A 279,533-nucleotide genomic window follows, 5' to 3' on the forward strand; every position below is an offset into this window, starting at 1 on the left:
CATCATCATCATCATCATCATCATCATCTTTATCATCATAAAGATGACATTAATCATCATCATTAAAGATGACATTATTTATCATCATTAAAGATGACATTATTTGAGTTTCTTTGCATTTTAATCATCATCATCATCATCATCATCATCATCATCATCATCATCATCATCATCATTGTCATCACCACCAGCATAAATATTCAACATCACCACAAGTGATATTCTTCTGCCATTAATGTGAGAGGAAGGGAGATATTTACACACAGAAGTCTAAATACAGTGATTTGGTCCATACACCTTGATTACATGGTAGATGTTAGCAAATCTTGTAAGTTCAAGCATGGAGAACACATTCATACATCACCCACTTGTTTGCATCACAGGTCTTGTCAATACCCCACTCATCATCCTGATTGACTCACATGAGTTTGTTTATAATACCCCTCATCTATATACTTTCCTAAAATGCCTCTTCAATTTGCAGCCTTTTGTGTGCTTTGAGTGTTGATTGGCACAGAAAACCCCATAGCCTTGTACACATTGTCTAAAGTCCCTGGTACAGAGAGGGTTAATATTTCTTTGCTCAATAATTCAGGTGAGGATCGACTACTCACTTGCCGGGATTACAATCAGCATTCAGTGTATGTACCTCAACTGGAAGGACAGCGTGTTTAAGCTCTGAATTTAAAGTCTTGATAATATAGAGTGCACAACATACTGTAATTTGTCATCTTTCCATGGTACTTGGAGCAGGCATCTTTGGTGTTACAAGCAAACTCTCTCTAAAAAAACCCTTCCCCCTTTTTTTTAATACAAGGTTAAATCATAGCAATATTAACCTTTAGGAGGGTTGTAAATCAAGGAGATATGCACACACCACACCTTTGTTGCTTTAAGAATGATAATATTTTGTGCTTCCAGCAAACGGGCTGATTATCAGTAATCCCAGCTCTTGTCTCATGGCTAGATGAATGATGAAAAGTCACTATATTTCACCAAGAAAAGTATACACATATTGTAGTTTCATGAAGATATTCCAACCTCATAGAGAAATCACTTTCCATGATTAGGAGTGTCCATAACAATCGGTGTGGGAATTCTCATGGTCAACTCTATCTGGGAATTCTCACTTCATTCCTTTCACTGGGCTCTTCCCAGCTAGCCATAAGGTCTTGTCTGCTGCTTTAGCAGTAATGCTGAAAGGGTCAGATTTCTGCCCAAGTAGGACATTCGCACTTTGCTCATCAGCGTTCAACCTGGCTTCAAGCAATGGCAGGTTAGCTTCAGTGGCATACGACTGCTTCCAAGTCCACGGGAGGTTTGGGACTCAAGCGAAGGGATGGAGTAGGTGGGGTTGGTGGGGGAGAAGGGTGGGAGTTCGGACGGTGGTGTTCACTTGAACTTTGGACCAGTCCTCGCCAGCCTGATCTGCTCCTCACACATGGAAAGAATCTTGTGCTTCTTCTTCAGGATGCGGGCACGCACATGGTCGTTGACGACCTCTTGCACGTGGGATGCGGGGAACCAGCCCCGGGCGTGGCTGCCCACGAGTACACCCTCGTACCAGCCTGTGGGGGGTTGGAAGGAAAGATATGGTGAAGATGGGGGAAGTGTTGAGAGAGGTTGCTAAAAAAAAAAAGGTTCTGTGACAGCTTTGGATTAAGTCTTGAGGGGTCATGAGAAGTGCTTCTGACATCTTGTAGACAATCACTGTAACAAGAAAACTATGAATCTTATCAGGAAATTGAACAATTAATAAAAATGCCAATCTTCATTCATCTTATACGAGACAAGTATGTCCAGTCATACAATGTGATATTAAAGGGTATTGCAAAATGATGCAAAAGAAATACAGTATTGTAATTATTCAGAGGCACCTTCTTCCTTGTTTAGAAATGCTCAATGCGATAGGTAAGTGCTGATGAAAAAAAAAATTGCATCAAACACCTGACAACCGGTTTGACTACCAAAAGAGTTCAAAAGAGTTCAAAATGAAACAATAAACAACAAATCTGGAAAAGGAAGCACCCCATCTCTTACTTTCTAATATGACAGGGGCTGCAGAGTGTTTTCTTTTTCCTTTTTAAAAAAAAGTTATTTTGATTTTGCTTTATTCTGATTTTGCTTTATTCTGATTTTGCTACAACACGCATTTCCCATAGACACCTGCCCGAGTATACTCGGGACTCATCCTCAATGGGTTACGGAAGAACACCTGGGCAGAACCCTCTGAGTCTTATTTTTCTATTTTATTTTATTTTTATTTTTTTGAAGAGCCAAAACTGTGCCCCCCCCCCCTTCCTGGTGCCACTGCCCTTGAATGATGCATGCTAAGAAGGCATATTCACATTGACCCAGATGTAGTAATAATACAATACCACACCAACTGAAAAAACCCACAAACAAACAAACAAACTTCCATACTGTGTAGTATTGAAATCAAAGGGAAAAAAAAGTAAACATTTCATGGCAGCATACAGGTCAATAATTGTGCTGAGTTACTCTTCAGAATCTTCTATTTCAATAACCATCATGATTTGGGGAAACAACCATAGCATATTTCTTCAGTAATCTGTACATACTCTGCATAAGATTTCAAGAACATAAACCTGTGTGAGTGTAACTTTATATCTATCATGGAGAAAATCACATAGCCTACTATGATTGTCATATATTTGGCTATTGGATTCAAACTGACCTTCAACCTTCTTGTAGACATCCACTCTGTCTGAGACTTCCAGATTCAACTCATCGCGGTCATTGGCCACGTAGTCAGTAATGCAAATCACTTGTGGGCAATCTGGACATAAAGGAGTTACAAAGTAAGAACAGATAATGGCATTATGAGGTCAAAAATATGTTTTTATCATTATTCTAAGGCTATTAAAGATATGTAAACTTCACTGCTACGTTAGCGTTTCTGGTTCAATAGCACTTATGTCTAGCTTTATACTGGTTTCATGAAAATGTAATTATTAAGAAATTCAATGAAGTATATCACTACGAATGCATCCATCTCCTGTTAACCTTTGCAATGTTTCAAATTGAACTTTGTGACTTAATCTGGTACACTCAATACTAAGGTAACAAATGTCAATCTCTGCTGGTTTGCAGGAATGAAACTAAATGTGTATATCTTACAAAATACAATCAAAACATTCCGTAGTCACTTCCCAAATCTAGCAGTCTACTCTAATGCTGCTGTGAATTTAAAGGCTGAACTGCTCAGACATTCAATTTCAGAAAATTGATAAACACAACTTCTTTCACTTACTTACACATACGTACATGCACAGTTAGCACAGTATAGCTCTAAATGCAAAGGAATTGAACATTGCTTACCCCAAGACTCATATATTCTCTCTCCATCTTCTGTCTGGCTTGGTGGACACATGGCATCCATCCATCTCTGTCTCTCACTCCTGTTGCCATGGGAGATGAAGGGGAAAATGGGTCAGGAAGAAAAAATAGCATGTTTCGGATAGAAAAACCTCATCATCAATGTCATCATCATCATCATCATCATCATCATCATCATCGTCGTCATCGTCGTCATCGTCATCATCACTCTCATCATCATCATCTTCATCGTCGTCATCGTCATCATCACAATCATCATCATCGTCATCATCATCATCATCATCATCATCATCATCATCATTATCATCATCATTACCATTGTCATCATCAACATCATTATCACTGTTGTTGTTGTCATCCCAATGTGGTATATATTTCCATGATTGGAGTGTACTCTGCAACACCACTTGCCCTCAAACTAGAGAATTTGACCCAAAAGAGTCAGCTACTTCAGATACCATTATGCAATATATTTCAATGTGCTTTTATTTTCACAAAAATTCACAAAATAAACACTGTGTCAAAAATATTGTCGTCTGTACCAGAAATGCATTGTATATTACCTTAACCCTAACTAGGCCGAGGGGTTAAGTTGACGTTTCTCGCAATGTATCGCTATCGCAAGAAGCTATCGCCGCGACATTTCATGACCTTTTTCTTTCGAGTTTCCCGCATCTTTTGACACCAAATTTGCGATGCCCGGGCACGCGGTTCCGAAGTTGCGCATAAATATGCACGTGCATGTCAGACCAAAAATTGCTCAAAAACGTGAATTCGTGTACAATTTCAATGCAAACTGTGTTTACAGGCAAATTTCATAAAAGCATGATTATTTGGGGGTTTTATGGATTAAAATCAATTAATAACATATTTTCTTGTTTGGAACAATGTCGCGGACAAATTCCATCGAAAAAACATTGAAAAACATAAAGTCGAAAAAACAGAGAAATACATAAGAAATTAAAAAAACAATAAAATACTTAGGAAATTTTTTCTGATTGTGCAATTTTTTTCGCTTACATTTGCTAAGGACACTAAAAAGAATATTTACACAAAAAATGTGCCTATTTTGAGCTTTATTTAGTGATTTATACCAAATTGTTTGATTTCATGCATCATTATGCATAAATTAGCATAATTTAGTGTAAATGATAATTTTTGAAAAAATTTACTTCATGGTACTTTAGATTACATCATAGGCAATATGTGTGCCAATTTTCGTCGCGATCGCGCGGTTGACGGCCGAGATCTGGAGGGAGGGCCTAGGAGGCCCCCCCGGCTCTATCATCTACCTAAACAGCCCGGCCTAGTTAGGGTTAAAGGTAAAATATCGCTATCTCTTCCTCTTTGAAAGAGAAAATACTAATACTGTATATCTCATTCAATTAATATGTTACTTAATCACAAATTCAACCATTCTACACATATCTACTCATCTATCTCTCTATGTATGAATAAATGTATTGTTATATGTTTCTCTCTGACAGTTTAGAGAGTTATTTTCTTCTTTTTTTTTCCAGGAAAACTTACAAAAAAAAAAACCACACTCACAAGGACTTGACGTTGAGGATAAACTCTGCTGTCTTGCGCTGGTTGTTCTGGAGTAGGTTGGCTGAGAAGATACAGTGGCAGTCCGGTGGGACGCCATCAGCCAGCTTGGAGCACATCGTTGGCTGGTCTATCGGCTGGACCTGGACCAGGTTCCTGGGACACCAGTCGATCACGTCGTACCTCTTCTGGTCTCTGTTAGTTCGTGAAAACACAACAAGCAATCACATATAACTTTCAATCTATTTATCAATATCAACTATGACTACATTGGTTATAAATTTTCTGTGCTTGAAGTCATATTTCGGGGGACCATTTTTTATTCCTTTGGTCTGTTTGGGAAGGATTGCTTTAGGAAGGAGGATGCCCCAAATTGGGTGAGGTGGAAAGAAGGTGTGACACCAAATGCTGTTAGAGTGAGGTAAATCTGGCCACCCCCTGTTTTGGCAGACATCAGACCCGAATAAAAACTGGATGATGATGACATGGAAGACTTTCAAGTACATAGACTGGACTTGAGTGCTATTACAAAAACAAGAAAATCAATGACAATGCCTGCCCACTTTCTGTTCAACATTGTATGTCTCTTGGAAACATTCTCTTTTCCTGGCCCTTGACATAGAGAGCACATAGTCAACTGTCTGGGAAGTTTCACTCTCCAAAATGATAATGTAAGAATTATTCCACTCCATCAATGACAACACATGATACTATTCAGATATTGCACTAATCATGGCTTCAGCTCATTTAGAGGAGTGAAATGAATTTGATGGGCACCATTCCCCTATATCAGTCTTCCAGAGAACCAACATTCCACTTGTCATCTGTCTATCAACTGAACAATAATCAACTAAGTATTACAGGTCATTGAGACATGCACAGGGCTTGAAAAAGTTTAAAGGGACTGTACAGTTCTGGTTGAGGTGGGGATTCATGTTTTGAACATTCCTATTAAAGTGAGATAATAAGAAACCTCTTATGAAATATAAAAGAGCATGCAATTTTAAGAAGGATTCAACGTTTTTTTGATGAAAATTGGTTTTCAAAAGGCTGAGATATCCAAAAAAGTGATAATAATAACAGGCGACAGGCCATGCCTTTTATTAAGATCTCTTTGTTTCACCTCGTTTTTGGATATCTCAGCCATTTCAAAACCGATTTTCATCATATAAACTTTTGATACCCCTTAGAATTGCATGCGCTTTGACATTTCATAGAGTGGCTTCTGAATATCTCGCAAAACGTTAAAAGCTAAATCCTCACCTCGACCAGAACTGTACACACCCTTTAATTTAGAGTGAAAGTACTAATATTTGGACAAAATCTTAAGCAGTCCATGACTTTTCCAATCTATGAATGACATTTTCAGATTGGTGTTGCCCACAGAGGATTCTATACCCACTACAGAGATGTAACAACTCTCCAGAAAGATTGCTTCTTCAATGTTAAGAAACACTACGCATAGCGTTCATTAATTAAAAAAAAACCAAAATACCCCCCCCCCCCCCAAACAGACAGAAATTAGAACAGCACACAATCTGAAATGAAACCTACCCTTTGGTTTTCTCCTTGGCTAATAGTACTTTGTCTGTGAATACAATACAATGAATGTGTTTGGCGATGGCCTTCCTCTTGCCTCCAAGAATGTTGGCCTGGGACACGATGGAGTCAACCGTGCCTCGCTTCACGATCGTTGAACTCTGTGAAATGTCCATTTTCTGCCAAGGCAATAGACACAGACAAACATATATACATAAAATATGCTGACTCAAAAATTTGAAGTCTGAACGTAAAAGGAGTGAGTATGTTATATTACAGTGTAGTTAGCTTTCTTCAATGTAATACATATCTTCTTGGTGTGAATATATGAATCAGTCTTGAGCAAAGACTAACAACTCTATGATGTCCACCACCCTCAACAATAATAATAACAACAAGAACAATAACAATCTACCCCTTTAGGCTGTGACGGGGAGGTCACACCATGGGTGCCAGCTCAATGGAAGGTTCATAGTTCAAATCCATTTTGAACTCTGCTAATGTCCATCTTGTGTCGTAAGCTCCATGGTTATTCATTAATGCAAGACCTCTAAACCAACTGATGACCTCATTTTGCCATAACAAACGTTTCCCATAGACACCTGCCCCAATTAACCAGCAGGTTAATGAGACCAAAATTTCCTCCTCTGATACTCTTGCACAAACTTTAATTTGAATGTAAAAGAAGAGTAAGGGTGCAGAGCAGTATGAAAACTCAAAGTGATGGTTCATTTGAATAACATAACCTTCAGCATATTAACAAGAATCTTTAGCACTGACAGAAGGTAGGTGAAACAGGAGCTGGCTTACAAGTGCATATAATCTAGACAGGGTCTAATTTACCTTAATTCCAGGTTTGAAGTCCAGCTGCCTGGCCAGAATAGTGACCTCTTCTATCATCTCCATCCTTTTGGCCTCATCATTACATTTCTCAGCCATCTGCAATGAGAACAGAAAAGGAATAAGTATACAAAAACTTACAGGTCAAAGGTCACAGTCAACAAGTTGGTAAGATGGTCCACATGAACAACAAAAAACAGCAGCACAACAGATGTGTGTATCATGTAAATGCTAGAAAATGAAAATATGTGGAACAATGGAAGTGAAAGATCAGACTGTACAAAACTTATGAGGCACTGCTGCAAAAAAAAAAGAAGAATGATGTAACCAACTGTTATTACATCTGCCTTTCTGCCTATTAAATTCAGACAAGCATTTAAGGCTACACCCCTCCATCTACAATACACACAAAGTTAAATATAAGGATAGATACGCCATGTTGATAAACAGAGAGACAGATAGATAGGCAGAGAGACAAGATAGATATATCTAGATAAGTAGGTATACATATACATAGATAGATAGATAGATAGATAGATAGATAGATAGATAGAGAGATAGATTCATTGATAGATAGACAGATAAAGATAAATATATATATATATAGATAGATAGATAGATAGATAGATAGATGGAAAAAATAGATAGATAGATAATAGATAGATAGATAGATAGATGGAAAGATGGATAGATAGATAGATAGATAGACTGATATAGATAGATAGATAGATAGTTAGATACTAGATAGATAGACAGATAGATAAATAGATAGACAGTAAGAGGAAAAAAAATAAGAGTGGAAGAGATCAAATTAGATAGGTACTCAGATAAAGAAAGACAGAGGGAGGGGGGTAAAAACAAGAGTGAGAGACAGAAAGGAAATATAAAAGATATCCCAGAAGACAATCTGTTGAGTCCAATTTACCCTTCTGACTTCTGTGAAGGCTTCCACTGCATACTTCATCATGTCACTTCCTTCTGGGGCTCTGGAAATCACCGCCTGTAGACCAGAGATGGAATCATGTGAAAAAGATGGAGAGATTTATTGCCTGCACTTGTGCACATTTTTGATTCTTACAGACACAGTAGTGTGGGGATACCATAGAAGGGGAAGACTGACCTGGCTCAGACAGTCCCCGTAACAGATTGTGTACTGTAAAATGAAAAATGTATGCATGCATTTTAATTTCGTGAATTTCGCGAGAGGCAAGATTTGCAAAATTCAAATGCATGCCAAAGTTCTTGTCAACACTATATGCGTTGAATGCCCATGGCAATTCGCAAACATTTCATGCGGTGAATACATCTGGCTTTACAGTTTAGCTTTATCACTAATCTCTGTGTAAGTACACACACAGAGCCGAATAACCTCGATTATGGTTGACTGTTACTGATGAGCGAACGCTTTGATGCACATATATTGTATGCACTGACCAATGCTATTCATGGTTTTGCATGTACCCTATGTGGGTAGCAAATTGGACCACTCTGGCCCATAAATTCGCCACACTAACAGGCCTTTAACAGCTAGCGTAATGTTTTGACCATCTGTCACTGAAAGTTGTGTGCCTCACATGCCATTCAATGCAAGAGTCTTTAAAAAGAAAAAATCCATTTCAACATCACAACAATGTGTTTACTCATCACAGGATAACACAGCATGAAATTAAACTTGGCAAACACAAAAAAAACGGAATGGCTTGAAAACAGAAGCTGTTATGCTTGTTTGGGTTTTTTTTTTTAACCATCTTTCATTAGCCCCTGAATCCTCATATGTATCCCTATGTTAACTTCTGAAAGTTATGGAAAACATACACAAATTCATCTCTGAAAACTCTGATCCAAGATGGCAAATATAAAGAGACAGAAATGCAGGAATATAACTTGACAAGCATGGCAAGACAAATGGATGGATTTCTCCAATTTCATAACAGCTACCAAATCTCAAAACATAATGACAGCTGCAGAGAATTTCAAGGGTCTCAAAGATATCCTGTATCATGGACTCTGCGGATGTACTGTGGATGAAATGGACCCTACAAAATTATGCATAGTGTGTGTGTTTGTGTGTGTGTGTGTGTGTGTGTGTGTGTGTGTGTGTGTGTGTGTGTGTGTTCATCCTTTAGTCTTACCTCAAGGAGTAGAGGAAGCCTGGTGATTCGTTGGAAGGGCAGCATAAGGAATGAGAGAAGGTCCAGTGAGCAGCACTCTGCATAGGATTCTAGATCTCTGATAGCTGACGTCACAGGGATGTTGTTCCTTTGAAGAGAAGATAGAATTATGTACATGTATATAGTCATTTGTGGAACCATTTTGATATTGGCTTGAGTACAACAGTCTTCAGTGTGGCCCTACCATGATTCATTTTCTCTCAATTCACCATCGTCATCATTATTACCATCTTCATCACCATTTACTCTTTGGTAACTTTCGGGGTTGGACAGGAGTGATTATCAAGCCTCCTTTTTACCCATTTATCTTGTCTTATCTTTAAACCCATTGATGCAGGCATGCCAATGCCCATTTTCTGTTTTCTTTTTCAAACATTCTTTGTAACTTCTTATTCTTATTATACATTTTTACTTCTTTCATAGTGAGTCAATAGCATGGAACTCAACTGAGATTACAAGAAAATCAGAGTCTGACTGAAAACGCTTAAAGTAAATTAGTGTAGAATGCATTGCTAGAAGTATTAATTCATAGTGATATGGTATTAATCAAATACACCATGACACATCAAAGAAGTACCACACAAGACAACATTTCAACAGTGGAGGTACAAGCCTGATCTCCTACTTTCCAAGTGCAACCAAAACTTACTGTCAGGCAGGTTAAGTGACGGTAAGTACTTGCATGTTAAAAGTGTTCAGCCCTTGCCCTACCCAGCATTGCCAGTCAGGTGAGCGGGAGAAATGTTTTTTTTTCTTGTAATGCTGTTTAAAATGCTCTCAGATATACGGCTGCCATTTACAACAACCACATCTTATACATCCTTTAATACATACCGTACTGAAAGGCATCTTGTATGTGGAAGGCGACAAAGGCAGTACGGTGTGCACCACCAATGACACCTCATACAGGTCAATGACTAAATATAAGATGCTCAAATACATACAGAGAAGCACACAGAGGGCCTGCATATACTCACTTGAACTGGTCCAGGGCCCGGACCTGGTACTGATTGTTGGCGCAGTAGGTGACAAAGCCCTGCTCAAAGCGCTGGTCCCTCAGGTGGTTGAGAAGGATGCGGCAGACGTCGCTAAGGAGGATGCTCTCCTGCTGGTGCTGCTCCAACTCCAGGAGGAGTCTGGAAGAAGATATGTCATAAGGGAGAATAAGAAAATACATCACAAAGGAGTAGAAGAAGACAAAAAAATATATCACCAAGGAGCAGAAGAAGAAACATCATCAAAAAGTGAAAGAACTAACCATAATCACAGGAAGAATGGGCCATAATGATTAATGTTTGTGCTCTCATTTCCCCAACTTTCTATGACTCTTAGATGAAGGGTACATTGACTCTCCTAATTTCAAAAGCCAACTAAATTTTTCTTAACTCTGTTGAATTGCAGTGCACTACAAATATGCTTTCATGGACAAGTGTGGTCCAGAAAGGGACCTAGACATTCAGCGGTTCACCTAAAGCAATTGGGTCCTCGACAAGGTTATGGACCGAACATATTGTATGAACATTAAATAAATAGGCACTTTTTGGGACTACAGTCTAAAAAGATTGCATAAACATGACGTGCTGCACACCAATAAAGCTACAGCCTTTCACCATGCAGCCTTCAAGACAACAAATGCTTTGTCAGAGAAGCATACATTTCATTTTACATTTATGTCAAACATATTAATAAGCAAATGACTTCTGTTGTCTGCTCAAGTTTAAGAATTATATCCTTATTTTCCAGTCCTTTACTCTAGATGAGTTTTCCACTGTTCCCACCACTCAAGCTAACCATGGCATCAACATCCATCTCTTTTATACTGTCACTAAAAGGTACCATCACCATTAGCTACCACAACCATGGTCATCCTTACTGCCACCATGCAAGTCATGATACTTATCATCATTAGCATCATCATCATCATCCCCACCAACGTCATCATCATTATCATCATCACTGTCACCATCACTACCATCATTATCAACATTACCGTCATGATCATCACTACCAATATTACCCTCACTATCTTCATCACCATCCCCATTACTGTAAACATCATCACCATCACCATCATTATCATCATCATTATCACCATTATCATCATCATTATCATCATCATCACCATCATTGTCATCATCTTCCCCAAGAAACATAACAACCCTGCTCTCATCCTGTTTAGGATCACTATCACCACAAGCATCACCAGTCGTCATCCCAAGCCATATTTCAGTGGTTACCTTTCACTGATATCTCTGATAGCTCTGATGTTGGAGAAGAGAGAGTGGTGCTCAGGTCTCTTGAGTAGCCCATTGGGAGGACATAGCACAGGGGCCTCGACAAAGTGTTGGACCACCAGATTTAGGCTCCTCAGGTAGGATGCTTCAGAGGTGATGATTTCAAACAGTGCCTGCACAAAATGAGAAATACATACAAATTAGAGACATAAAGAAGAAAAAAAAATGTGCCATTACTCTTTCTACCTCTACTGTGAACATACCGAGTACACACAGATATCTCAATTAACACGTTAACATATATCTCTCTGTCTATCTACATGTGGATCTGTTGTATACACTTATGTTCCACAGCTAACATTTAACTTGACTACCTGTACCTCCCACCCTGTACCTGTCATGTGAATGTCTTACGACAAATATATCTCTTCTATTATGCCTCCATCTGTTTGTGGATCTATCTACCTATTTATCCATCTATCCATATTTCCAAATAAGTGTTCACCTACCTATCCACCTTAAAATCATCCATTTAAAAGTCTCTCCTTCTATTCATCTTTCTATGTATCAAAAGTATCTAATCTATGTCTCTATCTATCAATCAATATCTATCTATCTATCTATCTATCTATCTATCTATCTATCTATCTATCTATCTATCTAATATATCCCTATCTATCTATCTATCTATCCAAGTATCTACCTATCTCTCTACATATCTATCTATCTCTATTTCTACGTCCCACTGTTGATATATTTCTTCATCCATCTCTCCTCTCCTCTCCTTACCTCCTGCATCTTCTTCTCCTCCTGAGTAAGGTTTCCCAATAGCCCACTGCTGACAACCTCTGGTAGCTCACACCAGTAGGACCGGAAAGCCTTGCTACCCTCCCTCACCGGTCCATCCCTGGGAGGGGGCAGGTAGTAGTCATCATCGCTGAACTCATCGTCGTCATCGAAGTCGCTGTAGGTGTCATCTGAGCATTGATAGGGAGGATAATGAAACAGGATAAAAGTGATGATGATAATGATGATGATGATGATGATGAATAATCAGCATTTATATAGTGCCATTTATATGTAGAAACATTCGAAGGCCCCCGGCTCCCACAATGTGTCACACATCATTCACAAAGTTGGTGGAAAAGATAGGTCTTCAGTTCAGACATGAAGGTATTGAGGTGGCTGGTATACTGCTACTGAAATGTGCCTCTCCCTATTACCAATTCTTTCCATTGTATCAAAGCCACTGTTCAATTTTTCTTCATCATCATCATCATTAAAACCATTCTCATCATCACAGTCACGACAAATATCAAATGCATAATCACATTTACCATCCTCACTGTGGTCAACTTTACCACCAGAATCTTTGCTGTCAGAATCATATCAGCATAAGAAATGTCTGGATTCTGAACAGACATAAAGATCCACATTGAATTCTTTGTGACTGTACAATCACAGTGCATCCATTATAACATGGGACAAGATAAAGTAGAAAAGATACTCTGGATCACATTGTATGGGTCACAACACCAGAAATTTTCCTGCTTTTTGTTGTTTGTTTACTTTTATTTTTTTTCTTCTTGTGGGTGGGGGTGGGTATTAAGGGGGACTGATTGATGAAGATCAAATCTTTATTCTTGGGTATCTCATTCAAAGGGACACAACATTTGCGCCTGTGACAATTGCTCTGGTCTTATTCTCTGAGGACTTTGGGTTAGGTTAGGGTTGTAATGAGTTTTAGATTTAGTTCGATGTGAGAATTATGATTAGGGTTAGGGTTATGTTTGTGGGTAGAACTTATGTTTGGCTTTAATAGTGTGCAGATATTTCATGGGAGCGATTGTCACAGGAGAAAATGTCATGGAACCCACTCAAAGTCCTTTCTTTTTTTCCTCTCTCTTCTAGAGCCATTATGTGGCCTCACTCTTGCCTTTCCTGTACCATTTCCTCACATTATGCCCATCCACTGCCTTTGATTTGGGCCGGCAGCTGTTACAGCACCGGAGGTAAACTGTACCATCAATGTTAATCCCACAGATTTAGCATGAATGTGTCATGCAAGGTAGCAGGTTTGGGATGTGACACATCACAGTTTAGCTCACCCCCCCCCCCCCCCCCAAAAAAAAAAAAAAAAAAAGAAAGAAAAGAAAGAAAGAAAGAAAGAAAGAAAGGTGAAAATATTGCAGCATTACTTCATGTTGGCATGGGTAATGCCAAAAATTAGATTCCAGTGACTAATAAAAACTTCCCACTCCTACATTAACATGATTGATGTACATGTAAAAATGTTCATAATTTTATATTTAATTGGACATCTTAACTTTCTGAGAAAGATCTTTTCAGCTTTAGTTGTTGTTATCTAGCTCATTTGCTTCAAAGTCATGTGGGGAAAAATAGTTCTATTGACAGTCACACTGATCCCCCTATCCCTGAGATAACCTCATAGGCTAATTATCGCTGAATAAAAATCTTCACAATGGAGGACTACTTAAGAGAGACAGCACTGCCTCACTGACGTTGTAATGTGATTGTGTAAGGTATCACTGTCACTGCTGCATGAAAACATGGTAAACTGAGTCTGAAAATTCCACAACATCCCTTTTATGAATTCTACTGACATTTTACAAAAATTTCATTTTCTATATTAAAGTGAACTTTTATGTGACTGAAGTTTCCTTCCATGGTTGTATTAATACTTCATGTGCCATGTTCACATGCTTGACTCAGTCGACGGCTTAACAATGTCGCATATTTTGTTTGCAATATGCCACAGTAAACCAAAAGCATCATGGTATAGCCATACACCATGAAGCTTTATCATACAATCTACATCACAGCAAAGCTCATAATTTTCTCAACAACTGTGCTGTACTGCATTTCTAGCATAGATGCTTCTACAAAAATGTTCAAGTCTTTGAAAACCTGCCATGAGCGTTCATGTGTTAGTGGTAAAAAATAATGTGGCTTACAAAAAGTAGCATTGACATCTCTGTGGGTGAGTTGACGTCAGTGCTCGGCACCGAGCAGGGAATAGGGCTAATTCATGTCAAGGCGAGGAATTCTTGTACTTCCTTTTCCCTCGAGAACATGGAATATGCTGTTTTAGAGGTCGTGACAGCAAAAATATTGGCCACAGGAGCCGTCTGCGATCATCGGCGGAGGACACCAGCCAGTGTGTGCCCTTTCCAATCCCACTTATGTCTTTGAATTACTCAAGATGGGCAGTCATGGCCTCTGAAGTTTATTTTTGGCATTCAAAACTGAAAAGTTGCACATAGGAGGTGTAGCACGCTGTGGAGACATGTTGACAGCAATGCACTATTTGTTTTTACAGCTAAACTAGAGGAAGTGATTCTAGCAACTTTCATCAACTGTGAAAGAACAAAACTAAACTATGACATAGATGTGTCTGTGGGGGATGTTTGCCCTGTGTACTTGTTTTGTAACCAGAAGGGCAAAAGAACTGCCTATATAGATATCATATCACATTGAAAGGATTTGGGGATGAAATGCAACTTTATAGTTTGCATATGAAAATGCAATCCTAACAGGTCAAGGAATAACAGCTACCTTATCCTTGTAACAAGTGGAAAAATTTCCACTCAGAACATCTGAGTTCAAGAGACACACACACTAACATACACAAGGACATACAGACACACACACCTACAACCCATTGCATTTGTAACGTAAACAGAAGCAAACAAATCAATGATGATTGAATGAATTCTTTCCCCCTCAGGACACCCTTTTTTTCTAAATTGTGGTGCTCAGTGTATTGCAACATCCACAATGCATGTACTCAACTTATGCAGATGATATGTACACCTTTACGACAACACCAATTAACCCAACCCTCTTCAGAAGACGTAATAACATTTGGACAGAGTTCAAGAATGACATGCTCACGACAAAGCACACTCACAAACCAGTTAGGAGGAGCACATTATACAAATGATGCACAGGTCTGAGTGCGTCAGTTGGAATTGTGTGCATATGGTAACTATGGAATGGTTTAGGCTAAATTCCATCGTTACCGCATGCACACTATTCCGACTGAAGCACGAAAAGACATGTGTGTCATCTCTGTTATAGAATGGGGACAATTTTCTGGCCAAAACTCCATTTTTTGATCATGTTACGCAATGGCAAATTTACAAGATGCATTTCCTTTTGGCTTGCCATAAACAAAAGCCCGAAAATCATGCATCTAGCACAATGCTTCAAAACCATGCATCCAGTAATTACTGGATGCATGGCAAAAGTACTGGATGCATGATTTTTCAGCCAATAGGCATCTCGTACTGAGTGTGCGAACGCTTGCTTAGTGCACATACTCTTGCCACAAGTGTGCGATAACATGTTTACCACTGTGAGGCAGCATGTGACCAGTAGAACATCCACACACAGTTTTCAACCAATGAGATCGCAGGATTCTTGCTACCCATTCTATAAAACTCAATGCCTAATTGTTCTAATTCCAATTGAAACCAGGCACACAGAAACCTCAGCAACAGGTTGTACGCACTTTAGTCTGGTGAAAAAGGCTAATCCCTGATGGCAAGCTGTGTTTTTAGTCGATACAGCCCAAATCTAATTGCTCCGAATGAAGAAGTGATGAATAATCACCACAAACTATATATAGGCCAGAATGTTTCCATGCGTAAACACCATGTGAGTCTGATGGTCTTTTATCTTGAGTGGAAAAAAAAAATACTATCCAGTGGAAGGTTTTTGACGGAGGTCATTATCACGCAGCCACATTTGCCTTTAGACCAGGCATGAAATCTATGACTAATAAAATAATGAAACTTTTAGGTGCTAACATTTTGAGTCCCATGATTAAAAGGTGTTAATCATTTCCCAACAATAAAACACTGGCAGAGCGAACTAGATAACATGCAATGCAGAACAGCAATTATCAGCACCAAACACACATGTACATGTATTCGCCATCACACATTCAAATAACAGATAATTTATCTTAAATAATGCAAGCATTATACCACAGAAGGAAATGACAGAAGAAGATCATAGTTCATCATGCAATAAGCTATCCACAGAGTCTGAAAATACATCATACAATGACTACACATGAAAGTACACGGCTGAAAGTGCCAACTGCAGCCGAAGTTCAGTAACCTTTGACCAATGACCTTGCGGAAATTGTACCAAATCCAATCCTAACATCTGTACCTCATGTGGCATAAATGGCTGGGTGTTATGAAAATCCACTGAACATGTTTTTCTTATATCATGATAACATGATCTGGATGGGATGGACAGCTGGACGGTTGGACAAATTGTAAAAACACCCTGATCATGGAACTGTTACAAATGACCTATATGACTAAATATTGAAAGTGCAAGCATCTATTAGAAATTAAAATATTGCTGTCGCATTCTAGTCTTTACATACTGATGCTGAAATTTGACCAAATGTGATGAAATATGAGTCATGACGAGAGATGCCTAGCAGTAATCAAGATTCTCATCACATAGCACTGATGCCACAGGGACATTCTAGAACAGAAGTGGCTGCCACATTCATCAAATATATATATGTGATTTCAAAGTTTAAAAGAAACTGAGAACACAGTCTGAAATATTGTTGCAATAATTCATTCAAATAATTCATTGAAATAATGCAAGAAATTGACTGGAATGTAATAAGAGTGCCCCTACTGGTGTTGGGAGGATGCAATTTCACGATTACAAAATGATTCAGTGTCTAACAACATGACAATTCATCTGTGCATGTGACTTCCATTAAAAAAATTGAAAAAATTTTGAACATGTCATGATAGAAACATATCAGTTCTTTCGGCGCTTAATAAAAGATAGTATTCCATGACTTTATAACATATTTATTTTCTAGCTCATTAAAAAAAAAAAGAATATGGTGAGGATTCCCTCAAACTGCTCTCTATTAAAGAATGATTAATTTTCAACATATGAACTCTTTCTTACCGAGGGACTCATCCCCAAAGGCCTGGTTGTCGATCTCTGATTGAGACTGGTAGATGGGATCCTCCATCTCGGTGGAATGGTAATGCGGGTCCCCCATTTCCGTCGACTGGTAGGTCGGGTCTTCCATTCCTGTTTCGTCCAGGCCAACATCCGCTGACTGGTGCGAGGACTGTGTTTCCATGCTGCTCCCATGAGTGCGGTTACGGTCAATTTCCCCCAGGAGGTCATCCACCGAATGCATCGATGACGATCCCTCCTCATTGCCCGAGGAGCCGTACGTCGGGTCTTCCATCTCGTCGATGCCATCGCTGCTGGTGTTCACCGCCGGCGGCGCACCGTTCCCGATCCCGACGGCGCTGTTTCCGCTGCAGGTACGACTACTGTCCATAATCTTGTGGCTGTCACCGGAGCGGATGTTGTTGTTCAGCACGAAGCTATTGTCCATCGCGTTGGTCGTGCCGGAATCGGAATGGTTCAACTTGGAGAAGAGTTCCTTCTGCAGCGAGAGTCTAATCTCGGTATCGGAGAGCTTGGGCGTTCTCATGAGTGGGGGCGCACTGCTTGTTGAAATATTCGACGTATTCAGTGAGTCTGATATGTTCAGGCGGTTTGATCCCTTAGAGGTGTTCACAGCATTTCTCTCCGGGAGTGGGGGAGGGGCATTTGGTTTTCGAAGCGGTCTGTTTTCCAAGGGGTGGTTTGGAGGGAGAGGGGGAGGGTTGTTCATGTTTTTCAGGTGTGTCCTGGCAGGGAGTGGGGGCTTTTTGCTACGCCTCAAGGTTCGTGGTCTCAGGATTACGTCTGAGTCTCGCTTCCGTAGGTCAGCCTGGTAGATTTGGAAGAGAGGTTCTAGGAAGGAAATGGGAGATGAAATTTAGGCATTGGTAGTACAAACTGACCTCATTTCCACTTTCATTTTCTCTATAAGGATGGAAAACTATCCAAACAAGGCCTGGTTAAGATGGACCATAGATTACATATTGCAGCAAATGAGGCAATTAAGAAACCAACACATACAAGAACATCATGCACTTTTATAGTATTCTGTAATCACTTGTCAACAGATTCAGTACTCAAAACCAAAGTTCTCCTCAACTTGTTTTTGATATAAACAAAAATGATTTAAAATCTTGCCACAAATCATTATAATTCTGCTGAAATACCTATCATGGACAATACACTCTTTGAAATGTCTCAAAAAGAATATATTTTCTTTCATATTTTTTTAAATGGTATCTTCAGTTCCTCTAAACATATCTGACCTTTGAGAGTATAATTTCCCTACGTGACTGTTCAGTTTTATGTGGAATACTCCTCTCACCTTTTGCAACAAATCGTGAAGGTTTCCTCATCATTCCTGGTGATGGGGAGAGAGCCTGTACAAAGACAAGAAATAAAGACAAGATACAAAATGAATAAGAGTTCATCTTATTCGATTGGTGTTTGTAGTAGAAGGGCTAGTTTGATAACAAACCAGTATCTTTTGTGGATATGATGCCCATCTAGCAATAAGGATGTTGTGGGGTCAAATCCCACCTGAGTATGTATGTCCATGATTATCATCATGGCTACTACCAAAAAAAAACCAAAAAAACCCCCCCAAAACCCTTAATAATCAGTGTTTATTTATGCCGAGGATGGGAAATCCTTGATCAGTAGCAATAAAAACCAGCCTTGTGTGTCAAGATGACAAATCATACAGATTACAACTTGTCACAGACCAAATTACTACTACTTCAAATTGAATGCATTATCACTGTACTTCATAACATGCTTTAATCATTGAAAAGTCTATCTAAAAGCTTGCTGAATTTGCCTGACATATCAAATTAATGTATGCACACTGACTTCCAAGTGTTGACACATGATTCATCAGTAGAGATGGGTTGCATTGAATGTCTTATACCAGGTTCTCAGCAAGAGGCATGCATTCATCTGAATACAAATATTAATTGGCCTGTCAGAAAGAGTTTTGTTTGTTTGTTTGTTTATTTCCATCTGAGAAGATGGCTTGATAGCCCACATTCAGCTATGCTTAGCTGGTCTTCCATGGGGTCCAGTTGGATGTGAGGTGGGACCACTTCACTGGGTTAAACACCCTGCTCTTTGCGATAAATGAATGAAGCGGGATCTTTAACGTGCATGAGTTGTGACTCTCTCATACACGGGACCTCCATTTTATGTCCTATCCGAGGGACAGAGTGTTTTGCCTCTTGCTAGTGGGGACGGTACGATCACACACAACATTGGTCAGTCCAGACTCGGGTTCGTACCCGAGTCCTTAGGATCGTGAGGCAGACGCGCTACCGACTGAGCCAACTGACAATCACATATCAGGACACATTAAACACAGGCCAATCTCCAGATGACTCACATTTTCCTGCAGTTTGATTGGAATCCTCTCAGGAATCGGGGGCGGGGTGTCCTCAGCTGGCTTCTCGGTGCTAATCTCCACCACGGGCGGTGGGGCCGCCGCCTTCTTCAGCAGACGATGGCCGTTGCTGTGGGCCTCCGGGCTGGTCGGCCGATCACATGACCTGAAGTGTGGGCATGTCCATGAGAAGATTATCTTTTATACTGGTTTACATTCGATACACACACACACATCAGATGTACACTGATGAATAAAATGATTTCTTTCTTTGTGTACAGACAATTTCTACACAAGAGAATGAGAAACATTCACTACTTCTACTAAGGAACATACATGATGTCTTCTACTATTTCTACTTTATTCCTTCATTCTGCAGTGTAGTTCATATTTGATATATATTTTTTCTCAATGTATGAACAAGCTGTCATGGTTTTAACCTGTTGGGAATGGACTGATTTCGCTATAACATCCATTTTCCAAAGACATCTGTCTAAATATTCTCAGGACTCGTCTTCAACAGGTTAATGATATACATGTATACACATGTGCAGGGCCATCACCTTCATATGCTACAATGTATACATTGTACAATTGTATGTAATTCTTTGGCTTTGTCAGACAAGTGACTATTCAATCAGGGCCAGTCATTCTGTATTGCCATCAGCATCCTAAAATCAGTAAAAGAAAAAAAAAATGAATTCCACTTGTAAATGACCAAAGGTAATTAATATCCACAGTCCTGTTCAGAACACTTACTATAGAACAGTGTGCATATTACAATACATATGTTCAAAATACAAAGTGAAGAGTTTGTTCGCAAAAACCGATAAGTCCATTTTTGAAGATTTTGAAGTTCAATCTCTGTCATAAAATACAAAATAATACCTTTTAAATGATATATTGGTCACTACATATAAAGGTATATTTTTGAAGTTATGGTCAAAAGAAGCAACAATTTTCTTATTATTCTCTGTGTTTTTCTTGACCTTTAATCGCAAATATCTCCATTTGGCAAATATGGACTTATCGGTTTTTGCAAACAAACTCTTCAAGTTTTATCTCTTCACTGCATGCTGCTTAAAGGTACAACACTTTTTGGACAGAAGGTTTATTGTTATAATTTTTTTTTTATATGCTATATTTCACATAACCAGCTATCTTACCAGTCTAGTGTATACAACATTGTATTTCAGTTGAAACTGTAAACTCAGGAAAATTTGGAAAATGCTCTAATCACAAAATTGATGATTGGTTATCTATAATGCTTTTGTTTAGATGATTTACAAATAGAGGATAGTAGACAGAGAAATGGGAAAAAAAGTAGAAAAAAAGACATAATTATCTGGGATTTAAATTGCAATGCCACTTTATTCTAACACTGACTTTAAAAACAAACAAACAAGCAAGCCAACAAAATGACACAGGTTTCATTGAAATGTGATAAAACTTTGGAAAAAAGGTTACAGATTCCAGAGTTGCTCATGTTTTTTATGAATCAGTGACATTGGTCGCAACCACATTATGCAAATTAGAGGTGATGATATCATCATTTTACAACACTGCCTTAGGTTTATGCAAAAAAGAATTGCAGAAATTATATTTGTGGTTTTTTTTTCCCTAGAAGAACCACCATCTGAAATTCCAATGCATTCCAATGAAATTTTACAAAAAAGAATTGCAGAAATTATATTTGTGTTTTTTTTTTTCCCTAGAAGAACCACCATCTGAAATTCCACCCCCCCCCCCCCCAAAAAAAATACAGGAAAACAGAACAAAATGGCATTGCTTTGGCTGTTACAAGACTACAACTTGATGTAAAGATACAAAAAATTCTTATTGATTTCGATTCAATCGAAGGACTGTCAGTAAAATAAATTGTGGGTAGGTTGATAGAAGGCTTGTGAGGTAGTGGCATCATCTCAGCTTATTAGCATTTGTGGTTGTGACCACTGACACTGTGTTATGAAAATCTACAAAGCCTACAAAACTGTACATCTTTCTCATTCTACACCCGATTATGATGAAACTTGTGTAATTCTGTTGATTTCATAGCACTCTACGTTATAAGTGCCAACTTTTGAACATGGTGTGGCACGACACTATGAGAAAATCACTGATTCCAAGAAGACGAAGGAAGGTAACTACCCCTCCCCCCCCCCCCACCAGCAACAACAACAAAGAAACCCAAGAGACGATAATGACAAACAATGGGATAGACAGAAGGGATAGACAGAAACAAAAAGAAAAAACAAAATGATTGCTACTACAGGGAAGGAGAGAAGAGGACAGAAAAACTACCACAGATGTCCTGTCTATCTGTAGTTCTTTTTTAGAAAGAAAAGATGAAGAAAGAGTGAAGTTTGTAGTTGTTTTTTTGCCTTCTCCGTGACCTATGTTAATCCTCGTTGACACACAGCCTAATCCCAACCTCATCACCCCTCTAAGACTCATCCACTCTCGCTGAAGACAGCAGGGAGGAAATTGAGACTAATGTGTTGCCGTGGCAACCAGACAAGGGGTTGACAAGCTCCTCCGCAGAATTCGGGCTCACAGAGACAATTCAGGGGTCCATATAAAGAGGGGATTAATTCTCTCTGTTGATGAAGTCTCATTCTTATTGCAGCTCATGAACGTCTTTACAAGAGGGGATGCAAAGTATGAAGGCTCTAAGGGGCATTTCAGCCTTGAACAAAAACTATTTCTGTTCCAAAAATGTCACGAAAAGGCAAGAGACTAAAGTACGAATTTGATCAGAATATTATGACATTCTGTGGGGAAATGTACATGTACCATGTCATAGAGACTTATTATAGAAGAACCCAAAATGCTGCTGCTGCCTATTAGTGAACAACCGATTCGATTTAAATCTGTCTTGACAAAATTCTTACCTTATCATGGTGGAGCTCAGATACAAATGCTCATAGAGCCAGCGGGCAATTAAAAATGGGCATTGTGTGTCACAATGTCATTGTACTAACTACTATCGCACATAATTGCTCACAACACAAGTATATCAACTTCAGGTTCATGGTGGACTACTTTTTTGTGTGTTTGTAACATGAGCCACCCTTGGTCAATTCCTGTCTAGTAATGTGGTTACTACAATGAGGGATATGTGATGCACCATATCTTACCCATACACCCCCGCTTCATCACTCATCATAAAGTCATTCTGGTCTGGGACGTCCACAGATCCTAAAAGTGGAAGCAACACACATAAAAAGAGAAAAAAACATTATTATATTGATATGAAATTTGCTTTGTCATGCAGTTATACCACTTTATTGGCTTGATTTCCTTGAAACTGTTGACCAACAGATGACTCTCTCTTCAAGAATTCTTTTTTTTTTCTTTTCTTTTTTTACACAGGTTGTCACCCACTTCCTATTGTCAGATAATATTGCAGATTCAATTAAATGCTATGACTGGAGAGTGTCTTTCACATTCCCTTTGTGTTATCCTCCTCTGCTAAAATGATATTGAGAATGTCAGAGATTCAAATTATTTATTTGTGTGTGTGTGTGTGTGTGCTTTGTTCCTTCTGTTAGAAATAAAGAGAGAATTACAAGCTACCATACTACCCAGATACCATTATCCCAGCCAAGCAATCTCCTTATTGAAAATGGTCTTGGCTACCCGTATCTTAAGCTGTTGAAGACAAGCTGATTTTGCTTAAACACTCGTTTCCTTTTAACACCTGCCCAAGTATTCTTGGGACTTGTCATCGATGGGTTAAAATATGATAAAATGTATATGTGTATGTTTAAACATGTAATTATATTCATTCAAAGTAAACTATTAACGTACTCATATATTTTGATGTGAACACTGCTGATTTGTTACACTGATTACATTAGTGCAAGTGGAGAAATAAACAATCTGAAATGGGAACATAAGAATGGTATCCTTCTATGCAAAGTACAGTCACTAAAAGCAATCATTATTCAGAAATGCAATCTGAACACAACATATCCTACTATAAGTCTGTTGTATTTGCTCTTCAGTGACCTAATTATGTTAAAAGAGAACCAATGAACACATATACAGCTTTCGTGATAAAAATAAAGATGAAAAATTAAGGATATATTGGAAGAAAACAAGTTTCCTCAGAAGAAATCAATTTTTGAAACAATTTTGTACATGCAATTATACAAAAAAAGTTTCAGTATGCCTTACAAAGACACAGACATAGAAACTAAGCGAAGGAATCAGCTACACTAAACTGAACGAACTGTGATCATAGTTGTCTAAAAATGTCATATCTGAAGAGGAAGTGAGGGAAAATTGAGTCACAACAAAGATTTACCATGATCACTCGATCATGATTTGACTTACTTTTCAGTAATCGATCAATCAGAGTAGATATCCTTGGTCCCAAATTGCCCAACATTGTGCTAGTATATTCCATTAAAATTATCACGACTGAAGAAACGATCCCCACCATATAGCACTGTGCAGCAACAAACACTTCCCAATGGCATGTCACCAAGCGCCATTTTTACACCAACCAAACTGATTAACAGCCTCCAGTACCAATGATTAACTACTCTTTTTTTTTTTTTTTTTTTTTTTTTTTTACAGAGACCAGCCACCGCAAATGACCTACAGGTTACCAGTACAGAGAGAGAAGTTCCCTTAAACAAGCAGGGGAAAAAAAGTAGCAAGCCAAACTGTAAAGTCACAGTCTGTAGATAAGGATCTGACTTCCTAAACACCATTTCGGTTTTCCGTCCCGTCCTGGTGCTCTGCTCTGTCGTTATGTAATATAATAAGCCATAGCAGCATCCTACAGTGTACATGCCAGTCCTATATATCCACAGTTTTGTTTACTTGCACGCAATTGCCATTTTCACACAAATGACACACTCTAACAATACGCTTGACTGTTGTTGATGCTCGACAATTGTGTGTATATCATTGAAAAGTTTGTTGACATGGTTCTTGGCTAGTCAATACTGGCTTTTTTACATTATTCTTGTGATACAACATGTAGTTATAGATTCAATTTTTTTTTTCTAAATCTTGATTTTCTTCAGAAGTTTTTTGATGAGCCTAAAACTCTTAGCAGTACAGGGATAACATACAGTAGTCATAGTAACCTAACCATTTATTTCAGTGGAATGTGTGGGGTTTTTTTCTGAAAAAAACCCACCACAGGTATAATTGCACATGTGAAATGTGACAATGCTCCGAAAACTGAAATATCATAAAATCTTAAAAGAAATTCAATCACACTGTAGCAAAACTGTAAAAATCCATCGTGTACCTGGTAGAAGGGCACTAGCATGAATTTTCACTCCAAAATCAACATTTTGTTCATGGCATAATTTGACAGAGTTTTAAAAGTCTTTTCCTATGATGCAGCCATCATGTATTTCTTTTTTTCTTTTACTTTTCAAGCCTACAGACCTTGGTACCTTTCTACCTGGCAGGCAATGAGTTAATCTTGATATGAGATGTAAGCAAGACTCTTATGTGTATCATCGCATTTGCATACAGGTAAAAAAAAAAAGGAAGGTGTGGATGATATATGATATATAAATCATGCTAATAGTAACATCAATGAAAACAACATTCTGGCAAGTAAAACCATACCACTGATGAAATTTAGAGCTTGAGAAAGCTTGAGAAAGCTTTAAAGCTTGAGAACTGACCAGATAAGGATACATAAAAGTGTGGTGGGAAAAGGGGTTATAGGTAGGGGAAGTATGAATTTTAAACTCATGACACCACACTTTCTAGCAAATACTTCAAAGCATTTTTTAATGGTTAATTACATAGCTAGAGTATAAGAAAAATCTGATATCATTCTTGTAATCTGATACACTTTCCATTAAAATTCTCCCTACACCTTACAGCCAGCTCCAGCGAAAAACAGTCATGCGATAACACATAATTTAGGAAAAGGATGTTTTCTTGACCTCATCTTATGGACCTCAAAGTTCTAGGTGAATCTGCAAAAAAAAATATATATATAGTTTACTAAAATACTACACTGTGGCTGACCTAGGTATTGTTGTAATGTGTTTGCTTTAAACGTGCACACTTTGTTTCAACCTGTGATGGAGGGCACAAAAGAAATTTCCTGTTTCTCTGTTCCTTGTTTGGTTTTTGATGACACTGAGAGTCACTGGCCTAAACTGTTGTGGTCTTCCGAATTTCATGTTATGTCTGTTCCCCAGAGTTTATTCTTCGCTAATCATGGGCCATGTCTTAGACAAGTTCAACAATGAATTTCCTTTCTAGGAAAACAGTGCAGCTGTAAAAAAAAAAAAAAAAAAAATCAATGAAAAAAAAGTAAAGTTTACCTCCACAAGATAAGCATTCTGTATGACATGTAGAAAATTTCGAAATTCATAGAGATCTTCTTTTTTTTTTCTTTTTCCAGAGGGAGTGCATAATTACTAATTGTTTAATTATCATATATTATTATTTAAATAATATCATTACTTATATATGTTTGTGTGTGAAGCTCACTTAGCTGGGAGCTAGTTGTAAGACTGGCTGTGCACAATTAGAAAGTCATGACATTGTTTAATTGAAAATGCACATTACTTGGTTAGGCTTCAATACTATCATCCACCCTCTGTAACTTTTGAACAGTCCAAAACACACTATCTTCAGCTTGTATGTTTTTGAATGTAGTAAACTTACTATCAAATGCATAATTCTTACTAACATCCTGTGTAATGTGCATTAGTGGTTATGTGTATCCTATACAATCACATGCTGTCAATGTAAGACAATGAAAAAGGTATCTTCACCTTGAGTTGTATTCTGTGTTGTATTGATCTCAGAAACCAATGAGTCCATGGCAATCACACGCCTCCTGTTCTTGTCATTAGAGCCCTTATTGCGGCGAGCGATTCTCCCACTCTCCTCCACCTCCTTCCAGTCATCGTAGAGGACCAGGTAGCCACCGCTGCTGTTGCTCGCCAACGAGCCATCCCGTGACACTGCTTGACGATGCCCCTCGATGTCGTAGACTCCGTACGACTTGTTCTCCTTCTTCTCCTTCGCTGGCACTCGCGGACCTTGTTCACCATCATCCGTCGAGCACACTACCTCATAGTCTGAACCATCACTGGACGTGTCGTCATCGTCGCCCTCGACCACGTAGCTGTACGGCTCTGCGGCTTCCTCCGCATCTACAGCAGCCTCCTCGTGCTGCTTTGCTCGGAAGGCCATCTTGTGCTCGAATTCCTCCCGGAGCAAGGCGATGGAGTGGCGCTGCGAGGCACTCGGGGCTGCGGGAGCGTCGGGCTTCCTGAGGAAGATGGGGACGAAGTTCTCAAACGCTCCCTCGCTGTGCCGCTTCATCTTGTTCTTGCTCGACGCACGGACGCTCTCGGGGCTGGTCTTGGCCCGGCTACGCATGCTACTGTTGCGCCGGACCACCACATTCTCTGCCTCATCTTTGGAATCCTTCTTGTCTGTCTCTCCACCTGCTCCAAGTCTCCCATCAACATCCATCCTCTCCTCCATTGGCTGAGCAGCATCAGCGATCCCCGCTATGGTAATCGCTTCAACCCTCTTGTCCACTTCCTCATCCGACGAATCAAGCGATGGCACCTCCTCATATTCATTGCCTTCCGATCCCTGGTCCTCATAAACACACAAATACTTGGTCTCTGTCTCGAGTTGTTTGGTAGTCTAGTGGTGAAAACAGAGATACATGTACATCTTAGAATCAGATGCTAGTAAGTAATGCTGAATAAAAAAATTCCATACGTGATGTTGATAGTGTAATAAAAAACTTCATTCTCATATCCACTGCTCTCCACTTACGTCTGGCAAGCTGTTCAACCATTCATCTGTGTCCAGATATTTTTGACACTGCAGCTATTAAACTTGCTGTACACTTTTAATGCATGCAATATGGCAAAATATGCACTTGCACTTTAATAATCAAGAACACAGTATTTTTGAATATTTAGGAATAAAAATTACTTTGGTTTTATACTCTGCTGGGATATGATCAGAAAATTAGCATAATAAAAAAAACTGAACTGAATCACTTTTTCTCAATCATGCCAATGAGTATGTGACATTTGGGCTGTTGCATAAAAAGATGCAATCACACATAAGTCAGAAAATTGAACATAAATCAGGTATCAGCCAATCAGAATTGAGTAAGAGACTTCTGCTTGATTTTCTGACTTGTGTTTGATTTCAACTTGTATGTAACAGGGCCCTGTTCTTTGGTTAGTCATCTGCTGAGATGACAGTCTGACTTTCCACCAACCTTAAACATCTCCTCCTCCACCTCCTCCTCCTCCTCCTCCATCATCTCTTGCCCCATCTTCTCTTCCACACCACCCTGGGTCAGCTCCTGGATGGACCGTCCCTGCCTCTTGAGCTCCCCTGTCCGGCGGGGACTGAAGCCCTGCTTGTCCGTGGCTGACCGCATCCGGACGGCACAGTGCCTCTGCCTGCAAACGGGATGATAATGATGAACAAAGTGAGAGGCATACCAGCTAACACATGCCACTTCACTTCTAGGTGAATCAAAATGCCATGTTTGAGTCACCAAACATCGATTGAGAACACCCAAGCCAGCAGTTTACAAGAAATTTCATCAATATGGGATCAAGAGAAGAAGAAGAAAAAAAAAGAGGAAGAAGAAGGAGATGGAAATCTAACTTTGGCATGTTTCTCAATGACACTATCTTATCCTCATTTCATCAAATTAAACAATTTGATGAACAATTTCATATGAAATCAATGTTTTTAGAATTAACATTTGGTGTCCATGCACAGAGTAATACTTGAGCTAAAACAAGGTATACAAATTTTAGTTTGTTGAGTACAGCTATTGACAAACACACTTTGGGGAAGTATCATGGGATATGAAGGTATATCAAAATGAAGGGGATGGGGGGGGGGGGGGGGAGGGGCTTGTAATGATTCCCGGAGGGGAATGGGATATGAGCTAATTAAAAAGTAGTGACTCTTTTATTTGCAAAAAGCCACATCATGTCCAACTTGCTCTTAAGCAAAATCAGACCAATACACCTTATGGAAGTTTCATCAAAGTCAGATATAGAGCTAGGGAAGTTAAAGTATTGAAATCTAATGTGGAGAAATAGAAATTAATTCCTATGTCACATTTTTATCAAAAACATGCAAAATACAAGAGGTGATGATGTCATCTCATCTCACAAACACTCCCATTGGTTTGTGTACATAAAGACATTTACAAAAGTTTGTTTTGAGACTATTAAGGATGATTTAGCGACTGCAACCTCTTCTTGCCGCTGCTAGTTATGTAGCCTAAAATTATAAATGACAGATTAGGTTGTGGCAGGACTAAAATGACTTTTTACAGTCTAATCTTATTCCTTTATTGATTTCATGCAGAAAACGTAAACATAATGCCTCCAGTACCCTTTGGGAAGAGGCATAAAAAGGACATTTAGTGACAATATTTGTATAGTTTACTAGGAGACTTGACATCTGATGACATCGTTACCAGTGCCAATTTGAGTTTGTGGTTGTAACTGATTTCAATGATTTCTGAAAACATGGGACAACCATGTCTTTCTGATTTTAGGTCCGATTTTCATGAAAATTTCTCCATCCTGTGAGTCTGATTTTGCTCTAATCAACACAACCAACTTGAACAAAGTGCACAATTGAAATTTAAAAAATGGTTTGTTTAATGCATTGGTGAAATTAGTGCATTGTTATTACTATATTGATGTGGGATGACAAGTCAACATACATAAAAATTGACAAAAGTTAGGGTGTGCATGAAAGTATGGGAATGCTGGATATATTTAAGCAAATAAGATTGCACAAACTTTCGATTATTTTTGTTTGTTTACTATAATATATCAACTTAATTGGCTAGGCATTAGTTACATGTCTATATACATATATATATATATATATATATGGATACATGAATGAATAATTAATACAATTTATATATAATCATACCCGCTTAATGAATATCTTGCCACAGTAAATATGTACTTGTATCTCTGAAAAAATGACTGGTTTTTTTTTTTTTTCAAATGAGATGTTATGCATGTGTTTCAAATGTCATGAAGTAGTAATCATAAAGATAATATTAGTTTAAAGTAAAAGCAATAATATCAACTAAAAAAACAGATGACACTAAAGAAAATTAAAACCAAAAATTCAAGATGTATCAAAGTAATGCAAAAACAAAATACCAATTAAGAAAAAAAAACTTTTTTTTTTACAAAAAAGAAAGCCCCACTGCGCAATAATTATTCTATGACAAATTTTCCTTCATCCTGAAAATAAAACAGAATTGATTTAACCTTCAATATAATCAGAATTTCAACACTTTTTCAGACTTACCATCTCCTATAAACAATCCAGACTTTTACTCCATATCAATCTCATCATGCATAAATATCAAATAACAAAAGTTCCCCTTAAAAATCAAATAAAAATTGAAAGCCCGCACAAACAAAACCAAATATATATTCCTGAAGAATGACATAACAACTCAACTCATAAAAGTGCACAGCATAATCAATCACAGAAGTTAAAGAAAACATACCACTGATGTTTTCAACATAAAATAATTATGCAGAGTGTCATGCAGGCAGAGTAAGGCTTAGAAGTTATGCTAGAGAAAATAAAATTCTTAAAAAACACACACAAAAGAGTGAATACAGTATTTTATTCCAAAGGTTTGTTAATCTCAAAACAAAATAAAGTTTGTTTTTTGAAAGGTTCTTTAGCAGCCACCATTTTTAAAATTTTTGAATTAATGAACCTCATTTCATTTTCGTTATCGGAATAAGGTACCTTTGGAATGATGAACCTTGCTTCATTTTTGGATTAACAAACCTATGGAATATGGGACCTTTGGAATAATGCCAAATAAATGATGTTCAGATCCATGAACCGTATATCATAATATTGGGATAAACAAACATCTAGGTATAGGGTGTGTGTGTTTGTGTGTTTCAGAATAATAAACCTTAAGAATAGAGAACATCATCCCATAAGAGCATCAACAATATGCATACATACAACAAAATATATTTACATTTAGTTTCTAACAATTACATACTAGCTTAAAGACATGCACAGAGCTCTGAAAGTATCACTTAAAAAACATAATGACTCCAGCACCACTTTGTGGCAGAGGCATAAAAAACACACCATATACTATATATCAAAGTTGGATTAAATGTATCGTCTATTGATACACTTTAAATATTGATAAAGGTTGCAACATTGCATGGGTGGTATTGTTTATCTATTCTGTTGTGAAGAAAATTAAATCATCTTTTTGTATCTTTTGTGCACTCATTTGTAAATCAGTCCATGTTAAATGCAAAGTATTAAAGCATAATTATGGGTTCAAAGCATATAACAATGGCATTATAATGGACATGAACCAAAACTAAAAGGCAATCTGAAGCAGGGTGTAAGGCATTAATTAATCTTTGCGGGTGCTTAGTAACTTTTCATACTTCATTTGAAGCTGTTTTGTCACATAAAAACAATGCAAATTAGAAGTAAATATACTCACTAATATACTGAGGAGTTAGCATTGCAGCGCATTTGTACTACTGTTTATAGAAGTAAATATCTTTACACCTCATTACTTTTTCAAAGTATTCTGCATGCAAAAATCTTGGTAATTAAAGGACAAGTTCACCCTCATATATATGTGGATTGAGTGAATGCAACAATATTAATAGAACACATCAGTGAAAGTTTGGGGAAAATCCGACAATCCATTCAAAAGTTATGAATTTTTGAAGTATCTGCACAATCACTGCTTGAGGAGAAGACTACTACAGTGTATGATGTCACATGAGTACAACGATATAAGGAAAATAAAAAGAGAATTTCACAAAACTTGACTTTTTTAATAAAGCGCACATTTCTTCGACTTGTTACTGACGTATGTTCGGGGTAATACTATTCCCCCTGACTTCTGAAAGAGAGAAGTCAAGTGTTCTTTTTGCTATGTGAGAAAAGTGAGAATATCTTGAATTTTCTTTATACTTTCTTTATATCATTGTACTCATATGACATCCCAAGCTGTAGTAGTCTTCTCATCCAGCCGTGACTAAGCAGAAACTTCAAAAATTCATAACTTTTGAACGGATGGTCCGATTTTCCTCAAACTGTCACCGATGTGTTCTACTAATATTGCTGCATTCACTCAATCCACATGTCTATGTAGGTGAACTTGTCCTTTAAAAGGGCACATTGTAACTAACATGCTTCTTTCACTGCCTTGGAAGTGTCATAATTTGCAAATATAGAGCAGTCTTTCCTCCACACACATAGGTTCCAAATATGCGCCTGGGCACTTTAGCTTTACCTTGTCATGTTTTGATATTCCCTAGCACTCACCTGATGTCATTCTGTTCCAATATGGTCAGTTTTACGGTAAAGGGTGTAACTTTCAATTTTTAGCCTTTTGGCCCACCCTGAACACATAGATTTATAGATCTCAAAGATTTTTTCCCATGTGAGTCACCTTATGAGTAGCCACCTTGGGTAGCATAATCAGGTCCAGGTATTGATGCGTTTTGTTTTGACAGTCACATATGTACCCTAAAAATGACTATTTTGTGGCATTGAAATTTATATAACATTTTTGAAATGTTAATAATTTTCTACAGCAACTGCAGAGATCTAATTTTTTATGTTAAAAGCATAGTTGTATGGTCAATTGAAATGACCAAATTAGTTTGGTTTGTATCTGGCCCTTTATTTTAGAATACTATGACTTCAAATTTGAGGTTTCGGAGGCTTCATTTTCCGTTAACAATTGTTTACAAACTTTGATGGACAGTAATGATCAGTGGATGTGTTTTGGTTACTTTCTTTTATGCTGAAAATAGTAAGGTGCAGCTAAACTTTAGACTTACATCAAAGTTTACTTGATTCTAGGGCTATTTGAAATTTTGTGATAATTTTATTCCATCAAGTGAAATTTCCGTTAGCAGTTTTGAAGCCTCCGAAACAAAGTGTTTGGTCAAATAATATGAATATAGATAAGGGAAGCAACCTAATCTAGATGTCAAAATGTAGGATATGGGGCCCTAACCTAATAGACCAAAAATAGTTAAGATCCGCCAAACTCTCTGAAAATAGGAGACAATACAAATTTTCCGTTAACACGTGAAGCCTCCGAGATGCATTGAAGCCTCCGAAACACCAAAAACATCTAATTTGACATTTCTGATAAATTCTTTGAGTGTTTGCCCCAAATTATGCCATGAAATCATCAACAGACATGGACAGACAACAAATATAATAAAAACATAATGATACTGCAATAATTTTTTGAGCTAATACACTTTATAGAGAAAAAGTGGTTTCGGAGGCTTCAAAAGGATGTTAACACTGCATTTTTGTGATTTTCTCTGGACAAAATCAAATTAGATTTATTGTTCACCCACCCAATGATCGCTTATGACATATCTAAAGATATTTAATCACATTAAGTTTTCTGGCTACTTTGTTTACTCACCAATATAGATTTACTATACGATTTACCTATTTTTCTTACACAGTGCAGATGTGTCACACATAACTCACCTTTTCACTCAGCAACAAGATATTAGCAGATGAGGATGTTGCCCCACAAATATGTTTAAACAGTGTATATCAACCAAAAAAGACACAATTTACCCATCACTTTCTACATAACATACATGATTTTCATAAAAACATACAGCATACCAAATTAATTTTCCAGATATTTCGGAGGCTTCATTTTATGTTAACAGCATGTAAATGGAATGTTTTGATTACAATTTTGTAATTCTAAGTCTATCAAATAACTGTTTGGACTGAATGAGACTTAATGATTCCTCAATTAAGGTGTAGATAGTTGTTTAAATGTATGAAAAGCATTTATTTTGTAGGTTTCCTTTTGAAACAATGGAACAGGCTAGATATTGTGAGTAATGAAAGTGACTTCCAGCTTGCATGCATGCCCACATCATGCAACAGTAGTGCAACAAAGCAAGTAGTTGTGGATACATCAATGTTCTTAAGTTGGATAACTCATTTTTACTCTTGAGAGAAGTTGAAGTGTTGTGACCATATTTGTATCACTCTTTTGACTGGTTAGACTTTGTTAATGAAGACCAAACAATTACTTGATTATTTAGTGTTAAATACACTTTTTTTAAAGAACTGAACACTATTCCTGTCCTGAAGATTCAAGGACTTTAATAGATGGTTATTCAAGAGGGAAGCATACACGTAACTAAGAAATATATTACTTTTGAATTTAAGGTTGTATCTTTTATGCATGATCAAGACCAAATGGTGAAAAATACTTTTTGGATTTTTACACTTTCGACTCACTATCATCTGAGTGTAATAGTTTCGAAAAACAATCTTTTACATTTAGTGTTCATTTATAACCCATTGACAAATCCATTCCATTGTTACTCACATGGCATTTGTTTTTGCCATACTAAAATCTTGACTTTTTCAGCTTTCCATTTCTTAACAAGTTCTTTGGCTTTCATTTCCAATACTTATTTGGAGGAAAGTAATTAATCAATAAATTTGTGATTGGATTTGAAAATAGCTAACATCTTGCAGATTATCATTTCTGTGGTGTGACTTGGATCACAGGGTACTGTTTTGGAATTTTGACATTTGATTACTTCATTCAGACAGGTTTTCATGTCAATCTGTATGTCAGATCTGATGCATGCTAGGTGCAACACAATCTTGATACTATACCCTATTTTCCATGCTTTATCATGCTGGCAGTGACCACTTGACTATTTTTGATTAAACAAAATGTAACTTGTGTTTATACGAACATCTCTTTGCATACATGTGTGAGACTCTATGACATGTTTGCGGATGTAGTTCTCAGTGCAGTAAATGGACAGTAATGGTTGGGATAGGATTGTTTATAAATGACATATAGACCTCTACTTAAATAGCCTGTTGCCATGGGGTACATGTAGTTTACATGGGTGGGTGACTGGAGAAGTTATGTTCATGAAGAACAATACTGAAATGATTGAAATCTTTATAATCTGTTTAGTCCTGGCTTTTCTGGAAAAAGTTACAAGCCCCTAACTATTTTGAAATTCAAAGGGTTAAAACTGTAGTCTGTGGGTTCATATACTATTTAAAACAAACTTGTGGGTTTCTAACAAACTTAGATATTTAAACACATTTGCTGCTTTTTAATTTTTTGCTAAAAAGGTTGTCATTTTTAGAAACAGTAAAAGTTCTGTTAGCAATTTCTCAATGCGTACCTTCAAAAACAGGCCTCCTAGCTGTCACAGGAGTCACACAAACTGGAATTTTACAAAATAACTATAAAAAAAGAAGCCTTTGAAGAATTAAAAAAAAATAAAATGATATGAAACAGGGGTGACTTGTATACCACAGAAAAAGAAAGTAAAATTCTAACTATCATATATTATAGGGAACTATACATTTGGTCAACATTTTTTTTTTTTTAATTCAAATTCATTTAGGGTATGTACATTTATCTTTTCAAGAGGCAATTCAAAAAGATGAATGGGATCTTGACCATTTCAATTTCTAGTGAGCTCCATGATAATATCACCAATATATTGATTATAATTCCAACTCCATTTTGATGATGACAGTTTGATGATGACCCTTACATGGAATGGCTGATCGGTGTTTAAGATTGCTGTTCTATGACCATGGTCACTGCATTTGATAGCTATAGTAGGGGATATCAGGCATGGTCCATATGCAAAAGAATGTTTATAAGCCTTTTTTCCCCTTTCTATATTTTACAATGCTATGTTGTAATCTAACCGTCATGCCATCACATAGTCTATTTTCTATCCCTTTCTCATCAACAGTTGAAATTGATTTCACATAATGTATAATTATAAAACAATTATGATGGGTGGTTTATATCAATATACATCCCACAAACTGCACTTATAAAGCAAGCAAACATAATCTTTGCATTAAGTCTATAGCTCCAGTTAACTCATTGAAAGTAATTCTTACTGCATTATGATGAAAAGTTTGACAAATGCATACAGCTGTACATGTGTGTAGCCTAATCATGTTCTGCGTTGCCAAAGTCATGGATACTATGCAAATACAGTGTATGTATACAACTGAGCATAAAGATTTAAAATATTTTTCTTTGTCTCTTAACATATATGTTGGAAAGTCTTTTTTCTGCATACAAATAAATACTATTTTACATGTTACAACATTGTTAGTTATTTGGAAACAATCAGCTGCATTAATGTACTTCATATCACCTTAAAATGGACCATTTTTGCATGTTAACAGCCATGATGAAGCCTCCGAAACATGCGTTGCTGCTAACTTTAAGCCGCAAAAAAAAAAAAAAGATGTTCCTAATCAGTGTACTTTTATTGCTACTGTTGCAGTTTCCTTTAGAATCATATTGCCTCATGTAATGTCATAAATTCGAACTGAGCATTGCTCAAAGTGTACACAGTTTGTTATTCACTTTTGTGGAAGCTAATATCCTTATAATAATAAGTACAATTTGTATGAAGGGTAAACATTATGCACTGCCATAAAATGTACATCTGTATACTGTTATTCACATTTTATTGATGCCCTGTTGTTATTCTAGCATGTAGTGATAGTTGCTTACAGTAGTTTTATTATTTTAAGTGAATACAGGACTAGAACTTTGTGTTAGCAGTTTTGAAGCCTCCGAAACACACTAGTTTGTTAACTGAAGCCTCCGAAACTCACAAGTCTGAAAATTTCAACTTTGTCAAAAATAATCGAATTTCTTTGGGATTTGGGTTGATAAATGTTTGTTACCAAGAGATAATTTAGGGCTATGTTTAGAGTGGCTCTTGCTCCTAGAACATTCTTTTAACTTAAAAATAGTTTGTCAGGTACCATTTTTACCTTGGAATTTGAAGTTCACATCCAAATAATTGCAAGAGCGAATATCTGTTGGGGGAAAAGTGTTTTGATATTTCAAATATATGTTCACAGCAAATGAAAAGTTGCATTACATCCACCATTTATCTTCATTTGGTTGCTGTGGGTGACCAAAACATTCCTGTTGTTTTTACCTAAATTTATCTAAAATTCCATAATAGTCACTTCATTTTTCATATTTAGCCTAAGAATTAAGCTCTGGAATGACAAAATATTGAAAATATAGACATTCCTATATGAAATAAAGGCAAAGATAAAAATGGAAACACAACTTTAATTTTTGACCCTTGCCACATCAAAGTTACACCCTTTACTGTAAAACTGACCATATCTGATTTTGATTTAACTTTCGCTGTTCTTGTTATCTAATTGTTATTTCCTACTCATAATTGCTAACTCACTCATGGTGTAAACTTGCACTGTCATAGACACATAAAGATAATGCTTTACGTGCAGTTCTTTTATCTCACAAAACAGCCAATACGGCATAGTTTTCATTAAAGCAGAGATATAGATGAGTACCATGGATTGACTGGTATTCCATTTCAAACCTCACACAGTTTCCTTCTTTCAGTAATATTGCTGCCATAAAATGAATATTTTTGAATAAATGATTTACGCAAATAATGTTTATGACTAGTAGTGCAAGGCAAAGAATACAATATTATGATATGCTATGAAAAGTGCAATGGACCTTCATCCATATTTGGGCAGAGGAAAATATATTCTTTCTTTCCACTTCATTAATACGAATTTCTCTATGTGATGTCTACCATGTTGAACGATAGGACAAATGAAGGTAATACCTGTTTTTATTTTCAAGATTACAATGCCTTAAATAGCACTGATGTTTGCTAAAAAAAAAAATCAATGTATCTACCATGAAAATCAAAGAAAACCAAAACCCAAAGAGAAATGTGGATTGAGTGAAAGCAGAAACATTAGTATTTATAATAACAAATCAGCGAAAGTTTGAGGAAAATTGCACAATTGATGCAAAAGTTATAAGTTTTTAAAGTTTTAGTCTCAGGAACCACTGGATGAGGAAACTACTTGAGTTTATGACATCATGTGTGGACAAAAATTATGAATAAAATATGAAGAAAATTCAACATGCTTTCACTTTTGTAGCATAATGAAAGAGCACTTGACCAACCGCTTTCAGAAAGCAGGGGGAATAATTACTACTCTTAACATATGTCAATATCAAGTTGATGGAATGTGTAATTTTCATGAAAAATGAATTTTTTAAAATTCCTTTTATATTTCCTTTGTATTGTTGTCCACACATGACGTCATGAACTCTAGTAGTCTCCTCATCCAGCGGTTCCAACACCAAAGCTTTAAAGATCCATAACTTTTGCATCAATTGTCATCAAACTTTCAATAGTCCTCAATTTTCCTCAAACTTTCACTGATGTGTTCTACTAATGTTGCTGCTTTCACTCAATCCACATTTCTCTTTGTGTTTTTGTTTCCTTTAATGTCTGGAATTGATGTTAAGAAGATATTGCTAGAACCACCGGTCTTTTTACTCACACTGAAGAGAAGCACCTCCTTAAAGATCTTCGCTTTTTACTAATAAAATGTGAGGCACTTCTCATGAGGCTATCCAAACTGGAGGAAGCGATTGTTAGAGTGGAGAAAAAACAGAAACCAAACTAGAGGTTGTGAGTGCTGGAATACACAGGAAATTAATAAAATGGAACAGGTGGATACATACCATAATATTGTCGGGTATATAATATTTTATGATATGACACATTCATTCAAGCAGAAATCTGAGAAAAATCATGGCTTGACATTGATTCACGTAAACAAATTTTGGTCATTGAAAGTGCATTCATAGCTATATATGGAAAGTGCATTCATAGCTATATATATGGAAAGTTCCTGAAAGTGCGTAATTATCAGAATAAAAAAAAGAGATTGAACTTCAGATGAAAGAGTTCAATCACTAAATTAAAAGGAGTAAAAGACCTCTGAATATAATGCAATGTATACTGTACCAGAAGATCAGTTTGAGTCTGTCTGCCATGTTAGGCAAGTTCCTTTGATGACTATTGATTGCTTATCACTACAGAAGAATAAATTACCGCATCTACGCAACTGGGGTATATATATAAACACATGTACATATATTTAATTTTTTCCTATAACATCGACAAATAGATTGAATGCTGTTCTCCACTCATACATAACTTGTTTGATATATATGCTATTTGTATAACAAGAGCAAAATTAACAGGTATAAATACATAGATAAGAATACACATTATAACTTTGATGAATGAAGTATAATTACTAAATGACAAGTTAATGACAATTAACATTTGTTAATCAATGAAAGTCTGCATTTGTAGGAGATTAGAGAATCACATTTGGGCAAGTACAGTAATATCCTCAATCAAATTATTGCATGTCATCACAAAAGAGCTGAAATACATGTATTATACCATATTAACACACACATAATCCCATAACAATATATCAAGATCACACCTTCAAAGTCAATATTTTACAAAGTTTCCTGTTTAAAGAAGATGCAGGGGCTCAGAATAAAAATTTCAGAGAAGACCAAGAAGAAAATAAAGAGCCTTACACATGTGGTTCTTGTTCTGCTTGACACATACACACACACACACACACACAGACACACACACACACAAACACACAGAGAGAAAACAAAAATCTTATATTTATATAAAAGTGACTTCAATTATTGTATCAGTTGGTATTCTTCAGAAACAGACTTTTCCTTTTGTGAAAGGCACATACACAAGTAGATCACAGATGGTATTAAAGCGCAATCAGAATCAAGATATGACAAGCCGGGATCTATTTCTCAAAAAGATATTCTAGCAGCACAGTCTGGCACTACAAATGTACACTTTTCAATGAGGCATGGTTTTATGGATTGCTTTGAAATATAAAGTCCTAGAACCATAAATTTTCAAATCCATTCACTGGATTACTTTCTATATCTTCCTTACAGCAATTTTATTGAATGCCTTATCAGCCCACTACAATAACCTCTTTGGTAATTGTTTTCAGGAAAATATGGCTGCAAATTGATATAGAGAATGATGATACAAAGATTAAGAGAATAAACCGGACAATACTTCTTCACCAATTGAGAACGAGTCTAAATATACTTGGGCAAGTGTCTTTGGGAATCATGTGCGTGTTGTGTAGCAAAATCAGCCCGTCCTCATAGTTTTGGTCAGCGAATACAATGAATGTGCATCAAGGCTTATGCTCATTGGTAACAGTTGACTCCAGGTGAGATACTCTAATCTTGTGTGTACTTACATAGAGATCATTAAAAAGCTACACACAATTCGTTACGGGGATTCTCAAATGTACCAGAGCCGGGCCAGTCATTCCACTGTGGGGTATCCTCACGTACCGGGTCTTTAAATACAAGTACTCATACAATTCACACTGGTAAGCATTACCTTGAAACATTATAACTCGCATACAGAGAGGCTCCAGAAGTGGTATGACTCCTTGATATTGGCATCTTGGATAGTTTTTCCTCTCAACCATATGTGGGGTATGCTAAAACCTGCTTATTCTAAAAATCAGAACATTGACGTTTCCTCCACGGGGAAATCCTTCCATGACAGTTCCACAATCTCGCTCAATGGTCTCAACAACTGAGCAGCCGCGATATGTTGTACAATCATTCCTAATCACCTCTGTAGAGCTCACTGATTACACATCAAATGCGAGAAGCAGTGAGTTTTACCATTGGGAGAGTCAGGGGCTTTACTGTTATGTAATCAGGGGAAGGCACTGTCACCCCAGGGGGGATCTTCTCCTTTACCCACTTCCTCTCTGACAGATAACCTAATTTTGGCAGGTCTGAAATCTCAGCAAGATAACAGCACCAAACTTTTACCACTGTCACGGTGAATGTTTTGTATTTGGCGAACAATATCAAACAGTGATGACCCACAAGAAGTTCAAAAACCTTGAAACTTGATTCTTCACAGATCGAACGCCCACATAATTGTTTGCTCTATCTCACTCTTAAAAATACTGAAAATTTGGCATACATATTTCATTGATAGTGTCATTTATAGGGCACCAAAGTGAAGATATCACAGTCTTTTCTTCCAGCATGGTTAGCGACCAACGTGTTCACAGACATTGGGGATACATGAAGTTGTTTAGAACCGGTCTCCATGGCAATAAATGGCTGTGATGTCACACTTTAGTACTCTAATCTCTATACAAATTCATTCATGTCATTAACAGTGTGTCATAAAAAGCCAAAATTAGAGAAATGATTCAAAAGAGCAAAGTGCATTCTGATGAATGTACAAAAAAAAACAGAAAACTACTCAAATTGGCATTTTAATCTGATATCATATATTTCAATCACTACCTATGAATTTGAAGGACAATTAACACATGAGCATTGAGTTAAGGCTATATCACACAACAGATTCTCAATAAATACATGTGTAGTATGGACATGCGTCATGTCATTCCTTCCCTCTTTCTCCTAAATGGTAAAACTGCTCAGTATTTCCTTGGGGACAGTTCTACTTTGGGGTCACTGTTAAACGTGGTGCCTTTTGTTCTGCAGTTTTTGATTTCTCCTTCCAGTAAGGGAAGTAGAGCTCATACAATGGCAGGAAAGACTGCAGTCACTGCAGCCGTATCAAATTAGAAATTGTCTTTGGAAATAGATGTTGGACTTCTTCACGGAAACGTGGGTTGAATCTACCTTTTCACCAAGCAACAATAAAATGAACTTTACATGAGCTCATGCTAGTCTCATTTCACTCTTTCAGGGTTCGAAATTGGCGATGGTCCGCTGGCCATTGGCCACCCAAAATCACGTCGGACTAGCCAAAAATCATAAAATTCTGAAGTTACTAGTCCGTCTGGCTAGCCAAAATATTGCTTCTGTGTCAAAATTGATTCTAAGTAGTCCGCCTGGCTAGTTCAAAAAAAAAGTTAAGTGCGACCCCTGTTTTTCCCTTATATGAGATTTGGTGCTAAAATCATGCCAATGAGAGCTATTGCAATGGAAGTTTGGATTAGAGTTGGAAGCATAAAAAAAATCAGGTCTAATTAAAGCTAGTATACATATAGTGTCCCAAAGTTAAAGGGATCATACAGTTTTGGTTGAGACCTAATTTCAGGTTTCAAACATTTTTTGGTGAGATAATGAAAAACCTCTTATGAAATATGAAAGAGCATGTAATTCTATGAGGAATTCAATGTTAATTTGATGAAAATTGGTTTTAAAATGGCTGAGATATCAAAAAAGAGCAATTTAAATAAAGTGTGGGACCCACACTTTGTTACGATGGCTTTGTTTTACTTTGTTTTTGGACGTTACAGTCATTCCAAACCCTATTTTCATCAAATAAACTTTGAATTCCTCTTAAAATGGTATGCTCTGTACTATATCATAAGTGTTTTCTTGGTATCTCGCAAAGATTTAAAAGCCCAATTTTCATCTCCACCAATACTGTACTATCCCTTTAACATAGTACTATCTACAGTACATACACAAGTAATACTGGAGAAAAAAATGACATAGCTACAAAAAATGTCGCATTTGAATTGTAGCCCATATTGGATTTCATAGGAAAAGACTACCCTACACCTTTGTTAGCGGTAGTTCAGGTACAATGTATGTAATCAGAAGATATGCAGGGCTGCCAATATCCCCAAATCAAACACAGGAAGATCCCAAACTGCTATCAGGAAGATACTTGTGGATTGCATGCAACTCAACTAGGCTAAAATGATACCTAAATCAGGGAGGTTTTTGTACTGTATTATCGGGACACGAAGAGAAGAGACTTGGCAGCTCCATATGTGTAAATTGTGTTGCAGAGGAAAGCTTTTTAACATACAAAAATCTTTTCTTACTTTTTGACACCCATTAACTACAAAGTACTGTTAAAGCTTGCAAAAGTTCCACAGCCTCAAATTCATGGCAAATCGAAAATGATGGCCATTTTTGTTGACATACGATAAAGTGGACTTGCGTATCGCCATGGAGACCAGTCAAGACACTGCATGATTCACACCCAATAATGGCCCACTTCCGGACCATCAGGCAAAGGCACTTTGCCAGCTTATCACAAATAATTACAGATGATTTCTGGGCCACAGTTGTTCCACACATGATGACCACTGTATCTTCATTGTGTGGATCTACAGTGGCCACTACCCACTCAATGACTTACAATGAAATAACAAGGACACAAAAACCAAACACAAACAATAAAAACTAAAGTCTTCCTCTTTCTCCTCCTCCTGAATTGATATATTTTCAGAGAAAGTGTTCTTTTTCTTGACATGGCTATTTGTAACTGATAAAGAACTTCATTCTCAAGATACCATATATCTGCTCAATGAGAAAAATTATAAATTGGTCTTGGTCAATATATACTAGTAGTACAGTATACAAAAACATGATATGATCTAAAGCATACACTGTACAAGAAAATTATTGCAAACTTGAAAATATATCACAAAGAGGACTCACTGTCAAATACATAATGAAGTTTCTCCTGCAGTAGACTAAAAATTCTCAATTCTTCGATTCTAACAATGTGATTTGCCCTTTTCTACAACAACAACAACAACAACAACAACAACAACAACAACAAAACTGAACAAAACACACAGTTGGGGGAATTCCCCCTTGAATGAAGGTCAACAGTGTCTGCATGTTCTCCAATGCCATGACAGCATTTGAAGTTTTGATTAAAAAAAGGGTTAATAAGTGAATTTTTAACGTACCTCCTTTGTCGAGACAGTTTGTGTGTTCCGATGGACCCATCATCTTCTCTTTCATCTGAATGACACAAGTAAAAAGAAAATATTTGCAAAAGCATGTAAACGGTTCATAAGATCTACATAACCTACAAAAACATGTGTTCAATAAGCGTAAAGAGATGCACAATTGAAGTTGTCATTTACATTGATGAGTCTGAAAGTTTACTACCATAAAAAGTACTTGCAATGGAGATTATCATCACATTACAGGAAAGAAACTGACATTGGATGAAACAGTCCCAGCCATAAGAAACAGTACTTCAAGTCATAGATTAATGTAATCATGTTTCTGGGTGTTTTTTTTTCTTCAGTACTTCCAGTCCTGGGGAAGAGAAAATGTTTACACTAGTTCATAAAAACTGCTCTACAAATTGTATATATCACTGAAGAGAGATTTATGGTAGTTTAGTAAACAGGGGAACTGCAGTAACATGTGACTTGCGACAATTTTTTTTCATTTTTGAAATCACACAGTAGCTTAATATCTACATCTGAAAGTGATTCCTTACTTGAAAATGATAGAAAACTGAATTTACTGAAACTTTATCTCCTGAGCAATACATACAATGTACATACCCACAAACGCAAACACAAACACAATCACATACAATCATACTGTTTAATGCACCTGCCACACACACACACACACACACACACACACACACACACACACACACACACACACACACACACACACAAAGGGCCACACTCCAGTGCAGAGTGTGTAGTGCAAAGATATTGCATGCCTGCAGTGAAAGACCCCTGTTGCAGTCCCAGCTTGCACTGATGGAAGACCTGTATTGAGATCTTCTCAGCCACTGGATTAATGGTCAAGGCCGCATGCATGCAGTAGGCCAACTTGTGTCTGCCTTGACATTTGACTTTGCCTTCTTCTTCTTCTTCTTCTTAGTTCTTAATCTTCAAAGGGCTACATGTATGTGGCCTATCAACAAGATTATCCCATTGAGGATGAGTCCTGAGTATACTCGGGCAGGGGTCTATGAGAAATGCATGTTGGAAATAACAAAATCGGTCCGTCCTCAAACTGGTTAACTGGCATGTGCAGTCAGTGTTAACTTTTTCACCCTATGTGCCTTCATAAAAGTTTCTTGTCAATCAACATGTCACTCCAAGTACCATATGAATGTAAGTAGTACAAATTGATTGATTCAAGTCTGAATTCCTCAACTTTACCAATCTATTCTACTGCTATGAATGATACAGCTGCTAATCAATATCAACTCATGGCTGATGCACTTTTTAAATATGATTCAGTAGGGGTGATTATGATTCAACCTATTCAATGAACAAGTTTTGTTGGGGTCAAAATTTCTTTTACCTATGATCCAACGTACATCACATATTGCCCTGTCATTAGATGACAGGGCAATGACCTCGAAAGAAACATGTTACATGGGGCAGATGCTACATTCATTCTCATCAACATCCTAGTAAAACAGCTGAAAGAACATTTTCCCCACTAGCAGTAAATACCTTCTCTCCCTCATTGTCAGGTTAGCTTTAGAAATTACACTCCCTTTAAAATTATGTGTTTGTTTAAGAAAATTACTGTGTATGTGAAAGCATTAGATGACTGGGTCCTAATTCATGATCTAGCTTTTGTGACGGGGGGGGGGGGGGGGGGGGGGCTGCTTTCCTCTGCTGTTTGTTTAAGATTAGTTTTTAGCCCTCACATTTAACAAGCATTCATTAAGGAACAGGTGAAGAAAGTATTAACATGGGGTACAACATGAAATCCACAGGTGTTGGGAGTAAAATCTATTCAGGAACACATCAAATCCCTCATGATGAATACTGCCTCCCCTAATTGGTGACCACGGAAACAAAAATAAACATACACCATTTGCCAAAAATAACCACTTATCATCGCATTTATGTAACAATTAGACTGTCACAAATGAGACATGTGTTGGCGGGTGCTTGGGGTCATTAAAAAGATGGTGAAAGGGTGGTAATCAAATCATCACACCATTATCTAAGCCCAAACAAGAGGAAATTGAGGTGACACCAGCCCTATGGGTGCTAATTGTTCTGAGGAATGGGGGGAAAACTGGGTTGAGGTCGAGTCCAAGGGAGATTGAGTTATACAATAAGCCAGTTTGGAGTTCCACTTTGTGCATGAGCAGAAAAAAGGACATAATTGTACTTGACCACAGCACTGTCCATAAAAATATACACAAGCACTTCTATGTTGGTGCTTTCACAAAAGTCAAATTTCAGCTGCCTTTAGATACTGAGATTAGAGTCAATGTTTTCTCGCTTTCTTCCAAGCTATATAGATGAATATAACTGCTAACAGCCATGACTACTTTAGTCTGAATGGACAGTGCATAACTTTACATGATTATGCAACACTAGAAGAGTTTTATGTACATTGTATATACCCGTGCATTCATTAACGTACCCACACATTGTGCATGCTCATCCTTTTTTTGGGGGGAAAAAAGTGCTCAGAAAGTAGGTACAATGTAGTTTTGTTTCGACAACTCTCTTTAAGTTTCACTATCCTTCATCTTGAATAATAACAACAACAACAATAGTTAAATTACTCAATAATTGTTTGTTTTAGGTCTATTAGTAAGCCCTATTAACATCATTGTTCACCAGAACTAAACTCTGCTGTTTACCTGGTACTAATATAGAGTAATTTGATGCTATTTATAGAGTAATGTCAGCAGATTTTGCCTTTGCTAGAATCAATTTTGTGTGTGTGTGTGTGTGTGTGTGTGTGTGTGTGTGTGTGTGCACTTTGCATTGATCGGTAGCCTATGCTGGCACTGTGCCAGGAAAAAAAAAATCACAGAAAGTTATACAGGGCCTAATGCTTAAGAAGAGTATGACTGTTCAATGTTTATCTCCTGCAAGATGACTACCAATTTCCGCATCGTAACTATAAATATCTGCGCCTCAACATGTATCAATGGCCATTTCACAGTAAACATATACTCTCATGTTGACAGTCCAGACAGGATGTTTGGTTATCTGTTTTGCCAAACAAAATCAATTTTTATAACACAGCCAACAGGACAAAACATATGTTTTCATATTCTTTGTAATGCTTTAAATATATGAAAAGAAATAATATGTCCAAAACAAAACACAATGTTTTAAGCAAGTGACAATTAATGTGCAAGTCCAATTAGTTTCTAACTTTAACGAACTTTTTGAACTTTACATTATCAAAGTCTGTAAAATACTTGCAGACAATCTCCACAACTGCCTATTTGTGGGGCTTGTTTTTGTTTTTGTTTTTATTTTGTTTTTGTTTGGTTTTCGTTGTTGTTGTTGTTGTTTTTTTTTTTGGGGGGGGGGGCAGGTTGGGGCATACTACATCTTGTACAATGCCTGTTTTCAGAGCACTTTGATTAACCAGGAAATAAGCACAAATTGTGACCTTGGTTGTCAGGAATTTATAAACAGTGTTATATTTTCAGGATTTAATATGCTATATTTGGAGAGTTTGTGTCTTAAAACATTGTTTCAATATTTAGCACCTCCCTTCACAGACCCTTCTGAAGGAATATTCTGTGTGTACCCTCCTTAACAAGTCACTGCATATTAAATATTGTCAGAAAATTCATGTAAAAAATAATATTATGAAAGGAATGGTTAACTTGATTTTTAGCCACCTGTGTTGGTCTAGGAAATGCGATCCTTTGCTGTGTTCCTCAATCTGCACTACAATAGTACAAATGATTATGTAGTAGGACATATCTTTGACAGGATATAACCTCTGCGTCAGTGTCTTATAATAACCATTGTGCAGTACTAATTTTAGCATTGTAGTATTCAACAAAACACAATGACTGCAGTTAGAACTACCTTCTCTCTCTATAACTCTCTATTCGTCTTTTGCTCACACAAACACACACACACACAGACACACACACAAACTTTCAATGATTTACGCAGGAAATGACCACTTAAGCAGGACACTGACAGACAAAATGATTAGGGAATAATCTCTCACTCTCTTCCAAGTATGTTGGGGTCTTCTACTTTGTATCCCTCACGAACAAAACATACTTGAAACACAAATTTTAAAGAGAAACTCCACTTCCCTTTCAAAGTTGACTTTTTCATGCAGAATATGATAGTTCTTTGAGATGGATTTTCTGTGAGTCTGCCATCATTTCACTTCAGTTTTGACTGAACCATTCTTGCTGACTGACAGTCCCTTATTGAGATCTGACTGACAAAAATCAAGTACACTACAAAGTTGTTTTTCCAACACACAGTGAGTGTTGCAGGTTTGACGTAGTGACAACATCTTGTCAGAGTGACAACTAGATTTCCAACACAAGCTGCTACATCTTTTGCTATGACACTGTTGTCACCATAGAATCAAATCCCACCTGACTCATAACTCTCTCCGCAAAATGAGTTATCACTGGACCCATCAGTCATCAATGGATGAAGAATGATACAGCCTTGAATATTGTCAAAGGAAAGGATTATCCACCAAATACCCTCCAGAAGGCCAGAATTCCAAAATATGCCCTCTTGTGTTTGAACATGGTGCTTTAAACAAAGTGCTACAAACAATAAGAAGCTCTAACGAGTTTGGGTGGCAACTAACTCACAAGACTTGTATACCATATGACTTGCGCAGAAGTTTTCCCCCAGACTTTGTTGAAGATGCATCAGATATACTTAAGTCAACAGCAAATTCTTGCTCCAGGTGATTGCTAAACAAGGACTTAGTTATGAATCATGAGCTGTTTAGAGTGCAATATTTTTAACCTACTGAAATACAAAATGGAAATGAATATAATTGCCTATAAAATACAAAAAAAAGAATGGTGTCCTCTTTCATTCATGTAACTCTCCACTATATTACTGCCATGGAGTTACACATTTGATGCTGGGAAAATTGCAAAATAAAGTGATTTAGTTGCAAAAAAAAATAGAATATTTGTTAAAAATATATATATTTATATAACAAAATCAGTTAAAAAATAAATAGAATTATATCTTAACTACCTCTTATCTGGGTTCTAAAGTGTTAAAATAACACTTAAGTTCAACACTTATATAAGAGTTTTATTGAAGCCTGCCACCATGGTGTTTTTTATTGACAAACATAAGATGAGCCAAATTTTGGCATAAAGTATATGCCATGAGAGAGCCTAGAGTCTGAGGATTTTAAGAATATGAATACAAAAATCATAACAATTCAATGTTTGGTGACTTCATCAGCCTTCAGAGGTAATAGGGCAGTTGTGCAATATACTGTGTAATAACATGTATTAGTGCATCTGTAGTGACTCTCTATGGCATATTACCAAGAGCAGACGACATTCAAACATTGAAGAAATGTGAAAAAGGTATTGCTGATTTAAAGGGCTCGTACAGTTTTGGTTGAGACCAAACTTCAGGTTTTTAACATTTTTGGGTGAGATAATGAGAAACCTCTTATGAAATATGGAAGAGCATGTAATTCCAAGAGGAATTCAACATTTATTTGATGAAAACTGGTTATGAAATGGCTGAGATACCCAAAACACAGCAATACTAATAAAGCGTGGGACCCACATTTTATTACGACCACTTTGTTTTACTTTGTTTTTGGATGTCTCAGCCATTCCAAAACTGCTTTTCATCAAATAAACTTTGAATTCCTTTTAGAATGGCATGCTCTGTACCATTTCATAAGTGGTTTCTTGGTATCCCGCAAAAAGTTAAAAGCCAAATCCTCAGCTCCACCAATACTGTATCATCCCTTTAATTATGTTTGTTAATCATCCAGAGAAAAAGGAATGCCACAAAGTTTTGATGAAGAGCTTGACACAGCAAAAATTGCTTCATGAGGGATTACCATCTGACAAGTTCTCTCTCAGATAGACGGAGAAAGGCTCGTGGCAAATTAGATTTCAGGAAAATGGTGGACTTCCTGTAAGAAAGGAATAGATATTCACTAGATGTGACCCACGACGCTCTCGGTCCGCAGGCAAACGCATCTGCCCCCTCACGTAATTATTCATCGTTTCCCCACGTAATTACCGTGGCAGAGCCTTGGCCCAAGGCTTGACTCGGATGGCAGAACGGGACAAATATGAAAACAAAGAAATGGGGGAAAGTGCAGAATGAATGAGAATGAGCAAACTGTGGCAAATCCCAGGAATTCTTGACTTCCCACTTGATGCTATTTTTAGAAATACTATAAAAAATGTCATCATGTAACAACAGTGAATAGCCCTGGCTGTCTCTGTCTCCTTATTTTGCTATTTTTGAATGATTTCTTTGGACTGTTTTTTTTTTTTTTTTTAGTCCTGGCAAACAAAATTGATATTTGTACTTGTTTCTTGACTGCCACATTACAGTTTACATAGTTAAATAAAACAGATGACCAGAGGGTTTTACTATTCTGAGAAATTTGCTACATTTCATGGTATTCTACAAAGTTGATAGTGCAATCAATTCTAGGTGAACATTAAAGTATACCAATACCCTGGAAATCAAATTTCTGTACAGCTAGAATACACAAAAAACAGCCACAATTCACCCATGATAGCCCCTAAAAGTATACATTTTTTGATAAATCAGATCATATCTCTGTAAAAATTTCGAACTTGAGCCCCATCATTTCAATTCTGCTCTGTAAGCCCAGGTACTGATGTACGCGTGTTCTAGCCATACGCATGCGTTTTTATAGATAATATTGAGATTCTATGTCAATCAGTTAGGGAGGTATCGATCGAAATATGTGCGTGCATTGCATACCACTATCGTTCAAGCCGTATTTTGATAAATTCTTTTTGATAATGTCATCATTTGATTAAAAGAATCAGGTGAGCGACTTGTCTATTTCAAGACGTTTTTGTTTTTGTATTCTCTTTATAATTCACATTTAAAACCCCAATAAACCACAAGTTTGGGTTTCCCTGTGAACTTCTCACAAGCTTAACATATCCTACCAGCAATCATTCATTGTATAAGGCACTCAAAAGGTTGGCTCAGGGACCAAACAAGGCACCCAGACATATTTGCTGCCTGGCTGCCTGCTCAAGGGAGAGCAAGACAGGTGCCAGCCAATCTCCACCATTCCTTCGACAAAACTTCAGAGCATGTCCACTACACCCACCAAGCCTAGCACAAACCTCTTGTTCAGATCTAAGAGTGAAAACACAGAGGGGATGACAAGGGAGTGGCAATTACTGAAAATAATGGGCTTACCTTCACAGGGCATAATCTCATCAACAAGACTGTACTCGCTCGGCATTTCCTGGAGGATTTCACTGCTCTCACTCGCACTGTCTGTTACACCAGGTGCAGGCTCCTTGCTCTGGTCGATCACATACTCATCGAGGCAGACCTCGTAGATGCTCTCGCGCTCACGTGGGCCCGATTCATCAGACCGATGCACTTCCTCCGGCGCACGCCGAGCGGTGCTGTCGCGGTGCCCCGCAGGGCTGTCAGGGGCTAATGAGCTGTGACAGGTGTCTGTAATGGCAGAGCCTGGGGGAAGCTGCGGCAGGCTCTCTGCTGACGAGTCAACCATGGTGTCCTCATAGATATTCTCCGACAAAGCCGTTTTGTCTTCCTCCTGTTGTGATGACGGGGAGGTGGGTATTCCAGTCTCTGACTCCACTGCAGCATCATCCTGCTTGATCAAGATTTCGGGAACTCTTTCATATATGTTTTCTGACTCTGCTGGCTTGGAAAGTTGGGCCTTGGGAGCATCTGGAGTCAGTTCGTCAGGGCCTACACGAACTATGCTATTTCTGGGTTGGGGTTGGGGTGGTGGCCTAATGGGGGCAACCCGCAAAGGTTCTGTCTCTGCTGAATCCCTGGGAGATGAGATGGTGCTCCTTGGCCGTGGCTTCGGTGGAATAGCTGCTGCTGATTGTGGTTCCTGATTCAAAGAGAAATTGCTCCTTGATCCGACAACTGGTTGATTTGGCGACTTATTCCCACTTTTGTTCTGTTTATTTGGTTTTGGAGATATGGGAGCAGGGATTCTGTCAGGTCGCTTTTTAACTCCCAGATGTTCAACATTGTTTGCGTGGGTGCCAGTCATGTTTTTCTCAAACAGTGCTCTACGATCACTGATCTTAATGTGATGGTCGATAAGTGAAAGCTTCTTCTGTCGCACGGTCATTTCCTGGTTTAGATGCATCAAGTTTTCCTGAATATCATGCACTCTGGAACGAACTGGGAGGGCTGCTGTATCCTTCCCATCAGTACTATCCGGCAATGCAGCATCAGCAGACATTTTCTCTTGGCCCCCTTCCGTCGGGGCTACTGTGGGTGAACTACATGTGCGTTGAATACGATCGTGACTGCTTGGAGAGTCAGGCAAATGAACAGACAGGGATGCAGTGACTGGGGCGTGAGGAGGTGGGGATGACACCTTTGCATTAACCTTATTTGGTGACTTTGGTCCATGGGCCTCTGAACTCACAATCTCATCCCTCTGCTTTCCAGTTCTTGGAAGTTCACTTGTTCCCTCGGAATCCACTTTCCTCAAAATTTCATGACCACTGTTTATTGATGCCTTTGCATCTTCTTTTATTCCAGCTCTGGTTGCAGAGACAGCACTAGCATTACTGTGATTCTTCACCTGTCCTGTAGTGCTTGGCTGACTTGTTGCGGAAGCCTGATTCTTAGGTTTCCTGTTATCAGGACCAGTGGAGTCCTTGATCTTCTCCAGAAGACCCGCAGGCTTTGGTGGTGGTAGTGGTCTTGGCCCACTCCTTACTCCAGGGAAGGCAGCCTTTGTCCTGACATTTCCATTCTGTGCCTTCCCCCCTTGTTGAATCCTCATGTCCTGCTTGCCTGTCACTGGCCCACTGCTGTTGACACCATAAACACCGGTCTTCTTGGCCTCCGCTTCCCTTGATAGAGCGGATGTGGCCACTCCGGACACCGTGGAAGTCACATGACTGCAGCTTTCTCCTCCCCGATCACTTCCTCCCTCTGTAGACCTAACCTCTGACCCAAAAGCCTTCTCAGGACTGGAAACAGCAGTGGTGGTTGAGGCCGATGATCCCGTCTTGGCACTGTCGTAGCGCCGTGAGGGCTTGACGATCTCCTCCGCCATGGCATCAATGGCCTCTGCCGAGGTCAGGATGTCCTCCATGCACGTTGGGCCATGGTTGAAGGGGAGGATCTGTGAGTGGACAGAAATTAAAGATAAGAACAATAATGAAGCTTAATCAACATTAGAGTTTGGGTGTGAGAGCATAAACTTACATGTATCTGTTTAGCTAAACAGAATATGCAGTGAAATCCATCTGCACACAATTTGATCTCTAAGATAGCATAGTTTGTTCATTCAAAAATGAAATAAGGCTTGTTATTTAGAAACACACAAATTCTGTATACTTAGATAGTCGTTTATAATCTGAAAATGAAATAGGGTTTGTTAAGTCATTCATTTATGGCATTATTAAAAAGGTTCATTATCAAAAGGTTTGTAGTTCTGAAAATAAAACAAGGTTATAATTGAGAAAGTTTTTTAAACTGAAAAGAAAAACAGTTTGTTATTCTGAAGGTTTGTTAATCAAGTAATGAAAAAAGATACATACCAACAAAGCTTCGAGATTATGGACCCTTATTTCGTTTTTGGATTATTAAGTAACAAACCTAAGGAATATCACACCTTTTTTGTTCATTTTTTGGATTAACAAACCTTCAGAATAATAAACCATCGAAATAATGATTCGGAATTATGAACTGTAACTGGATGAAGAGGGATACAGTGGGAAGAACATTTTGTCTACACATGAAGAGGTCAGATAATAACTGAGAATCTTCCATTCAAAAGCATCTCCTACTATGTACATCTCAGCACTCCAAGTTCTGGTATCTTGGTCTGCAATTAAAATATTCTTCAACTATGAAGTAAGAAAAATAACATACTGCAAAAATGGGTGAAACCATTCTTTCTGGAGTTTACTATATCATCAAGAAAACAGAGACACATGTAGCCAAGACTAGAATTTCTTGTTTTTACAATGTACACTCACAATTTGAACTGTTGGAAACTAGATTCAAGCAACATCATTTTTGAAATGCCTAGTGGTCACTTATTACATTTTAAGCTTTACTAAGTCATTGAAAAGCAGATAAATCACTGACTACTGGAAAATAAGCCTGGTGTACCACTTAAAACAAAAATAGCCACCAAATATTACAAACAAGAAAACAAATGCAAGCATATCAACCATTTGTAAATAGCATTGTAGCCCCCCCCCCCCCCAAAAAAAAAAAAAAGATATAAGGGAGAACCCAAAGAAGAAGGTGGATTACTTGAATTGATTTGTAAGGTAGGTGTGCAGATAATAATACCTAGGCATGTGTATCGTCTGATAATAGAAGATGTTTGTCAATAGGGAAGTATTGGTATGGAAGCAAAATTCTGTGGAAAATAGGCGAGCAATGACAGGATTAATTGAGACAAGAGGTTGATCAAATTAGACAAGCAAATTCAAAGGAAATGTTTGAATCAAGAGATTAGATGCATTAACGCCTCATTGACGTAATACGGGTGAGGAGGGGGAAAACACAAAGAGAGTTCTTCGAATCGATGACTGTCACTTTGGAGGGAAATAATTAGAGCTCACAAGCAATGTCAAGCAGGATGGGGACACCCAAATCTGACTACATAGAGGGCGCCCTTCAATATTCTGGGTTGGAAATATCAAAGTCGACTTTGACTCTATAAAGGAGCATGTGTAAAATTAGAGATTGCTAAAAAAAAGTGGTATGCACACCACATGTAACAGCCCAGCCTTATTTCATGTCATTGATGCGTTGATTGCAATTGAAGCAAAGTAACACATCTGACACATGCATGTTATTCTGGTGTGTGTGCTGCGAGTAGATGCATCTAATCACATAATCACGAACGAGCACCAGTAATCATACGACCTAATACAACTTTGCTCTTTCCAATGTACTTGTCTTGATTTTCACCTACACTGTAATACCTTCTAAATTTCACTCTTTCCACACATGCAACTCTAATACACTATTTTTTTATTTTTTTATTTTATTTTTTGCTTTGCACTTGAAAGTGATAGCATCATTTCTTCTTTTTAATGTTTGTATCAAAAAATTCTCCACCTGGTTGCATTTTTGTTTACATGCTGAAATAAGTACTATCATAGTAAATTCCATTAAACTATCATAAAATGGGGTAGTATAATTTTGCATTAAAGTGCATGTTGGCAAAACAAACACTAACACTTTAAACAAACGCAAGTGCTAATCATCACTGGGATTAGTTTGATGTTGTATTCAATTTTTCATACAACAGGATTGTAGAATGTGGTTGACAAGAGTTCATATACACAGTATGGCACTTGGTGAATATTTAATCCAAGTTTGTGTTCAGTTTTTATGGACTTGCCATTACCTATTGATGTGCAGGGAATTGGTTGAGCTAAGAGTACAATTGCCTATGACCCTGCACAATTTTCCTCAAATAAAACCCCATAGAGACTTTAAACTGAAAATTCAAAAAGTCTTTATAAAGTAAGGGCACTCATTCGACGCAAACTCTATAATCTCTTTATGGTCGATGAATCCTTATTCATTCGTGAAAATATTTCCCAGATCATTTACCACTTCAATAAACACAACACAGAAACTTATATATTGCACCACCACATGATGCTCATTGTGTAGTTCCAATGCAATCAGGGGGCATTTCTTGAAGCGTTTTGGTCGGATATTTTTCTGACAAACAGTTACAAGCTACTAAAATCCTTGGATCTGATTGGCTGTGAGCAAATTTGTCCGACAACTTTGTCGGACAAAATGCTTCATGAAATGCCCCCCAGATAGACTGTCACTCGGGCAAAGTCTAGCACAAGCGCATACTGGGTACATGCTGCACTACACAAGAGGATTAACAAGTTAAATGGCCCCATTCTCTCAGACCGTGTTTACACATTAATTGTGTGTGAAAAGGTACAGTGAGAGATAGTCAGTAGAAGAATTTGAGAGAAGAGAGAATTTGATTTCAAATGCAGTAATGATATTGTAATCCACATAATGCTAGATCTTTACCGAAGATATCAAGATATCCCTTTGCTTCATAACAGTGAGGCTAAAAGTACGACCTTTCTTTGGAGAAGGAAAAATCTGTATCATATGTCTCTTCTATTCATCAATGTCTTTTCAACTTTTGAATCATAACGATTTTAAGCCTCTGATTTATCTTTGTTCTGTTTCAATCTATAGATCTACATAATACGATATCTTAAGCATAATTCCACTCCAGGATAATGTGATCTTTTTTTCTTTTTTTTTTGTAAGTAGATCGGATGGGACGAATAGTAAAAATTTCATCAAAATCAGACAAACAATATAAAATAAAAAGTTATGACATTGCACAGTGTCACATGTTTTTAACCAGTTAGTGGCATTGATCATAACCTCAAACGTAAATCAGAAGAGGGGACGATATCACCACCTTGTAACCCTTCAATTAGTTTCTACACACTATGTAAGAAATTTTGTTTGCCAAGAATTTGGCAACTGCAGTCCCTTTCCCAAAAATAGTTATCGCTGCAAGGTTCTCACACGAAAACATTAATTTGATCTGAAGGATACCTAGTGTTAAGTTCATTTCAATTCACTGAAGATTTATGTACAGGTCAATGGGAGCCTTGTGAGGTGATGACATCATCACTGCTGCCAATTTGCATATCTGTGGTTGATACTGATATCACTGCTTCATTATAATACATGAAAAATAAGAAACATTACAAATCCATAACATTTCCTATTTCAGGTCCAATTTGAGGAAACCTCCACAGTTTTGGTTGGTCTAATTTGACTCTTTGTACTGTACTGTAAAAGTGGACATTTTCGTGCAAGTAATTTTTCACGCCCAGCCAGGTACGATGAGTTTTGCATGTTTATAGTTCTGCAGAATCAAAATATGAATTACCGATACATATGTAAACAAACAGTCTGTATGCTTTTATTTTTATGCTACTTTCATGTTGCGCAAAGTGTGTACACATTTCCACACCACAAAATTTCCACCTTCACAGTCATCAACTTGTGCATCGTATGGAGAAATAGCACTTCAAATGGTAACTCGCTCCTGCTCTTTCCTCAGAAAACGAGGAGGGACCTCATTCCGGCTGAATTAAGGGCGTGGCACAGCACAGAGGGGTTAATGCCGTCTGTCAGATTATGGCCAGTGCCCCACCCCTTTGCAGGGATGTAAAGTCTTCATCAGTTTGAGGCTAGCTTAACAACCTGATATATATTCTGATGCAGAACCTGTAGACATAGAAGCCTCAGGGTTTGTCTGTACCAAGTTTACATATCAACTGTTGATGAGTTATTCAATAATAACTCAATGTTACAGCAAAAATCCATAATGCGAGTTGTTGGGGATGGGAAAATCACACGAAAGTCACATGATTCATGTATCAAGTTTGTTAGGAAGGCAAGCTGGTGTTTAAAACTAATAAGAGTGGCAAGTTACAGAAGTGGCAAGGTCCAAGGTTATAAATCAAATTTTCATGACCATAGTGAACAATCTAAGCAAAACAAAACAGAAAAGACAAACAAAGCTACAAAATGAGCTAATTAGAAAATTGCAAGATCAGTTGGGCAAGCTGGAATGCCAAATACCAGTGTTCTGTTTAAATTTTTGGATCACACAAGCAAAGTGATGATATGATTAAATCTTTCCCCTTTCAAGATTTTTATCATCTGAAGCTTTAATTCACAAGTTCTATCATTCAATAATTTCTTTATGCTAGAACAAATCCTTCTGTAGGAAATATTTTTCTTTACTAAGGGAGAAATGCCCATCAACAGTGCTTCATGAAAAATTGGTTCAAATATGTGGATGTGATGTACAATGTAAATAGATGTCCCCTCATTATGATCACCTCTCTGAACTTGCAAGACTAGTGCAACAGGTATGCGTTCATCAAGTCATCTTTCATTAATCCCATGCATACCAAACTGTAATGATTCAAAGCTGGCCTAATTTTCAGGCCCTCCCTTTTTAGCACACTTATGGAAGATACGCATTCACATCTGCAGAAGCTACTACCCTTTACCTTTAACCCGTTGAGGACGAGTCCCGAGTATACTCGGGCAAGCGTCTATGGGAAATGCGTGTTGTAGCAAAATCAAACCGTCCTCAATGGGTTAATAGTGACCTCTTAAATGTCTCTGATTCTACAGTCTCTGCTTTAACCCATTGAGGACAAGTCCCAAATACATACTCGGGCAGTGTCTATGGGAAATGCGTGTTGTAGCAAAACCAGTCAGTCCTCAACGGGTTAATAGATAGAGCACAGAATAATATCACATGACAAATGTTCTGTGCACAAGGTGTGCACCAGTTGCTGCATCTGATAGAATTTAAGCGAAAAACAATGTCATACAGCATCATCAGCACAATGAAATATTATCAGTTGTCTGGTGTTGCCCAGACTGAAGCCATCTTGGCTATGTGATTTAGGTTAGCACCTGTACCCTTAACCAATTGGAGACTAGTCCCGAGTATAATTGGGCAGATGGCTATGGGAAATGCATGCTATAGGAAAATCAATTTTCCTCAATGGGTTAAAGTCGCTATCAGCTGCCATACATTACCTTGTAAAACTCCTCAAAGATCCAAGCATACGCAGTGTAAGTCACGTTATAATCTTCCATTTTGGCTATCTGATAGAAGGTACTACTCCTGGAGGCAAATCAAATCAAGTTTGTGCGGCACAATTCGACTTCCTTCCCTTTGTGTCATCCAATTGTGGCTTCTGAAAAACTCTCTCTCTCAAAAAAAATCTGGCCCTACATCTTCGCGGAATCGCCCTTTCCGTTCATTTCTGGAGATGAGGTATCCACATTACACATGATATGAACATCAGTAACAGTGTCGTACCTTGAAAATGGAATGACGGGGCATACAGTCACAGCAAATTCTACAAAAGCTAAAATTGGTGCGCACAAAGTACTGTTAACTATACTGTCAAAACCTGATTGAGGCTGTGAGATCTCACTTCGACACCAACGATGCACACAGAATGTGAAATGCCTGCCAGTTGAGTCTGCGACATTAAGATATGGAGGATGAATTGGACCTTGAAGGGAAAAAAAAGGATGTTATGATGCTTCCACTAATTCCTGATCACATGATCATCTGAGATGTCTGCTCCAACACAAGGAAACATCACAGCACACGTGCATCGGACACAGAGAACATCCCTCACTAAGCCCATGTAATGCCGACTCGTTAGAGACAAACGTACCCCATCTGCGATGCCCGGTTTATACTATTCTTCTCTTCACTGCCCCTTCTCTTTCTCATCTCTCAGTGTTACATTTGTTGAAAGAGTCGAAATAAAGGCAAAAAAAAAAAGCCGGACGCTGTTCGCACACAGTGTCTGATCCACGATGACATCACTACATGAAGAAACTCCTGTAACCTTTGGTCACCTCAAATCTGGGCGGGCGAGTGTCGAGTATTTTCGTCTTTCCAGGCCAACATCAGTGGTGACAGACGACACCAAAGAAACTTTGTCTGGCCGTCCAGGTGAAATTTCAAGTCAAATCCTTGTTTGTTTTATCCTTCAAAAATTACTGTTTCTATGACTGTTTGACATAATCAAATCTATATTTCCTTTGCCTCTCTAATACTGACACAACAGCTGTGTAATTCTAATTCCTGGACTGTCCCTTTGAACAATCTTCAAGATGAGTCTTCAGGAGGGACCAGACGTGGAAGGATTAAAGTTCATGAAACTTGCCCTGTATCCAGGCAGGAAGCTCAATTTTCATCCCAGTAATACTCCAAATACTTGCAAGTCATGGTTGAACAAGTTCTCAAGCACAAAAAGAAGAGTGGCTTTAATCTGGATCAATTTAACATAATTCAAGAGAAAATAACTGCTTTTGGAAGTGCTAGTTATTGCAAAATGATCCCTTCAAAATTGAATTTGCAGTCCAGAAATTTGCCCTTTAAAAATGAGCAAGCGTGACACAGATAGAAAAAGCAAATGCTAAACGTAAGGTGAGTCACAGATGGAATGGCTTGGAAGACATTGATGCTTTCACCAGGAAAGTGATTGTTGAGATGTTGAGTCTTCTCCAGGGGTGTCCTCAACACGCACACGTGACCTCTACAGCTCTACATCCATAGCTTTCTTCACCTTACACTGACAGGAAAGGCTCTTCTTGTTCTCCAGGCACCGGCAGTGGTGGCAGCATCCTTCATCCGACATCCAAAACCCTGCCTCGGCTCCGATTAATCACTTAACCTGCAGTCTTAACTGTCATTAGCATCCACGCGCAGCACAGCGAGTACCACGCAGGTCGATGATACGCGGGAGCGCTGAACGGCGGATGCGTGGCTCCGAGTGGCAAAGGTGGATTTCCTCTATTGTTGCCTTAATCCACAGCTCAAATTCCCATGGGAATCTCCTCTTAACTTGCTAGATATGCAGCTAAAATCCAGCCACAATTTTCTTGTCACGCTTTACAGAAAGTAAATATTACATGTGCACCACAGAATCTAACTGTTCCACTTCTCTTTGTAAAATCCATTGGCTTAAGGAGGAATTATGAAAGTTTGTCACAACAACAACAACAAAATCAGCATTTCCTTTGGTATGGGGGGAAAGTAGCAGGTCTATGTACATGTATAACAGCCTAGGGATAGGTCAACACGTCCTGAAAAGGCTGAAAACAGTGTCTGCACTTGGCCAGTGGTAGTGAAAGCCAGGAACTCTGACCGCTCTTTGCGCCGTATCAGGTCTGAGCTGAGGACCATTTACTTGATCCTCCCAACGCGGAGAGAGGTAGAGATGTTTTGAAATGAATTTTTTGACAGAGGATATCTGCTGGCCAGATGAATCTCGTTGATCCCCAGCTGGGAACGTTTCCCCCTGCTCTAGGCAGTGCTAGCCCTCCCTGTTCAGGTCCAATCGATGGGCCAACGCCTGAACCATGCCAGATAAGTGCAGCTGTCATTCTGTCATTTTGTACGAAGCAAAGTTTGGTGGGGGGGGGGGGGGGGGGGTATGAAGTGTGAAGAATTCCTGTCTACAGTTCAGGTCCATCATGCTTTTGTTTGTTTTGTTTTTTTCCTTGTGTCGTGTATGGGTCTGTGAAAAAGGGGGCTACAGGGGGAGGGGTATGATTCAGGACTCGCTCAGAGCAGGGCGTAAAGCGATTCAATTTGTTTAAATTGTAGACCCCTCTGCCGTGGCACCAAACGCCGCTGCCCCCGACAACTTCCTGTAAGCGGGGGATATCCAAGTCTGGAACGGTAGCCACCCATTGAACGTCAGTGGTTCAGCTGTTTCTGTTTTGCTTTTCTCTTTGTCTTGACTCCGAAATCTGGAGACGTACTATAGACCAATTCGGTTTGGGTACTGTTTTTTTATGGTAATTTCTAACTGGTGGCTTCTTCAAGTATGCCTAACAAAAGATAATATATGCCCTGACATAGCAACACACCTAGCTGGCTCATCGCATAACCCAGTGAAAGTGTTTTTGATCCTCTTTGGAGGTCCCCAGTTATGGCCACCATAAGTTACAGTGCTCTGAAGTCAGATTCATCTCTAGCTCCAGAATAATCCATTTGTAGTAAATAGTAATTAGTTCCAACTCTACCACTATCTCCTTCACCTGAAAGTTGGAGGATCACAAAGTCTCTGAATGTTTCAAACTTTAATACTGTAAAACCAGAAATATTTGCAGCAGGAAATGTCTGTGAATTGGAGCCGATGACCTTCTTTGTGATATAAATTTTTCACAAATTGCCAATGGTAATTGATGCATAGTGATGTAGATAAAAAATCATGCATAAATTTCTATTTCACGAATCTTGGCCCCTCACAAATTTCATGGAAATTTTATGTGCACCAAAATTTCTGGTTTTACAGGATATGCTTGGATCATCCTCACACTCCTTGAAAATGACTACCAGGGTACTTTCTTACTTGATTTATATGCTATTAGAGTTTTCTCATCAAAATCTACTGGACTGCACTTTGCAGATAAATTAGCTGCTGGTCAGGTGTACCTTCAGAGAGCTTTGATAACGTCTTGGGCATAAATCTATCGTTTACATGAACTGGATGTGCCATGTACCTAATCAATGTGCAATCACCTCTGCACATAGCCAACAGGTTTAACCCTTGTGACTGAAAAATAGTGTATAAACGTTTTGTCAAAAAAAAAACATCTGAAACATCATGAATGTCCTTTCGAAAAAATGAAAATAAAATTTGCCTGAATTGAATTGAATTGAATTGAATTAAAATTAATTGAATTGAAATGTGGGATATTGCATAAGAGCAGGACAGCGAAGTTGGTGGCACAGATGAATGCCACACAATTTGAAGAAGGATATCAAGATTACTTGCATTTTATCACTTTGGCATTAATGCATGCAATCCATGAATAAATTCAAACCATCCTATTAAACTTATTGCATATAATAACTAACGGTTTATATTGATTACAGACACACCTAATACTGTCTCCCGTCTCAGAATTCATTGTAGGAATCATTGAATGTTTCAATCTTTTTGAGTAACAGCTGGCTAGCAAAACTACAAAATATATCATACTGTAACCAATCGCACTGAATGCAAGGGTACCTCCATGGAATGAACATTTCTTCTGTGGGAGGTTTTGCAATACTAAATCCTCAGCATGATCAATATTTCGCTTTTTACTGCATTTACCCCCTCCCATTCCTCACCACTAAAAAGAAAGAAATCAAGAATATGAAACTTGAAAACATAGGCAATTTCGTTTCCTTATCCTAAACATCACCTACAAACAAAATCATACTCAAATGTTACCCAACGTTCTTCAAACGTTATCACGTGTGAACACCATCTCTCAAATGCTTCTTTTTAATCCCCAAAGCAGTGAGGATGTCAGTCGCTAAGTTGGTGGGGACAGGAAGTGCGTTGACAGGGTGGGGGATGTCACACGTCTACCCCTCCCAGCTTAGGAAAGATCATCTCTGACATACAATAGCTTTTCCAGGGGGCCTTCATCTCTCTCTCTCATAGGAGAGTAGGGCAAAACAACAACCCACAGCTGCTACTAAAGAGGTCGGAGCAATGCAGTGCTCAGCAAACCTCTCTCCAGCCAATAAGATCCCTCAACATCTACACCTTCACCCTTAAATCTGCAGAAATTTGTAGGTTTAAATGGTTTAAATTTCATAAATGAAACCCAATACACACATAAGCATAAAGGAAAACTGAAATTTATAAGTATTGTTAAAATGATACTTACTTAAGTAAGTAAGTAAGTAAGTAAGTACAAATGATATTAGAATAAAATGGGGAAAAACTGAATTCCTGATTGCACGGACTGGTAAAATTGAACATGATATGACAAAAATTGCTAGAAACAAATTTCCAGAACCATCACCATCACACTTTCCACAAAAATATCTGTTGCAAAATGGGAGGACAGGAACTGGGGAACTGCAGGCCAGGAATAGTTTGTTTGTTTTTTATCTCATTGAATTTTATTTTATTTTTGGTAGCAAGTTTCAAAATGAGGGGCACCAATGGACAATTTCGTCATTAGAGAACAATAGACTGGCTAAAATTATTGGCAACTTGTCGTGGGCATGGCAACTTTACTTGCTGCAATGGCCCAATTGCTATTTTGAGTATGCTACATATTTGTTAATATGCAGAAAATCTTAATCCCTTTGTTTTTGTCATACCTTTATACATGAAAATACCATTTGGGGCATGGAATAGATATTCTATAAAGATGTTTACATTCTCTGAGCTGGATTTATTTTCCAAGGTTTTCTTACTTAATTTCAATGTTTGAAGTTACCTAGGACAAATGGATAGTTTCAAACAAATGTCTATAATGCCTTATCATCTCAGAAAATTGAACACAAATCAAAATTTTCCAGCAAATGATATGGATACATATTTCGTGAACTTCATCGCATGTAATAATGGTATCAGCACCACACTTTCATAGCTGTTGATGTTAACTAGCTTTAATATGGATTCTTACTTTAAGCTGGATTAAAGGAAAAGATCTCGCAAAAATAATCTAAAACCTTTCACAACAATACAATCAATTAAGCTCGGCAACATGCTTGCTTCTATTCCAGCAAAAGAAAAGAAAAAGAAAAAGAAAATGAAAGATAAACAGGTAAAAAAATAAATATTGTTTGAGTGCCTGTTCAATGATTTGCTCTGGGATACGATGCAGAGAGTCATAATGAAAAAAAAAATGTTCTTTTCTTGCAAAGTTTTGCTGATATGAATCTATTCCAAACTGAATAAGCACACCTTATCTATCTTAGCACATTATCTTTTCATCTTAGGGGGTTGATATGGAATCAACAGTTTTTCATCTATTTTTAGGTGCAAAAGTAACTGCCATATCTTATTGTCATACTGTATACACCAAATATTTCGGGAGGTTTTTATTTTCGCGAATTTTGCGAGTCAGGAGCTATTCGCGAAATTAAAGACACGTGAAAATATTGACTCTGATCCCGATGTGAATGTGACGTAGGCGTGTACACTTCTCTGTTCAGTACTGCACTCCACGATTGTGAATTTAACCACTCGCGAAATCGTCAGGAAGTCCCAATTTGCGAAAATTTAGACTCGCTAAATATATGGCATATACAGTAACTCTGTTGTTTTTATTTTACTTTTGAGTCTAAGTTTGTGTGTCTTGTATCATTTTATATGTATTGTTGTGTAAGCATGATATTTGTTTGTATTTAAGCTGTACATATTTTTTTTTCATTTCACTGTTTCTGATCTGCTGATCAGGGTGTTCCATCCCATGAAGTTGCAATGAATTCAATTCAATTCAGTTCAATTCAGTTTAATTCAATTCATCTTTGCTTTAAGTGGATGATTATTCAAGATCCCATTTATGTGATGGGCAGCCAAAATCACAGACCAAAAAAGCCAAAAAATGCCAAAAAGAAAGTTTGCAGGAACAGTATAATTAAGTCAAACCCATTCTACCACTTGGTAATAGCTTGTTTAGAATGACCACCAGTCCACTAATACAAATATATTGCTTCTTTAGCAGAATATTTAAAACATTAATGAACCTGCCTATAAAGACCATCAGCCCACGAAGGCCATAACTTTGCATCCTGTTAATGGTCCTCGTGGCCAGGTTTCACTGTTAAGATAAACTTTTTTTTGTGTGTGTGTGTTTATTTTCTTGGCAAATCACCATGTAGGAAACTCTAATAGTTCAAAATATCTTGAAAACATGTGGCTGAGATTACAAGGGATGGTGCACATACTCTGCAAATGCCCACTGTAGACAAACTTTGGAGGCTATTAACGGAAGATGTCTTTGCTCATGAGGGGTTTCTATGAGCCTGCCATTACAAGATACTCTACTTGGCACATATTGAGCTCACTTCCAGTTTCCACAGTCTTGCCCAGTTGAGTTCTCTTGGGTGTTTCCCCTCCGTCTCCTATTAATAACCCTGTCTCCGAGGTGAGTATTTCCTCCACCTGTGACGCCTCGAAAAAAAACGGGTTTCTTCTGCACCGGGTCACCGGTCCCCGTGCGACGATCCGTCTGTCATTGATATGACTAATATTCTGAACCGCAATGCAGAAATAAAAAGAAAGGTTCAAAAGTTCTCGAAGTATTCTAAGCATCCCCGAAAACCACCCATGGGCAACCAGAGGCTTGAAAGTAGTCAAGCACAGAAGTCACCTAGAGATGCTGAAACAAAGGAAAGAAATACCTTTCTTGGTTTAATAATAATCTACAGCACTCAAAACTCAGGATAAAATCAAGGTTTTTAAATCGCTCTCTTCCTCAGGGAGGAACAGAGTTGCCAATCCAACTAGTAAACTATCTGTTGTTGGAAAAGTGGAAGTTTTTTTTTTGTTTTCAGTGATCTTTTTATTAATTCCATTTCCTTTGAGAATATAACAATTCAAAAAAAAAAATTACACACATTCTACATAACATCTGTCATAAATCATATAGATATTCCTACAGTTATGAGACATAATCCATAATCCATATAACAAGAATAATCATTCAATTCATTTTAAGGCAGATATCAAACAGAAGAGAGGAAATGGAATGAATTATCCGATCATTCCTTTTTAACTACAAAACAAACAAGCAGAATTCAAGCGGAAGTTGCATTCACAAGTGGAAGTTGCATTCACACACACCCAAAATTAATGTTTGTTTGTTTTTTTAAGTCAGTTTTTGCAACACCATCCGAAAATGATTGTTTGTGGTCAGCAAAAAAGTTGTTAACTCTTGAATTGCAATACACATTGTGATGTGAAAATCAATCCAACCTGATTTTTTTTTTTTGATTTTTTTTTTTTAGCTCTTGTGATAAATTGGCATGCACATTGTATGTGTGTGAACAGCACACAGAGAGCTATTCAATTTTTGTAAACCCACAATGCAGCTCACCACATTAGGTTTGCACACTTGGATGCCTGAGGTTACATTCTGGTCAATCATATGGCGATGTGCAGTCTGAACACTCGCGTGATTTTTTTTTTCTATACGATGCATTTATATGTAAACTGTGATTTAAAAAAAATATATCTTTTTTTATACTGTGCTGCAAAACCGATAATTCCCGTGTGTGACCTAAAGTCGCTTGTGCCTGTGGTGAGTTTGATGTGGTGGTGGGGGGGGGGGGGGTGGAACAGAGGGATTAGTCAAAGGGGATTATCCTAATCTAATTTGCAACTACCTGGTGACTGTCAACTTCTAAAGTCCACAGATTTCCAATTCATCAGTTACACGAGTATAGCTTCTGTCTGGTATGCAGATACCAACAACTGATGGGATTTATCTAAAATTTGGAATATATCCGAAGTATTTGAGTTTATACATAAATCTATTACCTACAGAGTAGAAAAGAGCAGAATGAACAATTTGAAAGAAACCGAGAATCACATGCAGAACCTTATGGCTATTTGACTGTAAGCAAGTCACATGGTGTTGATCCTATTGAAAATAAATGTGAACTGAGTGTCATGTGACTATGATATCATCTGTGATGTCACCCTGTGTCACACTCTTCCTTAAAGGACAAGTTCATCTTCAGATACATATGTGAATTTAGTGAAGGCAGCAATATCAGTAGAACACATCAGTGAAAATTTGAGGATAATCAGACAATCTGTTCAAAAGTTATGAATTTTTAGAGTTTCAGTGCAGTCACTGCTGAATGAGAAAACTCCAGCAGTTTGTGATGTCACAAACATAGAACAACATAAAAATAAAGAGAATTCCAATTTTTTAAAAAAAACTTTAAAGAATGGTCCTAAGTACTCTGTCACATGTTGGGTAAACAAGGACATGTTGCTTTCATGGACCTCTGATTCTCCTCATAAATTAAGTTCTGTATAATGAGATAATTTCTCCTCTTCAAGAGAAAATTGCCAAAAAAGGGAAAGGCAAAGGCATTTTAAGTAGAAGTGATGACACAGACTTAGCAGGCAGCCGATTGGATGCGACCAGTGGGGAACCAAAATGTTTAAAAAAAAAAAAAAATCCTGGCACAAACTTGGCCATGACAAGATATATACATATACTCCCCTGACCACAGTCCAGATCTTTGGCAATGGAAAGCTCCCATGCTGAAGCGTTTCCCCTACGCAGATCGTTGGTCAATGGGCGAGGGTTGTTTCGTGCCAAGATCAGTCTATTTATTGCACACACCTTCCCCCCTATTAGGGCGAGACTGAATGAATTATTGGCAAATGCCTCATTACCTAATTTCCTACGGCATATCGCCATTGGAAGCCACTTGAGGGCTATACAGGTTTTGAGCATTTGATACAAGAATGAGAAAATTGGGAACAATAGCAGATACTAAATGAATCAGCAAAACCAAGGAGGAAAAAGGTATGCTTTTATTCATCTGTATATAAACACACAATATCCGGCAATTTCCAAGAACATTAAATCCTCATGACAGAAGTTGCAGGGGGCAAGCTGCTCATCATACGACTACCAGTTAGTCTCTTTCAATGATGTTTCAATTAAAGTAACACCGCAGTTTTCTTGGGACAAATCTGTCCCGCAGTTCCCCCATGAGCAAAACGTGATGTGATGGATCTGAGATGTTTATGTGTAAATGCTAAGTGGATACATGAGGATGTATGCATGAATGGATGAATTATAGAAAGTATAAACTGATAATTGAAGAGAAAAGTATACTGTAGATGAAATGTATTTAAAAAATACATCAATAAAGATCGTATATATACAGCTGTATGCATAAGTAGATAGATAGGTGGATGGATATATGAAAATTACTCATCAGACCCCCCCCCCCCACAAAAAAAAACCCTAAAAGCCCTGAACACAGATATCTGAATTAAAGTTCATCATGACCAAGAAAAATTGCTGCAATGTATTCATCTCTTGACGCACTTTGCCATGCTAACAATAGTGTGTTCAGGTTGCTGTACAGAAGGAATACAATGTATAGTGCACTCTTGTTATAATGAACACGGTTATGACGAAATTTCCGGTTACAACAAAGTAAAAAATTCGGGCCATAACTTAAGCTGCGTTTATCATCTTTCCCCTATTTGAAACTTTCAAAAGCCATTTCCAAAGCCGTTTCCAAAGCCCTTTAGAAACGGCTTCCAAAATAGTTGCGTTTATCAACTCATGGCAAACATGAAAACTGGCCTTTGCACGGCGCGCGTCTTTTCAGAAACCGGAAACGCATGGTTCGTAACCGCAGTACAAAGCCATTTCAAAACAGCTTTGCATTTATTTTGCTTCAAAGGGCTTCTAAAAACAGCTTTCAGGAAACCTGTTTCGGAAAGCACAAATTTGCGGTTTTCAAAAAGGCTTTCCGAACCCCATAATCAAAACAGCTTTGCGTTTATCATCTCGTAAAAATTCCCTAAAAGTCGTTTGGAAAACCTGTTTCTGCCGAGAAAAAGAGTTGATAAACACACCCATAATCTGCTCTCTGTGTTTTCATTGTTTATCTGTTCGGTTGTAACAAAATTTTGATATAACGAAAGAAACCTGCCTGTCCCGAGGACTTCGTTATAACGGGAGTCCACGGTACATTCACTAGACCTAAAGAAAATTACTTGTTAAATGTTGGTGAAGGAATTAATGAGAATAATAACTAGAACAGTATGGATTAGAAAGTCAGCGCATGAATGCATTTGTAACATGTTCCTGTAATTCAGGTACACATTTCTAACACTGTCAGTTGAGATGAACAAGGACACAGGTGCAATACAGAACGGAAAGACTTAATGCCCTTTTGTCTTTCATGAAAGGTTGATATATCACTGAAAAACAAACCCAACAAGGCAGTGAATATCAAGTCATTTCAATCAGCAGTGTCTGTAGGATAAGCAAAGATATCATTTAAATGGGGAGGACTAAACAGAACATCAAACCCCTCACCAAAAATGGCGGTGACGTCTCAGTAATTCACACCATGTTACTTCCATCCTTATCTGTGTGAGAACAGGAGAGCTCCTAGATCCTCGGAGGGCTGTAAGCTGGTCCTGATTTGGTTTGCTAATGAGACCAATTAACGGGATGCTAAATGCTTCCTCATCCCAACATGTAATGCTACCATTCCCCTTACATCAGCCTTTGGAAGAACGCATAGATTTGCTCTTTTTTGTGTGTCAAATATTAACTCTTACTGAAGGTCTTCAATTTATATACAAAGTTGAAAGAAAAAAAAACCTGCTGGACTAACTCAAATATCAGTTTCATACCACATGCAATGCTTAGGTTACACTTCCATTGTTTTTACAGCCATGCTTGGTAAGATATGGCTTTATACATTGTTATCTTGTTCACATTGTCAGTTTCCAGTTACACAGCTAAGCAGTAAAATGTGATAGAGGCAAGTCAAATGTCAAATAGGAACTATGATGGTGTACTAAGAGGGTACAGAGTTTATTTGGTCAGTTGATAACCACCTGCTTCTAAACTAACAAAATATTGCCCTGTCTAGTTAATTTTATAAGCAATTGGTATTGCTCAAGCTTTCTCCTACACTTTAAAAAATGGGACATTCTAAAAATCATCTGAAGTCCTTTATGATGTTTGTATAATTATGGTAACTTTAATCCTTGTTAACAAATACAGTATTTGGAATGAAAACACTCATATCATACAATATCGAATATGACAAAAGTCATAAGTAAATCAAAACACTGAGTTAATGGTTACCACACATCTAATTAACATTTAAATATTTGTAATAACTGCAGAAAACATTATCATTTCTATCTCTCATGAATATTAATAATAATAATAACAATAATGATAATACAAGCAGATAATAATAATAACATTACTTTCAATGATAATACCTAGAAAAGCACTCCATGTAATTTTTCAGTATGGAAGCCTTTTGTTTACGTCATCAGCTTTTATAAAATGGGTTCAAGAATGTAGCCAATAGGAAGCGCTGAAATGAGACACACCTCCTTCCTTTACTTCAGTACAATTGCAATGCCTGTAATCCTATGGTAGATTGCCGATCGTCTGTGCGCGCGGCGGCTCCTTTGATGAATTGCATGCATACGCGCTGTCAATCCTGTAAACAACTTCTAGTTCGGGCTGCCGGCCGGCCGGCCTGTCTTCCCTTGTGCATAACATGTGTGGCGTACGTACGTATACTCTATTATACAACACCTCAGAATGATGTCGAATTGTGATTGGCCAAGAACATGTCACATGACATTCAATAGAAAATACCTATCAAACTCATCGAGAGTGACAGCCATTCAATAGGCCCCTGGCATGGGCCTATTGCATGGCTCGAAGGTACTATAGCATGGCTTCGCAGGGGGCTACTAATGCATGGCCGCTCACAGAGTTCTGTGGCTCACACCCACCCGTAGCAAAGCGCCAGCAAACTACATGTACATTGTACGTGCTGGCCGGCTGCGCTGCGCTGCCGGTACCGTAAGTCTCACATACCAGGCGCGGCGGAGTACTGCAACGTTAACGTGTACGCGCAGCTACTTTACCTAGCTAGTTGCATGTATCGCGGCCTAATACACCTACTGCTGTGTTTTTACTTTTGACTCTGATCTGCTACGTGGACCACAGTGATCCCAAAATCAAGACTTCATTTCAAGTTGAGAAACCGTAATTTCATTATTTTTCTGTGTTTTTATACAAAATCATTTTCGGAAATAGACAAAGTCTAACTGCTAGACCTACTACTAGATCTACCGACATCTCAGATCGGCCTAACAGTCAGGCCTAACTCGATCTAACGTAAGCGTATAATGGGTATAGACCCTGCGGAGTTTGTGATTCCTGTGTGTGGTCGAATCATGACGAGTGTTTGAAAGCAGTACACAGGGTGGTTTACAATTCTCTGCCTGATTGTTACATTTATTTTTGGGCCTTCCTGAGTTGGCGGTCACTAATTTAGTACTGTGATTGTGGACAAGGTGTTGTATAAAACGAATAATTTATGATTTTGTTCGTGCATTGGGGCACGTAAATACCGCACTCGGCGCGAGATTTGCCACTGGTCTATTCAACGCGGCGCTACGCGCCTTGTTGAATAGACCAGTGGCTTATCTCGCGCCTCGTGCGATATTCGTGCCCTATGCACTCACAACTCATAAATTATTCGTATACTATACGTACACTTTGTACAGTACAGTAGACCAAGCGTTTAGGGACCGGACGCGTACATGGAGTCACTTTGAAGAGCAAATCCAACGATTTAGCAGGTTAATTCTCACGCCGTTTTCAGAGTATGTTGTCTAGTAGGCCTATATGAGGAGTCTATATCAAGTCTTTAAGGTAAAGGGTGCATATTCTATGTAAAATAAGTCAGTTTTCATGCGGGAACTTAAGTGTCCGGAAACCCAACCCCCATTATACTTATACTGTATGTGCGGGACTTCCGCGAGTGCGACGTGCGTAAATGTTTGGGACGAACATCTTCGGACGTCTTGACCCACAAAGGTACGTGAAAAACGCTGAAAAATGATGTTAGTTTTCGAATTTTCGACCCATTTTATAAAACAAATGATGCACAGGATTATTTCGTGGCGTTAGTGGAGGCGTAGCTCACTCTCGGGTATTTACAATGTAGTGCAACATGCACTCGGCTTCGCCTCGTGCATGTTTCACAATTGTAAATACCCTCGAGTGCACCACGCCTACACTAACACACTCCATCCTGTGCATCATTTGTATACTAGCTGTACGGCACCTCGCCCAAGTAGAACACGCACTTAAGTGCGCGTAAGTGACCCTCCAATACGTGTATCTTGAACTCAGAATTTCATTGACCTTATATGTCAAAAAATTAAAAAAAAATCTTCAAAAATCTGTTAAGATTCCTGGATCACTACCAAAATTTAATCACCTGTTCCTTGTGTCATTATAAACTTTTTCCTGCAAGTTTCATTTTAATCCATTCTCAACTTTTTGAGTTATTTTGCAAAACAGTGAAACCAATGCCAATGATCACTTAACCTCCTTCCTTGGCTGAGGTAATAATAATAATAACAATAATATAACAACAACAAAAATAACACTAATCATTAACATCATCATCATCTTCACTGATCACTTTTCAGAATGTGGTTATATATGACAGTATCTTTCTAGCATATATTTGCTCATTTCTACTCCTGTATGGGAAGACCAAACAAATGTCATAGTTTTTACATACACTTGATGAACCCATGATGTATTGTAAGATTTGTGCTCATACTGTTCCTCCTCTCATTCATCCAGAACCTTCCTGATAACCAAAAGGGAAGTTCTGCTCTCATAAATGTTTGCATTCAAGAGCAAAAGGTCCCTCTTTTATACCCCTATTGCAAAGAGCTGCCTTTAAAATGGCAGTTTTCACGGTAGCAGTGCCATAAACACAAAAGTAATATACATAGATAAACACGCATGTACAGGGTTCTCGCCAGGAATTTCTTCACGCTTGTCGGCATTTATGCGCGCTGTTGTGGGGGTGGGTACGGGAGGGGGGTTCCCCCTCCCGCGCGAAGCGCGGAAGCCTTCGCTAATGCTCAATACAACACAGATAAATCGCCGCTAAAATGCCACTAAATGCGACATTTTCACGGAGATGTAATGAACGTTGTGAGGGGCATATTCTCACAGAAACAATGCTGAAACTCCATACCTTTTGTTAGCGGCAGTTCCTAAATAATAAATGAAAGAGAAGTAGGTGCCGATGTGGAGGTTCCGATTTCTTTTAGGCCTTTCCTGTTCACTGTTGCAATAATTAGCCGCCTCTGCATCGCAACAACGCGCGCCGTGTTGCTTTCTCGCCGTCTGCTCGACCACGTGGTAGGCCTATTGCATGCAGATGCGCGAGAAGCGATCGAGAACTTTCGGGACATCGTTGCACTTTCCTTTCTGGGTATACTGCGGTAGTTTGGCCGTGACATCAAAGAGATATCATACAAAAATGTAATGATGGTCATTGTTCCGAAGGTTTGTTTAATTATAAAATGAAACGATTCATTACTGAGTACTTCGAAGGTTTGTAATCGAAAACAACAACAACACCAAAGGTCGGTACTACAGATGAATGTTCAAAATAAAACTGATTTCGTTCGAAGATTAACAAGCATTTTTTCTTAATTATTTTCCGATCAACGAACCTTCAGAAAGGAATCTATCATCTATCATCGTTATTGCTTCAGAATAACAAACCTTCAGAATAAGAAAACACCCTTTTGGGGCCGTTGTTGTATTCCGAAATTATACTGGCAGAACATTCGAAATAACAAAACTGATTTCGTTTGGATATAAACGAATATTTTCTCCCTTATAATTTTTCTATTAACGATCATTCAGAATTAAGAATGTAGAGTATTATTTTGCCATTATTCTTTCGGAGTAACGAACCCTGAGGGTAAGAAAACTGTAACCGTTTTCATTTCTTCTTTATCGTTTTCCGATTAACGATCGTTCAGAATTAAGAATCTAAAGTATTATATCGTTATTCTTTCGCAGTAACGAACCTTCAGAGTAAAAGAAAACTGTAACCGTTTTGGGGCCGTCGTTTTATTCTGAAATTTCACTGACGGAAACGTTCGAAATAACAAAACTGATTTCGTTGTGAAATGAACGGACATTTTTTAAAATCATTTATGGATTAACGAACCTTCAGAATAAGGAATATAGCATTATTTTTTCATTAATCTGTGGGAGTAACGAACCCTAAGAGTAAGAAAAGTGCAACTGTCTTTTGGGCAGCTTTATTCCAAATTTCACTGGCAAAACGTTCGAAATGACGCACTGATTTCGTTTTGAAATTTACGGACATTTTTCTTTATTCAATTTTCGGTTAACGAACCTTCAGAATAAAGAATCTGTTATTTCATCATTACTACTTCTGTCGGAATAACAGACCCTTATAGAGTACGGAAACACGCTGTTTTGTGCCGTCGTTTTATTCCGAAATTTCACTGACAGAAACGTTCGAAATAACAAAACTGATTTCGTTGTGAAATGAACGGACATTTTTTCTTAATCATTTTTTGGATTAACGAACCTTCAGAATAAGGAATACAGCATTATTTTATCATTAATCTGTCGGAGTAACGAACCCTAAGAGTAAGAAAAGTGCAACTGTTTTTTGGGCAGTTTTATTCCAAATTTCACTGGCAAAACGTTCGAAATGACGCACTGATTTCGTTTTGAAATTTACGGACATTTTTCTTTATTCAATTTTCGGTTAACGAACCTTCAAAATAAAGAATTTACAATTTATTATTTCATCATTACTACTTCTGTCGGAATAACAGACCCTTAGAGTACGAAAACACGCTGTTTTGTGCCGTCGTTTTATTCCGAAATTTCACTGGCAGAACGTTCGAAATAACAAAACTGATTTCGTCGTGAAATGAACGGACATTTTTTCTTAATCATTTTTGGAGTAACGAACCTTCAGAATAAAGAATCTAGCATCATTTTATCATTAATCTGTCGGAGTAACGAAAAAAATGAATCTTGGTGGCGATAACTGATGCTGGTGTAGAGAAAAACAAAGACAGCTCGCTCAAAAGATGCTTCCTTCTTTCAGTTTATTTTCTCCCCAGTCATTCCTGTCGTTCTCCTCCCATGAACCCCTGCCATGCAGGGACGATGAACAAAACAAAATGTTACCGATGCTGCAATGAAAAAAGAAGAAGAAAGAAACACGTCCTCAAAGCAAATTATCTACACTTTTCAAGTTGAACAAATTGATGTTCGTAATGAAGAATAAAAAAAGCACGACCTCAAGCAGTGGGGAAACTTGATATCATGGCTTGTGGAAATTTCCATGAAATTTCCACGAAAGCCAGGTGTCAGATAGAGGAATGCCGCGCGTACTGCCACCTTGCTTCAGTGGTCGTAAACAGCGTGTACATAGCATGTAAACCAACTGGGAACATTGATGAATGATCATCATTTATTTTCTGCCCGTGAAGGCCCCCTAACCCACCTTTTAACAAACCAAGCCAGAAGCACGTGGAGCATTACGTATACGTTGAACTTGAAAGACCATCATGACAGAATTACTATAAATTTCGGCCCGGAGAAGGAAAATGGAATATTCACGAATGACGTTTACAAATCCATAGAAATTGAAAAGGCTAAAATGGAACGCATGGCTTTTTAGATTTAAAAAAAAAATAACCCACTGAAACTACCAAAACCTAAATAACAATTTGCATTTGCTTACTCCATCGCACGTTCTTTTTTTCTTTTCTTTTTTTAACGAAAAATGGAGTTAATTTTCTCTCTGCGGCAATGCTTTGAACGCATCTAATTTTTGCGTCATTGCCGATGGCCAGCTTCCTGAAGAATTGATACGAATCCTTTCAAATATACGAAACAAAGTCTAAAGATCCTGGATCCTGGCGGTGAATTTCGGTGGTATTATAAATCCTGCTCACTATCAAAATTTAATCATCTGTTCCTTGCGCCATTTTACCAACCAACTGTTCCTGAAAATTTCATCCCAATCTGTTCCAAAATTGTGACTTATTTTGCGAATAGAGAGACAGACAGGCAGACAAACTAACAAACCAACCAAAGCAGCCAAAAAAAAAAAAAAAAAATACAACCGTTGGCGGAGGGGGGCATGCATTTCATATCGTTTGTTTTTGCGTAACCCGACAACAAGCGTGACAACAAGCGAGCACGTGTCAGCCTTCCTCAGCCTCCTTCGGCCTCCAACCCTCTCTTTCCGTCCACTCTCTCCCTCTCACAATACACTGTACCGTTGTACTCGCAGGCGGCTGTAAGTGGCCGGCTGGGTGCTTGTGCATGTGTCGTGTGTGTGGATCCCAAATCAGAGCGTATGTGAGCAGGGAGGTGTGTGATGTGGTGTGTATCAGCAGCAGGGAGGTCTCACCTCCCTGGTATCAGCAGGGAGGTGAGACCTCCCTGGTATCAGCTAGTACGTCGCTCTGGTGAGCCGCGTTGTTGTGATCGGTGCGGTGACTGCGTGGGTAAATTTTTGCGCTTGTATAAGTATGTAAACTGCTGCTGCTTTCAACATCTAGCTTCTTTTCTAGCCAGATAATAAAGACTGAAAAAGGCGAGAAATTGGTCCGAACTTAGCTCGTCAAGCAAGTTACCCTTGTCGGCAAGTTCACGCGTGGTGTTACCCTTGTCGGCAAGTTTTACCCTTGTCGGCAATTGCTTCTTCAAACCGCACGCTTGTCGGGGCCGACAAGGGTGATATACGCTGGCGAGATCCCTGATGTATGTGCCTGAAAACACTAGTTTCAGTTTTCAAACTATTTGTCAAATCATTTATTATTACCAATTAAAAGACTGATTGCATCACTTACGGCAGCCACATTTGTTTGTTTTGAAGCATATTTCAGTCCCGTAATTACTGTTTCAATGCATTGCTTGTTTTCGTGCCAAACATGCTTTTGAAATGAAATCCACAGTGTACTTACATCAGCATACATCATTTAAGATGACCCTACTAATGTAATACAAATTTATGGACCCAAATGAATTTGAATGCATTTAATGAGCTTGACCCTATCAAACCTTGCCATTGATAATATCATATTCATTGTGAGTGTGTACTAAAGGTTTGATGGTATGTAGTTCCTGATTTTTTATTCCCCCACCATGCATACAGGCATTTTTGAAATGCCAAACAATAATCTGTACTACCTTCAATAAATATGAATTGAGAACAAGATCAGACAGCCTTTACATCCTAGCAAAACCAGTGCTATTTATAGGATATTCTCCACAACCATATACACTGATTCAGCGCATGGAAAGATATCAGTACAGTAAATCACTCGATAAATGTTTAATAAAAAAGTTTGACAATCCATTCAGAAATTTTTTTATCCTTAAGTTTAAGTTTATTCCATGCTGTCTATGTAAGAAAAAATGTAGTGTCACAGTAGTTTCAAGCACTGATATGCAAAACACAAATTATTTCAAAAATTTTAATGTCCACATTTTCCACATTCCCTTAACCTATCACTCAGCTACATATTGTGCCCTCCAGAGGAGCTATAGGTCCAGAGATCTAGAAAAAAAAATGTTTGTGATATTGTTTTCTTTTATAGCTTGTTTTTACCATTCTACTACAGTGACATAAATCATTATTTAGTTACTGGCTAGAAGGGTTCAGAAAAGTTTTCGAGTTTCAAATACAGTGTACATTGCCCAGTTGTATTCCAGCTTTCAACAAGCGTTTTCACTGTTCTTTCTCCGTCTGGAATACCCACACTAAAGTATATTTGAGGAGGCTTCCTTTTTAACAACCTTATCCCTTGTTCAGACGCAAGCCAGTTTATACCAAAACTCGATAAAGAAACAATGTATAAAGAATCATCTTATAGCCAACAGACTGTTCAGACGCTAATCTCGACCGTTCTGGAAAACATCATATAGATGTGCAGTTTCCCACTACGCATGCTGTTATGGTCATGAGTGACAGCTATGGGGTCACCTTTCATGCATGCTCCCATTAAGCCCCGCCCAGTTATGCCACTCTAGGTCACCATACATTCAGATGCACAATGGACACGAGGGAATGCTGATTCATTATCGAGTTTTAGTTTGAAACGATGCTCTGACTGTCGTTTTGTTATACCGAGGTACGTCATTTTGTTCAGACGTATAAATTCATTGTATAGCTATACTGTTTTGGTATAAGTATACTGTTCTAGTACAATTTTTTTTTGCATCTGAACACCCTGTTTGTCTAACAAGTGGACAGCTGGGACTATTAAAGGACTCTAGTCACACTAATCCCACAGTGTGGGTGGGATGTGATGTGCCTCGGAGCAAATTATGATCAGACAATAACATCCCGCAATTACGCACTGTCATGTCCGAGTACCCAACGGTCTGGATGGAAGGCAAAGGAAATTAGAGCCACTTCTCCCCCTTGTGGAAATATCAAAACCATCCAACACGGCCGGTCAGTCTATGGTCTTATATACTTCATATAACTCTTAGTGTTACTTTGTAGGTGTGCTGACTAGTCCAAACCAAGAGCAGGTCCTTCACAGTGAATGAGTGCAGAAACACTTTTGCTGATGGATTAACATCTTAGAAAGTACCATTACTGACTGGGATGTAGTTCTGAAAAGAAAATCCTAAAGTCATACCCAGCAAGCAATCTGCCTGTGTTCACTGTATGATAGATATATGATAGATAAGTCGTCACCTTAATAGTTGCAGAAATTACTGGAAATATCAAATGAGTACTGACTTGTCACAAAAAACAAAAAAAAAATATGTGTGTGCAAATGAAGCCTTTGCATTGTACACCTCTTTTCACTGCTGGACACAATGATATTTACATTTTGACATTCTGACATTCTGGAATTTACATAACACTTATAAGTACATTTCTGCTCAGGTTAGAATTGTTCTTCTTTGGGACCTTGCCAACTTTTTGGCTCTTGCGAGGTCAATCCAAGCAAGGTTGACTCTAATCTACGAGCATTATGGTCTTGAATCAGCCTGATTGCATTTATGAAGAAACCAAGAGTTTCTACACTTCTTGAACAAATTCAGTTTCGGTTACCTTCGCTATGCACATGTGCAAAGAAAGAGTATGGACTGGAAAGAATGTTCAGGAACTGTATCTCTCCAACTATTCCCATTTGATTGGATGAATACATGACTGAGGAAGATGAGAAGGACTTTTACGGCTATTTTAGGACCGTAATGTTTCAACTTGGAAGTGTGCATGGCGGAAATCGAGGTTGAAGCAGAGTAGAGGAGAGCTGAGGTAGCTGGCTGTGGCAGGCCTTTGCGTGGATCAAAGCCCCTTGGCCTTGGGCCAATTAGCAGCCGCACGACAGAGTCCGCCGCTCGCTTCCCCCGATCCTTCCTATCACTCCTCGAAACGACTGGGCAGATCCCGTCTAACCGCCGGCTGATAGGTCGGGTGCAGAAATTTGACATTTTCGGGTCAGTTTTTTTTTCCCCTCTCTCTGTCTTGACAGAAGGCAGGGGATATTGGGTTAATGGATGACGCTAAAGCATCATTAACAAAGTTTGTTCAGGTTGAAATGCAGTTAAAGATAATCCACAACGATACTTGAAGATGGAACACACGCCTCTGCCTGTGGTACCTAATTTTCCCTGAACTCATTTCGACCCATCCCATTAGGTTGTTCCTTAAACCAGCAATCTTCTGTATGCTTGTATCCCTATCTGCACAAGTCTCATGTGGCTTCATAATTCTGTTATGAAATTGTTAACATTCTATAAAGTACTTTGAAATTTACCCTAAGAAAACCTTGAGAATTGCTTATATTGCCTCTGGCTTCTTAATGCTGTTCTTCAAGAATAACCCCATAAAAAAAAGTGACTTATCACAAAAGCAGCGAATTAAAGCAATATATAACGTGTGAAAACTTGATTAATTCCAAAGATATTACAATTATCAAGATCTGAATATCAATGACTCAACTAATGTCTATGGCCTCCTCTGCAAATTTAAAAGTAGTCTTCATAGTAACACAGTATATTGTTGTATATTGTACAATGTAGTATTACCCTAATGTAGATTACTGAAAATTTTTGCTAAAAACAGCGTTTGTATTTAACATGTCAATATCTGCATAAGATTGGTGTTCATATCTGCATAAGATTGCATTTCTTTCAATGAAATACATTTTCCAAGAAAAATGGAATTGGGCAATATGAAAGATATTTTCATAATCATTTCCTTGCCTATGCAGAGAGGTATTAATTCTACTAAAATCTACATAATAACAGTCAGTGATCCTCATTTCATACTAATTACCAGGGAGAATCATATTCATCAGTAAAAGGAGTGAGTGTGTGTGTGTGTGTGTGTAATTGTGTGTGTGTTGTGGGGAACCTTACCAAACCTTGTCCATCTTTACTTCCTCAGATATTCCTTTCAGAAAATCATGGAAGACTTTGCAGAAAACTCATTCAAGTGAGTCTATAAATTACCACAAATAAAGATGTCTGATTCTATACAGAGAGCTGCATTCACCTGTATCATTTCCTTACTAAAGATACCTCATAGACATCAATGCCAATGCACATGCTTATTGCGTACGTTTGTAAAGTTATTCCTCAGTTGTCATATTTTACACCTGTGAAACTGTATTTATTAGATTTTGTTCCTATCAACTGTGTAAATGAAGACATTTTACTCGAAAGTGTAAACTATAAGTATATGTGTCTCCCTGTAAGAGTTGCCTTGAGCTAAATATGTGCGTAGAATAAGAGAGGGACAGACAGACAGACAGACAGACAAGGTTAAATTTCTTGCATGAATCATGTTGACTGTCATGATCAATATTTGGCCATGTCTGCACCCCTGTCATCACCATGGGGCAATATTTTATGATAGCAAAACTGACGCTACGAGAGCACGACCCACAAGAAAGATGTCATAGCTCCTCCTTTAGATACTAGTCATGCCACTTTTACCAGAATCATGCTAAACTAGAGGTAAGAACTACTTAATTTCAATCTAACAAGATAACATAGAACATACATCTGTACTTCTTTACAAAACTTGTTAATGATGCATCAATATTCAATTCAAATTTTCTGAGAGTGAATATTATATAACACATGGCCGCAACAAAGTCTACAGAAGAGGGGTACAGCTACTGTACGTGACCACACAGTTTACTTGGATGTTGCTATCACTTACTTAATTTTCAGATGTGGTAAAACATGAGATAATTTACCTCTTTTTACATATCTAAAAACATTTTTTCATTATGAGGGTCTTCTTTGCATGCTTTATGATGTATAAGATTATATGGATTGAAGCAGTACTTCTGAAATTTTACGGAGAACCACAGCATAATTGTGACCAATGTGACGTAGATAACTCAAAAAAAGAAAAAAAGTTGTTGACATGAGGCAGGAGGGATGAAATGATGTGGAGCAGATTTAAACGATGCCTTGAGGTCTTCTTGGAGTCTCCGGAGAGTTTTGAAAATTGGAAAGATGCCTTGCATTATGGGAGCATCCTTTGTAGTGAAGGTCTTCTTGTTTGTGAGGGCAACATGTTCTCTGCGGCTTCAACGTGGCAGTGGTTTCGAGCTGTGAGTCAATAAAATCACCCGGTTCTCACTGGAGGAAACTTGTTTCTTTACATCTGTCCCTCCAATGGTATAACATTCCTGTTTATTTGTAAAGATGTTTACCCCAGTGGCACAGTTCACTCATTCTAAGTACATGATCATACTGCACACTACAAACAAACTTGATCATTACTTTATATCAATCCATATTCTACATTTTGCATCATATTCACTCAAATGAAGACATATCTGAGGATCTTTTGTTTTCTTGTACTCATGTTGAGTTTCTACCAAATAACTGAATATAAGTCCATGTATGCTAAAAAAGCATCATTGAATAATATTGCATGTATCTACACCTACTCTTCCTTAGAAAGGCAATTGTTTGGACAATTCAAGCTGAACTTGAGGCTTTAACAGTAATGTCCAACAGTGACAATGATGATGATGATGATGATGATGATAAATAAAAGCAATGACAAGATGATAATAATAATGATAATGATAATGATGATGATAATAACAGTAACAACAACAACAATATTGATAGTTTTTCTCTCTTTTTTTGTTTTACAAACATCAACTTTAGATACACATGATATCAAACTACAGTGACGCCAGGTCACAAGGTCAGGGGCTTCGCATCATATTGACACACTCCGCGGGTATCATCACCACTTATTCTGGAGCATTTGGTGATGGCTGCTATTTTGCGGGTAACCTGGATAAATACAAGTCATACTGCCAGTTCCATGTTCCTCCTGGGCAAACCATGACATCATCTAGGTCTTATAGCTATGATGTACAAGACAGTCACACTTGCTTCATTTATGTCTAAACCTCAAACCTCATTACTTCAAGGGCAGGTACGTGAGTGATACATGTATGCACAGAATAGCTAAGAACCTCCATGCAGCATTGACATTTTCTTTTATTTCTTACCCTTACTTCATTACTTGATGACCATTGCATTTTGGTGTCATGCACCAGATGGTATTTGGTTTTTATGTTTTTTATGTGAAAATTGTTTGCTTCAGAATGGTCTCATATTCAAGTAATGTGCAGTTTAATGTTTCCAGGTTAGCATGCCTGTACAGTGATGGGGCATTAAACTGCACATTACTTGAATATGTGACTGTTCTGAAGCAAATAATTTTCACATAACAATACCTATATATAATGTACTCTTAAATGAATCCCACAAGAATTGGAACAATCATCCCCCAGCATTCCCACCGATTTCCACTGATCAGTTACTAGCCATCCCCTGATATACCACAGCCATCATACGTGGAAAACATTATTTGGTCTTGTCGTTATGGGCAACTGGGTCTATTTGGATGAACCGATGTGGCATTAGAGGCCAGACCAGCAGGTGTTTTATGGTCTGTCCCTCCCAACAGTTGCAATGTTGGCTTAAATGTGATAGTCAGTGTCACGCTGTCTAATATGCATGAAGGACTTTCTAGCTATCAGTAAAAAATATCATATTTCACATTCCTACCTAACTAAGCCTTCTGAAAATCAGTAGATGGCTTACTGAGCATTCAGCTCCTCCCAGGCTCAACTTCCCCAGAAAGTGAGAGGTCAGATGCAATGCCAGAAATTAATTGCCAGGACTACTAATTCTCCAGTAGATTGGCTGATCAGGGGTGTTGCACAAGATTCATACAAGCTTGATTGGTCAAATTTGGGACTGCATTCTTGTCTTATAAAATGAAATGGTTTCACAACCCACTCATAGACCTTGCTGCAGACTGTCCTTCATTTTCCTAAAATCTCATCACATACTTGGGCGGGTCCCCTGATTTTGCAGTTGCAAATCCACTCCAAGAGAATGCTTACAAATGTATTTTTACACACACTGAATTCAATGGCATGCTGTGATACAGATTTTCAGATGAGGTGTGAATTCATCTCAATGCTGAATTGAGATTGAGATAAAAATAATCTAAGCTTAAAGTTGATCCAACCTGATGATCTCTCACGGCAGGATAATCTCGCAGCAAGATATCATAATGTGGGTGTGACAAGAGGTACTGTGTACCTCACAACCTCAGCAGATTTCTTCATCAAACCCCAGTATAGGCTTAGATGCAAACTGCACTGCAAAACTGTGCTCCCATTTCAAAATCAAATGTCCACTCATAAGAGAATTCAGGAAAGAAAACAACATCAGTGAAAGTAATTATATCATTTTATGTGATGTGACTTAACAGGCCTAAGGCTGCAAAACACATTTCTACTTCTTTTCTTACCATCAAAATTTTCTCAGCTGCTAAAGATCGAACATGCTCTTGATGGGGAAAAGAGAAGGATATAAAGAAAAGGAAGCAAAGCAAGATGGATGAATAGAATACTTGTATTGCTTGTTTCTAAGTTTCACTGCAGGCTTATATGTGCATACAGTGATTTATCAAAGAACAAGTCTTCTTATCAGCCAAACTATCAAACTCATTAGATCAGAGTCTCTCGGCAAAATAAACTTTAGGGTCTCTCATCAATGAAGACTTTTACGTTGTACTAAACAGAGTGTATGTTTCCTTTTTTTTCACCTCAAAGAATCCTTTTGAGGAACTAATTTCAGTTTAGACTCACCAATTAATTTCAGCTTAAACTTACCAATGCACAGTGTCAATGTACAAACTTTATGAAAAGGCTAATGAGCCACAATGGTATTTCTTCTCCCAACGAGCGTGGTTCCTGCATTCAGCCGCATCACACCAATTAATATTAATCCACATTTGCATTGAGCCAAAACCTCATAATGTCCACCTAGATAGCATCACCACGGGTAGCCACAGCATCAATTTGTACAGAATCTAATTACTATGTCAAGCATAACTTAATGGAGATTATCAGCACCGTACTTGATCATATAGGACCCCAACTTCCACCTACATCTCTGCTTTCATTTCAGCTGTTTCATAAATAGGTGCCCTAATGGAAAATCATGAAAAGCCATGAATACACTGTCTGTGTTTTGATGATTCAAAATGAAAGCCAAAATTGGTTGTTAATAGTCTTGATGACTACTAAACTGCTGTATTCTACACTGGTATCCACAACCTACACTTGATATATATGAAGAGTTTGTTTGCAAAAACCGATAAGTCCATTTTTGAAGATTTTGAAGTAGGCTCTCTGTCATAAAGTACAAAATAATACCTTTTAAATGATATATTGGTCACTACATATAAAGGTACATTTTTGAAGTTATGGTCAAATAAAGCAAAAATTTTCTTGTTATTCTCTTTATTTTTCTTGACCTTTAATCGCAAATATCTCCATTTGGCAAATATGGACTTATCGGTTTTTGCAAACAAATTCTTCAATATATATGTGGGGGGGGGGGGGGATGAGAAGGAGATGAGATATTTAAAGGATATTTTTACATTATTCTTCTTTAGAGAAACAATATAGCCCTAGCTATTCATCCCCTTGAAACAACACCATGCCTCACTATATGTGGAAATGTGAATGACTACATTGATTGTTCTCAATGAATCTATAAAATGCCAGATGAGGGCTATCAATTTTCATTCATATTTAATAAAATGCCAGTCAAATTTTGTCATAATATTGGTCTTCAAGATAACTGTTCAAATCACATTGTGAACATGCTCTCTAAGATCTTTCCATGGCAAAAAAGGTGGAGTTTTCTGCCAGTTAACAATCAACTGTTTATACATGTGTACTTGCCTGCCCAGCACAACTCACTGTAGGGCGTGTATTACAATCTGAAATATTGCACAATGAAGCATCACTACTCATGCAATACTGCACAGCCTAATTAATCCCCACTGGTGATGAACTCTTTAAATAGTCATGTCCAAATTTCTTGCCTTACGTCAGACTCAAATCCCATTCCCGGAATATCCAACAATGTGTGGCGTGAGTAACCTCAGCCAAGAGTGATCTAAATCTGGACAACCTGCTTTTTAAATGCATTTAAGTCCACTGGATTGACATTCTGGCAGAAAAGAATTAAAAAAAAAAAATATGGACACCTTGCTCTAATTGTGGCATGTCAGCTAGCTCTGAAATTAGAAAGTTGGTCCAGCATGATGCATTTTGGGAACAGATTTGGCATAAGAGCATCAGTGTGCCATGTGATCTCTGAAAGCATTTTAAGTCTAACTTTTCTCTCTTATGGGGGGGGGGGGGGTTATTGCAAAGGGGCCAAAAATTGGAACTGGAGGCTCTGATGAAACAAAGAGATGAATACAATATAATTCTGTGCTAAAGGCACGGTGACCTCAGTGTTCTAATATTGCAACCGTTGTCCTCGAGCACCAACATTGAAGGACCACTACAACAAACTTCTCAACAAGAGCCTACAGAGGGCGCTCTAATGCATTTCATGGCTAAACCAATTCCTTCATTGAAACACATTACATTTCCAATGTGTACTCAGTTATCAGATATATTCATGGGGATATATCTGGATAACAATACTACCTGCATTTTATAAGTATCATAAGTAGCAGAACTTTACAGATATAGTAGCAGTAAAAATTGAGTTGCAGTAGTATCATTAGAGGTAGTAGTAGAATTTTCTGTCTTGTAGTAGTAGTGGATAAAAACTAGCAGAGGTATGAAGTTCAGTGATTCTAACCCCCCAAACACCCCATTAGTATAATACCATTCTCCACTTCTCCTTCCTTTGTATACCAATTGGTGACACAACATTTGCTTCTGCGACAATTGCTTAGGTCTTATTTTGTCAAAGGGCTTACAGTTAGGGTTAGGATTGTGATGGGTTTTAATAGGTATAGTTTGATGTGAGGATTAGGATTAGGGTTAGGGTTATATTTGTGGGTAGAATTTACGTTTGGCTTGCAGCATGCAGATATTTCATGAGAGGAATTATCACACAAGCAAATGTCATGGAACCAATTTACCATATCAATCATCTGTTTCTTCCTCCTGAAATATCTTAACTAAACATCAACCATTGTCCATTTGATAAGCTTTTGAACATATTAGGACTGTTGAGGCTAAGAGCACTGTCAGTTAGAGTCAATCTTGGTCAATATTTTGCACCATGACCTACCGCTGTACAGGATTAAGGAGTCAATATTTATATTATATTGGATGGCTATGAATGGGATACCAGGGAATATTGCACGAGTAAGGGCCAATATTGCACGAATCGAAGATGAGTGCAATATTGACTCTAACGAGTGCAATATTCCCTGGTATTCCATGAATCAAGGCCATCCAATATAATTATTATCATCTATACAATCAAGTACAGCAACCATGAACTGCACAAAATTACCCGGCTTCTACTCGTCTTTGAAGTTGACTCGGCAGCACTGTCCCATCCCAGCGCTGAAAAGGGGAAGCCCCTAAAACTGCGTATGAAACAAACAACTAGCAAGATGTTTGCGCGCTTGTGAAAAAATGTATCAAAATGACGCGCACTAGTAGCAAGCGTTTGCGCATTCAGCAAGCGCTCACGCGATAAACGAGTTGAATATCGTGTGATCTTGAACGGCAAGTAACAACGGTAGCCTATGGTGAATTAATACGTTGGTCTATGCAATTCGTTCAATATGCTCTGATATTGAACGGTAAAAAATTGAGCGGACTACAATACGCGTTTTTAATGTGCCGCTAAAACGTCCTATATAGATGATAATTGTTTATAGTGCACAATACCAAGTGTAGTGTTGTAAATGCTTTATAAGCGAAGGGGGGAAAATGCATTCATATGCATCTCTTTGTTGCAGGCCAACATGCTCGACATGCGGAATGTCTCAGCCTGTACGCACGACCTGCCCGTACAGACTGTAAAATGATACACAAACCCATTGTCTATCTGTATATGGGCTGGCTATTACAACTTTATGAGACATGATGTCATTTGCCTTTGACCTCAGTAAGTTCGTTTTTAGTGGTATTATATTTTCATGACTTCTCAGCAGGTAATGGTATACTGAGGCTTGAAACAAACCACAGGCCATAATTATCATTTCAAGGAACTGTACTGAGTTAATATATGAAATTAAAATTCTCTCACATTTAGCTTAATATGCTCATTATATTTTACCTATTACTGTAAAAGTTCTCAATGTTGATATTGAATAATGAGAAGAATTTAATTTTTTGAAGTCTTAAGAACAGGCATTTAATTTTTTTTTATACAACTAAATTCAAAACAGAGTATTTAGAAGTCTTTATTTTGAGAGATGATTAGATTTCTACATGCAAAAAAAAAAAGTTGTTGGTCATTCTTAAAAGGACTGTGATGTAAGTGTAAAATGATGGAAAAGGACTTGCCCTAAAAAGTATTGAACAAAGACTTGAGAGACTGCAAGACTGCCAATGCTGAAAATACTCAGATATAACCACAAAAGTAAACACTTAACACCTTTAGTCACAAAGCCTATACGAGATCTAGGCCACGAGGTGACACGGAGAAACAGAAGTCCTGGAAATCGGAAGAAAAAATAGATATAATTCAATTCTCTCCATATCTCTGAGGTCACAGTCTCTTATTTCCACATTGAGTCATCGTGTGGTTCCTTCCATCATCAAGTTTAACCAATTGCTTACTGACTGTCCATATAGACACAGTAAGGTCTGAATAGACCACAGGATATATCATGCTCAAGCATCCTGTACAAAATTTGGGATTAAATGGGTTAAATTCTGATGGGATGATTCAGAGACCCCTTGGCCCAGAAAGCAGTAACCCTGTTATACCTCTGTCTCCCCTGTGAATAAGAAATGCCCATGGGTGAAGAGGTGCAACTGTTCACCTGAAGAATAGAAAAAGAGATAAAAATCCCCTTTTAATTTATCAAACACGAAGGATGGGGGAAGACTTGTGGTCAAGGTGTCAGGCCTAATTAAAGTCAGTGATGTGTGTATGCATATTATTCTGTGAGCATTCCACAAGACAATTACCAGCACTCCTCGATTGATTGAGGGTTTGGCCAGATTATGCATTTAAGTATGTTCTCAAGGTAATCAACCGCATACTTCCACAAAGATTCTTTACATCTTGGATGGTAGAAAATTTTCAGAGATCACTATTCATTGAAATTTTTTTTTTTTTTACATGCTAAAAAAAAATGAGTGTACCTTGATCTGTTCTCAAAGGCCAAGCAAAAAAGAAAAAGCAAAAGGAAAATAGTTTTTCATCCCCATTTTTGGAAAGAGGTAAGGTGGGAGGTCCTTGCTATTTGATATCTTACCTTTTTTTTTTTCTAATCTGATAGTATCCTATGGTACTGCAGTCGGTTGTAGATCACTCTCGCCTAGTGATACAATAACGAGTAGTGGATATGCACTTTATTATAACTAAAGGATATTCTAATGCAATGTGAGCATGACATCACAATGGGTAGGTGAATTTCTGATGGTTTTCTAGCCGCCTCAAGATAGTAAACATCAAAAAAAAAAAGTTGATGTTGATGCAGACACGAACAAGGAACACAAGTTTTAATGTTTTCAGCACCATTTTGAAAAATGGTTAATAATGACAAAAAAAAAATAATGATGCAGCATCAATATTCGATGTGTGTGCGGACAAGAAACTACTTTCTTCCTTTACTTGGCCTCATGGTAAACAGAACTTATGACTACAATTTCCATATACTGGTACATGACAAAAAAAAACACACACAAAAAAACTTTTTTATTCTGCAGTCAAAATTCATATTGCTATATTCTATTCACCACAGGGCCACATTACTTCATAAAACATCAGTATGTCATGCAAAGAAGACTATTATGCTTCAAAGAAAACAATATGTGGCAGTGACATTCAGAGTTTGCTCATTTCCACATTGGGGGGGGGGGGGGAGTGTGAGGGAATTGGCCTTGTGAATGAAGTAAGTCAGTTTGCAGGAAGCCAATTAGAACATGCCACTGGCTTGCCAGGAATACAATACTTTCGGCAAAGTGTTGGCAACCCACTGCAACAAGACGCTACACCCAGATTATTTTCTCCATTGAAAAAGGCTCCCCATCCATTTGTCTATTTCAACAGTGACTTACTTTGCATCCATGCAGACAACCTTTAGACAGAATGGGCAACTTGCCATCACTGTCCTGTGAAATATTCACAGTAGGATCCAGATTTTTGTGAATCATTCACATTCCTAAAGGTAATTGATTATTCACTCATCCTGAAAAAACATATCCCAGAGGCCAAATGAGTAGGTGCTAAGTAAATCTAGCATGGTTCACTACCCATAGCATTTCTGCTGCACAGGAACATCAAATGTCCACAAATATTGTAAACGTGGATATCTTTGCATGAGTACTTTTTCATGCTCGGACGGGTAAAATGAGTTTCATGTGTTTTTGATTCCGCGGAATCAAGACATCAACTACTGGAACATACTGTATGGCAAGCAAAAATATTCGCGTGCTTTTATCTTCGCACTGGTTTCTGTTGCGTGAAATGCGTAAAAATTTCAACACCGCAAAAATTTCCCCTTTTACAGTACACAGAGTAAAAATCAGTGTGGTTTGCTGAAGCACAATTGCTCTGCTGAGGTTAGGCAAGTTATCAAAATCTGGATGCAGTGGAGCAGTGTCGGATTTGATTGGTGTTAAGTTTCAGCACAGGTAATAATAGTTACGTTCAGACGGGAGCCCTTAACCTCAAAGTTAGGAAACTTCAAGGTTATATAGAGCTTGTAGTTAGGGACCGTGAAGACACACTCGTAGTTAGCAAACCTCGAGGTTTGCTCGATGTTTCAAGCCACGAGAAATCTTATGGTTAGCGCTCTAACCACGAGCCGCGGGGGGTCACCACTCGTAGTTATGCACCGTGTGGACACAAAACACAACGAACTCGAAGTTACGAGTGACCTTGCCGTAAACTCCAGCCCCCATAATTTCCCTCTGCTTCCGGGTCAACCTCCCAAACGTACACCACAAATACACTACACGTGAAAAACCTATGACGCACGACACAACAACATCATCTTTTCTTCCCATGCACTTGATCTCTGAAACTGAACACGTCGAACTCGCTACTGTATTCTATATTCTTCTCCGACGCTAAAAAAATGTTTTCGACGAATATCTTCATAAAGGCATAAAGTCATCAGTGCAGTGCTATCTCTGCATACCATGACAGAGAAAAAGAATACCTGTAAGTGAGTCCGACAGGGTTCGACTAAAGAATAAATAGACGCCTTGTTAGCAGTGTGGGCTGAAACTTCTGGTTTTGTGGTTTTAACATCGAGTGGGACTCACTCGTAGTTACGGGGGGCAGAAGCTTAACCTCGAGGTTAAGATTTGTCGTGTGGACACACATCGTAGTCAGGGGGCAAGAGCTAAACCTCGAGGTTAGGGCCTGCCGTCTGAACGTAACTAATAGTAGAAGTAGTAATAGTACACTGTACTAAGCAAAGTAGTAGTAGTGCTAATCGCAGAAGTCCAAGTACAGTGACAGTCTAACAGGGCATTCAGACACAAAAAATTTATACTAGAACGGTATAGCTATACCAAAACGATAGCTATACCGGTACAATGAATTCATACGTCTGAATGCTGACCAACGAAACGATGTATAACAAAACGACGTATAGCGAAACAACGGTCAGAGCATCGTTTCGAACTCGAACTCGAACTCGATATCGAATCAGCATTCCATGTGCGTCTGAACGTATGGGGACCATAGAACGGTATAACTGGGCAGGGCTTAATGGGAACGCGCACGGAAGGTGACCCAACAGCTGTCACTCGTGACTCTATCAGCATGCGCATTGGGAAACTGCACATCTATACGACGTTTCCCAGAACAGTCGAAATCAGTGTCTGAACGGTCTATAGTAGTTGTTGCTGTTGTTGAGATGATAGTGACATATTTAATTAAACGCAGAGGTAAGTCCTAGTCAACAATAGCTGAAATGCTCATATACAATGTATATCAATTTGTTGGTTTGTTTACTCCGTCTGTTTACTCATTTCAGATGTCACTTTGGTCAGTAATCCTAGTCTGAATCTATGCCTACTGATAATTTTCACAAAAAAGAAGCCGACAGTTGCTAGCAATCTCATTTCAGAAGACAGATGCCCGTCTGACTTATTTCTCATGGAAGTTTTCTCCGGGATCGCACATTGGCACAGGTTTCTTTTATTCTTATAATAGTCCCTGTTTCTCAAACCAATCTACATCAACTGTGACACAAAACAAATTAAAGATTTGCTGCTAGCAGTGTGTTAGTCACCAAGCAGTCACAGGGATTTATCTGATTACCATGTTAAAGGTACTGTTTACCATTGGGAGCAGTGATTTAAAAAATGTTGGAAATATCACATTTGATGCAGATGTGTAGGTCAGTTGTATCGCAAAACATCCTACCATAGACCTAAAATCTACGGAGATATTGCTATTTTTCTCAATTAACCATAACTGTGGACAGTTTAGTCCAGAACATTTCTATTACAACTATTGTTTACACTTTGTATAATTCAACAGTACTTAAAATTGATTATACTGATTTAAATTTTCACACTGGTTGTTGCTATCCCTAACTCACAATTTAGAAGTATTCTGAAGCAGTACAGCTGGGTTTTTATTTCATCTGCAAATGGTAAATAATGCCTTTAAAGGGGTTGAAGCGTGGGGAGACGATGTAATGAGAGGTTGGCCCAACTGAATCGAGTTCCAATTGCTGCCCACCAGTTTACATTTGATAATCATGACTATAACAGGCTTGCTATAACAAAATTGCCCCTCAGCAAATACGTGCATCAAAGTGTATGCTCAATAACAACATTCAACTCCAGCTGAGGTTCTTAAGTTGTGGGTGTAATGCTGTAGGCCTATACAACTGATTACCTGTCCAATGACATAAGTCAGGCCAATTTTGTTGGGTAAACCTTAGCAATACATGATCTCCCCATGCTCCATGGTTCTTTTAAAAGTCATCATAACTACCAATAATTGCAAACCTCTCTGAGAAATACATGCAGGATTATCAGAACAAGAGGCGAGGTAGGAATATATATATATATCAGGACAAGTAGTAAGATGACAAGAAGAGACCTGAAGAGGATATGGGGGAGTATGACCGAAATATCACCATCTGTCTGAGCTTTCCTCCCTTAGGGGGTGGAGAGCTACAATCCTCCATACACCCAAATTGCCCCGCTAAATTTAGGTCTTTGGGTTTTTGGCTGCATCATGGTCAGAAAAGGGGGAAGTCCCCAGGGCCTAAATGGTCTTTTTCTCAAAATGGATCAGTATTTGATCAGTGACCATGCTTGAAAGTCTAAGAAAAAAGACTCACCATACTATTCTTTTTTAAACTGACAGGAAGTATTGTGCAATGTTGATTATTTGTGATATTCGGCTTGTCTACTCCAAATAAATGTATTTTATTACTCATTATCACCATTGTTATCATAATAGCTAGTCCTCAATTACTACAACTATAATTATTGTACTATCATTCCTATTGTCAACATGTGACACTAAAATGAAGGCAACTGAACTGCTATTCCCATTTCACAAATACATGAATATTCATTATCACAGAAAGCATATTATTTGTTTTATATCTACAGCAAAAAATAAAAATTAAAAGTTTGAGAAACAAAAACGAGCCCGGTGGAAGGACTGTGCTCAGATTAGTATGCCTAGCTTTGAGAAAAGGCCATTCTCATTCAATATTTGTTTGCTTGTTTATTTAAACTTGTTTGCATCAGATATGACTGGTGCATTAACCTTAGAAGCAAAATACAGATCGCTGTCCCATTATTGGTAGCTGGTAGCTTCAGTACACTCAAGTGAATTGACCTCAGCTCTCTTATTCAACCCTATCGTATGAGTCATCGCAACAATCATGTCGCACAATATTCAACAAATATTCCATTTCATGGACTATTTGAAAATGTGATACGTTCCTTTTTTTTTTGTTAACTGTCAATGTTCACTTGGTGTTTCTGTATTAGTGTTTTGGTATAACATAGACACTACACAAACATTTCATATCATGATTGTTATAAGTATCACTTTTCTTCTTCTTTTATTATTATTATTATTATTATTATTATCATCATTGTCATCATCACCATCATCATCATTATTATCATCATCATCATCATCATCATCATCATCATTATCATTATAATTATTATTTGTATCATTTATATTATTATCATTATCGTCATCATCATCACGATCATTAAAAAATGGAAGCAGGGAGGGGCGGGGGGGGGGGGGGGGGGAGGTGAAAACAGAAGGCATCACTTATCAAAACATGACGCCAGCTCCGGTGCACACCCTTCCTACTTCCTTTTATTCTTTTCTCAGAGATGCAACCTCAAGATTGTGTTGATAAGAGACAGACACCAAAAGGTCACCGCTGAAGTAATTTTTGCCACTTCCAGTTCGGTAAGATGCAGGCTAAAAACTTCTGGCTCTTACTGAGGACATCAGGTTTAAACATTTCTTTTTAATTTGTCCTAGATCTATAATCATGTTCCGGGTTTAAAGCACTTTGCTCCTTCTGGTTTGGAAGTGATTTGTCACAGTTAAATTCTTGGACACTTTCTTTTACAAGTAGTACTTAACAGGGGAGCAAATGAGTCAAGGGGGAGAAAACAAACAGCTCTGATGCCTCTTTCGATAAATGACAAGCCCATCAAAATGATTTCATTTGAGAGGTGGACAAGAGGGGGAAAAACAGGGCCAATAAAGAGACAAGCGAAGATTAAGGGGAAGATGTGTTTCAGTCAGTCAAGAGATGACTCTTCACTTGATTTTGGCAGATCACTACTGGAGATAGATCTCTACATGCAATGGGCAATGGGCCCTATCATACATATGTAATATCTCCTACTAACATACGCAACTCATTCAGTCTTTTTCCTGTTTCATTTTAGGTCACAGAGTTCAAGATCAAACAAGAGAGTTATCAGCCAGCAACATAATCTCATGACTAAAATGCCAAATATCAATATCAACCTATAAAAACATTTATATCAGTGCCAATGTCAATATCAATACCATTATCAATGTCAATAATACTTTGTGAGCATATCATAGCTGAGGCCAAGGGTAACTGCAATATAGCAATTCAGGTTCATGTGACAGGAGATATTAGGGAGCTTTAGATTTTAGATGCGCGGACGTTCAAAGGAAAAAAAAAATGTTCTGAGCGTGCGCAGAAGCGCACGTCAAGTTGACGCACGCTTCTGCGCACGCTCAGACCATGTTTTTTTCCCTTTGAACGTCCGCGCGTCTAAAATCTAAAGCTCCCTTCTGTAAAACGAGGAATCTTCACCTGCATTTTAATTTCGCAAATTTCGTGAGAGCCAAGATTCGCCAAATTAAAATGCACACGAAGGCTCTTGTCTACACTATGCATTGAATGCCAAAGGCACTTCGCGAAAATTTCATGCCATGAAATAGGCCGTCGGCTCCAATTCGTGCCGCTAAAATATCATGTTTTACAGTACCTACTAAGTTACCTGGTGCTCAATTATCATCACTGATCACTGTCAAACATTAGCTGAAGTTACAAGAGACTCGGTCTGCCAAAATAACCATTCCTTGACACCTCTCAATAGAAAGGCCCATGAAGAGTTGAAGTCACATGAAATACATGCTCGCAGAGAATTGGTCGTAGATTAAAAAGCAAACTGGCTTTGTAACTTGCAGTGTCTGTAATTTGGAGAACAGCACAATTCAAGCAAAGCCTTATGTGAGAATGGTAGTACAGTTGTTGATAATATGTGGGGAAATTAAGCACTCTATGTAATCTTTTGCTGAAATTACAGCAATTGTTATCTCTTGGATCTATTTTCTTAGCGTCTGAGCAACATACATTTTTTTTTTCAAATCTGCTACCCTCTGACACAAGGATTCATGGTATTCTTATAAAATACAGTGTAAAAAGTTTGGCAAAGCATGGTCATGCAATAAATTGACAATTCCAGTCAAAACCTGTCAAATGATAACATTTTTGAAACAACAGTCCTCGAGTCAATCAGAAATTTCTTTAGCCTTCACGAATTCCTCATGGGGTCACCACTGCCCATGTATATAATGCAATTTAAATCCTTTTTGCCAGTAAGTATCTAAGGGCATTAGATGCCAAGATTTGCTAGCTTAGTTTGGCGCTAAGAAAAGGAGCTTCTTCATTTCAAGGTTTGGTTTGCCGGCATGCTGCCAGTAAAGGCCATCAAAAGTGAGCTGGTTGCAGGCAGTGAATTCTTTCTATACCGCAAACAAGTTTAGTGCCTCATATTGAAGCGTATCGAGTAACAACTACTTTTTCATTTCCCTGAGGCCCATGTTGCAGTAGAATTTACTATCAAATGCACCATCAAAATATAGAGTGATATGATTTCCAATAGATAAAATTCTGGTATTTGAGATATGCAGAAATGCAATTCAAGCTCTTTATGCCATATGATATGATATGCTTCTACTAAATGTTATTTCACCCATTCTTTTTCAATCAATCCAAATGGTTAAATGTCTCAATTCATATTTAGATATTCACTTTTTGCCTACTTTCATTCATCCATTCACCGCTACAAGTAAATGTACAATTGTAGTAGTATACAGATTTCAATGCTCTCCTTGCTTGGATATTTCTTTCATATTAATAGTGCTTTTCAAATGGAGAACACATATTCTTATCGCATGCATAAAAATTATACAATGCTCACACTTTTTTTGAAATCCTAATAAAGACAAGAACAATCCTACATGGGAAAATTACAGCTAAATTGATTTCAAAAGAATGCTAAATTTATACTTATTTGTAAGAGTCATAAGAATGTTTCTTCCTTGCTTAAGATTTCGGTTCATTAAGTGAGATGCTCATGTGATAACACAACAACTCTCAAGCCAAAATGTTATCATGGGTGACATGATACCCAAAATAAAGTCTTTATCCAATTTAGACAGAAACCAGTAGTACCTCTGTAGGAGCCATCAACTGGGGGAAAAAGTTCCTTTATAATCAGCCAGGAGACTGAAATTACATGATCATCACTCTATGGACTAATCAATCAAACAAAAACGCTCCACTTTTCATGCCAAGAAACTTTAACTGCAGGTCAAACAAACATGATGACATGGCAAGGAGCCATTGAGGCTGATAATTAGGAAGTCAAGATTTAATCATGCTGGCGTCTCTTCAAGCTGCAAATTCATTTATTTATTGACAGCCTTCTGCATTCCAATCCCACAATATATTCTACCATAACACAGTCAGATAACTGCTTATTCCTCAATCCAAAATAGCTTTAAATCATCCTTTCATCAAATCATAATTTCATCTTTTTTATTTTGTCATCAGTCAATACTATGTTTTAGTAATCTGCATGTCTGAATGTACCAATAGTAAGTCTTGTGTTTTTGAACAAAAATGACTGTATGTTACTTGTTATATGTGAAGTATAGAAAACTGAATAGATCTGAACTTGAATTTGAAAAAAAAAATTCACTAAGCATGCATACAGAAACAATTCTAAAAAGGTTAGACTGCCATATTGATTATGGTGTATTGTTACTTGGGTGACAAGACATCCTTTCTCAATTGGCACATATATAAAAAACCTACAAACTACAAATTTTGAATGTAAAAACACTGAGTTTCAGAACAGTAAAATTATTTCTGTAATCTAAAATCATCAGCATTTTTACATGGTTTTGACATCAAACACTACCCAGTAATGTTATTTTGCAATGATATTGCAAAAACGAAACACAGAGATTTTGAAATGTCATGTTTTAAGAAAAAAAGGTCTTGTTACCCCGGGACAATCTGAAGGTCACTGTCTTCTGCTCTGTAACCCATTCAATGTGAAACTTTGATGTTCCCAAAGACTTTGTATAGGATTTATCCAGGTTCCTGTAAAGGCAACAGGATACATTAGACCAGGGAACCAAAACAAAGGTTACCCAACCACATGAAGGAAAAAAATATAGGGCCTACAGTTTCGTAAGTGTAAGCATGCCAACAGAAGAGACCGTTGTCCACCTGGCATCTTGATTTAATTTTTTCTCAAATGAGATCAAAGATCAATATCGCACTTGCGTGATCACAAAAGTCGCTTGCATCTTGATAGCAGCAACTCCAACTCTCCTGCTTTTGGCAGGAAATCTCCAGCTTTGAGGTCATTTCTCAAAACTCACGTTCTCCCACTTGAGTTTGAATTCTAAAATTAAAGCTGTATGTCTCCCGCTCGCGATGTATTTTCCCCACTCAAAATTTAGCTTTCTACCACCAAATTTTAGTCATGTTATACGTATATGTATGTTAAAAAATAAGGCGAAGGTAGCGCTAGAGATCTAGAGCAACTACGACCATAGGGCTTTCATCCCAAGTCGCAAGAGGCAATGCGTTTCGAGTTTGTGTGTGCGCATGTTCATGCAATCAGTCTCCAGTTTGCTAGGGGAATCAGCCGTTTACGAGAGGCTTGAGGTTAGAATCTCTGTGATATATTCACTTTCAATCTCATCCTTTATATGTTGCGAATAACATGGTATGATATGATGACGAATATTAATTCTGATAGTCACCAACAGCACGGAACACAGCATGACCGGTGTATACTGTTAGAAAGAGCTGATGATTTTTGTAATGACTACCTGTTGTTTTCTGAGACGTACTGCCCTGTGGAGTAGTTATAAGCTGGTGTTTCAGGATCTCCTTCCTTCACAATCCTCTCTCCACAGGTTGATTCCAATACAGGATTATGGATACATGCACGGTCATGCAGAAACTGAAAAGAACAAACAGGGTATCATGCCATTAGTACCAAACTTTTCCATGCATGCTTCAACTGCTATCCAACAACAACAGTCCCACACTACTGTAACTGGGTTGGTGAAACACATTTGCAAACAGTGCATATCCCTATGAGATGCATTTTGTTAGAGTGCATGCTTCCTCATTTATATGTCATAATACTCAGCATGTTTACAGTGCATCATATAGCAAACATGAACTTTGGATGTGGCTGTCATCTAGTTATTCATGCTGACATTAAAGAGCTGAATGACACTATGCTATTGCCTAATATGAACGAAGAGAACAAAGAGAGGAGAGTTCATCATAAAGTGAGAGCTCAGCACAATACAGAGAGAGAATAGAGACAGGACAATAGAGAGAATGTGAGAAAAGAGAGTCTAATACACAGAAATTTCGAGTAATTTTTTTTTTTTGAGAGAGAGATAATCTAAGACACGATGAAAATGTTATCACATGATCAGTCAAACTTCTCTTCATAATGGAAAGTGTGTCTGGAAGAATGTTACAGATTGTGAACAACAGACATGCTTTCAATGCACATTCCCATCCATTCCACAGCTGTAGACTTCAACAAACCTTGTTGACCATTTAAAAAAAACAAAAACAAAAACAAAAACAAAAACAAAACAAAAAAAGATGATTGCAATAGTTTACATCAACATAATGCACCTTGCTTGCACTTTTCATTCCAGTCTAATATAAACTTCCCCTTAAGGTTGTATGCTTACCCCTGAAAAGGAACTCCACTTGTGTAAGTTCGTTCTGTATATCATAACCCCTTCAAACTCCGGTAATTCCACGCCTTCAGAAAGACTACACACCCTATGCGATGTGCACGTAGATCCACAGTATATTCCAAACTTGCGATGTAGCGACCCCATCTCGTTGTTATGTGGGAAACGAAATCTTGCACCTCGCTTTTCTGCACCCACCCAGGCCACATTCAATCACTTTTTACACAACATCATGTGGTGAAAGAAATGACACATCAGTCAGCCAGATACACACCCCTCAAAAGCATCAATCTCCAAGAAGTAATCACAGCTCGCAAGGAATTTCCAGCTGCAGCAGAAGTAAACTTCACATCCAAGGAGAGAGATTTGCCAATCAAAATTCAGCCTCCAAGCTAAATCTTTTTCCCCCCTCAAGCAAGAGGCCATCTTGCAAGGTCAAAATGTATTCACTAGACTGACATCATTTGGCAAAAGTAGTACATTGAAGAAAAAAAACCCAAGCAAACAACAACTTTCAAATACAACACTACATCATTCTGGCCAGACTTCCTATCAATGTATACAGGCCTTCTAATTAACTGCACACTCTAAGGCAAAGAATAACCATCCTTCGTCTTAAAGCCGCTCAGTCTTCCAACTGATACAAGGGCTGTCATTCTGCATACATGTAAATATGTTCAACAAGTCATGAATACCAGTTGCTGAATTCTTCTTTATCAAAGCATTGATTATAATAAAAAGTCTTTATAACAGCATGCCCCTTCGCCTCTCCAAATTATGACTGGTCAGATTTTCTGGACTGGCTTCCTGATTCAGATTTCAAACCATGTTCCAGTCATTCTGGCACTTCATGTTGGTAATAACCAGATAAATATATAAATCCATCTCTGCACATGTTACAGAATTGAGACGTTTACACAAATCAGTTTGATATAATAACAAATGATTATCACAACTACAACTGCAAGTCTGATAATAAGCCTTTGAAAGTGGTACATGGACATGGTCGATGACATCTTTACACACTGTCCAAAACTGTATTCAGCACTTGCACACTCGACAGCAAAAGTGTGCAATGGTGATTTCTAAATTAATGTTGACAAATCAAGAGGCAATAACTGTAATTGGGTGATTTATAATAGGGTAAAGAAACACTGTCTTGCAGAAATCACTCTCTTCATCACTTACCAGTTGCAAAGAAAAAGCACTTGGACATAGTAGTCTGCCCTCAGAGTTTGATTGAGGACAGTCTGCAGAACCACTGGTGGAACCTCAGACTCCAGCATACATCCTCAAACTCTTTATCAAGGCATTTATGACCTATTCAAGTTCTGTCAATTATCAGCATGAAGGGTTTTTCAAACTCATAAAAGAACTTAATAGTAATAGTCTAATTAGTAATCATGCTTGTGATGTGCATGTCTCTCTGTGTTTATAGAGTTACCATGTGTTCAAACACAGAAATGGAGTTTCCTTTATACTGTCAGCTAACTGCAAAGATATTCCATGAAATAACTGCATCGCACATATTTTGGCCTGTCATTCATCAATCTATACCTATCGATACGCTTTAATAGACTGTTTCTGTACTGTCTTAAAATTCATGGATGCTTCTCTTCCTACAATCTAGTAACAAAACCACTTTTTTCCACCACTTCCTTCAATAAAGTTTCTTGCACAGGAATTTACTATTAAAGCATTCATTAATTATTGCAAAACACTGTAAGCTTTGTGGCTGTTCAGGCAATCTTTTGTGAACAAAGCATACATAGATATTGAGCAGATTACAGAACAGTCCACTGTGAGAGCATGCCTACACCACAACAGAAGTGAATAGGAGATCAAATTAAGCTTTAGTCAAATGGCTTCATCTCCTTTATTGCGGTTCACAGGTCACACCATTCAGATTACAAATCGAGTGCCAAAATTCAACTGGAAAACTCCTCGAGAAGAAACAAGCCCAACATGATTTGAGAAACATGATAAAGAAAAACATGATCCAAGTATGACATCACGTTTTACACACACAGAAAAAAATATTTACCTGGCATGAATCACATTCAGAAATGTGTTTAAAACCGAGCGCCTTGTAAGTGTGAATGACACGGCATCCCATAAAAGTTGGAACCCACAGGGTTGGGTGTCATGTGATATAGGTGCACCGAACGGGATTCCCCCTCTTATCCACAATGAAGGGGGGAAAAAAATCTAACAGAATGAGAGTTAATCATTAACTGGAAATGTATAAAAGCAGGCATTCTGTCAACTGGTAAGCAAACCAAATGTACCTAGATGTTAAATGTCAAAAGTGGAAGTCTCTTGCATAATTTGATAGCATGTGCACAAACAGAAAATGACCATACTGACCATCACCATGGCACATATTAAAAAAGAATTTAACTTTTTCTTCTATATATGAACGTGAAATCGAGAATTTGATTTATAAGTCCTATTCACTAAAAACCTTGTGACAAGGAATGGTTTACCTAGATGATAAAAATTAGCTCACAATACTTCTCCCAAATAGCTAACATCTACTGCTGGGAGCAAAGTGCTGTATGGTCACCTGTATAAAATATCTGGTAGAGCCAATTCTCTTCAGGATTTGGTATGAAATTGAAGAGTTCATCACACTTTAATTTTTGCCATTCACATATCTCTGGTAGGACATCTACATCACTTAAAACCTTCATCTGGGGTGTAGGTTTCCTTTAGAATCAAGTATCAATGCTCTTTATAGGTGGCTTTCACATGATCAGATTACATTTATGTCAAGTTCCTGCCTGCTGGAGTGAAACCAAGGAGGTACGAGCGTACCTGGTGAAACCACCAGTGAGAAGCGTTCACTGGAGTTTTCTCAGACTTCTTTCACTCGTACAGAGAGTGCATTATTAGAAACACTACTGTAATTACGTTTCACTAGAATCGTGTTCAAATTATGCATTTTCACCATGTGAATGCAACTACAATCATGGAGGGTAATTTGAATCATAATTCCAATTGTGTTTCAAATGATGGCCCTGAGGTGTTTTACAATCAAGATTCACCAGAATTACACAACAAAACAGACGTGTGAAAAGATTGACCTCAAAATCAATACTAATTGTTTCTTGGGAGAAAACTTAATGGTGACCTTTCAGCCACTCCTGCAGAAAGACCGGACTCCTCTAATGCTCCTACTGCATTCAAAGCACACGCTTACCACTCATGAATGATTGACGGAAACTTGGACAGAAGTCACACTTCCCCTCCTCGCTCTGAAATTCAGAACCGCAGGAATTAACAAAGCCTTCCTTGGTCGTATGAAAGAACCATAATTCAAATCATAGTAATTGTAATTCAGCATTGCAATTAAACATTTCTTGACCTGTCTGAAAACCATCTCAGATTCTTTATACTGATGTTTGTTTGTTTTTTCTTTATTATCTCTTCCCTTCTCCAGGCTTCCCGGAATAGAGATCTACTTGGCTTGAGCACGATCCTGCAGCATGGTCATATCCTGTTCATTGTACAAACCTCACCAGCCAAACCCTCGACCAAGGACGTTTATAAAATCCAAAGACTATCTAATCCATAGACTTTGAATGAATTATTTCAAGATGACTTTACTGTTAACAACATTCTAGATCCTTTTACATGAGCAAAAAGTTCAATAAAACAACCAGCAAATTGTGTGGGTTTTTTTTAATCCATCATAATATACACAGTTAAAGAAAGGTGTAAAAGAAAATGTCTTCATTGAATTGAATGGTGTTCATATATTTCAACATACCATAAGGTATACAATTTATATATTCATTCATTAAACATCACTATTCTTTTTTTTTTGGGGGGGGGGGGAGGGGGTTAGTGGTACTAGTAATACATGTGACAAGTGACATGCCCCTGCCAGTGGTGTATTGGGAATACCCATAAAAAGTTAGAGAAAGAAACCCATTCTTACAAGCATGCATGTATCTGTGTGGGGAAAGTAATGATTCCCAAAACTTTAATTTCCATTATATGTATCAAACAAACAAACAAACAAACAAACAAAAGGGGGAAAAAAAGGTAGAGTACTAAAAATGCACTTTACTGATAGCACTGGATTAGGGTTTTCACAGACTCTGCTGGTATTGCAGCTGACTAATTTCATTAATTTGAATAATCTGCAGGTAGTAGCCAACAAATTCCAATGAAAGCCTAGAATGTACGAAAGTTTACCCATGGCAGATTTTCCTCTGCTAGTTTAACTCATTGAAGACTAGTCCTGAGTATACTCGGGCAGGTGTCCATGGGAAATGCATGCTGTAGCACAATTAGCTCCTCCTGAACAGGTTGAAATAATGCCTCTTTTATCACCTCTTTTGGATAAATGGGCACAGGCTTCAAATCTTCATTCTTCAACATGATTCATGACAAGGAGATCAATTAATCCCACAAAACACCATCATCTTGAAAGGCGTGGGCTCAAACATTCAACTGTCACATGGAGATTGTGACCATGGTATTGCTGGTTGTATTCGATGAACAAGTTGAATAGATGTATGCTTACCTCACAGATGATCTGTTAAATCTGCTACAACCATCAAATGGCTGGTCCTATTTCATTATGATGCCTTTCCAATAACAAGCTTTATGGACTGAAAAAAGAAATGCTCTATAAGGGAATGGCGATGAAATATTTCCTGGTTCACCTCATATCAACAAGGAAGTTTTATTGAGAAATATTCAAGTCTGTTCTATGTGTTCCATCTCAAAGAGAGAAGAAAAAGAATAGGCTATTTTGTCGACCTATCGTATGATAATGACTTTATTTATAGGCTCATTTGACTGGGATTACATTACAAATATCGATTGTCCCATGGTTTCTAGGAACATTTTATTTAGTCTTTGTCAAAGACCCTCACACCGTGGTATTTTATAGCAAGAAGAGCAAGCAGAGGGTTATTATGCAAGACTAATCAAGCCATCAGTGAGAGCCAAGACCAAGTGAGAGGGTATTTGGAGAGCTGTCCAAATGTCAGAACTTACTCCTCTGAAATATCAAATTTTGCAACCAATGTGTGGTAGCAAAACTTACAACAAATCAGCAGACTTCCGTCTGAAGAAGCTCACCCAAGCACATTTTGCACTGACGGCCAATGGGCAAATCGACCAATGCCATTGGTCAAAGCGATCCATTTAATTACTCAGCACTGAATTATATGTCATCAGTAGTTATGGGCAGACTCAGGCTTTTTCCCGGTCATGAATAATAATCAGGTTTGCAGATATCAAAAAGGGTTTGACACACTCAGCTTCAGTTCTCTCTGGCTCTTCTGAGTCATGCTAACAACAGCATGAGGGTCTTTGGAAGAGACTACATAGTTCATTGATTGTTCGGGATAAGAATACATTCAGAATATTGAATATGCTCTGAATGTTAGTCACTGGGAAAACATGCAAATATATGGAATTGGGATGTTAGTTACCCTGTATCTCTATCCCAAGCTTTGCTCCGTGATGTTCCCTTGTATCCTCTAACTTCCTTCATCTGCGTCATGTAGTAACCATAGCGACAAGAAAAAGTGACCACACCTACAAAACACTCAAAGTATTTCCATTGAAATAAAACACTGATCCCATGAGGCAGACTCCAGCCATAAAGCCTTTGAAAGTACCGACAGTTGAGGTTTTTGAAATGCTGATGCTTTGCTAGCTTCTGCCTCTGTAATAAGCAGCACTGTCCACACAGGAAATAATTGAATTAGCCGTCCACGAATACACAGGAAATCTGTATGTTGTGCGCTTCCAACAGTGGTTGCATCAACTTTGGCCTAAATATAAACCCGAAATTCCGACATAATCCAGGCACTGCACCTGCTAAACTATAGAAAGCCTCTTTAGTCTGTAGATGTGAAAACAATAACCAGATTGCGATAGTTTGCACAGACATTGCCAATATTTCAACAAGGCCATGGTAACAATCTTAGAAAAATTTATCATTTTACTTTTTTTTAAAACTGTATATATCCCCTGCTACTCTGCCCATTTGAGTTATAGCCACTGCAATCAATAGCCCCTTCTGATTAATAATAAACAGTATTGTTAATAGAATAGTCATGACAACTATTTGATATATTCAATAATAATCAATTTCATAATTTTTCAGCACAGAATATTTTTTATTAAGCTGCAACCATTTATGTGAAAAAAAGATTCATGAAAACATTTTCTCAAACATCTTTTTTTTTTTAGCACAAAGCATTCTTTCAAGCTAAGTTTATATAAACATTGATGTTAAAAAGAGATTAATGAAAACTATTTCATAGATATGTTTTAAGCAAAAAATTCTTTCAAGTTATGTTATTAAAAACATTGATAACAAAAGATTCATAAAAACCATTTCATGAATTTGTATTTCAGAACAAAGTGTTCTGTTACGTCAAGTTATATCTTCCATTTGTTTATGCCAGATCGAATACATCCAGACAATGTGGCTGCCAAGAATTCCTAGTGGAAAAGACAAAGTTCATCACTAATCAACAGCTCTCACTGTAACTGTTCATTTACTACCCTTGTATGTGACAACTAGATGTAACTATCCATTGAGGAAAGTGACATGATGATCAGCTCTCTACTGTTTAGAAAAAAAGAGAGAAGCCAAGACATGCTAAAATACTCATGGCAACTACTTCAAATGTTTTGCAGCGCCGAGTATTTTTTCAAGCTAATTCATATCTTCTACTTTACTGATGCCAGACTACAAAGTCCAGAAAATGTAGCTTCAAAGAATTTCCAATGCAAAATGCACAGTTTATCAGTATCAAAGTCTCCTATTGTAACACTGTGTGCCAACCAGTGCAAGTAGAGGAAAGTAACAAGAAAATATTGACACTCCGTCATTCAGTAAACAATGGCTTCAAAGAAATGCCTTTAAACTAAAACTTCACGAAGGGTTGCCTTTCTTATTATGCATGATACAGTTAGGGGGCGTATTTCTCCACTGAACATGCTTTATATAGCACTGCTCAAACTGGCTGAATCCACTACCTTTGTGAATGTGGAATTGAATGATGAAGATGTGGTAAATTCACACATACACAGGGATGCCAAGTTCAAACAATTTTTATGAGTGAAATTTTCATGACTCGGCATCTCGGCGAGCGAATGTGCGCGCAAGCGAGGGTGTGGGAGGGGTCCCCCCCCCCCCCGCCCCGTGGCCTCCCACGGTAGGGAGCTTTTTCAATTTTTAGTTCTTAATGGTGTGATCAGGTGCATATTTAAGTGACTAAATCTATTTTTTACTTATTTTGAAAGACAAAAGGAAAATAAACTTTCAATTGTAACTATCACTTTAATCCTTTGAGCTATGCATGCTCCTTATTATGGGCCCAAATTGCAGACTTTGCCCAATGCGTGAGAAAAATGGGTGCCATGCGTGAGATCGTGAGACGACCCCTAAATGCTTGAGTCTCACTCAGAATGCGTGAGACTTGGTAGCTCTGCATACACTGTGGTATTTCAAAACAAATCACTGTCACTGGAGATGTTTACACTGCAATTACTGTCACTCAATTAGTTTGTGTAAACGATACCAATGCAATTGACAATTGAAAGTCTGTTATATGTTGCAATATGCAATTTGTATCAAACTCTTTCTTCCAGACAATACTGGTACATCAGTTTTCCTGGAACACAACCTATAAAGCACTGAACATTTTTCATTGACCTCACCCTTTCAGAGACATGATTAAGATCTACACTGTACATAGTCCTTTTATGTTAGGTTGGTGTTGTTTCTTAATCCAGCTTGAGTATACAAGATGCGTTTTCACATCAGCCCGATAAAAATCCAAGCTCAAGATATTTTCCAATTTCCCAAGTCAGAAAATAGCACGCTATTTCAAAACATCGGGCTGATGTGAAAACGCCTATTATATCAGATATGACACCAATATATATTGCATGTTGGGAATTCCAGAAAGGGGGGGGGGGGGGGTGAGGGCGGGGGCAAAATAGAAAAAATAAAGGGTGTGCATGTACCCATTTTCATTTCTTTTTCTTTTTCTTTTTTATCTAAAAAAAATAAAGGGGGTACGTGCCCCAAGTGCCCCCCCCCCCCTTCTCGATCAACCACTGGCTTCAATAGTACAATTGCAATTTGTGGTAAGTTGTAGGCACCTGGTATACAGCCTAAACTGCCTTTTAAATCAATTTGCTACTCTCATAATTTTCCTCTTTTAATATCACAGTGATGTTTTATACTGCAGCAAAATGAAATGGAAGAAAAAAGTAAAGAAGTGACAAAAAAGCAGGTGCTTTCAAAGATATATTTATAAGCTGTGGTCAATGCCATTCACAGACCCAAACACACACACACACACAAATAAAAAAAAAAATAAGGAAAAGTATTGCTAACACATGCAATTAAACATCTATGGTGATGTGGTTTCAGAGCTTTGGCTCCAGTCTATAGAAGCCAAATATTGGCTGAGTGGGCTGAATGAATAGATCTTGGTAAAGTTAGGCAGGTTTTCTCTGACATGGATCATTGGTAACAGGCTCAACGATTCCCATACAACACAAAATTACATGCACCCACTGTATACACATATGTACTGTAAAAAACAGAATTTTTGAATCTAACTTTTCATGAATTTCGCGAGGAGCCAAGATTCTAGAAAGTGAAATGTCCATGAAAAGATTTGTTAGTGCAATGTAATAGATGCCGGTGGCAATACATGAAAATTTCATTCTGCAAGAAAGGCAGTTGGCCCCAATTTGCAAAAGTTTCAGGTCACGAATGTTCGTTTTACAGTACACGTATGTGTATAAGATATTAATCTCTCACAATATGCAGAATGACGTACATACATCCATGTAATCTTTTTTTAATTGGAGTTTAACTTTTGGAGGAAGACATTGGATAACAGCACTGGCTTCAGTTTTGCAGTGTTCAATATTCTTAAATGTTTTCTTGTATCTATCAAGCATCTAATCAAAGAACTACAACATGTAATTGGTTCACTGATATATGCACTATTGCTGTACATGAATATTCACATCCCAGTGACTCCTTAATACTGTAGGCAATTATAACATTGTGTGTTAATGTGGCATTAACATGATAAAAATGAACAAAATATGTAATGTCAACTCAACAAATCAAGACAGGCTTGAAGATATTTAGCAGTTCTAAAAACATTTATGAAGAAAAAATGCACAATAATAGTTTCAACTAAAATGTCAGCAAGGTACGGTTGGTGTGATGAATATAAACAGCAGTCTCTGTCATATGGACAATGATATTGTTAGCAAAGAGTTTCACATTTATTCTGAAAACAAAAACATTAAAGACAATGAGATTTCCTTCGACTCGATTAAGGAGTCAAATTACCCTGTGTCACAGCTGTATGATAGTACACATGGTAACTACATAGGTACTGTATGCTGCTTTCAGAGCAAATTTTGAAAGAAAATACTGAAAATGTTGGTTTAATGGTTAAACACACAATGAATCTAACACTCAGTATTACAATTGTAGTTTACAATGAAAAATCTGATCAGGATATTTTCTGTGTGACCAAATTTCAGATACTATGTTCCTGACTTTCTTCATATGTACCTTTAGCCTTTCCTCAAATTTTCACTGAAGGTAATATTACATACATATGAAACTCGCCTCTGTTTTTAATTTCCTTAATGCAATCACAGAAAATGTCTGCATTTATATGGCACCCTTCTCTTGCTATCATTTAGTGAGATCTATGGCTCTTCATCATTTATACAATGTATCCAATTCTCTGACCAGGGATGCTACAAACCCACATCCACTGTAATTTCTCGTGTGACTAGAACTTCTTTTCAGTATGCAATAATGTAAGTGGGCATTTGCCTGTTGAAAGTATCGAGTATTCCAAACAGTTTTTAACCATCAAAATACAGGAGATACTTACAATGTATTTGTCGCATACATCTCGGCACGAAAAGAGTCCCCAACACAGAAGTATATTCTCTTATCCAGACATGAAAAGATATTGAAGTTTTCAGGAAACTTCAGTTTTCAGGAAACTTCCTGAAGAATCCAGAAGACTTGGCAGCTATGCTATTTGGGTGAGCATGAGAATGTAATAGTTGTAATTTCGGTTTAATGCCTTGCAGTCAAGGTCTTCCCAAACACTTCAATCATAAAAACAAGGTACAGCTGTACCCACACAAAGCATCAGTATGAATACAAGTAGAAGCGAGCTACAAAGTATTCACACGCTATTTATACAATGTACAATGTAGGCCTACTTTGTTGGTTGACAATGTCAAGCTATCATGACTAATACCATACTCATCCCACCTTTCACAGGTTGTTGATAAAGCATGACTTTTGTTCAACTTTAAAAAAAAAATCAAGTGACATAGTGTGTTGGCTTAAAATATCTCAGTGATTGACACAAATTATTCATAGTCTTCCAGCCACACTGCATTGTGAATCATTCAAAAAATGTTGGACCACTGACATTCCAGATCGTTGCGAGTCAGTGACCCGGGCTTTATGGAAACCTTTTGAACCACTACAAAGGAGAAATCATCACATCTGGAGATTATATAGACCTGGCTGTTTCCTGTCTACCATTGATATGTTTTCAACCTCAATAGAGTCGATACTGGCATTGTATTTTCACAAGCAGGTTAGTAATGAGTATGCAGAGATCACTCAGCCATATTGATCATGAGGAAATCCTCAAAACCAATGACTGCTTCTTCTGTCTTTAAATGTTAATAGTCCACATCACAGAGATATAACATAAACACTATACACATCTCTCTGGATTCTCCTAAGCTTAACTTGACCAGTTCAACTTGATCAAAAACTAAACAATGAAAACAATAAAATCACTGCCACAGGAACAAAATGCTTGGATGAAAATTTCAACAGAGTATAGAATCTGCAGTGTATTTTCATTCCATAATCAAAGGTACTTAGAGTCAGCATCAAGTGAACACTCTGCCAAAACATTCGGTACTCCATATCATCATGATCAGCTTTCTCAATTTCCTTAAATTCTGTCCTTTCAGAATACATTTCTCACATAAGAGCAAGTACCTTTAGGTGACAAAGTCTGACTTTAAAGCTGCCATGTATAGTCATGGTCAACTGAATTTAGTCTAATTACAATTTAAACAGCTACCTGTACAAGTTCCCATATATTATATCATTTGAAAATTTTATATCTACTAAAACAAGAGACCCGCGGGTCTAGCGCTCACCTGAGTATCGCAAGTTCACCTTTCACACAGTCACTAATCTAAATTATTCACAGCTCTACCAAAATTTGACCAGGCATTCTCAAGTAGAAGATGAAAATGTACAATAAGGGCCCAATTTTTTAAAGATTCCTTAATTTGGGGGGATTGGGGCCCCCTGGGGCCCTCTGGGTGGGGCATGGTGCCCATTTTGATAAATTGAGATCCTGACCCCCTAGGGATGCTACCTGCCAAGTTTGACAAAAATCCATCATGAGGTTTTCAGGAAGAAGATGAAAATGTACAATTCAGGCCCCCATTTGGACCCTTCCAACCACCCCCCCCCCCCCCCCCACCCAAGAGGGGCACCCCTGGATCTCCTATGAACAAACTTGAAACTACAGTCATTAATGTACTCACTCATAGTATTATCTCAGCTCTATAACTTCTGATTCTAGAGAAGATTTATAAAGATTCCTTCATTTGGGGGGTTTGGGACCCCTGGGGGTCCCCTGGGTGGGGCATGGTGCCCATTTTAACAAATTGAGATCCTAACCCCCTAGGGATGCTACCTGCCAAGTCTGGTGAAAATGGGTAATGGGGTTCTCAAGAAGAAGATAAAAATGTACAATTTAGGCCCCATTAGGACCCCTCCTCACCCCCTCCCCTGGGTCCCGAGGGGGGCACCTCTGATTCTGTCATGAACAAACTTGAAACTACAGTCATCAATGTACTAACTCATAGTAGCTCTATCACTTCTGGTTCTAGAGAAGAAGATTTTTGCGGATTCCTTAATTTTGGGGGGTTTGGGCCCCCTGGGGGCCCCCTGGGTGGGGCATGGTGCCCATTTTAACAAATTGAGTTCCTAACCCCCTAGGGATGCTACCTGCCAAGTTTGGTGAAAATGGGTAATGGGGTTCTCAAGAAGAAGATAAAAATGTACAATTTAGGCCCCATTAGAACCCTTCCCCACCCTCCTCCCCTGGGTCCCAAGGGGGGCACCCCTGATTCTGCCATGAACAAACTTGAAACTACAGTCATCAATGTACTAACTCATAGTATTAACTTAACTCTATCATTTCTGGTTCTAGAGAAGAAGATTTTTACAGATTCCTTAATTTTGGGGGCTTTGGGCCCCCTGGGGGCCCCCTGGGTGGGGCATGGTGCCCATTTTAACAAATTGAGTTCCTAACCCCCTAGGGATGCTACCTGCCAAGTTTGATGAAAATCGGTCTTGGGGTTTTCAAGAAGAAGATGAAAATGTAAAAAGTTTACGCACGACGCACGACGGATGACGCACGACGGATGATGCACGACGGACGCTGGACGAAGGGTGATCGCAATAGCTCACTTGAGCCTTTGGCTCAGGTGAGCTAAAAAGTCAAAAGTTCGGTATCTGGAGCTTTAGTATAACAAACTTATGTAGAATTCCTCTGTTAAACTTGCTTTGGTTGCATAGCCTGTTTTCTTAGTTGTTGTTGTTTGTTTGTTTTTCTTTTGCATGACTGCAAACAGTTGAATGGCAACATTTTTATCTGTCGCAAACTTTAAGCACCACTGAATTAGTCTTAGAAATTATTCAATAACTGCAAGTTTGAATTTGATTCAAACATGTTCATTTGGCAATGCACTCACTCGAGTGTGAAACTAGCATACTGTACACTCAGCAGCAGTGACAATCAATGTATAGAAAGGAACAACAGGATACCTTGCTTACCCATGTGAAAATAGAATGACCAGTGCATATTTGGGGAAAGAATACCTTTGACAACAAAAGCATCTTTCTGACTCACTGAACATCACCTACCCACATATATCACGTCAGATCAAAGTAATTCAACAAATAAAAACATAACATTGCTTCCTTGATCCTTTTTTTTTTCTTTTTCACAAAGGGTCGATTCTTTTCTCACAATTAGATGTTAATCACTACATGCAATTTCTTAGAAATCTCCCATGGGAACCAATGATCTATAGATGGGAAATAACCTCAGGTGGTGATTTTATGAAAAAACAAACTACATGATGATCAATGTCGATGAAAACATACAGAACATCTTTGGCATTAAAAGGAAGAAAACAAAATAATTCTTGAATGCAAAAAGTACCGGTAAAATAGTGCCAAAAAGTTACCAGTACCTTAGAACTGTTAATGACATACTGTTTCCACACATTCCAGCAAAATCAATCATTCAGTAAACTTATATCCATTCAAAAAAGTTTGGTTTGATGTAACCACTCTGGTTTTATCTAGCCACTTGCTCCTAGTGTGCTCTCTTGCCTTTGTGGAACCGTGGGAATTGACTGAAAATGTTTGTCTTAAGATGCATTAGGGCTCAAGATAGCTAAGTACACATGCAACCAGATGAGAGAACTTTCTATTCCATTTGTGATAATCATAGCAATGATGACTTTCATGAGAGAAGATGATATTCAAGTAGCTGTGACATTACAAAACACACACACACACACACACACACACCAAAAAAAAAAAAAAAAAAAACCCATGGTTTCCATCATTTGTATTTCTGTGCACATAACAGCAGGAGTTTAAAGATTTATGAGAAAATGACATCATCACCCTGTCTGAAGTATGGTGAAGCAGTGTATGAAATATTGCTACATGGGTCTCCAAGTCTTACTGTATCTTTTACCTTCACGATGATTTTTTGCAGACTTCAGTAAATGATCTTGACTGGAATGGTTTGCAAATATAACGTCTGCACAGAGTACAAAGCTTTATGTCACAGGTATCAAATGTCATGAATCACCATCATAATTATGTGCACTGTTGTGAAAAACAAAATAAAACCTGCTCTACTTCTACTACGTGAGACCTTTGGATGCAGGCAGCTACAGTGTATGTGGTTTGTACACTAGAATGCCAAACGCTGGCACAAATACCGAATACGGATCCAAACCTGATTTGATCACATGACTAGTGAATCATTGGAGTTCACTTGCTGGGCAGATAAACTATAAAAAAAAAAGATATTTAATATCTCATTGCCATTCTTAGATATGATTGATTTGTGTGTAATTTCTTAATATTATCATAATCAGAGCATGTAAATGTGCACAAAGGTCTTGGTAGAGAGATGTAGAGCTACCAGCAACAATGACGCAAGTACCTTCATCAAGGTATCACATTTCATACAGCAGGCTTGTAGAAAGATGGTGTCTACTTACAGCAACACACAGCACCAAGGCATGTATGTATGTATACACAAAAGAAAAGACGCAAAAGAATCCATTTACAAATGAGTATACTGTACAGGTGGTCCACGACCACACTATACAGTAAATTGTTGGTAGCATCTACAGTGTATTTGAGTACATGCACATTTATACACAGAAATGCAACTTGCACTTTTAGATGGTCCACTAGGATGCAGCGGACTCCCTTTATAATGAAGTCCTCAGGACCGGCAATTGTATTTCGTTATTTATTGAAATTTTGTTGTAATTGAGCACATAAAGAATAAAAAAATCATGGAGCAGGAAATGTTGCGGCCTGAAATTTTACTTTGTTGTAACCAGAATTTCGTTAGAACCGTGTTCGTTATAACGGGAGTGCATTGTAGTGTAGTACTACTGTAGAATACATACAGTACGTAAACTTTCTTATCTACACATTTGTACATCGGTGATTACTATCCAAAGACTGAATTGCTGTTCTATGGAAGACATTTACCCAAATAAAATCAGAAATGTCAACTGACAACAGTTTGTACTATCATCCCAGTATTGGACATGTAGATATTACGTAAGGGAAATTTAGTTTTGATTTATTTCATTTTTAAAATGAAAACAAAAAACATCAATCAACTTGCAAAATTCCTACTAGGTCCTATGTGCAGGTCTCAATCCTTGACCATTCCATAATCTATGCAATTGGTATCTTCTTGAAGGTGATTGTGAGATTTTAAAACTTGGGGAAAATGGAACGATTTAATGGCATGCTCCCAAGATCATAAAGACTCAGAAAGCATTGGTGTTGGATCTCTAAGTAGAGTAGAAAAAATAACTTTGATACAAATGTACAAGCCTTGTGTCTCTGTAATAACATGGTTTGTGGGGGGGGGGGGGTTCAGTTCTGGAACTTTCTTGACCCTATTAATTGCTCACTTTCAGATTCTTAATTTGGCAACATTTTGTGCAATTTGTGCAACATATTTGTGCAATTTCCTTTTAGATTTTGTGAAGAATTTGATAATGAATTCGACCAGCGTCCCCCGTACTCTTTCTCTAATAAAAACAAGACTAAAAAAATATGCAGCGACACTCAGAGAAAACAATTTAATAGCATCAAATAGATAACTTATGGCATAAAAAAATTATATCAGGAGTGATGGGTTACACCATGTGTTAAAGCTCCATGGTTACACCACAGATAGACTCACCCTGCATAGTGTACATTGTACTTCAAATTGTCAAAAGTGTGCATGCATACTTACAAGCTCACAATCAGGTAAAGATGAAAATAACACATTATGAAAATCACTGTTTGTGCCAAGTTTGCTTAGGAAATACTCAATCAACATGCATGACCAGGATTGCGATTTGACGTCATTTGTGAACCGATGCACTCTGCTTGCGTGCATTGCGTGTGAGAAATGATGATATGATGCAAACATTTACTTGCTCAGAACAACAAAAAAAAAAAAATAAAAAATAAAAAATGAGTACATCGTACAGGAATGTCCTGATCACAAGCTATCATTTATGGTCATTACTTACAAAGACAAGGCAGATAAAATGCAGGAGAAATTCCATATAATTGTATAATCATGTATACAGACTCTTAGATAAATAAACATCCTCATTGATTTGTTGTTGTTGTTGAAACTTGCAAAATATATTTGTGAAAAACAAGTGCACAGTATCTACACAAAAACAAACAAACAAACAAACAAACAAAGAAGCACATGATGAAGCTGCTGAAATGATTAAAACTTTTACCTACTGACATTTAAATTCGACCACATATGAAAAACATTATAAATATCTTTAAAGCTAATTAGGGATATGCATCCCCAGAAACAAAGTGTACAGCATACCTAAGACACTTTGTCACACAAACTAGGTGTATTTCATGTGAACTAGGATTTAGGCTACAGGCCAATCAATGTAATGATTCCTAAGAAGTAGAGAAGGCTTACAGCCATAGGCTGGCTTACAGCCATAGGCCTATTTACAAATAACACTTTTGGTGTATTAGAATGTGTACTCTCATATTCAAACACGCACCGTTTATTTCCCCTCAAATTCTGTGCACATCGCACATTTTCTTTTAAAAAACAATGCCACCACAAAAAAAAAAAAAAAAAAAAATGGTTACCGGTACACTATTTTATGATCAGACAATCTGCACATTGAGTCATGTGCCCTATATTTATATCCTTAATGAGTCATTATTTCAACCTTCAATGCACTCATCAACACAATAGAGACACCCCTCCCATTCACTGTCATGTAATGTTGCAAATATTCTTTCACCATAACAACAGCACAATTAACTACTTCCCCCAACATCTGTACCATATTTCATTTGTTGAACTAGTCCCTATGTACGCATGGATAGGCCATAGATTCCCCTTCACTTGTCTTTGTTTTGTAGGAGTACATGTATGTGTGTATGTTTTCAGCAGCCTACTATCTTAAAATACACTTAGTATCTTGGTGGCTCAATTAACAGAAACAGTGAACATTGCTGAAAAAGTTGTAGAGAAATGTTTTAAAAAAAACAACAACAAAAACCTCTCACCCATATCAGATACAAACATTTCAAAATTTTATGTTGTCATTGACAACGTATCAATGAAAATATCACCTTGCTATTGAATTAATTGTTTTTCGATAGTTCATTCGTTCCTACTGTCACGTTCAGAAAAAAAAAAAATGAGATGTGATAAGAAAAGTCCCATACTATTGTAACATCACTCTTTGAAGCATTTAAAAAATTTCAACTAAAATATGTTACTGCTTCATTTCAACACAAGCCAGAAACAGCGGTAGCATGCCAGAACCATGCATCTAGATATTAAAGATTTTTCACACAGAATAACTATTAACCCGTTAAGGACGGACTGATTTTGCTACAACACGCATTTCCCATAGACGCTTGCCCGAATATACTCGGGACTCGTCCTCAACGGGTTAAACAGTACTGTTTTGCGAGAAGAGTTAAAACTATAGCAATGAATGCCCATGAGTACACTGCCTTCTAATGGGAGACATTCGATTTGACGGCGTCAACATACATCATGGCCTCATGTCACAAGACTGGATTTTGCTCAAATAACAACCTTTGATATTGACAAGGGTACAAAGTACTGAGAATAACTCACCATGCACACGCAAGTACCACAATATAATATTGATTATCCTTTAGAATAGTGCAATGATATGCATGACACCTACAACATGTATGGCATTGTGAAGGAGTAAACACAATTTTACCAACCATGTACATGTAAATGACAATTTACTGAATAAATTGGAATTTAACTTCTGTCTTGACACAACTGGCAACCTCCCAAAGCATTATGATGCTGGCACATACATCATCTAATAGAAAAATGTGCTTGAATGATGCATAGATTAGATTTTGGTTCCTAAAGCTAAGAAACATCTGGGGAGAACTTGCGGTTTCAATATCACTGCAATTAAACTCCTGGAGACTAAACCAGGATATACATGAAACAGTCATAGAATTGCACATGTCATATTTTTAACAGGTGCTACATATGCTACACAGGAATACATGGATATGAAATTTGCTTTCAATGTAGGAAACAGAGACTAATATTGATAACAAAGCAATGGTATTTAAATATTTGCCAGAATCATTTGTGGTACATTGTACATTCATGCTCTGCTGAAATGAATAATTTGCCAAGAATTAAACTGTTCTTTCTAGATACTCAATTAATAAAAAAAGTCAATCATATTTATATATGATTTCTTAAAACAAAGGAATGAAAATGATCAAAGAAAAGGAATTAAAGATATTGAACAAAAAATGTAATCCAACACATCACTGACTGTCTTGTTTCTTGTCTGATGACCTACAAACAATATCTAGAGATGAATCATTTCACAAACATTGGAATATGAAGTTATGACCTAATCCTTTTATGAGACCATGTCAGTTGTCTGGTTATCAATTCTTAATACATATTTGTAGATGTTTAATAAAACATGTCTACCATGAATCAATAGATTATTACATGTATAACTATATTCAGATGTGTAGATATGCCTGGTGGCATGAAGTACAATATGACAGGATCTGTTCATATTTGGCCTTCTAACTATACTGCTGTTGTATGCATGGTTGTACAAGTGTATGTGTAAACAGGAGACTTTCACGTGTATGAACAACCAAAGTTATTAACTTTAATTGCTGCAAAGATAGTGTGTGGATTAATGCATTTTCTATCACCCCTCGTAGTTCAATTGTAATTTTCTTATTGCATATAAACCAGTTCTATAGATATATTTCTGAAGTTTATTTCATTTCCAATCACGCAGACATCAGATCTAAGATCTACTTTATTCACCATTGTGATAACAGTTTACACAAAATGTTCATTTCAGAAGCATCTTCTCCTCCTAGATAGTACTGTAGAGGTAGTTTTAGTTTTGCTGGCACTAGACAAAATCCCAGGGTTTGGCACACGGAAATGAGTACTACAACACCACTCCAGACTGGGCCTCACATATTGATTGAGAGGTAAATTTTACTACAATCTTGAGCAAACGTGCTCACAAGAGAAAACATTTTTTTTTTCCGGGGGGGGGGGGGGGGGGGGGGGGGAGGTTCTTCATTCTTTCTGCAGCATTTGTATGTTACATGCTCTTAATCAACGGTTCTTTAATAGGAAATAAATTTACTTTTCCCTGCCAACTATTTCTGAGATGTGAGCAATAGATCTGTGATCTCTGATGAGGGACCTGTGATGTTGCAGTCACAAACTGGTCTGAACATCAATGAGAAACATATGCAGTGAACATACTGTACATTGGCAGCTAAATACTCAGAATCAAATATCTAACATCTTTAAAAAGAACTATTTATATAATCTATATAGCTTACAAAAACATGATACCAGACACAATAAGGTGAGACGAAGTTATGGGCAATATATACTGTACTTCTCCTCTGATCAGAACCTGTCACTCTGTCTGAGACTAGTGTCTGGCAAACAGTTTGGAATAATTCCAACTGGTCAAGAGGACCATCTAACTCAAAAACTAAATACCCACAATATAAGCATCAAAAAATACAGTGACACCTTGGGTAGGCAGCATGAAAAAAAAAGGAATATAGTATATTAATATTTGGCTGTGAGCTAATCTTAAAAGTGTCACTGACTTCTCGTGATCATGCCCAAACATCATAATTTGGAAAATCCTGCAGTTCATGCTCAACATTTTCCTCGCATAAAAAGAAAAAAAAAATGGGGGAAAAGCTCCACTCTCTAAGAGGATCAATGTATGAAGAAGAAAGTGATTGGCATCTTACCATGTTGGGAAAACTTGAACTTTGTAACTTTTCGGACGGCATTAAGCTTCGACAACACTGCAGAGTCCAACCAGCTGGCTATTTTTCTTATCACTGTCACACAGTCAACTCCCATGCATGTTTCTTCTCAAAGAAGTCGCATCTAAATCCAACAGTTTTCTTGAAGTTTTTCCCTTTCTGCCAACTGATTGAGCCGCCAGCCATCAACGGCAAATTAGCCCGATAGATTCCCAAGGATTCCTCTCCGACGATTTCCCCCCTTGTTTTTCCTCCAAGAGAACAGATTTGGGAGATTCCACCGACAGAATCAATTTCCACGCAGTGATAGACACCAAAGTGATGGCAGCAGATATCCCATCCTTGAGGCACATTTGGTAAGAGAGGCACGCACAGTCCCATTATCGTATCCCCCCCCCCCCCACCTCCAAATGAGTCGCGCGTCATCGCGGGAAGAAGAGATAACTGACAACAGGTTGCGTGGTGGACACAAAAATATCTGTCACTCTTTTTTTTTTTTCAGTGGGGAGTGTGCCTCGCTCCACAACACGTGCCCTTACAATTAGTGACTGTCTAGGCTAAGTGACAAGTGGAACAATGGTCAAAGTGGTAAGAGAAGGAAAGGGGGGCAGTGTGTATGGGACAGTAGTCATGGATGTTATGCATGGAAGTGATAATCCCACGACCTTCCTTCTTTTTTTTTGCTGCCGCTTCGGCAAACTTCTGTTTGGCACGATTGAGGCATCTGCCACCTGACAAATCATACCAAGTCAGTGCTGCTTGGAGACCAGTCTGAATAATATCGGGTATTACCTGTCATTTATTTTGGGCTCTTAAACACTCTACGGTATTGGCTTCAACCTGCTCCCAGAAAGCATGCACTGTACAAATTATGTAGGTGCACAGGGTTACCGCTTTACAAAATACTCCTCGATTTCTCCTCAACCATCACCCACGCATTGAGATGCTGACCTAATTGATTCGATGATTCTCATCTCAAAAGAATTATCTTGTAAAGGCGTTTTCAAATCAGCCCGATAAAATCCAAACTCAAGATTTTTTTCACGACTGCAAACACGCTAGGCAAAATGGGATATATCGCTCTAATTTCTTGAGGTGAATTCACATTATCAAATAGCGCGCTGGTTTGCAAATCATCCTGCTATTTCAAAAATTTCCCAAGTTTGAGTCAAGAAATTTTCTCAAGCTTAGCTTTTAGATTAGTGCGCTAATTAATCTGAAATCGCATTATGAAATAGCGTGCTATTTTGTCATTGGGATATGAAAATCCAAACTCGGGCTGATGTGCAACTGCCTTGGCTCATTCTTCAACCACAGGGCACAATGTCCTCTATTAAGTTAGCTCTGTAGATGTACCTATGCATACATTCAATTGTGTGAAAATTTTTCAGCAGTAGTTTTCAATGGTTATTCACAGTGAGTGACTTCATGTAGATACTGAATGCCACTACTATACTTGTATTGTGTGTGTGCTTGTGTGTGTTTTTTCACAGTGCATGAATCCGCACTTGAATATGTACAAGTACAGTCAAAAAACAATACTGTCATGCTACGCTGAAAGTGTCACACCAAGGAATATTAGTCAGCTTTGACAAGAAATGCCATGCAATTGAATCAATGGCAGTGAGATGGAAAAAAAATGAGAACAACACGGATGAGAGAATTACTTATATTTGTGGACAGGAAGAAGGCAGAGAAAATGTCTCCACAGGTCTTTGAAGGGAAAAAGATTTTAAACCAACAAAATAGAATAAAAACTACAGGATTGTAACAAAGGGGAATACTGTAGAAAGACATGGTTAGAATATATTACCAAAAAAAACCATTAAGAAATCTAGAGAAAATGGAGGAAGCATAGAAGGCAAGAATAGTGCTCATACATAGAATATTAAAGTTACTGAATTTTTAATCTAAAATATTGCAAGGCTACATATAAATATGCACAACAAGACTGATAAGTTGTAATTGTTCTAATTTCAAACAATTAATTTTACATAAAAATAATCTACTTGCTAAGGAATCAGTCTACTTTTCATCACTGTGCCAACTTCTTTAGGCATGAATTGTAAACATCAAGATAAATTCATCTGGTTAATGATTCTGCATTTTCAATTCAAACATTTGAATTATGCAAAATACTACACCTTAAATCAGTGGTAATCTTTCTGTGCAATCATACATTGAAGGAAAGCATGCATTTAACACAATAGTCAATCCAATTTTTTTTTTCCTAAGGACCAAATGCTTCCTTGTTTGAAGTTGATTTAATTCTGGAAAACAAAGTTCTAAAGTGCCATAATGCATTGGCTCATAGTGAAATCTATTAAAGAAACACATGCACACACAGACACACACAAAAGAAACAAACATAAAAGCAGCTAGTTCCCCTGAAATACAGTAACTGATAGTAATCTCCATTCTCCATTAAGAGTAGGAAGTAACACAATCATGTATGAAGTGAATTATTTCTAAAGGAAGCATGCATGTAACACAATAATCAGTCACAACTTTTTTTTTCCTGACCAAATGCTTCCTTCTTTGAGATTGATTTCAAGTGGTAAAACAAAATTCAAAAGTGCCATACATTGGCTCATAGTGAAGTCCATAAAAACAAAAACAGAAAAACATGAAACAAAAAAAAGGGCTCAGCTATAGTTTCCCTGAAATACAGTTACTGATAAAAAACACCTCCATTCTCCAACTAGAGTTAGGAAGTAAAACATGTATGAATCACTGATTTTAAGTAAGAAATTTGCAATCAACTGAACTTAGAAAATAATTGCATTAAATGCTGCAAATTATTCACAAGTAATGCTGAATATCATATTCAACATTCTATCCCCTATAGATCTTCAGCATTGTCTACTGATGTATGATTGCATTATAAAATCATTAAATGAATTTAAATGCCTCCAAACCCAAACCACATGCAAACGGTGAACAAGGGTAAAACTTCCCAACAACTTCCTGCAAGTGGCTAGAAAACAGGATGCACAGGCAGGACGCATGCACCACTTCGAGAAACGTTGAGGAAATTAAGACCAGACTTGGGAGACGGAGATTTTGGAAAGCATCTCTACTACTTACTACCACACTACAGGATAGGCAGGAAAGTAGTGCTATAGAGAGGCAGAGAAAGAATGACTATTTGTGATGCCCTCGTGGTCAGTATTTAATTTAGTGGATATTCGAGGAAGCTCACATTTGTATGGTCTGTCTGGCACTGTTTTGTCAGTTTTATTTCTTTTTAAACTGTTAAAACAATTGGTTAACCTACAAATCTTCTGTAGAAAACAAGTCATTTACTAATCAATTTGAAAAACAAAACAAAACAAAACAAAAAAAAATCCACCAAAAACTTGATTAAGATGTAGGCCATCTCATAGACATGTTGCATAAACATTATTAAACTTTTCAGCAGATGACCATGAAAGTATTAAATGCTTTCTCTTTTTTTTTTCTTTTTTTTTACTGAACATTTGGGAATTGTTTTCTGTAAAGTAAAATCAAAACAAAGAATCTCTTGGAATAATGGGATAAAAGTGTTAAGTAGGCCCATGTTAAATACACGTAAAGCTTAATATAAATCATAGTTTCACTTCTCCCCCAAAGATGAGACAAATATATGTAAAAACTGACATGTAGGCCTTCACAAGCATCAACATAAAATATGTCACCGTTTCATCGACAACACATCGTATTCAACTTGAGAGGAGGTGCACAATAATGTTGAATGGTTTTTATACAATAGACACAGTATCCACGATGTATGCCATTCCAGTTTCTCCTTTTCACATTTTTTCCCATTCTTATGATTTCAAATCTAGTAGTAGTAGGCCTACCCATCTAATACTCTGCAGCATGCAGGCAGCCTGCATGGCAGCACACGCAGCGTACAGTATCAATGACATGTCATCATTGTGATCAGGAACATGACCAACACGTATATTATTATGATTGCCCATTGTACACCTGGAGCCAAAACTTTACACCAGTAAATTTATTGGCAGTAAGAAACAATGGGATGAGGGAATTGGCAGTGGTACTCAGAAGGCCAGGCGAAAAAAACATTTCCCGTGTGTAATACTACCGAAATTCCATGTTTACTCGTCAGGAGTAAAAAGTTCTGCCCTCCTACTTAGTGGTAGCTACCCGGGGGAAGGAGCTAGCTACCAATACCAAAAGATCGAGTGTTGATATATTACAAGATATCTGCTATCCGGGACATACGGACCTAGAAGCAGGTATCATCGAAACTTACACCTGTGAGTAAAGAGAATTCTTACGAGAATATGTGATCAGTCAAATTATGAATGGGATTGAATTATACTCACTGTATGCTCGCTTTATATTATTCCGTCTAGATCTATATTGTGTGATGGTAGGTAATGTTTTCCTCTCACAATTCAGAGCCCGATGGCGATGATCACTTTCAACAGTTGCATGCAGATGCAGTTACCTTGCTCATTATAGAAATCCATTGGTGTTAGTCATGCAATCCGGAAGTGGTGGGTTGGACATTTCTACAGTACACATCTGACAAGTGGCTTATTTGGGTCGATACATTTGATGAGTAGGTAGTAACTATGGATCTTGTTTTAATGTAGAAAAAAATGTTTATATTCAAGATCATTTTGGTCCAGAATAAATGCATGAAAATATTTTAATTTATTATTTTATCATAAAAAAAAATCAAACAGCAGGTTTATTTTGCAAATACTCTACATTATATTTTATCTGATGCATAATGAACCCTAAACTGAAAATGGAATCACCCCGCACATTTCTAAAAAGATGGCGAGAACAGAATAGGAGTGTCCGAGTGGAAGAAGAGGCCGCCGAAAGTGACAACTTTTCAAGCAGTATTTCAAGAAGTGTTTGGAAAAAAGACTCCTTACGTTTTCCTACAGCACACACTGCATGTTTGTCTGGCAAAACGGTAAATGCATGTCAGTAATTTGATTACTGATAGTACGAATTAGTTATTAGAGATACCGGTAGATGATAATAGAACATCGTTCTGTGTGCTGTGCGTGTGGTGGTGTGGTGATGCATATGATGTGGTTCTCGCCAATTGGTACTGTGGTATGAGCTGTGAAGGGATGGATGTTGCACTGATGTTGCCTGTACCTCCATCGTACTCCCAGGCCTTTCCCTTGCTTGCATTAGGAAAACCGGAGAGGAGGAACGAAATGTGCAGATGCAGCTGTTCAAATTCATGTAATGCTGGGTACAAGATGTGTTCTTGGGTAGTGCTTGTAATTTCTATGCATATTAAACATTAGACAGAAAGATCCGTCTGTCCGGAGGACTCTTTTGTATTTTGCCATTAACGCCGTCCTCCGTAGACAGAAGGAAGGTTGCAGTACCCATTGCTGTGTGGATGTTCTTAACCACTGTCTCTATGGAAAATTGGGTGAGGTACCTCACCCTTCTCGATTGCGTCTAATTCACGGCCCTAGGTCGGCAAATTTAAACTTGAATAGTTAAATCAACTATTCAAGAACAGACTGCACTCACCAGATTAATGAATAATCCAATATTTCGGTCGAATTTTCAACGCAAAACACACATCAACCAGCCCGTCGCGTCGTCACGTTCAAACTGCAGAAACATACAGTATGAATCTATTAGCCAATCACATGCGAGGTAGTTTCTACGTGTTTTTTTTACTTAATAAAGTACCTCGCATGTGATTGGTTTACAGATTCAAAATGGCGACTTACAGCTAGCGAACGGTGATGTTGCGATATGGATAAAATTTCTGCATTATAACCGCGTTACTGTGAGTATTTCGATTGCAAAATGTGAGAAATTAACCCCAAATATTGCTGCATAATGTGTCATATCATGTCAAACTTGTTTGAATGTAAAAAAGCTGCCTGTAATTTGGTTTATCGTAACGTTTTATCTGTGCGCTACTGCCACACAGTAGCTGGCATCATTGACTTCGGTCTGTATACAGAGGGGATCCGTGAAGCCAGACGCAGTCTCCGCGGAACATTCCCCAACGGACAGATACAGACCGATCTTTCGGTCAAATTAAACATGAACTTATCAACATGCAACACTCAGTAACAGAATGACCATCCTATACTGTATAGCACTCTGCTGCTGGAGTGGGCCTGAATTATCGTTACCTGCATTAGATTTCTACCAGAGCTGAAATACCTATGTCTATGATTACGCCCAGTAAGTCAAACACTTGTATGTTTATGTTGAGGGCCAACTATACACAGCCCTGTCGCTGTACAGAAGTGTCACGAGGCGCACACGACACTGAGGACAGGGACGCCATTGGTCGGTCTAGTACTAGTACGTAGTAGTAGGTGGCCATTCAACAGATCAACAATCCTGAGCCTGTAGAGTTCAGTGTGATGCATCCATGACCATGGGGTGGTCAATTTATGCAATCTGGATCTGGATTAAATGTATCCTATGTGCATTGTACGCTACGTTTATGCTCCTGTTTCCAGTGATCATTGAGCGTAGACTTGAAGGCAGAAGGCATTAACTGATAATGCTGCCTGAACAGTATCTGCACGAATGCTATTCCAAGAAATCACTGCTCTCTGGCTAAAAGAAGTGCAGCAACACCTTCCTTTATACAACTCAAAGCAGTTCTGTACCCCATTGCCAGCATTGGCTTTCTCATACTTAAAAGTTGATGCCACATGCCACAACAGGCCCAAACCTTACTGTACAGTATATGCCATTATATTTAGCGAGTCTATTTGTTTTTTTTTTAATCGGGACTGCATGACAATTTTGTGAGTGGCTAAATTCGCGATTGTGGAGTACAGTACTGAATGGAAAAACATGTGTGTATGTCACATTCATGTTGGGATGAGAGTTAATATTTTGGTGTGTTTTTAAATTTGTGAATAGCACCCGATTTGTGAAATTAAAAAAAAAATAAAAACCTCACGAAATATTCGGCGTATACAGTATTTAAATCCTAATCCTAAAGTATGCTTATGCAGGATGATGTATGAGACAATAGTTTTAGGCAGAGTAAAGCAAGCCGCCCATAATTCGACCATAATGCCATCCGAAATTGGACCGCCGGCTACATGTAGAAACCTACTGTACATGTATGCTGTATGCGGTCAAATTTTGACATGGGAGGTCAAACCTTGGGCGGGTGAATACAGAACTCAATTTGTACCACCACAGTAGCCAGTACTGTGCATGGCATCATCTTTCAGGTTTACTACTAGCCTAGATCTAGACAACAAAATATTTAGGTGATACGCTATCAGCGTATCACCTATTGTGATTGTCAAAATTTCTCTTTTTTTTTTATTCTTCTTTCTTTCTGCCACATTTTGTGTCGTCAATATCTCAACAATGACATTACGGAATGACATGACATTTTCAGTCAACATGTCTCATAACAATATCTAGCCACAATAAGGTTTTCATGACAGTAACATATCTATGACGTCATCTAGGCGCCATTTTGTGATTTTCGGACCTTGTCACATGATCGATCATAACTTCATAACTAGATATCATTTCTGTATCATTTTCGGTGGACATAAAGTTCAGGTCACGCTCTATCTTACTTTTTAACGCTAGTTATCCAGGTCTTCATTACGCGCGCGTCAAAATTTTAAAAGGCTCAAAACGACTTCCCAATGGGAAATCTCGAAGTTTCAGACAATTTTAAGCGTTTCAAACATTTTTTCGCGTGCGCGTCCGTCCGCGCAATTTCACGCGCAGAGGGCGTAACCAACATGAAAATGCAATTTTTTTGACTGATTTGGATTTCTGATACTTTGAGTAACAATATCCATTGATATCCCATCGATTTTGACCTATAACAAAGGAATGCACTGGCGTCAAAGTTGAAATTCCGCGCGCGCGTTTTTCTGCAAATATAGTGAAAAAACATGTTTTTGTTTTTGTCGCCATAGCTCTTTAAATCGTCCTGTGACCCTATATTTCTATTGCATATTACAAAAGCATATGAATTGGAAATAACGTTTCAAGTACCAATATTGCCAGGAAAACTCATGACGTCATCATATCATCATCTGAAATCAAAAAAGTGGAATTAATTTTTTTGAGGTACTGTTTCTGACATTCATTTGCTCGTATCTCTGTTGTTTAAGCTCAATATTATCCCAAATTCAGATATGTTGTACTTTGAACATTTGCCTCTCAAGTCCATGTAATGATTTTGAAATATGATGACGTCATCATACTAGAAATTGTGATTAAAGGTAAAGACTCAAAATCAGACAAGTTTACGTGTTATGTCTATGGGAGGTGATTTTTTTTCAAACCATGCATTGACTTGACAACGTTTAAGCACCTTTACCTCATCTAATTTTGTTTCATTTCCTCTGAAACATAAATATGTTGTAGCTGAGACAATAAGCTTTAGTAATCATGCATTTTATGTTTTCAAATCTCCTCATCAGGTTGATAATTTTGTAGTTTAAATCTGAAAATGAGAATACAATCTGTACGGAACGATTCCCAATTTTTCTTTGCAACTATATATTGATCGAATCCACGCTGCCACTTGTGGGAAGTTGAATAGCGCCATCACAAGGCAACACACTCACGATGGTATTTAGATTTAAGTTTCGCACTCGATCTTCAGGACAGCCATGTGGCATAATCGGTTAGCGCGCTGGTTGTTCATAACGCCATACCGGAAGGCGAGAGGTTCGACTCCCGCAGGACTTTCATCCGTTCTTTCTTTTTTTCTCTTTTTTTCGGCAGTTCAGCTTTACTCCGATATCATTTATCGTATTATTTTATCAAGTGTACGTAACCCGTGAACACGGCTGCTCTATTTCCCTTGTTTTGTATTGGAGTTTGGAGATTGGGTTTGCTTCATTAATTTTGTCACACTTAATGTTGTAAATTGCCCCCTGTTACAGTGTCCCGCTTACCACCTTTCGTTTGCTCTTTCCTTTTCTCTTCATTGGTTATTGTTATACTGTAACAGGATAGGTGGTAGGAACATGTACGTTTAAATAACTGGCAGGAATGGGAGCTGAATTGATTAACTCTAGTCCAGGTGTATGGCGTCTCGCTCATCTCTTTGAAATTCCAGGTTGCTATTGTTTGACCCAATAACGGAGTTGTAGACAGGTTTTATGTTGCTATAGAGGTATCTTGTGCAACATGAATAGAAGGCATCACTGTTTAGTAGTAGTAATGAACTTTTTCATGTTGTAAATGATATAAAGATATGAATTTCATATCTAATCTTCGGGACAGCCGTGTGGCTTTATAGTCGCTTAGCGCGCTGCATGGTCATTATGCACTACCTTAGGACGAGATGTTCGGGACCCGCAGGACGCTATTATTTTTTTTCTCTCCCTCTCTTTCTTTGTTTTTCTTTTGGCAGTTCAGCTTCATTCCGATGTCATTACCCCACGACACACAGACACTCAAGTTCCCCCCTTTTTTTTTGTCGGAGGCTGGAGGTTGGATTTGCTTCATTTATCATACGTAATGTTGTAAAGTGCCCTTGGTATACAGTGCCCCGCTTGCCACCTTTCGTTTTCTCTTTCCTTTTCTCAACGTTTGTTCCTGTTACACTGCACAAGACAGGTCGGAAAATAATTTACATAACTCAACTGGAGCAGGAATGGCAACTGAATAAATTAATTCTAGGCCAGGTGTATGGTGTCTCGCTCGTCTCTTTGAAATTCCAGGTTGTTATTGTTTGACCCAATAACGGAATTGTAGACAGGTTTTATGTTGCTATAGAGGTATCTTGTGCCACATGAGGAGAAAGCATCACTGTTTAGTAGTAGTAATGAACTTTTCCATGTCCCTCCATGTCAGTTATAGTGTGTTCAAAGGGGTTGTGTGTCTATCTGCCAAAGAAAAGGAAAACCTTATTTTAGTCATGGCTGTTTCTCTATACGTAGACGTAGGTAATGAGTGTTGTTGGTATCTGAGCAGTGAATAACACAGCATCAGGCTAAAATCCCCCTTAGTTATACGCGCTAAGCGTTCAATTTGATATATCTTTATTATTTTATGTAGTCAATCACTGCTAATGGAGTTACAGAATTATGTTATGACACCTTTCACTGAAAGTTTGTAAAGCAAAGTTTCTGGACAAGGCAAGCAATTGTACATGAATAATACCAATTATTTCAGAGGGAAATTATGGTATACCTAAATGTAAGGGTATCATTGCTTTGGAATTGCTGAGACAATAATCTAGGCACGAGGGCTTCCACTTCTAATAACTGATCCCTTTGAAGATGTGTCGGTCACGAGTGATCGTCATGATTCATCTTTCACGTAGAAGCTTCCGTTCCACACTCTTGGTTCGAGAAGACTTACACCATCATACTTCAAATTGTTATTAAAGGTAAAGACTCAAAATCGGACAAGTTTACGTGTATTGTCTATGGGAGGTGATTTTTTTTTTTTAAACCATGCATTGACTTAACAACGTTTAAGCACCTTTATCTCAGCTGATTTTGCTTGATTTCCTCTGAAACTTTAGTATGTTGTAGCTGAGACAATAAGCTGCAGTAATCATGCATTTTATTCTTTGAAATCTCCTCATCAGTTTGACAATTTTGCAGCTTAAACCTGAAAATGAAAATGGAATGTGGACAAAACGATTCCTCATGTATCTTTCACATACATAAGTTTACGTTCCCCATATTTTCTCGTCGAGACGTATGGCCGAGTGGATAAAGGCGACGTCTCAGAGACTTGAGGTTGCGGGTTCGAACCCCACAAAATCACGAAACAAAATACTTAGCTATTTTACTTTTTTGTTCTTCAATTTTGTATTACATATTCGTCCATGTAGAAATCACGTTCGTATATAAACGCACCTACACACACACACACAGACACACACACACGCCATATCCCTCTTTTTTGTGTGTTGGAGACCACATTGCTTCAACTGCAGCAAAATTTTGCAGGTTGACTTTGTCAAACCGATCATAGTATGTAATGACGACGACTGAGGTGTTGTACTTTGAACAATTGTCTTTCAAGACGATGTCATTGTTTTGTAATTTGATGACGTCATTACACTGAAAATTGTGATTAAAGGCAAGGTATCAAAACCAGCCGATTATAGGTTTTATGTCTGCGGGACGTATTTTTCCCAAGTTGCCAGAAATGGCATAGCGACCTCAGTCGTTACAAGGCCGCTTTTCCGTCTAGCAATGCAATAGATGTTCACATGGCCACGTTAGTTGAGTGGGCATTGACTTTCCCCCTGTTATATCTATACATTGTTGTTGTTTTTTTCTTACCATTTCCGTGGATGACCCGCGGCCGAGTGGTTACAGAAACGGTTTCGCATGCACGCTCAATATAACTTCAAGGTGCCTATATCACATTCTTTCTTGTCGATCACAGATGACCGTCATCTGATGACCACAAGCGTATCACCTAACTCGTCCTCAATGTGACGAGTTTTCATGTCTCGTTTCATTTTTTTTTTCTTAAATGTAGACTCAATGTAGGTCTTTGTGATGTACAATGTAGGTCTGGGCATGATGTTGATGACTGGGCCAATGGGGACAACATATTTTGTTCCATTTCAAGCAGTTTGATTTAGGATGGCACAGACAGACATGATCGTCGTGAAATAAATGTCACACTGGTTAGGTTACAAGTGGTGGTCATACAGACAATGTGAAATGACGTAGCTAGTGTGGTTCTTTAAAGTTTTGATCTTTGGGCAAGGAAATTAGATTTCCAATGGAGGGCAACAATGCCGCCCAAAAATAGCCATTTGAAAGTAGGACTTTCCAAATTTGGAGGATTGCAATTAGCTATACGGCTCTCACCACTGGGGGCAGTAGACCCTAATGATTTCATTGTGGCCACAACTTCCGACTCTCGCTCTCATCTCTCCCCAGTTGCCAAAGTGTGTCCCTCTCTGAGAACAATTCAATGACAGCAACAACAACAAAAAAAGTATGAATCATTGACAGAACCAGACCCAGAACATGCAACAAACCTGCATGTTATTTTGTCAAGCAAGTAATGTGGGACAGCTTGCTAAAATCTTCATTTATGCAAGTAAGAGAAATCCAGGCTCCTTTGATGCCCTACCAACTAGTTTCCAGTCAGTCATTGTGCAAGTGACAGGCAGTTGTGTTAGCTGTGCCAGATTGGAAAATAGATGTCACATGACCAAATTCGACCTTCAGCACATTAACCAATCTCAATAGCATTGCTAAAGTGCCCTTGTGTGGTCAGATGTGTACACTTATTTGCCTTCCCAATAAATGGTATCCCATTGAGCTGTAAATGAACATTCTCTACTGGATATTTCTCCAGACTCATTCTTATTCCATTCAAACAGTTTTATCTGTACAGTTTCAGCATATCATGAAATCAATTTTAGAATAGGTGGTAATAGCATTTACATTAAAAACAATCTTGAAAGCATAAATGGTATAAAGCGTAGTGATTGTATGGAGCTGCACCTACAAATGGCCACATATCTCATTGTAAGCATTGAAAAGAATCGAAAGCATTTGATACGCTTATTTCAAGTTTGGTAATAGTGCTAGTGTTAGTGCTATCTCAACACTAGCACCAGCAATAAAACTGAACTCGAAATCAGTTGTTGTTCGCAGGTTGACCTCAAAAGTATGACATAGTTCTGGTAGGTAGTATTGGGCCTGGTGTTGAATGTCATCTGTTTAAACAAGCTCCATGATTCTTGTCAACAAGTTACTTGCTTTTTCCCCATAGGCTTACACCAGTCACTGGGAATCATTTGAAGATATCGTTTCAAGTTCATGTGATTATGTGCGAGACTCGCATTCATGTTCATGGATTCACGTTGTACATGCAAAGTCTTTGCTTCTGCATACTGTAAAAGTGGAAATTTTCACAGTGTTGAAATTTTTGCAGATTTCGCGCAGCCAGACGCTAGTGCAAAAATAAAAGCACACGAATATTTTGCTTGCCATATAGTTGATATACAGTTGATGTCTTGATTCCGCAGAATTAAAAACATGCGAGCACAAAAAATTAGTCGCGTGAAAATATCCACTTTTACAGTAATGGTCACCCGTGGAACATACACGAAAAGTCTGAACATAAATCTGAGCCTGGGAGCAAAAACAAAATAATTGTATTTTGGAAAAGTAATTGAATTTGTGGCACTTTAATCGGTCTTCCCCATCAGATGTCTAGAACTAAGCAGTCATCACTATTTTTGTTTTTCATAATTGGCCTGGACCAAGCGCCATCACTTTTGTTGTCAAGCAGTGCCAGTGCAATCCTGTGGACTTCGCGGTGGTTTTTAGATCAATACTAGTAATCATATCGCTTGTATTAATCTGATTGGTGGTGGAGAAAGCAGTAGCTTGGGAGATTACACTAGCACTGAACTTTAAATCACCCAGTATATAAATGATGGTGTACATGTATATGCTCATAGACACTAATTACTGGCATGATGTCAAAACAGACATCAGATACGTATTACGAGGTTCCCATTCATTGTGTAGAAACAGTGAGAGCTAATAGCACTCTTCGATAGTACTAAGTAGCAGCTTCCGTTACATATCCAATATCTTGTGGTTAATCTGGTAGTTGTTATAAATCAATACTTCATTGTAGTCATATCCAACACTGTAAAGCAAGAAATATTTGTGCCATGAAAAATTTGTGAAGTACATCTTTGTATGTACCTTTTCCTTGTGGTGTGATCTCCTGCCTGACGTAGCATTCAAATATTTGATAGTTTGTATGTTTATTTGTTTGTTTGCCTTGTGAATAGCAGTATAGGGATATTTTGGTCATAGCTTTGGCCTGAGTATGCTAATCAACCATTCTAATTGCTTGGCATTCACGACCTACAATGTATGCATGCATTTATTTTGTTGTGTGTATTGAAAAGAAATCCATTTGATACATTATAAAAAGGTCTTCCCTTCTTGTTTGTTCAATTACTAATATTTTTTTTTGTTGTTCTCTTTCCTCATTTAAGTGACCTGATTTACAGAGAAGTTGGTGTGGGCAGGTCTGAGCTATAATCGCATTTCAAAACGTCTTCGTTCTTATTTACTGTCCAGGAATGCGTTTCTGGCTTAAACGCATTTGCAACCACACTTTTTTCGGCATACTTCATAAACAATTTTTTCGGCATACTTCATAAACAATTTTTTCTAACCCCATGATCAAAACAGCTTTGCATATAATCAGCTGCCCGAAACTGTCTGAAAGTTGTATGGAAACCTTTATTCTGCACCAGAAGCTCAGCTGCCCGAAACTGTCTGAAAGTTGTATGGAAACCTTTATTCTGCACCAGAAGTGAGTTTGATATGTATACGCACCCATAGACATCCAGCCAGGACAGGGCGGGGTGTGCTGGTTCACCCATCACTCATCCTCTGTGCATGCACCAGAACCAAGTGTCTTCCTCAAGATACAGATCACACATGGGATGCCCTGGGGGGCTACAGGGGGCTATTTTAGAGGCTGTTCAGACAGACATAGGATGTGGTGCCTGCTGAATGGTGGGATGTCTACTGGGGAAATGAAAGGTCTCTGCTTCAATGCCCAGGGGGAATCAGACAATGCTTTCGTGTTAGGTGCAAGCAAGTATCCCCTTGAACATTTAAAAAATGAATCCCCCCAATGTTCAAGTTTAATTCTCATGTGCGATGTACATGTAGTAAAAGTGAACAGCTAAACGGTAAAGTATAAGTTGGACATGGAACAAGATTTCAGGCAGAGCTACCAAGTCTCACGCATTCTGCGTGAGATTCAAGCATTTAGGGTCCGTCTCACGATCTCACGCAGGGCACCCATTTTTCTCACGCATCGGATGAAGTCTGCAATTTGGGCCAAAAATAAGGAGTATAGCTCAAAGTATTCAAGTGATAGTTGCAATTGAAGGTGTATTTCCCTTTTGTCTTTCAAAATATGTAAAAAATAGCCACTTAAGTATGCACCTGATCGCATTATTAAGAGCTAAAAATTGAAAAGGCTCCCTACTGTGGGAGGCCACAGGGGGAAAAACCCCTCCCACACCCTCGCTCGCGCGCGCATTCTCGCGCCGAGATGCAGAGTCATGAAAATCTCACTCATAAAATTTTTTTGAACTTCGCATCCCTGTTTCAGGGTTTTTAGCTCACCTGAGCCGAAGGCTCAAGTGAGCTATTGCGATCGCTCTTCGTCCGGCGTCCGTCGTGCGTCGTGCGTCGTGCGTCGTCCGTCGTCCGTCGTCCGTCGTGCGTCGTGCGTAAACTTTTTACATTTTCATCTTCTTCTTGAGAACCCCATGACCGATTTTCACCAAACTTGGCAGGTAGCATCCCTAGGGGGATAGGATCTCAATTTGTTCAAATGGGCACCATGGCCCACCTGGATGGGGGGCCCCAGGGGTGCCCAAACCCCCTAAAATTAAGGAATCTTTAAAAATCTTCTTCTCTAGAACCAGAAGTGATAGGGCTTAGTTAATACTATGAGTTAGTACATGGATGACTGTAGTTTCAAGTTTGTTCATGGGGGAATCAGGGGTGCCCCCCTTGGGACCCAGGGGAGGGGGCTTTAGAGGGGTCCTAATGGGGCCTAAATTGTACATTTTCATCTTCACTTTGAGATCCCCATGTCTGATTTTCACCAAACTTGGTAGGTAGCATCCCTAGGGGGATAGGATCTCAATTACTTCAAATGGGCACCATGGCCCACCTGGGGGGACCCCAGGGGGGCCCCAAACCCCCTAAAATTAAGGAATATTTAAAAATCTTCTCTAGAACCAGAAGTGATAGGGCTTAGATAATACTATGAGTTAGTACATTGATGACTGTCTTTTCAAGGATCAGGGGTACCCCCCCCCCCCTTGGGACCCAGGAGAGGGGAGTGGGATGGGTCCTAATGGGGCCTGAATTGTACATGTTCATCTTCTTCTTGAAAACCTCATGATGAATTTTGACCAAACTTAGCAGGTAGCATCTCTAGGGGGATAGAATCTCGATTACTTCAAATGGGCACCATGTCCCTCTTTGGGGGCCCCTAGAGGCCCCCCCCCCCCCACATTAAGGAATATTTAAAATCTTCTACTCTAGAACAAGGAATGATAAAGCAAAGTTAATAACATGAGTTTGTACATTGATGACTGTAGTTCCAAGTTTGTTCATTGCAGATCCAGGGCTGCCTGCCCCCCACTCCGTGGAGTTGAGGGGAGGGGGGGGGGGGGGGATCCATATGCAGACCTATGTAAGTTTCCAATGTTCTCAGGTAAGAGTGTGCAAGAATGCATGGAAGGTGAAATTGCGATACTCAGGTGAGCGCGTGACCCGCGGGTCTCTTGTTTTAGTTACATGTGTTTTTATGAAATGATATTTATCACAATCACATCTATGCAAATCAGGTAGGGGGATGATTTTATCTTTTCAAGTTCCCACTGATCTGCACACGTATGCATCTTCTCTAAACTTTTCAAAGGTAATGTAGAAAAGAAGATGGTGAAATGCTTTGCAGTAAGTAAAGTTTTTGTGCCTAAGCAGCAAATACTGGTAATAGAATTATTGAAGTTAGATGATTTTTACGATATTTTCATTTAAAGTAAAGGTAGCATTGTTAGGCAACGAAGTCAAGTTGCATATGATTTTGTAACCAGTGATAGTAGTCTCTTTCTGCAAAATTCAAACTTGTAGTTTGAGCTATTGTATGTTCCTTTTCTGAGGCTGAAGGTCATCTAATGTTTGAAATTGATGGACGACAGGTGGGTTGCAAAGGAGCCGATTTGTGTAAAGATACTGTTACTAATAAACGTGTTGCAAAGCAGTAATATGTGATAGCTTGGGGAAAACTCATGAAAACTGGAAGAAGACTGCTTATGTTTTATGATGAATGTTGAAGTGAGACATTGCTAAGTGATTAACCCATATCCGCCTACTACGTTAAACTATGTAAACGCCATTCGTACCGAGCCACTACAGACAAATGTTTGCACTCAAAGCATTTTCAACTTCACATCTCTTTCAAAGGCACAAAAAAAAAAAGTTAACGAATTATGTATCAAAAGAAAGAGCATAAGATTGCCCTTAATATGATATAAATTTCCATGCATTTTGATCAATCAGAAAAATATACCAGTTGACAGAAGTCAGACATCATTTATGAAAATATGAATAATGAATATCATATTTGATATTTATTCATAAATCAAAATATTGTCTTCCTTTGCATGTAGATTTGAATATCATTTTCAAAATATTCAAAGCAAGAGCTTTGCAGTGATATATGATACATTAAAAAAGTATGCATATTGTGATTTTCAAAGTAGGAATAATTGGAGAAGTAAAAATATAATGCAATCACTTTGTTTATGACAAATGGGCATTTTCCATGTAAAAATATCATTGACTGATGTAAAGAGACTGTTCTTTACAACCTTCTCTGAAATGAGATACCACATCCATCCCAATCAGTGCAAATCACTTCAGGAGAAATAATATCAATTTGTGACCAAAATATCACACAAATACATATATTTATATAAAGAAATGTCATAATTACAAATGCAAAAATGATGTTAAAAGTGAATTTAAAATGACATTATTTCAGCGGCAAGCTCGACTACGGAATTTTCTGTACTTCGGTGATTGCAGCGTTCCCGGCTTCTACGGGAAATCCCGTAGATCAGTGAATATGGGTTAAAATGCTGATATAGTAAAATTATATATCATATGTCATAAGAACCCCTTTCATAGAATTGTGCAGTATTTCTAATATCTAAGAAATACAAAATGTAACACTATTCTTGTGCGGTGACTAAAAAGTAATTTTTAAAAGTATTGGGGGAGGTGAGGGAGGTTCATCTCAAATGTTTTAAGGTATATGATACACATACAGTACAATGTGTTTTACATCAATTGAGGAAATACCAGAGGGCAATTCTCTGTGATTAATAGTAGAATAGCTCCCTCTATAGACAATAGCCAGGTAGTCTCATGAGTGCTGCTCATATAGATGACAGGGTTCCCTTTGCATAATTGCATGCCTTATTATCATAGCTAGAGGCTAACTGGCACTGCATCTTTTTGGAGCAAAATGCAGTCAGAACTCATTGTTAGAGTAAATGGGCATATTTCTCATCATTTGTATATATATGTATTGCATATTTTTAGATTGAACATTGTACATGTGGCTACATGTATGTGTTTGTTATTTCCTGTAACCATTTTATCTAAAAAAAGTTAGTTCAGGGGTCTTCATAATATTTGTTACATGCAGTATGTTGGACCGAACAGAAATTTGCTTAATTGGCTTTATTTTCAGAGGACAGTGGTCAAAGGTCAAATTCAGGGGTCATACTTTTGCATCATAACAGTAATTGATTGAAAAGCAATGAGTATGAGGTAAATGAAAAATTGATAAGAACTTAAAAAAAAAAAATAAAACTGTGTATAGACATTGTTGATAATGAGAGCAGTTCATTTAGAATTGTTGGTAAGAGCATGGTATAGACAGTTTGGTATCAGAGAGCCAAAGGTCAAGGTCAAATTATAATACTGCAGTGTTGGTGATTTTACATTAGATTTAAAGAATTATTTTTACCTCGGCCAGTAGGTGAATGTTCTGCTCTCTCGGAGTGTTCCTCAAGTTTATTTGTAAATAGTTTTAAATGATAAAGAGCAAAAAATCCAGTCTCTATTATATATATTGGGGATGACAATGAATGCAATTACTTCAATTCTTCCAGTGACCTTATTCTTCTGCATTTACAAATTCACCTTACATTATGTTTGCAGCATTTAAAGCTGTTTCTTAGCTTGTTAAGCTTGGTTACAGACAGTTTGGTTAAAGGAATGATTTACCATTTGCAGATGAAACAAAAAGTCAGCTTTAGTGCTTCAAAATAGTTCTTAAATATGAGTTAGGGATAGAAACAACCAATGTAAAAAATTGAATCATTATGATTAAAGGACAAGTTCACCTTCATATACATGTGGATTGAGCGAAGGCAACAATATTAGTAGAACACATCAGTGAAAGTTTGGGGGAAATCAGACAATCCGTTCAAGAGTTATGAATTTTTAAAGTATCTGTGCAATCACTGTTGGAGGAGAAGACTACTTCAGCGTATGATGTCACATGCATACAACAATATAAGGAAAATAAGAGAATTTCACAAAACTTAACTTTTTGAATAAAGTGCACATTTCTTGGACATGTTACTGACTTATGTTAGGGGTAATATTATTTCCCAGACCTCTGAAAGAGAGAAGTCGAGTGTTCTTTTAGTATGTGAGAAAAGTGAAAATATCTTGAATTTTCTTTATACTTTCTTTATATTGTACTCATATGACATCACAAGCTATAGTAGTCTTCTCATCCAGCCGTGACTGAGCAGAAACTTCAAAAATTCATAACTTTTAAACGGATTGTCTGATTTTCCTCAAACTCTCATTGATGTGTTCTACTAATATTGCTGCATTTACTCAACCCACATGTCTATGAAGGTGAACTTGTCCTTTAATGTTAAGTATTGTTATATACAAAATGTGAGCAATAGTTATAATAAAAATGATACTAGACTAAACCATCTACAGTTATGGTTTAGTGAGAAAAATAGTGATATCTCCTTCAATTTAAGGCTTTAAATTGCAAAATGTTTACATGGTTGGATGTTTTGTGATATACAACTGACCTACACATGTGCATCAAATGTGATATCTCGAACATTTTTTTAAATCACTGCTCCCAATGGTAAACAGTACCTTTAAGTGTAAACGGTCATTTCATGAGGTCATATTTTGTGGCAACTGTGACTTGCTGTTGTGTGCTGGCTGCATCAAAGGGCTGGCTGCATCATACACAATAATTGATGCAGAGGAATATATTGTACATGTACTATCTTTGTAGGTTGCAATTTGGAAACGAGAAATATTTGCAGGGCCTTGTCAGGGAAGGTGCACTTAAAGATCCCGTGAGATGTCCTTAGCAGTCACAATGCAATTTTCTCCAAGCCGGTTGGTAATGGTGGTATCAATACTGCATATTGTATGTCCCCTAGGGTGATTTGGTAGTTGGTCTAAGCACACACACACACACACACACACACACACACACACACACACACACACATACACACACATACACACACACACATATACCCATCTAAGCAGTATTATCCCTTTTGAAATGACTGTAAAATCTAGAGGGAGGTGGTTTTTTTTTAAAAGATTATGACATCATAAAGATTGGGAGAATAGGAAATTCTCTCCCAAATGCCATCTTGGTCGTTTTGTTGTTGTTGTTTTTTCCTGAAATCTGAATGCACACAATTGCTCCCCAAATCATGCTACCAATTAACTCACAGTGCAGCCCTGCTTGAATTTCATGCTGTAATCCTCAGACAGAAGTACCATTTTGATACTTAATGCTTCTTTGTTTCGTGAAAAAAAAAAATATTGCAATTTGAAATCTCTAGACATGTTTGATGTTAGATATGGAGCACTCTTATACTGAAGTATCGATGGTGGTGATAATGATTGGCCCATTTGTTTCATATAGATTAGCAATCCATTAAAAAACTGTACAGATTCTCTTAAGATAACACAAAAGTGTAATCTAATTACCTGTATTTTGTAGAATATGATAATCACGGATTTGGCATTTCAAATGTTATAAATATGTAAAGGGATCTTTTGTTTTTGTTTTGGCATATTTCAGCCATTTAGGTATTTAAGATGACCATACAGACTTAATTATGGTGATAGAAATTGCATCAATTAAATGCAAAAGGTCACAAACACATACGTAGAATTATAGAAATTCTATGTTTGTATTATCTAGCAATTTCTGTATTGAATATAACTATAGAGGTTGCTTCTCTGTAGTCTGCAACTTGTGTACATTGTACAGATCATTCTGATAGGAGCTCCAATGATAAGTATTATCTGTACAGCGCCCTCTAACTCACAAATGTACCATCCTTGTAGAAGTCGCCACTCCTTTCTCCTCCTTTTCCTTTCTCCCCCTCCCCTTTCTTTCTTCCTACTCCCCCCCCCCCCCCCTTCCCTTCCCCACCCTGGTGTCTGAGAACTGAAGCTCCTCCAGTAAAATTTACATTGTCCTAATCTGGTGAGAAGTGTCGTCATTAGAATAATGAGTTGAGAAACTCGCTGATGGAACTGGACTGCCTGGAGCCACAAACGATTATTGGATGCTAATGAACATCCCGCCAAATCAATGCAATTCATCAGCGACAGCCAGTATTGACGGGAATACGTCGAAGAGGACTGCTCTATTTTCCTTTAAACTTAATGCCAGTATCCAACTTTAAGATTTCAAGGTTATTTTCTGCATTTGACACGTCTGCTTGTGGTCAGTGATATTGCTTTGGCTCTTCTACATAAAGAGCAGTGTATAGATAGAAAATTCTATCCTATCTTATAATCAAAAATATCATAGCTACTGCAGAATTTAATTTTCAGCTACTTAATCAGCCAAATGTAACAGATGATATTGCCAATTTCCTTGTCAGAAATAGTTGATATCAACAAATGTTGTTAAAGGGATAGTACAGTATTGGTTGATATGAGAATTTGGGCTTTTAAATTTTTGCAAGATACCAGAAAACACTTATGATATAGCGCAGAGCACACCATTTTAAGAGCATTTCAAAGTTTATTTGATGAATATTGGGTTTGGAATAACTAAAACATCCAAAAACAAAGTAAAACAAAGCGATCGTTACAAAGTGTGGGTCCCACACTTTATTAGAATCGCTCTTTTTTGGATATCTCAGCCATTTCAAAACCAATTTTTATTAAATAAATGTTGAATTCCTCATAGAATTGCATGCTATTTCATATTTCGTATGATATTTCTTATTATCTCACCTAAAAATGTTAGAAACCTGAAATTAGGTCTCAACCAGTACTGTACAGTCCCTTTAAATGTTGGGGTATTACAGTTCCTTCAATATTAACTTGCCGATTTGCGTAGTGGACGGCTGTAAAATTAATGTTGCACCTTCCACCCCAAGCACTACTGTATGTGCCACACATTTTCAGGATTACCAGATATATTTTTAGAATTGGGATCTACATTGTACGTGGTATCATGAATGCTTGAATTCATGATTGGAAGCGGCAGTGAAGAAGTGAAAAATAGGTATTATTCCTTTTCAGGAGAAAAGTTACTGATTTCCGAACGTGGAGACAATACACAACACATTTGTTTACCAGAGGCAATACTTTTGATAGTCATAAATTTGACAAAGATCAGCGTGCTCTCATAATTTGTGAATTTGTATCATAACACAGCTACAAAATGTACATGTATGTAAAACACATACAGGGTTCACCAGTTGAAAGCCTATATCTCATTGAATGAAGCACTGAAAAAAAGTGTCATTACTTTCAGGGTTTTTTTTTTTTTTTAGATATTCTAGATTTCATGTTAAATTTACATTAGCATTGTCTAGTGTATTCATTATGTCAGGCAAGAATCCAGTTACTCCGAGTCGTTCACATGAACATCATATGGATGCAAATTACAAGTATCCACGGAATCAATCTCACTGAAAGTTGCGCAGGCAATTAAGGTTCTCCTCCTCCCCCCCCCCCCCCTCATGACGCATGTTGGGAGGATTACGTAACAAGTATCTCTCTTCCACCAATCAGAGTAGGGTATTGATAGATCCGTAGCGAGCCTACATGCAGCTTGCCTTGCTGCATATAGCTTGTACTTTTTTCAGCCTTGGTATGGAAATATATCATCTCATTAGCATATCCTATACCAAATTCAGAAGTCCATTATGTATGAGCAGTTTAGGTGGTAGGCTAAATGAGCTGGTGTGTTGTGAATTAGTGATTCCTTCCAATATGGGATATTGGCAAGCCCTCCTCCCCAAATCAGCATTATTGCTACAGTATGTGATTAATGACCAATTGGTGTAAGTTCTGATTCATCCAGGTAACATTCAATAAAGGTACAAAATTAAATACAGAAATAAATAAAACATAAAGTCCAGATGAATGAAATTACTTTTGTACCTTTATTATGTGATTAATGCCTTATATCACACATATAAGTCTCTCCACAGATGCAACTTCAGGGAGGTACGAATATCATGGCATGAATGTTGGGTAAATACAGCGGAATATCTATTCCAAATTCAAAGATAATGATGTTCTATCATATGTTCTGTATCATCATTTTGTAAGTGTCAATAACACAGACAAAATACTGGGATGTCAATCGCGATTTAGATATAAGATTTTTTTTTTTTTTTTGCCATTTATAGGGACAGATATATCTCGCTTATTGCAGATCGCGTCAGTTTGTAGACCAAGCTGCGCATGCCTGAACTGTACCGACATGATGATGTATTCCTGTTTGGTGCCATTTCCAGCTAGAACAAAAAGAGTGACAAAAGTTGAGTCGACAGGAACAAAAAGTACAATCATAGAAAAAAAAACTCAATTTCTAATCTCTATATCTTCATTCTTCCTTTTATATAACCTGAAAGTTTAAATAGCTACCAGGAAATTCTTTTCAGTCCATGCACTGTAAAGTTTAACAAAATGAATATTTAATGGGGGTTGTCAGTAAAGAAATAGCTCCCCCTGTAGCTCAGATATGAACAGGACCAAAGAGGTGCGAAAGGGAAGATCATGGGAACCATCTTTGTGTGTACTGATGTGTGCCCAAAGCTTTTCCATCTGTTGTGCCACTGTATTCCCACAGACATCAGAGTTGCCCAGCTAGTTTGAATTGAACCTAGTTAACCTTCACACCAAAGCTAAATCGAGGTCTAAGTTGTGTTGCAAACAATACGCCAAATGGGATTTCCTTTCTTCTCTTTTTTTTTCTTTCCTTTTTATATATATATATTTTTTTTTTTGGGGGGGGGGGGAGCAGATATACATTTACAAAACTTGCATTTAATGCCCTGGACTGGAATATCAAAGGCATAATTTACCTTTTGCAGATGAAACAAAAACCCAGCATCAGTGCTTCAAAATAGTTCTAAAATGTGAGGTAGGGATAGAAACAACCAGTGTAAAAATTTGAACCAGTATAACTGATGTTAAGTATTGTTGAATATACAAAATGTGAACAGTAGTTATAATAAAAACGTTTCCCGACTAAACTGTCTACAGTTATGGTTTAATGAGAAAAATATTGATATCTCCTTATATTTTAGGCTTTATTGCAAAAATTGTATATGGTACTGTTAGGATGTTTTGTGATACAACTGACCTACATGTACATATGTATCAAAAGTGATATCTTGAACATTTTTTAAATCACTGCTCCCAAAGGTAAACAGGACCTTTAATACTTCTTTGTTATGGTAAGCACTGGTAATGCATGTGCATAGAGGGGTGTGTCTTGTATTTCTCATGGTCCTCGGTTCATTCGTTTTTTTTATATTATAAATCATTTTCACATCAAGCAGTAAACACTGATTAACTGTCAGTCAAGAGTACTTTACATATTTCAAGCAACACAAAAACTGTAGATTGTGAGAAGAACTGTTTAATCATGCATTTTACGCATGTAGGCCTATACACGTATGTACCAAAGCTGTCGGAGCATGGCATCCATTTGTGTGTGTAACCCATGGCAACCCTGTCAGTCTTCCCTCCTGTATATGTTTTGATGCTATGTTCTTTCCTCCAAGGCCGACTTGCCTGTCATGGCACATTCTTGTCACAGGCTATATCATTTTTTTATTATTATTTTTTTTTTTAAATGCCAGTGTTCATATGCACTGGTCAGGCCAGTTTCATCATACCCTGTGCAGTATCCTGTACTTCAAATTCTGGCCAGACTGCCAATTTGAGAACTGTGTGGCACCCAACATGTTTTCGGTGGAGAAAATTAGCTCAGAATGTCTAGGGGCTGCATTTTGAGACACTTGGTAAATGAATTTTGTCAGCGATTATAAGCATGTAGCGAGTGATTGATTCAGATTCCTGCTCACCCCCATCAGTCACTCGCAAACACCACACAGCTGGGTCGTGACAGCTCAGCTATGAGGGGGCCTTTACTTCTAGTACTGAAGTTTAAGTACAGACTGCACACACACACACACACACACACAGAGGCAAACACACACATACATGGTGTAAAGTGCACCCTTATGGTCTTATCTTTCATGCGGCTGTAAAAATCGTGAGCGATGTATGTTTGAGTTCACTGGTGGTGCACTTGGCCCGGCTGGATCGAAAATAGCTCACGGGTGCTGGGCCATAGTAGAGGTTTCACAGTTGTGTGATAAATTCGGCCTAGGGATCTCACGTAGGATTAAAATCCCTCTGAACCTTTGTTGGAAATACCTGATCGTGAAATACAACTTGTACTTACATCATGTTGAACAAGTTTTTGGTATTGAGTTGGATGAATAAATAAAATTGGATAGGTAAAGCTGGCTAAAAAAAAAATGGGGGGGGGGGGAGAGCTACGTAGATAGATAAAATTGTCGCTTTGATGATAGATAGAGTGATGGGAGGTGTAAAGGTTTTTTTTTTTTTTTTTTTTAATTCAAACTACTATTTTAGTGATATTGCTGCTGCTTAGCATTAATTTTCCGTAAAGTTTTATCAGTTAGTAGCATTTGTATTTTTAAGTTGCATTCTTTTACGGTTTGACGATGGAAAACCATGTTTAGTTTAGCTCCCATTCTTTCTTCCGTTTCAGACAAAAGGGTCTTTAGTCATCCCATGCTGAGAATGTCATTTCTGTCATATTTATGACATGCAATATCTATCCATTATGCATTTGAATCAGAAAGTCACTAGATGTGGGACTATTGCATTCTGTCGTTCAGCTGGGTCTCTGTGAGACGCCCCTTCCCCCTCACTGCCTCTTCTCTCTGTTGTTGGAGTACGGCGTATGAAGAGGAAGGAGGAGTTGCCCCTTTAAAGGTGCACCCAAGAATGTCTTGACATTTGGTGCAGACAGTACCGGGGTGTCGGTCGTCCTGAGTCACACCAGCCTGTCTGCAGCCATCGTCGGTTTCTCAAATGAGCCGTGGCAAATGAAGGAAGATGCATCGCCAAGCTGCGAGCTGGCTGCCTACTGGCCTACTATATTAAGAGGGTCTTCCAATTGCTTTTCGGCAGGGAGAGGTTGCCTACTCGTGTGCACCCGCGATGATTTGTAGAGGTTTTTGTTGTTGTTTTTTTTTTAGCCGGATGTGTTTCTCTTGAAAAAAACCAAGCTCTTGGCCCCATCCCCCTGCCCCTTAAAGATTTTAATAGATTAAAAAGCAACAACAAAAGGGGGGAGTTTTAATGCCTGTGTCGTGGAAAATATTGAGCTTTATATAGTGTCTTGATGCAGTGTATTGTAGCTTTATGTACATCTGAATATAAAGCTTTGAGAAAAACAAGCTGTCGTGCATGGGAGGTCTCAAAGATTGTAGGGCATTTAAGTGTAAGCATTTCAAGTGTGTGCATTACATGTGTACATGAATTGCATAAACTCTTACTGATTAAAGGATCAGCAAGTATTTCTTTTGCTATTCTGTTTACATTGTCACTTTTTAAATTATGACATTATGGAAAGGATAATTATGTATTTGCAGTGTATGCCCACCCTGTGCCTCTGTGAGCTCTTACCATATTACAGTTTTATTCTGCATGCCTGGTTTAAATGGCGTGATTGTCCTTCCATAATTGTTCTTAATTCTGACCCTAAAAAATCTAAATTTTATAAGCTCTCCCACCAAACATCACCAAATATCCGACGTAAAATATGAAACCAGAAGTCGTCTGTGGTCCGATCTTATCACTATCAAAGATGGGATGCATTGTCGACTGGAAATATAGCAATATCAATGGATGTTCCAAGTGCATGCAGATATAGGTTTCTGCCATGTCTGAACTGCAGCACATGAACATAGCAGGGATTTCCAACCAGAGATTCCTCCAGAGTAACAAACATAAGGTGCTCAGTCCAGGAGGCCTTTCATCCAGGTCAGTCCAGGCCAGGCCCAAGTCCAGGCCAGGCCCAAGCCCAGGCTTGGCACCAAGCGGCCAGGCCTGCAGGGAGTGTGACGGGTGGCGAGGGACCATACATGTTTCATGCTGGACGGCCTCCCATCATTTTTTTTAAAATACAGACCTTGTTCTAGCTTTTCTGTCAGGCCAGCCAGCCTGCCAGCATCGTCACGGAAACGGGAGCACCAAATGGCCCATTTTGAGTTCAGGCAAGTGCAGTAAACGCTCCGCGACATTCATCAAACTTCATCCGTCGCTACCTGCCGTAGAGGAGGGGATCAATCACCTATTTTGAAAGCTTAATTAGGTTGCTTTATGAGACTAGCGCAGTTTGTTTCTTGCTGATTTTGTTTTGTTTTGTTTTTATCTTATTTTTTAGTTTATGTTGTGTGAGTTGTAAATACACATGCTTGCTCTCTTTTCATATTTCAAACCAAGATGAATGACCCAATGAGTCATCAGATGTACGCTATGATACCATGATGAGTTTTCAGCCTTTTGAAAATCATTTTAATATGATATGATTTTTGTACATCCCCTTGTGGTAATGTACCTTTTTTGAGTGTTTTAATGTTGAGTTGCCTGAACAATGTGTTTTAGATAATTGTCTTGGTTAATTGGCAGAATTTGCAGTATGTTGGAATAGGATGATGATGATCAAGATCATGATAAAAATGACAGTTATGATAGAAATCATCACTATCTTCATAGATATGGTGATAATGAGTGTAATTATAGTTTTGATTGTCATATTGATGATAATGAGTAGTGACATCAGTTTCTCCATATGTTTGAAAGGCTCAAGATGTTGGAAGTTCTGAAAGCTGTGATAGCATCTAGTGCCTCTTCAAGGTAGTGATAAAACAGCAAAAAACAAGGGTGAGAATTCCTTCGCATCCTTGTCTTCCACTATGTTATCATCCCCTTGAAGAAATAATGAGGACAATAAGACGACTATTGACAAAAATGTGATGAGAATCGGTTTCGATAGACCAACCAATTCAGATTCCCAGCATTTGGAATGCACTCCTGCTCTTCCTGTCTCTGAATTGCAGAAGGTTGTAGATGACATTGGTGAAAGAGACAGCCCAATGATTGATAGTGCATACTCTACACAGCAGGGCTGTAGATTTTATTGGCAGTGAGTGGGACTGACACTTGGCTGATTGTAAGTGACAAGATGCCAGTCTTCAGTCCGTCATCAAAGGGGTGATGGTGGATCTCTCACTGATCCCACAAGGTTAAAGCCGCCACATGATGGAGAGCCTCCTCGTCAAAATGCTCTCCTCCAGCCACCTCCCCCCCCCCACCACACCGTGCTCATACCGCTATTTCCTAGAACTGCCCGTACCATTGCGACTGTTATACAAATCTTCTAAAGTGCCGCAGCACCAAAACTCTCCCTCCTGTCCCATTAGTGGCCTCATCATGACCTCTCGCAATACTGGCCTTGTTAAAACATGCAAAACCGTGCTCGACTTACGAACTTCTTTTTTTTTTTTGGGGGGGGGGTCCTTTTGGTTGCCATAATCATTGCATAGAGTAGACAAGCTCCAGAGGTATTTTAAGCTCCACATCATTTACACATCTAATACTAATGAAAGAAGGTAAAAACTAGACATATCTGTTCTTTATTTCTCTGTTACATTTAAATGAACCTGTCATTTCAGAGGTTTACTAGTCGCTCTGTATTTCAATTTGACAACATATCTGAGGATTTTGTACGAAGAGAGCTGCAATCAATACAAGTTAACAAGGCAACTGGCCTAGAGGGTGTTAGCGCACGCCTCATGAAGTTGGCGGCACCCGTTATCAGTACACATATTACTTACCTGTGTAATCTTTCCCTACAAACCAGCCGTATACCAGCTGAAGGAAACAAGGTCGAGTAACTCCCATTCATAAGGGGGGAGATCAGGGCAATGTTAAAGGACAAGTTTACCTTCATAAACATAAGGATTGAGAGAATGTAGCAATATTAGTAGAACACATCAGTGAAAGTTTGAGGAAAATCAGACAATCCGTTCAAAAGTTATGAATTTTTGAAGTTTTTGTGCAGTAACCGCTGGATGAGAAGACTACTCCAGTGTATGAATAACTTAGATGTCACATGCGTACAACAATATAAGGAAAATATAAAGAGAATTTCACAAAATTCCATCTTTTGAAAAAAGTACACATTCCCCTGACTCGTTACCGACAAATGTTATGGGTAATATTATTCCCCCTGCCTTTAGAAAGAGGCAAGTCAAGAGCTCTTTTATTATGCGAAAAAAGTGAAAATATGTTGAATTTTCTTTTACATTTTCTTTATACTGTTGTACGCATATGACTCACAAGCTGTAGTAGTCTCCTCATCCAGCAGTTCCAACACAAAAATTTTAAAAATTCATAACTTTTGCATCGATTGTCCAATTTTCCTCAAACTTTCACTGATGTGTTCTACTATTATTGTTGCATTCTCTCAATCTTTATGTTTATGAAGGTGAACTTGTCCTTTAACAACTACCGTCCCATAACAGTTATACCGACCATTATGAAAATCTTGGAAAAGGCAGTTAACATGCAGCTTCATGATTATTTGTCAGATAATCATGTCTTAACCCCTCACCAATCTGGATTTAGAAAAGGTTATTCCACCAGCACTGTTCTTGCGTATTTGAGTAATAACTTGTTGAGAAACATGGATAGAGGTATGCTGACTGGAATGGTATTTCTTGACATAAGAAAAGCATTTGACTCTGTCGATCATACACTGTTATTGGATAAGTTACAAATGTATGGCATAAAGGATCAAGCCTTATCCTGGTTCATCTCTTACCTTTGTAACAGGACACAATGTACATCCTTTGCTGGTAAAACGTCTGATGTGCTGATGTTAAAATCAGGAGTCCCCCAAGGATCGATATTAGGGCCTCTTCTTTTTTCTCTGTTTATGAACGATCTCCCGTCTGTCATTGACCACGGTAAAATAATCATGTATGCAGATGACACTGCTCTTATGTACTGTGCTTCCAATCCAAGGGACATTGAAACATGTCTTAATCATGATCTGAATCGCGTGAGAATGTGGTTAGAAAGAAACCACCTCACCCTGAATACCGAAAAAACATGTTTCATGATGTTTGGAACACCACAAAAATTATCAAAATTGCAACACCCACCAATCAAAATCAATGTGTCTGATGTATCAATAAACCAGGTAAACAGTGTTAAATATTTGGGAGTCTGGCTGGACCAGCACATGACTTGGCAGGATCATGTAAAGTACATCTCAAGCAAAATTGGTTCTAGGCTAGCCCTATTGCGCAGAGTCAGAAAGTACCTTACCACAGATAGTGCCAAACTGCTCGCCAATTCTCTCATTCTCCCTTATTACGATTATTGCAGTATCTCATGGAGCAACTGCAGTAAAGGAACAAAAGACATTCTGATTAAGCAACATAAGCAGATGGCAAGAATTGTCCTTAAAACAAACATGCTCACTTCTACTTCCGAAATGTTCCGTACTTTGAAATGGATTGATATGGAAAAAAGATGGGAGTTCCAGAAAAGCAAACTATTGTTTGATATCATGAATGACAGCGCACCCTCTTACTTGTGTGACATAATCACATTGTCCACCCGCACTCATGGATATCGAACACGAAGTTCGGAGAATTTTGGTGTTATTATTCCAAGAGTAAGAACTGAATGTGGTAAACGATCCTTTTCAGTTGACGGTGCTCTACTATGGAATAGCCTGCCACCCCAAGTGCGAAATGCCCAAAGTAAGAACGTTTTTTGTTCACAGTATTTGAAATGGTGTTCTGAGTAATAAGTTTATCAATTTTTTTTTTTCTCGCGAGATGTTGATTCACGTTGTAGCGGAGGGTAGAAGAAGAAGCAGATTGTATGTTGTTGTTTGATATTGTATGATGATTAATGTTGAGTATAGTTGATTTTTGTCCCCGCCGAACGAGTTCGAGCAGGGGACTATGAAACGGGCTCCGTACGTGTGTGTGTCCGTGTGTCCGTCCGTCCGTGTGTCCGTCCGTCCGTGTGTCCGTGTGTCCGTGTGTGCGTCCGTGTGTGATCAAAATCTTCAATTTGCTACTTCTCTATCATTTATGAGCCAATTTTGATTCTGTTTGCTTTATATGATAGCACTACATGGGAGCTTTGAAACTTCTACACAGAATTTCAGTCGTGACCTTTGACCTTGACCTTTGACCTATATTGTACATTTTGCTACAAAATGCTACTCCTTCGCCATTTCTAACCCGATTTCGATTCCGTTTGCTTTATGTGATGGCACTAGGTGAGGGCTTCAAAACTTCTACACAGAATTTTGACCTTTGACTTCTTTGACCTTTGACCTTGATTTTTTGACCTATATTGTACATTTTGCTACAAAATGCTACTCCTTCGCCATTTCTAACCCGATTTCGATTCCGTTTGCTTTATGTGATGGCACTAGGTGAGGGCTTCAAAACTTCTACACAGAATTTTGACTTTTGACTTCTTTGACCTTTGACCTTGATTTTTGACCTATATTGTACATTTTGCTACAAAATGCTACTCCTTCGCCATTTTTAACCCGATTTCGATTCCGTTTGCTTTATATGATGGCACTAGTTGAGGGCTTCAAAACTTCTACACAGAATTTTGACCTTTGACTTCTTTGACCTTTGACCTTGATTTTTGACCTATATTGTGCATTTTGCTACAAAATGCTACTCCTGCGCCATTTCTAACCCGATTTCGATTCCGTTTGCTTTATGTGATAGCACTAGGTGAGGGCTTCAAAACTTCTACACAGAATTTTGACCTTTGTCTTCTTTGACCTTTGACCTTGATTTTTGACCTATATTGTACATTGGCTACAAAATGCTACTCCTTCGCCATTTCTAACCCAATTTCGATTCCATTTGCTTTATGTGATGGCACTAGGTGAGGGCTTCAAAACTTCTACACAGAATTTTGACCTTTGACTTCTTTGACCTTTGACCTTGATTTTTTACCTATATTGCACATTTTGTTACAAAATGCTACTTCCGGCGGGGACATATGTTACGCACCTCGTAATTTCTACTTTTCCTTGTTGTTGTTAGAAATGAATGTTGACTTTTGACGTACAGAATAGTATAATGTATAAGTGAATGAAGAGTTTAGTGTAGATAATAGTTTTTGATTTGGTAAATTGATAGAAAAAAAATTTAATGGTTGTATAATTTTTTCTTCTCAGGCATGTATATTTTGATATATATGATATATTTATATTCATTATAGGGGGTGCATTTTTCTTTATAAACTCAGACAGTAAGTTGCATTTTTTTTTCCATCCCGGTTGCAAACTGCTACATTTAGTCTCATTCTTCATTTTCCCAATGTTATGATCAGTTCTGTTCTGTTTGATGTACTATTCGGAGTTATGTAAATGTTATTTGTTGTGATTGTTACCTTGTATGTATGTGTTTACAGTGCCCCCTGGAAAACAGTACTTGATTACTGACGGGGCCACCCTGTATAAATAAAACGAAATAATAATAATAATAATAATAATTTTAAAAAAAGAAGAACAGCTTCAAGGCTCTGAGAAATATGCTTTTCCCCACACACTAACATATGGATAAAATCAGTGCTTTAGAGTTCAAAGATCACTTTATAGGATGCTTAATGACACGTAAGCATTCTTCTGTTAATAAAAAAAGAATGTTACAGGAAATTTGTTCTGAATGTATGCAGTGGAGTAAAAGCGAGAAATTTTTGACAATTTAGCAGAATTCAACAAGTAACTAGTGAATATAAGCATAGCATTGAAAAAAGACCTTACTATGGAAGTTGCCATGCTTATATTCAGCAAAATTTAATTCTTCAATGCAGGACAAATTAACATGATTCTTCTCATGATATCAAGATTGTCATATTAAGAAATTCCTGTCGTACAAGGCCATTCATTTATGGCAGTTTTATAGTTTTGCCAGACAAATTCAAACCTCAATTTCATGCAACTTTCAGATGCCCTGAGCACTTAAAAGAAATTTATAGGAATTTTAACAAGGATTTTTGTATTCATTCTTTTTTTTTCAGGACTCACAAAGCCAAGAGCTTGCGCCAAGATTTGACTTGAGCTATTCTAGGGCCAATTTACCAACTGCAGACAGAATATGGTAGAAGTTAAGGAGGTCTTTCAGAGAGAGGTCCTAACCTCACAAAGTTCAGGATGGTATATAGCTTTTAAAGATACTCACATGTGTGTCAGTCACTTGTGCTCATACATCTTACGTGGAAGTCTTTAGTCAAACCGAGAAGGGATGCATTAAAAAAAAGGGGAAAAAACAGAAAAGAGAAAGGAAGGGAAACCATATGATAAGCAGACTCTGCAGGATGTCTGTTTAAACTTAGTGGATTCCCGGTGCAGTGTGGGAATCGCATTTAATGCCATTTTTAATTGAGTTCACAGCGCACGGCGCTGATATTGCCATCACCACCAAGATACCATCGCCGAATTACTGCCACCGAGATCGCGTCGTATTAGAGTGAGCCCGATGAGGTGTGGAATTTTTTTTTTGCTCACCATCTTGATTCACATAGGGGGGCCCAAGCCTGGTGAAAGTTTCACCTTTGAAAACATTTGACTACAGAGTGAATTGTAGGTATACTAACAGTGCACTACAGATGTAATGAAGTCTTTGTAAAAAATAGCATCTCTTGAGGTTGTAATCGCAATTCTCTGTGGTGAGCAGGTTTTTTGTTTAATTGATTTTTTTATCTATTCTTTTTTATTTATTCACTTACTGTTTCTTCTGCTTGAGTTTGTTACATACTGAAAGAGCTGCATCACTTCAGTGACCCCTCGCATTTATCCCCAAGTTGAATTATCCTTCGGTTCTATGCCAGGTTTAAGTGTGTACGTGTGTGCCACACACAAACACACTGCTATAGCTTCTGACCGTTCGAGCATTGAGAATGTAGGGTTTCTGGGACTAACACTGAACTAGGGCTTTCTATAGCTCAGTCGGTAGAGCACTGGGCTAGCCAATCCGGAGGTCTTGGGTTCTAATCCCGATGGAATCCCATTTTCTTTGCTCAATTTTCCACTAATAATTTATTCACTTATTGCAAATGTTATCCAGAGCTTTGAGAACAGCAGAAAGCCTGTTGAACCTTGTCCTACGTAGCAATAACTGTTGAATGCAAATATGTTGATACTGGGAGAGGGGTTAAAAAATGATAAACCAGATACAGAAAGAATGACTTGCAAATCACATAGATCACCAGGATGAAATTTCCATAGAATTTTATAAGAATAGGTGTTGGAGACTACAATATGTTATCACATTGTAGATGCAGGTAGGTACTGCTAGAGAAATAGTTTTTGTGGCCCTTTCTCTGCAAGATTTAATCCGTTGAGGACGAGTTCCAAGAATATTCGGGCTGGTGCCTATGGGAAATGTGTGTTGTGGCAAAATCAGTCTGTCCTCAACGGGTTAATGGAAATGTTGTTTTGGATTGGTTTTGGTTTGAATTGTTGTCTTTTCATCAGTGGCATTAATAATGTATACCTCAAGATTTTATAAATCATCTCCATTGTCGTCGGCTGAGAATGAGCCTCGAACACTATGGCTTTAGTGGCAACTTAACGCCGTTATCATTCTCAGCTGTTAATATTACCTTGTGGGGATTGATACGTGTACAGACCGATGCACTCTACTTGTGCTTGTTCATCATGTGGTTTATGCTCCTCATGGTACAACATGTACACACAGTGCATCCACACGATGCATTTTGGGACGGCAGTTAATGGCATTCCTTCTTATACCCGACTCGTTGGTAGCCATGTTCCAGTGATGAAAAGTGGACAAATTGACCATGGAAGCTTCGGCGTGGAATGTGATTTACATGTAAGCGCTGAGAGTGGTTACAGGAGATTACTTTTTCGTCCTGGCTTCCTCTCCATGATATTACCAGGCGGGCAGGGACGAACTGGGCGTATACTCTCTACTCGAGATCATAAGTAGGCCAATTTAAATGAGATGGTCGCAAACTCATCTCTGCGGAGGCATGACGGCAGCTCTCCACAAGATTTCATGTGATGGATTTCGATTGAGCGGTTTGCAGTTTTCTGGGATTAGGTTTGGGGAGAGAAAATAGAACATAGATCGGAGGACAGTAGAGAGGGGGTGCCTGGTTCCGCGTGTACTTCCAAGAAGCATGCTGCCGCAGATTTGCGCAGCACTGTGCAATTTGTGTTTAGTTTATTCATGAAGTTGCCGCGTTGCTCTATCAAGTTAATTGGGCAGCAATTTCTGTAGGGGCAGCCAGGGTAGCTTGCGCCTAAAGAACATCTTTGCTCCGAATAAGTGTTAACTCCTTTTCCTCTTCTATCTCTAGTTCTATGCCCCCTCCCCCCTACAAGGGATGTCTACTTTATTGCCTTCCTGGGTTTCAAATCTGCCCCAAGATGCAGTTCATATCTTCCCACTTTCCATAAACAGCATCTGCAACAAACTAAATTTGTTGTGGGCCAATATGTAGCCACATACCGGCTCTACATCCAAGGCTCCAAAATCCTCCTGAGTGCTAAGAGTATTTGCCTCAGAATATCATATTTGCCGTTGCCCGCCAAGTAGCTGGTGCAAATCAGTAAATACCTGATAAAGGGGCGTATGTACACAAGTATCCTTCTTGCGTATTCTGCAGGTGTAGGACTGGACATAGTTGACTTTCAAAGCAGCGAAAATTTCTTGTCTGTCGCCGTGATCCCGACATGTACTACTAGATGAGCTTGGTGTTATGGAGCATAAATTAAGGCACTGAAATTAGTCTCCCTACTCACTACATATATTGCAAACAACATTCCTTTTAACAGCTGTATGGCAAACTCATGACCCGCCAATCAAACATATCGCTTCCAGTTCACATGAAATGCATGCTGGAGTAATTGCCAGCACCGTGCGTATTACCATGTGTGAAGAGCGCACAGTTTATTGGCAGAAGCGAAGTAAGGTCCAGCTAAGCTTTGCATCCTGGAATGCATTTTAGAGGTCAAACGTTTTAGATCACAAATAATGTAGACCCAGGATAGAGCAGAACTCTATTGGAAAACATCTTCAGACCATGCCTTGACAGCTGTGATATGACAAAAGTATTTGTGAGAAATGGTATTCACATTTGCTCTTTGATTTAACCAAACAAAAGAATCACTCAATGAACTTGAAATTGTTGTGCTTTACACATTTTTTATACAGACAAGCTCTTTTGCCAATCTCAAAGGACTCGACAACAAGGACTTCAGTTTACTGTAAAACCAGAAATGTTTGTATGCATTTAAATTTAGCGAGAGCCAAGACTCGTGAAATTAAAATGCACACAAATTTTCTTGTGTACACTCTATACATTGAATGCTAGTGGCAATTGACAAAATTTCATGCTGCAAAAAAGCCATCAGCTCCAATTCACAAAAATTTCATGCTGCGAAAATATCTTGCTTCACAGTAGATATTTGTCCATCCAGATGACACTGTTTAACCCAACTCACTTGATTTGACTCTTGTTTTTTAAAACTTCCTGTCATTGCGTGCAAGACTGTGCCGGTAGTTATTATTTACAGCTCAAGCCATTGTAGGCTTCCATTAATTATCTGCCAGCAGACAAGTTAATTAATGGCAATTCAGATCCTTTATCACAAGTAATAGAAGAAAATAAGACAAAAATGAAACTTTTTGTATGTAGAGTTTTTAGAAAGGTGTACTGCTACTCACTCAATAAGGTGTAAGTGTCGCATGTGTTTGAACAAATGAATCATGTATTTTAAAGGGAGTGAAGTGGTTCAAGGGTTAATACAAACCAGGCAAATAAAAAATAAACATGCAAATTTCCTTTTTGTCACACTTTCATACTTTCTTCATTTTCATACCTGACACCTGATCCATTGACACATATATGCATATAGTTTGATGTTTAAAGTTTTTGTTTTTTAAAGCGTGTTCAGAGTCCTGACCAGTAATTGCTCACTTCATTGTGAATCAAAAGTGAGAATAAAACAAGGGGCATTATAAAGATAAGTACAATGTATTGCTGTCAGCGTTTCAGAATGAAGAATGCGATCACGCAAAAGTTCACTTCATCACTGTAGCTGTCGCTCTTAAAACACAGAGTGCTGTAGAGAAAGAGGGTGGACCGTCTCATTCTGTTGTTCAGTAATTTCATTCATTTCCGGGCGGGAGGGCCTGTATCTCGTTTCAAAAATATGAGACATTGCAAATTTTCTCCAATTTGAAAGTGAAAACACAAGTCGGATGCGCTTTCGTGGGCCCGGCTCTCGCCCGTAGACCGAGATGATCTTGTTCCTGTTTTTCTTCCCTTTCATCTTCTCCAAGCAAGCGTTGACAGGTTGATGAGTTAGATCAACTTCTGACGCCAGGACACAAGAACGTTACTTATGATCACATTCGCACTGTAGTAATCTCAGACCGGAGAACGAGGTAATAACAGTGCGACCGAGAGCACAGAATATGCCTGCCCTTTGGAACTTTGCGGACAAAATTAAAGCTATTTTTTGATATTTTTCCCCCATCTATGTCTTCGTTATTTTATCTTCTATATTTAAGATGATATTTAAATTCTGGAACTGCAGTTGGCTAGTACACGTAGAGTTCAGATTGTCCTGCACAGCAGATACATTGTGGGTTGAGGCATACCAGTGTACACACTACACCAGTGCATTTCTGATAGCACAGTCCTATTTCCCAGTTCATTAGTCCTCTAGTCTTTTATACTTCTTTTTTTTTTAATACAAATGGATCAAATTTCTCTTTTGAGCATACGGTGCATATTTTTGTCATTTGTTTTGATGAAACGGTTCATCTCTGAATGTATTGTAGAAATATATGCAACACATCATAATAGGCACTTTAACAAGAAGGAAAGGCAGACTTCTTTGGCTTGTACCTGTAAATGTGTCGATTGCAATTCTAGGTTGAAGAGTAGCTGGCTTGCTATTAAGTAAATCACCATCATGTGCTCTTGTATGTGATTAGATGTATCCATATGGATATTGTTACTGTAGTGTATAGATTATGATACTTTCATTGGTGTGCTTAGATTAGAAAAAAAAAAGTATGTCCTATTTCATCCTCATTATGCTGATGGAAAACACTGATGTAAAATTGTGTCATTCGTCTGTTTAGTGCTTTAGTTAATTTTCAAGATATATTATGCAGAGAGGAGAATTGATAAGATTCCTTGCGCAGGGGCTTTTCTTATGGGAACACCCTCGTACAGGATGTGCGGACGTACGAACATCACGCTACTTCCAGGATTGGCCTGCGTGTAAAATGGAAATGGATATACCGCTGGGGCTGCCCCCCATCAGCCTCGCGAAATTAGCTGCTGGTGTGGATTCCTCCCCACTCTGTATTACCAAGCTGCTGATCAAGGCTAAGGAAAGCTGGGAGCTTATTGCTGTAATTAACAAGTTGAGTGATGCGATTTGTGATAACGTATGATGACAAAAACACATGCCACTTTGCATGTCCGGCGATCTCCCCTCGCGACTACTGCCTGAGCGTATGTGTGTGTGTCGGGGGTGGGGGGGGGGAGGTAAATTTTGGTTGCTTGTGCGCATAAAGTTTGTAACACTGGTAGAAGTATTATTCACATTGGTGAACATGTGTTTGTTTCATTACAACTCTGGTGGTGTAACATTATTAAAGGAGAATATAACCCAAGGGAGAAAACTAAATGAACTGAAAGTAGGAAAACAAATATGACGGATTCTTGAAATGATATGAAGTAAAATCAAGCAGATGGGAAGACAATTATGGCAGTTGTATGTAATTCGTGAACCTAACATGGCATGTGTATTGGCAACTGAGTGTAGCTGGTGTTGTGTGATAAGCAAAAGCCGTACAACGTAAATGCAATGTTTCTAATGTTAGGTAATCTAGAAAGAAACATTCTGCAATGAATATTCCACTCAAGATAAGTTCAGTATCTTGATTTTTACTCCTCGTCTTGGGAGAAGGAATGGCAATCTTTCATAAAAATTCCATTAATTTCATTTTTCTTGTTTGTTCATGATTTTGTATATGGTTCCTGATTTTACTTCAGATGCAGTAATAGTACATTTAAGGCAGATATTGCAAGTGAATGTTTTACGTTATCCAACATGAAATGTAATTTTGTAGCTTCCAAACATCATTTCCGTCTGTGCTCACTGTGTGTGTGATATAACGACATTAATGTGTGAAGAAGCATGTTTAAGTAGATGTTGGGTGTGAGTGAAATGAGGATGACATTAAAAACTGAACATCGCTGCGCGAATTGCACCACATTTGGACCGCTACAGAAAAATTGTCTCGCATTTATGGGCACGTTGACGCTAGCTGGGGATGCGAGCTGCTGGGGCCAGCTTGAGATAATTGCCCAGCATGATGTTATAATACGCTTGCAAGCTCATATTGCTCCATCAAAAATGCATCAGAAATGGCAGGCCATATGATACGAAATTGGCATGCTATGTTAACAAGTGCAGGATATTTATGTGTTGGCAAGGAGGGGAGGGAGGTTTGATTTATCCTTGGTGCATATAATGTTCTAACTTCTTTTAAGGCTTTTTTTTTTATTATAGAAGAAAAAAAGCAAAGATCATAATGCTGGTTTCCATGGTAAATCTGGCAATTAAAGACCCATCTAGTAAAAAGTGTAGAGCATTTCTCTTCCACTTTCATTGAGTAAACTTCATCCAGTGATACTGTTTATTAGTGTATAGTTTATTTCTAATTGTTTTTTAGTATTGTATTTGTTGTCTGAACATTTGTCTGTCAAAATGAAATACAACTTTCATATGAGCTGTCTAATATCAATAGAATTTTACTGATTTGCAACTTTTGATTCACTAGTTGTATTGAAGATAACTTAGCTTTCAGGAATAAATTTTCTTTTGAAAAAAAATGTAGAAACAATGTATTCGGTATTGCCCAATAGTTATGAATTTAATTCTCTTATGGTCTTTTCTTACTCACAATGGTTCATTTGATATGGCATTAGAGCAGGCGATAGAGTTACAAAGTTGTTGAAATAATTGTCTAGAAGTAAAAGTGTCCTTCATCATAATCATAAAAAATGAGGAGGTTGCCAAGGGAACGTTTGTGATTTTAGCTTTCTTCTTCTAGTCCAATAATTTCAAATAAAATGCCTTTTAGGACGGCCCTGTGTGTATCTAATGCAAGCACAGACTACCACCAGCCTTTTGAGATAGTGTTCTTTGCAGCAAGAGTTAACTCACTATTAACGTCTTGAAGAAATTTTGTTGCAGACACATTAGGGTGATTCACACGTACACAAATTAGCAGGATGCAATTCTCAAGAAATGCATTGCGATCGCAAGCACAAGATTTATGCATGTGTGGACCCCCCCCCAAAAAAAAAAAAAAAAAAAAAAAACACAAATTAGTGTGATCAGCAGCACAATTACATAACATTGAAGGGCTGAAATCAAAGGGTTTTTTTTTTCTTGCATGTGCTACTTTTTGGGGAAAAAAGACTTGTGAAATTTCTGAAATTCATTGCTTTTTTTTTCAGAGTATTGGTAGCAGCTTTTAGTAACAGGCTTATAGTTACTCTACAATTGAAATGAATATTAGCATTGAAGGGCTGAAATTACTTTAACCCGTTGAGGATGAGTCCTGAGTATACTCGGGCAGGGGTCTATGGAAAATGCGTGTTGCAGCAAAATTAGCCCGTCCTCAACGGGTTAGAGGATTTTTTTTTCTTGTGCTACTTTTGGGAAAAAAAATTGAAGAATTTCTGAAATGCATTGCTTTTCTTTTCAGAATGTAGATATTAGTAAGTATCAGTAATAAGAGTTTTGAAATATTCACCAACTGAACTAAACATTTGAATATAAACATTGAAGGTCTGAAGTTAAAGTGATTTTTTTTCCTATGCTACTTTATGAAACACTAGCGATGAATGGCAAAAATGATATTATAAAGATGTAGAACAAAACAGAACAAGAAATGTCATTTCTGAGACTTGATGGATTAAAGAAAACTTATGAATTCCGCAGATGCATTCTCCTTGCCCCTGAGGTATTAGATTTTGCTTTTCTTTCTTTTTGGTTTTGCCCAAGGATGTAAGTCGTTGGTTTGAAGCCCTTATCACCAATATGTGTGTGTATTATTTTGGACTGAAAGAGTTGATTTTGTGCTAGAACAGTTCCGCAAAGGTGTGTAACACTCAAGAAAACAGTATATGTATATTTTCTTCCTCTCTCTGTCTCTCTCTGTTTGATAGATGGATTGTATGTCCAAATTTGATGTATCATTTGTATGCTTGCTGAGGGTAGCGTGTACCTGATAAAGAAGAGTGCTTTCTTCAAATATCGACTCATTACATGCTTAGATGGCAGAGAGGAGGTCGAGTCTGGAGTCCATTGTTCGATGACAATTGGGAGTGTCCATTCTGGTATACCTTGCAGGTTGGTGTTGTCTTTCGGAGGGTGGAATGACTTTGACCCTGTCCAGGGTTGAAAACGATAGCTCTCCATTGTGGTTGTTGTTATTGTTTCTCTCAGGGGCAAGTTTGCCTTTTGCCACCCATTGTGCTGTGACTCAGCAAATTGTAATGGAAGACGCCAGTTTGCCCCTGTAGGAGTAAACCCCAGTCACACTTAAAGACATGTACAACTGTTTGCATGCCAGTGCAGTTCAAGGGGTACCTAGAGTTACCTTGTAATGCCGGCTTCATGGCTTGGCAGAAAGTTTGAGATTGGTGATTTTCAAAATACACGGGGTCCCCTGTTTCATTCCTTTTTTTTTTCTTTTGAGTATGTGTGCACTTGTGTGCCTGTTAGAGCGTGTGATTTGATATTGTAAAGGGCCAGAATTGTTCATCATACATGTTCTGGGTTTGAGACAATACAGCAGGATTTCTGTTGATGTTGTTTTTGGTATGGTTGTGTTTGTTACTCTCGTTTGAAGACTTGAAGTTGCGAATCAAAGCAGCTCCATTGCCTGTCGAATTCTGGCGCTGATGCCAAGTGACGGTGTAAACCAATAATGGGAATGGAACGCGGAGAACATTGAGCTCATTTAGTTACTGGGCGTGGGATGCAGCGTACTGCATGCAGATCTCGAGGCATCTTGGCAGATTGTTCTATTGTGCACTGTGTGTCGGGAGAGCACGCTGTGTGAGTCTGAGCATCTGACGGAGCGTATCCGCCCCCCTTTGCAGTCGACACATTTTCCACCACATACCGGGATGTGAGTATTTTCCGTGATTGAATGGCAACCCGAGGTTGGCTGCACATGTGGTATGGTGTCAGTGGGCCTCGCACATTCTTTGCCTGGGCGATATAATGCTCAATAAAGACACCCTACAAGGCTGCACCAAAAACAATGCAATGTAATAGACACCTCCATTGTAGCAGAATCTGTACCTGTATTGTGTCCATACCCTCGTGTCAATATGCCTCGTCTGAAGTGGGACGCCAGCGCAATATGATTGATTTGTCTGTTTGCTGTGTAGAGTGTAATGAACTACATGCATCCGCAAGTAGGGCATTGTATTATCTTGATATTTGTAAATCATGGAGGTACACATTGCTTGCCACATAAACGTATTCAGTTCTAAATCACTGTAACTTATGTCGCCCATAGCGGGGGTGGGGCGGGGGGAGCTCTTCCAAAATAATAAAAGATTTAGTTCATAAATTACAAACTATAGCTATTGTTAGGCATACTCATGAAGCCATCCAGTTATGGCTGAAATAGACATTAATGTTAAAAAAAAAAAAAAAGAATGAACAGGTCTATACCGAACACGCTGAGATTTTCACGTACAGATATTTTTGAGAATGACAGTTGATTTTACAATTTTACGAGATGTTGATTTTTTACTTGGTGGTCTTCTCATTATGATGATTGCTAAAAACCAAACATTACACAAATGTTCAGAAGAAAGTGTGGCTCTCAAACAAATAGTATTGTTAAAACATTAACTTCAAACACCTCAGGAAAAAAAAACAAGGACTACTATTCCAAGGATTTTTAGCAGGATCCTGATAGCATGTCATCGGGGCTCTACTTCTCATAGTTGTCTGATATTGCAATGTTAGTGTGCTGGCCTCAGTCAGTGCTTTCAGGGCAAATTTTTGTTTTCATTTGATTGTCAATATTTTTGCGCAGTGGTATGCTTACAGTTGAGAACCTATCTAAAAAATTCACAAAAGTAAGACCATCTTGGCATAAAATGTTGATGGATATTGTAAGGTGGTGGCCTTGCTATGTAACTTGGTATGGACAGCATGTTTGGCATCATTATGGACATCATTATGCGGCTAAAAATATTTTTGTATGGACGAGGTAAATCTAGATCAACCTTATTTATATGTTCCGAAGATACGGCCAATCTCTGCAAGCACTTGAGTAAATTTGTGAGATGGTAGTGCATAAGAATAAATTGTCTACCATGTGCATCTTTTGACTGCATACAATTCATTACTCATTTTGTTTCCACATGTGGAATTATAGTGTTGTAAAAGTGGATATTTTCGCGTGGCTAATTTTTTGCGCTTGGCAGGGTAAGAAAAGTTTTGCGTGTTTTTAATTCCACGGAATCAAGACGTCAACTACAGGAACATAAGGCAAGCAAAAATATTTGTGTGCTTTCATTTTTGCGCCAGTTTCTCGTTGTGCGAAATGCCCGAAAATTTCAACACCACAAAAATTTCCACTTTTACAGTATATGTGTTCATTGCTTAGACTGTGGTTTGTAAGTATTGAACTGGTTGCTGGCAGAGGTTCATTGCTGAGTTTGTGAACTCTGTGTAACTGGCAACATATGTAATCGGTTCAGCTGATGGAAATGGCAAGAAATCTGACCATTTCATTTAAACATTATGACCAAGTACCTAGGTAGACAATCAAATGTTGATTTTTGGCAATGGAAATTGACAGGAATACAGACTTTCCAACTGGTCTACTGTAAAACAAGATTTTTTTTTTCATCTTTACATCGAAATATTTTAACATAGAGAATGCCTGGTATGCTTTATTTCAATCTATGCAGAAGAATGGTGGTTTTTTTTAATGTTTTAAGAGAAAGTTGATGTCAAGCATTAGTACCAGCAGCCAGAAAATGAGAAGTTAAAATTAAAAGCAAAATGACCGTAGCATGTATGCATAGATCAGATGAACGTCATGCATTTCAAAGGTGGTACCATTATTAATGTGAGGGATGCTATTAAAGCAAGATAGCATTGTCTGCTATACCTTGTACATACTTTCAGATTTGCTCATATAACTGATGTGTGAGGAGTGGGTAAAACAGGATATGCATTGAGCCATTCAGCAAATCAAATGGCCTGAAATTTGATCTAATCATGCAACCTGCTCAGGGGAACAATACAGGATATGGACCATTTCCTGGCTTCTAACTTGCTGAATAAGTCATTATTAAAGGGAAATTTTGGTCAGTACGAATAGGCCTTTGTTGGTAGTATCAGTAGTAAACTGGAGATGTAACTTTGAAAGTGTTTTAGTGCCTTTCATGTAAGAAATCTTTTCATTATCACCAGTCAGATTTTCTTGTTCTCATCCTTCCAAATTGGCATCCAGTGCCATACACACGAGGGCACTAATGTTAGCGTAGTAACCAGCAAGTGGTCACCAAGTTACCCAGTTTGATTTAAAACGAGCGTTCATTTGGATGCAGAATTTGGGATTGATAATCAAATTTTTTGATGTAGAACAGTTTAAAAGATAAATCCCACTATATAGTTTTTATCATGAAAAGTTTTGCAAGCCATACGCAGCAGAAATTTTCAAATTCTTTCATAACCATGTCTAAGAAGAGTATCCCGATTTATGTAGTTGCATACATGCATGCACAGAATTGCAGCCACATAAGCCACAATCACATTGTATATTGCATCTATTTGTAGATTAGTCCTGGCAATATTATATCATGTCATGATTCACATCTGTCTGTCCTTACATTTCCAGTTTTCCAATTTAGCAGAAATTTCACTTTATATTTGTTTGTGTGTTTTATTTGTTGTTGTTGTTGTGGTGTTTTTTTACTCTGTTAAAGTCAATATAGATATGGATTTTATTTTTTTCCTTTGTTGAATTTATACTTATCTAAACTGTAGTATTGGCTGCTTCAGGCAAAGAAGGACAGGAATATGAAATTCTGCTGGTATGGCCCTGATAACATGCATATTTTATGGTCATTCCAACTGAACTGCATAATTGATTTTTACATATTTATACCCGGAACAGAGAGATTTAAACAGCTGTAATCATGGACAATATGGGTCTATACATCCATCAACCCATATATACCTGGTACCTCCTGTTCAAGCAAATTCTTGTTGCAGAGAGTTCATTAGGTACCATTTTTAAATGGTTCACATGTGAATCCGCAATTAAGGTAATCTACTTCCTGACACTTTTCAACAGATCCAAAGGAAGTGGTTTTAGAGGAAGATCAGATCTCTTTAGGGCACAGCATTTAAACACGAAACAGAAATGTCTTTATTTCTGTATTTGTACACCGTGTGTATGTAAAAGCTTTCACACATCATGGAATTTCTGTGTTGGATGCAATTGGTATAAGATTGATTGATCGATTTAGATATATTTTCACTTTGTGTTCAGAAAAACATAGAAAAAAAACAAGCATAACTTAATTACAACAATCATTCCCTATACAACAATATTTTGTTTTTAACAATCTGATGATGTAGTAAGATAATCAAAATGTATACTGTAACAACAATTGCTTTATCAGCAAATGGTAATATGAAATTGTGTTGAGAAAAAAAGTGAAGGCTATAAAATTAAAATATAGATGTGCAAAAGTGTAAGGTATGGATATGAAATGGACCCATTTTATAATATATACATCTATACAGTTATCTTTAATCAAAAGCCTAGTGTATGGTTGCTGTAGAAATAGGATATATTTAGAATTCAACTGCACCAATTTATTAGGCAAAAGATTCTGCCTGCCTCCAAAGTTTTGCATTGTTCGGAATGTTGGGAATTGAAATTTAATGAATCATATGAAGTCTGGAATATTAGGAACGATATGAGCTTTTCCGGGTGTGCGATGCTTGTCAGAAATGATGGAAGATTTTGCTGTTGATTAGCAATTATGGCAAGAAATGAAAATGTGAGAAATGAAGAGGAAAAGGCTGCCAAACAGTCACATGCTTTTTTTTTTGTGCCATCTGCCAATATTTTGTTGTAATTACCAACATTTGGCCGTTGGAATAGAGAAGGTATATGAAAATACCGCTGAACTTACTCCTCAGTTTGTTAGTATTTTGCTCTGAATTGATTATTTCACTGTAAGCACATAGAGCATGTAGTGTATCATATGATTTTTACACTTTTCTTCCCATTTTATCTTCAAATGTCAAGTACAATTGTACAATCAATGTATGATATTACTGTACTGATCACGTGAAGCAGTTTTATGTACGTACCAACTACATGTACCAGCACATATGTAGAATGAATGCGCACCTGTTATACAGACCAGTAGATCCTTCGACTTGAACCTGAAAGATGTGTGTATAAGTGTGTGTGTGATTGATTCTGTTTGTGTGCTTGTTAGCTGTGTAACATAATACTCTGTGCTCAGAACATGCATTTTGTTAATGCTTTGTATGTGTACTGCATGGCATATGAAGAATGCACCATTTGTGTGCGCATGTGTGTGTGTATTTGTGTGTGTGTGTGTGTGTGTGTGTGTGTGTTTTGGTATATCTGTGGGTACACTGATGATTTGGCTGTAAAGATGTATGATGAATGTTGCTATGTCAGGAGACAAGTTGTCAAAATTGGGATTCTCCGAAGTGCAATGACTAAAAGACTCATGACTTTGTAGTAAAGGCGTTAGTCATACCTGTAGTCCAGTACAAGGAAAGCCCAGGTGATTCATATTGTAGCAGTTGCAGTGTCATTGTGTACATACTGTATACAAACTGTACTTTATATCAGTGTCATTTTTACAACCCCCTGTTTATGTCACAGTTCAATGTGGTTTACTGTGTAACTGTGATTGTGTGCTTGTCCCTGCATTGTTTACTCTTGGCAGGGGTAACTCCCATGTCATTCCATGCCAATGACGAATACCATGGGTCTTAGCCTGTAGCTGCAGTATGATAGAGGGTATATTGTTCTATCGGGCTGAAGCAGTAAAGGCTAAATCACTGTTATATTCCACAGATTTATAGCTCTGAAGGGGAATCAGTGTTTGTATTATACACCATGTGCATTTTGTACCCTGAATGCCTCTTCTAGCATCATATCACACATGTGGAGTTGTTGTGGCGAGTTGTGATTTCGGCACTCTTCTTTTCTGGATTTATCTATAACAGAGTTGAATGTTGATGTTGAATCAAGAATTAAGAGGTTAGTTCACTGGAAAAGAACACAGGACACCAAAGGATACGGTGATGTACATTATAAGTAGTTTTAATGATTGCATGTACATTTGTACCACAGTATTACATACCATGCATGGTTATTTGTTGGCACCATTCTTCATGGGAAATACCATGGTATTCATAAATAGATAGAGATAATTCACTTGATGTTCCCATTCACAAAATGCAATGGTATTTCTGGCCCAAAAGTAGGCCTACACCTCGATCCCCTAGGTACTGTACCGGTACTAATACTAAGTTACTAACTAAAGCACTGCACATGCATAAATTGCCTATATGCCACATGTATGGTAATAAGGGACTTGGTTTCCTTGTTGCTCTGGGAGCGTGATTAGATTTTGATTCTGGTTGACCCTTCTTGCATTTGTTCCTCCGCCATACAGTTCAGCACTTCAAATGCAAATAAAATGTACCGATACATATGCACTGCAGTGTAGTAAAGTACATGTACACATAAATGTGCAGTACACCTTTACATCATGCAATCACAAATAGCGTGGGGAGAAGGCAGGAAGTGTGTTGGGTCATGAAAGGAATACCCCACTGTACAATAGGTGGTATTCTGTTACATGATTCGCACTCAAATTTCACATATATGTGTGCTTTATACGCCGAATGCTTCGTGAGGTTTTTATATTTGCAAATTTTGCAAGTCAGGTGCTATTCACGAATTTAATACTACACGATCACAAATTTAACCAGTGGCGGATCGGGGGGGGGGGGGGGGGGGGGCACTAGGCACGCACCCCCTCTTTATTTTTTGTTAAAACAAAAGAAAGAAAAAGAAAAAATGGGAGGCCTTTAATTTTGTAAAGGCGCCTCCACTTTATGCACCTTGTGTCAATATATCTGTTCTCCAGAACATTCTGCATGCATGTGTTCATGTGTTGAATGTGAGTATAGGCAGAAGTAGACATGAAGTCTGACTGTTTGTCCCTTTTGCCTCCCTGACAATTAGATTCACTTCATAGGCTGTTATATTGTAGAGGTGGGTAATTCAGACATTTCCTCAGAATGAAAAAAAAAAATATGGAAACTTCTTTATGATTTAGGGCAAACTGTGGTATAGATTTCCAGTGAATTCATTCGGACCCTGAAAAATTCCGGTCACTATTCTTGGTACAAAAGGGGAGCGTCTTCTCAAGTGACATGGGTTTAGTTCTTCATATTTTTTAAAAACCCAAGAAGACTACAACAGTTTGTAATGGCATGCATGGACAACAGTATTCATGTATAGAAAATCTGAAGAGAATTCCCCCAAAAAATCTTCTTTTTTTTCATGAAAAGTACACATTCCCACTATGATGCTTACATATATGATAAGGGTAATATGATTCTGCCTGTTTTCTGAAAGAGGTTAGTCAAGTGCTTTTTCGCTATGCTAGAAAAATGAGCGTGTGTGTAATTCACTTTATATTTTCTTTATATTGTTGTCTATGCTTGACATTGATCACAAAATGTTGTGGTCATCTTATCCAGCAATGGCAGCACCGAAACTTGATATTTACAACTTTTGAACAGAATGTCCAATTTTCCTCAAACCTCACTGATAATGTGTTCTACTAATATTGCTGCATTCACTCAATCTACATTTTTTGGGTTTCATTTTCCTATAAAGAAGCTATAGCAACACACTCTGCTTGGGTCAAGACACGGCGCAAGTTTTCCCTGCTTCGTGATGCGAGTTATTTTTGGACTCTCCTCAGTTTGTCAGCATTGGTGAAACATATACACCTGTATATTGACAACTGTGACAATCCCTTGTGCAATAAGAGAAGAGTGGTTGACTTTACCCGTCTTTATCTGACCCCACCCGTCTTTATCTGACCCCGAGATGTATTTCAGGACAATGACACTTGAATAGCATTCAATAAAGTTGATACTGTCTTGTGAAGTAATTTTGCTCCTAGCATTCCTTTTTTTATTCCTCCAGTCCTGAAGGTAAAGTTGTCTATCACTTCAGCCTGAGATAATCCAATCCACGCCTCATGCAGTATATATATGAATAGTTGAATCTCAATATCATATCTGTGATCTGATCAAGAGGTGTAGTTTTGCTGCTAAAGAACAATTTAGCAAACAGATGAGAAAATTCAAATTGGGCTGGGAAAATTCCAGTGCGCTCATTATTTTGTCAAACAAACAATGGAGGACTTTAAGTTTTGTTTTTTCCCCGTCTTGAGTATCAGTAGATCACATCATTATGGTTTCCGCTCGACACTTGAAATTTCATAACATGTTTTTCATTACTGTGATGTCATTAGTGATTTTGCATGTTTGGTACATGAAACAACTGTCAGATCTGCTAATAACAAATATCTTTTTATGAAGATCCCTAAAATAGAATGTGGTTTTTATTCGTCTGTCAAGCAGGAGGTAATCCTATTCCTTGGCTTGTCGTGTACATGTACATGTGAGCACAATTCAAGTGAGTTGCTCCTGTGGATAGGTCAATTGCAATATAAAGAGATGTTATAGTCTTGTGACTACGAGCAACTATTTTTAGCGGCCCTTGGATGAAACGCTGACATTTAAAAGTGGTCATGACTTGTCATATCGATTGTCCAACATAAATCTGATATTTTGGCCAATCTACCGTGTGTGTATGACTGCTCTCACTCCAAGCAGTTGTGCCCATGGATGAGATGAATTCTTAGAAAACCAATATTTGTTCTTGTATGAGTTGTGACGGGGGTTCCTTTAGCCGATGTAGCTGGTGCCGTGACAAGACCGTCTTTTATGCACTCTGTTGTCTTCTACCTCCCAGTTTTCATATATCTTGTTGGGCTTGAGAGAAGCATTTCCATTTATAACAGGGTTGTATTTATGTTTTCTTTTGTGTGTGTGACTGTTTGTCTGTCTGTTTGTTTTTGAAAGACATTGTGGGATGATGGTGAGGTTTTATATGAGTGTAAGAAATGACAGAGGTTGCAATTGATTGACAAATACGTCAATGTAGGGCAATTTGTCAATTATTTGCAATAAAAACATCTTGATGGAAGAATTTCATGAATCTGAATGACAGAGGTATGTTAAATGTAAAGACTCCAAAAGTTAATGTCTTTTATCTCATTTTAATGGTATATTGATTATTGATGTGTAATCCCTTTGCACTTCATCACATATCTGAGATAACTTCACAAGTCACAGTGACCTTCAACTTTCATGTGATTACTTTCCATGCCATGCATCGTCTTTTTTGATAGAATGTTGCTAAGTTTGAACAGAATCTGGGACTCGAAATTCACTGAGGGTGGAAGAATCATAGGATTGAACTCTGGTGATGAAGGTCAATGTGTTTTCAAGAATTCTAATCAAATATCCATCTGCCATTTCATGCACAACTGGATGACATGTTCCATTCTCATTCTCTTCCCACAGACCGAACTCCATTCCTGCTCCACGCACACACACACATTCCAGCCAACTTTTGCATTCCTCGCCGCAAGCGCCAAAATCTTTGGAGGACTTGACTGGAGACTAGTCGTTCGCACACATGCCCGGTGAAAGCGAAATGGCAGCTGAAGAAGATGGCCTCATCCCCATCAAGGCTGCCTACAATGGGTAAGAAGCAGAAAGACGTTACAGGCTTGCATATAAGTTAACCCATCAAGCCTCAAGGAGTGGGGGGGGGGGGGTGGAATTTTGCTGCTGAAATTAGAAATCTTCAGTTCATTAGTTGGCACATGTGAATTTCACAGCACATCGTTTATTACAGAAAGAATAGATGGAATTTGGTAAATTAGTTGATTCCTCTCTTTTTTTTTTTTGAATGCCAGTTCGAGAGAGAAACAGGAATTTTTAGTCAATTGTATTACCAATTAAAGACTCAGTTTAATATAGCTTTAGCAATATGGAGGTATTTGAAAGTTCTGCAGCCAGAACAAATGATTACATCTGAACAGCAAAGAACTCATATGAAAGGTAATATACCCAATGAAACACTAACAATGAATAGTAGAACTTACTAATAAAAAGCTGCAGCACCAAACCCAAGATGTGACTTCTAGGACTTGAGGGTTTCTCTACTTTAATCTGAACTTTTCAATCGGAGGCATTTGGTGCAGAAGATGTCCCCCCCCCCCCCCAATATGCAGGCCATTTTACTTTCCACTTCCCACAAACTTGTGAATTCATTTATTCAGTGTATTACTTTCCCATTATCTTGTCATCAAGGCTTGAATACATGGGTGAATTCCCTTGACCCTGGTGATGGGGGTTGTCCAGTACTTGTCCAGTACGTGTCCATTACTGTGTTTACAGATGAGGTGTCAAGTTCTTAAAATCCCATCAAGGAATATGGAGTCCAAACCTTGACATTCCTGGGATGTATTTCTGCTTCACTAAAGAATCTCAGAGGAGTCTCCCTGTCTCCTTGAGGTGAATATATAATTCGAAGCAAATTATAAATGATGCACGCTGTAATAAATGATCCTTTGACGCTTTAATGATCATTTTTAAGCTATTATAGACCAATTCCCATGGTAAAGGCTTTTATACGGAGAGGAATGCAAATACTTCTTCTGTGCAGTCCCAAGCTGTTACTTGCTTCATGACTTGGCAGAAGTTAGGGACATTATGATTATAGAATCATTGGTCCTACACCTACCTACAGACTTGAGCAGTTGGGTGGGGGGGGGGGGGGGGACGGTTAGGAGATGATGAAGTAACCTTGTCATCCAAGGTTAAAAAGTTTTACAGCTTGAGCTACTGAATTGGCATCTGATGAAAAGATCTTGCTGGAAACCGTTGATTTTTGCGTCCACATGGTGCTTAACTACGAGTGGGGACCCCCGCGGCTTGTGGTTAGAGCGCTAACCCTGAGATATCTCGTGGCTCTTAACATCGAGCTAACCTCGAGGTTAGCTAACTACGAGTGCGTCTACACGGTCCGGTCCGTAACTACGAGCTTAACCTCGAGGTTAAGGCTTGTCGTCTGAACGTAACTTATATCACTCTTTTTAAACCTGATCTGATTCTCACATGAGAAAATGAAGGCAAAAAAAAAAAAGAGAAAAAAAAATGATCATCCTTTGATTAGTCATCCTTTCTCCCATTTCCCTATCTGTCCTCCGCATCTCATCACCCATGGTGAATGTCCTTTTGGGAGTCTTAATGGAACTGCTTGATGCGAGTTCAAAGGGATTATTAAACTCTTAATTGGAAATCACATTCCCGACAGAGGGGACTGCAGTTTGATTGAAAGCACTTGAGAAAAAAAAGAAGAAGAAAAAATGTCATGGGAATGGTTTATAAATCACAGTCTTGATGCACAGTTTATTATCTGAAATGGCATCCCCTTACCATCTCTGTCAAGTGATTTTCTTATCGTGACGTTGATGCTTCTTTTGTTTACGTAGATTTCAAAATCATATATTATCTCGTTTTCTCCCCCTCCCTTAATCTGACCAGATTGGTGCTTGCAAATTTCGGTATCACAAATGCGCTGAAAACTTCTGTGCATGCTGAAAAGCCCTGTCACAGATGCGCTGTAGGATTCCACGGTGCTATTGTAGCTTCAGTTTTCTTGCGTGCGTTGCAGTTCCCATACGATTCAATGGAGTTATTTGTCTGCTTTTCTGTTGTTGCCCCTTTTTCTTGGCTATAACTCAGCTTAAAAGAGTTGAAAGTTTCTAAATTTTACTGATTTGCGGTCACTAGAGTCATGGTTCACTACTGCAAGGCTTCAATGTGCTGGTCACATGATGGAAAGCGAAGAAATCTTCAACAAAAAATAACCATGGATAATTAAGACAGAGCGTGATCTGCATGTGCAGCCAAAACTAGGGCAAGTTTGTCCCCTGAGCTATCCCATAATGCATCTAAAACGCTGCTGTGCACACAGCAGTAGGTATTGGCAATACCGAGAATTGTCTAGTGATCATGTCATAAATAAAGATACAGAGGGACATGTTTGCTTCAGTTTTGAAATTGATAACATTTGGTGTAGAAAAGGAATGCGAGACATCACTGTCCAATACTGATAGAACTATGTGAAGTTTTTGTTAAAATGGATGAGCTAATGTAGTGACTTTAACCCGTTGAGGACGGGCTGATTTTGCTACAACATGCATTTCCCATAGAGACTTGCCTGAGTATACTCAGGACTCATCTTCAACAGGTTAGAACAGGAATGCTGTAAATATAATCCTGCAGTATAGGTATTTTTACCCTTTTTTAACCCGTTGAAGACGAGTCCCGGGAATATTCGGGCAGGTGTCTATGGGAAATGCATGTTGTAACAAAATCAGTCTGTCCTCAATGGGTTAATTAAGAGACTAGTTACCTCTGTTTCACTGTGTAGAGAGGTAACACTGCTATAAAAGCTAGAGAGAGGTGTTTTCATAAGCTAGGGAGAGATGTTTTCATAAACATTAATTTAATACAGAGAGGAGAACTTTAAGGGTAGGAGTGATTTTACGGACAGATAGGAAGCAAGGTGGGACCAACGGAGGAAGCAAATGATGCAGAAAGGGTCATCCCACACACCCATGGGATGACTCTTTGCTCCCAATTCACAAACCTTTAAGAGAAGGTCAGCTAGCTCTTTACCCTACATCCGAGGACGGGTTAAGTGTGAAACAGGGGGGCCAAGGTTGAGGATGTCGTGCATCCACTCGCACCCCAGAAGGCCAGGGAATAGATCACGCCTCCATTTTTACAGAGCATGGCGCCGACCGTTCTCCTCCATGTGGCGTCACGTAGAAGACCCTTGGTTGCCTCGTTAATCTGAGAATGCGGAAGGGTGGATGGAGAAAATCTTAAAGTGCAATATGACACTCCTACCTCCAAGTTGACTTTAATGGCGTAAAATCAGATTTAACCAGAATGGTAGAAGTTTCACCAAACGAGGCTTCGATTAGAAAGTTTGTGGACATATAGCAACTCATACGTCCTCCACAGAATAGTGGGTTTTATTGTGTCGAGGAGTTATCCTAACTCCTCGATTGTATCCACATAAAATGCATCCACATAAAGCTGATCTCACTAACAGCTCCATGCCATTTGTAATTTGCTTTCGACTGGTGTATGTATCACCTAGTACATAGACTACTAGTATGCAAAGTAGACACTATCCCCCACCTTCAAGGGTCTGACAAAGTACCATATTTAAATGAAACAGCCAGGACTATAGAACAACTTCTTGTAAGCCTACACTGAATCAAGTACAGGAATTTTGGCAAGCCATTATTGTCGCCAAAGTTCAAGTTTTCTTTTCCCTTATGTCATGAGGTACTTACTCTCATTATGAAATAGTAATTTTGAGGGGGAAGCTTTTAGATTGTTTAAACGACATCAGTCGTTCGATATTATAATTTGAATAGCTCCCCCACTTGGTGTACACGTTAGACTGCAGTTGATAAAAATAGCGGCGTGATTCATTCTTACCCTGTGTGCGGTGCAAATACACCGAGAGGCTTTGGAACAGACTTGAGTTAAATCGTTGCTAGCCTTTCAGCCCAGTCTGTACAAGAGTTTCTATGACAGATTGGGGGGGGGGGGGAGGTTAAGAAGAAAAGATGAGGGAAAGGAAAAGCAGAAGAAAGACCAAGGAAGGAGGAAAAGGAGGAGAAGTTGTCGCTGCTGAGAAAAGAAAGAATGAAATGGAAGGCAGTGGCCAAGGAGACGAAATGAAAATGTAAAAAACAAAAAGGACAAAGCTAGCTAGGGCTTGAATTGCACATGGCAGTGATAGTGATGGTTATAAAGATGAAGAAGAAGAATGGAAGGTTGGATTCGAAAAGAATATTAAGGTTAAGATGAAGGAAGAGCTATTATACCATGTGTGTAGAGAGCATTCGGAGGTGTGAATTTCAATGTCTCAACTTGAATTCATTCAATCACCGCGCTCTGATCAATCAAGCTTGGTTCTCTTTAATATATATTGGTTCATGTCTGATGAGAGGATGCGGACGTACAGTCGAGCCATTCTCTGCCCACCGTTCTCACTCCGTGCCTCGGTGGCGCCCACTTCCTTCCCCTGGGTCTCACACCTCCCCCAGACTGACACTCCTCCTCCTCCTAGCCCCAATCCTCTTTGTGGTCCTCCATTAAAGGTCAAATGTAGAATATGCTTAGTCTTGATTAATTGGATATTTGTCCTACTTGAGGATGAAACATGCATGTACATGTATTCAGTGCCAATTTTTGTTTTGGTGATGATAAATTTCTTTTTCTTCTTCGCCCTCTGACATTAAGGACATTCTAGTATTCTATCTTAAAAGATTTGCAGTAACTATGACAACAGTTTAAAACGTAGTTAATTGATATGCTGTTGCATTTATTAGAACATATTTTGGTCATTAGGCATTCATTTCTTTTGACAGGACTCCCATTTTGTGTATGTGGGACTGACAAAAGTAATGATGCTGGATTGCAATAAATCAGTACGAGAAGTGGCTGAGGATGGCAGAACTGATTTGATTTATCTAAAATTTGACTTTTAGAAATATTCTTTTCAGAGCTTTGGCATTCATGAATGTCCACCAGTTATTTACTTGAGAAAAGTAACCTCTAGCCTATTATTTCTATCTGCATTCTTTGTATCCTACTTTGTAGGTTGATTGTTCATGCTGAGCATAGAAACAAGGATAACAAACTGTCATGTATTATGATGTGCACATGCAATTCATCATGCATTCATCTTTATTGCAATGTAATAAAATACCTGCAGTATATACATATATACTGCTGTATGTGATGAAATATTTCCACAGATTGTGGTTAAATGGCCTTGATTGAGTAGGATGTAAATTTTTGGTTATAAATTTGGGTTACATATCACTAGCATTATTGTTATTTCAATTTTATGTCATGTCACACTTTAGCCTTGTACTTAAAAAAAAACCCAATAAGAAGCAAAAAAAAAAAAAAAAAAAACCACTTCCCGTTAGCTGTCAGACTTGAACATCCAAACTGCTGATGTTGTTAATAGTGACTCTACATGCCATAGTTCTGGCCAGCCAAAACTTGTCGTACAGCAATAGGCCACTTTCATAATGTATTCAAATTTATGGATGTTTCATTCCCGGTAACATAGAGATGCGCTATTATATTAACCTGCGCTTCTTGAATGAAATTCAGTTGCTGGAATCCAGTTTGCATATATTGCTTGTTGCTGTGTCGGACACGCCTCGGACAAGCTTTCAGATAGTCAAGAACAACCTTTGTTTAAGATGTATACATAAGGTTTGAATATGTTATGAAACAGCCTATTACAGGCTGTTCACAAGTATGAAAACTGTATTCAAAGGACATACTTTGCCAACTTGTCTGATAAGAAAAGTGGGCCATAAATTACTCTGTGACACCCTGCACAAGGTATTGTTGCTGGTTTGTAACACTAGAACAAAATCTTTGTCACCCATTGATCCATTCTCATTGCACAGCTCTGTATGCTCAAGTAAATTAAAGCTCCCTTCATTTTATTATTCATGTACTTTCCATGGCCACCCCTGCCATCAGCATTCTCGGTTGAAGCTTCTCGCCTATTCTTCAAGGCATTTTCTATCCATTCTTTCAGAGGCCGATACATTTTATTGTAGACTTAAACAAGACTATATGCCAGTGCATCCGTGAAAGGTAATGAATGTGAACACCGCCCCCCCCCCCTTTTTCTTGCACAAACAAGATTATCAAATATGAGTGCACAATCAGAATTTTTATCTATGATGTTTGAATATTTTCACCAGGCAACAACACAATGAGAAGTTACAGACTACAAAACTTCTAGTTTGTGACCATTTTTTTCCCTAAAGAGCATGGTTTCTTATCCTGTTTTTGAGCCACTAGCCATTCAAACACTGCATGGGTGTGTCCACCATTCGCAATTTAACTGGTCAGTCAGTAAGACATTGCAAGTCTTGATGCACTTACAATCAAAGAGGGGTTTGAGCATATTGCTGCAACTTGCTCATATTCTTGTACAACATCCTCAAAAGTCAGCAATATGCTGCAACATCCTCAAGAATTGCTGACATGCCAAAAATGTAATGAAACATGTGAAGAGCATAATGTACATAGCTTGATAAACATCAAACTACTTCAAACTGCATCAAAATTTGTGCACAAAACATGAGACAGAACATTGAATGTAAGCAGCACAAGAAATAAGTCGCGAAATATTGCGTGCTATGTGCTTGTGATGTGCCCTCCATGCACATACAATTTCTTCAATATTGTCACATTCAGAGCTGGAAACATGCTCAAATTTCAAAGTGTGGTCCACTCTGAAGTATGCAAGCATTGTGGTGGAATTGACTCTAAAATCAGACTCCCCAAACTCTTCAAACCATTTAACAGCACATGAATGAATGAAGCAAAACTCACATTTGAAAATGCCTGTAGATGTAACCATAACAGGTCAGTTGTGATACTAGTGCATGTTTGAGAGAAGGGAATCAAATTTACTTTCAGACTTAATTACTGGTAACGGGAATCAGTTACTAAGCATGTTTACCGACACATGCTTTTTACAAGTGTGACACCTTTTATATATGACACATATTTGGCTCGCTGCTTTTATTCCCTTTCAGAGAGGAGATTTGTACATGTAGTCTAGTCCCTTATGATGAGACACCCCCTCCTTCAGGCACCATGTTACATCATTTAGACTTGAAGATGGGATACATCTTGCACTGTGTGCTGTCTGACAGGCAGATTGAAAGTGTAACTGTAATCAGTTCAGGAGGAAGTCTGCATTTGATCCATGAAATCAATTTGTGTTTGCCATATTGAAATCTTACATCAGTATCATATACTGTAAAACGAGGAATATTCGCGTGCATTTCAATTTCGCAAATTTCGCGAGAGCAAAGACTCGCGAAATTAAAATGTACATGAAAGTTCTTGTCTTCACTATGGGCATTGAATGTTAGAGGCAACTCGTGAAAATTTCATGCCGCGAAGAAGGCCGTCAGCTCCAATTCGCAAAGATTTCATGCCGTGAAAATATGTTTCACACTACCACTTCGGCCCTGCGTCATGAAACCAGTGTCAGTTGAAATTGCCTTAATTGCAGCAACTTTGGCAGTTGTCGGGCAACAACTGATCAGCCATATTAAAGTGGCTCACTGTTATGATAGCCACAATGAGTGTACCTTGATAATTCGAAGTCTTTTTAATGAGCCATTTGATTCAACATCAGTCCTCTTCTACCACTTCAATGTTTTGGTGATGGATAATGCTGACTGCGTAATTCCCTAGCATGCAAGAGAGATTTAGATAACTTCATGAATAACATAGTAGAACCCATAGACCCTAGTGACTCATGCACAATCCGTCATTGCAGTGTGACCAGCCTTGCAAGCATCCTCATTTCTTCGTTCTCTCTCTCTCTCTCTCTCTTTCCCTTCTGAGCCCAAAATTAACCTTCGCCGGTACTCTGTTCGGTAATTTACCCTCCACCCCAAGCTCATCAACCGCAAGGTGTGATATTGATTTTTGGTTACGATCCGTGGATGAAGAGGATTTGCCAATGGGAGCGTGGCGTTCCCTCAAAGTCGTTGATTCGTTGGAGGTGCAGAGAGAGAAAGATAAGAGTGTGAAGAGGTAGCGCAGAAGAAATGAAAGCCAGAGAAAATATGTACTTAGGTCTTGGCAATGGGAAGACATAAACTGAAGAGTCGTATATTTTCCAGGAAGTTATTGAGAGACATTGAGGAAATTTGAGAGAAAATGAGATAGAGATAAAAATGAGATAAACAGAGGCTAGCGAGAAAACAGACCCAGTGAACAGAAAAAAGGGAAAAATCAAATTTATTATCAGACAGATTGGCAAACAGCAAGCATACAAAATGTTCATGTTATTTTAAAGTTATTTTAAAATTACATTTATCCCATCTCTTAATATCAGCAGATTAGGTTAGATTATGAAGCATTCTAATGATAGATAGACTTAATGCTGTTTTAAATTACCCATAGCAAGGGACAAAAGAATAACAGCAGTTTAGGCAATGGATGTGTTGGAGTGATATTCACTTTGTACGTAAGTGTGCGTGTCATAAAATAAATTAATTGATCCACATGTATTAGTGGGGCTACTGGGATGTATTCCATTCATGTGATCTTTTGTTGGTTAGCAGGCTGTTCATCATTATGCAGAATAATGGGTATTACAATAATTCATCATTGCCAACTCAACCTTTGATTTCAGGAAATATGCAATTTACCCATTTATGAAATAGCAAAGAGTGGTGGCAGTGTTTTAGTTGTTATCATCATTGGGTAATTTGTTTGATTGATTATGCCATATAGTGTTTCTTGTGTGATTTCAGTCACGTGCAAATCAGTTCTTTGTAGAGAATAGCATTCATATGATCCACTGTGGGATATTATCTCACTGTTACTGTTAGTCATCACTGCAAGCTTTTTTATAATGGCTGTTGCCTCGTATTATCATTATTTTGTCATATGAAGATAGAGTAAATTACCCAAATTATAAATGCTCCATCTATTCACAAAGGCAAAACAGTACACAGATACTGCTATGAAGGGATGCTTCATCTGTTAGTCCCATGTGTACAATGCCATTAAATTTGCTGCACATTTCTGTAGCCATCTTGAGTGGTCACTGAGTGTAACACACCCCTATGCAGTGATATCATGTGTATTCCTGCCCGAAGAAACTCAAGCTCATCCTTTGAGTTTGTATAGATCTATCTATGTTTACGTCTGTGCATGAAGTTTATAGCTGTTGATTTCAAGGGAAAGAGGAGAAATCTACAAAGGAAAAAATATACCTGTTATAAGACCCTGTAACATACAAATCATGCCTACTGTGGCCTAAATGTACTCACACAAGTCTGGGTCCAAATTTAAAATGGATGCAGGATAGTTTAGGGTTGGGATGCTTCTAACCTCTTTCCATGGTGACTAGGTCAATGCTGTAGGCATGCAAAGAATACGAGGCAGGGAATAAAACAGTTATTATTCATTCATTTATTCATTTATTCATCATCTATCTATCTATCTATCTATCTATCTATCTATCTATTCATATTTTATCACTTCCAATTCACAGTTTCACAGATATTGACCCACACTATCCCATCTTTATAGTCAAAACTGTATGTGAATATGCTGGGTTTGCAAAGGGTGCAGTCATTCATGAAAGAATTTCTTTTTTAAGTTGGAAGTTGTGTTCATACCTCAGCCTATGAATCCTAATGTTCAGTCAGGGAAGGGGTATGAGAACAAATTGGTTACTATCATAATATTTGACAAACTATTGCATTCAGAGAATCCTGGCTTGATAAGTATAATGGGAATTTTTCAGTCATCACCACAGAGACACATGCTTTGGTGCTCTTTGAATTTCCTTATCTGGCTAGCTGACAGAATGGGGGGAAAAGGAGCCATAGATAGCCACAGTTTGTAGGCTGAGTACACGTGGTCCTCAGACTAACGAGTGTTTTAACGTGTTGACTTGTGAAATGATATCCATGTTGCGAGCTCTCTGTAAATATTAGCTCATGAATACCAGATGAACCTCTTCACATACACTTGTACCAGATTGGTGGTGGTGGTGCAATTGCATACTTCTCCAATGCAAACAGACTCTTGCATACACACACACACACACACACACACTCACACACACACACACTCACTCACACACACAAGCACATAGCGATCCTGCGTCACCAATTCCTGGAAAGCGCCATCTCTGTTGCAAGCAGCTGCCAAGAAACGGTGCCTCGCACAATGCAAGCCTCCGAGGTGATCCCTTTTTTAATGCACCCCAGTGGAGTGCAACTCAGCCTGCATGCAGATGATGAATTTACATGCAAGTCGTGATACATATTCCAAAATAGAGGATGTGACAAACCTTGCATTTAACTCCGAAATCTGAGTAAACTCGGATACTTTGCAAGACCACTCAAGCTGTGATTGTTATATCCTGGCTTTCCACACATCAGTTGCCATACATTTCTCTTCAAGAAAACTAGATAGTCCTAGGGAATATTTTTGTTTCAACTCTTACTCTTCATTATAATCATATTGCATGCATTAATGATAAACAAATATGATTGTATTTGATAGATTGAGTTCCAGAGATGGCAAAACCAAGATATGATTTTATCAATGATGAACAAAATTGGAACGAGCCTTGTTTATGGTTTTTTAAAGTACGGTATGCTTATATTGTACAATTAAATACATCATCTAGTCATAGAATTATTATTGGAATTTGATCTGAAAACAATCTTTGTTAATTTGCTTTTTATCACATGTATCATTTTCTATTTTGTTAAGAATTTCATGTTCTACTTAATTATGAAACTGATAAAAGACAAATCTATATTAGTAGTGATGAAACTATTACACAAATGCTGCAAACAAGAGAAGTTCACTGAGATTGGCTGAGTTCCCAAAATTGATGCCATGAAAGTTTCCACTTTTACAGTTTTCAAAAATCACAAATATTTTATCATAGAAATGGATTATTTTGCAAAACAAAGAGTGCACTTTGCCCATCAATATTGCCAGTATGTCAATTTGTTGCAGCTGCCTACTGATGTTGTGGGCCTATCTGCATACTGGGAATTTTTAATGGGCGATTTGTATGGGTCCACATTGTCCACCACTTTAAAGTGTGAGTCCAGCTTAAAGAGAGATGTAAGTCTGTTTCCTAACCTTTGTAGGTGCAGCAGAAGCCACTGCATTTCTATTGACTGTGTACTTAAAGTTAACACTGTCAAGCGAGTCAGAATAGAGGAACATTACTGAAATAGTATGCTGTGTACCTGCACAAATGCTTTTGTTGTGATACGTGTATCGTACATACATTCATTGCTGGCAATGAAGATAAAATTCCATTCTAGGTCTCGTCTTCATATCCCCCGTCCCCTCAATGATATTTCATGCTCACGGCTATTACCCGTTGGGTACCTGCAATCAAAAATGCCCCCTCAAAGTCATGTCATACTCATTATCCTCCACCCTGTCTCCATAGCAACGGTGCTGAAGAGAGGATGGATGTTGGAGATCATTGGGATTCAGGATTATGTGACCGACTTCGTTAATGCCCCTTGCTCTTCCTCCATCTCCTCTAAATAGCCTTCTTAATCATCCCCTGCCTGGCTATCAACTTTTTTTTTTTTTTTGAGGTTCTATCTAGGAAAAACAGAAATATAGAGCAAACACACAACTTCAAATAACAACAAAAAACAAAAGCAAACTGGGATGCATGTTTCTCCAGTGAGAGCAGAGACCAGCCAGGGAGAAGTAAGACAAAAATCCAATTATGATCCCACTCTCTCTCTCTCTCTTTATTTTTGCATCATCGTTCCTTTTTTCTTGAAGGCTGTGGTCTGTACACCAATGCTATTATTCTGGTGGGGAGGAGGTCTTTGGTTTGAATGTGGTTGCAGGGAACTCCTGAAATAAATAATATATTGATCCTTTTTATTGAAAAAACAAACAAACAAACAATCAAAACCAGACAAAACATGGAATACCAGTAAGATCCAAAAGATATACAATGTAGAAAATGCTTACAAAAACTTCCTAAGAAAGGCATAAAAAGGAAAGTTGTATCATATTGTGTGTGTGGGTGTTTTTGTTTTTTCTTGTTATTATCGTTGCTGAAATGGAGAAGCAGTTCAAACTCACGAAAGGCCTGTCTTCATCAGACCGAAGTTTCAATATAGGGCGCTATTATGTAGTTAGGAAATTAGCCTGATGTTAAATTAACCTACTATTTGCGCAATGAAGACGCACATAGCGTGCTCTTTGATCGCGAAAGTTTACAAAAAATCTTGGTCTAGTTTTTGTAGTAGCATGTTAATTTGTGAAATAGTGCACTAATTTGTGAATTAGCACACTATTTGGGTTGCATCTCTATCAATACGAAATGTTCTTGATCCCATCATACTAACTGCATGCTGAACCCACACACAGAACTCTTTGGCTGAGCAAGCCAAGCAATGTCCAACATATGCATGCATCATCTTTGGGCTAATTTCCCAAGTGGGCTGTTTTCGAGCTGATGAAGACCCATATTCGTAATATTGGGCTATTTTCCTAAACCACAAATGAGCCCACTAGTTTGAACTCCAGTCTGGTAAAGACACACCTATTGAGAGTTTGCTCATTTAATGCCCTCCATCATTCAAAGTTGTACTTTGTTGGAATTTGAAGACTTTGCAGGTGAAAGTTAGGAAACTGTCTTATTCCTTATTGAGGGTTAAGTTGTCGGCCAATGGAAATGAATTCCCAATATGCTTCAGTTACTAGCTGAATCCAATAGGCATATTAGAAACATGTTTTCCAATAGAATCTTTTTTCAAGTCATTTGCACAATCAGGAAATCTGAAGTTGATTTTTGAGTCCTGGGACTCATGCAGATCTTTATTTTGATTCAATTTGATTTATAAGTTGCATAGAGTTTTCAAAGAAAAAAACAAACAAAGCATGTATGCAAGTCCTTTGAAGGAAAGAGAAAGATCTTGTCTTTTCACCACAGATGGTAGAAAAAAAAAAATAGCATCAAATAACCAGATATGGTGATGACACAGAGCTACATTTTACTGTAAAACCAGAAATTTTCTTGAATTTTATGAGGAGCCAAGATTCATGAAATTAAAGGACAAGTTCACCTTCATAAACATAAGGATTGAGAAAATGCAACAATATTAGTAGAACACATCAGTGAAAGTTTGAGGAAAATTGGACAATCGATGCAAAAGTTATGAATTTTTTTAATTTTTGTGTTGGAACCGCTGGATGAGGAGACTACTACAGCTTGTGAGTCATATGCGTACAACAATATAAAGAAAATGTAAAAGAAATTCAACATATTTTCACTTTTTTCGCATAATAAAAGAGCACTTGACTTGCCTCTTTCTAAAGGCAGGGGGAATAATATTACCCATAACATTTGTCGGTAACGAGTCAGGGGAATGTGTACTTTTTTCAAAAGATGGAATTTTGTGAAATTCCCTTTATATTTTCCTTATATTGTTGTACGCATGTGACATCTAAGTTATTCATACACTGCAGTAGTCTTCTCATCCAGCGGGTACTGCACAAAAACTTCAAAAATTCATAACTTTTGAACGGATTGTCTGATTTTCCTCAAACTTTCAATGATGTGTTAGTATTGCTACATTCTCTCAATCCTTATGTTTATGAAAGTGAACTTGTCCTTTAAAATGCATGCAAAAGTTCTTGTCTGCACTGTGCATTGAATGCCAGTAGCAATTGGCAGTAATTTCCCATGCTGCGAAAGAGGCAGTCAGTTCCAATTTGCGAATATTTCATGCCACAAATATTTCTGGTTTTACAGTACTCATCCTCCCAATTGAGCACGAAGCATTACACCACTATGATGACTCTTCTCCAGTTCTACATTGTTAATATTCTCACAGCCCATTTCCTCATCGTATGCATTATTTAGTGGCCTCATATTCATCTAGCAATCATCGCTTTGAATTTTTCATTGACAGCAATGCTCCTTGTATGATGATCGGTCAAGGTCACATCATTTGCTAGCGCTCGAGGCTCTCCTCTCAATTCCTCTGGTAGAGTTACTCCCTGTCTTAACCCATTGACTCTTAGACACTGCCGTTCCTCACAGAATTCATGCATGACACACATGGTATTCATAATTCATGGGTTAAACCAATGCTCAAATACTAGAATCATTTATTAAGTCGCTGTGTGCCATGTCACATGCCCGACTCAGTCAACAGCTTGCAGACTTCGCATTTATATGCTCTAATGCACAACTGTGCACTAATCGATTGCTAAATCCAAGTAATATGCCACCATACATAATAATCATCACGAGAGATTCCATCACAGCAAAGCTTCTCATTTTCTCTGTTACAACTTTACTTTACTGCATTCCTGGCAGGAACACTAAGCGAAGTCTCATAGCTTTGAATTTTTAAACAGACTGTTTTCAGAAAGCACTCGTGAATTTCGGTCTCGGAATAATGTGGCACACAGGGGGATCTACTCCATGGCACTTAAAGAGTTAATCGAAGAGAACACTCTTTGATATCAGAAAGGAAACTGTAGAAAAGTGATAGTGAATATGCCATTCAGATAAATGTGCATTTTATAACTTAGTTGAGAAGTAAAAAGAGAGAGAATGAAATAGTCTAAATTCCAGGCTGTGAATCATTGTAGCTCTACAAAGATTTTTAGAAGCAATTGGTTTACTCTACAGTTACAAAGAGGACATTTTTTTTTTTTTTTTCTTGGGGAGGAGGATCAAGGGACAGAGAGGTAGGCACGTGCCAGATGTTTTAATCAGTAGAAAAGTTTAAAAGAGATAAAATGTGGAAAGTTCCCCAGTCCACTCATTCATTTGTCTAGTGGCCGGAGTGTGAGTCGCAATCAATAAGCCTCCTAATTCGCTTAATGTCCCTCTGCATTGACCGATGTCCATCCGCATTGACCGGTGGCCCCCAGATCAATAGAGGGACGCAGAGGGATAGCATCAGGCAAAATGAGGAAGCAAGCTGGTGTCGGCTTTCAGAGTGGCCGAAACTTTAAGCCTTCTTCGGCGAGGCTGAATGGTAATAGAGGGGCCCCATTGACGGACAGACGCGTCATTGATGCCGCTTGGTTTTGGAATCGGTTTACATAACAAGATCCATGTTTCCTTGTTCGTTTTAGGGCTTTGTCACACGTTGAAATGCCAGTCTTTGTCTACAGTCTTGTCTATAAGCCAGTTCACAGTTAGCTCCAGTCTGCAAAGACCTCTTGAATCACAGACTATTGTGTATTGCAGGAGGGTATGTGATTTGCAATTTATACTTGAGAACACGATCATTAAAACATAAAATGATATTTCTTAAGATGCATACATAGATATTGTATTCATTGTTACTCAAGAGAAAAGCGAGGTTATGAGATGACCATTTAGAAGGTGTTGGAGAGACAGAAACCCCCTTTCAATGGCTCTTCCTGTTAACACTATGTATTATCTCATAGGGGCATTCTCAGAATTGGAACAGCATAGATAATACATTATGATGAAGTTCAGTGAAAAGATCTGTGCCTCTTGCTCTGCTTTGCTAGAATATCCTTTCATTCCTTTTGAATGCTAGAGGTTACTGCAAAATGTATGAATTTGGGAAGGGTTTTCTGGAACACATTCAACATCACTCTTTCAAAATGCCTGGAATGCTTTGACTAGCTAATGACTTCACTTGACTGTCATTTCCAGGTGAAGTGTACCGACATCAGGGGGGCATTTCATGAAGGAACTTGTCGGATAAAATATCTGACAAGTCAGTTATATCCGACAAGTTTTGAGAAATTCTTTTGTCTGATTGGCTGATTTCTCTGAACTTGTCGGATATAACTGACTTGTCAGATATTTTATCCGACAAGTTCCTTCATGAAATGCTCCCCAGGTCAAGATCAACTGCAGGGATTTGCACAAGAAAACAACAAGTTTTAGAGAGAAATAACCAGAGGCCCCACCCCCCCCCCCCCCAAAAAAAAGGAGTAAGAATGCATGTATATGTGTCATGATGTGCAACTAAATAATTTTTTTTTTTTTTTTTAGAATGTTGGTTTGAAGAAGACCATAATGCTGGCCTAGCAAGTACCAGGAAACACTTCATATTTGATTTATGCCGTGTACTAATGGAGTGGTGTGGTGACATAGCATTATCATAGAAACTGGTTATTACTTCTAGAGCAGGTTCTGATCCCTCAGGCGGAGGTCTGTAAGTAATGAACAGTAGAGTGACTGGACGATTTGTTCTATGAAGAAACTATCACTGTCAGCATTCATGGATGATATGAAGGCAAGAAATGAATGTGAAACTGTCGTTAGAGCGTGACATCAAACATCAGCTGTCATCCTCTTAGGAAAGGGTTCCTGATGGCTGGCATGGATGGGTTTCAATCTTGTGAGAGTAGAGAGAATCTTAGCACCCAAGTCAAAATTACTGCATCTCCTCTTCAAATGTTAGATGTGACAAGCTTAAAGGGTGTGTACAGTTCTGGTCGAGGTGAAGATTTAGCTTTTAACATTTTGTGAGATATTCAGAAACCACTCTATGAGATGTCAAAGAGCATGCAGTTCGAAGGGGTATCAAAAGTTTATTCGATGAAAATCGGTTTTGAAATGGCTGAGATATCCAAAAACAAGGTGAAACAAAGTGATACTAATAAAGTTTGGGCATGTTGCCTTTTATTATTAGCACTTTTTTGGATATCTCAGCCATTTGAAAACCAATTTTCATCAAATAAATGTTGAATCCTTCTTAAAATTACATGCTTTTTCATATTTCATAAGAGGCTTTTCATTATCTCACTTTGGGAATGTTCAAAACATGAATCCCTACCTCAACCAGTACTGTACAGTCCCTTTAAGCTTTGTCAGTACACTCCCATGACCATTAGAAAATCTTTTCATGGTTCCTGAGATGGCAAGCTGCTATTTTGATAGGCCAGTCCCCAGGATTGTGTGTTGGTAACATCAGAAACCATGCACCATCTGTCATTTGAAAATATTCATATCGACTGTATTGATGATAAGAGCCTTATGTTCTATTCATACCAAACGTTAATTGGTCTATGCAAAGTTTAGTAGTAAGTTGGAAATTGAATCATTACTCAAAACTTCAAGCAGGATGCTTAATTTGCTGTGTACGAGTTGGTAGTACCAAATTGAGAGGAGAAAAGAGCGAGAGCAAAATCTAGCTGCTTCCTTCAGGTCTGGAAGTCCATTGCTCCGCTGTGCTTGAAAAGACATGAATTAGCGGAGCAGGTGCCGTGTCATAACAGCATGCCGATACAGGAGCCTCCCGTCCTTCATAAACAGAGGATAGAAATCAATAGATACACTTTCACTGTTTCCCCATTATGCATTCCACTTTCGTTTCCACTTTCTGCTTTTCTCTTTCCCACGTCCACCCCCCCCCCCCCCCCCAAATCATCCCCAACCTAGTTCCTCCCATATAGGCTCAGAAAAGCACACAGTATTGAGAGGGCCACAGAAGGCATCAAAAAAATGTAGACAACTAATAATGGTGAGACTGTTTCTATCTCTCAGCACACAGGCAGATCCAATCTAATGCCAGTAATCCTCTTTTCGGCAAAGTGTCGCGTGCCGCTATTGATTTAGGAGCGCGAGAGAACAACGGTGACTAGCACAGCTGTCGGCGCGGTGACACGGTGGCCACTGCGCCCCGGCTTCCGATCGGATCGTTTCATTTGTGTCAATTGTATCCGAGGTCTGAGATATCGACTGGTTAATTGAGTGCCATCACTCCTGCGAGAGGAAATACAGACTATTTGCGTTAGAAATCCATGTCTTGATCAATTCAGATTTTAATCACTGGTCATGATAGTTAATGGTGGTAAAAATGCGTTATCATGTTAATTTGCTGTGAACAAACAACATGAGAATTCGTAGGATATCAGTGTGTGATCCTTAGTAAGTGAGTTTTAAGCAACAGCCATTATGTGCTTCCAAAAACCCTATTGATGCAGAGGCAGAATAAAAGCAAAAGCAACTTTGCCATTGAAAATGGCGGAACTCACACAAGTTGTGTGACCCCAAAGCACAGATGGGATAATTACCTTTTTCTGCTCATCGAGTATGCTACCATCATTCATTCTTGCCTCATCATGCAAGATGATCCTCTGCCGACTAAATCCATGACACCTAGAATTTCATTTTCTGACATGGTATGATCAACTTTACCTTACTTAATTGCCTTTTCTTCATGAAATGATGGTAATTTTGCATTCTGAGGACAGAGTAAAGTTCTTCATGACTTTTTTGTTCACACCCTTACCCATTCTCTCTCTCTCCAAAAAAGAGAGAATGCACCACGTCTAAAGACTAGTACTCATGTTTTCGTTACATACTTAATATTATTGTCTCGTTTTACCTCAGCATTTGCTGTTCCTTTGCTCATATTTTGATGTCTACAATCAGAACAACCTTACAAATGTTAAGGTATTCTCTTTTCTATTTTGCCAATGTAAGTGAAGCTTAATATTACCCCCCCCCCACCCTTAATAAACATTGGCATTGGTAGGCATTTGATGTCATTCTGTGTTGTTAATTGGAATTCAGGCCAGATGAACTGAAGTCTAATGTGCATGACTTGTAAACTGAAATAGATATTGACAACATGAGAATGCTTTAAATCACTTCAGAAAGTAATCACTATTAATATCTAATCTAGTATGTCACTTGAAATGGATTTTGAAGGCAGATGGAGAAAGACAGAGAAAAGCTTGGCTCTGAAAATATAACTTCTGATCTATTCCCAATGATTTCACATTGATTTCAGTGCTCTTTGGAAGAAGATATGTTTCACTTCTCCCTGCAATTTCAGTTATTATTGTACTATATAACCCAAGTGCTCCTTTTTATGTACATGTATTTTTAATGTTTTATCATTGTAACATTTCTTTCTTTGATGTATGTATGCAGGGCCCCTTGGTAGAACAGCCGGCAAACTGAAAGGGCTGCCCTGCTTTAAGAAGATTGAATGAATAAACAAATGAATAAATATGTCCATTTTCAATAGAGACCAAGATATGCAGTTCAGATATCAATGGTATGATTCTTAATTGACAACCTGACTTGACTATAAATACATAATGGTTTGCATACAATTCTCACTATCGCCAATGATGTAAAAAAACTCCTGCACACGCTGAAGAGCTCTGTCACCGGTGCACTGTGGGTGGGATTCCTCGGTCCCTTGTTCGCTTCCGGTTGTCTCACGCGAGTCGCAGTTCCCATACGATTCAATGGAGTTCTTTGTCTGCTTTTCCGTTGTTAGCCCTTTTTTTCTTGCTATAATTCAGCTTAAAAGAGTTGAAAGTGTCTAAGCTTTACTGATTTGCGGTCACTAGAGTCATGGTTCACTACTGCAAGGCTTCAATGTGCTGGTCACATGATGGAAAGCGAAAAAAATCTTCAACAAAAAATAGCTCTTTATAAAGACAGAGCGTGATGTAAGTGCATGTGCGGCCAAAACCGGGGCAAGTTTGTCCCGTGAGCTATCCATAATGCATCTAAAACGCTGCTCTGCACACGGCACCTACACGTACGTATTGGGGATACCCTCAATTGAGCATTTCACTATTAAAATGTAAACATGTATTTACATAGCATTTTTTGTCCTTGCATCTCAAACTGCATTATATGCAGGAAACATTTGTAAGATTCCAATTATATATATGCTAAATACCTCCTTATACATTTTTTTTTTTCCAGCACTAAGCCAGCTGTGCTGTTTTGTTTAAGTCTTGATGAATTAGGAAGATATTCTGTTGTGGTTAATTTGTTTTTTCCTTGCAACCTCTAGCTTCCCTTTTATATCTAGCTACATATCTTGTGCATGATCCTATTGCAGTTTGATTTCAATTCACTTCATCCCTCGAGGAGTCGTCTGTATTTTTTTCCCCCATGTGATGCCAGACTAATCATATCTAATTCAATTTCCTTCATTAAGCCTGATACAAGAACATGTGCCGGAAAACAAAATGTTATGTAGCATAATCCATATGTGACACGAAACTGTTTTGTGTACGATTTTGACATGTGATTGATTGAGCAAGTATTATCTACAACTTATCAGTTTTTATAAAACCCCCTACAACCCCTCATAGCTTATGCAATTCAAGTATCAGCAGGAGAATATGCATTGCATAGTCAATGCAGATTAATCAAGGAGTGATCACTTTTTTACAGTGGGAATCCACGGTGTAATAAACCAGTGAATCTTGACCTATACATTTCACACAAGATACAATATATAGTACATTTATGTGTGGGTTACTATGAAGCAAGATATTTTTGCGGCATGAAATTTTCGCAAATTGGAGCCAACAGCCTTTTTTCGCGGCATGAAATTTTCACGAAATTGGAGCCGACAGCCTTTTTCGCGGCATGAAATTTTCAGGAATTGCCACTGGCATTCAATGCGTATAGTGTAGATGAGAACTTTCACATGCATTTTAATGTCGTGAATCTTGGCTCTCACGAAATTTACGAAATTAAAATGCATGCGAACATTTGTGATTTTCACAGTACACTGTTGATGTCGACCACATACAGTGTTTTGTATTTACATGATTCATATATTTGATACAGAAAAAAGAAAGCTGGTGATAGTTGCTTAGACCATTAGTCTGTACAGAGAGCGGTGTGACCATACTGTGGCAGATGTTCCATAGTATACAAATGCGGCCTTCATTTTCTACTCCAGGAAGTGTTTAATGTTCAGTGGGAGTCATATATACTTCCAGCTTGTCACATCTCTCTGACCATGCAACAAACCATGGGAAAGTTTAATGTGTGTTACGCATCTGGATAAAAGCCATCATTTACTAAACACCACCTAAAACTCAGACAAACACTATGAAATTGAATATCACAAAAAGAAAAAGATAATTTAGTGTTATTCATGTTTGTTTTTCTTTTTTTAATCACAAATGCAACCTGTGGTCAAATATGTTGTTGACTGTGAACATTAGCAAAGAGACATTTTTGCCAGTAAAACCCTACCAAAAAAAATAAAAAAAATGAACAGTCAGCAGTAGAAAAAGAAGCAGCCTGATTTTAATTTCCACCACTCTGCTGCTAATCATCATTTAGAGAATGGATTCAGTCCAAATTGTAAAGGCTTGCAGAAGAGGCAGAGCTACCAAGTCACACGCATTGTGAGTGAGACTCAAGCATTTAGGGTCTGTCTCACGATCTCACGCATGACACCCATTTTTCTCACGCATTGGGAGCATAGCTTAAAGGATTAAAGTGAGAGTTGCAATTGAAGGCATATTCCCTTTTGTCTTTCAAAATAAGTAAAAAATAGTCACTTAAGTATGCACCAGATTGCACCATTAAGAGCTAAAAATTGAAAAAGCTCCCTACTGTACTGTGGGAGGGCGGACACCCTCCCCTCGCTCAGTCGCTTCGCTTTCTTGCTTTCGCACATATGCCTGCGCGCAGAAATGCCGAGTCATGAAAATCTCACTCATAAAAATTTTTTGAACTTGGCATCTATGAAGAGGCATGTCACAGCGACATTCTGTGGCATAAAAATCAGCATTTTCCTTGTGATTTGTCAATGGCCAAATCATACTCGGTGCAGATGTAAATGATCCATATGTGAAAAATATGAAATGCGCAGTTCTCTTCCTGTATATTACAATACATGCATTAGAATAATATCAATCATGAAAGTAGCCATCAAAGTTTCTTCCTTTTTTTTGGAACAAGTGGCTATACAGTAGTGACTGCACACTGATATAGGTAGTCATTTGCCTGTGTTCATTATACACTGCAATTCTTTACAGTCATCTGTCAACTTGCACTTTTCAAATCCATTTTCTGTAGATCCTTTACAGAGAATTGCTTGCTTCCTGTTTCACCTTCATTTAAATACTTCCTGGGCAATTCCGCGGTTAGTAACGTTACATTTGAACAAATTTAGATATTTGTTTTTACCACTAAATTACCATTTATTCATTTCAAGTCAAAATTATGTCAAAAGCATGTTCATCCTTCCAAGGTTTATCATACAGAAAAGAATGAATAAAATCCAAGAAATATTAGAATTGCTATGGCAATTTAAAGGGCTGGTTAGTAACGTTACGAAAAAAGGACATGAAAAAAAATTCAATGTCTTGTAACAAAAAGTGTGTAAAAATTTAAGTTACTTCAAACGAAATGTTGCATTAATTTCAATAATTGCATCATGACAAATGTTCATGCAATTTTTTTTTAGCAGTTCGACCGATAATTTTTTGCTAGATCCCCAAAAGCATGGTTAGTAACGTTACGGTTAACGTTACATTTGTCCGGAGTAATTCCGCAGGTCATTTCACCCTTTTGTAATTGACAAAATGTCATATGACTTCTAGAGTATCTAAATGTATTCATCTTTTACCATTTAGCAAAACTTTGAGGAAAAAATTTCAAAGGAACCAACTGTAATTTGCATTTAAGTGAATTTTAGCATCCCCAGTCCCACATGTACATTTTAAATGATGGTTTTAGAGCTCGCAAAATCAATAAATACGAAAAATAAAATCTACTGAATTTGAAAGACCCTAATGATTGGTGAACATCCATGGCATTAGTTGATACCTAGATTAAAGTGTAAGATAAAGAGGCACATTTCTTTTATCCATGTCATGTCCACCTAACTGCGGAATTGCCCTCCTATTTCAATCCCTCTGTCTATCATCTATCTGCCTTTGTATCTATTTATCTATCTATCTATCTATCTATCTATCTATCTATCTATCTATCTATTTATCTATTGATCTATCTATCTATCTATCTATCTATTTATCTATTGATCTATAATACTATCTATCTATCTATTTATCTATCTATCTATCTATCTATTTAATGTTTATCTATCTATATATCTATCTATCTATCTATCTATCTATCTATCTATTTATCTATCTATCTATCTATTTATCTATCTATCTATCTATCTATCTATTTAACTATCTATCTATCTATCTATTTTTCTAGATATCTATCTTTCTCTTCCTTATGGTTATGTTTCTGTGACCTGGCTATGTACCTTTGGCACCATATATAACACAATATGTACACTTTAGGTTCACTCTGAAGGCGAGTGTATTATTTGCTCAGCTTATTAGCTGAGAGTGCAGATGCCCTCATACGATCTATCACTCCACTCAAAAAAAAAAAGTTCTTATCATGCAGCTATCAATGTCCTTCGGACTTTACTCCTCTATGTCCCCCCCCCCCCCCCCAGGAAAAAAAAATAACAGCGTTTACATACATACATATCAGTGAAGGTCAAACATTTTAAGTTAAGTTGCCCATTAAGTTCAAGCTCCTGAGTGAGTGGATTTCATAATGAAATCTATTGTTCCTACTTTTTATAGATGATTAAGTTTGTTGCTGAATAGTTGATTGTGCAAAGGGCTCTTGCGTTGATTGGCAAAGTTATGGCTTTCAAGAGTTATCAGACCTCACCAAGGTCCATGTATTGCATTAATTACCAACATGAACGTAGGTAGGTATGTGAGACCAGTGTGATACAATTTCTGCCAATAAAGAATAGCATCAGAAATTGGATTGCGGACATATAGTCCTAACACCACTACATCTTCTAAACTGTCCTTACCGACATGTTGCATATTCTGTCTTTTTTTTTTCTCTCTCTCTTTTTTTATGTGTGTGCATGTGTTTGTGTACAATTATGAAAGAAAAAGCATACTTAATGATGCCTGTCCAGATCTTCTCAAGTATATAAGGCTTTATATAGACACACACACACAAGTCCAAAGGTCCAAAGTATGTTGGAGGTCAAACAAGAGACATGCCTATAGACGTGTGATTTTAAATGGTGTGCCATGTGCTGATGATGGAAGGTATATGGTGCTTTTAAAAGAACAAGATGTGCATAACATTTAACTGGTATGGTAGTGCAAGAAGGCATTATGGTAACTGGTTCTTTGTTTTGGCTAGCCCATATAGCTGTCCCTTTGTAAAGGATAAATTATGTCATGTTCTTGGTTTGAATGAAAAAGGACTGAGGGTAATTGTAATGGAAACAAAAGTTACATATTTGTATTAATGTGAAAATGCAAATTAAGGACACATCAGATATGTAATCAAAGGTGAGAGGTCAAAGTCGTAGGTCAAATCTTGCCATTCAAAAGGCAGCAATTCAAGGTAAACTTCATGAAAATTGGTCACGCAGATGTGCAATGTGTATATATACTGAATGCACGATGCAAGTTTGGCTCTTCCTTTCAGGGGCAGGTTGATCTGTATTGAAAAGCAGGTCAGGGCAAGATATTCTTAAGATGCTACAATTTGTACAATATTTGACTAAACTTTGTCAATTTTTGAATTATTGAATCAGCATGACTGATTTAGTGTATACATTCAGGATGAAATTGGTGACTACTAGGGAAAGAATTGTTAAAAACTATTTCAACACCCATCTTTTGAAACTATTTCAACACCTATCTTTTGATTTTTACAATGGAAATGATTCATTATTTAAACTATATTTTATGGGAAAATGTCATTTCATTATGTTGTGCTCAGTTTAGTGTTAAAATATCAGAGATGATAATGTCAGTGGTAAAAAGTTGTTTTTTTAGGTAAATATGATAGAGACAAGAAGTCATAGGAAATGGAATATGAATACCTGTCGATACTCTGCATTCAAATATAACTACCAATTAGCTGTATAGCGAGGTGCCCGCACCTCGTCAGGGGGCCGAATACCGTCACCCCACTTAAAATTGTTTTGAGCGCACTAAACAAAAATGTATGCCCGGGACTGTGTTCTGTACGCTTGAAACTTGGCAGGGCTACCACAACTAAGCAAATTGTGGTGAAAACCGAACAGTTTTTCGCGAAAATCTGAAATTTTCATAGGGCTATAGGAATACGTGTTATAAGTCACCCGCACGCATCTTTTACGTGTATGTCTATGGCAACATCACTGTCACCCGCACACGTCTTTTACGTGCTAAGTCTATGGAGAGCGGGTGACGAGTTGCGGGCCCCTTCCTTAGCGCGCAACTTTTTCGCATCGTTCGCGTTTGACGACGATAGCAGCAAATTTTCGTTATCGATCAGTGAACTTGTGATTCCATTGGAATTTTCAGCATTTTTCCTGTATGTGAGTTGGATTTCAAAGAATTTCAGTGGCGAAATGTGATTCAAATATGGGCAAACATTAACTATGACGAGGTGCGGGTCACCCAAGTATACTAAAGATTTCATTTGCACTGAGTCTGCTTCTATATACACCAACACTAATGTAGAGTGATATATTTCTTCTATGGGATGCCTTCCATAGTTTTACTTGTGATCATTTTACCTGATACGATTGTTCCAGATAAAGAATGTTTTGTTTGCCTTACTCTGAGTGGGCCATTTTTAGCAGATATGAAAAAAGAAAAGACAAATGTATCTCTTCTCAAATTGCATTGTCACTGCCAAACTTGCAATGGTCCTTTAAGTTCTTTGCCCTTTCCAAGTAAAAGTGCTCGGGGAAGTTGATGTTCGGAATTCACAAGTAGGTGAATTCCCACGTTGAAACTTTCACACCATTAAAAAAAGACAAAGGAGAGTTTCAGGAAGTCTCATTTCTGTCGAACTTATGACTTTAACATGAAAGCGTCACTTATGATTGTACGGTACTTTCTCAAACAATTTGTGCTGCCGTACGCTTTAACAAGGAATGCAAAATGAAACTCGAAAAATTTGATGGTTTACCAGCCATTGTTTTCCTGCGAGACTTTTCAGTTGACATTTGAATCATATGGTTGCCTCCTTATCTTGTGATCTGTACTAAAATTTTGATAGAATTGCAGTCATGCTCAATGAACTAGCCAGCGGCTTATTTCATGTTAATGCTAATTGTAGTAATAATCCATTTTCAACCATTAGATCAAAAGCAGCCTGTCAGCTCTGAGATTCTCCTCAGACAAAATGTTAGTTACACCATTCTTAGACATATTAAACTGTGATTCGTGTATTCCAAAGGACGAATGTGTCTGTATTTCTCAGGAGCGTCACACCATAATCAAGTAAACATTTATAGATGGAGTGAAATGACACTAAGAGAACAGTCAAATCAGATGTAAGATTAGAAAGCTATAGAATTTCTAAATTTTCAATGTTCAAGAAACTGTGTGGTAATCATTTGAAACTATGCAAACAAATCAAATGAAATGATGATCTCGTCACCTAAAACTCCTGTATTGGTTTACACAAACACAAATTCTAAAAATAAAATTTGCGGTCAATAACTGAGAAATTACCACTCCTGCTATCTTGAAGTTAAAGGGATCATATAGTTTTGGTTGAGACCTAATTTCAGGTTTCTAACTTTTTTTGATAAGATAATGAGAAACCTCTTATAAAATATGAAAGAGCATGTAATTCTATGAGGAATTCAACATTTATTTGATGAAAATTGGTTTTGAAATGGCTGAGATATCCAAAAAAAAAAAAGCGATTCTAATAAAGTGTGGGACCCACACTTTATTATGATCGCTTTGTTTTACTTTGTTACGATCGCTTTGTTTTACTTTGTTTTTGGATGTTTCAGTCATTCCAAACCCGGTTTTCATCAAATAAACTTTGGATTCCTCTTAAAATGGTTTATGCTCTGTACTATATCATAAGTGTTTTCTTGGTATCTCCCAAAAAGTTAAAAGCCCAATTCTCATCTCCACCAATACTGTACCATCCCTTTAATATGTCTTCCCAACTTAACCTCTTGAAAACTCTTATGATTTGAAGGAAGGAATACAATTTATTAATTTTGACATTATATCAAAAAGAACATTTGGTAAAGATATGTCAGCAGGCTGTAGGAAGACTCATGAGGTGATATAGCATCATCACTTCATCTAATGTGCATACAAAAATGTGACCAATATCTGTGTACTATAAAATGAAAACATGAAACCTTCAAAATTTCATATCTTTCTCATACAATGTTAGTGAATGTCAGTACAGCATCCAACCATGATGCATTTTAATTTTACTCTATTCAGGACAGCCAGCGTTTAATTTGAACACGTGGTACTTGACTGCAAGGCAGTTATGTTCAGTGCAATTTCATGTTAGCTTTAAAGCTATACTTTCGGTTCTCACAGTCTCCCATTGGATAGCTATTCCACTGATTACCAAATATCGCATTTCAACTCTTGCTGTACCTGCAGTTTTGTGAAGATGATAACGATGCTAGTGATGAGAACAATGGTAATAATAGTGACAGTTATGGGTAATGATAATGATGAATGATCCTGAGGCTGCTAATGGCAGTATTGATCAGTTTGGTTGATTTGGCCGGTCTTCAGTATTGAATGAATTGACCTCCATTGTTAGCTTGGCTGGAGTGACGTCTGTTCTGACTGGACTGATCTTTGCGCTGTTGAGAATCTTAATTGTCACATACTGTTAAAGTGGAAATTTTTGAAATGGCAAAACTTATGCACATTTTAGTTGATGCATGACTGCAATGATATGACTCAGATTCTGTTTTGATAGATTTTTTTTATTACTGCATTTAAAGCAAACGTGAAATTGTCTCAACACTCTTATTGTTATATATATATAAAGATTAGTCTGTGGATCAAGGTATTAACAACATAGAAAAGTGTTCATTTTGTCAATTCTAAACTTTAAAGAACTTTAAGAACTCTGTTGCCAGATTATGCATTGTTTAGTTCTTTGGGTTTTTTTTTTTCTGTTTTTTACCCTAATGCCTCAGGACTTAATAATTTGATCAATAACGAAGAGGGTACAAGAATATTGACCAGCTAAACCATCTGCCTCATTTATCAGTGGTTGAGTTATTTGCAGTGGGACTTTGAATGGGATTGAGACGGGACAACAGCCATACCATGTTACATTGTCAGTAAGACCACAAAAATAGTAGAACATATGGTCAGTCAATTCAGTATAACAGATATGACAGTTGTGCAGTAGGGGTAATCTCTTTACCCCACTCTTAACTAACCATCGATTGTTTAAAGCAGTGAGGATTGGACACAATCGCATTTTTGGTATTGATTCTGGAATTGATAGGTGCTTGGTTGTTGATGGGTGGACATTGATTAGGGAACAGAGGGCAGACCTTTTTTCTTTTTTTTAAACAAGAGGGAGCAATAGAATGAAAGAAGGGAAGATTAGTGGGGTTTAGAGGATGGTGAGGTGTGTCGTATTGGCCGGCGTGTGCCATGAGGGCTAAGAGAAAGGGGTCAGAGAGGGTATATAAGGGGGTCAGGTCACTGCTGGAAACCATTCCTGGGTACAGGAAGGGCGGAAGCGAGCAAGAGGCCTTACGGAGAGGAGCAGCTGTGTGCAAAGAGGGGCTCGATTTTTTCGGTCAAGCCAACAAGCGGGGACAACTGTTTCGAGCCGTTCCCCGTGCTGTTTTCTCGCTCTCCTGTTTCCCCCCTCTGCATTTCCTGTCCCTCCCTTAGCCTCCCCGCCTCCCCCGCTCTTTCGCTCTCTCCTGCTCCCTCGCCCTTGCACTGTTGGCCAGTGTATGTTGCCAACATTCGCAGATTTAGGCCAGGGTCATTTCGAGTGGGAGCCTCTCCCAGAGAAAACAACTGCAGCGGAGATCAGCGGAGATCCAGGGCTTTTCCTTGCCTGCGATCATCCTGGCAGAGGCACGTTAAGGAACTGGCATCAAGGACTGCCCTTAACTCACTCCCAGATAGGCACCCTGGGCATTTTTTTTTTTTTTTTTTTGTCCTCCCCGTGAGTTTTTATCAGTGTGCGCAAGATAAGTGGGCACCCAGAGTGCGGGTTAGGCACATGCCGTATCTCTCGTTATCTCTTTATTGCGACTTTATTGCTATACTTTGCAAGGAAGAACAAGAAAGACTTTGGTATTAGAACTGATTGGACTTTGCCTGTGTCAGTCGGAGGGAGCCTCTTGTCGGTGTAGGAGGTATGATGTCGCGGGGCGTGAGACCCTGCAGTATCTTGTTAACGATGGCCAGGAGGCGTCCACCAGACGGACACTCCCTCGTGGAGGTAAGTACTCCAGGGGTGTCTCTCCCCATTTACTGGCAGCATCCAGCTCTCTAATGACCCCATTTGTATGCACATGTATGCCCGTTATGTACAGACGCGGTCTGATTCATTCCAGCACTGTCCTGTCTCAATATCTCTTTCTTTTCGGTTCCTGTCTATCGGAGCAATTAGGGTTGCCATGAGTCTCAGAGAGCTAGACTCATTGAGGAATCCAGTCACGAGTTGTCGATCCCACGTTATTGACCTTCTTGCTAATAGCATTGCATAGACCACTACATGCATCCATTACCATCTCGACCCCTCTTTCAGTCTTCTTGTGTGGACTAGCCATAGATTGTCTCAGTCTTGGTATAGAGCAATGAGCCATTTCCATACAAAACCATCTCACACAAATTAAAACGAATTCATTATGATGCAGAGTACTGCAGCATTTCTCCCGTTCCACGACATGCAATATTACAAAGTGACATATTTTTGTTTTCACGAGAGCAAACCTCGTATCATATGTATCATATGTATCATACCAGCCAGTTCAGTTTCATCGATGTAACGATCTGAACCATAACTTGGCTATTGGGTGGAAGCTTGGTAGCCTAGTGGTTATGACGCCTGTATGACAATCAGGGGGTTGCTGTTTCAAATCCAACCCAATGCCCATGATTTTAATCGTGGCTACTTCGAAAACACTGAATAATCAGGACTTGTTACGTACATATATGTCAATGAAGGGCAATTTGTCAATCAGTTACAATGTAATAGGGATAATTTTTTTTTTTCAATCAGAGTAAAGTGGAACCCTTTGTCGCAAGGCTTCTCATCAAATTGTGGGTTTTATTCATTTGAGCTATATGATGGCTGATGTGCAAACATGTCAGTAATTGCATTAGCCATGCCTGATGTGCAAATTATCTTTATTTCTCATTATCAATGCCATCAGAGAATGCCACTGAATTCTTTGCGTTTAATTGATTTAGGAATCAATATCAGTCAAAACAGAATATTACAATTCATAATTGCCAATTAGAGATCACCATGATGTGGAAACATGGCATGAGATTTGAAAATGAGTAGGAGACCGTCTGCGCTGTAATTCATATCAGTTGTTGCTTTTTGTGTCATCTTTGCCTCTGTAAAAATGAGGAAATGGAAGGCTCAAGAGAGGCATAAGGAAGGCAGATACAACGGAAAGAGTCTTGGTAGCATTATGACTTTGTTATTTATCCAAGACCTGTGAACGGACAAGGAAATGAAGCCTGGAAATGGTGTAGGTGTTGAGAAGGATAGCAAGATTATCAAGTTGTTTTCGTACTCGGGATAAAGTGGTGGAAAAAGAAGTGCCTTAGCTGTTTCGATGTATGTATAATTCTGTACAGGAAAGCTTGTACAGCTCCCCTGATATCAGAGACATTCGTTGCTGCTCCATCAAATGCTGTCACATTAGATTCTATGAGAGCTCTTGGCTGATGCGCAGCTAGGAACAGCTACAAATATTCACAAAAATCGATGGGCAAACCTGTAATGGATACTGTGAAGCAAGCATGACATTTTCACAAATTGGAGCCAACGATCTTTTTCATGGCATGAAATTTTTGCAAATTGCTACTGGCATTCAATGCATGTTGCATGAAATTAGAACTTTTGCGTGCATTTTAATTTTGTGAATCTTGGCTCCTGCAAAATTTGCAAAATGAAGATGCACATGAGCATCACAAAATTGAAATGCACTCAAGCATTACTGGTTTAACAGTTTTACATTTGTCTGCAAGCCTGTCAGTAGGCCTATAGGCACTGGCAGGGTTATTTTTGTTGTGGGTTTTTTGTGTTTCGTAGTGAAATCACAGAAAGGGGATAATGATGACCATATAGGCAGTATTGCCAGCCTATGTATATATTTCACCAACCAAGTCTTCATCAATTGCAGATGAGGTAAGGGCCTTCACACTCCAGTAAATAGTTGTGTTCATGTAGTTAAATTTATCTTGCAAATGTGGCAGTGGTAGAAGTAACACTGTTTCTACAATAACGATGGCATAAGAACTTGAAAGTTAACATTTACTAATTCACCAGCTTTGGTAAAGGGTTTTTTTGCTAGCTGTGCTTGGTGTGTTGTTCGCTGTTAACCCTCAAAACTTTTCACATTCATTTCATTCATCATTCACGCACAAAGAAATCCACCGATTTCTTGGTAGTCCCTTTCCAAAGCAGGAACACCTGATAGACCCTGACCCACTATGACATCAGAATAACTCCCCCATTGCTCGGATTTCCCATTAATCCACCATTTTTCTTGATCCCCCTTTTTCCCACATTGCAGGACCATCCTGTGCATTCGAGTCGACCCCAACATCACCCTCGAAGATTTCCTGCTCGACATGAGGAACATCTGCAACTTCCCAGAGCACAAGCACTTCACAGTCAAGTGGCTCGATGAAGAAGGTAAAGACATATGCATTGATTTTTTTTTCCTTTATTTAAATGTCCCTTTTATATGTGTTGGAAGTATACTCTGACACAAACCTCTGGAAAAAAAAGGGGGTGTGTCAGTCGTAAGAAGCGCAGACTCTTCATTTGCGAGCTGTGTATCTTTATCAGAGCAAGCATGAAAAGAGTAGTCCAGCATTTTCGAGCATGACGCAAATTTGCCATTTTTTAGCTGGACTTTAATATAGAATATATCGCTTCATGAAGAATCACTGTTCTCTATCCAGGATTGCATTTGGGAGCGTACAAAATGCTACCTTTTTACATAACCTTGAATTAGACAGGCAGTGTTGTCATCGAACAGGGTTCTGACTCGACCTATTTCTACCCTGTCAGAGGCGAATACGCTACACACCATTTCCAATCTTGTGGCTGCAATGCGTGGGTTTTGTAGCCATGCATATTGAAATTTGGATCTCCTCCACCACCCCCTGCCCCCAGTCCTCATTTCCAAACCCAACTGAAAAGTTGCAAGACCCCTGTATACCCACTATGGAGCCCCTTACCCTCTTCTCATTTGTGTTGGGATTTAGCATACTAATCTCCGCTGACCTTTCGGTAAAATGTGAGTTAATCAAAAAGGAGGAAGTACCTCATTCCCTCTACCCTATTTCCATGCCCCTCCCCCATCTTGTCATTCTCGCATGGGTGTGTTCACACTCCTCGCCAGTTCTACACGACACCGGACCCAAATATGTCCGATCAAACATCAATTGTAAGAAAAGCTCCTTTAAAGGACAAGTCCACCTTCATATACATAAGGATTGAGAGGATGCAGCAATATTAGTAGAACACATCAGTGAAAGTTTGAGGAAAATTGGACAATCCGTTCAAAAGTTACGAATATTTTAAGTATCTGCGCAGTCACTGCTGGAAGAGAAGACTACTACAGTGTATGATGTCACATGCATACAACTATATAAGGAAAATAAAAAGAGAATTTCATGAAACTTTGCTTTTTGAATAAAGTGCACATTTCTTTGACTTGCTACTGAGGTATGTTAAGGGTAATATTATTCCCCTTGCCTTCTGAAAGAGAGAAGTTGAGTGTTCTTTGGTTATGCAAGAAAAATGGAAATATGTTGAATTTTCTTAATTCTTTCTTTATATCGTTGTACTCATGTGACATCACAAGCCATAGTAGTCTTTTCATCCAGCCTTGACTGAGCAGAAACTTCAAAAATTCATAACTTTTGAACGGATTGTCCGATTTTGCTCAAACTCTCACTGATGTGTTCTACTAATATTGCTGCATTCACTCAACCCACATGTCTATGAAGGTGAACTTGTCCTTTAAGTGTTTTCGTGGAATGAGGGTTTCTGTTGGATGAGGGTTTGAGAGGGTTTGGGTTTTTGTGTTGTTTTGTTTTTGTTTTTCTTTTTCTTTTGAAGAATTGAATAGCTTATAAGTTTGTTTGTTTGTTTGTTTCAAAAAGAACATCTAGCAGTAGTTTTGCAGCAAATTGCAGTCATTTTGAAGTGTAGCCAAGAGCGTCCACACCCATTGGAAATTAAAATCAGGGTAGCATTATATATTAGAAACTTGAAGCATTGGAGATTACTTCCTTCTCTGTTGTCTCATAAAACTTAAAGTGGGCATAATTCCTGGTCGCATATATGTCTACTCTGGCTGCTCAGCCCCAGTAATTATCCCTGTATAGAGGCTTGGTCTTCATGATCATGCACTCTCTCTACTACGTTTATTAGTGCAATTGAAAGTTCATGGGATAGACAGTAGCCATTAAAGCATATGAATGCCCTTGTGCATCTACTAGCCTACCTGCACAGGTAAGTGCTTTATATGGGGTACAGTCACTGTGTCTTTTATTGCCGCAAATTTTCTGAGTCGACTGATATTTCCGCAACTAACAACTTGCAAAAATATTGCCTCCTGCAACACAAATGCGATGTTTAATCGTCTCAGATTTAAAAATCACTAAGTTTTCTTTCTGAAAAGGAATGATACTCATTTTTCATGCCACCACTGTGGTTCTCAATTATGAATTTAGTTTGCGCCACAAGTTTCAGTTCATGAAATCTTAAACTTGTGAAATATATTCTTATGCAGCGCTCATTGTACACTCATCTGTTGACTTATTTGACACATGTGATATAGGCCTTCATCAAATTTTGGATCTTGTTCAGTGGAATTGCTGGCTAAACAGAAGATGTAACTCTCAGCTGTTCTGCAGATGTTAAATAATTAATAAAGGCATCATGTTGGGTAGCTGCAATCAAATATTGAGCTTGCATTCTTGCCCTTTAAACTACATAAATTTCGAGTAAGCATTGAACTTTGCGATTCACAGTGGAATGTTGTGATCAATCTTTAAGTTAAGCACAGTGCATCCTGTGATATGGAGGCAGAAATGCATGATTCCTTTGAAAACAGAATAAAACAAAACAAAACTTGAATTGTTGTACGCATGCATGTTTACGTTGTTCTGCGTGTGTCTAGCAGACAATGTCCTATTCAGTACACCCTGAATGGGTCAATGCATGCCTATTCTTTTCACAGGAAATAACCAGTTCCATGTGAGAAGTTAGTTGACCCTGATTGTCCCATGAAACAACTCGCTGAACAAGGCTGCATGAGTTTGCCACTCCCACAGGCCAGGAGCAGAATGTAGTCTTAATTTTTTGTTCCTCCAGACCTATTAATTGTTCAAGTTTTCAAAGACCAAATTCTGCCCATACGTTGTTTGTACATTTGGGTCAGTTCAAGAAACCCTTAGTAGTTCATCAATCAATATCAAGTGTCCAAAGTGATTTGGCTTTTCTCTTCTTTTGTTTGTTTGTTTGTCATTTTGATTTATTTCAATCAAACTTTTTTGAGAAACAGAAAAGATAGAATACAGTATTTCAAGATTTTTTTTTTTAGATTAGAAAACTAGAATCGCTCCTGATACTTTTGGATATCCCTGCAAATACTCCCCCCTCCCCCCCCCCCCCCCCCCCCATCAAATAAGTTCAGTAACCTGATGTTACTTTTGTTCATCAAGACTGAAGTCTCATAGGATAATTAATCTTAATGATTAAAGTCTAAAATTGAACCACACTGAACCATTCCGAGGGGGCAAGGTTCACTACTGATATCTGCAGTATAGAACTGTGCAGTATCAAATAAGAATCTCTGGTCTTATCGCTTGACCGATAGGCCACATTTCATGCACGTTTTGTTGCAAAGAGAGGCGAAAGAATGTGTATGGACTTTGTAGGGAATAACTTACCAATTATTTAGCCTTCTGATAAGCCCAGGTTACCCTCAAACTGGTAGCTGGGACTCACTGCATCTGAGCTATGAAACAGGAATGGGTAGGGTGGATGTTGGAGATGTAACCAAGTTTGGCATAGATTGCAAGGGGGGGGGGGGGGTAATTTGTAAAGACAACACAATTCTCAAAGCATTTGAGAGTCGTGACATATGTGTAGAGGTGATTATGAAGATTAAAACCTTCAGCTATTAAAGATTAATTAGTGTCTGAAACTTTGGTGGTATGGTATCATTCTTGATATCCAATCGTGAAGTGGTGTATACTGTTAAGACCTTATCGTGTTCAACATCAATCTTCGTCATTCTGGGAATGTTGGCTGGTACTAGTAGTTTAAAGACTTTGCCTGAAACATGAGTTTGCATACTTCCCCACAAATTTGTGATAGGTTTTTTCTTCTGATAGCTAGAGTACCATGCATTTTTTTTTTCAACTTTCTCGGCATCATTTGTAACCCATTGGGTAGACATGTTTTGTAGAAATATAGAATCAGTTTCTGTCCAGTTGTTGTTGTTGTTTCCAGTTGATTCATTTTCAGAGAATACATGCAGTATAGGTTGAAATGGAAGCAAAGGTAATAATGGTACTGCTTCATTCACCTCCAGAATTTGTGCTCAGAATGTAAAATGTGTAGTAACGTAGTATTAATTTCAGATTTTGCTTTGGTTCACGATATTGCCAACAGTTAAGAGTAGTAGATGAATTTTTGACTCAGTTATAAAGATTATCTGCCTTGTTTTGCAGCGCTCATACTTGCGGGGGTGTGAAATTTTCAGACATTGTGCGGTATAAATCTACAGTGGTCGGAATGCACATCGTATTTATCCCATTGTTGGATGTCCCATACTGTCTGTAGATTTCATTCGAATGCAAACCACAAAGTTTGTATTCTTGATGGCATACCAGTAAACCAGCCATCGATTCAATGACCATATTGTAGGCAGGAAACTTCATCAGAATTTTGTTTGATTTTGATTTTTGTGTAATTTCTGCCTTGAGTGGGAGTTTTCTTTCAAGGCCTATACACACAATAGCAATATTTGCCACTGTGGCTTTTTATATGCATAATGTGTACATTCTGGTGTTGTTGTTGTTGTTGTTGTTGTTGTGTGTGTTTTTTTTGTTTTTTTTTTTTGGGGGGGGGGAGTTTCCGAAAGGGTTATACAGTGGCAAAATGATCCTTATTGTCAGTGTTTGTCAGCAATAGTGTGTTAATGTACAATGTAATACATACAAGGACACAGGGGAACTGATTCATTGCCTGTTTAGGAAGTCTTCAGGATTGCAACTGTATGTCAAAAGTGTTACTTTTAATTGATTAATTCTTTATCTGCAAATATCTGATATTAAAAGTTTTCATGCAGGATTGTTTTTTTTTTCCATTCTTTAATACATGTACACATGTGCATGGTAGAACTTTTTCAATTAATAAGTAAATGAGCATATTAATTGTGCTTCATATTGAGTAATCTTTTACAAATGTTCAGTAATAGCAATTGTTTTAGCATTAAGTGTTTTGTTATTTTGAGAATACATGTAGTGTGAAGTACAATGCTGATTCTCTTTTCATTTAATGAATCAATAAAGAGATCAGTTGTATGTTTCACATCCTCAAAACCATTACATTGAAATTCCACTGACATAATGTACCATGTGTCGCTGGTATTAATGGCAGAATTGAATTAGATATTAGATTTGACATATCTTGCCGTATTGACGTCATTTGCCTATCACAATAATTGTCAACCATCACACTCAACAATTTTAGCATTTTTGTGTCAATTCTGTGATATGAAAATGATTTCAGCCAGCAATGGTGTTATGGAATGCGATAATAAGCTTATCCATACTTTGATGATTTTAAAAAGTGATGTGATTATCGTTTTTATCCTTCCCCAGGTGATCCCTGTACCATATCTTCACAGGAAGAACTAGAAGAGGCCATCAGACTCTATGAAATCAACAAGGACTCCAACATCAACATCCATGGTAAGAGTCATTGGCAGGGTTTTTCACAGGTAGTGTTATGTGCACCGTCCCCGTTTCAGTTCTAGGGACATCTTGATTCTACTTGAGAAGTTTATCTCATGATTCAGTCTGGTTCCCCTTCCTTGTTGATGTGTGTGAGTTGGGGAGGGGGGGGGGTTCTTCTCTGGATACATTTTCTTCTTCCTTTCCCTCATATCTTATTCTGTGCCATCTTTGTTTTTGAGGGGTCTTTTGTCAGCATTTTCTTTTATAGAATGCACAATGTGCATCTTAAGTACATGTAGCCTTTTGTATAGCCTTTAGTGCTTGTATTGATAGTTGTGACAGGGGATTGAAATGTTCACGTTGTCAGAGACTTGCATCTTTCAAGTATTTCTTCCGTCAAACAAAAGGTGCCTTAAATATCACTCTTTGTATGGTTTGTGTGTATGTGTGTGTGAATGTGTGTGCATGAAGGGTGTCTGTATGTGTCTGTCTGTGTGTGTGTGTGTGTGTTGTAGCTTGCCTTTGCTCTCCAACTATGTATTCCTCTGTCTTCTGGTCTTCATTTTCCAAGTCCTCCCGGTTGCATCTCCCATTTCTCCACTCCGTGTGTGTGTATACACTTCGGAAGATGAATGTATATTTCTGACGTTAGCTCATGAATCAAATATCCACTCCATTGCACAAGGGGCCTCGAACGAAAGAAAGAAAGAAAAATGAATGCGAGGCGGGTGCCAGGCATGGCGTGGTGGTGAAACGCAACGTGCCCGTTGGAAAGCGCACCAGCTGTCTGCGTGGATCACGAGGCAGCTTCTATCTCCTGACACTTCCTAAATGGCATGCCATTGCTCTGCATGCCGTGATGGTGCCTTTCTCACGTATCCAAGGCATTAAAAGGACAAAATGAGGTTTGAGCTGAGCTAAATCCACGGTATGGGCTCGATAAATCCATTTTGCTTTACAGAGTCTCTGCTGTAAAGGGCAGTTCAGTCCACGGACATTTGATGTGTGTATGGCGTTCTCTGGGCAGCCTGTGCCACCTTTTTAGACAAATAAATGTCAATGCCCTCCAAATTCAGCATCCAGTATGGCTGTCTATACCATCTGAATACTGTAAAACCAGAAACAATTTGCAGCAGGAAACTTTTGTAAATTGGAGCAGACGGCCTTTTTTTGCGGCATGAAACCTTTACGAATCGTCACTGGCATTCAATACATTGTGTAGACAAACGATTTTGCATATGTAATTTACTTTTGCGAATCTTGGCTCCTTGCGGAATTTGCGAAAGTTTCATGCATGCAAAATATTTCTGGTTTTACAGTACAGTGCTTACCATTGCTGTCCAAACTGTGAATGTAGTGCTTTGTAGGCTGGCCACCCACATTTGAAATGAATTCAAATGCATTGCAATGTGTATGTTAAAATGAAAACAGGCACAAAATCTTTTAAATATGATCATCGCACATGGAAACTTTGATTTCCTCAAACCCATAGAATGGAAGAAATTGGACATGATGGAGGAGTACTTTAAAGGTCCTGTTTACCTCTGGGAACAGTGATTTTAAAAATTTTCAAGATATCACATTTGATGCATAGTAGGTCAGTTGTATCACAAAACATCCTACCATATGAAATTTTCGCAATAAAGCCTAAAATATAAGGAGATATCAGTATTTTTCTCATCAAACCATAATTGTGGACGGTTTAGTCTGGCAACATTTTTATCATAACTATTGCTCATATTTTGTCTATTTAACATTACTTAACATTGATTATATGGATTCAAATTTTTACAGTGGTTGTTTCTATCCCAAACCCACATTTTGAAACTATTTTAAAGCACTAATGCTGGGTTTTTGTTTCATCTGCAAATGGTAAATTATGCCTTTAATCACTGTAATAGCTGTATATGTGTTCTAGAGAGAAAGCTTTAATATAAAGATGGTTTTTTAGCGCTCCATGCTTGGATTGGCATGGAATGCAAAATATGTTGAGTCAGTCAAAATATCAACAATCGAGCAAACATTTCTGAATGGCATTTCCCATTTGTCAGCCCCCTTCAGAATTTGCATAGCGATACAGATACTGAACACATTTGTGTTTGCATTATTTCGGGAAGGTGTGGGATTATTACATTGGTGTGGCATTTATTTCTCCATTTGCTTCATCTGAATTGCACTTCCAGAGATAGACACTTATAAATTGTACTTCCAGAGATAGACACTTATGGTTTTGTACCGATGTGAGTTGTACATTAATTTATTGCACTTCAAAAGATGGTCACGCTTTGTCAAAACACCACCTGCGCAAGAGTTGGTTTTGATGGACACTGGTCTCTGAAGATGCACACATGGGCAATGAGATGGATTGCAAAGTAAACATGATGTATTTTTGGAGTGAGCCTCTAGTTTGTAGCCTTCCCTCAGCAACGAAATTCTATCCTTGGGAGTACAGTGTACTTTGCCGGTGCCTACTGCTAATGTGGTGAATAAATTTCTGCCCTGTTTTGATGTCGAAGCACTCCATCACACCTTGATATTTGTCATCTTTCCTCCAGCTAACCCCTTCCTCTGCCCCCCCCCCCCCCCCAGAAAAAAAAAGAGGAAACAGAAAAATTCCCTCACTCTAATGGCCATCATAAACTCACTTTCTGCATATTTCACAGCATACTGAGCTCGCATATCATACATACCTATCGGCCAGCCGCTGCTGGTTGTGCGCTGTAGAGCACGGTGCCATGGACGTGCAGGGAATACATGTTACCAAGTAGCCTTAAAGGCATCCATCAGATTTTGTAGCATGACCCCCCAAAAAGGGGGAAAAACATCAAACAACAAAGAGACAAGCAAAACACGGGGGTTTAACTGTATAATGTGTGATATTGTATGAAAAGCTTTGAAAATACTACTGATGCATGCTTTATCTGTAGACCCTCAGGGTAATTCTTGACACATGTAGACAAAGAATATTCAAAAGTTAAAAGAAAGCTTACAGTTGTTGCTGTAAAATGCATGATTTAGACTTTTTCTAACTGTATATTTGTATAAATTATCATCTTTTGATATATAGCCTACTGCGGGAATGGCAGTCACACTGTACACTAGCCAGTTTGGCAGTGAGTCATTTGATGGTCAATTACAGTTGTATCCCTTCCTTAAATTTTTCCTTTAGGATAGTGTCCTTTTACCTACATGTATGTTGCTTACTTCCCACATAAAATAAGTGAATTTCCAATGTTTATGGTTATGAATAATGGGTATGAATGTCAGGTAGTAGGTAACAGTCCTCTGACAAATTATTTTTTTTGGGGGGGGGAAGGAAAATGTTTCTGCGATCATCTGGCAAAGAACAACTGTAAAGAGAGGGCTGATGTAAGATGACGACAGGAATGATATTAGAAGACTAACGCGCTGAAGGAAAGAAAGAAAGGAAAACTGAAATAGGAGGAAAATATTAACTGAACAGGATTTCCTTGGGCAAATACACTCAAGGAGAGATTTCCACCTTGTAATCCGAGATCCCACAGCTTTGGCAGCGTGGCTTCATACATACATGAATTCATGACTGGCATGGGGCGTTTTAGGCTACCACAAGGTTTTTTAAAGTGTGTATTTCACTGGATGAAGGCAGCCACGTGGGGACTTTAAGAGGGGTAAGGGGCTGGAAATTAGAAGTGCAAGAAGAAGAGACAGAAATGTAATCATAAATCCAATTCCAGTGACAACCAATCAAGCGAGGCCCCCCAATATCCGCTGGATATTGGCTACGTAGGTTGACTGAGCAAGTGTGCATTCATCTATGTACAGCCAGCTATGACTTCATTTTATAACTAGTCTTGGTTTCAGACAGACATTTGTATTTTTTTTTAAAGCAATTATTACAAGACTGGATGTGGGTATTAAGAACCCAGAGATGACATGTATTGAAAGCATAGCACAGAAGTAGAAGCCCTCAGAATGAGTTAGTCGTTGTCAAGGTCTCCATTAATTTGATGCACATCAGGAGATGATGGACTGATTTTTCATTCGCCGCAGCTTCATGTCGTATTCTCTTTCTACATTCATGTCATGGCTGTCTTCAGAACCACGATACATGCCTGCATCAAAACCGATTTTAGCAAAGCAAACCATCACTTCAGCGAGTTGCTCCCTTTTGGATATTTTTGCAAGGGTTCGCTGTCTTCTATAATTTGGCCATACTCTACACCTGTGTGAAATGACTGTTTTAGTCGTTGGTTTTTGTGAGAATTACGCCTCCCCTCTAGCTTCTGTGTCCTCTCTCTCTTTCCATATCTCCTCGTCATGCCAACTTAACATGCTTTGAATGACACGTGGGTCGAGATGAGTCGAGAGAGATAGAGTGGAGGGTAGAGAGTAGAGTGCGTGTCAAAGAGTTAGCCTCGACACCATGCACCCTCTAGATGAATACGCTCTGCTGAAGTGTCAGAACCAAGTTTGCAGATGGGGGAAAATATGGTGGGCTTTGCTTGCTGTTCACGTGGAGTGTTCGGCATTCATTACCGGCACAAGAGGCAACCAGTGTAGCCGATGATGGCATGACAGTCTAAACAATATGCATGGAATGCACCCTGTTGTTAAATGAAATCAAGGGCAGAATATTAGCCACACTATCGTAGCTTCACTAATAGTATTAGCAAGGGATTCTTTTATAGTCCGAGAATTTCTTTGTGTTCAATATTCTTTAAGAACTTGGGATTTAAGGTCATCCTGCTTACGTGGTTGCAGAATCATATCATTCTATATGTCCCATATCTCTTGAAAAGACATATATATGATGTTTTGAAGGATGTGCTTTTTGGCTAATGAGGTCTGAAAACCACAACTAAACCTCGCCCCTACAGCACTGCTGACTGCTTTTTCGATAACACAATTCCCTGGGTCTGCCCATGCTTGCTAAGGTGTGTGAGTCCACAGTCGCCCCAGTACTAGTGTGCTGGCGTTGAGTGCATGGTGGGTGCCCTTATGTGTGCGCATGTGTGTTATGTGACTGTGCAGCTGGGTGCGTGTGTGAGGAATGCCTTGCTTGTGCATGCCCCAAGTGCCTGTGGACTGCCAAATAGCAGAGTACACTATGCGCTGACACATGGGGCTACAGACACCAGGTCGTAACCACCTCCTTCCAAAGACTCCCTTCGTTCGAGGCATCTATCATGCGTGCTACCACTGCCGCCGCCAGCATGATCGAGCCCCCCTCCTCCCGCGGACATCTTTTTTTCCAGGGTTTAGCGAGATCGGGACCGGGATGCGGAGTAGTCGGGCACCCCTGGCGTACGCCGATTAACCCATCTTCCATTTCGGTAAGGACCAGTAGAGAGCTCTGCACGGCAAGCCGAGCCCATTTGCCGAGAGATTTATAGCAGGTTACCATGAAATATAGCTGCTACTGCAAGAATGTGAGATGTGTGCATTAGCTTGCTTCACTCTGCATGCATTTATCTTCTTATGTTTAATCATTTTTTTATCTTCCTTCAGTGCAGTGTGAATGATGGCAGTGAAAGTGTATGTATGTCTCTGATACGTGACCCTGTGAGTTTATGCTACCATTAAGGGGCCCATCTGTGTAATAGTTGTGTATGAAGCTTACGTCTGTCGTATTCCCACAGCAAATAGCTCGGCCAACCTAGCATATCGTGCCTGAGTTATCTTATGGTAGGCTTTTTTTTTTTTTTTGCTTTGTGTGCCTGTGTTTGTATAAACTGGGAGTTTTATTTGTTCAAAAGCCTTGTAGCGATTGGAGAATGCAGAATTGTGATAAAAATAGGTGTGTTTTTTTTTCTCTCTTTCTCTCTATCTCTCCCTCTCTCTCTCCTATTCCCCCCCCCCCCCCCCAAGTAGCAGCATATTTTGCATAAAATGTACGGTCATCCAGGTGTGGTGTGTGATTCAGCAGGTTATGTAAGGAATTATAAGCAATCCCCTTAAATCCCTCCGCTCCCAAGTGTAGGGTTTATATGCTACACTGCATTGCTATTACATTGTACATACAAAATCAATACAGTCTGGTTTGAATGTTTGTTCTATAGATATATTATGTAGGAAAACTGTCAGATTTGTCTTAAAGGGTCTATACAGTACTGGTTGAGGTGGGGATTCATGTTTTGAACATTCCTAAGTGAGATAATGAGAAACGTCTTATGAAATATGAAAGAGCATGTAATTCTAAGAAGGATTCAACGTTTATTTGATGAAAATTGGTTTTCAAATGGCTGAGATATGAAAAAAAGTGATAATAATAAAAGGCAACAGGCCATGCTTTTTATTAGGATCTTTTTGTTTCATCTTGTTTTTGGATATCTCAGCCATTTCAAAACCGATTTTCATCAAATAAACTTTTGATACCCCTTAGAATTGCATGCTCATTGACATCTCATAGAATGGTTTCTGAATATCTCGCAAACGTTAAAAGCTAAATCCTCACCTCAACCAGAACTGTACACACCCTTTAATGCTCAGAGCATTTTATTATATACTTTTTTTCTAATGATGTGCAAAGTGTTCCATAATAGGTTTGAAATTTTGAAGAAATGTGCACTCTGTGTTTTTGTTTTGTTTTTGTTTGTTTTTTGATGAAACTTTTTTGATGAAAGCATAATGCCTCAAGTGCATTATGTATGTGCTTCAGATCCATTGGTAGAGCCAAAAATGTAAAAGAGAAAAAAAAGGACAAAATGACGTTGATTCACTAGAATCATATTAAATAGATTTAAGGTTTAAGATTTTTTTTCGACATTGATTGACATAATGTCTACTTTCATATTCAACTGTTGTGAAACATATACTCGGTCTTTGTTTTTTTCTGTGAGGAAATTACGCTATGCAAACTGCATGATTGGGGCATGCCTACTGGCTATAGGAAACAGCATGGGGGAGCATTTACAAAAGGTTGGCCAGCTACAAAAAGACAAGCGTAGCTCATGAATCTTGGCATGGCTTGATGTGATTAAAGCCCGCTTCATAGGCAATGATGTAGGGGGGGGGGGGGCAGGGAGATAGAGGGGGAGGGGAGGGGGGAGAGGGAGGGGTAGGAAGAACGTAAAAGGGCTTCCGAAGTGCAGGTCCTGTTGCGAGGCAAATAATGCACAAGACATATAAGCCAAGCTCGAGTAGTCTCTTACAAAATTGCCAGTCCAAGATGGGTCTTAGGAACTCATTCCCATGTCAGATGAAATGCTTGTAAAACAGTCTAGACAATGTATGGTGTTCCCCTGTAATGGCACCCATCACTTTCTGGTAGCAATGATTTCTTCTCTGTCATAGTTGCAACTTTCTCTCTTTCTTATTACTTTCTTTGCTTCTAAGGTTTTTTTTTTCTTTCTTTCTCACACCTCTGTCAGTAGGTTTTCCCTTCTTTCCTGATTCTTAGCTTCTTCTTTGCTTTCTGTCTTTCATTTTCATGTGTCAATCTTTCTCACTTTCTTTGTGGTTCATCTGTTCAGGAATGGGGACCGTTTGTTGCTCTTCATTGCCCACTTGCACCTATTTGCCATTCAATTTGATAATCTTTTGCATTCATGATAACCTTTGCTGGACCGTGAACTCAAAATGGCACTGTCATCACATTTTATCAAATCAGGTCAGCCATGAAGATGACCAAGCTAACTTGAAAATTTTCAGGTTGAAGCAGTGGTCACATGATATGGAGCTCAAGTAACATGATTACATCTTGATTTGATTGTTATGACATGACTAGTTCTCATTGTGATTCCTCTTCCCTCTTCCTTGCTGCTATTTTCTGTGAGATTTCTGAGGTGGAAAGCTTCCCTTCAACACGATGAATATTTTAAAAACGGTTTCCCCGTTTCGCCCCGTGGGGTGCGAAGTGACGGGGGATGTTCATGCGTGGAGGTCCCTATTCCCCAGACTCAACAACTCTGGCTTATGATGAATAATATCATGATCCCAGCTACCGATGGAGGCGAGAAATAATTAATGCTCGCAGTGTCGGGGGCGGGGGTGGTAGTGGGGTAACCATCCAGCCATTGGGCTGATGTTTCAGACACGTTGCTGAGGGCGAAACTTATCAAGGGTGGTCTGCAATTACTTTGTAGTAGGCTGTGTAATATTGTTGATATTCTCTGCCTCTCTTAATATGGATCCCCACCCCCCCAGCAAAATTTCTCTGCATCAAAAGAGATAAATCTTTCCACCAGAATCAAGTCATTTGTTTGCCCATAAAACTGGCCTGCCAGCATTGTATATTTGCTTGCCACCAGCAGATCTAGCTTTCACATCTCACCTAGATTGCTGATGAAATCTGAACTCCGAAATTCCTTGTGGTTGAAGTTGGTGTTAAATGCTTTTACATAGTGAGATATGACACCCAAGTCCACTGTGTGAACTCAGTCATCTAAGAAAGATATGAAGCTAACAGGCATGGTTCCATGACTAGGAGTATTATCAGCATTCTTCTGGCTATCATATACCCACATAATCTTTTCTGACTCTTCCTCGTCTTTGCTCAATTATTTGCATCAACCTGTGTGTTGTGTCATAATGAAGAGATGTCATACTATCAGATAGAGGAATAAGCATTTTAAGGGGGGGGGGGGGGGGGAGGGAGTTAGCCCCGCCCGTTTTTTCTTGGCTCTGCCGATGTACCCTGGAGCTGTGCATATCTTCCGTAGTCTGATATCACAGACTTAATTCCTTCCCCATTCCATCCTCTGTTCCACCTTCACAATTATTTTGCGTAAACGCTGATAGTCACTGTGACTAAGCTCGTAGTCTATGAGCTGCTATAGCAGGGTCTCTCTCTTCCCCTCCCCCTCTCTCCATCCCCCCCCCCCCCCCCCCACCTTTCTTTCTCGGCTGTCAAACTTCATCACACAGCATCATAACAAGTATTTTCAACTGTACTGATTCTGTCTGGATATATGCTACCCGTGTGCCTGTAAAAGTATTTATATGATATGTTAGTATAGACCCGTGAGATATGGCACATTGCTGCCAAGTTTTTCATTCCATACCCCCTATTCACCGACCCCCCCCCCCCCCACACACACACACACACACACACCCATACATACTTAACAGCCAAAAATGTCTCTTGTCTAAACAAACAGATTTATGTTTTTGCTGGTGAAACAATTCACTTTGCCCATGAAGAAAAAAAGGGATGCAAAAGAGTGGGAAAAACATCTATCAAGAGATCTGCAATGGCAAGACTAGCATGAGAGCTGGAGTGCAGGAAAGAACTTGCCTGGGATGGAGGGATGGTAGGGGGGATGGAGGAAGGAAGGAAGGAAGAGGGCGTCAAACCTAAACCAGGGCCCGTTTCTTCCTCTACGCAGTTTTCCCACTGCTGCAGCCAAGATCACCAGTGAGTGAGCAGGGAGAGCAAGAGGAGGGACGGATAGTGATAAGGACAAGATTGGAAGGGAAAACTGCACCGTAAACGGGTTACTCCAATTTACTCTGCCCGAATCTCTTACCCATAGAGCAAGAAATGGGGGAGGGGGGTGGAGGGAGGGTAGTTACGTGTAATAGGCATTATTCTGTCACATACTAGTACAGCCCTGGCCGTATTTGAGTGTATTGCAGACTTGCTTTAATTGCATTGTCACACACACACACACACAGATCTGAATCTTGTCTACATGAAACCACTTGTACGAGGATAAAATCAAATTAGCCTTCTTTCAAGACCTTTCTCAGATATTTGAAACGAACCAAATGAGACGACACTGAAATTATTCATGGAAATCTGAATGGATATTCATGAAGCAAGTTCTCAGCCCTTCTGTTCGAGTTTGTAGGAATTTCCTCATCACATTTCAAGTCGGTATGTCATACAAAGTTGTTTTTCTTTTACAAAATGAAAAGAAAGGAAGGGGAACAGCTAAAAGATTGCAAAAGGAGAAAAAGAAGAGAAAATTTGGTAGTGATGAAAACAGATGGGAATGTAAAGATATAGTTGCAAAAACCAAAACAGTTTAATGTGACCAGGGCATTACGACAGGTGATTCGAATGAGTTACTTGACATAGTCAAATTTACAACAATTTTCGTCTTTTACTTATTTTAATGCAATCCATGGCAGGTGCCTATTCTTTGACAATGAAGAAAGATTACAACAGCAGCCATTCACAGCTACCTGGGCTCATCATGAAGCAAAGGAGATATGTAGACTTAATATATATCTGTATTTTTTTTTCATTCATATGCACATTCTATTTTAGGGTATTCCATGGTGGAGATATGCTTACCTTTAATACCTGCAAGGAGAGCTAATTGTGGAGGGTAAAAATGCTGGTGGGTAGCTAGTTCTTCCGTTCGTGCAGGCACTGGGCATGCATACGAGATTACCGATGCAATGAATGCGTGATGTGGTGGAGATGTTGCGCACGGGGGAATTCTTCACATATTACAATATGGCAATCTATTGCAAGGTGCACTGTCAATACGACTTGCATGGCGGCGCACTATCCGAGAGCCACAACACCTGCCCGCTGGACATGCTTCGGATTCGAATGCCCGCGATCCCATTTTCTATGCCCCAGTTTGCGCAGGCCCTTGGGTCTCCATGTCCCGTGTAACGCATATGTCAGAATCGATCAGTATGCCATTTATGTAAATAAAAGTTTTCCATTTTCTTCTCCTCGGGTCAGTTTTCTGAAGTGTGTCGGGTCGGCGGCGGGAGGAGAGGAAGAGTCCTCTGAATGCCGGGGATGGGATGGGGAAATTAATAAAATTGTGAAAATGAAATAATATAGTCATCTGCCGGTATCTGTGCTCAGTTCATGTGACTCCATTAGAAATGTTAGGGGTAGACATTGGAGTTCTTGGGTGCAATCTGTGCCGCGCCACTGTTCTGGGCTCTAAATAAAGGGGTCAAAGGCTAGATTTTGAGCTCATTCATGTGGCATTTCTTCAAATTACACATCAGTTGTCCTTTCTACATTCCCCAGAATCATTGGAGCATCTTTAATTTTCATTATTTAATCAGTTATTTAAGTCCACCCTGTTCAGACAATATAAACAGGAGGCACTGGGAATCCAATCTCTGGTGGGAATTTTTCCTATTTTACAATAAGGACTAATGATCAGATTGAGCACCCTGACATGCCTGATTCACATTGCTCTTCTAATGACTAAGTGCACTTTTGGCCTTCTCACCATGAGCGTTGTGATATTGGCAAAGATGTGCATGTGTGCTGGCGCGCTTTCAGTCGATGGTAAAACACGTTTTCACTTGCCATCGAGGACCACTCTCATTTACTCGTGGGTATGACCAAAATGATCGGCGATTGACTAGTTCCTCTGTTTTGCCCCCTTTTGGCTCAAAGTGGTTATATCAAAACGTTAACCACAAATACCACAAAGACTTTTTCATTTGTCTCTCCATCCCCCCACCCCCAGAAAAAAAAAAAAGAGGTTGCAGGTTATAGTTATGTTCTATTACAATAATCAAAATACATGTATCTAATTGACGAAATCAATTGAAGGTAATCATATCCTTAAAATATCTGAGTGATGCTGCACCATTTTCTCAATAGACACTTGTATTCCTGTTTGAATGTATGTCCTCCATTTTAGCTTTTTAGTTCTGTTTTCAAATATTCAAATTTCACTTTAATGTATATTACAGAGAGTGAATCATTTCCAATTTATGTATAATACATGTAAACTCACTGGTTAGAAAGATCATCCTGATTTGTTTGTGTAGGATACCAATTAACTTCAAAATTCTATTGTAAGATATTATTACAATATGGATTACATATGAATTGGTCTGCCTGATGAGACCTTCATAGTGATGCCCAATATAAAAAGGAAATGAATCCTCTGATAAAAACTGAAATCATTGGATACTTTCTTTGATGTATGTCATTTAGCGGAAGGGGATAAAAGTTTCACTGGACAGGTGAACACAAAATCCACCTGCTACAACAGTCATATCCTCACTATGTGATAGACCAGGAAGGTGCAAAGGTATTAACTTATTAGTTCTCCAAAATAGAATAAGCATTACTTGGAATCATGTGGTCATCTGCATATATGCAATGATTGTTCAGGTTGTATACAGGAATCCATGGGTACTTTGTGTTAATCATGGAGAGGGTTTGAATTTTGCTCCAAAGACAAATGGCTTTATTTTCTCCACTAGTAGGGGAGGGCCTGCTAATTATAGACTTCCCCTAATCACATGATGAATGCCAACTCGCACGAACGCAGTCAAGTCTTCCCTCCCCACCCCGCTGCTGCTGCGAGCGTCATCGGAGCGCGAGGTAGTGCACGGTGTTTCCCCTTCTCTGACCCCCCCCTCCCATACCCCCACCCCCATTGCTGTCTTCGACTTCGTCATGTGTTTGCGAAGTGGAGCACGCAGTGCAGTAGTTGGGACAGCTGAGGTATTGGAGGAGTGCTGCAAACGGCCACAGTGTGGAGCAAGCGAATGCCTGCATGCTCTTGCGCACGGCCGCTTCAATCAACGGAGAGCGTTTGCTCGGCTCCATCACGACTCCCAGAGCGGGTGGACGATATAGAGAGAGCTAGAGAAGCGGTGAGGGTGAGCTAGGGGGGACTCCAGACATGTGTAGCCTGCATGTTTCGTTATTTTTGTACACCAGCCACAAATTCCTGGCATTACCATGTAGCCGAATGCTCTCTACCTCCAGCCACTTGAATACATCACTGCACACTTCCATTGCATAGCACATAGCATTGTGTGTAATTGCTGAAAGCCCACAGACTGCATCACTGAGGGTCATACTATTGCATGCAGACTCCTTCGTACCTGCGCAAAGAAAAGGGAAGAGAAAAAAAACCGCAGCATTTCCGTCACAATTGCATTAGTCGGAAATGGAACATGTCAATGTGTCTTGCCGGCGTTGATGGGAAATTGAATCCATCTGAGCAGTCTTGTCTCGCGTGGATGCAGGAGAAGGACTCGAAATATTCCCGGGCTTGTCAGAGAAGATGACGGAGAGGGTGGTGGAGTAGGCATAGATGTGTTGTAGCCTCCCTCAAATGGACTTTCGGCGGCCGTCAGCCCTAGGCGTACTTCAGGATTATCTTCTTCGCCTCTACAAATGTGAGTCAAGCCACTCCGCTTTGCATAATATTGCTGCCAAACAAATATTTGCCTTGCATGCTGGACAAGATCATTTTTCTCTTTTGGGGGGGATGGGGGGATTGTAAGTTATGTCCATCTCTGTCTCTCTGTGTATGTATCTGTGCTGTTGACTCCCTGAAGGGTGACATGAATAATAGAAGTTTCCCTTGCTGCATACAAGCAACAAAGATATGCGCCATATGCTTAGACATTTTGCATAGGGCATGTACGTCATTTGCTTTTACGCATGTGATATCAGCTATAGTAATGCTATCAACACCATCTCGCCTTCAGATATGTTTCATTTCGACTATACCATCATGGATGTCCAGAGTCGAGAAAAGCACTGTCCAAAAGGTAGACTGGTTTGACAATCTGATGTTGATAATTTATTTCACATTCTTTCTTCATCATATGGACGTGATATATCTTCCGTGTGAGATCTGGCACGTAAAGACTTACAATGTATTTCAAGCATGAATATGACTCTTGTTTTGGTACACTTTGTTTAATGACTCCTTAATAATGCATAGTAATAATGTCTCCAGGGCATTCACAGAGCTTGCTGTGCATTAAGGGGATGTGATTATCAGGGAAAAGCCAAATGGCTCAATTTAGTGTGCATGGGGGGGGGGGGGGGGACTAAAAATGCAGCTACGATTAGCCATTTTCAGATGTCTTTCACTGCTGCATAGATGTAAACAATCCAATATGGAGATTAGGACTAAGCAAGAATCATTCCATACTGCTATAGGTGATTGATTTTAATGCACCAAAGCTCATATGTTGATGTATGAGGAAGAATGTGGGGGCTCAAAGTGAGGGAATGATAGGCATGCCCGTCTTCAAGACATCTCAAAAAGTGCTTAAGTGAGGATATATCACCCACACATTCACCCACCATGATTAGTAGCATGTTTCCTTTCCTCTTGTCCTCTCTAAAAGAAACCCTTCAAGCTACCAAACTGTAGGGTAAACTTTCATTCAGTTTATTACCTCCCACTCTAGGGAAACTATGTAAGGCCCGCAAGATGTCCGAGTGCTTCATATACTGTTTCATAAAATATTCTCAACTGGATTTATCAGATCTGTTGCTGAGTAGAATTTAAGAACAAAATGCTCAGTTCACTGGCGTAGTAAACATAGCCTTCGTTGGTATCTCATAGCATATTTTAGCATTCAGTATAATACCTACTGACCGGGCCTCAAGTGGGATAGTGCACAGCATTGATCGATGTCCTACCCAGGCAGTCTGTAGCATCCCCCCAAGCAAGTCAGTGTACGCTCTGTAGCAAGCTGAGACAGTTAGCAATGAACCTGGCATGCTGGGCAGCAGGGCGAATGCTTAATGGCCGAAACGAATCTCTTAAATAACTTAGGCATCCTGATGAGAAATGCATATATTAATGCCACGAGTAATTAAGAATTCCCCCGCGCTAGTCCCCCCACAGCCGTCGTCATGCTTTATTTTTTTTACCCACTTTCTCTCCAGCGAGCCTTCAACATGCCGTCCTGTCAGCACAATTTACTACCTCTGTCTCACATTCTCTCTCTCCTGTTTTTTTTTTTCTTAGTTGTTGTTGTATCGTTGCACTTCTTCGTAAGATGAGGGCCCCCATGGCACATACCCAAAGTGGACAGAGCTGTTGTTGGATTCTTGTGGATTACGTTCCATCTTTCTCTCATCCGCTCCATTAATCATACATGTATGATAAGAGATGGTTTCCACACGGCTCCTAGTGGGCCTCATTCGCATCCTTCTCCCCTTGCCGCTGAAAGTCGCCGACTCCCCTGGAGTCCTCCGTCGACCGTACGTTGTCTAGCTGCGCGCGGAAGGATCAACCCCGGTCCTTTCGATGCTGGAAGGGTTAAGTGATGAAGAGTGATCCTTTTGTTCTTACGTCATACCTTGCGCTTCTTTGGGCGTTGGGGGTTTTATTCATCTCTTTCATCTGCATCTCTACCATCACTAGCACCACCATCCTTTTCCCATTCCTCCTTCCTTCCTTCCTTCTGTATTCCTCCTCGTTCCCTACTCCCCACCATCGCTCCCTCCAAACAGAGTTAATGGCAGTGTGTCCATTTTCCATTTGTCATACCATCTTGATATAGTTTTCATACGCTGCTTTGTATATACATATGAAAGAACAGTCCCAAATCAGTTGATATTAGCTATTACTTTTGAGATCCACATGAAGGCAGTAACTCTTCGGGATCTATTGATGATCGCGTGTCCTTCTTGCTCATTCTGTATGCAATCTGTGCATACCCAGTTTTAAGTGTTCTTGATTCTCATTCAAACCGTGTATACAGTGTGTATGCCGAAAGGGCGCAGAATGATTTATGCAGAGCCGTTTCAGTGCAGAAGGTCATGTGAATGAAATTATCTGGCTTGCCTGTGAATATCATGTGTGGTTAATAAGCCCCATTTGCATGTTTCATTGTTCTCCAAGTAGGCTAACTTCACTTTGTTAAGGACGTCGGCACTTTTCCTTTCCTTCCCTTTTCTTTTTTTTTTCTTTCAGCAGAGTAGTATGACAAAAGACAATGTAAATGATGAGTCAGATGCATGCGAATACAATGGAGTCTAGGTTCCACCCAGATTTCGTGTCGAATGGATTATATGGATGATCTAGATGTTAACAGCATGCTATATGGGTTCTTGTGGCTGTTATCTTGTCAGGGAAGAAACTGTGGGCATTAGAGTAAATGTTAGAAATACTGTGGGACGAACTTTGCTTGAAGAGGGATATCTGTAGATGCATAATGCATATTTAACTGGATTATGTTGTGAGAAAAGTTGAGGAGTGATGAAACATTTGAATGAAAGGCAGCAACATTACAAGCTCTCGCAAACATTATTCTCTTCAGCTCTGGTTCCCTAACGATATAAAAACGGTTTGTCTGTGTATTCTTGTGGTCTGTTTTCAATACTTAATAGTTACTGTTTTTTGCTTGCTTTGTTTTTTGTTATTGTTCTATTAAAGAAACATACAATAAGGGGAAGTATAGTGTTATATTCCTACATTTAAGTAAATCACGAGAGAAGGTGTTCTGGCATGAGCTAAATGTTGTGATGGCTGGAAAATATGCCTCCGTGGCTGTTTTTAATCCCTTTCTCGGAGGTGGCATTGCCTTTTAATCTCGGGGACTAGTGCCTGTGAAGTGCCGCATGCTAGGGCTGTTCATGGCCCGCTGCATTTCATAAATCAACCTGATCAAATATGCACGACACTGACAATGTTGCTGTTAAGCGCCACAAAAGCCAAATGGGTGTTGAATCCTTCCCGGTCCCCTCTTGAGACCAATCTCGGAAGTTGATGGCATACTTTTATGCATGTGCCCTGCCATATCAACAAATTCCAGCATTAAGTATTCATCATATCTAGTTCATTTACCAGCCTCAGCAAGTTTTTCTATTGCGAGGAAGCGCCACGGGAATGTATATTTCATGTAGGCTAGGAAAGCCATTTTTGACTTGCAGTAGTGGAGATGTTGTGTAATATTGATAATTTACATTCATGTAACAGTGTAATTGATTGTGTGATTGCCTTTCCTAAAACATTTTAAATTCTCGAGGAAATGATTTGATAAATTGACTTCACAAGGCTAAATGTTCAAGCGTCAGGAATTGAGAAAAGGGGAGGAAGAAAAAAAAATATCCTGCCCTGAGCTGTGTGTGCCATGTATGTGAAACAGAGTCAAATAGATAGATGAAAGTTAATTTGCTTTACACTGTGAAGCTACAGATATCAAAACTCCATTTGGGTGTAAAGCCGTGTTTTAGATATCTGAGCTCTGCCTCACACCCCGCCCTGATTCCCCCTGAGGGAAATACATCTCTCTTCCCCTTTCACTGTGCACACAGTATACACAGTATAGTTTCCCCATGAATATTCCATGATATTAATAATGCATACTTTGATATGAGAGCTGATTGACCTTTTTATCAACTCTTGACAGATTTCTGTTTTCGATGGGTTTTTATTTAACGCTCTCTCTTTTTCTTTCGCCCCCTCCCTCTGTTTAATCTCTGCAGTATTCCCTTCGGTTCCTGTTCGACCTGGTCTGCCATGCCCGGGAGAAGACAGTAAGTTTGTTTGTCTGTGTGTATGTGTGTCTCTTCTCTTGTCCATTGGCTTACGTGTTGCAGAAAAGGAAAGTTATGTATCATGACTAATTCAACATTGCATTAGTATCTATTTTACTTGCATACAGTTTGTACATGCTTCTGATACACTTTCTTCAATTGTAAACCAATTTTCTAATCATTAATGCAAACATGTTTTTTTTTTTCTTTTGGTACTCAAAGAATCAACATAATTTGTCTTGGAGGATGTTTGACGACAAAAGATCCTTGATGTTATGTATGTGTTGAGAGTCATGGAGGCAAGGAAATGTGCAATTTGTGACCTTTCATGCCCAAAAGAAGCATACAAGAATTTTATGCAAGCAGTGCCACAAGTCATATCACCGAAGTGACTCCACCGAGGTGCATTTATTGAATACCAATAGGATGGCTTTGTAACATTCTTATGGCCATCAGTTTCTCGCATATGTCGCACTTACTCCGAATTTGGGCAGATATTTTACTTTTATGGTAATGCCGTTCAAGGGGGGGGGCTGAAAGAAAAGATGCTCGTGGGCCATTTTCTCCTTTAATGAAAAAGACTGTGAGACATAGATAGTATCTTCTTCTTCTTCAAAATATGAACTCTATGATATACCGCAGTTAATCACGCTCTATTTATGGTATGACTCCCCCAGTGAGCTCAGAAAATACATGCATTGTGGTTGTTCTCTACTCTCACTTCGTCAGTAGCAAATTGTCCGTTGGGTGACAAGACCTTGCATCTCAAATTTTGGTGAAAATCACTTTTTTGGATTAATTGTCAGATGATCAGTTGAGTGACATCCTGTCCAAATCCCAGTTGTCTTAACCCCAAAAATGAAGCCAAAGGAAAGGCGATCCTGTTTCTTACAGTGCTTTGCCTACCATTTTTTTTTCTCTCTCTCCTGAACACCTGACATTTTTGTAGCCCTAACAGCAAAAATAGGTGTTTTCACATGAGCCCGATAAAAATCCAAGCTCGAGGTATTTTTCACGATCGCAAATTAGCGCGCTATTTCATTTCCTATTCACATCAGCCCGAACATTATCAAATAGCGCGCTAGTTCGCATAAATTATCCTGCTATTTCGGAAATTTCCCGAGTTGGACTCGAGAAATTTTCTCGATCAATTAGCGCGCTAATTTGTATTCACAATATCAAATAGCACGCTATTTTGTGATTGGGTTAATTTCCCAAGTCAGAAAATAGCGTGCTATTTCGAAACATCGGGCTGATGTGAAAACGCCTAATGTCACTGGTGGCTGAATAGACTAGACAGAAGGGTGGGTACTTTTGAATGGATGAAGGGGACAAGGAAATATTTGACTTGCTTTCGTCTTTGTTCTTTTTTTTTTTATTTCAGAGAGGAATAAAATGACTTTAATCCATTCAATTCGCAAGAATGTTGAAAGACGGCTGTGTTGTAACTGTCGGGACATATTTGTGATATAAGTGTGTGTAACTTTTGTCCACTTCTACAAGTTTTATCTCATTGTGTTTGTTAGGTGATTTTTTGGTTGCACGTAGCAATATATCCAGCAGGCGGCATCAAATTAAATCAAGGCTGACGCGACGTAATTAGAAATATCCAGGGCCAAAAGCCTGTGCCATGATTACATGAGTCAAAGCGTGTAGTTTCCTGGTTGGTATTTATTGGTAGCTAGCATACACTTCCTCCTCCCCGCCATTCTGACTCAAGCAATACTGGTGCAAACTGGCAAAAAGATTTAGTCACAGAATTGGTAATTTCACCTTTTTTTGATAGAGGAAGCCCCTCTCCTTGTCTCATTACTCCCCCTCCCCTCCCCCCCCCCCCCTTAAAGAAAAAGGGGAGATGAAAGCGGTATGACTGTCATTATGAAAATAAATTATGATTAACATTTATAGAACACTTCATTTATGCACCATACCTTTGATATTCTCCGGAGAAGGTTTCAGAACTGATTTTGAACAAAATGACCAAGAAAAGAAATACAATTAGAAATATAAATGACCTTTGAAATGTAGCTAAAAGAAAAACAAGCAAAACAAAACAAAATAGTTATGCCAAAATCATGTTAAGCTCAGCTGTTCATATGAATGATGATACCATAGAATTTAGATTAAAGATCATACTAGAATTTTATAACAAATTGATTTTTGCGCTATTTTTAGTCATTTTATCTCTTCCTTTCTCTCTGAAACTGGTGAGCAGGTCCCGTTTGCCATTATTTTTTTTATTCATTTGGTCCTTTTTTTTTTTGCAAAAAGAAAACTACAATCTTTTGCTGCCAGAATGTGTTACATCTGAGGAGCATATAGGTGCTTGCACAGGAATGCGATTCAGTTTAATACAAACCTTACTGTTAAAGGTTTCTTAAATTGAAGTATATAAAGAGTAAATTGTGGGAGTAAAAACTTATATGCATGCCTTGTATTAAATGGAATGATTATAAATTTGTCATCCTAGTCAAGATGTTGTTGAAATGTATCAGGGTGCATAGAGGGAAATAGTTACGTTGTACCTGGGCTGTAGGTATAGAATAAAGATGTAAGATTACCATTTGTTTCTGCCACAGGCTGAGAAATAGAGAGAGGAAGTCTTTAGCTTGCTGATACCGTATTTCAGGAAGGGGAGGTTGAATGAGAGCATCTTAATAGGAAGTGATTGCGGTATGCAAATTATCCCAGCTTCTTTGTCAGGAAATGGAATTACTATGTAAATTACACACAATGGAGGATTATAGAGTGGTATAAAACCCCTCTGTTTATCCAATTACTAGAACCTTGTCTTTGGAGGAAGTTGAGGGAGATGAGGAAAGGGGGGGGGGGGGGGGGCTGGGATGGATTAATATTTAATCCCAAATTGGCTTTATCATACCAACAACAGCCGAGGAGGAAATATAGAAATTAACTGTGGTCGTATTCTTTGAGTGTGAGTGTGTATGCGTGTGTGTGTGTTATTGTGTGTGCGTGTGTGTGTGAATGTATCTTTGTATTGGCACTGAGCATATGACTATTTCCTCCTTTGTGTGTGTGTGTGTGTGTGTGTGTGTGTGGTTAGGAAATGTCCAAGCACGCAAACAGCTATGTACAATACATGTACTTGAAGTACGTGATGTATATCTGGATGGTCAAAGCGAGGCAGTCAATCATTGCGTAGTGTGAGGGTAGGCGGGAGAGGTTGCCTTCATGCCTATCTCTAGCTCTCATTGGTAGTACGTTCTGGGGGGTGTTTCATCAAGGAGTTCGTCAGAGGTTTTCTCCGACAAATTTGAAAAGCTACTGAAATCCTTGCGTCTGATTGGCTGATTGCAAATTTGTCGCTGAAAACCTCCGACGAACTCGTTGATGAAACGGCCCCCAGATGTCAGCGGTGATGTAGGAACGGAGTGTGAGTGTGTGCCCCGTCGGATTTCTCAAGGAGGATAGAGAACGAATGATTGGATTCTCACGTTTCACAGAGGGGTGAGTTGAAGATAATGATAGAAGGCGTGGGATATTCAGAGAGTAAAGAACTATTATCTGTGAGATATGGAGCGCTTCCAATTCACGCCCAAGACAGCATTGTTATGGGCAGACTCCTGCAGTGCCAGTCAGTTGCTTTCCAGGATTGGTTAAAAGTTTTGTCTTTGATGTGTATAACCATTGTGAGCAAACTCTTATATTCCTTTTGCCCTTGTGATATATTAGTTTGTGTCTCTTTCTTAAGGTACTTGTATTTCTTTTTCACTCATGTGAATATTATTTTTTGAATATATGACATAGTTTAAGTCCTACAATGGCAAGACCAAGTGAGTGCATTCTAGTGTCATTTCAAATTTTGTTGTTTTAGGTGGTTTTATTTTTGCATTTTATTTGTGCTATTGGTTTACATTTGAGGAATACAAGCACGAAGAGAATAATCATGGTGCCTTGATGGGAGGCTAATTCATCAGTTGATGGCCAATATACGAATGGCTGATATGCTTATGGCAAAATTTGCCTCTTTACTAAATTAGCGGTATGCACATTTCTGCACCAGCCGCTGCATCAACGCATCTTTTAGATATATCCCTGTATGTCTGAAGCTGTTTGTGGTTAGTCTGTCTCGCATCAGCCCACATTTTAGCCGTGCTTGAGCGGCTTCATCAGCAATCAAGGAGTTTCGTGGGTAGTAATGTGCTCCAATTGATGTTCACAACCTGTGATCAATTGACTATCATGGCCCACCAGAATGCAGGGCCAGCCTTGTGCTGTCTATAAAACAACTAATGAATGCAAATTGGCTGGGGTCAGGGTCGTGATAAAAGCTTCACATGAGCAACAAAGTAGGCGAAGGAATTACAGATCTCTCAGTACATCTTAAAGGGGCATCGACAAACTGTAACATGTGTGGAAGCACCCTTTGTCTGCTATAAAATTTGCAGTTTCGACAGGTAGAAAAAGATCACAGTGGCTACACTTCACTGTCGAAACCAAGATATACATGTATGCTGTTTCAGGCAAGGTTTTGTATTGCATGGTAGATTAGTGGTTAAGACTTCTCTGACTGATATTCAAGAAAATTGAACCGAGGGTCTGAATGCCTCAAACTAATTCAGCACAGTCTTAATGGGCTAATTCTATCATCACATTTTTCCCTCGTCTGCGCATTTGTCTTTCCTTAAAGCCTCTCTCATGCAAAATTCATATTTTACCCCCCTCTATCTCTCACTCTCTCTCTGTACAATGTATGATTGATGCATCTGTAGAATTGCTTTGCCACTGAGCTAGCTTCCCATTTACTCAGACAGTTAATGCCTAAGACTTTGAAGAGGGGAGAAGATTTTGACCACGAGAGGTAGTGGAGGCAGACGTACATGCGTGTGTGTAGCAGCGAGAATTAGCCAAGTAAGGCAGGACAAATTGTTCGTGACACATTGCAGAGATCTTTCAATGCCAGCGAATGTCGTTGGAACCAATCGTCACGTTAATCAGCATGTGCCCCCTGCTTGGCATGTGAACCGGGCGAGGGCTCACTGCATGTGTAGATGCAATGCATAGACAGGACTCCAGCGACGTTGAATAAGTAAAATGTATGACGTAAATGTACACTGTAAGATGCAAGGGTTAGGGGGGAGGGGGGAATATGACTATTTATGCTCATGCCACGGCCACTCTTGAGAGTAGAGAGCAAATTTTGTTCTGACTGCGGAGGGAATGTTATTAGGAGAAGTAGTTACAATGCCAGCTGATGTCAATACACCTAAACCCCTAGGAGAAGGGCAGTGCAGTGTGGCTGGGCCGTGCTGAATATAGCTCGTGGGCCGCAGCTGGTTGCCACAATACCTATTATGAGCGGCAGTACTAGCAGCTTCTTTTCTTATCGAGGGAAGGGTTGCTGTGGGAATGATTGATGCTGCATGGTGAGGATGCTACAAGGCGGCTATGAAATAATACTAAGGCATGTGTGGGGAAAGGAGATGGATATAGTTACTGGTGAGGAGTCATGGGCACAGGTTCAATTGTGTTGTTATATTTAGAAGGCATTTCTATGCGCATGACATTTTGCTGCTGTCCTGTGCTTTAAAAGTATATGAATGTAACAATGAAGTACATGTACCTGTTCCAGCATCGGTATTTCTTTCATAATGGGAATATATAGCTCTAAAGCAATCAGAGAGATGGGTAATATTACTATCATGTCAGCAAATGCATACATGTAATGTTCTTGGTAGTCACCACCAGTGTGCTTTTGAAGAATCAAAAGTTGTTTCGCAGGCTGTGTTTGTTTTTGCTTTTTTGATACTGGCTCCTCTGCGAGCTGTAACCTGTGGTGTAGCCACCCGTTCCCTACAGAAAACTGATGACTTGTGTATTAAAGTCTTGGGGATTTGGGAATTCAGTATGGAATGGGTTAACGGCCAAAATAGGCTCTTAACGTTGAATACCTGAGTCACTCACTAGTCTTGATGTAGGTCAAATTGTCAACCTGCTTATTGTCTTAATTCTTTCCCATGTGACAAGCTATTTATAAAGCATGATGGTGTTCAGATATTTGACCATACATGGACAGTCAAACACATCACCAAAGCCCCCCAGTTAAATCCTTGTTCTTACGAAGCTATTTTTGAGTCTTGCTTAGTGGTTTGATCATGATCAGACTCCATGGGTAACCTTTTGATATGGTGGTGCTTTTCTTTTAAGTATGTGTTGTTGTTAGTATCAGTTTCCTCTCACTTTACAACTGTCCCCTCCCCTATAATAGCATCTTATTTTTAGTATCTGTGGATAAAAATGTTGAAGAGCAAAGCCTGCATTACTAAGCTTTCATGAACTTTGTTCCTGAATATCACCACCCTCTCCCCATCTTCCTATAGGTAAGCAAAATGGGGCCTATTTTTGTTCCTTGTCAACTTTTGACCAGGATCTCAAATCCCTACTTCCTATCTCATCTCCCCCCTCCCCCAGATGTCCCTAGACCTGCTTGTCAAAGGTGTACCCCTTCCTCCCCCTTCCCCTCTTGATGATGACTGCATATTGCCCTTGTGTGACATATCCTGGGTACAGCAACTCCAGCAATTCAAGATGATGTATAGAGCTGTGTATGAGAGCATTTGCTACACAGATTATTCTAAGTATAGAACTTTATCTTCAAGTTCCAAACCTGAGAAGAGTCACTAGGAATTTCCCTGTTAGTCTGATGCTATTTACAGACATGAAAAAGAAATAGTAATCTTGCGGGTCCTGGCCACTTGAAAATGATGATATGCCATTGTTGTAGCTTCTTCTGAAATGTTAAAAGATGGCCATTTGAGCCATTTCTAAACAATAATATGAGGACAGATACAGTGTCATGTAAAAATTAAGTGGCTTAATGAAGAGTTTATTGTTTCGTTGCCCGGATTTGCTGCAGAAAGCGGGATTTTATTCCATGGCCTTGCAAATGTACGCAGTAGTCCCACGCGTGTTTAGCTTTGTTGGAATTTTGGCTGTGAGTTGTGAGTGAAAGGACGTTGCATTTAGAATCCTACCTAGCTCAACCACTGTATATGTGTGAAGTGATTGGGTAAACAAATTCTGCATATATTGGCCTCTAATTTATATCAAGGTATGGCCTGACGTCCTTCATGACCTCAAACTACAGTGGACATTACTTACACTGTATAAATGTGCTATCAAATCACATATTTCACCCTCAGCTGTGTGTTACGTCCATGTTTTCCCCACAGGGTACAATGTACTGTAAAACCAAAAATATTTGTCGCATGAAACTTTCACGAATTGCTACTGTCAGTCAGTGCATTGTGTGGACAAAACCTCTTGCGTATCTTTTATTGCGAATCTTATGTCGACCCGAAATTCTTGAAAGTTTCATGCATGCGAAAAATTCTGTTTTTACAGTTACCGGTATCACACCGGTACTTGTCTACATGTGGTTCCGTGCTGCCATGTGAAACGGCCACTTCATTGTGTTCTCACCATTTATGCCATTATTTGTACATTTTCATGAGATTCAAGCCTGTATGCATTTTGAGAGAACATGAATGTAATTTTGACCACATTTTTTCCTTTCTCTCTCGTGTATCTTTCTGAAACAGGAAATATTTATCGCCGCGGTGCAAGACGATGGAGGAAACTGTACAAAGTCAACAGCCACACTTTCCAGGCCAAAAGATTCAGCCGGGTAAGTTGTTTTTCTTTCGTTTGCTCCCTACTTCCTAATGCCCCCTTTTGATTCAATGTTTCACAGTTTGATCCTTCAGATTTTTTTTTCTATTCATCTCTACCTTTCTTTTCCTATCATTTTTTTAAAAGTCTATTTACTTTCATGATATGTTGGTTTATCATGGCAAACCCTCTTGTACATTCCAGACAGAAACTAGTGCAGAAAACCAAAACCATGACGTTTCCTTCTAGATGCAATGCCATGGTTAATGTTAGCAATCATACACACTCAATCTACTGAATATATATAAGATCCTCATATGTATTTTTTCTTGGGGGGAGGGGGGTGGGTGGGCTGCCATGAGAATAGAAAGTAGGCAGTCTTAAACACACTATTTATTACACCCATGCAGGGTACAACTGCATCTTGTATGCAATCACATGGGTAAAGCAGTAGCTCTAATTCATGTGTTTACCATTAATGTTCACATTTTTAATGAAGAGAATGTATGAACCAAAAGTGAAACTAACTTAATCACAAATGACATTCCCATGATGTGTTTGAATACCATAAATGTGCAAGAGTATATATCATACGTTTCACCCATCCATCATCGCTCCATTTTCTGCCAACAGAGGGCTCTGTGCGCCTACTGCTCCGACCGCATCTGGGGCCTGGGGCGGCAGGGTTACAAGTGTGTGGACTGCAAGCTCCTGGTGCACAAGAAATGCCACCGGCTGGTCAAGTTGTCCTGCTCTGAGCGCCAGGTCAGTGCACCTTTTTTTTGCTTTTTTTGTTGTTGTTGTTTAGACCAAAAGACCTTAATATGTTTGTTGGTGCGAGGAATTGGTCACAAGTTTGCGCTCGAGGCACTTCAACAACTTGTGTGGTCAGTCCTGTGGAAAACTGTTTTCTGTGAGGACATGCCTCAGAAGTTCAGAACTAGTCTCACTAGTCTCACTATGCAGAGATAGCTGCTCCAAAGTCTTAGTGGATTTGAAATACGTCTCTAGAGTCAGACTATCACAATTGATAATACTATTGTAGGTATGTGTACGTGTTCCTGATAGCATCTCAGCCGTGTACATTTATGCTCTTTCATGTCTAAATGACAAAGCTTTGAGTCTCCCATGGAGTGCTAGTCGCGAAAGTTGATGCAAGAACTCAGACTCCTAAGAACTGCTCAAAGTATGTATTGCAATGAAAGTTGATGGAATTGCTCTACAGTTCATGTAGTTGCTGTGGGGTTTCTGCATAATAGTAACCTCCAAGAGCCAAAAACATGCAATGGGTGCATTGGAGTCAATGGCGAGCGATCAGCCAGTCATTTGACATTCTATTTTTAAGGAGAGGTGCACAGGAAGTAGAGTTGAGTCTGCTGGTAGTCATGACTTCTTTATGAGTGCTGTGGCAACAAGGTCGTAGACGCATTTATCACAACCTTACCTTCATTTAAAAAAACGAAAACGATAAGAAATGAAAAGTCATTTAAACCTTACCTGTACACTCTTGCAGCTTTCCTTTTGGTCTGATGTCTTCCTGGGGATGACGTGTGATATCATGATGACAACATTTTTCACAGGGATGGGAAGAATTCGAAGAGCCGTGTTTTCCAAATAGTTTTTCCCCTCATATTTATTGAAGGATCATGAAGGCATCTTCAATTTTCCTTCAGAAAAGATTATGATCTTCTCGAGTTCCTTTAATGCCATTACTTCGTACAATGTGTAGCTGATGATTATACATGCACGCCACATTGGGTTTACACTCAGAGCTGTTGTCATGGGGGTTTACACTCAGAGCTGTTGTCATGGAGCTGTTGTCATGTACAGCGACATGTGGTCAAAGTTTAAACCCCAAACTGATCAGTGGCTTCATGCCTCCATAGGTCAAAGTTTGTAGATCCCCAATATATTATGGTCAAGATCAGTGGGATAAATATCATCACAGTGTCATAGATACTTGTTAAACGATCAAACCCATTTTCCTCTCGAAACCTTCATGATGTGTCACCCGCATGAAGACCTATACCCAATAGAGGACCTTCCCCTGATTACCCAAAATCTTTCTGCCCCTTCACTGTTATTAGGAGGACCTGAGTACCCTGGAAGAGAGAAGCGGATCCGCCAGTCTGCTGCACTATGGATCTAAGCCGAATGAGAGGGGCGACTCCCACCACAAACGAAGTGAGTACCATTTGCGACCCCCCACGCACCCGTCCCTGGCTATTCAATTCCGATGAACCCTTCACCCTAACCCCCCCCCCCCCATTCCTGTTCACATAGTTTAGTACATACTCAACATCTAATTCATTTTTGTAAAAGGAGCATGGAAAAGAATAGCGGTTGATGGTACTTCAATCGTCCATTCCTGGAATACGGTGTATGCACAGTCCCCAGCTGGCATCGAGCAAAGCTTGAATGCCTTTCTGAGCTGTTTCAGTACCCTACATTTAATGTTATTTTTAATGACAATCGTATTGTAGTCATAAAGCGAAAATTTACATGTTTATGGAGACTTTATGTCCCTAGTTGTGGAAGGTAGACTTTTAGGGGAATTTTTATGGAAAAAAAATCAATTGTAACATCCTGTACTATCCTTTAGTAGCCTCAGACTAGTATGATAAGGAATGCTTACTGGTATTTGTAAAGAAAATTTTGTATTTTGCGTTTTGATATTTGAAGATATGTAACAATACATATTCTTGCCTATGTGGATAGACAAAGTTTGAAATTGGATGTGCACTCCGTGTTAGAGGGGGCATATAGCTGCCTAGTTAGAGGGGTGCAGATTATCAAGTTATCCATGTGTCCCGAAATGCTGTACTAACAAACCAATCCATGGTACCACATATCCACATTAGTGCTGGAATACTAGCACCTCATGATACATGGGAATAAAGGGGAGATGCTGTAGATTGTGTACATGTTGTCATATCGTGGGCTTTTTCTATGGGAAATGACTGGTTGATACCGTGAAAACTAATTGGTTGTGGAGGGTGCACCTCTTTGGGAGTATATTCATTGTCTTACCTCGCTTACGATTGCAGGGACTTTTTACTTTTTTACTTGATTATTTACCTAACAAACTGTTCATTTTCACATTAATGATTAATTCATTTCTTCATTCAACTAACTCTTGCCCTTCCCCCACCCTCAACCGTGCATTCCTTTGCACCTTGCACGGCATGCACCCTAACCCTGACACTCCCTCCCTACTTTTCTGACTTCCATCCATTTAAAAAATATAAAATTAACTAATTTCTTTCTTTTTTTTTAATTATCTTAAAATACCACCAATCTAATATGTTCCGTCATTTAAATTGCAATGCCTTGAATGACCGTTCATTGTACTGGAAAACAAATTAAATGAATCTGTATGTCACAATTGCCTTGACCATTACATTTTAACGACATCATTATCTCAAAATACTCTGCCCGCTTTTGAAATGACATGCTGATCGGTCACTTTGTTCTGCTTTACTTTTGGGTGGGAAACCCTAACTCATGTTACAAATCTTATTACAAACCTTGATTTGATAACATGTTTCATTTAACATCTAATTTATGTGTAACCCTAACAACAACAAAATTGAATAAAATATCGCTCTAATGATTACATTCCCCAACGAAATATGTAACTAAAAACTGAATTGGAAATAAAAACACCCAACTTCAAAAACCACCCCCCTAAAATCAGCCCCTACTGGTCCACTAGCACCCTCCATGGCAGCCTCCTCAGCCATTGCCACCACGCTGAAGGACCCCTCTGCCTCCTCCTTCCACCCCTCGGAGCCCCCTCCCTACCGCAAGCACGAGCACTCCTCCTCCCTTACCTCCTCTCATGCTTCCCGGAACGCGGCACCCTCGGCCGGATTCTTCTCTGGCATCGATAATGCGGCGTTTTACAACAGCGGCCGGGGTGGCGGTGGGGACACTGATTCCGTGGATTCGTGGGACTCGGACCGGCTAGGTAAAAAAAAAAGAAGAAAATAACGGCACGAGCCCACCATCTCTTCAAAACTTCCGTGCTGATTGCTTTCTTGGCGAGAATTTGTGTTGTAGTTGATATATCATCCACCTCACTATCCCCTCTTCTGTTCATTGCTTCCAAGCACATGATTCCTTAGTCACTTTTGATACTCCCTGACATTGCCAGGTAGTTCTACCCCACTTTGCCATTGCGTGACACTGTACGTCATGAGCCGATTAACATGAATTCAGAATTCATCTTTTTCCAGCCAATATTCAGTCAGTTTTAATACAATTTCCTATTTCCCATGCAAGTTAGATGACCAGCTTCCGTAATTTAGCACAGACTGACAGATTTAATATACCATGCATTTTACTTTGCTTTTATATTATCAAACAAGATTTTAAACCTGCACTTGATGTGAATGTTCAGGCAATTACTTCTTAACTCCATTCTCTGACATACTTTTCTACAATCTGGCTATGCAAAAGTGTTAGGAACCCAGCGATGTAAATTGGTGATTTGGACTACTGGCAATGTAATGGGATCATAATATCAGTGTGAATAGGGTTTCATTCCGCACTCCAAACTTGTGTATTTCTGCCTCAGTCTGGTTTTATAGCAAATGATCTGTCTGGTGTGAAATGGTCTGGCTAACACTGTGCACATCTCCACTCAGCACCCGCACTCTCTTCTCATGAAATATTTTATTCTGTGTGTGTTTTGATTCTCTTGTGTTCCACAACACTCACTGCAGTTGCTTTGAGTTCATATCATACAGTGCGAATAAGATAGACCAGAATTAGGACACTTTTTTTTTTCATCTTTCTACCTTGAGTAGTAAATATGCCTGAGTATGCATGCTCTAGCATGCATAGGTATAAGTTCCATTTGATCAGATTTTTTTCTCCTTTTTTTTGTCTGTTTTTGCATAGGCAATAAATGAAATAGTCTTGTTTCTTCTGCTCGTAGAGTTACGTAGTCCTGGATATGCACTACATGCTAGAGTGCAGTCTGCAGCAAACCCTATTGAAGGGACTGAGCATGGGAGACTATGTATTACAAAGGTTGGGCCTGACTCAAATATATTCAGGAATCCCCGTATCAAATTGTATTCATGGTAACACATAGCACAAACGTGCAGCCGAAGAATCTCAACTGGATTTGAACGTTACCGATGAGCATACGTTTCAGTTCACATACTCCCTAACAGGCAGTACTTTCTTGCAGGCCTGTGCTAATCACGTTTTTGTTGTTGTTGTTTTTTGTTGTTATGTATTCAAGTGAGTAGTGAATATACATGTAGATCAATTCAGTGGAGCCAACCTTCCCATTACATAGTCTCCCCACGCTCCAGTCCCTTTGATTTAGTTGAAAGGAAGAAAAAAAAAGTGAATGCAGATACATAGATTAGTGGAAATAAGAAACTGAGCTTTCCAAGACCGTTCATATCCTACTTGTTGTTGTCTCAATATATGGTATTTGTTGTTGATGGTGTTTCTTCTTCTTTTTTTCTGTAAAGAATTTTGCATTGCGTTGTCATGGAGACATGCTTAAGTTCATGCATACATTCTATGCTGCTGTTGCTCCACCAAAGCATACATAACAAGGAACGACTGTCATGGGAGTATAATTTCCTGAGAAATAACTGGTTGAAGAAATTAGACCTTGAATTCTTGCAAAATGATACCAGTTACTCACTCTGAGTTTGACATTCTTTCCTCTAAAAATTAAACAACTGAATTTTGTTTTTGTTTTTGCTTTCAAAGTTTATTCAATATGTGGTAGAATTGTAATCATTTGAGAGAAAAAAAATGAAATAAGTCAAAGCAAATTATGTTCAAATTTGACTTTTTTATCAGAAAAGAAGGGTATTGACTTCAAAAAGAAAATAGAACAGCAATTTATACCTTAGACACTAGTGACATAACCTCCTCTAGATAGAATTATTGCTGCAGGTTGTGCTATGATTGATGTCATGTTATATGACTTTGATTATAATTCTAATCAATTATAGGATGAATAGTCAATAGCTTGATCAATTACAGGATGCATATTCAATACTTCATTTATCACTTTCTCCTAGGAAGATATTGTTGAAGAGCAAAAACAAAATGAGTGAAATTACCTGTGTCCCTGCTGAAAACATTGTGCCACAGATATATGCGTAGAAAGCAGAGAAATCTGTTTCTTTCCTGTATTTTGAGATCATGGACTTTATAGAAAAAATAAAAAGAAGAGTAAGATGAGCCATACATGCCATTGCAGACACACACTCCATTCCTGCGCATCTTTAACTAGACCGTGAAAGAGAAGAGTGTAAACCCCCGGGTATCTCCTCAACCGGATATTCTTCTCTCACTCGCTGTATCTCTTTCTCTATCTCTTTCTCTTTCTGCCTTTCCTCCTGGAAGTGTTTGCTTGAATATCTCATTTTTCGCTAATGACACTGTGAGAATCAATATTTGAGCACGGGGCGCTCTCAAGTGGTACCTCATCAAAGAGCTGTTTACTCTTGAGGTCGAATCACGCAGACATTAGAGACAGCCAGAGATGAAGCAAACAGGAAAAATTATATACCACTCTCTCTTCACCACCACCACACACATACTTTCTCAGCTCATCCCATCCTCTTCCCCATCTCTCTCTATCTCTCACTTCTCTTTTTCATTTCTGTTACCTCAAACTCATATTTTGAAGGATAAGTGCAATGCCTACACAGATCCACTGAATTCCGTCCTTGTAATTAACTCATTGTCAAATATTCACCACAGGGCAGTTATTCTCACACGTTTGGAGCCGTACTCCCATCGTATTTTTGTTCTTTCCTTGTCTTATCCTCTTTTCCTATCTTTCTTTTTCACCTTTTGCCCTAGTAACTCTTTATATCAGTGATCATATTATTTGGACTTGTGGATAATTCTATTTTGTACCCATGCCACTGCCATGACACATTCCTTTATAGGGAACACTTTCTACTTGTGTCCTTTCACTTGCTCTTTATTTTCTTTGATCAACACTATTTCCTCTTTCTCCGTGATTTCTTTATTTTTTGCAACTCTTCTGAAGTTCATTATTCAGTTTTCAAACACCTCCACCCAACCTACACTCAGTGTTGTGGAGACTTTGCCTGTTTGGTATATATTCCATTCACTTACTGTGCCAAAAGAGGCCCCTTTTTCCCCTTCATATTCCTCTCAGTTTTCATCACATGTCAGAAGGGTTTTCTTCTTTTTTTTTCTTCTTAATTTTCTGCAAAAGTGTTCACATAAACGGCCGCTGTATCACATTCCACAGTATCAGACTTATCAGATTGCAGTCATTTGACAGGAAAACCGTATATTCTGGCCAAATCCATAATCTCACCACGTGAACATACGCATATTGCTATCATTGACTGTTCCATGTCTCTTGAGTTCTTTATTATTTTTCTTTTTTCATTGCCCAAGATGTTATTTCATACTCTGTTATTAGGGGGAGGGGGACTAATGGTGGTAAACAAAAGCAAAATAAAAAAAGGACTAAGACATGGCTGTACCCTGACCCCCCCCCCCCCCCCCCACCACCACCACACAGTAGTGACACATAAACCAGTCAACATAGAGAAACTCTGATGGCATGCAGGCTTCAACAGCCCTTTGACATGTCAATGAAGGAGGAAATTAAGATGATTTGTCCAATACACAAATAAGCCTATCACGGACTAACCAATGTGAATAAAGCCAAGGAGATTGAGTGAGTAGGAAACAGTGAGAGGGAGAGAGATATGGCAAAAAAAAAAAAGTGCAAATGCAGTAGAACATACGAACAGCACTGAACCCTGGGCGTATAGTATTGGGAAGATGTCTGCCATGTTTACGGTCCATCACACGTCTTTGGCACCGTGCTCCTGTTTCTTCCTGCTGCGGAGTCAAGGCAGGCTTTTTAAAAAAAAGGAAAAAAAGCTGCAAATCTACTGCAGATTCATGTTCATTGGCTCCTCGATCGATCATCCATCCCTAACCCATATATCACCCAGGAAAGTCATTGCCTTTTCCTGTTTTGAATTGTGTGAACAGTCCGATTGTTGTGGTACACTGTTATCATTGCAAACCTAGGACACTAGAAACAATGCTGCGTGCCGGCCTTCCTTTCTTCTTTCTTTTTCATTTTCCCCTCATCTCGTGCCATGTTTTTATTTCTGAAGTGTTAACGTGTGCGTGCCCATAAAATCCACTCGGTAACTTGGCGGGAACTGGAGTGGCTATTATTGAAGGATTGTCTTGGTTTGAGCATTGTTGCCGTGTAGGCGTGGAGGAAGTAGTATGATTGCAGCATTCTTGTGCTGTGGCTAGCCCTTGTTCGATTGCTGAAGGACTGTCCAGTGAGTTTGAGTCTGCCAGAATGTATCTCACAAGTGACAGAGGCCGGCAGGTATGGGTATGGCCCCCACGGAGTCATGCATGTAGGCAAGCTTCTTTCATTTTAGATCTGGTACCACCAACACATGCCGATATACGATTTATTGGCTATGTTCCTTGTACGTGATGTCAAAAGACGCCTTCGGAGTTTTGAACGAGAGAAAAAAGTAGTGAGAAGAGCAGTCTCGGTGGCCCACTTCAGCTGCGAGATAGTTTGGCCTTCATTGGAGTGACACATTTTTTTGACCATGAGTCCAACCAAGCCTTGAGGGTTTGAAGTGGCAGCTATACTGATGTCATGAGTGTCCATCATCTGAGTAACCAATCAAAACCTTGCACGAGACGGCAGCACCCTTTAAAATGCTTGGAACGCTTGGCTCAGCAGGTTTTGCTTTCGTGGAACCCTGCGACTTTCTCCATCAGCGCTGCCTTTCGCCGACCCTTGGACTTCCCCACGCTTAAAATTCCCGCAAACACGCATTGAAGTTTGACCAACTTTCTATCTCTAGTCCAGCACGCTATGCAAGGTAGGACATCATAGCGTCTTGTTTTGATTTGTTTTTTTCTCTCCCAGCCTTAAATGTCACAAACAAGGCTGGCACATATCAGACTGATTCGTTTCAGTCTCGATCAGGCATTTAACTCTTCATCTAGCGCACAATAATATTCTCACTTCTTATAGCCTAATTTCACAATTGATCACGCAACCCTTCATCCCGCATGTTACTTTTCTTTTGCTCTATATCTGTAGAAGACATCCTGAATGACAATTGTGTAAATGGTTACTTTGGTTTCAGATTCTTGTTCTGCCATGTGCTGTGTGCATGGTATGTGATAGAAAGTATATATAGTGTTCTTTACTTTTTGCTCTCACCCTTTTCAGATCCCCCTCGCACCCCTTTCTGTACCCCTAACCAGCTTCAAGAGTTGGTGGTACCAGCAGGATACCTGCAGTTTACAGTACCTGCAAAATTCTTGGTACATTATTTTTTTTTGGTACCATCTCTTCCTGTCTAGATCTGCTCTATAAATTTCTTTCTTTCTGTCTGCCGTTCTTTGCCCAGCAGGTGTGTACGTCTGTTTGCTGTCTCCCTTGTGTGTCTCATGCACTTTGTCTGTTTTTGCGAAGTGTTGCGCACATATTCGAGCCTGTCTAGTTTTTATCTACAGTTTGTGCAAAGAACATGTTATTGGCAGGTGATGGCACAGCCATATACTCGAGATCTGAAAGCTGGCCAAATGTTTGCTTGCTTGCTTTGCCTGTTCCTGTAATAACCTGGACATGCTCATACTTTTCTTCTTGGCGTATCTACAAAAGAGGGCAAAAATGGCTGGGGCAGGAGTCATGGGAACATGTGGATGTGAAGGGCATGGGAGGGGGGAGGGGGGTGGAATGGTTGAATGGACATCGAGATTTGCACCACCAAGATGTCGTCCTCATATACACTGGAACTGACAAGCCGCCATAGCAGAGTAAGCATAAGTTTTCCTACTAATTCAACATCAGTTTTGTTTTTAGTTTGATGGTATATCAGCATTGGAGGCAAATGTTTCTGGTACAAAAAAAGAGCACAAATACTTCGGCCTGTTCTGCCAATGTTTGAAATGCTTGGCAACTTCACTGGATATGTGTAGATTTTGTGTGCTTGACAGTATTCCCAGTGCAAAATTGAAAAAAACAAAATGTACTTCAGTTCTCACGAGACACGCCCTCAGAATAGACAAACAGAAAGAATGAAGGGGGGAAAAAAATGGAATGTATCAGAAAGTTTGCGTTAGGAAGTGCTAGCACAGTAGCACAAGCACAGCAAAGGAAGGAAGACCAGGGTTAGAACGACCTCGTCCAACGATTGTTTATGACGGAGGCCAGCAAGCGGACTCATGACGTTGTTGCTGACTCCGCACGAACTTGACACGGGAGGGGAGGGTCAGAATGGTCTCATCATTTCCAAGAGGATATCCTTTTAGCGCCGAACAGAAAGTCGTACCGTGCAAGCATACGACTGTGTTTTTCTAGTCCTTCACACGGTGTAAAGTATGTGAGAGTGCTGCCATCACAGTTTTCATAACGCATCATGGCCGGACTGAGAGACAGGATAGCGCTGGCGTTTGGATACGCATGTTTCATCTTCATTGGAATGGAGAGTGTGTGGGTGGATTACCTCTATCAGTGCTGGCCATTTTTCAACTACGGTTAGTGCCTACAATCGTTGTCTAGACCTACGTTGTAAGTCCCATCCATGTATGGTGAATGTTGGCTTCTTCTCAATCCTTCTTTATTTGACCATGTGTGTATCATCATTCAGCATGTGGGGACAGTATGCCTGGATAGTTTATGAGGAAGGAAAGATGCGTCCACTTTTGTTGGAACTTCTTCCCTCGTGGTCATTATCTGAACAATAATCACTAAACAATCCAAATTCCGGGCTCAATCAAAGTTTGCTCTATGCCTTGTGAAAGCAAAGTTCCCCCTGGTGGAATTCCCCAGTCCATATAGATACAGAAACTGGCTTTGCTCTATATTGCTTCCTTGTACATAGCTCCAAACAAGCTTGACACCCCAGCCACAAGGCAAACGTCTTTCCTGTCTGTGCTCTTCATTGCAGTGTCTTCACATTACAGGAATGGGTGTAGCGTGACTGCCGAGAGAGAAACCACTTTTGCTCTCACTTGCCAAGTGCCATCTTATATCTCTGCTGTATCAGTCACTTACTGTTGTCCTCCTCATGTGGTGGAGATAGAAATCTCGCTCTCCCCTCATCTGCTGCACGTTTGTTCACTGCATACAGTAATCACCCACAGTGCAAGGGGCCATGCACCTTCTAGTACTTAAGCTGCTGTTCACTGCTTTCACCTACAGTCCTTGTAATAACTGCTTTCTCTTGATCTCATACCAGCATGCTTGTGACCATTTGCTATTTGCCATGCAGTGTTGAAGCACACATGGGATATGTGTAATGCTGAATATTTACGCTAACCATCAAATTCCACTGCAAGTTACCCCTTCTGTAGTGAAACAAAGGCTGGTAATTTTTACCCATTCTTTCAATTTGTTTTTGTTTTGTTGTTTTTTTCACACATCATGCATTTTCATGTTTCTAACGATGTTCTGTTTTCATCCACAGGTAAAAGTGGGAGCCCGAGGCATCGGCGCAAGAATCGCGACAGCACACCCACCACGGTAAGCAATACTTGCACAATCCATCATGAGTAGTATCACTTGAATGATGTACAGCAATCTCATTAAAGAGAAGATGAGATATTCGGCAGCCATCCTGCTGTTAAGATATATGCAGCTGTTATTATTGAACATTTAGTGCCACAGCGTAGAATACACAGTACAGTTTTATGGAGAAGCTACATAGTACAAACAGCTACTGCATTGCTTAATAGCAAATGACTGCAGATGAAGTGAAGTAAAAGGATCCAGTGCAGTTCACAACTTTACAGATGAGTTATGCAGTATACTACAGTTACATTGTCACTTTTAAAGGTCCTGTTTACCTTTGGGAACAGTGATTTTAACAATGTTCAAGATATCACATTTGATGCATATGTTTAAGTCTGTTGTGTCACAAGACATCCTACCATGTAAAATTGTTGCAATAAAGCCTAAAATATGACAAGATGTCAGTATTTTTCTCATTAAACCATAACTGTAGACAGTTTAATCTGTAAACATTTACATTTTGTGTATTTAACAATACTTAACATCAATTAAACAGATTCAGATTTGTACAGTGGTTGTTTCTATCCCTAACTCACATTTTAGAACTATTTTAAAGCACTAATACCAGTTGGGTTTTTGTTTCTTCTGCAAATGGTAACTTATGCCTTTAAAGGCTGTAGCAATGCGTTGTCACTCAATAAACACATTATTGTTGCTTGTGTCTCCCCCCCCCCCCCCCCCCCCACCCCAGGCTCCAAATGGCAACGAGAAAATAGGAAACTCGCCAATCTCCCTGGACGACTTTGAGATGCTGAGAGTCATCGGCCGCGGCAGCTATGCCAAAGTTCTCCTGGTGGAGCTGAAAGCCACGGGTCGGGTCTACGCCATGAAGGTAAGCCAGCACACCGAACACGGTAACGGAAACCGTCAGTTTTTTTTTTCTTTAGTGGGCCAAAAGAAACCATGTCTGGTTTTCATGTATTCACCTTAAAGAATAGATGGTTGTGCATCAGAGCAGCAATGTATTGTCTCATTGAAAAGTTATCCAAAAAGGATCAAGATCTTCATGTTTTGGGAAATCTGCTGTGCACCTTGTGGAAAATTTTCCTGCAGAGTCTGACAAGGGAATGTATAGCTGGGACACGACTGTCATTTCACATTGAAGTTGGGTCATCGTGACGAGATTCCGGTCCATATACAAGTCTCTGCTCTCGTAGGAGAAGACCCCCAATGCAACTTACAAAGTTGCTGGACTTTTATCCATCTCAGGTGTACCCCTTTCTCTCTGTGACTACTCAGTAATCTCTCTCGCTCTGCCATGCCACCCCCAACCAGCCGTAGTTGGTATGTCATAGATGACGGTGACCAAATATGATTATGTGGAGAATGTAATAATGGTGATGATAATGATGATGATGATTATGATTGTCATTATCGTTGTCGTCATGGTGAAGCTGACAGTGGAGATGGGGAAGTTTATAATGGTATGATAATAACAGTGACTATCCTGACTGTGATAGTTTTTTTATTGTCACATTTTGGAGGGTTGTGATCATTATTGGTGTCAATCTGTGCATCCAGGTGATCAAGAAGGAACTGGTGACCGATGACGAGGACATCGACTGGGTCCAGACGGAGAAGCACGTCTTCGAGACGGCGTCCAACCACCCCTTCCTGGTCGGACTGCATTCATGTTTCCAGACTGTTAGCAGGTAAGAGAAGCATCATACAGAAGGGACAGACAGTGTGCATATATAATGTGTTGCTGTAATGCAGATAATAATATCTGCGACAACCTACCTGTGCAATGTATATATGTGAAATTCCCCCATGCCTGCAATACTTCCCTTCACATGTGTCAATACCACAGCGGAGAGGTAGTTCACACTTGAAATGTATGACTAAGGGAAAGACATTTCACTTACATCAATCAAATTCTAGCAATGCATTATTCTGTTTTTGCCATATTGAAAAGGAGTGCTACACTGTAATTATGGTGCACAATGGTCGTGCCTTAATACATTACACTATCTATCTGAGGAAAGCAGATGTACACACAACATTGCATTTTTCATGTGCGTGCGTGTCTGATACATTATTCATTCTTTGAGCCTCTTAATGACAAGATTACAATCACAACTTGAAAGATTGACGAGGCCTGTAAGATACAATGTTCTTGCGGTGTCAGTTTTGGTTTTGGTGCTGCGGAAGGAATTGTACCGGCCGGCAGATGTCATCGCATCGCTCACTTAATCATAGCGTTTAATGTGGCACATACCCAGTTTATGTTGCCAAGTTCCTCTTCCTTCATAATGTGAAGTGGAATGTGAACATCTTCAGTTCCCATTTAACTCTCCGGTGAATACAGCAACAAGACTCCTCTGTAGTGCAGAGAACCCCCAGCTCTCCAGCTATCAATTACTTGTTTCCCTTGAATATGTTTGTTAGATTTGAACGTGTTCACTTAGAACATGTCTCCGCCCTTAATGTTTTTGTTTTATCTGTGTGTGGATAGTTGTTCTCCACACTAGAATGCTATTGGTCTGACTCCAGAGATTCTCAAGAGTTTGTGTCATTTTTTATTGGTTTACAAAGAGAACAAGATTAAAAGAGAGATCATGTGACAGGTTTCTCAGTGGTGTGTAGGATATCAGCTCGCACTTGACGACTTGTTTCATGATTACAAGGTGGCTGTGAATGAACCTGAATCTGTGAAATGACCAGGGGAGTTCAGTTCAAAAGACATCAAAGAAATGCAGCAAAGGACTTGATATATAGACCCTTGTGAGATCTATGTTGTAACATAGAAACGCATGGCAGGGACTGCAGTTTCAATTACGTACGATGCGTCGTCACGTTTCCTGCCGTTTTGCACTCCGAATGGGAACCCTGCGTCCTTCAGTGACTTTGAAAATCCACACTGTGCTTCCTGGTGGCCTGTTTAATAAAGCCAGAACTCTCTCTCTCTACTCTGCCACATTGCAGGTTATTCTTCGTGATTGAGTTTGTCAGCGGCGGAGACCTGATGTTCCACATGCAGCGCCAACGGCGACTACCGGAGGAACACGCCCGCTTCTACTCGGCCGAGATCAGTCTGGCTCTGAACTTCCTTCACGAAGGAGGTAAGAAGAGAAATCACGTACCTTTTCTACTGAACATGAGCTTGTGACTATATATATCTGTACATACAGACGTAAATGTATGTATGTGACCGCCCAGCTCAAAAACCCACAAAAAGAAGATAAGAGTGAATTTTCAGTTATTTACTTAGTTTAAAAGAGTAACAGCTCTAAGCTTTGATATGATATACTACTTGTTAAAACCAAACCATCCTACCCCAATCGAAAAGTGATTGAAATTAAAGAGGTAGATGGTGCAGTTTTACAGAAAAGGGAGAAAAGAGGACTTGAAGATTCAGGGTCATTCAGGCATATCAATTTCCCAGTGAAGCAGATCAACCTGTCCAAAAAAAAAAATATGGTCCAGGAGAACTGCTCATATCTCAATTTCAGTTTTGTTTAATCTGCCAAATTTGTACAGTTGGTAGAGAAAATATTACTCTCCCAGGTAAGACAAACTTCAAAACTTTTGTGTCAGTCAACCCAAATGAAATATTTAGGTCCATTACAGCGAAACCTAATCTGCGTCTTTTTGTGGGTTTGAGCTGGGCAGTCACACGAATGTTTGTATATCACTTTGTGCGTTTGGAATTCTTCAAACAAAATAGGTATGCAACTTCTTTGCTTGGTCATGCATTATCCGCTAAGTTACTGGGAATGTGCAGTGATGCACTGTTTTGCATTTGCAATGTGCAAACTTTTTCAGATGTTCAAAAAAATACCTGGTTCCAATCGCCTGTTTATTAGTGCGTGTGAACTTCCCTGTCAGCTTGCTGGCTACATCCAATAGATTTGTTTACAAGCTACACTTGTATACATGCAAGTCACAAATTTGGTATATGCAAGGGAACAGGCCGTTTGATTACATATGTTTCCGTAGGCGTATAATATGCATAACAGGCTGGCAAATAGGATTCCTTCTTGTATAAACCTAATATCCTAGATACTCCTTTTGTTATTATGTGGCAGACCTCCAATTTATTGTCAGTGCAGCCGTCTCCCTTCAGAAGGAGTTTCATGGAAAGAGCTGCTAGAGGGTACAGTCATCTTATCCATTGAGTTGCTTTTACAAGCTCTTGTGTTTGAGCTCTTTAAAAAGTGAGCCTGTAAAAAAATGAGAGGAAAGGGAAGTGTGTTTCTGTGTTCCATTTCTGCAAAATGCATATACCCCAGAGCATGTCAAAAACCACAAAGCAAAACCAAAACCCGTTGAGAGATCCAAGGAGGAAGAGAAAGTACGGAGGTTGTGGTTAAACCCACCAGAGCATTGTTCCATTGTGATACCTCCAGTAGTTAAGAACTGCCGTGTGTTTTAATAGGACGATATTGTTCAATCGAGAGTTTTTGTTGTTGTTGTTGTTGTTGTTGTTGTTGCTATTATTTTGTTTTATGGAAGATTATGTTCTGTTATTGGACTGAGATTCCTCATCAGTTTTGTGAATCGTGTGCATGCAGGCTTATGATGGCTGTGAAATGAATGAGATTTTCAGCTAACATAGAAAGTAATCACTATTTCACGTCCAGTTGAATTGAGGAAAATCCGTGCAGAGTTTATTCATGCTTGAGTGCTAGAGTATAGATAGATAGATAGAGTTGTCTGCCCCATATGAAAACCAGTTTGTGCCTTTAAAGTTGCTCGCATCCTGGAGTTCATTTGTCCAAGGTTGTGATATCACTCCGCTTCTCCTTCCTCGCTTCCTCTGTTAAAGGTCAGCAACCCTTTTAAGGTAATGCCCGATAGCGCACCTTCCTGGTGTCGTGAGGGGCAGCCCTGCAAACAGCCACTTTCTCACCATTGTTCACATGGGCTCATTGCACAAGATATCCGCACAGAATAGATTAGAAACTGCTCGTTGCGCACCGAGATTGGCACTGTTTTGGCTTGTTTTTTTTTTTGCTCCTCCATCAAGGGAACAGCGAGAATAAAGTTCACGTTGCGACATATCCTCCTCTGAGGATTGGGATTTCTGATCATTTTCACCGCACAAAATGTGTGTACAAGTTGTGTCATTTTGAAACATTTTTAAATGGACACCACCTGGCTGTATTTTTATGTGTTAAAGGACCACATGGCCTATTTGTTACAATGAAGTAACAAGTAAACAAAGGTATGAACTCTGCCTAAGTGTCATCTGTGAAGTGCATGCACATGACAAGTCTTTACATGCTGAATCAAGTATTCATTCAATATGGTGTTCATAACGGCACATGCCCATACAGTTGCACAAATGATTAAGATCATGTGTAACATATTCAGGGAATGACAACATCAATGCTAACGACACAATCTCCTCTTCTCCCCTCTTCCATCTCCCATCTTCATATCCATTCATCCATCCATCCATCCATCCATCCATCCATCCATCCATCCATCCATCCATCCATTTGTCTATTCGTCCATCCATTCATCCATCCATTCATCCATTCATCTGGTATCCATCCATCCATTTATCCATCCATTCATCCATCCATCTGTGTATCCATCTCTCTATCCACCCATTCTTCCACCCATTCTTCTATCCATTCATCCATCTATCCATTCATCCTTTCAATCCATCCATCCATCCATCCATCCTGACCCTCAGGTGTGATATACCGTGACCTGAAGCTGGACAATGTGTTGTTGGATGCTGATGGACACATCAAACTGACCGACTACGGAATGTGCAAGGAGGGCCTGAGACCAGGAGACACCACAAGCACCTTCTGCGGCACGCCAAACTACATTGCCCCCGAGATACTACGAGGCGAAGACTATGGTAAGCCTCTCGGTTGAAAAAGATTTTATGAGAGATTTGACAATTGGGAATCAGTTGATTAGTAAAGAAATGTTTACATCCAAACAATATCTGTATCACATCTGTTGACATCTTTTGCTCAAGATCTTGCAATCTACTGGCATTGAAACATTTGCTGGATATAAGCAGTTCTATTTGTATTACTCCAAATTCACATGACCAAGTCAAGTTCTAGTTAGATGTGTTTTGGTGATGGGGGGAATTAAGGGGAGGGACTTCTTGGTAAATGCCTAGCATCATTGATATGTCCATCTTGTGAAAAGAAACTTTCAATATGTAACTTCTCAATATGCAAATGAGAGCTTGAGAAAATACAAGGAGTGTTTCTTCTTCGTAGAAGGCTAGTTTGAGAAAATGTTTGCTAGCCTTTATTCCAGACATTCCTTTGGTTTCGCTCTGTGGCAGCATTCTAATAATTAGACTTTGCTTGGTGTCCTGCGATAAACTGCAGTGGCATACTTTTCTTGCATTTGGTATTGCAACATTAGAAAATACAAATTTGATGAAATTACATGTATTTTGCCTTGAAGTAAGGCTAGATAGTCAGAGCCAGTAGCTAGCTGTCACAGGATGTGGGGTGTGTGTATGTGGGTGTGAGATAACAACTCACAGCCCGAGTGCATGGGAAGGAAACGGCCACTCATCGGTGAAGCAACAAGCCAGAGCCAGTGGACCGGTCAACAGGAAGCACTGTCCTGCTGCTGTTTGACCTACATATTCCAGTGACGTGGCATGGTGCAGTCACATGGACTGGCGAAGGGCGCCCTCTTGAACTCTTTGCAGGCGGCAGCATGTTCGGTGTGTTTTGGGGAAAAGATTAAATTCAATTTAGGATTAAGTTCAAAGCAGTACCTTTGCTATGTTTAACAGGAAAGGCGAAAACAATAGTTTAGAGGTCTGCATCAAGGAGCTAAAATGGGATGGAATTGTCGAAGAGACTATGAACAAGATGTTGTTTTTACGGTGGCTGCTTGACTGAGGCGATTTCTTATTTTCTGTATTCTGTCAAACTTTTGAATGAAAAAAAAAAATGAAAGAGATTGAACTCTGCATCACCACTCAGTCCCCTAATGATGAAGCAGATAGCAAATAATGTTTCCTTGTATTCTGTGCCATGATTTGGAGATATTCTAACTTTGGGGGGGGGGGGGGCAGGGAAGAAGAATTTGAAGTCGATATCTGGCTGGCATTTCACAAGACTTGCCTGGAAAGGTTGAAACAGGCTGGATGTGTTGAGCAGAATGGTTGTAAAATATGTTTGATGCCATATGCATGAGAAGAATGTGCTTGTTTGGAGCATGCATGATAACAAAATCTCTTAGCTTAGTAGGAGAGTGGATTAGAGGTATGGGTTTGGGAAGGAGGCAGACCCAGTTAGGATGTCGCAAGAGCGTATCATGGCAACAGGCCCCCGAGTGGAGGGCTCACTGGAAATCCCATGGCTCGCTGCAGTCACTACCACACCTTCGGTGGCTTGTCAGAGCACTCACCAAGGTGTGCTAGTGATGACAGGGAGAGTGGAGCACTCATCAACTCGCAGGACTTGAACGGATACTATTAGAGGACCCGCAACATCGTACCGTACTCCACACATGGAATCGCAGATGCAACCAAGATTAGGATGTGGTCAAGTACAGTGGCAGTGAAAGTTGATGATGTACAACAACTGTCATGTCTCTGTCGAAAGTCTTTGTTGCTACAGGCTTTCATTCTTCACGAGACGGAATACTTTTTACTGTAGTGTGATCTTATTGACAAGTGCAAGTTATGGTGTATTTTAGTCCAGTACAGTCCATGCTACCTCTGAAGTTTGTATATTGGAGTGTAATACCTCAACCATGCCATTAACAAACAATGGATATTTCCTTTGTATCTCCCTCCACAGACTTCAGTGTAGACTGGTGGGCTTTAGGTGTACTCATGTTTGAGATGCTGGCGGGACGATCACCATTCGACATCGTCGGCAATGCAGACAACGCAGACCAAAACACAGAAGACTATCTATTCCAAGGTGACTATTCTGCTTTTCAGTAATTGGTCAGCGTAATACCAGAAGATCTCTAACTGTGTACACTGTCCATAGAGCATATTTTTTGGCCATATTTTGATATAGGAGCATTCTCGGCTTGTATTGCTCATATTCTTATCTAGATCATACGTGGGAAGGGAAGGGTACGTGGAACACGCAAAAGCATATGGTTCACTTGGCTGAGTCGGAACCATTATTTTGTAGTCTTTTTTATTGGTAGTTGGTGGAACAACGAGCCAAGATATGCCAAGTTATTGTCAAAGGTGCACTGAAGTCCAATAGATGTTGTTTTGCCATGTCTGATTTAGCAGTCAGAAAGGATGATGAAGTACCAATGATTTTGAACGCTTCCATGCATGTCATTGTCAGTTTATGCTGTGGCTGTCTTCTTACTTTCATCACTACCACGAGGTTAACTAGGAACAGTCTGTGTGCAGTTGTATTTTGTAACACTGTCATGTTAAGATGCAATCATCATTTCTCCCAGACATACAGGATGAGCTTTAAAACAGTGATCCACCTTGAAATATCATCACGATATGTCATATTTCTCGTTTCAGTTGCGTCATGACCTTTTGATTAATAATGTTTGTATCTTCTTGTTGTTTTTGTGATCTTTCCACATCAGTTATCCTGGAGAAGCCGATTAGGATACCCCGGTCTCTGTCAGTGAAGGCTGCATCAGTACTCAAGGGCTTCCTCAATAAGGTGAGGGGTCTGGACGGAAGGCTATTAAAACTGGGAGTTCGAAGTTCAAACTTTATTTTCATGTGTTTTTTTTTCAACAGAATATACAAAGTAAAGATTGTAAATGGGATATGCATTTGAATGATATACATGAAGCAAAGATAACAGATAACAGTATCAACACAAGAAAAGACATACTTACTGTATAAGCTGTTATTTTCGTGAGGGTTTAATTTCAAGTATTTCGCGAATCACAGTTGGACCACGAATTTAGCAACACGCGAAAATGTCACCATATGCTAAGGTAGTAGTGCACTTGTAGAGACCTCTGTGTCAATTCGCGAAAACGTCATCTCACGAAAATGTCTGTGGTCTCGTCATTCGCGAAAATATCTGTACGCGAAAGTAACAGCATAAAGTATACAGATCTGATAGGATGATAGCATTGTTACAGAGGATGCATGGGTCTTGTTGATGTGCTAGTAATTATTACTATTCTTTTCCCAGGTGAAACAGCATGTAAACCACTTGTTATTCATCGAAGCAAATATAAAGAAAGGCTGATGAAAGAAAAAAAAATAGGAAAACCAAGACAGACTACCTCTAAAACAGAATCTACAAGATTTATACTCGGCTCACGTTACATTTCATTGTTGCCTTTTTCGTCTCTGGTTTCCTTTCGTTAGTTTCAGTGTTAGATGATACTAGCATACTAGAGTCTCACATTTGAGTAAGCATGAGATCATATGTCACATTTGCTGCGAAATGTTGGATTAAGTTTCAGAGAACATGGGGTGAGGAACTAATAGAACATTTGAGTGACATCATCGGGGCCCCATTTCATAAAACATGTCAGGATAGCAACTCTTGTTGGAATAGCAATTTCCCGTAGCTACAGCCAATCAGAAAGCTGGATTCTTGTCGTTACCATGACAATTGCCATTCCAGCAAGAGTTGCCATCAGAGCAACTTTTTATTGAAATGTGGTCCAGGTTCTGTCATTTGGATATCTAGAGGTGACTGTCTGCTTCATTTTGTGTGAAGACGTGATTTTAGGTGTGTCTTTAATTCGCAGAAGAGGAACTGTGCACAACGTGATTTTGATAGTGTTTCTCCCCATTTCTCTGTGTCCATGACAGAATCCAGTAGAACGTCTAGGATGCCACCCTCAGACGGGCTTTGGCGACATCACAGGTCATCCTTTCTTCAAGACAATAGACTGGGAGAGGGTTAGTAGAGCTGCCAAGGAGTCTCCCTCATTTTACAGGAGGCTCCTCGAAAATTTAGAATTTATCTCCATGTCGTGCCATGAGAATTGAAAAGACTTCCTGGGGCATTTCATCGAGCATTTTGTGCGATATTTGTTTTTCTGACATATGTGCTCTAAACTAATCAGATGCAAGGATCTCAGTAGCTTAAAGCAGTGTGTCAGAAGAAAATATCTGACAAAACACTTGATGAAATGCCCTCCTCATGTATGAATTATTTTGCATCTTGAGATGTATTTGATACACAAGTATCTCCCTGATTGCTCTTTTGGAACCTTCCTGCTTTTCTCTTGTCAAAGAGACAATTCATTCTCTCTCTCTCTCGCTGTCACTGTGCAAGTCCTTGAAACCAACAGAAAATAACACCAACATCATTCAAACTTTAAAAAAACCAAATTCATTAAGTTGTCTTATTGACTTCTGGTCTTGTGTGAAATGTTTTTTGTCATAGAATCGGCTGGAGGGGAATTTTCCTCAAATGTGTATTCGATTAGATTAATACCTGAAAATTTCTAGATATTCCAACTTCCCCCAAACCCTCCTGAAATCCTTCACTGACTTTTCTGTATTCAAAAACTCTCTCTATATATATTAGGAGTAGCTTCTTCCTTAAAAGCTTTCATTAGTTTCCTAAATCAAATGTCATCAGGTCCAGTTTTGTTGGAAGACTAAGAGTTACTAAGATCCTGTCAAGCATTTGTCAATGATTTGTAATTTTGATAACATGTTTAATTGTATAGCAGGTTATCTGAACATTAGCACTCAATGAAGATCACTTTTGTTCTTCCCCTCCCCGACTGTCACCCCGCCTAGATGGAAGCACGGCAAGTGACCCCACCCTACAAGCCTCATCTCCAGAGTGACCGTGACCTGGAACACTTTGACCCCCAGTTCACCGAAGAGCCAATCCAACTCACCCCAGATGATGCGTGAGTCTTCAGCCTCTCCTCCCTGTCCCATATAGAGGGCGCTCTATCACTCACACTAAGCCTTTTATTTCTCACTGCGGCATCTCGCTTTGCTAGATTTATAACTTCAGTGAAATATTTCTCAAATAACATGCACTCAAGAAAGATATAGGGATGTTCTGTGTGTAATACGAACATTCAACACTACAAAAAGCAATCTGCTACCAGTATATTTACAAATTATACAAGTTTTCCCTCTACAGTCAAGGAGAGTTTATAGTCATAATTCAATACAGCATAAAGACAGTTCTTATTGTGTTCAGAATTCCTGTCACATTATTTCATGCAGAATTTATTTTGGCAGTTTCTAACTCTATCTGGCCATAAAGTTTTTGTGTTGTTTTTTTGGCTGGTGACCATGATAGGAAGTGTTGGATCTCAATTCAATGCACATCAAAGGAAGGTTATTTAAAAGCACGTGAAAATATTGACTCTGATCCAGACATGAATGTGATGTGTATGCATACATTTCTCCCTTCAGTACTAGACGCCACAATCACGAATTTTACCACTCTCGAAATTGTCGTGAAGTCCCGATTTGCGAAAAATTATACTTGCTAAATATATGGCGTATACAGTAATAACAATCTTTTTCTAAGTCTTCAGTCCTACATGTTCACTGCTGACCAGCCCAAAGTTTTTGTTTGTTTGTTTGTTTGTTTGTTTGTCTATTTGTTTGTTTGTGTTTGTGTTTTAAATGCAGAACTAAACATCGGAAATATTTCTTCTCTCTCTCCCCTCCATCCCTCTGCAGGTCGGTGCTAAACCAAATTGACCAGGGCGAGTTTGAAGGCTTCGAATACATCAACCCTCTACTCATGTCTGGGGAGGAATGTGTGTGATCCGGTCCCTGTCTGCCTCCATCTCTTTCTCCTTCTCTCACTCTTACTATCTCTTCATCTCTCTCCTCTCTCTCTCTCTCTCTCATCCAGTAATTTATTTGCACCTTGATATGAGAGTAGTCTTTGTGGCCAGCTGTTTGTATGTCATATGTAGCTAGTGTACGTATTCATCGGATGGTGTCAACTCGAGTCAAGTGAATAAGTGCATGCTGTCAGTGCGAATAGATAATGGTCAGATCGTCTGGCGCTCGATCGCAAAAGTCCATCAATTTATGCCACGAGTGTCAAGAAAAATCAAAGTGAAAATTTTTGCAGAAAATGAAATTCCTGCTGTGTCCTTGGTGTAGGTGTGCTAGAAGATGTATTGTGGAAAATAAATGACTATGGTAGAGATCTACAGCAGTGTAAAATTCAATTTAAACAAAAAATGATAATAAGATTCCATTGCAAATATGCTTCATGGTATATAACCAATTAACAAAGGCAATACCAATTATTATGACAAAAAGTATCTGAGCAATCAATGTTGTTGCATGCATTCTAAAAATGTTTCTGGTAAGACTTGTTGTTTGTACATTGTACATCAGTCATGTCATAGGCAATGTGAGACCAAAGTGAATGTAAAAGTGATGATGTTGTATGCAAAATACGATGCTTGCGGTGTTTGGATGTGTTTTTCGAATTCAAAGAGGAAAGCCACTACTCTGTGGCACATCATCGACGTGGCGGATACAATTCCGTTCTGTGGTCGTTGACCTCTTGACCTCTTTTGACCTCTCGGTCTGCCTTTGAGTGTTTGGCTGTGCGGGCCGAGTGCCATGTGTGTGTACTTTGCCCAAAAGCGATGGTTGAGTGTTACAGAGTTTAGATGCTGCGTCTATTTCATCTTCTTCCTCTCTGGTACGTGTTTGGTGGGTTTTCTCATTCTTTTGTTTGTCCCATAGGGAGGCAGCGAAATTTGACAAGAAAATATTTCCATGCTGTGTTGTTGTGGTATTTATTGTAGAATCACATGCTACAGGAGAACTTAGCGAGCAAAGAGGATTTTGCTATCGTAATTGATTCGGCTGTCGGAAGTGACATAATTCAATTTTTGTGTTGAACAATTCGTGAATGAAATTCATTCGTTAAGTCAGCGACGATAGTTAGCAACATTTGGAATTTTGTATATGGTATTGATGTTCAATTTATGCGTATTAATGGTCGGCCGCATTTTGATGTCTGGCACATCAGATTGCCTCGGATCAGTTCTGGCGATTAAATTTTGAAGATATTAATAAAAAACTTGTGTCTGTTGAGCAGTATGGATGTGATTTAATAAACAGCATTAGATGAAGAAAGAGAAAACAAATGTGAAATCAAGTGGCTGCTGAATGAAATATTGATATAATGTGTTCCGCATCAAATTAACATATCCTGCCTCATACCCCAATATGTGCTTGCGCTGTGTGAGAACCGTCATTGAGAAGCCAAAACGACCTAACAAAGAAGCAAACTGTGCCTCGTACATGTCTCAAACTGTCCACTGTTGCCTTCTATGCTTGCTTTAGTGCTTTCAATTTGCCTCAGTAGCGCATTTGCAAGAAATATTTTTTTGATTCGTCCGTGTATTCAACGTTGTAATGAAATTCAGAGTTTTGTGGAATTGTGATTTGTCTCCGCTGATGAAATTTCTGATGAAATTATGCATTGACCTGACTGGATGTCTGCAAAGAATTAATGAAGGAATTCTCAAATAAAATCAATTTTTATCTTTGAGATCTTAGTAATAAGCTCTCAGATTTGATGACCAATAATGCATGATTAGTATTTATGCAAGTGCTTATCTTTGCTTTTGGTGGGTTGTTTAAAAAAAGATCATCGAAACTGGAGGAGGGGAAAAATGTAGAAAATAAGTGTTACTTGGTGGTTCTGTCTTTAATATCCAAGTGCTTATACCAATGCTGTGTGTCAGGATGCCCTGTTGAAAATTGTGGGGGGGGGGGGTGTTCTTTACTTGCAAATCATCCCAGGAAGAATGAATTCTGCATATACATGTACAGTATATTAATCTGTCTCCCTAGAAACTTGTTTTCCTCAGTAGAGAAGATAGATGGGTTGAGGAGATATTTAAAGAAAAAAACAGCAACAACAATTACTATGTTGTGTCTAGCTTCAGCTCTTTGCCCTTTGGAAAGACAGGAGAGGAAAACAAAACGAACAAAAAAAAGGTCACCATGAAAAAAAAAAATATGTATTCAGAATGACAGTGTAAATGTAGCTTTAAAGCACATACCCTGTCATGTGTCTTTAAGACAAATTGTATTCACATTTTGTAGCGTCATCACCCGCAAGATGCCGTGTTCAGAAAACACTGTAATTGTTGTTGGCGGGCATTGATAAATTGGGATTAGCATTTTGTTGCAGTGTTTAACCCAAGTTAGGCTGCGTACAGTACTAAGCAGCAATACGACTGTGTGTAGGGGGCTGATATTAGCCCTCTGTTTCTCCCTGCATGCACCCTGTTGCCTTGATTCACCCTGAAATTAGACATGCATTGACTTTAAACAGCTCTGGTACATGTATCTCTGATTCTTGTGCAGCTAAAAGGGAAAAAATTGGGAATCAATGCTCGTTTCGGGACATCTTGAGAACCAAGTTCCAATATTTGTGGTTCCTGAAACGTAATGTTTTGATCAGAGAAGTCTCTAAGCTTATTCTCTAAACTATTATAGTGACATTCACTTTCTAGGAGTGGAAACTCCTCTACTTTACTACCAATTGCCTTTTTTTTTTTTTTTTAGAAATCTTGTACTTACTACCTTTTGCCGCTTCCACCTGCTTTGATATCTCTTGCTGATCTGCTCATAAAAAACTATTAAAAAAAGACCATCTGACCTCTGACCTTTGCTAATTTGTGCTGCATGAGGCCTTATGTATCCACTCATTGCATTCAACAGACCAAAGATCTTGTTCTGAGGTTACATATTACACAATCAATTAGTCTTGCGGACACTGTTTCGTGCTTGTACAATGTATTCTATTCACAAATAATGAGATTCATATCCAGATGGCAGTGCGCTTCATTGCATGCTTCTGGACTGGAAATGATGCCAAGAAATGTACAAATAAAGTCTTAGGTGACATAGGCAATATTGTATTAATGCAAGATTTTTAGGTAATCCATTAGAGATATGCAAAAAGGAAAGAAGCTTGCCTGATATTGAGATTAGCATCGATCTCAGAAATTAGTGCGTATCAACCAAAAGCTTTACTCTGCATGGAATGCTTGGATCAAAATTAATAACAAGTAATTTCAACTAAACTATACAAATTTATTTGATTTTTCAAAATGTTCCTACACAAACCATGTTGAGTAAATCACTTTCTTCTTTTTTTTATTTAAAGATATAATTGATGTTCATGGCATCTGTTTTCATTGTCCTGACCAACAGACCAACAGAGAATAAATGAATTCTGTGACACTTACTGGAATTTATGTAAGCCAATGTGTTCCTTAATAAAGATAGTTCTCACTTTTAAAGTGTTCAAGTTCTGTGAGACTGTTTGGCAATTGTGAAAGAGATTATAACAGAATTAATTGAATTACTAGTCATGCCACATTTAAAGTTAGTACTGAAAAGTCCTGAAATGCTCTGTCATTGTAATTTTGAGTGCCAAGGTAATTCCATCTCCCACATTTCAATAATGGAACATTCCAACTGCAAACCAAATTGTACAGGTATGGACTGTTCCATCTTGTAAGATAGGGCTGGTCACAAACGTCTTGAGAAGAAGAATATGTACTTCAACTTAAATCTCTGTGCTCTAAGTTCATATAAGATCGTATGAGTAGTAGAAAGGATTCTCTATAATTTCTTTGATTTTTGTCTCCTCTGTAAATATTTATGTTAATATTTACTCGTGTAATGTATATTTTCATATGTCAAAAAACTATTTTGTATTCAGTATTGTTTAAACTATATATCATTTGCATAATATTATCACTAATGATTTGATGGTGTTATTTTGTATTTACTTCTGAGGTTTTACTGTAAGGCAAGATTTTTATTTGTTAGAGATCTTAGCCAAGTCTGTTACTGTTCAGTATATTCATAACCTTATTGTCTACTTGTACAAGTTTAGGTCATTTTTTTTTTTACGATTAATGCACCATATTTTCCAGCGTTGGGCATCAATTCTTGCCGTGTGTTCATTGTAGTCACGAGGAGATACTGGTGATAGATTTGACTCTAACTGTCCTCCTTTTCAATTTATGAAAATAAGAGACTTTGCAACTGCATCAACATGCAAGAATTGCAACTTCGAAGCAAGAGACACTCAGAGCTGATCAAGAGATGCTCTTGCACATTGGAGTTGCAATCGTAAGTTAACAGCTGTTGCAGTCTCTAGATGAATTAAAGGGGCTAAGGTTGAAAAGGTACTGCAAAATGATATCCATTTGATTCCAGATAAACGTGAAGATATGTCGAAACTGCCGGATTGAAGCAAAACAGTAAATAGCGAGGAATTAGCAACTGTCTATGCTTTATGAGAGTGAAAATTTAAGATGTAAGAATAACTTGTTTTTTTGCAACCCTGGAAAAAATGAGAATAAATATCCCTTTGCATAACAAAGGTTCCAGAAGTGAAGGAAACACGTGTTGTCTGTGCTTGAATTAGATGGTGTGTATTTATACTCTCATCATGTGTCTGGTTTGATGGCTGAAGACTGTGCACTGAGCATGAGAATTGCTGTATAACTGCATCATCTGTGCAGATTGCGAGCCAACAGCTCTAATTATTGACGATGATGAGGACTATGATTGATTTTGTTCCTCTTCTGAGATTTGTTTACTTCCTGAATAGGCACCGTATAGTTGTCTGTAAATGCTACTGTAAAACGAGGAACGTTCAAGTGCATTTTAATTTCGCGAGAGCCAAGATTCTCGAAATTGAAATGCACACAAAAGTTCTCGTCTACACTATACACATTGAAATGTTAGAGGCAACTTGCAAAAATTTCATGCCGCGAAAAAGGCTGTCGGCTCCAATTCGCGAAAATTTCATGCCGCGAAAATATTGTGTTTTATAGTATCTTATCATCAGAAAGCACATACAATGTAGGCAATTTATGTGAAGATGAAGTATGCTATAGAATACTAGGTTATTGATATTACAGTGCACTCTGATTATAACGAAATTTTGTTACAGTGAATTCGGGGATTCATGTTCCCAAATTATGATCTTTATGTCTTTGCATACCTTATTTTGGGGACTGTACCACAATTTCAATACAACAAAAGAAAACTTCAAGTCCTTAGGACTTCTTTGTAACATAAGGGGTCACCTGTATCTTGTCCAGGCTTAGTGCTGAAATCTTACTGTCTCTTTCTGCAACTTCACCTTAGTAATATGAGTGAATGCAGCAATATTAGTAGAACACATCAGGGAAAGTATGAGGAAAATCGGACAATCTGTTCAAAAGTTACGCATTTTTGAAGTTTCAGTGCCACTATTGCTGAATGAGAAGACTATTACAGTTTGTAATGTCACATGCGTAGAACAATATGAAAAAAGTAAGAAAATCCAACATATTTTAAATATCCTTGCCTAGTAAAAGAGCACTTCGCTGGCCTCTTTCATAAGGCAGGGGAAATAATATTACCCTTAATAACAACATCGGGAATAGGTTGAGGTGATGTGTACTGGAAGGGAAAAAAATCAAAATTTTGTGGAATTCCCTTTATATTTCTGTATATTTGTATTATTTATATATTTCTTTACATATATTTCTTTATATTTCTCTACAAGTGTGACATTAGAGACTGTAATAGTCTTCTCATCCAGCGATGGCAGCACTGAAACTTCAATAATTCATAACCTTGATGAATTGTCCAATTTTTATTTAATAACATTGGCGCCCATTGTCTGCAGTTGGTCTGACGCTGTACTAGCAAAGAGCGCCCTCTAAGGGCGATCGGATGGCAAACAGTTTTTCAAAATCAGCTTCATGCCCTTAATTTTAGGTGCCGATATTATAATTAGTGATTGAAAATAAAAGCAAATAAACCCTTCAGAACGGATTGTGACTGATTTTTTGCAACTTTTCTGCATTTAGTACATCCAGATAAAGTATATTTGGAGCAAACTTCCTCAGAGAATGTTGAACTAAACGATTTATGTAGCAGGCACAATTGCTGATAGTGACCACAAAATAGCATAGTCATTGTGATACCTACATTACTTATTTGATCTGTTTTCCTAACCTTATTCAATCAAAAGACGCCGCTAACACTGAAATAGAGGAAATTCATACAAGGTTCCAAAGTGAAGAATCAATGAACGCGAAAGAAGTATTTCTACAGCAACTGACCGTTGAAGCTCATTCTGCTACAAAATATCTTGATCAGAAAAGAATTTGACCTTTCTCCGAAACAAATTTGGAACTCCCGAGGCAGGCTTGTAGGGCCTACGGTGTTTTCTCCGAAAAGATATAACGTCACCATAAGACCACTCACTGTTTTTACATGCTACCAGTGTTTGTCATCCACTCGTAAAAAGTGCAAATACACGATAAGCCAAAAAGCGTGTTGATGCCGTTGCAAACGATACAGCCATGCAAGTCATGCTCAGTTCTTCTTACTCCAATTCGTCATAAAAGTTTATGGACAAGGAAGTCATACAATATCGCGTTCAAGGACAGTGTAGCTGAAGACGTAAGCAAATTATTTGGGTTTATACCTCATCAGCCACTATTTTCTTTCTTTTTTTTTCTCCTTTGTGATTGTGTGTGTGCGCGTGTATGCGAGTGTGTGTGTGTGTGTGTGTGTGTGTGTGTGTGTGTGTGTGCGTGGGGGATGGGGTCTGACACAGTCTATGTATACCTCACTACATTCTGTTCTGAAGGCATTGCTTTAAGCACTATAGGCCTATATCTCTAATGTCAAAGTCGGTGAACGTACATTGCTAAGCGCATACACACACACACACACACACACACACACACGCACAATTACACACATATCCACATAATTGTTAATGAAAAATTAAATTGAAAAATAATCATTTAGATTGGAGATATTTCTATACAAAAAAAAAATGAATAAAAACTGTTTTTACAAGGTCACAAACTCAGTAAAAAGTCAAGCGAGAAGCAGACAAATAATGAGATTATTTATTTTGTTTAATTAATTCCAGTTGAGGGAAATTTTATCCTGAGAGAAAATTTTTCTTTTCCTAAAACGTAACAATTTCAAGCGATATAAGTTTGATTAGTATCTTATTTTGATACGAAGAAATCAATGATTGAAAGAATGATAAACCATTTGAGCGACCTAATGATTATTTTATGCATTTTCAGTATTAAACGTTGTACGCGTACAATGGTAGTGCAGCTGTAACGTGACGCCACGGACAACCAGAACCACACAAAAGTAGCCAGATTACTCACATAGTTATATCCAATAGGTGTTGTTTCCTCAAAGAGCATTTTGTGCAAGAACAAAAAGTATAAGAAAATGGGTAAAACCGCTTTTGTTGTTCGATTTGCCCTGTGGCTTAACACTTCCTGCGTGTCTGTGTTATCATCATTGCATTATCTCATTTGCGCATGTGATAAGCTATTTTTTCACTCCGCTGTTTTGCGAAATCAGACAAGAAGATTAGAAATCGATACGAATATGTTGATTTTGTCCAGCGTGTGATGACACAGACAGAATGATGCTCCATTTTTGTTCCTGGTAAGCCATGGGAGAAGATGCCCCTCCCGTGGTTTCTCATGAAATCAGTGATGTAAAAAATAGTGATCAACATCACGAGCAATGTGACCTCAGTGTTTCCCTTCAGACACATACCTTTTTTTTAAACTGTCGCATAAGTAATAATAATAATAATAATAATAATAATAATAATAATAATAATAATAATAATAATAATGATAATATGTAAATAATAATAATAATAATAATAATAATAATAATAACAACAAGTTCTTATATAGCGCATTTCAGACTTGAAAAGAATTTCAATGCGCTTTACAAACAAACAAACAAATTATACCATTATGATAATACAGAATATAGCAACAAAAATTACAATTTACCAAACACAGCTCAGAGTTGCCAATACTAATGAGAGATGACTTCAAATTTAACAATCATAGGCTACCTCGTAAAGATAGGTTTTGAGTTTTTGTTTGAAATTGTCTATTGGCATTTGACTTCTTAGTGGGTCTGGCAGAGAATTCCATAGAGTAGGTGCAGCAAAAGAAAAAAAGCCTCTCCCCATAAGACTTTGTTCGAATGGTAGGTACAACAAGCAAGTTTCGAGCAGAGGATCGGAGACAAGTAGTCTACCCTGAGAGTCAGTTTGTGTGAAAAGAAGCACGGAAATGAGAGGGACAGGGCAATGAAAATTTGAGGAAATTCTACTGAAATCTAAGACATTCTTTTTAAGTATTTATCAACCAATCACAGATTGGCAACTCTATGATGTAGCACGTGGGCCATTTACCCTGTACATCATATCATGTAAACTCTCTCCTTTTTCGCTGTTGATGATGGGGTTTGTTTTGTTTGTTTGTTTGTTTGTTTGGTTTTTTGCATGCAGGGAATGTATTTCAATAAACATATTGAGGGTGCATGAACAATAGGCATGCAATTTGCTTGATGGGGAAAATGAAAATTTCTTATACAGTGTATCACACTGTGTATAGTCCAGAGCAACTGCGGAGTGCAGTCATATATGTGTCACATCACAGAATTGGCAATTTGTCTGATTGACAACAACCTCAAACAATTGTCATAATAATCTTTGAAGTTTTCATCAGAATTTTTATCAAACTTTCGCTGTGTTGTTACTCAGATGCTCTGCCTCTATTTACAAACTAATTTTCCAGCTGGACTTCCCCTTAAGATAGCTGTACCGCCCCTACTTTACGCTGGAGTATTTTTTTTTTTGTTATTTTTTTATTTTTTGCTTTTGTGTAAGACAATGCCTCTGTAGTCCAACATTTTTATCCTTTGATAAGAGGATTGTGTGTGTGTGTGTGTGTGTGTGTGTGTGTGTGTGTGTTGACTGTGTGTGTGTGTGATTTTCGTCATGTAAAAGTACAAAAATAAAGAATACATATTATTACAAAACAGAAAGTGTGTGCGTGCGTGCGTGTGTGTATGTGCGTTTGGGTGTGGATATAATGTGTGTGTTTTGCGACCACGCAATCGGGGGGGGGGGGGGGGAGAGAATTATTTTGTTGTTATTGATGTGTCAAAATATAGCACGAGTTCATCATGATGGTTTTGGCAATTCATTGTGCCCAGTTTACAGCTCCAGATGAGAGAGGGAATGTCACCGAGGATCGAAATCCGGAATAATAAAAGTGTTCTCCTTCACAATATAGTATGTCGGAGGCCATTTCCAGGAACAAGATCAAGGGAGTGTATGGAAAGAAATATTTGTTGTTATGGTTAACGTTGTTGTTTCTTGCGATCTTTTTTTTTTTTTTTTTGGGGGGGGGGGGGGGGGTACTAACTCCCCCCCCCCCCCCCCCCCCCCCCCGAGTTGGTGAGAGTCACTACCAAAGCAGCTGTAAGCGGAATGCATGACGGCCTAAAGCTATGCATGCGGTCGTGTTTTTTTTTTCACTCTCACCGCAGATGGAGCGTCAGATATCCAATTGCCCCTGCAACGTGCGCTCATGACCTTAGCAGCTGAACTGTGATAGCTCGTGCCGCGATGAAGAAAAACAACAACAAAAGATCCACAGAAATGTCTGGTTTCCATGACGCAATTTAACCTTGCCAGTGTGTTTGTCGGTGCGTGGACAGAATGAGTCCGTCATTGGTACTTCTCGACATGATTCTTCGCCTACAGACATGTAAGGTGCAACATAAACTTATACGACCGCTGTAATAGACGTCATCTGACCAATGGTCATGAATGTCTTCGTGTGGCTGCACTGAATATGGTGAAAATGTTCTTGCGAATTGTTCTAAGCACCGTTTTCGCCGTCGCCTCTCTCTGCTCAAGAGGCGCCGTGTTGACCCCAATAAACGGTACGCGATATCCGTATGACATCGAATGTCCGACTGTGCCTCTATTCAATGGGGAAAACGTCTGCGACTGTGATCCACCGATTATATCCGTAGTCGACGATGCGTCCACGACAACTTTCGAGGGGTCGACGTGTTACGTCACAGCCGAATCAACCAATCCCGAAAACCCGAACAGATTTCACTTTCCGAAGAGCCGAACATTGATAGTGAAGTGTCATTATAACTCGCTCTACTACCGCAACTTCATGAGGGGCGTGGCTGAAGATATTGGTGATGTTGTTGAATTCGTCTACGATTTAGAGTGTGACATGATCAGCCCGGTTAATTTGACAAGGGACATCTATGGCGGATTTAAATCTTTGCGTTCCCTCTTCTTGTCGTCGGACACCATACAGTCGATTGAACCGGGCGCCTTCGAAACTTTAGTACGTTTGGAAGAGCTGACTATCATTTTGTCGAGTCTTCGAAGTATTCCTAGTGGAGCCTTTCGCGGGCTTCGCACGGTAAGCACGATGAGTTTTTATCACAATGATCTCGTTGAATTATCAGATGACATTTTTGAAGACATTCCCCAACTTCGAGTGATTTCGTTCATCGAGAACAACCTCGCGTCTATTTCGGAACGAGTTTTTCGACCTCTCGTTTTCGTCACAGAAATTCTTCTCGATAACAACAACATTTCTTCCATTCACAGCGAGGCGTTCAGCTCAATGCGGGAATTAGAGACTTTGGGCTTATCATACAACCGTATAGATGAGACAGCGGATCTACGCCGTGTTTTTGCCAAAGAAATTGATCTGTCTCATAATGCAATTAAAACAATTCTAGATAAGTTCTTGCCACCATTTTACGAAATGTCATCGATTAATTTATCCAACAACAAAATAGCCACCATTAGCGACAGGGCTCTGGAAAGAAGCGAGTTCCACCATCTAAAATCCGTAGATCTGAGTCATAACTTTCTGACTTCAGTCCCGCCTAATTTGCTGAGATGGTCCGTAACCCTTGAAGAGATTGATTTATCCCACAACTCTTTAGAATCTCTTCCAGAAGGTTTATTCAACATATCAACGAATCCCGTGGGTGAATCTCGAGCCAAACAGAGTGCGTTGGCCGTCAGATTGGGCGGGAATCCATTTCGCTGTGACTGTCGTCTGCTTTGGTTTCGTCTGCAAGACAACCCAGCGGTCTGGGTCGCCGATAGGGATGACATCTTCTGCAATGCCACCGACGACGACTCGGCGGAAATCAGTCTATTTGATGTGAGTTCGGATCATTTCCGATGCCCTTTGGATTGCCATCCAGAATGTCAATGTTATCAATCTTTACCACGCGTTGACAGTTCGTACGATGAGGGTCAAATAGTGACTGTATCGTGCAACAGTAAACATTTCACAAAAATACCATTCAATCTTCCAACAAATGTATCAAAATATGACCTCTCGGGAAATAGCTTCTCCGTGCTATCGCCGCTGATGTTCACTCAGCGATTGTCTGTTATATCAGAATTACGCTTGACCTCGTGCAATATATCCAGGATTGAAAGCGCGACATTTTTAAATCTTGCTCCTTTGCAGTTTCTCTATCTGGATGGTAACGACATCCATCGACTTGAGAATGACACCTTCGCAGGACTGATAAACCTCCAACAACTTCATCTCAACAGCAGCAAGATCTCTGTCGTTGAGGGCGGGGCTCTGAAAGTGATGACGTCCTTGAGATTTCTGTATCTCCATGACAACATGTTTATTCGCCTGCCTCCCGTGCAACCGCTGTTGAGTCGTCTAGAGATTCTGACGCTGCATGGAAATCCTCTGCAGTGTTCGTGCGATTTGGTGTGGTTTCAGGGTTGGTTGATAACAGGCCATGCAAATAAAGTGACGACAGCGAATGACTTGGTCTGCTACAAGAAAGATACTTCCCTTGTAACGATCCGCGAGGTCGATTTAGAGATAGAGTGTAAGAATGATGTCTCAGATCCTCTCAGAGTTTCCTTGTCCGCCTTGGGTTCTACTCTTTTCGTTTTCCTCCTCGCAGTCGCTTGCATTGTCCTTTACAAGAAACGGAAACCGTACTTCCAGCTGTTCCTCATCAATTATTTCCCGTCAACCGCTGACAACGATGACGACGACAAGGAATTCGACGCCTTTATCTCCTACAGCCAACAGGACGACGAATTCGTCCTCCGATATATGGTGCCCCTTCTCGAGGACAAACAACAACAGCCGCTGTCGGTCTGCCTGCATCACAGACACTTCTTGCCCGGGGAGTGCATCGCGGCCAACATCGTACGTGCAGTCGCGCGCAGCCGGCGAATCGTCCTTGTTCTCTCCGAGAACTTCCTCCTCAGCGAGTGGTGCATGTACGAGTTCCGCATGGCGCACCTCCAGGCTCTCCAAGAGCGGACTAACAGCATCCTTATCGTCAAGCTCGGCAACTTTTCGCGAGAGTCCATCGACCCCGCGCTCGACGCTCACCTGCGATCGACAACGTACCTGGACTCAAATGACCCTGCCTTCGAGGCGAAATTGTTGGTGGCGCTAAAACGCGCGTGTCACAGACGCACGGGCAGGACATCGCATCATCCTCTCCATCCGTCACGTACAACTCACGATGTCGGTGGTGGTCACGAAAATGTCACCAATGAATCCTGCTTAACAGTTTGAATAACCTCAAGAGAAGTAAAGTACTTAGGAGGAAATTCTTCATTTCATGTTGATTTTCATCACAACAGTTACAAAATAGTTAATCAAGATTGCAAAAAAATGTACAATTAATGGGGTTTCAAAGTTTCACAATTTATTTTCTCACATAAGGTAATACATGTACAAAAGTATCTGTAGATTATGGCGAAAGGTGCTAATGAAACTTTGGGGTTATAATAATAAGGTCTTCTTTATCCAGGGTAGCCTCTTCAATGTTGCCACCTCTCTATAACAGAGGACCCTACCATTATCCTTAATATAGCGTTGCCAGGTACCCATTTATACACCCTTGTTTGTATATTTGGGTAAATGAATCAGTTGCTGTTCTTTTTTTTTTTTTACTTTATTTTTCCCCTTCTAAGGTTACCTTGATCTGTTAAAGGAGATTCCTCGGGAAAAGAATAGCCTGGTTTTGTAAGCCGTCCAAATTATCACTAACTTTCGTCTCATGATGCAATTTGTGAAAGAATATTATGCAGCGGGTACTGCGTAAGAACGGTGAGCGAGAATGTATAGTATTTATGAAATTAAACTGCAAACTGTAATCAGCAGCTATGTGAATGAGAGATGTGATGTTATTTATGCTACATTATATGACCTTCCATCCTAATCCGTATATATAGTCAAACTGTAGTTTTCTTTTGTTTGTTCGTTCTTTACAAAGAAAATATTTATTTAAATGCAGTGGCGTATCTAGGGAAAACAGCGCTCGGGGCAAACACGAAAATTGCGCCCCTAATTTCTGAAAAAGTGTTCAACCCCAACCCCATCCCGGTAGGGACTTTAAACAAAGTCCACATGATGCTTTTTCAAGCACTTAAAGGGATCTTTTGAGGGTGTTTTAAATGTAATGAATTTTGATAGATTTTGGCGATCGAGCGCAGCGAGCGAGCCGAAAATTTTTGTATTTCAGCTTACAAAACATGGAATTCTTGTCATTTTTTACTTACCAAATCTTACAATTCTAATCAAGATATAGTGACGGCCTTATAGATAACGATTTATATAAAAAAACAGAGGACTTTAAAAAATACTCTAAATTAGTGCGCGAGTGAGCTGAAATTTGTATATGTCCGCGTCATCATCACGTATTGTTCTTATCCTTTTTTATATAAATTTTTGCGAGTAAACGCAGCGAGCGAGCCGAAAATTTTTGTATTTCAGCTTATAAAACATGAAATTCTTGTCATTTTTTGCTTATTAAATCTCACAATTATAATGACGACCTTATAGATAACGATTTATACCAACAAACTGAGGACTTGAAAAAATACTCTAAATTAGTACGAGCGAGTGAGCCGAAATTTGTATATTTCTGCGTCATCATTTTGTTTTTTTCTTATCTTTTTTTATTTTTTTCGCCCCCCTCCCCCGTCTGTTCGAAACCGTTGGCGTCCTCTTTTGATCCAATCGGCGATCGCTTCAGAACGAATGAAATTGCAGTCGCTGCTCCGTGTAACATTTTCCTGCTAAATATAAAATGACATGAGTGAACAAAATAGACATTATCATTATGTATTGTCCGCGTCATCGTCACGTTTTGTTCTTATCTTCTTCTCTCTTTTTTTATACAAATTTTGCCGAGCGAGCGCAGCGAGCGAGCCGAAAATTTTTGTATTTCAGCTTACAACTCATGAAACTCTTGTCATTTTTTTGCTTATCAAATCCTACAATTCCAATCAAGATATAGTGACGGCCTTATAGATAACGATTTATACCAACAAACTGAGGACTTGAAGAAATACTCTAAATTAGTGAGTGAGCCGAAATTTGTGTATTTCCGCGTCATCATTACGTTTTGTTATCATCTTGTTTGATTCGGGGTTTCTTTGCGCACCCCCCCCCCCCCGTTTGTTCGAAACCGTTGGCGTCCTCCTTTGATCCAATTGGCGATCGCTTCAGAACGAAAGAAATTGCAGTCGCTGCTCCGTGAAACATTTTGCCTGCTAAATATAAAATGACATGTGTGAACACAATAGACGCTGTCATTTTTCATCAGCACGTTTTGTTCTTACCTTCTTTTTTTATATAAATTTTGGCGAGCGAGCGCAGCGAGCGAGCCGAAAATTTATGTATTTCAGTTCACAGAACAAGGAATTTTTGTGTGAACACAATAAACATTGTCATTTTGTTCGCGTCATCATCATGTTTTGTTTTTGTCTTGTTTGATTTGGTTTTCTGCCCCCCCCCCCCCCCCCCCCACCGTTCTCCCTCTCCCCTTCCGGGCGAGTTTTTTTTTTTCCTTCTTCTTCTTCATTTCTTTTTTTTTTTCTTCTTCTTCTTCGTTTTTTTTTCTTTTTTCTTCTTCTTCGTTTTTTTTTCGTTTTTTTTTGCGCCCCCAAGGAGTGGCGCCCGGGGCACGTGCCCCCCTTGCCCCCCCCCCAGATACGCCACTGTTTAAATGCCACCACAAAGATTTGACCGTGGTCATGTGTTTAATATGTGTGAACAGCGGTCACTTGAAGTTAGCACCCCTAAGATAATTCTTGACTTGTTAAATGGTGGTCGATGCTTCATAGTATTAGATTGGACATACGAAACTGTGTTAGATACTCCCGTTATTGAAATGGCCTGAAAAAAATGAAACAACGTGTTTTGCCTTCTTTTTGATATTACAAATCTACTTTCAAAAGGACGTTGATTGTAGACATTTCCTTCGTCATTGCCGACGTCATTGTAGCAGCTCAAGTAGCGAATGGGGGATAGATACGCGTATATTCTGTATAAGCTGTTATTTCGCGAGGGTTTAATTTTCGCGGATTTCGCGAATCACTTTTGAACCGCGAATTTAACAACACGCGAAAATGTCGCTATGCACTAGGATAACGTAGTACACGCACGATAGCCGCAATTTCAATTCGCGAAAACAACAACTCGCGAAAATGTCAGAGACCAACTCTTCTATACACGAAGCGGATAACGAAGTGAACAGAATTATTATATTCAAAAGATATATGCACAATAAATCATGCCATTGATGGAGAAAGTATTTACTCGAGTGCAGTACTTTATGATTCTTAAAGGGGCATTCCGGACGATTTTCATAATTTCACACCATGCAGTACATAAATCGACAGCTCCATGTATAGATTCGTGGAATTTATTGTGATCCTTGAGCAGAGAAACAAACGAATTTAAAATCTTAAACAAATTACACTGAACGGTGTTGATGACATCAGAGCCTCATATATTTCAGAAATGTAGTAGTGTAATTCCGTTACAATACCACTTGCTCAACAAGTTCACCTGTGAAAAATCTATGCATGCCTTCTTCTTTTGTTGTGCTTCCTTGAGCCCCAACTCATACATTCTTATGGTGAGGCTGCCATGTCATCATCCTTGTTCATTGCAATTTGTTATAAATTTTGAAAACATTCTCATTCCTCATCCCAATCACTACACATTCTGAAACTCTGTACTCAGTTTAACTAATTTATAGTTGCTCAAATGTAAAAGTCTGAAAATCATCCGGAGGTCCCCTTGAAATCAGCAACCATCGGTATCACTCAGTTTAAACTAGATGTTTGATTTATGCAAGGACGTATCATGATACTCGGTCCTTGATCTACCGTAATAGAGTTCAAACTTTACAATTAACCATCTGAATGCCACATTATTTTATTTCCTGTCCATGCATAAATATGAATGAGATTTGTATACATAGTACGTTTGACTCATTGGCGCAAAAAGGGTTAATGCTTAATACCACTGCATATTCAACTATAGGCTGATGAAATGTCATCACCTCACATTTTTTTCTCGTTTTGTTTGTACAGAAAGTGCTACTAGTATACCCAAAACCTGGTGTTTACGTAGATAATAATTAGCAACTGCTACCCCTTTGCTCGGCATGTCGTCATTGCGAACTTACTGCAACATCAATGTAGTGATTGATGTTGTTGTTGTTGTTTATTTTCCATCTTTGAAGATGGCTGGATAACAGATATTCAGCTACACTAAGCTGGTCTTCCATGGGGTCCAGATGGACGTGAGGTGAAATCAATTTAGTTTGATTTGTTGTTGCATAAGAAGTTTTTCATTTTGATTTATCAATTCCTTTTAGGAGGACTTGTAATACGATGACATCATCACTTCACTAATTTGCATATCCACTGCCGAAAAAATAAATTGATATCACTGTCCATTAAAACTTTGTAATTCCCTTATTTTCATACTTCACTTCTGATTGTGACAAAATGATGAGGTAAATTTATATTTTGTGCAATTCTGTTCGAAATGACTCAATATGATATGGATTTATTTATGAGGTGGAGGTACGCTTTAACGTCACCTTACAGCAGAAGCATATACTGTAGTATACTTTGCACTTGGAAGTGAATAATTATTCCAAACAAAAATGCCAAAGAATTAATTCTCTTGACCTATATACATACATATGATATGCCACTTATTCAAGATTATCTTACGGGTAGTCGCTCATGTAAGCTAATGCACTGTGGATATGTCGGTATGAGCTTGTTACTATTGAACATTTCCAGCGATTTATTCATTCATGTTTTCTTTGTTTTATTCACTCTTTGGGTACGATGGTATGTATAAGTATGTTTCAGATGTTACTTTTTTATTAGGAGTTCTTCAAATGAGTGCAGTTGCAAGCACATTCCTGTGAATAGGCCTATTCATATGTACAGTATATACAATTTTGCTGTTTTCCTTCTTTGTTTTGTATTTGCACTTCACTCTTTCAATTAATCAAAGCGAACGTTAAAGTTGAGTGCATGCAGTTTCCCTTTAATGTGGTGTTGGGATGACCTACCTTGTGACGTCACTTCCGTGCTGGCTGCAGTCAATGGCCATGTATGGTTCGAAACAAGTCGTCTCAGTATAAACAGTCTTGAAAAAAAAATAATAAAAGGCTTGATTCTGGTTTCTGGTTGTCACTTATTTGCATTTGATTGACAGGTCATGTATGTACCATACAGACAGAGAGAAGCACATCCCGTGTTCTACCTTAGTTTGCAGGCACAAACCCTTGTTGGTCGTATTTAGGAGTCTGCATGTGCCAAGACTAATACACGCAACACTGCATTGCAGCCTCTTGTTGGGAGAAGCTACAACACAGGGCCTATGGGACAGTGCCAAAGTGGTGCATATATTTAGTAGTCTTGGCGCAGACTCCTTTACGACCAACAAGGGTTTGTGCCTGCAAACTAGTTCTACCTCGGGTATTATCCTTTATAATGTTCCTGTACACGGTTGTGTCATAATATCAATGCATGTGGGATCGCAAGACCTCAGATGCGACGGTGTAATTATGACACATGCAAATAGAACAGGCGAAAGTATCGTACTCTGTATAGTGTATTAGCGTTCACGACCATGGCAAAAAAAAAAAAATTAAAATAAATAAATGAATAAAATCCTGCTGATGACTGCTGATTGTTAGAAGCGGATCTTTAAAACCGGATTGATTGTTAGAACCGGGTTATATCTAAGTGAGATGACTTTACATTTTCAATTTCACTTCACAAAAGATCCAGAATAGAATCAAACAAACGAAATGGTATCTTTTCGTATAAATTCTCACTGGAAGTTGTTGGAATGTAAAATCTTGACATGCTTTCAGTGAGTGATGGTGTCACGATCACATATACAAATTAGACCTGGCGCTCTTACACATCGAGAAAGAGTCACAGTTCTTTTGTAAGTACTCCCTTTCTTTTTATGAAGAGCAAAATCAAATCCCCTTTGAAGTGCACGTAGCATGATATGACTGATGTAGATGCTGGGGCAATTTTGAAATTGGTAATATAGCTCTCATGCTATGTCCACTGATATTGAAATTTACACCATTCCGTTTGCTTGACTTTGCTGCGATTCCATTTATACCACAAAATAACTTTAAACTTTATGAAATCGCTTTTTATATGAGCTCTGCTGCTATTTCATTGATACAACAAATAACTTTAAACTTTATGAAATGGATTTTTACTGGAATTCCCTTTGTGGTTTGTGGAACGATGACAGATCACGTTTTACTGAACATTCTCCATCCCTATATGTGTCACACTTCCTGATAGCATGGCTGGTAGAACATTTTCACAGGGGAGTTGGATTTCCTGTCGGCTAAATCCTAGAACGTCTCCTTATCAATGCTTGAAGTCCGGTCGGCAGATAACATTGTATGCTATACTGCCTACATACGCACGACATGATTACCTATCACTTATCAACTGTTCCCATTTCGGTTTTCCCGGCCAATTTCGCACTTTTGTCAGTCTATTTGATAAAAGGTTCATTCAATTTAGCGAAAATCCTCGTCACTGCACATTCTGTCATTCAAGATTGCAACTTGTTTGTTCAATTTAGCATATTTCGATCAATGAAATTCGCACATGTGCCTTTCGAATTCGTAAAACGGGCATTCAAATTGGCACGTCGGTGCTCTTCAGTCATTCAAATTCGCCAGCACTGGCGGAAAATGGTATTTCAGTCATTCAATTTCGCGTATGGGCAGTCAAATTACAAACATGTTCATTCAAATTGGCGTAATGTTATTTCTATTTTGAAAAGGTGAGAACCGTGATTTATACGTATTTAAATGTGAATTTTTGTTTCATCCACACACTGTTAAGTAGGCCTATATAGTAAAGGTATCTTTGACCCTAAATAACTCAAGTTTGTTGTTCTGTAACGCCCCTATTCTTTCATACATGTTATCAGAACTACACATGCACCAGTACCATATAGATTCACTTCACTTTCTTATGTCATTGTATGTCCAGTCATGGCAGCACAAGTTAGATACAGGCGTATCTCTCACGAAGACAGGGAAAGAATCATATAGAAGCATTTGAGAGTAATAACCTTGACACATTGATGGCTAGAGCTGATCCAAGAACTTGATGATTAACGCAATATAGCACCCACCAAATGAAAATAGTGAAACATGCAGATGAAAGAATTAATCACGATGTAAATTGAAACCTCCTCCCAATTAAGGTCAAAACAAATTTAAGATTAATGCATCTGTGAATGAAATGATGTTATCGAACATTATAAACACATACACATATTTTGAAAGTACTGTTACAAAGATGATATCAGAATAAAGAATGAATACGAAAATATGAAATGTTATGATTCTTGCCAACAATACCTATGATGAATGAAAATGAAAAAAGGAATAAGAGCACAAACGTGTCTGCTAAATTGATTGTAGTAAATGCGAAATTATATGCCCAAGAATGAATTCGAATGAACGAGCGCAGCGTATACGTGATCACGTGACTATATCATGCTTAAATTGAATGAACAATTTGCGAAAAGGTGCTTGTCTTACGAATTTGAACTGAAAAAGTGCTGATTCGAATGATATTAAAGGTAACTTGAATGCTCCAAAATGGATTTGAGTGAAAAGATTATAAAATTGAAATACCGAACAGGCCATCTAGGCTAAATTGTGCTAAATTGAATGCAGCAATTAGGAATTGAGTATATGAATATAAGAACGACCCAAGTCCATTAGAGAAAATTTAGGAAAAATGGAAATTAATAAAAAATTCCCTACTCCCTTAAGTGTTTGCGGTTATTGGGGTGTTATTAATTCAAATTTGAATATAAAACAGTCACTTGAATGATTATCTGTATTTGCATGACTACGTAAATGTCTTTCAAACGCGATAGCCAAATTTGGACTTGGGTCGTTCTTATATTCAGGTACTCAATTGGACTGAAAAAAGTGCGAAATTGGCCGGGAAAACCTATATTAATGTTGATTAAGTGAGAGCAGAAATATTAGTAGAACACATCAGTGAAAGTTTGAGGAAAATCAAACGTTAAACAGTTCATGGATTTTTTAAAATCATCGCTGAATAAGGAAGCTATACTTCGTGACATCATTATGTGGACAACGATATAAAGAAAATCTATGGAGAATGCCGCAAAATTCCATTTTTCATAAAAAGTACACATTCCATTGACTTATTACTGACATAACAATGATGAGAGTATACGATAAATGTATTCCCCCTACTTTCTGAAAGACGTCAGTCAACTGCTCTTTATTATGCTAGGAAAAAGAAAAAGTATCGAATTTTCTTTATATTTTCCTTATATCGTCGTCCAAAATGACGTAATGAAGCGTAGTATATAGTCTCCATATCCAGCTTTAAAGGCATCGAAACTTTAAAGATTAATAACTTTTTTCCCTCAAACTTTCACTGATGTCTCCTACTAAAATTGCTGCTTTTACTCAATCCAGTTACATTTTATGGGCTCTGATTTCCTGTAATAGAAACACTCCTATATTTTCTTTGCAAAGAAGGAGCTCTATCAAACCTTGTGTTCCTGTTTTTGTCAACACCTGTGATTGTGATGTGTTCGATGGGGGAAAATTCCTATTTTTAATAATTTTCTCCTAATTATTCGTTTTTACGTGACAGTATAAAGGAGAAGGATATAGGTGCCTATATCATTGCGAGATTTTAACAAAATGCGATGTCCAAAAAAAAAGAAGACAGTTGTTGTTGCTGTTGTTGCTGCTGCTGCTTATGTTGTTGTTGTCGTCGTTGTTGTCGTATACTGTACTTAAAAATACTGCCAAAGGTACGCATTACCGGAAAATAGCTCCCAAATAATTGCTATTGATATTTAGGACATGTTGTTTCTAGCAGTAAATCTTCTAGCAAATTTGCGAGTGTATTATAGACAGATATAAGTGTAGAAACTGCAGTTTGTGACTAAAGGTGAATGAGTAGACCAAAATATGTGCAGCTGTATATTTCATATGCAGCCAGCGACCTAGGATAGCGACTGAAAAGAGAATTTTATAACCTGGTAATGCTCATGCATTTAACAGAGGATGTACTAACATTCTTCACATTTTGATACCTGTCCCGGATGTTCGTGCGTCTTGAAATCTTGAAATTACTCAGGTAAATGTCATATCACCCGCTGCCATTTCTACGTCATAAGCATTTATTACCGGATGACATTTTGAACAGTGACATCTTCCCCCGCCGCCTTAATTTACACACCTATATACATTTTCATAGAATTTCCCATAGTTCACCATCATGAATGTCTAACCAATATGGGCTTTCAACTTCTGTCAATTCCCGTGTCTATACCTTCCGCCTGAAACATAAAAGGGCAATCCAGAGGACATCATATAGAGCGAGGTCATTTCAGTCGTTATAGCTGATACATCCTCTTTATTTTTTCCAAATCGAAAAGCACAAACACCAAGGCACAAACATACACCAATGAGTTTATATGGGGTTATAAAAAGTTATAACATGTGACATCAGCGCTGAAAATGCAAAGGATTTTGTACATCATTACCTTTAAAAGGGGAATTCCGGACCAGTCAAAACTTGGACTGATATTAAGGGGAAAAGAAGTAAAAAAAAATGGACAGCTGTGAAAAGTTTGATCAAACTCGGACAGATATTAATTAAGTTAAGTTTCGCTTATTTTCTTGATTTAAGCAGTGCTTGAACTGTTCTATGAATATTTGATGATGACATTATCAAATAAGTGATTTGATAATGTCATCATCGCCTCACAACTTGCCGTAGTTTTATTACAGAATCTCGAAATTTTCTACTTTTTTTGTTTTGTTCAAACACAATTGTACCCAAGTCTCAACTCCAAATATATCAAATTATGTGACTGATCATGAGTGTAAACTTATTATGCTTTACACTTATAGACAGATTTATAAAAGAAGAAAAATAATGATTTTTGACCGCTTTTTGTACATTATAAATGGAAAATTGTGAGTTGTCTAAGATGACATTATAAAACAGCGAAGCGAGTGTTATAGGAAGCGGTTCGTCCGATGGATGGCGCATTGTGAGGGTGGTAGAGAGAGAGAGAGAGTCTTTAAGCGTCCTTCCCTTGGTAGGCGAGTGTCCCCCCCCCCCCCCTCCTCCTCCTCTTATTCTGGTGGATGACCTCCTGATTATTATAATATCATTTTCTACCCATTTTGCTCGAGATTGTTCCATAATACTTTCCCATTACAGCCCTTGCCACCATCGTTACGTTGTTCGAGATTATTCAATACATTACCAACAGAAACAAGATCCTTAATACTGCATTCTCAAGAGCAATTTCGCATATTTCCTTTGCTAATTATTCTACCTGATTATAGCAAATTTCTCAAAGTACACAGTGCTCATGTAATTACCGTCTCCCACTAACTTGTCACATATTTGATTTTTCCTGTTTTGTCTGTACACATTGTATACTCTGTGACTTTTTTTTCCATTTTTCTGGCGTTCGTTTGTAATGATTATTTTGTGTGTTTTATGTGCATTATCTTCATTGTGTGATTTCTATATGTTTTGTTATCATTTCACGGCCTTGCTGAAAACCGCTTGTACCTGAATAGCAAGCGTTTTACCGTGGTGAAATAAATAAACTGAACTTGTTGCTGAACTGAACTGAACTGAACTGCTCTGAGTACACTTTATGGGATGAATTTTTCTACAAACCATGAGATACTCTGAAGGACAACATGGTTTCTGGCATTTGCGACTGAACAGCCAACTGTCACTGCGGTTGTAACAATTTATAGATCTGCGACGCGAACGTTAAAACGACGCTAAGGCGAGTCTATTTTGCATAAATTAGACTCGGACTATAATGTCACTTTTTGCGAAATATGATGTTCGATTTCCGAACTCAAATATTTTGTAATAATAATCTCTTATATTTTGCAAAGAAGCTTTTATCCACTCCATTTGTTTGCCATTGCTATACTGTTATGTTCGAACCATGACCAAATTAGAAGGGAGTTTCCCTTAGATGACAGTAGATGAATCATTTTGGAAAAGAGAGAGAGAAAACAAAGCAAACAAACAAACAAACATTGCACTGATGTACCCACATCTACAAACATTGCATTGATGTCGACCCACAGAAAGATGAGTTATGACGTCACTCGCACAAAGTCAGGATATTCCATTGTCATTTCATCTGATGTCATTTTTTGTTTGCCAAATAAAAAAGTCGTCACTCAATCCCGGGCTTAGCCTTCACGTGGTTTCCCGCAATGTTAACGCACTTTGACCAGGCCCGGCCATACTTTTGATTTTTGCCAGATGTGCTCCTAGATCCGGAGGAGGATGCTAACGTTTCCGTCATACTTATCGAGTCCTGTATTTTGTTGTTGTTGTTATTGTTGTTGTTATTATTATTATTATTATTATTATTATTATTATTATTATTATTATTATTATTATTTAGTCCTGTATTAGTTTGTTATTGTTGATATTGTTGTTGTTGTCGCTGCTGCTGTTGCTGTTGTTGTTGTTTTTGTTCAAGCTGTTCAAGAAAGAATCCGTGGTTTTTTTTTTCAAATATGCGTGGCTTTGATGTAAACTCACAACGAAACGTAATTTTCCAATACTAGTAGTGATAATTTCGTGGTTTTTTTTCCAGTTGGTTAGATCATTGATTTGGTGACCGGAAGACCTCATCAGTGCCCAAGGAAACGTAGAGAAAGAATGTCGTAACCGGACATTTTGATTTCAACCCGCAAGACGGAAAGACAGTTTGAGCTGCAAACACAACTGCGCGCCATGGCACCGGAAAAAGACACAAAAAAGGAAGAGAGAGAGAGAGAAAACAGATAGCACAGCGAGTTGGGGGCGGGGTACTTAAAGAAAAAAAAAATGTGCATTTATGCAGTAGTAATGATGATGATGATGATGATAATAATAATAATGATAATAGAAATAATAATGATAATAATGATAATAATGATAATAATAATAATAATAATAATGACATTGATAACATTAGTAATAATGATAATCATTATTATTATTATTATTATTATTATTATTATTATTATTATTATTATAATTATTATTATTACAATGATAATTATTATTATTTTTATTATTTCTTATTATAGTAGTAATACTGCTTTTCAATCTTTATCTATTATGTATTATAAGTATGGTGCAAAAAATGAATCAATTGAATGGAAATGGTTAAAAACGATTTGTCATGATTATAATGCTCATGGAGACTATGTGTATGGTCTCAATCCGGTATCACGATACTCGTTATCGTGATAAAATGATTTTTCTCTTTCTCTCTTTACCTCATGTTTCTATTCCCCTCTATGGTGTAATCACCGCCTTTAATTGACGGAACTTACGCTCTACACACGAAGACATTGCTATCACAATTCCTAGGGCCTATCATTATTATGAAATGATATATTTCAATCATGATTCCGTCTACAATCTTTAGTAACATCATGTCATTATGGCACAACCAATGACTGTTTGTCATAACTAGGATGTCATGAGTTGATAACTTCTGAGCTTACCCTTTATTTTCTTTGTGTTTGCCTACAAAGGGTGTCAAAACGATTGAGGCGTTTCGCCCATTACTTCAGTACTACATAACATATGTTCTTTTAAGGTTTTGTTGCGTTAATGAAGGTAATCAAAACCCGAGCTTTGTTATATAGATATTATCTAACATGAATTTGTGTACTTTAATTTTTTTTTCCATACGAGGGTCCATTTCTGAAGATTATTTGCTTGAGGGGGTTCGTCACAAAATTGATAGCGCCCTCTATATTCA

General features: G+C 38.7%; 3 protein-coding genes across 5 annotated transcripts; 2 read left to right on the forward strand and 1 right to left on the reverse strand.

Moving 5' to 3' along the window:
• Positions 1 to 1,387: 1,387 nt before the first annotated feature.
• Positions 1,388 to 123,026, reverse strand: LOC139735882 (uncharacterized). Its single transcript, XM_071646634.1, has 21 exons — positions 122,877 to 123,026; positions 97,896 to 98,029; positions 50,967 to 52,902; positions 43,734 to 43,788; positions 28,288 to 28,474; positions 26,807 to 27,695; positions 23,177 to 23,237; positions 20,043 to 20,205; positions 18,990 to 19,044; positions 17,669 to 18,517; positions 12,482 to 12,669; positions 11,696 to 11,865; positions 10,436 to 10,594; positions 9,420 to 9,546; positions 8,213 to 8,287; positions 7,291 to 7,386; positions 6,463 to 6,626; positions 4,912 to 5,103; positions 3,343 to 3,422; positions 2,699 to 2,800; positions 1,388 to 1,568 (listed from the first exon to the last, which is right to left on the reverse strand). The coding sequence occupies exons 3-21, from the start codon at positions 52,870 to 52,872 to the stop codon at positions 1,393 to 1,395; spliced, it is 5,694 nt and encodes a 1,897-aa protein (XP_071502735.1). The 5' UTR covers positions 52,873 to 52,902; positions 97,896 to 98,029; positions 122,877 to 123,026; the 3' UTR covers positions 1,388 to 1,392.
• A 46,340-nt stretch (positions 123,027 to 169,366) lies between these two features.
• LOC139735883 (protein kinase C iota type-like) lies at positions 169,367 to 254,221 on the forward strand. Of its 3 annotated transcripts, XM_071646635.1 has the most exons (18): positions 169,367 to 169,503; positions 200,766 to 200,887; positions 206,104 to 206,193; positions 223,289 to 223,339; positions 230,902 to 230,987; positions 231,605 to 231,736; positions 233,059 to 233,155; positions 234,669 to 234,941; positions 242,467 to 242,522; positions 243,262 to 243,402; positions 244,092 to 244,222; positions 245,496 to 245,632; positions 248,215 to 248,388; positions 250,313 to 250,438; positions 251,085 to 251,164; positions 252,283 to 252,372; positions 253,225 to 253,340; positions 254,134 to 254,221. In XM_071646635.1, the coding sequence occupies exons 1-18, from the start codon at positions 169,436 to 169,438 to the stop codon at positions 254,219 to 254,221; spliced, it is 2,058 nt and encodes a 685-aa protein (XP_071502736.1). In that variant the 5' UTR covers positions 169,367 to 169,435. The 3 variants fall into 3 exon arrangements, with proteins under 3 accessions (XP_071502736.1, XP_071502738.1, XP_071502737.1); XM_071646637.1 differs by lacking the exon at positions 234,669 to 234,941; XM_071646636.1 differs by lacking the exons at positions 169,367 to 169,503; positions 200,766 to 200,887; positions 206,104 to 206,193 and adding an exon at positions 218,772 to 219,228.
• A 9,952-nt stretch (positions 254,222 to 264,173) lies between these two features.
• LOC139735863 (toll-like receptor Tollo) lies at positions 264,174 to 266,921 on the forward strand. Its single transcript, XM_071646610.1, has one exon. The coding sequence runs from the start codon at positions 264,174 to 264,176 to the stop codon at positions 266,919 to 266,921; it is 2,748 nt and encodes a 915-aa protein (XP_071502711.1).
• The last annotated feature ends 12,612 nt before the right edge of the window (positions 266,922 to 279,533 follow it).

The sequence above is a fragment of the Diadema antillarum genome, unplaced genomic scaffold (genome assembly GCF_040938485.1).
Source record: "Diadema antillarum isolate AM-2024a unplaced genomic scaffold, OU_Dant_1.0 seq00000604_RagTag, whole genome shotgun sequence".
In the NCBI taxonomy this organism is placed as follows: Eukaryota; Metazoa; Echinodermata; class Echinoidea; order Diadematoida; family Diadematidae; genus Diadema; species Diadema antillarum.

Coding starts and splice junctions, on each gene's coding strand:
- LOC139735882 (XM_071646634.1), bottom strand. CDS start 52,872: ATGGAGGACATCCTGACCTCGGCAGAGGCCATTGATGCCATGGCGGAG. Junction 43,789..50,966: donor TGAGATTATGCCCTGTGAAG/GTAAGCCCATTA, acceptor TGTGTCATTCAG/ATGAAAGAGAAGATGATGGG. Junction 8,288..9,419: donor GGCTTCCTCTACTCCTTGAG/GTAAGACTAAAG, acceptor TCTGGTCTACAG/GCGGTGATTTCCAGAGCCCC.
- LOC139735863 (XM_071646610.1), top strand. CDS start 264,174: ATGTTCTTGCGAATTGTTCTAAGCACCGTTTTCGCCGTCGCCTCTCTC.
- LOC139735883 (XM_071646635.1), top strand. CDS start 169,436: ATGCCCGGTGAAAGCGAAATGGCAGCTGAAGAAGATGGCCTCATCCCC. Junction 169,504..200,765: donor ATCAAGGCTGCCTACAATGG/GTAAGAAGCAGA, acceptor CCCACATTGCAG/GACCATCCTGTGCATTCGAG. Junction 231,737..233,058: donor TGTCCTGCTCTGAGCGCCAG/GTCAGTGCACCT, acceptor CACTGTTATTAG/GAGGACCTGAGTACCCTGGA.